This window comes from Choloepus didactylus, chromosome 3 (assembly GCF_015220235.1).
Source record: "Choloepus didactylus isolate mChoDid1 chromosome 3, mChoDid1.pri, whole genome shotgun sequence".
NCBI classification, from domain to species: domain Eukaryota; kingdom Metazoa; phylum Chordata; class Mammalia; order Pilosa; family Megalonychidae; genus Choloepus; species Choloepus didactylus.
Window position 1 is genome coordinate 151939755 of NC_051309.1, and position 288358 is coordinate 152228112.

The 288358-nt window shown below is 37.9% G+C and overlaps 2 protein-coding genes across 14 annotated transcripts; one reads left to right on the plus strand and one right to left on the minus strand.

Moving 5' to 3' along the window:
• The first annotated feature begins 1628 nt into the window (after positions 1-1628).
• NOCT (nocturnin) lies at positions 1629-49802 on the plus strand. 2 transcript variants are annotated; one of them, XM_037830688.1, is made up of 4 exons: positions 1629-2056; positions 14235-14276; positions 46324-46593; positions 47815-49802. In XM_037830688.1, exons 1-4 carry the CDS (start codon positions 1867-1869, stop codon positions 48648-48650), a joined length of 1338 nt encoding a protein of 445 aa, XP_037686616.1. In that variant the 5' UTR covers positions 1629-1866; the 3' UTR covers positions 48651-49802. The 2 variants fall into 2 exon arrangements, with proteins under 2 accessions (XP_037686616.1, XP_037686617.1); XM_037830689.1 differs by lacking the exon at positions 14235-14276.
• A 6985-nt stretch (positions 49803-56787) lies between these two features.
• ELF2 (E74 like ETS transcription factor 2) lies at positions 56788-190624 on the minus strand. Of its 12 annotated transcripts, XM_037830677.1 has the most exons (11): positions 190384-190624; positions 168714-168829; positions 153443-153530; positions 151937-152174; positions 131482-131647; positions 69282-69395; positions 67668-67841; positions 64893-64979; positions 60692-60884; positions 58936-59286; positions 56788-58520 (listed from the first exon to the last, which is right to left on the minus strand). In XM_037830677.1, exons 4-11 carry the CDS (start codon positions 152006-152008, stop codon positions 57905-57907), a joined length of 1773 nt encoding a protein of 590 aa, XP_037686605.1. In that variant the 5' UTR covers positions 152009-152174; positions 153443-153530; positions 168714-168829; positions 190384-190624; the 3' UTR covers positions 56788-57904. The 12 variants fall into 12 exon arrangements, with proteins under 12 accessions (XP_037686605.1, XP_037686606.1, XP_037686603.1 ...); XM_037830678.1 differs by lacking the exon at positions 168714-168829 and having other exon boundaries at positions 153443-153527; XM_037830675.1 differs by lacking the exon at positions 168714-168829.
• Positions 190625-288358: the final 97734 nt, after the last annotated feature.

Consider the following 288358-nt stretch of genomic DNA (forward strand, 5'->3'; position numbering starts at 1 on the left):
GATAGCGTGCTCTCTGAATCCCTTTTAATAATGACAGCTTTTATTTGAACAATACTTTCAATTTTTCAAAGCAATTTTCCCCCCAATATTTTATTGTGAGCATTTCCAAATATATAGAAAAGAACAACAATTATAAGTGAACACCCATATATTCACCAACAGGATTTTACAATCAACATTTTGCTATATTTAATGCAGAACACTTTTTATTGGCTAATTTTATTACCTCTTTTTACTTCACCCAATGACTAAGGTATGAGTCTATCTGTTTTATGGATAAGGAAACTGAGATTAAGAGGGTTTAATGACTTGCCAAGAAGCTTGTCTTTCAGGAGTTGTGATCAGCTTGTGCCAGCTGATTCATTCACACCCTTAGGGTGTTAGATATATAACCCAGGTCTGAAAAATACTTCGAATATCCTCGATGATGAAAAACTTCCGATTCCACAAGGCAGGGGAATCAGGAAAATCAACCGAAAATATTCCCAACTCACACCTCATTCAGAGAGGAATCCAATCTTCAGTTTTCCCTTCCTCTCCACCCCACTTCCATTCCTAATTAGTCATCATTTCCTGCCCAGTCTGAGATATTGCTTCTATCCATTCTTTTCAAGTACCATCAACCTGATGCAAGCCCAGAATAGCTCTCATCTCATCTGGTTTCCTGTCTCCTCCCTTTTCATGTACCACAGAAACATGGCATCAAATTAAAGCACTGCCCGGCCATACTGCTTCCCATTTCACAAAACATCAACAGCCCCACTTGCCTATCAAGTTAAGTCTGGTATATTCTCCATCTACCACAATATAACCTATCCAAGCATTTCGCTTTTTATTCCTTAACTTCCCTCCTACACAAGAAACAGAAGTTGTTTTTTTTCTCTCACCAATGCACCAGGGCTCTTCTACTTACTTGCTTTCTTCACGTATAAATCATCCTCCCACCCCCACCCCCTATTCCGTATGTGTAAATTCTAGACCTCCAGGTCATGGCCCAATTCAAATGCCAGTTCTTCTAAAAACAGTTCTCCATTCCTCCCATCCCAACCTGCATCACCAATTTATGGCATCTTGTGACATACATCTTAATCTGATTTGTGGAGCTTTATGGTTTGATTTCTTTTGCCACCTTTTGCCTCTGCCTGAGTATAACATCCTTGAGGAAAATGACGTTGTCTTATCCACCATTGCTCTCGCACACACAGTCAATGGTTCATCGTGTTTAATCTCGTTTAACGCAAACACGCCCGTCGTAATGCCCGGGAGCGAACAACTTTTGCTGTGTTCGCACATACATGTGCTGACACAGACGAGTGTCCCACCCGGACACACACGTGTCCCCTGAGCCACAGCCTTGGAACTGTCTTGGGACGCCCAACCCGTGGGCTATTCCATTCCAGCCGGAAGAAGGGACGGCTTGTTTCTTTAAAACCTCTTCAACAGATATCCGATACTTTAGACCTCCTACAGCATCCCCTTTATAATAGTTGAATATTCTTTTCCTTTCAAAACAATCTTACCTCGGTCTAAGACTCTCAGTCTGATCTTGACGGAGATAGTCCCTACCGGTCTCCCCCTTCCCTTCCCGCTTGGTAGCGCCCGCTTCGTCAGCGCGCTGAACTCGCCGGTTGCTTTCCAGCTCTCGCCGGCCGGCGGCAGATTGTGCCGTGGCTACCGCAATTGCGGCTGTTCTTTGGTATCCTTCCTGGGCTCGGCAAACCAGGACTTTTTCCGCGGCTTGGGCTGGGTGAGAAGGAGGCTGGGAACATCCGCCCAGCGGCCCCGGAGGTCTGTTAAGCTGCCGGTCTCGGTCTCAGCGGGGCTCCGCTCGAGGGGCTGCGGCGGTTTGTGGCGGCGACGCCCGGCATGTATCAGAGCCCGCGGCGGCTCTGTTCGGCTCTGCTGCAAAGGGACGCGCCCGGCCTGCGCCGCCTGCCCGCCCCCGGGCTGCGCCGCCAGTCCCCCCCGCAGGTGGCCGCCTCCCGGCCTGCGTCCCCCCGGCTCCTGGAGGCGGCCTGGGCGGTCTCCGGCGCCGCGAGGTCGAGTTCCCGAGCAGGTGAGTGAGCGACGGTTCCGGGCGGAGAACACCGCGGCAGCGATGGAGCGGCCGCCACCTGGGGACCGTACGGAATAGATGAGGAGTCCCGGGGTTGCGGGGTCAGGCCCGAAGGCGGGTCCTTTCCCGGAGCAGCTGTCACCGCTCCTTTTTCTCTCTTTCCCCTCGCCCTGGCGTGTCAGGGGTGTGCATCACGTATGTTAAGAACCGGAACACTATTCAGATTCCCCTTTGATTCTTAGATGCAGTGCTTTCAGTATTTCTCACTGTAAACGTTAAATTTGCCTTTTCCGAGGCCACAAACTGTTTGTGCTGCGGCCCAAAGTTTTTATTGCGCTACTTATGGATATTTTTGTGCAAAAAAAAGAAAAAATCATCTAAAATGATACTTTTTAAAAAATCACGTGGCTTGCCTGTCCTAGAGGTGCTGAAATTTTTTTTGAAAGACGTGTTAACAATGTGTTACAACACATACTGATTTGTTTTACATTTATTTGGATTTTTTTTTTTTTTTTTTTGAGACTTCCACTCTGTATACTTCTGTCATTCTGTGTCCTGTATACCTGGGATAAGATTTTGTAAAGATGATGCCTTCTGTTTGCCAAGAGCCGATTGTAGGCATCATCTTAAACCCAGGACTTTCCCTCTTTTGCCACCTGACTTTCTGCCTGAGGACCCATTACTGCGGCCACAAATTAAATCATACCTTGAAAACTGAGAAATGAAGTTCTGCTCTCAAAACTGACAATTACTTTGTTACACTAAAAAGCATATCTTAGTTGCACTCAAGTTAGGTTATTGCTGTTTAAGATATTTATGTAACCATTCTAGATTACAAGTACATTTTGCTTGGAAAGCTTTGGATTGATTTAAGAATGACAAATTGAACAGTAAGAACATGTTCAATGTGGCTTTCTTTAATTGATGAAAGTGATAATCTGATGGAAGGCAAAACTTTAAATTCTATTTAGATTATTGGTGGATGTTTAGGCTGGAATATACTTTTTAAATTAGAGTATTAAACTGGTTACTGGAGACTCTGAATTCTATTCTTCTTTAGAAGGAGTGAACTTGACAGTCATAGTCAGATTTTTCCCCCAGTTCTTTAGGAATTTGGCACATTTGTGAAATAACTGTTAGAATGGGTACCACCTAATTACTATTAGTGTGGATTTTTGTTGCTGGAAATTTTCATGAGGACCATTGTTGTGTTTGAGGAAGCAGAAGTTAAAAAAGAAAAAAATTGGTGGCTCCTCCTATACCAGCTCATATCTTACATTCCTTCAAAGTCCCTCCAAGGCAAGGCTAGTCAATAAATATGTCTTGGGAATACAGATAGCTTGTATAATACAGATGCAGATAGCCGCGATATCAACTTGGAGTAAACGGTCACGTCAAACAGAGCATTTGAAATGTTAGGCTTTTGATTCAAAAAATCTAAAGTTTTTTAAAAATTCTTCTGAAACCCCCTGGTTATACAGATAAGGAAACTGAAGTACTTTATGGTACTATTGTAGACAGATACTACAAAGTAATTAATTAATTTTTGTTTCCTGTGATTTTAGTTCAGCTACTATTAGAAGAAACATGTTTGAATACATTCATTTATTGCTGGGTCATTCATTCATTCAAGGAGTCTTTATAGAATCTCACACACTGTAGTTTGCTTTTACTGTAGGAGGTAAAGGAATGAGAGCTTTAATCTACCTTTAAGGAGTTTACTATCCAGTAAGAGAGAGATTTGCAGTCCCCCCACCACCACCAAAAAAAAGGCTTTTTGGTGAAAGGAAAGTTTTTTTATTCTTATAAAAGTTTGCACTTGGTACAAGGTATAGGAGAGCAGGAAGTCCCTTTCAGCGATGGTGATCCTTTTATGTTGACATTTGATCTGGGCCTTGAATCATGATTAGGATTGAAAGAGATTAATATCAAGCATTTTGTTTGGGAAACACATGAGTAGAAAGGGAAAGGCACGAGGGGTAGATGAGGAAGGGTAAGAGAAGAGGCCGTTTGCAGAATAGGCAGTGTTTTCAGTGTGTCTCAGAACCAGCATTAGGTGCTTTTTAAAAATGCAGATTCTTGGGTCCTACCTAGATCTATGAAGTCAGAACTGTTCATCATCGGCACCAAATTCCATATCACTAAACAAAATAATAACATTAAAACTCTCCAGGTTATTCTTAGATGCTCCAAAGTGTGAACATCTGGCATCCCCAGTGTGAGAAGCCTTAAGGAACTAAAAGCTATTCTCTCCTTTCAGTGAGTGTTGTTTGGGGGAGTGGGGGGCGGGGGGATAATGAGTTCCGATACTCCACTCAATTTAATAATTAGTTCTTTCCTAACTTAAGCCCTTTGGCAATCAGAGGTTACTGGGAAGATGAGTACAGTCCCCTATGGAGTCATCAAATCCTAACTTGTTAGCATTTGAAGGGGACCTTAGAGATGATCTCATTCAGTGTTTTTTTTTTTTTTTTACCTTTTCCCAAGAAAGGACAGCAGCCCCCATAAGGAGGCAGCAATTGCCAAGTTAGTGTACTAGATGCAATGCAGTCTGGAGTCGTGTGTGGGTTTATAAATGCTGTCTTCCAGATCCCTTCTCCTCAGATAATGAAAAGTTGGCCGAATTACTGTTCTCCACCCCTGGAACACGTTGCTTTTTTCTTGGTACAATTTTGAAAGCAAATACCAGCTCATTTGAGGAGGCAGCTTTATTTAGTGTGTCCCTCAGCTATGTGAGTAAGCTGCTTTATGAGTGAGAAGAAATGGGAAAGCTTGTAATTATCAAGATTCTGCAGAATAAATTGCTTTGTTTGTGGGAGAACTAAGGTATCATTTGCCTGTAGCATTCAATTGTAAGAGTTTAAGTACAGTGAACTATTGTGGGCTTTTAAGTTAATAACCATGGCTCCAGGATCATATTCAACACACTTATATATGAACATTTGCTAATCATTTAACCTTGCTTGCTGTCTCTGAACCACACTGGACTTTACCTAGAAAAAAAATAAATAAGATAAATTGATATCACTTGATCCACAGGCTTTATTGAACAGCACCATATTTAAAAGGTCAGACATTAAATTGTGCCACATGGCTGTAATTGAGGCAAGAATTTAGAAGAAAGAGAATCATCATGGCTGGATTTGTTGGAAAAGATTTTGGTTTGACTACATGAGAGGAGGGCACTGCAGTAGAAGGGAACTTGGTGGGCAGGGGGCAGAGAGAGACCACACAATACCTGGAAGAAGTTGGTGGATCTGAGAGAAGTGATGAACACCTTTGGGAAAGAAGGGTGTGGCTTGCAAAGTGTGTCCCAGAATCATGTGGGATGCCTGTTAAAATACAGAATTCTGGCCTTTCATCCAGATCTCAGTTATATCTGTAACAAATGCCCCAGGTAATTATTTCTGGAGAGCTTGGGAGGCATTTTAAAGGCCGCACCCCTCCTTTGCAAAGGTACTTATCCCAGATAAGTTTGAGAAACCCTGGAGGAAACTCTCAGAGTGTTGAGATCTTTGGGCTAGAGGCCCAAGGCCATTCAGGAGACCTCTAAGCAAAACAAAACAAACAAAAACAAAAAAACAAAAAAACAAAAAAAAACAAAAAAAAGCAAACAAAACAAAACAAAAACACCTTTACCTGAACAGAAGCATACTTTAAGAAAAGGAAGAAATTGGAGTATATGTGAAAGTTCAGTGAGCAGAAACTTTAGACTGACATTGGAATGATGTATCAGTATAGTTGTACAAATATAGAGTGCATAGGTGGATAAATAATAATATGTAGGTTTCTATTTGCTTACTAAAGGAGAAGTAAGGCAATTATATTTTGGTTTCTTGGAAGGAGGAGGAAGGGCGCTTCTATATTTGTTGTAAGGAGTCACTTCTCTGACTAATGAGAATTTATAATGCCTTGATAGCCACTTAAATGGTTTCATACTTGAATAAATATTTAAAAATTTGAAGGATGATATGCATAAGTGCTTGTCCCCATGGGAAATCTACTTGGACTTTTGTGGAAAGCAGCTAAGATATTTTGGATTTGTTGTCATTCTTTAAGAGAAGAAAATCAGCCTTCCCAGAAGAAGGAGTAGAACCATGAGTGAAAACCTTAGCTGTCTTCTTGTCTGTGTGTGGTCTCAGAGCAGCACTTGAAGTATATGGTTACCATGAAATCAGTATCAGTGATATGGGCAGGAGTGCCTAGGAGAAAGAGGGCTAAAGAAAGTTATTACCATTAGTTTTGAAAGTCCCTATAAAATATTTTTTTCTCCTTTGAATATTAAAAAAAAATGCCTGGGCCCCACTCAGATCTCTTGAATTATAGTATCTGCAAGTAGAGCCTGAGCATCTGGTGATTCTGACATGTATCCAGGGTGGACAGCTCCTTACTGATAACACAGGTACACAGCCAGTGGGGAAACTTGTTTTTAAAAATGCTTAGAATCCTGTCTAAATTTGTTACTAATGTGTCAATTCTCTTGCCTCCAAAAGTTAGACACTGCTATTGGATTATGGGGGATTGTGCAGAAAGAAATTTTTAAACCACTTTTATTTCCTCTTCAGAATTGGAGTAATATGAACAGTTCATGAAATTAAGCACTTGAAAGTTACTGTGCAGCCAAATTTACAGTACAAATTATTGTCTGAGGAGTCCCTTAGTTTTGCGTCCTCCCCACTCTCTTCCTTTGCCTTCTGTTCTTTCCTTTCCCCAACACTTTGAACTTCCAGTACGTGGTCAGGTCTATTTGCCAGTCAGCAAACAGATTTGTGACTCCCAATACCTTGTCCAGTACAGGGCACAGGACATTACTTTGCAGATTCTAATATACCTTGGATATAATGCTTTTCTATTTCTTTTTTGTGTTTTGCTTACATGGATGTTAACCATCATTGAGGGCTGCTGAAGGAAGAGGTTTGTCTTTCAAATCTCATAGGTCAAATAGATTTCCCAAGATGTTATTTCCAGAATTAATTTCTCATTCAGGTGGTTCATTCTTCTGAATTTTATTTGGAAATAATTTCATGATTTGATTTTTTAATTAATTTTTTTTTATTTCGGAATAACACATGCCCATTATAAAAATTTTTTTCCTGAGGACTTGAACTTCATGAGTATTATCTCTAGAAGCTGACAGGAATTTCTTATTCTTAGCATTCAAAAATTTCATCAGGATAAATGGCACAGTATCCGATGAACCCTTCACTCTAAAGACATACCATTCTCTAGCACAGGAAAATTTTCTGTCATTTCTTGGATTATTTTATCTACTATATTGTCTCTTGTTCTTATCTTCTTGAACTCCTCATATTAGGTAGATTGTTGCCCCTGTCTCAGCTCTCGTAGTTTAATGCCTTTATTCCTTCGCTATCTCATGAGATTTCCTGAACATTTCTATTTTGCAGTTATTTTAAAGTTCTAAACATTTTCTAGTGCTCTTGCTTCTTTTTTCATAGAAGCCTATTCTTGTTTTGTGTGTGCAGTACTCTCTTGTATCTTTAAATATGTTTGGATATGTATGCTTGTTTCTCTCTCAGGCCTCTCTGCTAAAGAGGAGAGAGAGCAGTTTGCAGGTTCTATGAGGGAGAAAATTTTTAGAGAGTGGACGCCAGGCTTCTTTGTAGAATGCATGAGAGAGGGAGCAGCCTGGGGACTTCCACTTTGTCAAAGTAAAGCTTTCATTCTGTTTTCTTTAGTCTGTTCAACTCCTCACCCTCTTTTTTTTTTTTTTTTTTTTTTTTTAATATCCCTGACACATTTAGAGGCTCAACTCATTCTTGCTCGGTCTGCTTTCCAGGTCTGTCACCCTCTGGAGCCCTTCAAAGGCATATCACCCACTTGCTTTGAAGCAGTTTCCTGGTTCTATCCAGCAAGCAAAAGCTACCTTGTCAGCTGTTGCCAGTGTGGGAGAAGGAAAGGGGTTTAACTAGTGTTTCAATTCTGTTTTCCAATGAATTATCCTAACATTGGCCCCTCAGCCTCTCCTGCCCTTTGTATTTGTTGACTGGGAGCCTGGAGTTTCATAAATAAACTTTTATTGGAATACACCTAGGCTTATTCATTTATGTATAGTCTATGGATGCTTTCACACAACAAGGGCAAAGTTGAATATTTGCAGCAGACATAGGGTCTGCAAAGCTGTACTGAATTCTCCTCTACTCTAAGTTCTCTGTTAATTCAAACTTGTTTGTTTCTGTCTCCCTAGAATTCCTCCAAATTTTTGACCCATTGATGGCATGGGTTTTCCAATGTTTTTATTGTTACTTTCCTTAAAATATATATATATGTGCTTATATATATTTGCTAATACTGCCATTTTGCAAAATACCAGAAATGGATTGGCTTTTATAAAGGGGGTTTATCTGGTTACAAATTTACAGTCTGAAGGCCATTAAAATGTCCAAATTAAGGCATCAACACAAGTATACCTTCACCGAAGGAAGGCCAATAGCATCTGGAAAACCTCTGTTAGCTGGGAAGGCATGTGGCTGGCATCTGCTGATCCTGGATTGTGTTCCAGCTCATCTCTCAGCTCCTGTGTGTTCTTCAAAATGTTGCTCTTGGGGCATTTTGTCCTCTCTTAGCTTCTCCAGAGCAAAGTGTCAACAGAAGTCTGCTTTCGGTGGCTGTCTACAAAATTTCTCTCTTGGAATGCAGGGGTATTGGCCTACCCCACCTCCATGGTTGCTAACATGACCACAGACATAGGGGACTGGTGGTTTGATGGGTTGAGCCCTCTACCATAAGTTTTACCCTTGGGAAGACAGTTGCTGCAAAGGAGAGACTTGGCCTCCCTATGGTTGTGCCTAAGAGCCTCCTCCCGAATGCCTCTTTGTTGCTCAGATGTGGCCCTGTCTCTCTAGCTAAGCCAACTTGAAAGGTGAAATCACTGCCCTCCCCACTACGTGGGATCAGACACCCAGGGGAGTGAATCTCCCTGGCAACGTGGAATATGACTCCCGGGGAGGAATGTAGACCCGGCATCGTGGGACGGAGAACATCTTCTTGACCAAAAGGGGGATGTGAAAGGAAATGAAATAAGCTTCAGGGGCAGAGAGATTCCAAAAGGAGCCGAGAGGTCACTCTGGTGGGCACTCTTACGCACACTTTAGACAACCCTTTTTAGGTTCTAAAGAATTGGGGTAGCTGGTGGTGGATACCTGAAACTATCAAACCACAACCCAGAACCCATGAATCTCGAAGACAGTTGTATAAAAATGTAGCTTATGAGGGGTGACAATGGGATTGGGAAAGCCATAAGGACCACACTCCACTTTGTCTAGTTTATGGATGGATGAGTAGAAAAATAGGGGAAGGAAACAAACAGACAAAGGTACCCAGTGTTCTTTTTTACTTCAATTGCTCTTTTTCACTCTAATTATTATTCTTGTTATTTTTGTGTGTGTGCTAATGAAGGTGTCAGGGATTGATTTAGGTGATGAATGTACAACTATGTAATGGTACTGTAAACAATCGAAAGTACGATTTGTTTTGTATGACTGCGTGGTATGTGAATATATCTCAATAAAATGAAGATAAAAAAAATGTCTCTCTTGGCTGCAGCAGCGAGCTCTTTCTGTCTGAACTCTTATATAGGACTCCAATAATTAAATCAAGACCCATGCTGAATGGGCGGGGGCGACACCTCCATGGAAATAATCTAATCAAAGGTGTTACCCATAGTTGGGTGGGTCACATCTCCATGGAAACACTCAAAGATTCCAACCTAATCAACACTAATACATCTGCCCCACGAGATTGCATTAAAGAACATGATGTTTTGGGGGACATAACACATCTAAACTTGCACAATGCTTTATTCTTGAAAGATCTTAGGAAGGAAAGAAGGTAAATAAATATATGTTTCATTTTGCCATTTTGCTCTAGAACCAAAATACCTGATGACCTATTGATTGTATGCATTATGTAAACTACCATTTTAAAAATGAGTAATTAGAATAGAGATTTTAAAATCATTAACGTTTTCTCAGATTTTAAAAGAAGTTTCATTTCCTATATATACCTTAGTTATTTAAGCAAGGTTCTGGAAATGTATATACGAAAATTGTTTCCCTCTTTTTTTTTTTTTTTTTTTTTTTTTAATCATCATTTTATTGAGATATATTCACATACCACGCAGTCATACAAAACAAATTGTACTTTCGATTGTTTACAGTACCATTACATAGTTGTACATTCATCACCTAAATCAATCCCTGACACCTTCATTAGCACACACACAAAAATAACAAGAATAATAATTAGAGTGAAAAAGAGCAATTGAAGTAAAAAAGAACACTAGGTACCTTTGTCTGTTTGTTTGCTTCCCCTACTTTTCTACACATCCATCCATAAACTAGACAAAGTGGAGTTTGGTCCTTATGGCATTCCCAATCCCACTGTCACCCCTCATAAGCTACATTTTTATACAACTGTCTTCGAGATTCATGGGTTCTGGGTTGTAGTTTAATAGTTTCAGGTATCCACCACCAGCTACCCCAATTCTTTAGAACCTAAAAAAGGTTGTCTAAAGTGTGCGTAAGAGTGCCCACCAGAGTGATCTCTCGGCTCGTTTTGGAATCTCTCTGCCACTGAAGCTTATTTCATTTCCTTTCACATCCCCCTTTTGGTCAAGAAGATGTTCTCCATCCCACGATGCCGGGTCCACATTCCTCCCTGGGAGTCATATTCCACGTTGCCAGGGAGATTCACTTCCCTGGGTGTCTGATCCCACGTAGGGGGGAGGGCAGTGATTTCACCTTTCAAGTTGGCTTAGCCAGAGAGAGAGGGCCACATCTGAGCAACAAAGAGGCATTCAGGAGGAGACTCTTAGGCACAAATACAGGGAGGCCTAGCCTCTCCTTTGCAGCAACCGTCTTCCCAAGGGTAAAACTTATGGTAGAGGGCTCAGCCCATCAAACCACCAGTCCCCTATGTCTGTGGTCATGTTAGCAACCATGGAGGTGGGGTAGGCGAATACCCCTGCATTCTCCACAGGCTCCTCAAGGGGGCACTACATCTTTTTTTTTTTTTTTCCTTGTTTGTCTTTTTTCTTTTCTTTTTCTTTTTTTTTTAACTTTCCCTTCTTTTTTCAAATCAACTGTATGAAAAAAAAAGTTAAAAAGAAAACAAACATACAATAAAAGAACATTTCAAAGAGACCATAGCAAGGGAGTAAGAAAAAGACAACTAACCTAAGATAACTGCTTAACTTCCAACATGTTCCTACTTTACCCCAAGAAAGTTACATAATATAGGAACATTTCAGTGAACTTGTTCCTACTACATCCATCAGAAATTAACTCCCTCTTTTTATAAGTGATTGAAAATATTTCATTGGTTTTGTGAAACACACAAGCACACACCTGACTATACAATTTCATTTTAATATAATCTAGAGCAGAAGTCAGTGCACTTTTTCAGTAAAGAGCAGATAGTGAATATTTTCAGCTTTGCAGACCATATGTCTGCTGCAAATATTCAACTCTGCCCTTGTTGTGTGAAAGCATCCATAGACTATACATAAATGAATAAGCCTAGTTGTATTCCAATAAAACTTCATTTATGAATTTCATATAATTTTCACATCATGAAATATTGTTCTTAAGTTTTTTTTTTCCAAGTCATTTAAAAATGTAAAGGCCATTCTTAGCTCACAGGCAGCACAAAAACAAATGACAGGCAGATTTGGCTCATGGGCTGTAGTTTGCAGACCCCTGATCTAGAGAGAAGAACTCAGTGCTGGCAGTGAAATATGCCTATTAGCTTTCATCTTTCTATTCATAACTGCAAAAATGGGCCATTTTCTTGAGTAGCCCTGAAATATTAGTGATGGGCATCATGTAGTGACACAGGCCTGTGTGAGTGTGTGTGTGTAGAATAACCTCCCATTTTATTGATCATTATGCAGGTAACGTGGCATACAACATTGTATTAACATCTTAGTGGAGAACAGTTGTCCCACCAGATTCTTTTTGTTTCTGCATTTTTCACAGTCCACTTAAGAGCATTATCTAGAAAAGCCCAGCTTGCGGATATTACTGGCCCGCCACCTAACAATTGAGCACTGATTAACATGTTAAACTAAGCTGTTATTGTGGAGAGCTTTCTTTTTCCCCAGTAATATTTTCTAGATGAACCTGGCATGACTGACTGGAGGTACAGCTCAGCCTTGTCTGGAGAGCGCTTTGGCATTCCTACCTGGTCTGTGACTGTTCCTGTTGCCTGGCAAAGAGAGGTTGCTTAGGTCGTCACTCTGTGTCTAGGTGCTTGTATTTTTAGAGCTGTTAGGTTGAGAGTTATGACTTTCACTTGATATCTCTGTTAATGCCATGTGGGTATTGCCACTGCTTTGTACACTTTGTACTGTGCCAGTGTCTGTGCTGTGATGGCAATAATGTCAACAGGTGGAGGAGGTGAATTTGACCTCTGTTTATTCCTGACTCTTAGAATGAGCTGCTGTGTGTGCCCTTGGCAAGGCTCCATCTCATTTGTCCTGACTCAGTGTTAGTACTGTTGGAGATGCTGATGACCAGCAGTCCAAGATGCAGGAAACTTTCTCCAGGGTCAGACCCCTTAATAGTTGTGCAATTTTAGGGAAACTTTAATCTCTTAACCTTAGTATCTGTGTCTGAAGAATACAATGCTATTTCACTGGATTGTTGGAAAGAGTAAATGAAAAGACATGGAAGTAGCTTGGCACGTGGTAAGCTCTCAAATGTTAATAATCTTCTCTTTAAATCCGGCATGTGAACTTCACTACTTGTAACAGAGTAGCGAACATTTAGCTGATCCTTAGAATGTTTTCGGTACATCTAATTTAACTCAATTAATCCTCACAGTTTCCCAATAAAGTAGGTTGCATTTATCCCAAGATGAGGCAACTGAGAAACAGAGAGGTTGAATAACTTGTCCAGGATCATATTAGTAAAAGTTGGAGCTGGGGTTTGAAACCAGGTAGTCTAACCCCAGAGTCCATGCTTTTGAGACTGTTTTGCCTCTATTGGACTCCAGCCTGATCTTACTGAGTAAAGTGAGGCTTTAGTTATAAGGCTTTCAAATATGCCTTATTCGGTTGCTAAGTACTCCAGGCCCCTGTCACATTCCTCAGTGGTACTCATAACAGAGGTTTGAAGACTGGTCTCTGATGAAAATATTTGGCTCTCATCAGAAAGTAATATCTTCCTAAATTGGCACTTTGGATCCAGTCTCTTAGGATCCAGGAGGTAATGTACTAAGTGTACATTCATATATATACAAAATTTGTAAGTGGCCATGTTCGTTTACCAGGTGGACCTCAGGGGGCATGTTGTACCATTTGAGTTTTGGTTTTTCTCCTGATTGGGTGCATACCAACACAAAGAGACGGCTCTGACCATAGTCTCCCAGATTTCAAAAAGATAGAGATACATTTATGTGACTCCAAACAAGTCATTTAAACTTCTAACTTTAATATCCTTATCTATAAAATGGCGATAATAATAGCTGACTTGCCTACTTCAGAGGGTTCTCAAGAAGATAACGGGTAACAGGTAAATATAAGTGCTTGGTAGACCATAAAGTGCTCTACCAACATCAGCAGCATTTGACAGGATTGCTTGGCACACTGTTGTCACTTGCCATCTTTCCTTTTATTAGCAGTTTTTAATGCACTGAGCTGAGTACCCTGGGACGTGGTGAACAAGGTTGACACGGTTCCTGCCTTCGTGGGGCTGATAATCTCATGGGTAAAAGACAGAGATTGTGTAGTTCACATATCCAAGGGCACAGCCTCAGTAAGAGAAGCAGGTCAAGTACAAGGAAAAGAGCAGCTGGGGCTTGGCGGAGGACAAGCCAGAAGCATGCCGCATGTAGCCAGGGAGGCAGCATGGCTCTGCTTCAGGCCCTGCAGGCATGGGGGCTGTGAATCTTTATTTATTGATTTCTTCAGTAAATATTAAATAAACACACAGCATATCCTCCATCGATGGTTATCTTAAGAGATTTTCATTCATTTGCCTTAAACTTGGCTACATTTCTGCAGGAACCCTCTCTAAGAAGCCTAAAGGAAATTAGCTACTAAATTGTCTGAGCTGGCACAATACATGGCCAGTAGATGGCAGCATTGGATTGATGTTTCAGATGGCGCCTTCCTGTGACGTTGGTCGTTTACTGTTTTTTATCTACTTGACTCTTTGAGGTTTCCTTGGGCCCAAGGTTGGTGAGCTCCAGCAGCCCTCAGGTGTGTACCTAAGATAATCCTGGGTTCTATTCATTCTTTGGTTTTTAATTGGCGCTTTTTTTTTTTTTTTTTTGCCTAACCACCGTTTCAAGAGACCAAGCTCAAATTAATTGTGAAAGAAATCATTCATAGTCTCTGAGTGGTTTGAACAAAGCCTAGAACAAGCAGTTGCTTGGTAGATAAGAGAGATGTTTTTCTTTTGTGACTTCTGAGTGCTTTTAGGACTGCTTGGAATGTGAGGCCCAGTCATCCTGGGTCTCAGCTGTTGGGGTTCTCATCCAGCATCCTAATTATTGATGTGATGATGTTTCATTAAGCTCAGATCATCTTCCTCTGATAGTTACCACACTTAGGAGCTTATAATGTGATCTGCTTATTGCTTAGAAGTATGTGGTAGTGGGAAGTATTAAGATAAACATATTCTAATATTTTAATTATTAACACAATCTCTTGCTTTGTTTTTATAGGAAAGGAAAATGTGACTAAATGGAGAAAGTTTACCATTATGTAATAGGATTAAGCAAAATGAAATCCCAGGAGAGCATGAAAATGTCTTATCCCTGTGGCCTGATGAGATTTTTTTTTTTTTTTTTTTTTTTGCCTGATAAGATTTTTACACTACTATATTTCAGGAATCTAAATACTCTGAATTCCCTGGCAAATTTTTAAAGAATATTTTTATAAGAAAAATGTTATTGCTATAAAGTAAAATAGCTATGAGGTACAAGGACTGAAGACATCCAGTTTTAAATGTATATGGGATTATAGAATTAGTAAATGGCAAGGGATGGTGGTGGTATTGCTAAATGGATAGCTAGGCATAAAAAAATAAAATATAAATAAATTATGTAATGTGTATGTTGCATTGAGAATGACACATACTTTTTCTAGTAAAATGGCTGAAAAAAATTAACTTAGGGTAAAAAAAATACTTATGGGGTCAGATTTAAAATAGCCATCTCAAAACACATGCAAAATTGAACCTAAAAACCAGTGTAAGCAAAAGTTCAGCAGATGTTCTGTCAAGATTTGGAACTTTTCAATATCTTAATTACCATGTAGATTAATTATTTGCTTATTTAGCCTCAGAAAATATGCTTTGAATGTTGAGCTGTTCTAAGTGTTTGAACATCTTTTTAAAGCCCCGAATGGCAACCCCTATTAAAGCATAGAACCTCAGTAACCTTTAGCTTGAAATCTTGGGATTGGATATGTATTTATGCATATGTTTTATATGTGAAAAGAATTTTTTTTAATGGCTGTTACTCAAAAGAAAGTGAATGTTATTTTTAAAAATAAGTGAAAAGAGAGGCGGGGCAAGATGGCAGACTGGTGAGCTGTAAGTTTTAGTTACTCCTCCAGGAAAGTAGGTAAAAAGCCAGGAACTGCGTGGACTGGACACCACAGAGCAATCTGTCTTTGGGCATACTTCATACAACACTCATGAAAACGTGGAACTGCTGAGATCAGCGAAATCTGTAAGTTTTTGCGGCCAGGGGACCCGCGCCCCTCCCTGCCAGGCTCAGTCCCGGGGGAGGAGGGGCTGTCAGCTCCGGGAAGAAGAAGGGAGAACTGCAGTGGCTACTCTTATCGGAAACTCATTCTACTGATTCAAACTCCAACCATAGATAGACTGAGACCAGACACCAGAGACTCTGAGAGCAGCCAGCCCAGCAGAGAGGAGACAGACGTAGAAAAAAAACAACACGAAAAACTCCAAAATAAAAGCAGAGGATTTTTGGAGTTCTGGTGAACACAGAAAGGGGAAGGGCGGAGCTCAGGCCTTGAGGCGCATATGCAAATCCCGAAGCAAAGCTGATCTCTCTGCCCTGTGGACCTTTCCTTAATGGCCCTGGTTGCTTTGTCTATTAGCATTTCAATAACCCATTAGATCTCTGAGGAGGGCTGTTTTTTTTTGTTTGTTTGTTTGTTTGTTTGTTTTTTAAATCCTTTTTTCTTTTTCTAAAACAATTACTCTAAGAAGCCCAATACAGAAAGCTTCAAAGAATTGCAATTTGGGCACGTCAAGTCAAGAGCAGAACTAAGAGAGCTCTGAGACAAAAGGCAGTAATCCAGTGGCTGAGAAAATTCACTAAACAACACAACTTCCCAAGAAAAGGGGGGTGTCCGCTCACAGCCACCATCCTGGTGGACAGGAAACACTCCTGCCCATCGCCAGCCCCATAGCCCAGAGCTGCCCCAGACAACCCAGTGTGACAGAAGTGCTTCAAATAACAGGCACACACCACAAAACTGGGCGTGGACATTAGCCTTCCCTGCAACCTCAGCTGAATGTCCCAGAGCTGGGAAGGTGGAGCAGTGTGAATTAACAAAGCCCCATTCAGCCATCATTTGAGCAGACTGGGAGCCTCCCTACACAGCCCAGCAGCCCAGAACTGCCCTGGGGGGACGGCACTCACCTGTGACATAGCACAGTCATCCCTCAACAGAGGACCCGGGGTGCACAGCCTGGAAGAGGGGCCCACTTGCAAGTCTCAGGAGCCATACGCCAATACCAAACACTTGTGGGTCAGTGGCAGAGACAAACTGTGGCAGGACTGAACTGAAGGATTAGACTATTGCAGCAGCTTTAAAACTCTAGGATCATCAGGGAGATTTGATTGTTAGGGCTTGGTACACCAATTGGGCCCCACAGGACTCACTCCCCCACTCACCAAAAAGGCTGGGCGGGGGAGAACTGGCTTGTGGAGAACAGGTGGCTCGTGGATGCCACCTGCTGGTTAGTTAGAGAAAGTGTACTCCACAAAGCTGTAGATCTGATAAATTAGAGATAAGGACTTCAATAGGTCTACAAACCCTAAAAGAACCCTATCAAGTTCAGCAAATGCCACGAGGCCAAAAACAACAGAAAATTATAAAGCATATGAAAAAAACAGACGATATGGATAACCCAAGCCCAAGCACCCAAATCAAAAGACCAGAAGAGACACAGCACCTAGAGCAGCTACTCAAAGAACTAAAGATGAACAATGAGACCATAGTACAGGATATGAAGGAAATCAAGAAGACCCTAGAAGAGCATAAAGAAGACATTGCAAGACTAAATAAAAAAATGGATGATCTTATGGAAATTAAAGAAACTGTTGACCAAATTAAAAAGATTCTGGACACTCATAGTACAAGACTAGAGGAAGTTGAACAACGAATCAGTGACCTGGAAGATGACAGAATGGAAAATGAAAACATAAAAGAAAGAATGGGGAAAAAAATTGAAAAACTCGAAATGGACCTCAGGGATATGATAGATAATATGAAACGTCCGAATATAAGACTCATTGGTGTCCCAGAAGGGGAAGAAAAGGGTAAAGGTCTAGGAAGAGTATTCAAAGAAATTGTTGGGGAAAACTTCCCAAATCTTCAAAACAACATAAATACACAAATCATAAATGCTCAGCGAACTCCAAATAGAATAAATCCAAATAAACCCACTCCGAGACATATACTGATCACACTGTCAAACATAGAAGAGAAGGAGCAAGTTCTGAAAGCAGCAAGAGAAAAGCAATTCACCACATACAAAGGAAACAGCATAAGACTAAGTAGTGACTACTCAGCAGCCACCATGGAGGCAAGAAGGCAGTGGCACGATATATTTAAAATTCTGAGTGAGAGGAATTTCCAGCCAAGAATACTTTATCCAGCAAAGCTCTCCTTCAAATTTGAGGGAGAGCTTAAATTTTTCACAGACAAAGAAATGCTGAGAGAATTTGCTAACAAGAGACCTGCCCTACTGGAGATACTAAAGGGAGCCCTACAGACAGAGAAACAAAGACAGGACAGAGAGACTTGGAGAAAGGTTCAGTACTAAAGAGATTCGGTATGGGTACAATAAAGGATATTAATACAGAGAGGGAAAAATATGGCAAACATAAACCAAAGGATAAGATGGCCGATTCAAGAAATGCCTTCACGGTTTTAACGTTGAATGTAAATGGATTAAACTCCCCAATTAAAAGATATAGATTCGCAGAATGGATCAAAAAAAATGAACCATCAATATGTTGCATACAAGAGACTCATCTTAGACACAGGGACACAAAGAAACTGAAAGTGAAAGGATGGAAAAAAATATTTCATGCAAGCTACAGCCAAAAGAAAGCAGGTGTAGCAATATTAATCTCAGATAAAATAGACTTCAAATGCAGGGATGTTTTGAGAGACAAAGAAGGCCACTACATACTAATAAAAGGGGCAATTCAGCAAGAAGAAATAACAATCGTAAATGTCTATGCACCCAATCAAGGTGCCACAAAATACATGAGAGAAACACTGGCAAAACTAAAGGAAGCAATTGATGTTTCCACAATAATTGTGGGAGACTTCAACACATCACTCTCTCCTATAGATAGATCAACCAGACAGAAGACCAATAAGGAAATTGAAAACCTAAACAATCTGATAAATGAATTAGATTTAACAGACATATACAGGACATTACATCCCAAATCACCAGGATACACATGCTTTTCTAGTGCTCACGGAACTTTCTCCAGAATAGATCATATGCTGGGACATAAAACAAGCCTCAATAAATTTAAAAAGATTGAAATTATTCAAAGCACATTCTCTGACCACAATGGAATACAATTAGAAGTCAATAACCATCAGAGACTTAGAAAATTCACAAATACCTGGAGGTTAAACAACACACTCCTAAACAATCAGTGGGTTAAAGAAGAAATAGCAAGAGAAATTGCTAAATATATAGAGACAAATGAAAATGAGAACACAACATACCAAAACCTATGGGATGCAGCAAAAGCAGTGCTAAGGGGGAAATTTATAGCACTAAACGCATATATTAAAAAGGAAGAAAGAGCCAAAATCAAAGAACTAATGGATCAACTGAAGAAGCTAGAAAATGAACAGCAAACCAATCCTAAACCAAGTACAAGAAAAGAAATAACAAGGATTAAAGCAGAAATAAATGACATAGAGAACAAAAAAACAATAGAGAGGATAAATATCACCAAAAGTTGGTTCTTTGAGAAGATCAACAAGATTGACAAGCCCCTAGCTAGACTGACAAAATCAAAAAGAGAGAAGACCCATATAAACAAAATAATGAATGAAAAAGGTGACATAACTGCAGATCCTGAAGAAATTAAAAAAATTATAAGAGGATATTATGAACAACTGTATGGCAACAAACTGGATAATGTAGAAGAAATGGACAATTTCCTGGAAACATATGAACAACCTAGACTGACCAGAGAAGAAATAGAAGACCTCAACCAACCCATCACAAGCAAAGAGATCCAATCAGTCATCAAAAATCTTCCCACAAATAAATGCCCAGGGCCAGATGGCTTCACAGGGGAATTCTACCAAACTTTCCAGAAAGAACTGACACCAATCTTACTCAAACTCTTTCAAAACATTGAAAAAAATGGAACACTACCTAACTCATTTTATGAAGCTAACATCAATCTAATACCAAAACCAGGCAAAGATGCTACAAAAAAGGAAAACTACCGGCCAATCTCCCTAATGAATATAGATGCAAAAATCCTCAACAAAATACTTGCAAATCGAATCCAAAAACACATTAAAAAAATCATACACCATGACCAAGTGGGGTTCATTCCAGGCATGCAAGGATGGTTCAACATAAGAAAAACAATCAATGTATTACAACACATTAAAAACTCGAAAGGAAAAAATCAATTGATCATCTCCATAGATGCTGAAAAAGCATTTGACAAAATCCAACATCCCTTTTTGATAAAAACACTTCAAAAGGTAGGAATTGAAGGAAACTTCCTCAACATGATAAAGAGCATATTTGAAAAACCCACAGCCAGCATAGTACTCAATGGTGAGAGACTGAAAGCCTTCCCTCTAAGATCAGGAACAAGACAAGGATGCCCGCTGTCACCACTGTTATTCAACATTGTGCTGGAAGTGCTAGCCAGGGCAATCCGGCAAGACAAAGAAATAAAAGGCATCCAAATTGGAAAAGAAGAAGTAAAACTGTCATTGTTTGCAGATGATATGATCTTATATCTAGAAAACCCTGAGAAATCAACGATACACCTACTAGAGCTAATAAACAAATTTAGCAAAGTAGCGGGATACAAGATTAGTGCACATAAGTCAGTAATGTTTCTATATGCTAGAAATGAACAAACTGAAGAGACACTCAAGAAAAAGATACCATTTTCAATAGCAACTAAAAAAATCAAGTACCTAGGAATAAACTTAACCAAAGATGTAAAAGACCTATACAAAGAAAACTACATAACTCTACTGAAAGAAATAGAAGGGGACCTTAAAAGATGGAAAAATATTCCATGTTCATGGATAGGAAGGCTAAATGTCATTAAGATGTCAATTCTACCCAAACTCATCTACAGATTCAATGCAATCCCAATCAAAATTCCAACAACCTACTTTGCAGACTTGGAAAAGCTAGTTATCAAATTTATTTGGAAAGGGAAGATGCCTCGAATTGCTAAAGACACTCTAAAAAAGAAAAATGAAGTGGGAGGACTTACACTCCCTGACTTTGAAGCTTATTATAAAGCCACAGTTGCCAAAACAGCATGGTACTGGCACAAAGATAGACATATAGATCAATGGAATCGAATTGAGAATTCAGAGATAGACCCTCAGATCTATGGCCGACTGATCTTTGATAAGGCCCCCAAAGGCACCGAACTGAGCCATAATGGTCTTTTCAACAAATGGGGCTGGGAGAGTTGGATATCCATATCCAAAAGAATGAAAGAGGACCCCTACCTCACCCCCTACACAAAAATTAACTCAAAATGGACCAAAGATCTCAATATAAAAGAAAGTACCATAAAACTCCTAGAAGATAATGTAGGAAAACATCTTCAAGACCTTGTATTAGGAGGCCACTTCCTAGACTTTACACCCAAAGCACAAGCTACAAAAGAGAAAATAGATAAATGGGAACTCCTCAAGCTTAGAAGTTTCTGCACCTCAAAGGAATTTCTCAAAAAGGTAAAGAGGCAGCCAACTCAATGGGAAAAAATTTTTGGAAACCATGTATCTGACAAAAGACTGATATCTTGCATATACAAAGAAATCCTACAACTCAATGACAGTAGTACAGACAGCCCAATTATAAAATGGGCAAAAGATATGAAAAGACAGTTCTCTGAAGAGGAAATACAAATGGCCAAGAAACACATGAAAAAATGTTCAGCTTCACTAGCTATTAGAGAGATGCAAATTAAGACCACAATGAGATACCATCTAACACCGGTTAGAATGGCTGCCATTAAACAAACAGGAAACTACAAATGCCGGAGGGGATGTGGAGAAATTGGAACTCTTATTCATTGTTGGTGGGACTGTATAATGGTTCAGCCACTCTGGAAGTCAGTCTTGCGGTTCCTTAGAAAACTAGGTATAGAGCTACCATTCGATCCAGCGATTGCACTTCTCGGTATATACCCGGAAGATCGGAAAGCAGTGACACGAACAGATATCTGCACGCCAATGTTCATAGCAGCATTATTCACAATTGCCAAGAGATGGAAACAACCCAAATGTCCTTCAACAGATGAGTGGATAAATAAAATGTGGTATATACACACGATGGAATACTACGCGGCAGTAAGAAGGAACGATCTGGTGAAACATATGACAACATGGATGAACCTTGAAGACATAATGCTGAGCGAAATAAGCCAGGCACAAAAAGAGAAATATTATATGCTACCACTAATGTGAACTTTGAAAAATGTAAAACAAATGGTTTATAATGTAGAATGTAGGGGAACTAGCAGTAGAGAGCAATTAAGGAAGGGGGAACAATAATCCAAGAACAGATAAGCTATTTAACGTTCTGGGGATGCCCAGAAATGACTATGGTCTGTTAATTTCTGATGGATGTAGTAGGAACAAGTTCACTGAAATGCTGCTATATTATGTAACTTTCTTGGGGTAAAGTAGGAACATGTTGGAAGTTAAGCAGTTATCTTAGGTTAGTTGTCTTTTTCTTACTCCCTTGTTATGGTCTCTTTGAAATGTTCTTTTATTGTATGTTTGTTTTCTTTTTAACTTTTTTTTTCATACAGTTGATTTAAAAAAGAAGGGAAAGTTAAAAAAAAAAAAAAAAGAAAAAAGACAAACAAGGAAAAAAAAAAAAAGATGTAGTGCCCCCTTGAGGAGCCTGTGGAGAATGCAGGGGTATTGGCCTACCCCACGTCCATGGTTGCTAACATGACCACAGACATAGGGGACTGGTGGTTTGATGGGTTGAGCCCTCTACCATAAGTTTTACCCTTGGGAAGACGGTTGCTGCAAAGGAGAGGCTAGGCCTCCCTGTATTTGTGCCTAAGAGTCTCCTCCTGAATGCCTCTTTGTTGCTCAGATGTGGCCCTCTCTCTCTGGCTAAGCCAACTTGAAAGGTGAAATCACTGCCCTCCCCCCTACGTGGGATCAGACACCCAGGGAAGTGAATCTCCCTGGCAACGTGGAATATGACTCCCAGGGAGGAATGTAGACCCGGCATCGTGGGATGGAGAACATCTTCTTGACCAAAAGGGGGATGTGAAAGGAAATGAAATAAGCTTCAGTGGCAGAGATATTCCAAAACGAGCCGAGAGATCACTCTGGTGGGCACTCTTACGCACACTTTAGACAACCTTTTTTAGGTTCTAAAGAATTGGGGTAGCTGGTGGTGGATACCTGAAACTATTAAACTACAACCCAGAACCCATGAATCTCGAAGACAGTTGTATAAAAATGTAGCTTATGAGGGGTGACAATGGGATTGGGAACTCCACTTTGTCTAGTTTATGGATGGATGTGTAGAAAAGTAGGGGAAGGAAACAAACAGACAAAGGTACCCAGTGTTCTTTTTTACTTCAATTGCTCTTTTTCACTCTAATTATTATTCTTGTTATTTTTGTGTGTGTGCTAATGAAGGTGTCAGGGATTGATTTAGGTGATGAATGTACAACTATGTAATGGTACTGTAAACAATCGAAAGTACAATTTGTTTTGTATGACTGCATGGTATGTGAATATATCTCAATAAAATGATGATTTAAAAAAAAAGAGAGAGAAAAAAAAAATAAGTGAAAAACAATGAGAATTGTTAATAAGTTGTTTCTTCATGTGTCAAATGAGGATAATAAGAGTAGCTACCTCCTAGAATTTTAGTAAGAATTAGTTAAAAATGCAGTTAAAGCAAGCAGTATTTGTGATTGGTGAATATTAAACAGTATTCTGTAACTATCATTGTCATCATTCTCAAAGTGGGAAGGAGAGAAAGGTGCCCTATAATTTTCAACCTTCTGTTTTCAAATTTAAATGAATAGCCTTACTACATTGCAGTCCTTAGGTATGTCTAAGCCTTGGTTGGCACTGTGGTATAAATGCAGAAATATCATGTGAAATCCTGATAGTATTTACTTTTAGCTATTATTCTCAAGATCACCTTACATTCATGAAAAAAGATCGAGGGCCCCAAAAAACTTTTGTTCATGTGGTTTATATCTATTGATGATGTCATTTTAGAAAGTAAAACTTGAGAAAATGTTTATCAAGTTATTTCATCATAATCCTCCTCTCATTACACATTAGCATAAATCACATTTTTTATGGAAAATTAACCGTATTTTCCAGAACAAAAAGAAATTAGTGAAAAAAGTTTTTACTGCTTTTGGAAATCTCTTAAAGTCTTAATAGGGACATCTGGATTCTCATTTCTACTTCTGCATTCATTCTGTTGTGATATGTTGTTTGGGTTGAAGTATATGAAGAAAACCCAGTCTTACACATATGTAGCTGAAAAAGAGAAAGGAGTATTTGAACACCCTTTTTAGATAATTGTGGATATTCTTCTTTGATGTGGTAGTTTTATTAAGGTTAGTTGCTGTTGTGGAAGCTGAAACCATGTCAGTGAACTATTCATATCCTGTTATATTAAAATTGCTTAATCTGTCTGGTACTTTGAATGGATCTTCTACCCATATATGATTTTGTAACATCTGTGTTGGTTAGTAGGGAAAAGTTGATTCACTGAATTTATACAAATGTTGTATAATATAAAAAAATAACATTAATTAATAATACTACCAGTTTGGTTAGGAAAGTCTTAAATATTGGGAACCTGTTATGCTCACAATGGCAAATATGTTTTCCGTTGAAAATGTTAATCATTGGCACAGATACTGTTAGTTGTTTCCCTTAAAGTGGCAGGCTCACTTCATACGTTTTAGAGAAACTGTCTGCCTAATATCCATATCTGATTAACCATAGTTTCTCTTTGTTCTCTGAGGTAAAAATGGTGTTCCATGAAAAATGGAGTAATTCATCTTATTAGTTAGGCAATTGCACAAGTGCTTTTTATTCTTTAAGATGTTGTATTTTGGTATGCAGCCGAAGTGCCTTAGGCACATTATCCATTTTGTCACACAGAATTTTGAAAAAGCATGTAAACAAAGCTCCAGATTTAACAAAAGTACTTTTTACTACTTCATCATAGACATTTTTAAGTGAAACTGGGATTTTGTTGTAACTGAGAGTGTATGCTGGCTACCAGTATAGTTTGATGCCACTGCTTTAATTTGTGCTAAGACACCAGCAGTCTTACCCACCATTGTGGGTGAAACAATTATCAACCTAGTGAAAAAGGCAAATGACTTTTAGTACTGTATTATGAAAATAGTTTGACTTTGCATACCTCTGAAAGGTTAGAGACTTATTTATCAAAAGAACTAAAGCTCTTGGCTCTTTCATGAATCATTAAGGTACCTTGTAGCTGTAGGTTTCTTTTGATTCAGCTGGTTCTCCATTGTACCAATTTTATAACTTTATAAGATTAAAAAATAACTAAAGCTTTCCCATACCAATGGGATTTGGGAGCAGAGATGATTCTTAATGTAAAAGTCCCCTGTGTCTTTGACTTTTGACTCCTAGTCACATAGTTCCAGAAGCATAAGATACAAAGGCCATTATTTTCACTCCAGAAGAGGACTTGCCCAATTATGCTTTTTAATAAAATAAACCAACAAAAGTAGTGCCACTTACCTCCTGTTACGATCATGTCTGTTTTTCATTCTCCTTTTAAAGGACTTAAAAATATAACCAAGGCTGTTTTTTTAATATAACATAATTAAGATGTGATATTTAGATGTTGATTCTGAATTGTTTTCATCATAGCTGAAATTCATAGGAATTTATATCCTATTTCTACATGATAGAAGGAAGAACATTTTTGCTAAACACCAGAAACTGTTTGGTATTGGAATGAGCCTCCTTGAAAAGTCAGGTTGAATATTCAAGGGTACTCCAGGAATTTTAATTTTTCTCTCTTTATAAGGTCTTTTCACTTTTGTCCTTAACGATTTGTTAAGTATAATTTATCTTCCATAAAATTCATCCATTGTAATTGTACAATTCAGTAATTTTTAGTGAATTTATAGAGTTGTAGAGCCATCACCATAATCTAGTTTGAGAACATTTCTATCTCTGCCCAAAATCCCAAGCGCATTGCCGTTTAGCTCCACTTCCACCCCCAGCCCTAGGCAACCACTTATCTGCTTTCTCTCTGTCTGATCTACTTTTCTGGAAATTTTTTATGAATTGAATCATGTAATACATAGTCTTCAGCCTTAGCATAATGTTTCTGAGGTCTATCCTGTGTGTGCTAGTTTGAATGTATTATGTCCCCCAAAACGCCATGTTCTTTGATGCAGTCTTGTGTGAACAGACTTTATTGGTGTTGATTGGATTGTAATTCTTTGATTGTTTCCATGGAGATGCGACTCACTCAACTGTAGGTGATGACTCTGATTGGATAATTTCCATGGAGGTGTGGCCCTGCCCACTCAGCATGGGCCTTGATTAGTTCACTGGGGCACTATATAAACTCAGACAGAAGGAGCAAGCTTGCTACAGCCAAGAGGAACACTTTGAAGAATCCGCAGGAGCTGAGAGAGGAGCTGCAGCTTACAGAGACATTTTGGAGACAGACTTTGAAAGCAGTCTTTTGCTCCTGATAAGCTAAGAGAGGACAAATGCTCCAAGAGCAATTAAGAGTGACATTTTTGAGGAACTGCAGCCTAGAGAGGAACGTCCTGGGAGAAAGCCATTTTGAAAGCAGAACTCTGGAGCAGACGCTAGCCACGTGCCTTCCCAGCTAACAGAGGTATTCCAGACGCCATTGGCCATCCTCCAGTGAAGGTACCCGATTGTTGATGTATTACCTTGGACCCTTTATGGCCTTAAGACTGTAACTGTGTAACCAAATAAACCCCCTTTTATAAAAGCCAATCCATTTTTGGTTTTTTGCATAATGGCAGCATTGGCAAACCAGAATACTGTGTATCAGTAGTTCTTTCCTTGTTATACTTCTATTGTGTGGACATACCACATTTTATTTATCCATTTATCTGTTGATATGGATATCTGGGTTGTTTCCTTTTTTGACAGTTATGAATAATGCCACCATGAACATATGATACCAATCTAGTTATGGACGTATGTTTTCATTTTCCTTGGTTAGATTCCTAGGACTGGAATTGTTGGGTCATGTGGTAAATTTATGTTTAACTTTTTAAGATAAGGCCAAACTATTTTCCAAAGTGGCTGCTATATTTTACATTTCCACCAGCAGCTTATAAGAGCTTCAGCTGTTCCATATCCTCGCAAGCACTTGGTATTATCTCTTTTTTATTATGGGCATTTTAGTAGGTATGTAGTGGTATCTCCTTGTAATTTAAATTTTCACTTCCTTAATGAGTGAACCAGTCAGGATTCTCCAGAGAAACAAAGCCAATAGGATAATAATTTTTTTTTTTCTATTTAGTTTTATTTGATTTTATTATTATCTTATTACTGGTTCGTGTGATTGTGGGGGCTGGCAAGTCCAAAATCTGTAGGGTGTGCCAGCAGACTGGAAAGTCAGGCGGAAGTTGATGGTGCAGTCTTGAGTTTCAAATCTATAGGGCAGGCCAGCAACTGGTCACATGGTCATAACTGGTATGTGTAACCACCTCCTTCTACTACCCATTTCATATTCCCTTTGTCCCCAGCAACACCTCGTCTGGTCATGGTGCTTTGCCTGGTGGGATGACCCAAGCCTTCATTCCTGACGGGTCTGGGCCATTAGTATTCCATCCTGAACTGGCTTCTTGTAGTTTTCATTGACTTTACTCACAGGCATGGTAGTGCTAAGAGATATTGTAAGGCATCGCCTATATTCCAAACATACTCTTTCTTGCCTCCATTGCATAGTAGCAGTCCAATTTCCCCATGGTAATCAGAATCAATCACCCCAGTCCGTATAGTAACTCCCTTCTTTGCCTACTGATTCAGAGGCATGAGGAGCCCAAAAGGGCAATCTTAACTTCCAGTTCACTGGAGTCATTTTTGTGTCCACTGGTGGAAGCACTCAAGATCTCTGCTCACAGGTTCTCTATGAATAAATTCAGCCTGATCCAACTTATATTCCTTCCACCATGATCCCACACCCTTAATAGTCATTCCCTCATGTAATCCCCAGATTCTGTCTGTATAAATTGGAAAAATCATGCAGTTCTTTTGGAGTATAGTGCACTTCCTCATGGGTCACACTTAGTACCTCTCCTTTCAGGGCCAGCTGGGACTTGAGTTTAGTTATAAATCTAGATGCAAAGAACGGTGGTGGGGTTAGGCTCTGAGGGGAATCAGCAATGCCTTGCAAAGTAATTACCACAGAGGAGGTCATTATAGGTTCCCCAGGCAGAGCAGAATTAACTTCCTAAGACAAGGGCTATGTTCTAGTTTGCTAATGCTGCCAGAATGCAAAACACCAGAGATGGATTGGCTTTTATTAAAGGGGGTTTATTTGGTTACACAGTTACAGTCTTAAGGCCACAAAGTGTCCAAAGTAACACATCAACAATAGGGGACCTTCACTGGAGGATGGCCAATGGTGTCCAGAAAACCTCTGTTAGCTGGGAAGGCACGTGGCTGGCGTCTGCTCCAAAGTTCTGGTTTCAAAATGGCTTTCTCCCAGGATGTTCCTTTCTAGGTTGCAGTTCCTCAAAAATGTCACTTGTAGTTGCGCTTGGGGTATTTGACTTCTCTTAGCTTCTCCAGAGCAAGAGTCTGCTTTCAACAGCTGTCTTCAAACTGTCTCTCATCTGCAGCTCCTGTGCTTTCTTCAAAGTGTCCCTCTTGGCTGTAGCTCCTCTTCAAAATGTCACAGTTGCACTGAGTTCCTTCTGTTTGTCAGCTCATTTATATGGCTCCACTGATGAAGGCCCACCATGAATGGGTGGGGCCACGCCTCCATGGAAATTATCTCATCAGTGTTATCACCTACAGTTGGGTGGGGTGCATTTCCATGCAAACAACCTAATCCAAATGTTCCAACTTAATCCCCACTAATATGTCTGCCCCACAAGATTGCATCAAAGAATATGGCTTTTTCCGGGGGACATAATACATTCAAATCGGCACATTCTACCCCCTGAACCACAGAAAAACATATTCTTTCCAAATACAAAATACATTCATCCCATCACAATATCATAAAAACATAAATCATTTCAGTAACAATAGTTAAGTACAAGATCCCATTAAATCAGCTACAGGTATGGTCTGTCCAAAAGCAAAATTCCCCTCAGGCTCTGTACCTGTGAAACTTAGAACAAGTTATCTGCTTCCTATATACAAAGGAGGGACATTCACAGGAAAAATACTCCCATTGCCATAAGGAGAAACTGAAAAGAAAACAGGGTTACAGGACCAAAACAGTTCCTAAAACCCTCAGGACAAACTCCATTAGATTTCAAAGTCTGAAAGTCATTTACAGAACAACGTTGCATCCTTGGAACTTGAGAGAGCGGGAGTCTAACCCTTCCTAAGGGCCTTTTCAGCAGCCCTTTCCTCTCCAAACACTGGGGTGAGTGCTCCAACATATCCACACATTGGGGAGACCACCTTTTTGGCTCCACCCTCCTCAAACATTGCGGCAACAACTGGATTCCCTTCCGTCTCCAGGGCACACACTCAACCCCTTCTTAACAGTGGTGGCAGCCAGGCTCTCCCCAATTTCCTGGGAATGTGCTCCACCCTCTTTGGGGCTTGGGGTGGCAGAACATTTCCTGAGCATCAAGGCAGAAGGCCCGCCCTCGACCTCCAGGGCAAACCCACCCTTTCCATGCATGTAGGCTGCTCCGCTCTCCCAGCCTGAGACCTCTTGACTCCAGACCTCAACCTCCATGGCTGTGTCTTTGAAGAAATTTTTCCTTCAATTTGTTCCTTGTCTGTCTCCTCAAGTCCAGACTGGCAGCATCTCTGTCTATAAAGATCTCGCAAAAATTTTGTTGGCTTCGCATGAACCACACAGGGGTCAAAGCCATCAGACAATAGGACTTTCCACAAATCCTTTCTTTTCCAATCTTGGCTTGTACTGAAATGGCAGCTGGGTTCCATGTTTGGTTACATCTTCATGTTGGGCTGTAGCTTCTGGCATTCCACCCCCTGGAAGCCTGTAATTTTCCAAGCCATCAGCTTCTGGTTTCTTTGAACCCAAGACTTCAGTTCTAAGTTTATCTCTCTCAGCTCACATTTTACTATAAGCTGCAAGGAGAAGCCAGGGTACATCCTCCACACATAGTCTTGAGATCTCCTCAGCTAAGTATTCCAGGTTGTCACTTTCAAATTCTTTTTTCCATCTGACACCAGGACTCAATTTTGCCAAATTCTCTGCCACTTTAAAACAAGGATCGCCTTTCTTCCAGTTTGCAATAACACATTCATCATTTCTGTTCAAGCCCTCGTCAGAAGTATCTTTCAAGTCCATATTTCCACAAATAGTCTCTTCAAAGCAGTTTAGGCCTTTTCTGTCAAGCTCCTCATAATTCTTCCAGAATCTTCCCCTTATCCATTTAAAAAGCCGTTCCAACATGTTTGGTATTTGCAAACTCAGCAGCAAAAGCACCCCACTTCTGGTACCAAAATCTGTTCTAGTTTGCTAATGCTGCTAGAATGCAAAACACCAGAGATGGATTGGCTTTTATTAAAGGGGATTTATTTGGTTACACAATTACTGTCTTAAGGCCATAAAATATTCAAGGTAACACCAGCAATCAGGTACCTTCACTGGAGGATGGCCAATGGTGTCCGGAAAACCTCTGTTAGCTGGGAAGGCACATGGCTGGCGTCTGCTCCAAAGTTCTGGTTTCAAAATGGCTTTCTCCCAGGACGTTCCTTTCTAGGTTGCAGTTCCTCAAAAATGTCACTCGTAGTTGTACTTGGGGTATTTGTCCTCTCTTAGCTTCTCCAGAGCAAGAGTCTGCTTTCATCAGCCATCTTCAAACTGTCTCTCATCTGCAGCTCCTGTGCTTTCTTCAAAGTGTCCCTCTTGGCTGTAGTGCCTCTTCAAAACATCACTCACAGCTGCACTGAGTTCCTTCTGTTTGTCAGCTCATTTATATGGCTCCACTGATGAAGGCCCACCATGAATGGGTGGGGCCACACCTCCATGGAAATTATCTCATCAGTGTTATCACCTACAGTTGGGTGGGGCGCAGTTCCATGCAAACAACCTAATCCAAATGTTCAAACTTTTTTTTTTTTAATCATTTTATTGAGATATATTCACATACCACGCAGTCATACAAAACAAATCGTACTTTCGATTGTTTACAGTACCATTACATAGTTGTACATTCATCACCTAAATCAATCCCTGACACCTTCATTAGCACACACACAAAAATAACAAGAATAATAATTAGAGTGAAAAAGAGCAATTGAAGTAAAAAAGAACACTGGGTACCTTTGTCTGTTTGTTTCCTTCCCCTATTTTTCTACTCATCCATCCATAAACTAGACAAAGTGGAGTGTGGTCCTTATGGCTTTCCCAATCCCATTGTCACCCCTCATAAGCTACATTTTTATACATCTGTCTTCGAGATTCATGGGTTCTGAGTTGTAGTTTGATAGTTTCAGGTATCCACCACCAGCTACCCCAATTCTTTAGAACCTAAAAAGGGTTGTCTAAAGTGTGCGTAAGAGTGCCCACCAGAGTGACCTCTCGGCTCGTTTTGGAATCTCTCTGCCACTGAAGCTTATTTCATTTCCTTTCACATCCCCCTTTTGGTCAAGAAGATGTTCTCCGTCCCACGATGCCAGGTCTACATTCCTCCCCGGGAGTCATATTCCACGTTGCCAGGGAGATTCACTCCCCTGGGTGTCTGATCCCACGTAGGGGGGAGGGCAGTGATTTCACCTTTCAAGTTGGCTTAGCCAGAGAGAGAGGGCCACATCTGAGCAACAAAGAGGCATTCAGGAGGAGACTCTTAGGCACAAATATAGGGAGGCCTAGCCTCTCCTTTGCAGCAACCGTCTTCCCAAGGGTTAAAACTTATGGTAGAGGGCTCAACCCATCAAACCACCAGTCCCCTATGTCTGTGGTCTTGTTAGCAACCATGGAGGTGGGGTAGGCGAATACCCCTGCATTCTCCACAGGCTCCTCAAGGGGGCACTACATCTTTTTTTTTTCCTTGTTTTCTTTCTTTCTTTTTTTTTTTTAACTTTCCCTTCTTTTTTAAATCAACTGTATGAAAAAAAAAGTTAAAAAGAAAACAAACATACAATAAAAGAACATTTCAAAGAGACCATAACAAGGGAGTAAGAAAAAGACAACTAACCTAAGATAACTGCTTAACTTCCAACATGTTCCTATTTTACCCCAAGAAAGTTACATAATATAGCAACCTTTCTGTGAACTTGTTCCTACTATATCCATCAGAAATTAACAGACCATAGTCATTTCTGGGCATCCCCAGAACGTTAAAAAGCTTATCTGTTCTTCTTGGATTATTGTTCCCCCTTCCTTAATTACTCTCTACTGCTAGTTCCCCTACATTCTACATTATAAACCATCAAATGTTCAAACTTAATCGCCATTAATATGTCTGCCCCACAAGATTGCATCAAAGAATATGGCTTTTTCTGGGGGACATAATACATTCAAACTGGCACAGGCTATTTCATCAGGATCTTCCCATATGTCCCCATTCCAATTATCAGGAACCCATTCCTTCCCAATCAATGTCTTCACTTTAACGGCAGGTACCCTGTGAGGTTGGAAATTCTATTTGTGTTGAAATTCAGCCATTCACAGGATGAGACTCGGCTTGGTTTTCAGCAACCTCAGCTCTGCAGCCATAGGAGATAAGAGAGTCTTTCAAGGCAAATATAGAAACTTTCAGGTAATTTATGTTACACTTGAGCTGGAAATTTGAAGTCCTGAACTCATTCTTTTCTTTCCCCACTTTCTCCAGCACAATTAGGAGCAACCAGTCAATCTCATTATTCTTATTAGTCCGACAAAAATGTTCTAAGGTATTCAAATACTGCATAATCACCTAGAACCTTGCTTTTTTTTTTTTTTTAACATAGCCTTTGCCATGAACCTTGCCTTTTATAAGTATTTGATTAGGAGTATCCAATAGCGATATTTTGCGTATCTCTTGCCACATCACAGCGTGGACTATCAGTGCTATCTCTTTATTACTGAGAGTCATTAATGTCTTTAAATCTAGAACCAATTCAGAAAACTCATCCTTAAGATTCTTTTCCTCTAGAACTACTCTGGATACCAGAATTTTTATCAGTCAGGGTTCTCCCAAGAAACAGAACCAATAGGATATATATGGATGTATATGTTTATGTATTAAAAGACTCATTTTTAAAAATTGGCTTATTCTATTACAGAGCCTGAGAAGTTGGAAATTTGTAAGGTATGCTAGCACGTGGCTGGTGTCTGCTCCAAAGTTCTGGTTTCAAAATGGCTTTCTCCCAGGACGTTCCTTTCTAGGCTGCAGTTCCTCAAAAATGTCACTCGTAGTTGCACTTGGGGTATTTGTCAGGAGTTTGTGCTGCAATCTTGAGGCAGAATTTCTTCTTCAGGAAGCCTCAGTTTTTGCTCTCAGGGCCTTCAGCTGTTTGGTTGAGGCCCACCCACATTTTCTAGGGTAATCTCCTTTACTTAAAGTCATCTTGTGGAAGTTAACTACATCTAAAAATACCTTCATAGCAACACTTAGATGAGTATTTGATTAAATGACTGGAAACCATAACCTAGCCAAGTTGACACAGAAAACATTACAATGACTAATGATGTTGAATGTCTTTTCATGTGCTTATTAACCATCCTGTGTCTTCTTTGGTGAAACATCTATTCAAGTCTTTTGCCCATTTTTTAATGGATTGTTTGTCTTATATGAGTTCTTTATATATTCTGGATAAAAGTATTTTATAAGATACATGATTTGCAATTATTTTCTCTCAATCCATAGCTTGGCTATTCATTTTCTTAATGGTGTCTTTTTAAGAGCAAAAGACTTTTGATTTTAATGAAATCCAATTTATTAATTTTTTTCTTTGGCTCATACTTTTGGTGTTATGTTTAAGAACTCTTTGCCTAACCCAAGGTCACAAATATTTTCACCTGTGTTTTTTTTTAGAAATTTTGTAGCTTGAGCTCTTACTTTGAATTTGTGTTTTGGGTTTCTAAAGCTTCCAGAATGCAATATACCAGAAACGGGTTGGCTTTTACAGTGGGGATTTATTATTTACAAATTTAATGTTCTAAGCCCATGAAAATGTCCCAGTTAAGGCATCAACAGGACTACACTTCTCTGAAGAAAGGCCGCCGGCATCTGGGGCTCCTCTGTCAGATAGCAAGGCACATGGCCGGCATCTGCAGGTCCTTCGCTTTGGGTTCTGTTGCTTTCAGCTTCTGGCTTCAGTGGCTTTCTCAACTCCTCCAGGGGCTTTTTCTGTTTCCTTATCCTCTCACAAAGGACTACCATAAGGGATTAAGATCCACCTTGAATTGGGTGGGTCACATACTTCTCAATTGAAACAACCTAATCAAAAGGTCCCACCCACAATAGGTCTGCACCCACAGAGATGGATTGAAAGAACATGGCCTTTTCTGGGGCACATAACATTTGGAACAATTTTAGATTTACCAAAAATACAAAGAGTCTGCAGAGAAAATAGAGTTTCTGTACACCCCTTACCCACTATCCCCTAAGACTGACATCTTACCTTGCCAAAGTATATTGTCAAAACTAAGAAACCAACACTGGTTCATACTATTAACTAAACTCCAGGCTTTATTCGGATTTCACTAGTTTTTCCACTAATGTTCCTTTTCTGTTCTAGGATTCAATCCACTCCAATGCCAGTAGCAGGATCCAAGCCAATACCACATTGAACTTAGCTATCCTGTCTCCTTAGGCTCCTCTGGTTTGTGATGATCTCTCAGTTCTCCTCCCCCGCCCCACACAACTTTGAAAGTTTTGAGTACCAGTCAGGCATTTTGTAGACTGTCCCTCACGTGGGGTTTTCTCATGGTTAGACTCTGTGGAGAGGGAGACCACAGGGGAGAAGTGATACTCTCATCACATTATATCAGGTTCCACATGCCATCAACATGACTTACCACTTGTGAAATTAACTTTAATCATCTTTTCAAACTAGTATTTGCCAGATTTTTTTCTCTGCTGCACTTTCCCCTCTTCCTTATCTCATACTCTATTCTTGGGAAGCAAGCCCCATTGCTGGGGGTGGGCAGGCAGGGTTTAAGCTCCACCTCCTTGAATGGGGAGTATCTACATAATTTATTTGGAGCTCTGTAAAGAAGATTGTCTCTTTTCTCCATTTTTTATTTGTTTTAGTGATTTGTTTGTATTGGTATGGACTTATGGATATTGATTCTGTATGCTGTGTTATTTTGTTGCTTGTATTTTTCCAGCCTTGGTCATTGAGAACTTTTTCAGGTTTGGCTCCTTGTCTCTGGACTCATCTTTATTTTCCCTGCCTCAGTCCTTGGATTAGCCATTTCTCCAAGGATCCCTGATTCCTTTGTTTTTGAAAATGGTATTAGAAACCAAGATCTGGGCATTGGGTGTTCCTGTTGCTACTAGAGTGTCACTGCCCTCACAGTGGCTAGAGGTAAGAAATAAATGTATGTGTACTAACCCATATATACATACACCTATCTATAATTATTTCTTTATCCATCTGTATCTATAGTAAGCTAAAAATGATTTCATACTGATGTTACCGACTCCAGCTCATGGTTCAGTTTATCCATAACTTTCCTCTGTCAGTGAGAAATCTGGCTCCCACCATCCACCAGTAAAAGACTTTCAGAATTGTAACACCTACCCCTGGGAGAAACAGGGTTACCCAGTAGAGTACAGTCTTTATGTACAGTTCCTTTTGTCTTTATCCGTACAGTTTTCCATCAAAACATTGTTTCCCAAAGTTACCTATGTCAGCTCTTGTTTTTTTCCTGATCACCTTTAATGAGATTATGTCATACATTTGGAATACAGTTAGATTTAATCCTCTTGGGATTTGATATTTTTAATTTGCATACATTAAAGTTTATTTTGGAGGGTTTTGACAAAGGCACAGGGTCATGTATCCAACATCCCAGTGCCATATATAACAGTTTCATCATCCTAAAAATTCCTCCATGCATCCCCGCTTTGTAGTCACTCTCCACTCCCCCAGCCCTTGGTAACCACCAATCTGTTTTCCATCCCTGTAATTTTGCCTTTGCCAGAATGTCATATGAATGGAATCATTTAATATGTTTGGGTCTGGCTTTTTTCACATACACAAGGCATTTAAGATTCATCCATATTGTGAGAACCAACGCTTGTTCCTTTTTATCATTGAATAGTATTTCATTGTATGGCTATACCACAGTTGTTTATCCATTCACCTCTTGAAAGGCATCTTGGTTGCTTCCAATTTTTGGCAATTATGCATACATGTTTTTGTGTGAACTTTAGTTTTCAGTTCATTTAGATGAATACCTAGGCGCGTGATTTTGGACCATACGGTGAGTATGTAATTAATTCTTTTCTAATTGCCAAATTGTTTTCTGGATTGCCTCTCCCCGGGAAACAAAATGAATGAGCTTGTAAAGGATTGGTGTTGTTTCTTACTTAAATATTTGATAAGAGTTTACCAGTGAAACCATTAAAGTCTACACTTTTCTTTGTGGGGAAGATTTCAAATTATTAATTCAATTTCTGTGCTGCCCTGTTAGAAACTATTATTTTTGTAGAGCTGAGAGTGAAGGATGGATGGGATGGGAGAACCTACAGGCAAGAATGTCACAGACTAGCACTGTTCTTACCTAAAGTTCAATGACTTTTATGAATAAAAGCTTCTCAGTCAATATCCAGAGCACTGAAATGATTGTTTTTGACAGTTCTGTATAGTTGTTTTTTGAGCAGAGGATTCATCGGCCTCTTCAGAAGTCTCCTTCTCTATGTTTTCCCTCTACTACATTACCTCCAGGAGCAAAAAACATGGTATAATAGGTTTCATCTTTTTAAAAAAATTATCCATATCCATCTATAGCTAATACTCCCTTTCTCTCCACCTCTTTTTTAGGCAAAGTTCCCTCAAAATACTTTTCTACTTTCTGTCTTCCCCTTCTCACAACTCCACTGAAAATAAAAAAATTGCCATTTGCTAAAGTATCCAAAGGTTTCCATATTGCTAAATACAAATCTATTCAGTCTTCCTTTTCTGTGAATTATCAGTACCATTTGACACAGGAGATAAACTCCCTCCAGGTTGAAACAGTTTCTTTACTTTGTTTCCAGGGAGATCATACTCTTATTTTTGTTACTTCTCTGGCCATGTTCTCAGTATGCTTTGCAGATTTTCACCACATTTTCCCCAGCCTGCCCAGAGCTCAAACCTTTGACCTCTTTTTTCTCTAAACTCACTTCAGTTTCATCTGCACACTGACATCTCCCAAATATTTATTTCCAGTTTGGACCTCTCCTGAATGTCAATCATATCTGATTGCTGAATTCTGCAAACCCTACCATGTCTTCTTAATCACAGCATTTGGCAACTTCATCCTTCTAGTTGTTTGGCCAGAAACCTCAGAGACCTTCTTGACTGCTCTTTCTCTCACAAACACATCCAAGTCATTGACAAAGCTTGTAGCTACAACTTTAGATTTCTCTAGAATCCAGCTACTTTCACTGCTGCCACTCTAGTCCAAGCTGCCACTGTCTCTTGCCTGGATTATTGTGACGACCTTTAACAATCTTCCTTATGTCTGCCCTTATTTCCCTCAGTGTATTTTTAATACATTAGCCAGTGAGATATTTTTAAAATGTAAATCAGAATCTCACTCCAGCTTAGAATTTTCCAATGGCTTCCTGTCTCAGATAAAGGCCAAAGTCCTTAGAATGGCCTGCCAGGCCTCTATGTGAGCCACTGTCCCATCCCCCACTATCTCACTAACCCCGTCTCCTGTTCACTCTGTTCTAGTCACACCAATTTCCTTGCTGTACATCAGACTTGCCAAGCCATGTTCCTTCCTCAGACCCCTTGCAATTGCTATTCCTCTGCTCGGAATGTTCTTCCTGTAGATCTTAGATCTCTGTATGACTTAACTTCCTTACCACTTTCAGGTCTCTGCTCAAATTCCATCTTTTGGTGAGGCCTTCTTGATCATCCACATAAAATAGCAACACCCTACCCACTAGTATGCTCCATCCCCCTCATCTCCTTTATTTTTTGCCATGGTGCTTTTCACCATATGACAAACTGTGTATTCCATTTGGCTTGTTTGTCTCTCCCTACTAGAATGTAAGCTCCATGAAGGCAGGGATTTCATTTTTTTTTTTTTTTTTCTCACTGATAGTATATCCTGTGGACTAGAATATTGTCTGGCACATAGCAAGCACACAGACATCTGAAAGAATGAATAAGTAATCATTTGAGTGTGTGTGTGTGTGTGTATATGTGTATTTGAGACAGTGAGGCAGGGGATGGAGATGGCTACCTCAATGGACCCCATAAGTGCTGTAATCAGAAATTAGAGCTCCATATCTACGTCTTACTACTTTGAAATCTTTTTCTAGTTACTCTTCTCTGTCCTTATTGTTTCAACTATTACTATACCCTAGCCCATTCCATATAATTAGCCCTTTGTTTTACTCTCATTAGTTCATTTGTATTAATGTTTCCCAAAACACTTGTTACGTTTTGAGGGAAAAGATTAGCCCATTTTCTTATTGGTATGAGGTACTCCTTCCTAAAACTCAGGAATAGGGAAATAAGAATGTAGAATTAGCTAATGTACTGCAGACAGATTATCACCCAGGCCAATAGGATTAGATAAAATCAAGAAGATTAGGGTTTTGCCAGTGATGGTCCCACCACCTGAGAGAGAGTAGACTGCAGGAGGTGATTAGCAGAGTGCACCATGAGGACAGAGCCTGGTATGTAGGAGACCCTCAGTAAATGTTCTAGAAGGAGAGCAGGCTAAAGAAAATATCCCTCATGAAGAAATATCTGTCTCTCTGTCCTAATTTTGTGCTCACTATGCAGTGGGCAGATTCATTAATCAGCTTCCCAGGTAACCTTAGTATTAGATGGGTGTGTCCTAGGTGGGTTCAGGAGCACCCTCTCCCTGTCACTTTGAGATTAATTAATCTGACAAATCAGGTTTGTATCAGTCCATTGTGGGGACCATCTTTGGATTTCCTGCAAGATCTAAGGGCCAGAGATAGGACTATGGTAATAGTCCCTAACAGTTCCCCTCAACTTAGTCTCTTAATCAAACTTTAGCCTAATGACACCTTTCTCAGTTGAATGAACGAACCTACAGTGAAACAAGAGGAAAAGGTCTGTTTTGGTTTCTTGGCTCCTAAAACAAATACCACAACGGGTTGTCTTAACAACAGGAATTCATTGGCTCACAGTTTCTCTGTGCCTCTCAGGGTCACTATCTTCTGGCTGGCTGGCAATCTTTGGGGTTCCTTGGCTTTTCTGTCACAAGGCACTGCACATGCCAGCATCTTCTCCTCTCTCCTCCCAGATCCATTGACTTCTGGTTTCTTGCTCTTCCTGTGGCTTCTCTTTCCTTGTCCAATTTCCTTTGTTTATAAGGACTTCAGCCATATTGGAAGTTGGGCACACCTTAACTGATAACATCTTTAAAGATCTTTGCAAATGGGTTCACACCCAAAGGACTAGGGTTTGGGACTTGAACATACCTTTTGTGGGGGACATGTTTCAATCCCTAACAAGTAAGTAAAACTTTCTTTAAATTTAGCAAATTTCACTGCATTATTGCAAACCCAAGAAATGATCATAGCTGACAAATTAATTCTGGGTCTCAAATAGGAGAATAAAAGTCTTTCTGAATGAAACACTCAGGTTTTCTTAATAGAACTGTATGTGTCTCTACTGCAAATAATAGAGGTATTATATGGAGAGCACAAAGAACCTAGATTTGAGTTTCCCAAATAATCTTTAAAAATTATGATCATTTAATGAGCGCTAATGCATCAGGTTTAGAGAATTGTGACACAGCCTGAGTCGTAGAACTGGGACTAGAATCGGGTGTTCTTAATACCCGTCCTGTTCAGGGCTCCTGCCATGTGCAGTATGTCCTTCACCTTTTTGCTGCAAAACTTTGTCTTTTGAGGGTGGATTTATTTTTTGGAGACCATCAAAAGTCTTTTAGAGCCAAGTCACAAATATGTAGCCTTCCAGGTAACTTTTAAAGGACAACTCATTAGGATGAGTATACCATATAGTAACAACAATAAAGATAATAGCTAATATTTATTAAGCACTTCCTAAGTTTATTATTCTAAACTTTTCATATGGATGATCTCATTTAATCCTCACAATAATCTTACAAGGAATATAGAAAGCACTTAATGTGCATAATTTTATTTCATTTATTTTGTTTTGAATATATAGTTGTCAGTGATGTATCTTGGGGATCGTAATCTTGGAATCAGATTGCCTGGGTTCAAGTCCTAGCTCCTCCACTTCTTGGCTCTTCTGCTTTTGTGTCCTTGGGCAAGATACCTAACTTCTCTGTGCCTCAGTTGTTTTGTCTATAAAATGGATATAACTGTATCTTGTTGGGGGGATTAAATGAGATAATGCATGTTAAATACTTGGACCACTGTCTGCCATATAAGTGTACAAATGTTAGCCAGTACTAGTAGTAGGTTAATCAGACTCATGTGAATTACTCATTTGCTTCATCACACATACACAAGTCTCATTAACAATACAATACTAGCAGTACCAATTAGGATCACTGAAAAGAGTTTAAAAATTTTTAGTTGAATATGCTATCCTTACTCTGCACCCATCGCCACCCTTTTGGTTGCACTAAATCTTCATATATTCATTGTGGGATCGCATAGCCATTACATATTATACTCTCCCTTTTAACTCATTTAGACTTGATTTTTCTAAGTAGCTATATGTTTAATGCCTCGCCACCAGGTCTTATCTTGATGTTTCTTTGGTCTGAAGCTTGTTCTTTAGTTCTTAGGGTGGAAAAATTTTTCTGAAAAGGGATGGATAGTAAATATTTCAGGCTTTGGAGGCCAGAAATGGTCCCATTGCATATTTTTTGTGTGTTTTAACAACCCTTGAAAAATGTAAAAACCATGTTTAGCTCGAGCACTGTATAAAAACAGACCTCTCTATCTTCTTGACCAAAAGGGGGATGCAAAATGAGACGAAATGGTTTCAGTGGCTGAGAGATTCCAAATGGAGTCGAGAGGTCACTCTGGTGGACATTCTTATGCACTATATAGATAACACCTCTTAGGCTTTAATGTATTGGAATAGCTAGAAGTAAATACCTGAAACTACCAAACTCCAACCCAGCAGTCTGGACTCCTGAAGACAATTATATAATAATGTAGATTACAAGGGGTGACAGTGTGATTGTGAAGACCTTGTGGATCACACCCCCTTTATCTAGTGTATGGATGAGTAGAAAAATGGGGATAAAAACTAAAGGACAAATGCGGTGGGATGGGGGGATGATTTGGGTGTTTTTTTTCACTTTTATTTTTTATTCTTGTTCTGGGTCTTTCTGATGTAAGGAAAATGTTCAGAGATAGATTGTGGTGATGAACGCATAACTATGTTATCATACTGTGGACAGTGGACTGTATATCATGGATGATTGTATGGTGTGTGAATGTATTTCAATAAAAGTGAATTTAATAAAAAAACAAACAAACAAACAAACAAACAAACTCTGGCTGCAGTTTGCCAACCCCTGCTCTAGTAGATTCCTCATGAAGGGCTCATGGAGACAATATTCCATGAGTTCTTGTAATTGATAAGTTTGTTCCTTTTCTACTGAAAGTCACATTTGCTGGATAAAAAATCCGTAGCTCACGTTTTCTTCCCTTAGGTATTTTAAATATGTTACTTCATTTTCTTCTGACATAAAGCATTGCAGTTGAAGTCTGATGGTAATTTAATTTTATTTTTCCTTTACAATCCAGTTGGTGTTAGTCATTCTGGGTTGATATTCTTAGGTGTGAAAAGTGTTTTTTATTTCTCATTCTTTTTCTATCACCTCATTTCTGAGTTTTTTATTTTTGATTTATGCTATTCTTTTGTGTCTTGTATCATTTTCTTAATGACTTTTCGCTCATTTCAAAATAAGGTATGGTTTTGATTTGTTTTATGGGATATTATCCTGTTTCTTATTTTCTGTATGTGAAATTGTTTTTTGCTAAATTTTTAGAAGAAAGCGTGGTTCACGATAGCTTCTCTGACTTCACATAACTCCTCAAACCTTGGAATCTCTTGGACTCTACCACCCTTTTTTGCTTTTTATCACAAATAACCCCCCCCCAAACCCAACTTGGCAAAGATAGTGATATTATCAAAAGGAAAACCACTGTTTATTTCAAATTTAAATATCCTGTGGTCTGTGAGTTGGCTGTGGTACCTGTGACACCTTGAGGCACAGCTGGTCATCGGAATCAGGTGATGCTGGTGCCGCCGATCTGATCACCACACTGAGAATCACTGAGACGGTTAACTGCCTTTTTTTTTTTTTTTTAAACCATGAGTACAAAAAGAAAGATTTTCAAAGCAGTATTGCCAACAAATAATAAAATTTCTTCTTTTAGACCAATAAAGTCAGATTGGCAGGCAGATCAATTGACCTGGTTTCAATAGATTGAAATTAAACAGCTGGAAACTAGCATATGTGCATGTGTGTGTGTGTGCATGTGTGTTTGTGAGCTTGCTTGCAGATGCACATACACTTGAATGTATGTTGGGAAAACCAGTATGTGTTTTTTGCCTTCGTCTAGTTTTCTTACTGAAGGAAAACAAAAAAAAAAAGCTTTTTAAAGTTGAGGAACAGAATCAATAGCCTGTTTACAATGCTTTTTGGAAAAAAAAAAAAACTCTTTTGTCAAACCTTGTTTTCATATAAAACTAAAGTTTATTTTGCTCTAGTTTAAAAATAATGTGGATTGTTAGTCTGCTCTCAATGAAAAGTTATAAAAAGTTTCCTTAACCATCTGAATATTCTGTCTAGAAGACAAAGATTTTATATCACAGTAACAGCCCTATTGATGTTTATGTTGACCTTATCCTTTATTTCAGAAAAGTCTTCTCAATTTTAAAGGAAAACTGTTACAAAGGATTTGTTCTTTCACCTTGTAAAAGTAAGGTGCTAAAATAGTTTAACAGTATTACATAAGGTGATTGGGAAGTATTACAGTAATTAAAATGGATTTTTTTATCCTTCTGTTGGCTAAATTTGTGTTGGTGAAATGTTATTCATATATTTAGAGATTGTATAAAATTCCTTAAGACTTGGCAGTGTTCTCACTGCCCATGTCCTGATACTGATCTGTATGATTTTAGACAACAGTATGATGTTGTTAGTCATGGTTTTAGTTATTCTTAGAAACAGGCTTCAGATCATAAAAACAGCCAAATTTACTTGTCAGTTGCACTGCATTGCCCTAATGCTTCTCTAAAAGTATATGTAGTCAGCTGTAAGTCAGCTGTAAAGTCCCATTTGCAACAAAAAGGGACTTTAAAAGAGAAACAAGACAAATACATTAATTATGTCTTACCTGTTAATTAACATAACCCTGGTAAATGCGTAAAGGTGAAACAGTACAAAACCTCTGCTGAGGTTTGTCAGTATAAGACAACTGTCAAATGTTGTTTCTGAAAATAGCTTCATCAGAATTGGTCATAAGAAAATTAGGGCTTAGATTATAAGTTCTTAAAGCAGTCACATTTACTCTTAAGCTTTAACTGTTATTTCTAAATTCTGAGGTGTTTTGCTCTTTGTATAACCTGATAGTTCCCTAGCACTTTAAATATCTGTGTGACACGTGAGACTCAGAGTTAGTGGTTTCGAACTCTGAGAGTCAGCATTACTCCAAACAACAACTGTTAAAAAGCTGAAAAAGAAATCAGACTTTGATTGAAGTGTGTATAAAGCTGATCTGGTTAAGACTAAGGTAAATCAGTACAAGGTAAAAGATAATAATATCTGTATTTTAAAACTTTGGCTTTTGTGTGAGACCTAAAGAAGGGATATTTATTTTGTCCAAACTTTAAATTTCCTGTAGCACACTGTCTAATTTAACCTGTCTAGCCAGTTTATTTAAACAACCTAATTTAGCTTTATTTGATGTGGGACTTAGAATGGGGAATGAAATCTTGATATTCTGTACAAGCTACTGTTATACCCTGATACATTTCAAAGTATTTTAGGCAAAAAAAGAGAAAGTGTTTTCAGGGTCCCTTGAGGGACTGGAGAAAAAGTGGAGCTGTTAAACTTCCCCACCTGGGGTATTCCTGATGTTCTCCTAAGCAGTGGGGCTCCCAGTGTAATGGGTCAGGCCCTTAAGCTTAAGGCTTGCCCTTGTGAAACTTGTATGTCTGTAATGGCAAAGATATGCCTACTTACAATTAATGCCTAAGAGTCACCCCAGAAAACCTCTTTTGTTACTCAAATGTAGTCTCTCTTTCTAATCCAAACTCTGCACATAAACTCACTACCTCCCCCCTACATGGGGCATGACTTCCACAGGTATAAATCTCCCTGGTGATGTGGAACATGACTCTCAGGGATGAGCCTGGCCCTGGCATTGTGGAATTGGATGACCAAAGGGGGAAAAAAGTAAATAGAGTTTCAGTGGCTAAGAGATTTCAAATGGAGTTGAGAGGTCATTCTGGAGGTTACTCTTAATGCAAATTTCAGCCAGATATTATAAACAAGCCCCAACCAACACTGTTCCTGAAAACCCTAAATTAGGGCACCTTTGGCTCTATAAAAACATTACTTACTAAGTTTGTTTTGCATAGACAAAGCCTCCAGATTGTTCCTATGCCAGATAAGCTCTGAAACCCAGAAGTACTGGCCTCTCCAAGAAAGAACAACAGTTTCTTCCCTCTGCCCCATGATGTCGATGCCCCTTTCCAGCATGAAGCAGTTAGAAGAGTCATTGCCCAGATATCCCTCAAGATTGAGGGAAAATTATCAAATGAGAGGGAGGAGTTGTAACCTGGAAGTTAGGATTTAAGGACTGATTATGATTACTGAATCAATATATAGATATTCCTTTTTACTTTCTTTATATTAGAGCAGACAGAAGGAAATACCTGAAACCTGAATGTTAATCTAGTGCCTTGATCTCTGATAATGATTGTATAGCCTTTATCTTGTGCCCTTGTGGTTTTAAAAACCTTGTGACTAACCTTCACTTGTACCATTTATCCAGTTTTTCGACTCAAAGTCTTATGATTACTAAAGACAGCCCCTAATGTTTATTAATGAAGTGTCTTGGGTCAGCCCAGAACTAACCCACTCCAAGTCCAAAGTTGTCTTGATAACCGAAGCTGGATCTAACCAAAATGGGCCCACCTGACATGTGCAGTAGCTTAGACTTTAACCTACAAGTCACCTATATCTCATTATAATACTAAATGTCACACCCATCATCATATTAAGGCCACCATTTTTTTACATACGTTCTATGACTAAACATGTTATTAATCTGCACATGCTCGATAATTAGATCACCTCTAATTACATAATACGGGGCTATTGTACTCATTATCCTAAACCTGCCCATCTTTTGATGCTTTAAAACTATCAGAATTCCTGCATTTTGGGGAGACAGATCTTGGACCGAGAGGCCATCTGTTCTCCTGCTTTGCGCCTAGCAATAAAACTCTCTTTGAAACCCCAGTGTCTCAGGAATTGGTGATTTGAGCACATCAGGCAAAGGAATCCACCGCCTTGGTCTGGTAACATATGAAGAGAAAAAGATGGCTGATCTCTAAAAGAGTAGTCAACTGCTTACAAGTGAACTGACAGAAACAATCTCTGTCATGCTAGTTAGTTAAGATTGTGCTCTCTTTTCCTTAATGAATTATAATCTATTAGGATAAAAAACAAATCACTAGAAAATGTTCATGAAGACAGTGTAACTGGTTTCCCCTGTACCTGTCCTCATTCCTTTTCTTTCCAAGATCTGAGGAAATATGGGTTAATTCACAAGAAGGTGGTGTCCTGAATGGAAACTAGCTGAACAAAATCAACCCTGTCATCGCCCTCCCCCTTCTGCCCCATTTCTGGATTTTATTTTAAATCAAGCTCAATAAAGTTTGGAATTCCATAGCCCTGATTTACATATAGTTAACATCTAAGAGAACTGGGATATGGATTTAATCCAGCCATTACTTTCCATAACAGAAGGATCATATAGCTGAGGCAGCAGCATTCTGTAACCAGATGTCTTCTCCAGGATTGACTCTTTACAAACTAGACTTCAAATTTGTATTAAGATATGTAGAAAAAGGAATGTGGATTCTGTTAAGCCATGCTTTCATAAGACTGGGACTATAAATTATAAATACAAATCCTAGGTTAGAAGAGGCCATGATGATCAAGGTATTTTTCCCTTGAAAGAATTAGTTATCTTGATCAGAGAACAGTTGTAACAATATTTAAAATACCTGCCCTAGTAGAAAGCTAGAACCTGGAAACTCCTTAAACCCACCTTTGTAGAAATCACTTTAAGCATGAACACAGCAACATTGCCCTAAATTGAGCTCCTGGCTTCTATGGGCAGTAAATGCTTTATCTGACATTGGAGCTGAGTGAGAATGAAAGAAAAGGCAGTAAAAGGAGCTGAGTGTGTAATTGTACTTTCCTTTCCTGTAGCGTGTTCCATGGGAAACGGTACGAGCAGACTCTATAGTGCTCTCGCCAAGACACTGAACAGCAGCACTGCCTCCCAGCACCCAGAGTATTTGGTGTCACCTGACCCAGAACATCTGGAGCCCATTGATCCTAAAGAGCTCCTCGAGGAATGCAGGGCTGTCCTGCACACTCGACCTCCTCGGTTCCAGAGGGATTTTGTGGGTCTGAGGACAGATTGCCCCAGTAGCCACCCACCTATTAGGGTCATGCAGTGGAACATCCTCGCCCAAGGTATGCCTGATGCTTTTGTGCCTGAGCATTTAGTTTGCTGTGACTTCCTTTCTGCTTTTGCACATGCCCAATGCATTGATGTTTCAGGTGGAGGGAAGAGGTGTGGGCAGATAAAGGTGTAGGAGGATGGGATGACAAGGGCAGCATGAGGAGCTCCCAGAAGGGGAGATTAGGGAAAGGGGTCATCTCAACTAATCTCTGTGGCTGTGGGAGAACAATGAAAGTGTTACCTCCCAGCAAATCCAAATTTAAATGACCCTATCTTTATTAGGCAATTAAATTAAACAGCCTCAAATTCCCTGTTGCCTCCAGCTTTCAGTGCACAGCACTAAGATAGCAGCATTCTTGCAGAGGAAAAACTGAGTCTACTGAATGGGTAACAACATGCAGAACTTTCCTCAGGGAATGGGAGCTGGGTGGGCATGAGTGTTGGGTATTATTGCAGCCAGATTTGTATTCATACACATCTATATAACTTGGAGCCAGTGTTCTGTAAAGTAGAAGAATACATGAACACTTTCTGCCTCCCCAGAGATGTTGCTTCATTTCTCTGTTCATTAAGATACTATGTTGTTATGGTTAACAGGACTCCTTTCCTGGGTCTGAACTAAAAAACAGATGACAGGCAACTTTGCACAGCATTGCCTTTTGTGTGGCAGCTGAAATTTTAAGAAAAAGAAATGAGCTTTTTTTTTTTTTCCTGGAAAAGAAGGGAATTCTCCCTAACTTTCCAATTTTTGATTCTTTTATTCTCTCCAGGTGTTCATCCATAAGTAGGAAAAGCTACCCATTTAAAATCGGTCCCATTTTTTCTGAGTGGTATCATTTTTCTATCAGTTCATCTTATATTTGAATGGCTTTATTATAGCCATTGTTGAAAATCGATGTAGAGTTAAATAATATATTTCATGTGACATAGTTTAGACCACTGGACTGCAAAGAACACCCTTAATGAAGTCTAAAATTAAATATCTTATGTTCTGGAATATAGTACATGAAATAGTTTTAATACAAAAGAAAACCAGTTTTTGCTCTATCTAGATGGTAAGAGGTTATTTAGTTTGGGTGGGTTAGTGCAGTTTAGACAGGAACCACCCAAAGCATCTGAAGCAGAGGAAGCATTCTGTGGGTGCTGAGTAGGGTTTAACTTAAGGAGACTCTCGGGTGCTTTGAAGTCATTGTTCTGTAGTAGCTGACAACTGACTGGCTTTTTTATTTCAGCTCTTGGAGAAGGCAAAGACAACTTTGTACAATGCCCAGTTGAAGCACTCAAGTGGGAAGAAAGAAAATGTCTCATCCTAGAAGAAATCCTAGCCTATCAGCCTGATATATTGTGCCTCGAAGAGGTGGACCACTATTTTGACACCTTTCAACCACTCCTCAGTAGACTAGGCTATCAAGGCACTTTTTTCCCCAAGCCCTGGTCGCCTTGTCTAGATGTAGAGCACAACAATGGACCAGATGGCTGTGCCTTGTTTTTTCTCCAAAACCGATTCAAGCTAGTCAACAGTGCTAATATTCGGCTGACAGCCATGACTTTGAAAACCAATCAGGTGGCCATTGCACAGACACTAGAGTGCAAGGAGTCAGGTCGCCAGTTCTGTATTGCTGTCACCCACTTAAAAGCTCGCACTGGCTGGGAGCAGTTCCGATCAGCTCAAGGCTGTGACCTTCTCCAGAACCTGCAGAGTATCACCCACGAAGCCAAGATTCCCCTAATTGTTTGTGGGGATTTCAATGCAGAGCCAACAGAGGAGGTCTACAAACTCTTTGCTTCCTCCAGCCTCAACCTGAATAGCGCCTACAAGCTGCTGAGTGCCGATGGGCAGTCGGAACCTCCATATACCACCTGGAAGATCCGGATCTCAGGGGAGTGCCGGCACACCCTGGATTATATCTGGTATTCCAAACATGCTCTAAGTGTGAGGTCAGCTCTTGATTTGCTCACTGAAGAACAGATTGGACCCAACCGACTACCATCCTTCCATTATCCTTCAGACCACCTGTCTCTAGTGTGTGACTTCAGCTTTAATGAGGAATCTGATGAACTTTTATGAGCACGTCTGTGTTTTTTTAATAACAAGAGTCTTAAACAGGGATGTTTCAGGAAACTGAAGCAGGATAAGAAGTTGCTTGAGGAAGGAGTCTTAGTTTCTCTGACTTCACTTTCCATGTTTCCAGCATGCCTTGGGAAGGGATCCCATTGGTTCATAAATGTTTTTGATTTTTTATTAAACCCTACAGAAAAAAAAAAGGTGTTTGCACTCCAGTTTTGGCTTGTATTGCTTTCTTTCCCTTAGCATTACATATTGCTAATTTAAAGGCATTAAATTAAGCTTGTTTTGAAGCTTTTTCAGTTTGAGGATGCTATAAAAACTTAGACTTGCCTGAGTTCTCCATAATTAACAATAGGTATGCAGGAGCAATTTTTCTAGGCAGCATTTCAGGTTATTTATTTGTGGTGTCTTTAAATGTCAACAAAAAATATCATGGGAATATTTATTTTTTATATCTTCATGTAAAATTAAATAAATTTGACATGAACATTTTAATGTTCATAATACAAGTTATAGGGAGAGTAATTTATAGTAACTTTCTTAAAGCTTTAATGTTTCATTTGGGATCTAACAAAATAGTGGTGTACAAAACCTGAAGGGGTTTTGTTATTTAAGTGGAGGTATCACATCTCCTTGATACAGTCTTCATAAATAATCCTTGCTGTGGCTCCATGTCCCCCATTATTGTGTTTCTGGAAGTAATGCCATGGTCAACCAGTCTTCATTATTTATTCACTATTATACATTTATACTTTTCCATTGGAATGCTATTGGTATACATTTGAGGTCACTCAATTTCATTATTATTTGTACTGGAATGTGCTTTTCACAATAGGTAATTTAGGAGCTGTTATTATGTGGCCATGGCTAAGAAAGTCTTTTCAGAGATGGGAAACTAGAAAGCCTGTTAAATGGGACTGTCATTAACATTTCCTAAGACAGCCAGATGACCATGTGGGTCAAATGTCTAGAAAGAAGAATGTAAAGTCAGAAAAGGAATCTGGAATTCTCTTCCATCAGAAATAAAAGTGGTAAAGAAAACAGATAAATCTCCCAAAAATCCCAACAAAATAACCTATTGGTAATAAATTGATAACTATTTTAATCCCTGAGTTGTAAATATTTAAGATTAATAAATGGTCTTTTAAACTAGTGCTTTTAGTATCTTGTCTTTTTAGTCCAAAAAATCTGGGGTAGACTTAACCTTTTATGTCATGGCCTACACTCTCCATTTACACACAGCACCTTCATTTTTAAAGTGGACAAAGGTGGGTCTGTAGCTACATATTGAAGGCATCTGTGCTATTCTTATAAGATACAAGGGGCTCACCCAAATACTCTGCATTAGAACCACTTGTGAAAGCAAGTGAGGTTTTCATTACATTTGTATACACAAAATCTTGGGGCTACCTGGAAGGAATGGCAAGCAAGAAAGTCTGTATTAATTGTAGTATTGGTTCAAATCTTAGCATGACTAATGATAATCATCTATTGTTGAGAAATAGAATACTGGTTGGAGTATTTATTAGTGCAGGTGTTAAATGGTTTGCCCACCTCAAAGTCCCCCCATCTGAAGAGATATAATGAAAGCTTAAGCAAGCAAATCTGGATGAGAAGGAAAGCCAAAATAATGTCTGAATTTCCAAGTGTTTTCCACCAATATGTGAATTAATGGGGTATGGGCTGGGTGAATGCCACTGATTAAAAGGCTTCTGGAGATTCCAACGTGTGACTGAGATGCAGCTATAAATTAAGAGTTGGAGGAAAAAATCCACAATGGAACTTTCCATGTGAGTTATCTGTCAAAGTTATGATAGCTGGAGACTAAACACCTATTTAAATGATGATACTTTTGCGTTTATCTTTGTTTTAAATATAATTAAGTGAACATTCTGTATGAACAGTAAGAATTTTTTAGTAGTTGTCTTGTCTTGTTGGGTTTCACTTCATACTTTATTTTTACTTTACCTTCAGTCTTCTCTGTAGACTGCTTTGCCTTATAGACTATCAGAATAATCTGAAGGCATGACGGTAAATAACAAATCTGTAGTGCTTGGAACAAAATACAGATTCTAGATCTTGATGTATATTCCATTTATGAGTTTCTGTGATTCCATCCTTTGTGTACCTTTTGGCTCAGCTTTTCCTTTTATATCGCATAATATTTTGATTGTTGTTATAATAGAGGCTTAAAAGAGAAGGTAAATTGTGTAGATTTGAAGAGAGGTTGGGAGTGGCCATGGATGTGTCATTTATGCCACATTTCAATAGATTCCATTCTACATGTTGATTGGAATGACCACCTCATTTATTTAAACAAAGCATTACGGTGTTATGTATAAAGAAACTGACATTTGAGTTAACCATGTATCTTGCTCTAAGAGCTTTACATATGATCTTTTAACTATTCCTACTTTCCTATACAGATAGGGGCTCAAAAGGCCAAATAATCTGATCAAAGTGACAGCTAATAAGCAGCAGAGCCAAAATTCAAACCCAGGTCTGTTTTGTCTCCAAAGTTATTGCTTCCCCCCCGCCCCCCACCATATTTCCTTGGCTTTAAGTAAGTACAATTGGGGAGAAAAGTGATACTGTAGGGAAGAGATTTGTTAAATGAATTTACAAATGAACAGTCAAGTTAAATTTGACAAAAGTCAAATATTTTTCTAGTACACATACAATATTGGAATAGAAGCAAGATATAGTGGCTGAATGACTGGATTTCAGTTATCCTTACACAATAAAGTCTAGTTTTGCCAAAAGTAGCTTCTGATACTGTTTCATACTTTGATGGTAACTTTTAAGGAAGCAATAAGGAGAATACTATTCTAGTACTGTTTTAAACTAAAGGGAGAATTTGATGCCAATATTCTGTATTTGTACCATTTTTTAAAACATCCAAGATTTTATAATAGTGAGGGGAATTCTATATGGTATATAATTAGATAATGTGACTTAGACTTGAGGAAATATTTTTTAAAATTCTAAAAAGAGATAAAGTAAAACACATGCTCATAATAATAATTGATTTCAATTTCTGAAAAGGAAAGACATCCAAAACATGAATGTGCTTGTATAAGGAGCTCTGAAAAAACTCCCTCGTTAATAACATGTATAAAACTATAACAGAGGTAGGCTTTTTATCTAGAATGGATAAATACCAGAAGGCAAAGATCTGAAAGAATGTGGGCTTATAAAATAAAGGGAGGGAAAAAAGCAACATTATGTAGAAGGGCCCAGGCTCTAAGTAAAAAGACAGGTGTGATCAGTCTGACCAAACAAGTCGCTCCATCTCTAGGGCCTCAGTTTTCTCATCTGCAAAGTGTTTCATACCTGCCCTGTCAAGCTTAAAGATTTGTGAAATGCTTGTAAAGCCATATTGTAAACTGTAATACAAAATCTACATGTAAGTCACTGAATAATGTTCAGAGAGAGCAGGGTACCATACTTGATATCTTAAAATATTCATAGAAATATTCAAAGAAAATAATCCAACAATTTGAAAGGACAAAACTGAAAGTATTAATAGAAAGTTAAACCTCAAATAGGTGAGGAATGTTACAAATGGCAAGAAGTTGCATTTTCCAGTTGTTCCTACTCCAGACAGATATAAAAGATGGGTTAGTCGTTAGATTTCTTCATTTCATGAAAGGATGTCAACCCTACTTTGGTTAGTAAAGTATAAATATCTGCCTTTGGGTGACAATACAGAGGACACACAAATCCAGGCGTTGTTCCCCAGATTTTTGTGGAAAGCTCACATCTACAAAAACATTCATGTAACATCAGACATGGAGACATGGCCATTTCTCTTAACAGAAGGTTTTGCTTCTTCATTAAAAGCAGCTAGGAGACTTGGACTATGAGTCTCATAACTGATCAATGTATCCCCTTTTTGCTTTGGCTGCCAAGACATTCAAAACCAAATCTTATAGCTTAATTTTACTAGTGTAAAATTTTATAGTGTATCCTGTACATTAATTTTCCTCTTTTTGCCACCTTGTTTTTTCCTTTGCCTAATTTTCTTTTACCTGTTTTCTTTATTCTTAGAATATGTAAACTATCTGAAATCCTTTGGGGAATGAAACAGACTGTTACTTAAATTATTGTGCCACGTTACCTAGATTCAGGTTTCTAGATCTAGACAACTTATATAGAAGAACACAAATATGATTACAGACTCCTTATGTATGAAATTGAGAAACACTGATCAAGAGATAATGGGAGACTGCACATAGGGAATATGTCTGACATTTGATTCTGGCTTCCAGGCTTAGTTAAGCCTGAAGAGAGACTATCCAGCAAAATTCTGTAACATTTTAAAATTTAGTTTGTGAGAAAGTAAGGACCATTACACAATAGGATAGGCTTATGCAGAAACTACCACTACCTTGCCTCTTCCCTTTGTTTTTTTCTTTCTTGGGAGCCAGAGGATGCATTCTTTTTCTAACTCTGCCAGTGACTAGCTAAACAGATACTGATGAGGCAAAAGTTCTGAATCTTAGTTTCTTCATTTGTAATAAAGGGAATAGACCTGATAATCGCTAAGATTTTTAAAGCTTTAAAACTGATTTGAATTTCAAAACAATTTCAGTACTGCTGCCACTGCTCAAAAATATTTTTGAAACTTTTTACAACAGCCTCCATATCCAGTTTTATGAAGCTCTCAAGAAAACCTAGTGTGAACTTAATAGCCACATTTCATTTTGAACCAAATATGGTACTGCCTAGCTTGATTCAAACCAATTTATTAACCTCAAATGGCTTAGCTATTTCTAAAACTAAAATCTTCCTCAACAGGAAATTTGCGTCTATTAAATGTTTAAAATTTAGATTCTGTTTCAAAAAGTAATTCAAACGTATTTTGAACAATGGTAGCATTGCTGGCATTAGTATATAGCTTTCCAGAATAATGTCTTTGAAGGGTCAAGGTACATAAATATGGTATACTGTTTCAAAAGACTCAAGATTTATCTCCAACTATGTACCTTTTTCCATTAAACATTTTAGAAAAGCTTAGACTCCTAAATGCTGAAGTTCTCCTTGTTGAAGCTATAAGCCAGTGGTTCCCATATTTTGCTGCCCATTGCGATCGCCTGGAGATATTTTTAAACTACTGATGCCTGGCTCCCATCCCCAAAATTGTCATTTAATTGGTATGTAGTGTGACCTGGGCAATAGGATTTTTAAAAGCTTCCCAGGTGATTCTACTGGGCAACAACGTTTGGAAACCACTGTAGTAAAAGTGAATTAATGTACTAAAACTTATAATTTTCAGATTATGTCAAATAGATTATTATTTCTCCTTTTAAGACAGTGGTAGTATCACTTCATTAAAGGAAATGTGAAGTAAAGACAATTTTCTCAGTTAAACATATTACAGTGGGATAGGAGGAAACAATATCTTGGAAGAAGACAACTCTGCTGTTAGTTTACAGCCTATTTATACAGTTCAGTTCTGTTTTTGTTATAGAATATTTTGTATCAAACAATTTTGTTTTGCTTTTAAGTCCTCACTTTGCAAGTTGTGATATATTGTTTGTAAATCCTGTACCCACAGGTAGCATTACCACTGAATTAGTGTTCAAAAAGATAGTTACGGGTGCTCAAAAGCCAAAGTAGAATGCATGTCAAATCAAGTTTCCCTGTTGCACTTGAAGGGTGAACAGTATTCTTTTCATTCTATCATTGGGTCTGGGATCACTATGCAATGAGTTCGTAAAGAATATAATAGGTTTTAATTATGGGGAACGGATTATAACAAAAGGGATAAAACACAGAGGTGAATCACAACCACAGAGAACTTGCAGTATCTATAAATGCTTGAAAGCTCTAGCAAAGGGAAAAGTTCCTCTGATGATAACTGTGCAATTAAAGTAGGGCTACTCTTACCTCCCAAAAATAACATGCTCTGTAGTGTCTTCACAGAGTAGACCAAGAGACTTAAAATAAAAGGATCATAGGACACTGGGTAAATAACCCCAAGGCCAAAATTTTGCCTTTGGAAAGTCCACCTGATTACTAATAATTAAATATGTCTTACTTGTATTCAGTGGTCAGAAATGTACACTCCTGGGTGAAGTATGCAAGGTGTCAACAGCAAAGTCACTAGTAATGCACCAGGTGCCTCATCATCATTCCTCTACTAGAACTTAACATATTAAGTTAAATTAATATTAACTTATTATTATTACTATGGTTGTATTAACCTTAACTCCCTAACGTATTAACTCATTTAATCCTGACAATCCTAGGAAGAAAAGATCCCCATAGATAGAAACTTGCTAAATACTAACATTAAATGGGAAAGCTTAAGGGAAGCAAAGTAGACTAAGAATGAAGAGTAGGTCAGGCAGCAAGTAAACCAGAAGAGGGGTGCCAAGGAAAAGGAAAAACCAAAGAAGAATTTTAAGAAGGATGAGGCATGAGATTTCATGAGAAAATTGTGTCAGACTTGACAATTTGACAATTGTGTTACTGGGGTCTCCTTGAAAACTGTTTCTGAGCCAGAAACCAGGCTATTAGTTGAAGAAAGAGAAGAGACAGGAGAGTGACGACTGTTACTAACTGTTGGAATAAGACCAAGGAGGAAGAGGAGGAGATGCTGAGTACAAGAGGGAGAAGGTAAGGAAAGATTCTGGGATAAGGTAAGGATGGAAGCTGGGATAAGATGCTCTCTGTAGCAAGGAGTCCAGAAATAGAGGGAGTTCACAGCTCATGAACTCTATATTCTTTGTAAAGAAGTGTATTGGTCATTTGCTGAGAGGGAATAAGGGCCCTTAAGAAGGATAGTGAAGGTTGGAATCATTGCTGAAAAATGACCTAAGGAATATATAGACAGACTGATCTTTCCAGCCTGGTGAGACTGGAAGAAAATGTTAGTCATATCAAACCATGGTTATGTGCTTTTTCTCCAATATATTGGACACAAAAAACATGACTGTATTAATGTATGGTTTGGAGGGGTTGAGATAAAAAACCATACCATTGCATAGTTTCCATCAGCAGAAACACTCTGATTAGGATATACTGTCAACATGTTTCCAATCTAGACTTTAGGTGCACTTATTCAGAAAGACACAAGAAAAATTTTCAAGTAAAGTGGTGAAGGTAGGCTAGGGAAGCCCAGCTTAACTTAGACTAATTAAAACTAAAACATAAGAGGAAAGGATTATTCACTTTAAAATGTAAATGTCTTTAGCTATCTTCCATATCACATGAGTTAAATTCTTGGCAAGTATGTTACCAAGATCAGTAAACATCCAAGCTCATCATTTGGGGAGGGGGTAGATATGGTACAAGATCTCATTTTTGCCCTGAAAGACTATTACGGAAGTCATGACTAAACAAATGAAACAGTGCTTCAGAAAATGAGATAATACAATTCAGTGCCAAAGTTTACAGTAAAAACAGATTTTGAAAGCTAAAATATTTAGAAAATGTTTTAAAAGGAGATAGTATTGGACATTAACTCCCAGATGGGTAAGAATCAAGTGATTTTTTTCTCTGAGCTTTTGTTAAAAAGTACCATCAGGTATGTTTATGGGAAAGATAAAAGATTTATGGAGAGCTGTTATAAATAATCATCAACCTTAATGGTTTAAAGGAGTGGCTGATCAAGTACATGATTAAAGGCAAAAAAAAATTAAGGATCAGTTCATCTGAATTTCTAAAAGATATGAAAATAGACTTTTTTTCATAGTATAAAGGGCATTAATATGTTGAGTCATAAGACTTAGTTTTCTGTGTGATTAGGAAATCCATTTATTACTCTGGTACCAATTCACTAATCTGTAAAAGGTGTAGAGTATTACTTGTTCTTCCTAACCCTCAAAAGGTTGGGTGAGAAACAAATGGTCTAATTTGAAAGTGTTTTATAAATATAAATTCTTTAAGTGTGACCAACTAAAACACTAAATTCATTATAGAAAGTAGAACATTATAGTTCATGATATTAATTTGAAAGGAAGTGGCAACATGGAGATATTTGCCAAATAATAATGTAATGGAAGAAAACAGAAGTAGCATTTCTCCACATGGTAGTTGGGAAGTAGAAACAGGACTTCTACTACTTCTTAGCTAAAACAACATCTCCACAATAGCTTTTGATTATTATAAATACCACCAGAGACCAAAACAGAAAACAAATTTCATTTCTATATTTCAGAAAACCTACTTGAATACACTTTGAAACAAGAGTACAACAAAATAGAATATACTTCAAATGTTGAATATACAAACTATTATAGTTCAAATCTGAACACTGGTACTTCCCTCTTAAACTTCAACTAAAAAAATAAAGAAAGAAAAAAAAAGAAAGAAAACTCCAGGTTTTAGAGCTACCTGACAAAAATTCATGCTGAGTCTGCACTTCCAAGTGACAGCAGAACTGAAACTGGTATGTCTGCACAGATGCCAGGGCTAAGTGAGTGACACAGGCATGTTACAGCAAAAGGCCAGAGCCAACTGTTAATTTGTCCACAATTAAGAAACTGACAGACTTAAACTACCATATAAAATGTTACATGTAAATTCTATAACAATACTGTGCTAGGTACAAGATTTTTAAAATTTTTCTTTTAATAAAAAAGCTTTACACAAATGAGCCATTAGCTTATTTCAAGAAAGAAAACTGAAAATTAGTCTAAGGCCTTTGTATTAAATCAGCTTAAGCTATATGATATAAAAAAAAAAAACGCACTATATCTTTTTTGCTACCCTCTTTCTGAAGCTTTTGGATCCATTCTTCAATTCACATTCTAAAATACCTATATTAGCAGAGTCTTCACATAGCACCAGTTAAGTGAGTACTGTGCGAACACAGTAATAATTGCTGGTATGCATATAAAATGCATCGAGAATTGCTATATGTAACAATAAGATCACCCATCCCAACCCCTCCCTGCTGAAAACTACATAACCTCTTACAGAATTTTAGTGTTCCAAGTCTTAGTGTCTAACTTGATATTGTAGTGAGCTGCTTGGTCCCTTCCAATCCTTTTTCTTATTGACGGGTTCAGTTGTTTCCTACTGTAAGAGGCAGTTTTCTGTCAGCATCTCAATATGTAGTTCAATTCCCACTGAAACATGGGATAGGTAATTTATTTCCAGTAAGTTTGATTGTTTTCTTATATGCATTAAAAATGTTTTAAAGTCTTCTTTTGACTGATCTTCATGCCTTCCCTTGCACACATTTATGTCAGTACTGTTTAACCAATCATCAACAGTCTAAAGTCCATGGTAGAGCTGCTATTTTATTTCTCACATGTCACTAGTCCTTCTGATTTCATAGTTACAGGAAGGGCAATAGCTGAAGGCGCACTGACAACCACTACATGGGTCACTGTCTTATTTCCATCTGCTGGTTTTTCTTCTTGTACCAGCTGCAAAGTTTCCTGCTTTTTTGCCACTGCTTCTGATTTAACCTCTGGCCCTTTTATGACAGCACTGATAACTCGGGGAGGAGTCTGGCCAGATGCCTGCTGAGCAGGCATTGATAGTCTCATTACAGGTGTACCATGGGCTATTGAGACAGGGGTAAGTGCTCTCACAGCCAGTGGGGTTCCAACAATGTTAATGCTTCCTGATCCAGTTAGACTTGACTTTGTCTGCAGCTGACACTGTGCAAGTTGTGTAGCTGGGATGGTAATAATTTTCGCAGGCTGCATGGTGATTTTGTCTCCATTTTCAGAAGAGGCTGGCATCACAGTAGGGATTGTCTGAATGACTACCTTTGGCGAGGCTGCTGTTGTTGGACTAGTGCTGGTTATTAATGGTGCACCTGCATTCACTGACTGAACTGCCACAGTCGAAATTTTCTGACCCAATGAGGTCATTACAACAGGTACTTGCATTGCCACACGAACTGTCCTAGATTTAATAAAACAGAAGACAGTTACATTTAATACTAAACCAGAAAATAGGTCTCTTGAGCAAAAAGATGAATGTAAATCCAAAATATATAAAACTCGTGCTCCCAAATTTTACAGATGTACTGACAATCCCTGAAGTGTAGAGTATGAAATATCATGAAATGAATATATTAAAAAACTAATGCATATATCTATAAAACTAAAGTTCCATCTATAAAATAAAAACCAATTCAAGTTAGCTAAGACATCTACTTGAACAAAAAACATATCTAAAATATCAAGCACTTTTCAAAGTCCTGACAACAGTGATCCTTAAAATGCTGGTATTAAAAAAAGAGATATTTTCATTTTTACCAAGGAGCCTTCTAAAAAGTAAAGACAACATTACAACGAATGGCTTACACCTCACGTACCTTGGAGCTGCTGTCGCCGATACAGATGCAGTGGTAGTAGGAGACCTGGATGAAGCATCATGACCAGGGGAAGTGATATTCACAACTCTAGCAACCCCTTTTTCTGTTCTGGAGCAGTTTATAGGAGATGAGTTTTTTCCACCACGAACAGAGGTTGCTGCTTTCAGGAGACTCTCTGTAGACAGTGACACTCGTTCTAATGATTTTTCATCAGTAGCTGCTGCTAAATCTTCATTACAGGTTTCATTTTTGTCATCATCTATGACCACTATATTTTTGGGCATATCCTTGAACTGATAAACAAGCCTCTGTCCTTCAACCTTTGCAAGAATTCCCCTTTGGTAGTAGTATCTGCAAGGGGAAAAAGTACTAAATGAATCATATTGTCTTTCATACAAGTGTATCACTTTTTTTTTCCCATTTTTATCTAGTTTTATACTAATTCTAAAATGGATACAAGAGCCAAAACTATTATCCTCTTAAATCTGTTCTTTTTAAGACATGAAGAAGAGTACTGGGAGCTCTTAACTGGAGTTTAGGTATTTAGAAATACCTAAACGTCACTAAACTCAGCTCTTTTAGCTCTGTTATAAATTTCTTTTCTCTGTACATCTCCGAAAGATGAAAGGCTAAGAAATGGAGGGGGGAAAAAAGGGTTTCCCCTAACCTAACTAAATAGGAAAATTGAATTGCAAGCTTATTTTTAGAATGAACCTAAGTTATCCATACCATTCAGTCTATTCTTAAAAGTAATTTCCATGAATTATGCAGTAGGTAAATGTTTAATAAATCATCGTATCAAATAACCATGGTTATCTAAATACCTAAGATAACCACTATAATTCTTAAATACAATATAAAACTTTTCTGCCATTTTTACAAGAATAGAAAGAAGAATTCAAGGCTGTCTCTCTGCTTGTAGGCTTCTTTTGAATCTAGTGGTTAAAGGATAATTTCTATCCTGCCAACATTAAAAAGACCATGTAGTGTGAATACTAACAGAAACATTCACTTATTCCTGTAAAAGAGGAGAAAGAAGGAGCTCTTACTACCTTGATTACTCAGAAGGCTAAGGATATGAAGTAAGAAAGAAGTTGGACCTGGCTGGTGCCTTAGGTCCCGTAACCATGAGATCTATAAAGTAGCTAAAAGTAAATTCTCTTTCTTAATGGCATGATGTAACCTAAATAGAAAATATTTTACTGACATTGGTAGAAATTCAATTCTGATTTATACAGGTTATGAAAACAATCTGATATTATGTGGAAAAATCACCTATGCCACACTTAGTAGAGATCAACCTATGGGATATGTGAATACTGTCACATAAACTATGTTCATGTAGAAACACCCTTAATTAGAAGCCATACACATTACCGTGAAAGACTTCGTGGATTTCTAAGTCCATTTCTAACAAACTTGCAGGAACTAAAAAGCAAATTAACAATTTGAAAACTGTTTTTCTTTAAGGTTTAATTTTTTTTAAAGGCCTACAACTTAAATTTCTATTAAGAAATAGTCCCAAGTTCAAAAACACAATTTCTAAAAAATTGATTTTCATTGATGTTGAAATTTGAGACATCTAGACCAACTCCTCTCTTTATCCACCTCCAAATCCAAGAAGCTCTTTTCAAATACCCCCAAAAGTTAAAAATTATAATAAGGGATTTTTATAGCTTCTCTTTTAACAGCTAATATACAATATATCGAGAGATATGTAAGTTTGATTTAAGTAACAGCTGATTTGTGTTCTTACCTCAAAGCTCGTCCCATAGTTTCATAGTTCATGTCTGGCTTGTTCTTATGCTTTCCCCAAAGTTTAGAGACAGCCTTTGAATCAACAAGCTTAAAAATGCCTTTCTCTCTCTGAGTCCACTTAATATACCGGGGACAAGTATTTTTATCTTGAAGCAGATCTAAAAGAAACTCCCACAAATAGGTTGTGTTTCCTTTAAAAACCAAGCAAAAACAATGGTAGAAATTGATTAAAAGTTCATCAGCATATAAGCCAACTTGAAAGGTGAAATCACTGCCCTCCCCCCTACGTGGGATCAGACACCCAGGGGAGTGAATCTCCCTGGCAACGTGGAATATGACTCCCGGGGAGGAATGTAGACCCAGCATCGTGGGACGGAGAACATCTTCTTGACCAAAAGGGGGATGTGAAAGGAAATGAAATAAGCTTCAGTGGCAGAGAGATTCCAAAACAAGCCAAGAGATCACTCTGGTGGGCACTCTTACGCACACTTTAGACAACCCTTTTTAGGTTCTAAAGAATTGGGGCAGCTGGTGGTGGATACCTGAAACTATCAAACTACAACCCAGAACCCATGAATCTCGACAGTTGTATAAAAATGTAGCTTATGAGGGGTGACAATGGGATTGGGAAAGCCATAAGGACCAAACTCCACTTTGTCTAGTTTATGGATGGATGTGTAGAAAAGTAGGGGAAGGAAACAAACAGACAATGGTACCCAGTGTTCTTTTTTACTTCAATTGCTCTTTTTCACTCTAATTATTATTCTTGTTATTTTTGTGTGTGTGCTAATGAAGGTATCAGGGATTGATTTAGGTGATGAATGTACAACTATGTAATGGTACTGTAAACAATCGAAAGTACAATTTGTTTTGTATGACTGCGTGGTATGTGAATATATCTCAATAAAATGATGATTAAAAAAAAAAAGTTCATCAGCATAATTAAATATATAAATAAAAGCAAACATTTAATTATGCTGGGTAAAAAGCATCAATTTCCTAGGGTGAAACATACATGTAACAATATCCTATTGTTAAGTACTTCACTATTTCAAGACTATCTGCAGTATGTCAAATTGTATTGTCCATTAAATAACATATAAGATACCTTTTGTTATAACATAAGTATCCTAAACGTGTTTGCCGCTTGGTTTTTTTTTTTTTAATAGTATTCTATGTGTTTCAGATTATGGTACTAAAATGATTAGGCCCTGGATTTTGTACTATCATATTTTGTAGTATCATAAATCACCCTACATTAGATTTTTAGTTCGGTAAAGTACAAAGGAATAATACCTAGCACAAAGTTAACCTGAATTAAATCAAACTTAATTTATTACTTTACACATTCAAAACTGTATGTTTTGAATTGTATTCATTCTGAATACAATGAATTTATTTGCACCTATGTGCTTATTATATAAGCCCAAATTCCATGATCAAATTTCATCAAAACATACATATTAATTTTATTTAAAAGGCAAGTAATACGCATTGAGATTTATAAGGATTTTAGGGATCATCCTAGAATTATTTTATAAGAAACAATTTTCTCTGATTCACCTACAGATAAGAACTCTGAGGTATATGTGTTATATAATGCAAAATACCCATAACCCCTTTACACATTCTCATATCATTATCCTCTGGACTACTAGTCAATTTAAGCTTGAAATCAATGAAAGTTGCTGCCTCTAAAACAGATTTTTTTTAAATGCTAATTTCTTCCTACCATCATACCCAGTACAGTGAAGACAGGTTATATATTAAAAGGATTCTGTTAAATATGAACCACTCAGTTATTAAGACATTTGTGCATCAATCTTATATTTATCCTTCACATACTATGCCTAAGGGCAGTAGAGGATACTTCAGAGAAGCATTAAAAATCCAGTCCTGCCTTCAAGGAATTTACAATTTAGTTGGGAAGAGAAAGAGAAACACATAGGTGACAAGTACAATAACAATATAAGAAATAGCAGTGTGAAACAATTTAAGATATATCAAAGCAAAGTCTAATTATTTTCCAAATGAACAATAAAAGACTCCAAGAGGGAAAATAAAGTTGATTAGTAAGATATCATGAAGTCTTGGAATCCCAAAAGGAAGAAAAATCACTTTTTTTTCCTTTGGAAGGGAGACAAGTAGGGGGCAGTGGTCATGAGAAGATAGGGCTTTTCAGGCTCCTGTTTTTGTTTATTCCTTTCACAGCATCTAGGAGCAGAGGTACTTAAACTGATGAAAGAACAGAAAAGAATAGTAAGAAGAATATTTATGTCATTACTGAATCACCAGGTCATCTCTAGGGGTCCTGCTCATTCTCTCTCTATCATCTTCAAATCCAGATCCAAGTTACAGGCTACATGAGAAGAGCCTCTAAGGGAGAGAAACTTCCAAACCAAGCCTCTGGTACCCCATCCCACCCAAACTAAACACTGATGATCCTTCTCTGCGTTTCATTTTCATTCTGGGTTTCCTTTAAAATTCAATAAATTCATTAATAACCCATAGTTGAGCACAGTACACATCTCTTGACCTAAAGAGGCTATTAATATCTTCAACTTTACAAGGTTACATTTCTATCTCTGAAGCACTACTACAACATCAGCAAAACTCTTATATTACCATGCATAATGTTCAACTACATCAAGATGTGCAGCTGGGGCAGTTTTTATTTTGTTCACAACCAGAAGATTACCAGATATGAGTGGACACAGCAAATGTGAGTAGAAACTTATTCTGAAGAAATTTTTGCACAACATAATGCCTTGTACATAGTAGGGATTTGGACGTTTCTGTGTTTGAAGAATTAATTGGACTCATCAACATTCTCCAGGTTCTTTAAATATTCATTCCATCCCAATTCCCATCGCCAGGTTAAAATTAACAACTCTATTTCTGATTTTAAGGAAAACAGGATTCAGAAAGGGAAACCTTTACCAGTCAAGGTAGTTCATCAAATCTAAGACAAACATTATGTTGTGATTTTATAGAAGAGGGAATCAACCTGGGTTTTAAATTAAGGTTTGACTGAAATAACTTTAATCTTTATGTTACAACATGCTGTCTCAAATTTAATATAATTTAGTTCTAATAAAAGGTGATTTTGATTGGTAAAAATAGATCATCACAAAGTTTCTCTCCAGAGTTAGGCATAGGATCTTTGAATACAACAGCAATAATTATGTATTTATGGTTTAGCATTCTAATATTTAGTACTACTATGTAACTTTTTAAGTTTTCAATATAATTTGACAGAGAAAACCTAAGATGTTAGAAATGTAAAATAACCAAAAGAGAGACAAGGGAATAAGAAAGGTATCCTAAATCTGTCCCAAAAGGAAACATCAGTTCCTAAATAAATAGTTCAATGTAACTGGACTGTTTGGTCTAAATAAATACCAAATGTCTTTTGTAGGCTGACTAGAGATGTAATTTTTGCTTTAGTTATTTAAAATTAAATAGTTAACATAAGATCACCTATTAAAGATGGAACAAATGTAAATATGTTAATCTAAAATTTCTTCAACTTTTGAATATTGGTTTGAAAACCTTTATTCGTAGAAGTAACACATTTTTGGCTGTCAGAACATACTGAAATGTTACTTGAAACCAATTTACTCAACAAATTAAGAGAACATAAAATAAGGCTAGTTGCTGTTTTTGTTTTTAATGAGAATAAACAAATTCTAAAGCTAAAATATAACTTTTGTTCTGACTCATGACCGTAATTTCTTGCATGGGAAATTAAATTCAGCTTGCCTTTAAATCCTGTACTTCTTCTACCAGTTAAGCAATTATGCATCAGAAACATGTCTTAGCTGTAAGCCTTCAGTTCTAAACACATTGTACATACACACATTCCCCACAACTGTTCTTAAGAGTGCATCAGATTATCAGATTGCCCTTATGACCTTTCCTAAACACAAATGCCTGTCCCCTCCCGCCTCTTCCCCCAAACACAGTGTATCTATGGATACAGAATCTCAGCATGGGGTAGGGCCAGGCATAAAGAGCTTGAAAACATTCCTCCGGTGATGCTGATACATGCCCAGGTTAAGAACCACTGCCAGAGAGTACTCCTCTCCCATATATGCATGTACTAGAAATAATGTTCTTACAAATGTAAAAACATCAGCTGACTGGAAGGAAAAAAAAAAAAAAAAAAATCACCACCAAAATAGCCCTCCCCAAATTACCTTTTCCTTCTCTGGGTTTCTTCTTTATACCTAACTCAGGAGACCCATTGGAAATTGGTGATTGCTGGGTCTTTGGTTTACGGCCAACTGGAAAAATAAGATATTGAAACCAAAAATTAAAAACAAACAAAAAAAAATAGTAGAAGCATGATTAGCAGATTCTCTGATAGCATACTCTTCTTGAAACTGGGAAGTTAATCTGTGGATTAACATACTCAATATATTTGAAAAGCTGCTTCCAAAAAGAGCATCAAAAACACTTCTGCAATTTTAGATTACAGCAGTAAGTAGGTAGGAATCTCATTGTATATGGCAAATCAGGGAATACCAATCTAATATTTACACAGCCAGAGCCTGTTTGCTAACCTCTTCCATTGATATAGCAAGGGAAACAAATCCTAATATGAATTTTTTTGTTTTCTGTTCTACAGGATTGTTAGAAATAGCTTCACCTACCTATTGCATAGGATTTGATAACCTGTGAAGTGCTTTGAGTTCAAATGAATAAAAGTAAAAAATAGTATTTTAAACACTCTCTACTGCTCTGAGCCAATCAATTCAACAGAATTTCAGTATACATGTTCAAATTTCAATGTGGTAAGGAAAGGGTCAAACAATTTTCCAAATAATTATTTTATATGTTTAGTAAGTGGTTTGTCCTTCCCCTTTGCTCCTCACGTCTCCTACAAGATGCCCTCATTCATCTACAATGAACTGAAAAGCAAGGGTTACACATCTCTACACTGGAGAAGGTGTAAGTCTGAAATGAATTGTATTTGATCCTCCACACTGATGGATGTATACTGGCAAGTGAGAAGAAGCCTTAAGAAAGAGATTGGGAATATTCAAGTATATTATATTATATTTGCAGATTAAATATCTTATTACTGATTAGGCAACTATCATACAGCTGGAATTTCTGATTTTACTCTATTCTTCATTAGCAAGGATTATGAAGATTATATAAAGAGCTAAACTAATGTGTCTTAATTTATATTTCAAAATGCATAGCTGCTATTTTCCAGGACTTCATTATGGTAATCCCAAACACTAAGACTCCTTGTTTGGCAAAAATCAGTAAAGTTCACTAGTCCGCTAATTAGAAAATACGGCTTAAATTTCTCAAGTTATCAGTACAAATTGGTCAATAATAAGACCTACATTTTCACTGTATCCTAAATTTAAGCACACAAGTCCAACTTCCTCAAAGGAAAGGTTAGCTCAAAAAGACTTAATTTATTTTGTTGTAAAGCAGCATTTCCAAAGCATGCTCCTTGAGACATTAATAGGTTTATTCCTCAGTAGGAATAAGGGTTCTACAATCAAATAACTCACAGAACACTACATGCTTTCCTCTCTTGGCAGATTGACAATGCATATTAGTATAGTAAAGATTTGAGAATAGAAAGAAGGCTTTGCTATTAAAAAACTACCTAACTTTATATGTCCCAAATGTATTTAACCACAAAGACTTTTTATAATATAAACAGTATTATATGTAATTTTAAAATAGTCATTAATGAAGAGTTTTCAAATAGATAAAATTACTACTAAATTGGCAAATTATTTCTTGGTTTATAACATAACATGCAGATAGATCAACCTACTTATCTAGGGGTTCTGGTTCCCAAATGTCCCCTGCTTTTCACAATCCTTTCCACCTTCTTTTAAATCTAAAAATGTCTTAAGTATTCTGTAACAGCTCCTATTGGATTTAACGAGCCAAAGACTACAGCACACGGTGTGTCTTTTCTTTTGAAACATTTACAGTGGAAGTGATTCCTCCTTAATTTTCTCATTCATACTCTCTCAAGGTACATGTAATCTATATGTATTATATGGGAAAAGGGACTCTCTTATTCTTCATGGTATCTTCCACAGCAATAAGTACATAATGGTGCACACTGTAGCAATTCAAAACACTTCTGCCTAATTAATGAAAGAAAAATACCATTATTTCCAACACAAGTTTTCTCTTATTTTTATCTTTGATTTTTTTTTTTCACACTAAAATGTGAAAAAAGACAAGGGTGAGAAAGCAGAATTAGATAAGTACCCAATTATTTAGGATGTCAGTTCTTTCAAGTTTTACCTTTGATTCAAACAGGAAAAGGACCCGATTTCTGCCATCTCCTCATGATGTTAGAGATGTGCTGGAGCCTTGTGCCTCACCAACTGGGATCAGGTGAGCAGAAGTTTCATCAGCAGTCAAGTAGTAAATGGAACTGTCCCCTACTTTACCCACTGTTGAGCTGCCAAATGTTTTAACTTAACCCTCTCTCCTGAATTGGAAAAAGTTTATTCCACTTACAAGTCTCTGCTGACAATGCTGGTGTCTCAAAGCAGAGGAAAAAAAAAAAAGGTACTTTTTTTTTTTTTAATGTTCACAAAAGAAGCGGAATGTAGAACTATGAAAAAGAGAAAAGAAATATTTCTTTTTTAAGTAATCAAATACCCAAATAGAACAGAAAGTAGAAGAAAGGATAACAGAGATGAACAGGGAATCTCTGAACTTCCTTCTGTGTGTCAAATACCTGTTAAAATCTCATTCTCAGGCAAGTACTATCAGAAAGCAAATAGTAACTCCTTGAAACATTTGGAACACATTAGAACTCAAAACTAAAATCTCAATTTGTTGAGTCTTTCAGAGTATCTAGGTAAGATGACACAAATCTTAAATCTACAACTTATGTTATTTTCTGTATCCCTTGATGAAGAAAAACAAATCAGAAAACATTTAATTTGCCTTCACGGAAACTTACAAATATACTGTACCTTTTTTCTTTTTCATTGGTTCATGGCTATCTGGTGATGTAGGAATAGGAGAGGTATCCATTGGTTCAGACTCTTCAGTTGACACCTCCACTACAGTTTCTGTAATGACATCTGGCCTCATAGCAGCATGGATAAATTCTGGAGTTGATACACAAGGAGGAACAAATACTTCCACTATAAAAAAAATTTGAAAAATTAAAATTTCCCAACCCCATTAATGTCTCTTATGTGGACAGTTCAATATTTAGAAGAGGTGAGGTGCGGTGAGGTGAGGTGAGGTTTGTTTAAAGAATTAATCAAAGCAGGATAAGAGCTTAATACAGAAGAGGTTCATTTGCTGAATATTCAATATAATATAAAGTATGTAAGGAAATAAATGCAAAGAAAATCATCTTGAAGGAAATATTAATCTTCTGGGTAAAGTTGGGATCATCCCCTTATTCACTACTTTCAGATACTTGCAAGCTCATTATAGAAATTTTGAATTATTTTGACAACTGGGAAAGCACCGGAAAATAAAGTGATAGTATATAATAGTGAGTTCTTTAATAATTACTTTCCTTCCGCATACCCATAATTACTCTTTAACTAGGTAATACATGTACATGGTACAAAATTAAGATTTGAAAAGGGGTACTTTATTCAGTGAAAAGTAAGCATCCCTATAGTTCATTTTATAATATGAAAAGGAAAACCTGACTCATTAAAATGAATATTATTACCTTTCAATATTTAAGATTTTATTTAAAGGAACAAGGTTCTGATGTTTGGGGTCACTAAAATAACACATACAGATTGCTATCTGGTATTCTATTTCATACAATATGTTGCTCCAGCTTCCTTCCCATATGCCTGAATAATCAGGATCTAACATTCCTATTTTAATTAAGATATGCAGTTAGTACATACCATTATAGATTAGTACACTGACCAAAATGCCCTAATTTTCTTCTCATATCCCTGAAAAATTAATGGGATTCCTATTCTAAATAAAATGTATGGTTGCTCATTTACTGTAAATCCCTATGAGGAGGAAGGCCAATTTTACTCTATCAAGTCAGCTAACATTTAAAATCAGAACGAATTAAAATTTGGACAAATGACTGTCAAGGACAATCTTAAAGGAAAAAAGAGACCAAAAGAAAAGGAAAACTCGCAGGCTGAAGGGATTGTAAGGAAAATGGTGGAAGCTGCCTCCTCTTTCTGCCATGAATGGCTGGTTCCCTGAGTTACTGCCCATTTATCGCTAAAAAAAAAGGCTTGAAAGTGGTCATGCGGGCAACTACCTCATCTGCCATATTCTTAGGGACTATATCAAGACTTATAATTTATCCAGTAAGGAAAAAGAAATATTATAGATAGCAATTTAATAAACTTTGTGTTTCTATAGCATATATCTTCTGTATCATTTATTTGAAAATTAAATATTTAAAAATATTTAAGATTTGGGGACTTTGACAAAGATCAATACTGCTGTCAGGTATTTATGCATAAAAATGACCTTTAAGAATGCAAAAATCCCTGTGCAGTTAAAAAAAAACAAAAAACACCTTCATTCTTTAGATACTCATGTTGATGCAACATGTTTAATTTAAAAATGAATGGTTCACATACCAGGACTTCTTGAATCCCTCAGGCAGGTAGGAGATTCCATATGAAGCAGGGCTTCAGCAGCTTCAATTGTCTTATCTGTACAGTGTGCATTACTGCTATGAACTGATGCTTCCACTAGGGGAAAAATAAGTCCTACTCAATTAAAAATGATTTTCATAGGCTCACACTTATTATTAAACCCATTACTAAACTAAAACACACTGCTGTATAAGAAATAAATATAAATTCACTCCCATGTGATAATTCTAAATAAGCCATTGATAAATTAGTCTATATTAAATTACTTACAGAAATAATTTTAAAACCCAAACAAACTAGTACCTAACACTTTGTAAAATGAATGTTGATTAATAAAGCAACCAAAGAGATTGATTAGAAATTACTAAGAAATTTCTGGATCTTATCCAAAGGAAAACTAAGACAGATAACTTGAAATTTGAACCCTGTATCAACTTTAGGCCAAAACTTGGTGAGTAATAAAGGATAGTTGTAGATTAACAGTCCTATGTGGTCAATTATATATTTTGATGTACTGTCACTGAAGTCAGGAGTAAGGAGCTAGCAGAATCAGTCAGAAATAAATCATATTTCTAATTTAATTTAACGAATTCATTTGACTCTTACAGACTCTCCTGAGTGAGTGAACACTCCCCAGTCAGGGTTGCCTGGATAATAACATGCATTTGCTTTAGCACCAGAACACTTGGGAACTTTCTTCACAGTATCTTGCTTTCTTCTTCAGGACCTTACTGGACTTGGCTGAGCTTTTCCCTAAGAAATTTTATAAAAACAGTTTCCATGTTTTTTCTTTCATGCAGGCTTTTCTAATTCTACTACCGTTCATATCTCTCTTCTAACGCTTATTTTATGCTTTGCTGATTAAGTTGCTTGTGAAACAGCAAAGTATACAGCAGTGGTTTGGATTTGCAGGACCAACATCTTGGGTGCTATTATTTATGCTACCCTGGGCAAGAAACTTAATCTCTCTTAAACCTCAGTTTATTCTTTTACAAAATAGGACAATTACTTACCTTATATAGTTGCAAGAATTAAGTGAAATGATTTCTACAAAACCCATAGCACAATGCCTGGCATATAGATTAGGACTCAATAAACGGTGATTTTTTTTTTTAATCAATTCTATAAATTTATAAACTCCTGGGTGGCAAGGAGGCTATCTTAACTCATCTTTGTATCTGCTACAGTTCCTAACCTAAGATCTTCCATATAATAGGCATGCAAATATTTCTTTTAGGTACTGAATTTAAGGACAATCCATTGACCTTACAGAAAAATTGGTAATTCAAGCACAAACTTATTATCCTAAATATACATTAATTTCACATCCTGTCTTAAAATATTGGATAGAGGTTCTGATTTGAGATAGATTCTACTCAAGACATCCCTGGAACTAACAGAAAATATTTATACGAATTTCATAAAACCATATTACAAATTCACAAGTTCTACATAATAAAAACATGAATCCTTTTAAATTTTTTCCAGAAAACTTTTAATTTAAAAAAATCCACTTCGTCTCAAAATTCACCAAATGCTAAAACCTCAGCCTTCAAAACCAGTCCTTTGGAAAGCATTTATAAAAATCCAGTGACTGTTTTACCACCTGTTGCACATCATCCACACTCTCACCAAGGTACTGGGTCTCTCCAGTTGCTCTTTCCATTTATGGAAATCTGCTCAAAGCTAAATGGTTCCAGGGAGGCAGCCAAACCTCTAAGTAAATCTATCTTTAGGTGACCCTGCTTACTCTTATCTGCAGCTTCACTGAAGCAAAGGATTCAATCAGGCCTTCTAGCTCAACTTTAAGAGCCTTAGTATTAATAAATATAAAATATATTACCATTCCAAGTATTCTTTTTCAAAATGCTTCCCTACAATAAATTTAAAACACACACACACACTGATTAAAAAAAAAAAAACCTGGAAAGCAAATTCTCAGGTTTTTCAACTTTATTCTAGGAACCACATTCTAGTTCAAAGTCTGCTTGTGTTGCAATTTTGCTGTTGTGTTAGGTGCTATTAATAAACCATTCTGGATAAATTAATTTCTTATGTAATTATATTGACATACCCTAAAAACTCTACCCTATTAAAATCAGACCCTCAAGTAATCAGTAATAGAGCAACAGAATTTTACCAAATTCTAAAATGTTTTAAGTTATAAACAAAATAAAATTTGCCTAACAGTCACATATAATGCTGCCCTAATTCTTAAGTACTTTAAGGTACATTTTCAAATCCATGATTTCATGAACGATTAAGTTTGTTATGTCAATGGAAATTATTTCTTAACAGTGTATTTTCTTGTTCACATTTCCAACCCCAACCTCTTCCTCTCAAGATTCAACGTATTATCCCAGACATACATTATATTTACAGAATAAAACAAATAAAATGTATACAAATTTAAGAAAGTTTACTTATTCATACCTTAAATTCTGGATGAGATTAAAAATGCATAAATTCTCTATGAATTATCAACCAGAGGATCTAATACTATAAGTACAGTCAGCAAATGACTGTTAAGCATTTACCATGTGCCAGGAAGGACCTGTGCTATGAATCAGGGATATCTGGCTTCTTGAAGCTTACACTAATAGAGCATCAAAAAATAGAAGTAAAAAATTTCAAAACTAGATAAAGGTGTAAAATAACTTAAAGGTAGTCTGTAAACTAAACAACTTACTAACAACTTGTAAAGCAGAAGACAGGTTTCTAATCTTTTTGATGCTTACTAATTTTACTTTTTGTTGTTTTTATTTACTAACTTAAACAAATACTGCTAAACACATTCAGACAAACAAAAATCTAAGAGTCCAGTCGTAGGTTCAATTTACAACAGTGTACTCATGACAGTTTCCTAAATAGTTAAGGCGTTTTGTAAGTGAGCACTATCTCTCTATACCTAAGTCAAGGAGTAATTCTGATAATATAATTTCAAGAAATATTTCTCCTACTCAAGTTTGTATAATTTTTTTTAATTTTTCATACTATTTTGCCCAGATCAATAATTCAAATACAACTTACTCTAAAATTTGGCACAATTCTGAGGATAAACATGAGTTTAACAGTGTTGAGTTAATCAAAGTAATCAAACTACAAGGAAGGGCTGAAAAGTAAAATTCCTTCTCTGAAAACTTGATTTACTGATATCTTTCTAGCCCTGTGTATGAAATACATGGGAGGAAAAATGTAAGCAACTCATTTTAAAAATAAACAATGAAGCTGAAGTAATCTGATTGATAACATTTTCTAATCACCACTAGTTGGTGTTGCCGGTCAATCCTCCTTGCAGAAATAAATGCATCAAATAAATCCATTTAAATTTTAATCATAATGCCAAAAATAACATTTGCTTATACTCTGGTTTACTACTGGTAAAAGTTTTCTTTTGTTCCATTTCTATCTAATCAAATGGTGTTTGTATGTTAGACTATTCCAGACTCACTCAACAGCTGTTACAAAATACCAAACTTGGTAATTAAGTCTGACAAGAGGCATACCTCTCAGCTTTGCAGAAAAAAATGCTGGCAATGGATCTAGTTCATAACAATGTTCTCAGGTCAAAAATAAAATTTAGTAGCAATCTAGTTTGAAAGCAGTGGAAAAAAATTAGAAAACATAAACTAATATTACAAGGTCATCATTCAACTACTGCACCTGATTTACCACAGTGTATCCCCCTAATGCCCCAAGGCTATAACATAATAGGTAAGTGAACACAAACGAAAGAAATGAGGAGGGGGAAAGGTGAAGGTCTGGGACACTCCATTTAAATAAACAGCCTCTTGACCTTCCAATCAATATAGCTACTTTATAAGGTGTAAAAGAAAACTAAAATTATCTTAACCAGAGATGTCCAATAAAAATATATGAGCCACGTATGTAATTTCCAATTTTCTAGTAGTCACATTAAAAAAAGAGTAAAAAGGGAAAATATCTTTTGTTTAACCCAGTATATCAAAAATATTGTCATTTCAACATGTAAGCAATATGAAGAATTTTTTTCCACTGCTTCAGTTAAATTTAAATGGATTAAAATTAATAATTCAGTTTTCTAGCCACATTTCGAGTATTCAATAGCTACAATGGCTGGTGACTACCATATTGTTAATAACGTAGACCTAAATGCAACTTTAATTCAGCTATTCTCAAACTTTTTTGGTCAAAGACCCTTTTACACTAAAATTAAAGAAAACTACAAAAAGATTTTGTTTATACAGGCCTTGTCTAGAGACATTTATCAAATCTGAAACTAAAACTGAGAAAACTTTACATTTATTAATTCATTTAAAGTAACAATAAACCCATTACTTGTAAAGATAAAAATATTTTTATGAAAATAACTTTTCTGAACCAAAAAATATTGAGTGAATGGCTTTCTTTTACATTGTTGCAAATCTCTTATGTTTGTTTTAACAGAAGAGTCTCATATTTTCTTCATTCAATCTACTTCAATATCATATGTCACAAATCCTCTAGAAAACTCCTCTGTACGCTTCTGAGAGTAAAAAGACAAATGATATTTTAGTATTATTATGGAAATAGTTACAACTTCACAGACCCCCTGAAAGGTACTCAGGACCCCAAGAAACTCTAGACAATATTTTGGGAGCCACACTGTTAATTTATTATCAAATGTAACTTATAACAACCAAATTCTATCCTCATGTTTCTGTAAGTTTTAGCTTTTAAACCTAAACATTAGTGTAGAGGTGAAAAATATGAATCCATTTCAATAAGTAAAACAATATTTTGTCCATTTACCTACATACACAAAGGATTTTTTTAAGTATTTCTTTGCTGCAACCTGAACATTCAAGCTATGAATAACACAAGTTTAAGTAATTTTCAAGAACATTCTTTTGCCTGCCCTTGTTTAAATTTGTTTCTCAAGGAAACTGTTTTATGTTCAATAATCCTGATTGACCATATAGTGATGATACACTTTAACTGAGTTTTTATATGAAATTTTAGTACTGATGCTGCAATAAATTCTGAAGGTTAATTCCTTAAACACATCCTCAAATAAAATGTTTTAAAAGAAAATTAATGCCAGCCGCATTTCAACATAGGCTTCATCTTTTCACATACTGCTAAGTTTGATTTTTCCAATTTGATGATCTCAAGATTGTTATTAAATATTCCAATTTACAGTATGTTAGAAATTTCAGATTCAAATTACAAAAAGAACTTTGACAAATTAGACATTTGTCAGTGAAAATATTTAGGCTAAATTTCCAGAAATTTCTCTCCTTTCCATTTAACTGCATTAAGGTAGAACAAATATTCTGGTGACCCTATTTCTTAAATTAAAAAAAAGACAAAAAAAAAGTCAAAGCAAGTTAACTTGAGAATAAGAGGGGAGAATATTTTAAATTGAAAATCTCCCAGAAAGTCCAGACCATATGTACATATAAATATTAGGAAAGTAAACAATGCTAAACATTCATTTTTGCTATTATAAGCTATATATACTAGAAATGAGCCTAAATTTCTAAATACACTATACCACAGACTTACTCAACATAAAACATGGCCTCAAGTTCCAACCTGTCATATATTTGTATTTTTAAAGATTGGCTAAATTAACCTTTCACTTACACAATGAACTCACAAGTCACATTCACTTACATAGTGTAATGTAAAAAAATCCAAGAACAGGAGAAGCCGTAGCTTTCCATTACATATTTCAGAGCTTTATAATTTTAGAGTTTTAAAAGTCATTAGAGATCATCTAGTCAATCTAGCCTCTTACAGAAAATGGAGCCTCAAAGAGGTTCATTAGCACACAGCTAGTTGAATGAAAGCTAGGTACAGATCCTCACTCCTGACTTCAGGGTCAAGGCTCTTATACATCATGTTACCAGTAAAAGTTTTATGACGAATATCAAGTCTTTATCACGAAAAATATTTTGTACATTAAAACAACACTCATTTTAATAAATATGCTATTTAGCAAGAAATGTGCACTATTTATTTTATCCTTTATTCAAACTCCTCCTGCGGCCTAGTTGACAGTTACCTAAGAAGAACACACACAGTTACTGAAAGAGGAAAATCAAAAGTATATTTCTAGTACCTTAATGTGCAACAACAGTAGTGATGATACAAACCACTCTAACAAGGTCCATTATATATATTAAAGCTTATCTCCCCTAGTAAATGTGCTTTAATAGGGACCAGTGTGTATCAATCAACAACACATTTATAGCAATCACTTTAGGTATATTAACATTTATGTATTTTACAGATTTTCATATGTCTCCTCAATTAGACTATAAAATCTTTATAATGAAGAATTATGTCTAACACTTGCTGACCTCCCCAAAGGGCGATTAAAAAAGTTATCATTCTGTCCGTTTTACAGGCACAAAATTTTACACTAAACATTCCTCTCCCAACATCACTGGAAATTAGCAGCAACAAAAATTTAGAACGATGATGCTCAATTTTCTAGGCCACCTCTCCTCCGCAACTTTTGATTCACCTGGGTAAATCAGCAAACTTGTCTCAAATTTCGTTTTAATATAGGGTTTGTAAAGGAGCTTCAGATTACACTGACATGATTGAGGAAACAATCTGAAAACAATTATACATTAACTTCACAAAACATGATGATAATAAAAAGTTACGAGGTTTGTGTAAGCTAGAAACTGCAGTAAGGCTGGAAAACTGCAAAGTTAACTTTGTTTTAAACCCTCATCAAGGGAGATAAAGCTTTTGTAATTTCAAACTGAGAACTGTCTAGAGCCACTCCAAGCAAAGTATCTAGAGTTCACATTTTGCTAGTAATTCCAAAAGCTTATGAATTACCTCCCATCGGCAAATTAAACCCTCGTCACAGCATCTGCCAAAATTCTCTGACTGGAGGAGTTTTAAGTGTCATTAATTTACAAGTATCATTAGAACCACTAATATAAACCCAAAACTTCCATCCCTTAATTGATATGTTATTAATGGACTGGACATACAAAAAGAACCAAAGTTCTCACTCTGCTCTGCGTCTTATTCACTAAAACTTAAGTTCTTTCTGCGAACAGAAAATAACTGTCAAGTGGGATTTAATCACTAAGAGTAAATGGTGGCTTTTCTTGGGGAGCTCTGAAATGTATAGAATGGCTGGTAACTTGTTATGCTATACGGTACATACACCGTAAGTACCGCTCCAGACTTTATTTGAAGTTAAAAGGTCTTCTGCTATGTAAAAATAAACATAATATATGTTCATGATTTCTCCAATCAAACTGAATCCCTAAGTTTCATCAACTAAACCACCAATTTCAAGCCTCCTGCCTAAAAACAATGGATGGAAAAGGAAGGGTAAGATCTTTTACAACCTTAGTTTTCGGTGATCATTTCTCATCTTCCAATTCCCACTGATGGCGATAATGAAATAGGATCCGGGGAAAGTAACATGTATGCTTATTACAGTTAGTAGTCGTCAAGCACCGCTACAACAATCCAAGGCCCTCACTGCGCTGGCTGCTATTAAGTACAGCTTCTTTTTCTATGTAAGTTAAGTCCGTGCCCTTCCGCTGCAGCAGTGGCGCTGCACATCCCCCACTCCTGCGGCCACTTCCGTGTTTACACTCCTCTTCCCTCCAATTCCATGCGTACATTGTCAGCTTCACTCCCGCCCAATCTTCATTGGCCCAGCTCGGGCCTATAGTCCCGCCCCCAGAAAGCAACGTTCTTATTTGGAACATCTCAGAGAGCAGATTGGAACCAGAGGTCTGTCAATCCCGTCCTTTCTGTCCTCTCCCGGGCGCTTCCGCTATGGTGGGAGGTTTGGGGGGGAGGGGAAAAGGGGGCAATTCCGTGCTGAGACTTCCCTAGGGCCAAGACTCCCTCCCACCCGCCCCACTCCTTCACCCGCTGTTTACAAAAATAAACGTTCTTCTCTGACGCCCCATAGTTCCAGGTCAGGGGTACAAGATATGTTCCATGTCTTTCCCATTCACCCCCTTAAAAAAACAACACACGAGGGAAGGGACATAAACCTAGTTGCTTCACATTCACCCATTAAATGAGGCAACAGAGGCGGGCCCCTGAGAGAAACATCGTCCCCGGTTACTCAACAGTGAGTGACCCTTTCCAAAACCGTTACTCCTGAGACTGCATATGGTGGGGACACGAGAAGGAGGGTCAGCGCATTTTTTGGGGCGGGGGGGGGGGGGCGGGTATCGATGTACCGGACATCGCCCCGGGCTGCCTCCTCCATGCGGAAGTCATGGATCTGTGACCAAGCTTGAAAGGAGAACGGGGCGGGGGAGGCCAGCGTTCACCGGAGAAGCCCGCCGTCCCCAATGCGGGCAGGAGCGGCCTCTCCAGCCAGACAGCGTGGCAGGCGCAGCCGAGACAACAGCCTCACTCACTTCCTGGTTCCTCAGCAACTGAGGTGAAGCGCACAACTCGTCCGCCCCCGAGTCCCCAACTTCACTGCGGCTCCGTTCTCCAGAGCCCGCTGCCAGTGCTCTGCCTGGCAGCTGCTGCTGCTGCTAGCCGAACCCACCCTGAAGCGACAGCGCCGGATTCGAAGCAGGTTACTCTCCAAGGTGATCACTTCCTGATTCGTCGCCTCCATTACTTCATTCACTACCCCCCCTTTTCTCCGGCCGCCCCAGTGACTGTGAGGAAGACACTGTCCCCCTGCACTGACCGCTACAGAGCAGTCACCCCGCCTTCCGTGCACCCCCTCTTCTGCTGCACGGATGCACAGAAGAAAAGTTCCCCGGTTCTTACCGGCCCGGATGAGCAGATCCAGCTGGTTCGTGGGTCCCTCATGCAGAGACGTCGCCATGTTTATCCCGGGGCTGGAGCTGCTGCTTCACATTGACTTACACCGTGAGCAGCGGCGGCAGGGGAGGAGGCGGAACCCGCGGCCGGAGATACACGCCGTGCTTCCGACACACTCACGCACTCGCACACACTCACACACCCGGATCCTTGCGCGTCCTCCGACAGGAAGCCGAGTCCGACCCGCCTCCTGCCGCGGGGCTGAGAAACCCCACCACCTAACGGCAGGGGCGGCGGCGGCGGGGACCTCCCTGGCTGGCAACGCGATCCTTCCGCCCTGCGCCCAGACAGGAAGTCCCGGACACCCGCTCCCGAGAGCGCCCGCAGCCCGCGGCGAAAGAGAGAGACACCTGAGGCTGGGAAACAGCCCTAGGAGCCGCGGCTTGGACACGGCCTGTCGACAGGAAGAGGCACATTTTACGCTCTGCGGAAGAAAAGTCTGCAGTTGTCCCCCCTCTGGAAAAGAGCCATCAATCAAATTTTCTTCCAGGAAGGGATCTAATACCTAGTCCCGCAGTTGTAAATAAAGGTGGCTGTTTAACTTGTGTTGGTCTTATTAAAGCTTACGCAACACGTAACCCGTTAGTTCAAAAAGCAGCACTTTCGAATGAACCTAGAAAATAGTCTAAAACCTTTACTTGGAAAGGAGTTTCCAACTACTTTCAGAGACCGACTTCTTCCTTTTCCCTTTGCAGGAATGTCAAAGAGCACACTAAACAGGTATTTGATAAAGAGCATAACACAAGTACCCTTTCATTTCTGTATGCTTCGTTTGAGAACATTTATATCATCATCTACTTCAAAAAAAAACTTTTTGAAATAGAAGCTAACCTTATTACAAATAAAGTACGTATTAAAATACAATCAAAGAGGGAAATAAATTGTCATTTAATGACTACATTGAAAATACAGGAAATCAAACCAATAGAATGATACAGATGAGGCTTCATTTAAACAAGAAAAAAAAAGCTTCCCTGGTTTCAGAATTCTATAATATAAAAATACGTGAAGCAAAATGTTGCCCTAAATTTGTTTCTATACAAAATTTACGTAAAACAGTGCCTCCCAAAGAATGCGTGCTTTGCTGGTAAACACGAACAAAGATATGGCAATTACCAATTTGAAATAACAAACAATTAAGGTGACAACTCTTATGCTCCCAATATTCTGAACTGTGCTGATAATATGGAGAAAACAAATTTTCCAGTGGCAATATTAATGCAAAATCATTTATAAAAGTTTGCCCGAAGTCTGTGCAGTGTCAGAATAAATTTACACAATCCATGACTATTCTTTCTCATTTCTTCTCATATTCATTTATTCTCTTATTCTTTTCCCCTAACCCTACCACTATCCTCACCCTCCACAAATCCCACCAACCTACCTGCCATTTCCAAAGTACAACTCCCAGAAACCAAATACCTTTCCTGGATTAGATAAATCTGCCATGAATGGGAAAAAATGAACCATGTGACTAGTACCTTTCATTTTTTATTTCTTATCAATTTAAAATAAGGATCATCCATTGATAGGCATCATCTTAAACCGAGACTTACCCACGTGGGGATGATCAGGAACACTAAGGGTAACTGCTGGCTTTAGGCAGATAATTGAAACTGATAATAAATCTGAATGTCCACTCCTATTAATAGTTTTGCATGTATTGTTTAAAACAGAAACAAGTAACTTAAACCAAAGGTCTATTTTTTTCTTGAAGTGACACACAGTCAACTAGGCTTAAGGAGTACTCTTCCTGTTGTGGAAAAGTGTTAGTCTGAAACCTGATCTGTAACTTTTACCTCGCTATCTATTCACTTCTTGCGATATATCTTAAGAAATGTATAGTGTGTGTGGAGTGTGTTTTTCTCTCTGTAAATCCTAATTATAATATGTATCCATGTCAACCCTATATTTTAAGCTCCAAGAAAATAGAGAATAGAATATAATACTTGTATATTATAACAGAAATGATTGCAGAAAGACTGGAAAATATTCCTATATATTTGCAGTTCTTGTATAAACAATTCCCTGGGCTTTAAATGTAATTCTGCCCTGCTACTGTAAATGCAATTCTGCCTTGCTACTGTAAGTAGGCTTTCAAAAGCCTACCAATACTTTTTAGAGACTAATAATAGTATACTGGGAATAGCAAGTAAAGATTGGCTGCTGCTGCAAATATAAATTGGCACAAACTTTTAGGAAACCAATCTGTTATATATCAAGAGGTTTGCATTTTATGACACAGGAATTTCATTTTGGGGACCTGGCTTGAGGAAATAATCAAGACATTCAATGGATTGTTCTATTAAAAATAATGTGTTTGAAGTATTTTTAACAACATGGGAAAATATTCTTAATATAACTGTGACAGGATTTAAATATATATGTATTTTTTCCACACAGTATGATCCAAATATGTTTATGTGAATATAGGTATACTTAATATGGGTATGTGTGTGTAAATGGATGGATGGATGGATGGTAGATACACACTTATCTGCATTTCTCAAGTCCTCAACATTGAGCAGGTATTTATAAACTGAGTACTAAAAAAACAAACATTGAGTAAGAATAGGTAGACTAGCATGGTAGACACTGTAAAGCAAATTCATATTCTGCTAATAACATTACAGAAAGGCATCCCCTATATCAGTTATTGCTGTGTCCCAGCAGAAGAAACAATAGTGAATATTAATAGCTAACTCGTATTAAGTGCTTTCCAAATAAAAGGCACAGTGCAAAACAATTTACCTTCATTTTTTTTCACTTATTCCTCTCTACATTCCTGTGAAATAAGTATTGCTATGATGTTCATTGTACAGATGAGGAATCTAAGGTTCCTTGCCCATGGTCATATACTTAATGATGGTCAGGATCAGGATTTGAACCCAAACATCTTGACTCCAATGCCGTTACTCTCACACACACCCTAAGCACCAAAGTAACAATGTCTGTTTATCTGTTATGATGAATTTAGTATGTTTAGATTTTTCTTGTCCATAAATTCTTTTGTATTCTTCCCTTCAAGAGGTGGAGCCTAATTCTCCTCCCCCTGTGAGTATTGGCTGGACTTACTGACTGACTTCTAACAAACAGAATGAAGCTGAAGTGATTGTGTCCAACTTCAGAAACCATGTCTTAATAGGTACCGTGGCATCCTGCTTGCTCTCTTCCTCTTGGGTCACTGTCTCCTGGAGGAAGTAAGCTGCCACGGCATGAATACACTCAAGGCACTCTGTAGAGAGACCCATGTGGCAAGGAAATGTGGTATACTGCCAATAGCCACCATGTGGCTGAGTTATCTTGGAGAAACACCCTCCAAGCTCTAATCAAGACTTCAGGCAACTGCAGTCCTTGCTGACAGATTCCAACATCATGAAAGACCCTGAGAAAACTGTCTAGCTAAGTCACCTTTACCTCAAAAACTGTGTGAAATGTTAAATGTGTGTTGTTTTAAACTGCTAATTTGTTATGCAACAATAGATAATTAATACAGGGGGAAGGCGGAATTTAAACTCTCAACTTGTCACAATCTTTTACAACTTGGAACTAAAAAAAAGGAAAAGAAGAAAGGTTTATAAATGACCTAAAACTTTCAGCTACAGAATCCTGAGCAGTTTTTTTCATCTGTTAATTCTTTATAGTCTGGAATCAACTTTTTCATCCTCCAATCTCTGCATTACAAAAACAAGTATTAATAATATAATGATTAGAATTAAGGTCTAATATAACGAAAAATAATTAGATACCCTTGGACTTTTTATAGGATTTATATGCCAATGGCCACAAAATGTTCGGTGGTGCTATCTAAATGACTTTATGGTCCTGTAGTAAACAAGATGAAAAAACTTGAGACAAATATAATAAAAATATATTTAAAATATATAAGCATACAATTAAAATAAAATATATACATATGCAGTTTTTGTTTGCAATACTACATAGGTTTTAAATGTTTTTATTTTTAGATTTAACCTGGTAATTTCATTTACTGTTTCCCTTCATCTGGTATACAGAATCACAAAATGTTATAGTTGGAAAGGAACCTCCAGATCGCATCACCCAGAGATTTTCCAAAAATAAAGTACCTGAACATCATGATCTCTTTTCCCTGACCCTAAGGAATTAGATTATTATACTTTAAAAACCAAGTATATAATTCCATGTTGTATCAAACAGTTCTTTAAGTTAGATTCTAGTACAAACAAAGAACAACAGGCTTTAAGTTTTTAAAAAAAATTATGGGTAAGAATAAAAGGGGAGGGAGATTCTACCCATTAATGTTATTTTTCTGTAATTTGGGAGATCAACACTGAGTAACTTAATTGTTAAACCCAGGGATCTTTTCTTTAGCCATCTTATAACCCTGTCTCTCCAAACAAATTACATTACTGACCATCTCTTATTGAAACCTTTTCCTTCATTTTATTTTCATGGTAGTAAACTGCCTGGCTTTGTTTTTTTTCCTATTTGCTTCTTTTCAGTCGCCTTCACGCAATTCTACATAACCCTTAAATGTAACAAGGCTGCAAAAAAATTCTTATCTATGTTTTCTTAGATGCTTAGCCACCATCTCTTTTTATTCTCCATTCTTTCCCGATGATATTAACCATTCACCCCCAGGGCTTTCAATATTATCTCTACACTGATTCTAAAGTCAGTGTCTCCAATCTTGATCTTTTTTTTTTTTTTTTTTAGGCTCTAGGTCCTAATTTCCAATTGTATGGTAAAAATCTCCACTTGGATGACCCATAGGTACCTTAAGGTCTCCTCCTTTGTTTCTCCTATCAATAACATCACCATCTTCCCAAATTAGAAATCAGGGTCATCCAGGTGCCTATTTTAGGAACTCAACTCTTAAAAATTTTTTGAGGTGGATTCCAAACATACAGGAAATTACAAAAATAATATTACAAATAGCCATGTTTCCACCATCCAGAACCAGCAACTATTAACATTTTGGCCTTTATGCTTTAAGGTCTTTTTTTTCTTTTAAGAAATAACACATTACAGATGAAAATAACATGTTCTTTGAATACCATCCATTCCCATTCACCATCCTACTCCTCCAGAGAAACCACTATTATGAGTTTGGTGTATATTCTTCGAGTCTACTTTTTACATATTGTGTGTGTATTCATGTGTATAACACACTTATGAATGTATGTTTGTATTCATGTGTGTACAAGGTATCTTTAGGGATATATACAGTATTATTTTGCATGCCTTGGTAACATAAATTGCATTATACTATATAATATTTCATTCAAGATTTACACTCTGTCCAGATGGTATATGTAAATACAGCTTATACTTTTTAAATGCTACAAAACATTTCAGTGCATGAATTTACCCCATTTTATTTGTCCAATTATCTACTGTTAGGCAATAAAGTTATTTCCATTTTTCACTTTTATAAATAACACTGCAAAAAAATTCTTATCTATGTTTTCTTAGACATGTGTGCTAGTCTCTTCATAAGCTATACATAAAAATAGCATTTCTAGATCACAGAATAAGTACATTTTTAATCTTTTATGTTACTCTCCAAAGTGGCTGAGCAAGTTTAAAATCCTACCAGCGATGTGTTAAGTTCCCATTTTCCCCACATTCTTGTCAACAGGAAATACAATCAGACTTAAAAATTTTTGCCATCTGTTGGTGACAAGAAATTTTTCATTGTTGTATAAATATGCATGTACTTGAAAAGTACTGAGAATAAACACTTTTTCATATGTTAATTAGCCATTAAGGTTTCCCCCTCTGTCAACTGCCTGATCACATCATTTGCCATTTTCCTAAGGCACTTTTTATCTTAGTGATTTGTAGACGCTATTAACATCTTCTAGAAAATAATTCAGATATATGTCACAGAGATATTCTCTGTCAGCTTGCTGCTTGACTTTTAAATTGATTGGTCTATAGTATCTTTCGCCCTGTAAATATTTTAAATTTTGATGTACTCAAATTAATATATATTTTTCTTTACAGTGTTAAATAATCCTTGGAATAAAAAGGAAATGATAAAGAAATCACAGATACAAAAATAATTAATTAGTATTGAAATCTAGATGAATTCTATAAATTCCCAGAAATACATAAAATTCCCAACAGGCACAAAAAGAAAAACTATTGAATATAATAGCAAGCAGTAAAGAAATTAAAACGTAGCTGCAAACCTCCCTTCTACACACAAATACACAAAATCCCAGGCTCAAAAATCTTTTTAGGCAAATTCTATGAAAATTTTAAATTAATTCTGATCTTATACAAGTTGTTCCAGAAAATAAAAAAGAAAAATAAATGAAAGCTACCTGGATTATTTATGAACCTAGTGTAATCTTGATTCCAAAACCAGATAAAGACAAAAGAATAGAAGAAAATAATAGTTCCATTCATTTATGAATATAGATGCAAAGGTCCCTAACTTATGGAAAAACAAAATAAAATGTATCCTCACTGCAATAAAAGAATATTCTTCAATGTCTGAGAATATATCAATAAACTGATCTTTAATAGATTAAAAGAGAAAAATCATTACGTTATCAAAGAATGCCAAAAATGCTTTTGATGAGATTCCATACTTATGTATAACTAACACAAAAACAAAATCAAATACCTTATAGAAGGGAACTTCCTTAACTTGGTACATCCTATATACCAAAACCTGCAGCAAACAAACTTCAAGTTACAATTCAGATGAACTCCTTTCAAGGTTAGGAATGAAACAGATTGCCCTTTAGTATCACTATTCATTAACATATTACTGGAGTTTTGACCATCATCATAAGAAATGAAAAAGAAGTAAGATGGCTGGAAAGAAAGAGGAGGAGGGTCGAGTTGTCCCAGCTGAGGCACTCCTAGACCAGTCAGCTCCCGACTGATCCACCAGATGAACAAAATCTCGAGGAAAAACCCCAGCCCAGATCAGCAAAACCACATGGCTAACTCATAGGCTCAGGAGAAATAATAATAAGTTGTTATTTAAAGCCAATACATTCTGGGGTGGTTTGTTATACAGCAATAGCTGATACAAGGAGGGAGTGATCAAACATCTATTACTGGGCAAGTGGAAAAGTTAAAATGTGGATGTATACCATGCAGTTATCATGTAGCAGTTAGAAGCAAAGGATTACAGTTAGAAGCATGAATATAAAGAACAGTGCTTACCAAAAAAAAAAAAAAAAAAAAAAAAAAAAAAAAAAAATAGGAAGAAAATACATAATAGCATTTATGTGAATTTTAACACATACATAAATCAAATCAAATCTGATGGTTATGAGGCAAGGAGGGAAACGGGACTGTTGTATGATAAAGAGGAATAAACAAATCAACTAAGAAGATAAAAGAGGGAGTATGAAATAGAGATCTAATCTTACTTTTTTCATTTAGAAAGCCAGTTATCCTAACATGATTTTTGAATAGTAAATTCTTTCCCACAAATTTATAAATCCACCTCTACTATAAACCAAATAGAAATATATGCATAGCTCTGCTTCTGGGTTCTCTGTTCTACTCTACTGAACCATTGTCTGTTGCCCAATAACACATTTTAAGTATTTCTATAGCTTTAGAATCACTCTGTCTAGTAGGGCAAGTACCCCACTTTGTTCTTTTGCAAAACTGTCTAGACTATTTTTGGATCTTTAGACTGTTATTAAAACCAAGAAGAACTGTCAAATTCCACCAAAAATAAATCCACTCGGGATTTTGATGGAATTGAACTGAATTTATAGATTAATTGGGGCAGAATTAACAGCTTTATATATTGAGTTTCCATGTGTGTTTGTGGGTTACAGAATTAAGGAATTAAATGGTTTTGGTATGTTTAAGCTTTCTAGTTCCTCGAGTAAGTAGTCTATCTCTTCCTTTATTGATGTTCCTGCCTCAATAGAGTTAAATAATTATTTCATAAAGGTACTACCCATTGTTAAATTTATTCCTAGATACTTCATTAAGGTTTTGTGGCTGGTATGAATGGGATCTTTTCATTTCATTTTCTGTTTAGTGTTCCTGGATGCAGTCATGCTGCTGAATCCTCTTAGAAGTTTTAATAATCTTCATAGTTTCTTAGATTGTGTTAAACCATCTACAAATAATAATTTTGTTTCTTCCCTTCTGATCTTTATTTATTTCTTTGTCTCATCTTATCATATTGGTTAGAACCCCTAGTAATAGTGTTAATTAGTATAGACGATAGCTGGCATCCTGATACTTTCCCACAAAGTATATTCACTATAGATATTTAATATAGACCCCTCATCAAATTCCAATCCAGATTAAGAGTCTTTATCTTCAATAGATGTTGAATTTTTAAAAATGCTTTTTGGATTTATGGAGAAGATTATATGGTTTTTCTTCTTTAATCTATCAATGTGGTACATTACATTAATAGATTCAATATTTAGCCATGCTTGCCTTGCCAGGATGCATTTAGTCAGCATGACTCTTTTTTATATTCCATGTTTTTTTAGATGCAATTTTATTGAAATACATTCATACACCATACAATTCATCCAAAATATACAATCAGTGGCTCACAGTATCATCACATAGTTGTGCATTCATCACATTTTTCACTACTCCAAGAAACAAAAAAAAAAAAAGAAAAAAAGAGAAAACCCAAAACATACTGTACCCCTTACCCCCCCCATGAATTTTTAAATTAATTCTACATTTGTTCTTCTTTATTTAGAATATTTGTAGTAATGAACATATCTGAGTTTGGCATGGAATTTTCTACTGTTACACTGTATCAGTTTAAGGGTTAAATATACTAGCTCCATAAAATGAGTTGGAAAGCTTTCACTCTTTTACTGTTTTGGTAACACTTTGAGTATGTTAAGCGTTATGTATTCCTTGAAATTTTAGTAATAGATATAGGTCTGGTGGATTTTACTTGAATGTGTATTTGAAGGGGCTATATAGCCAAGATAAAAGAAACTGAATGGCTATTGATTTGTTTAGGTTTTCTATTTCTTCTTGAGTCAGTTATAATTTATATACTTTTTATTGTCCCTTTCTTATAAGTTTTCAACTTTCTTGGCTATAGATTAAATTCATTACACTCTCTTAAGATTTTTAAATTCTCCTCTGTTGGTCATAGTTTTGTTCTTCATAGTGCTCATTTTTCCTTGATCTGTCTTTACATAGGTTCATCCATTTTATTAATTTTCTGATTTTATTAATAATATATTATTCTGTTTTGTTTTCTATTTTGTTAATATTGACTTTTATCTTTATTATTTCCTTTCTTCTACTTTATTTGTGTGTATTCTTTTGGTCCTTTATTAACCGCCAGAACCAAACAATGAATTCAATTGTATTGAATTTATTGTATTCAGTTTTTAATATTTTCCAATAATACATTTAAAGCTATTACATTTCCCAGAAAATTCTGCTTAAGCTAATAGCAAGTTTTTGATATGCAGTGCTTTTGTTATTTGCTGCAAATATTTTAGAAATTTCATTTTCTCTTTGATCTATTAAAGTTTTTAGATTCCAATACTATGAAGTATTTTTATTGTATTTTCAATGTTGAATTTTAGTTATATGCTTTATGATTAAGTAATATATTTTGAATGATAATGACATTCTGGACATTGCTGAGATTCCTATAAGGCATTGTACATGGTTAAAAAATGATGTAGACATAATAGAAAAAAAAAAGTACAAGATTCTACTTTATTTGATTAGGCATACTGTTCTATATATCTCCAGTTTATAAAGTTTGTTAATATTGTAGGTAAATTTTTTGATGATATTTTAAATGTTGCATTTGATTTTTCATTTTTGACAAAAGCGTGTTAAAGCTCCACTACTGTTACAGACATATCCATTTCTTCTTGCAATTCTGACAGTTTTTGTTTTAAATGGTATTTCAGGGCTATGTTGTTAGGTGCATATCAGTTTATGAAAGCATATATGCTTCCTGGATGCATTATTTCTTTAGCAGTTTGAAGAGTTTCTCTCTTTGTCCCAATTAAAGATTTTCACCCTAAATTCTATTACCACCAACTTCCTTTTGTTAGTATTTTCCAGGTGAATATATTTTTCCATTCTTTCTATTTAATTTTGCTTTACATGTGTATCTACTATTAATAACACAGACTCTTGTGTTAAGATAACAATAGGTTATCTTAACATAATTTCGTATAACTTATTTCTACTACTTTATGATTTCTAATTCTATGCTTTTTTTTCCGCCTTTGTTGCCTTTTGTTGGCTTGATCAAGTTTAGTTTATTCCCTAATCTATCCCCAACTCAGTATTTTGGAAGCTATACCCTCTATTTCTATCATTTTAGTATACTCTAGATATTTAAAATAATGCCACTCTTCTTACTTCTCATCTTCTCCAGATCATGTTTCACACAGCTCCTCAGTATTTTATTCAAGGGCCACAATAATTTGGCCCCACTGTACCTTTCTAGCCATGTCTCTCAGCCATACCCCTCTAGAAAGCATAAACTCTAGTTAAACTACACTGCTTGTTAGTCTCTAAATAAATTTAAACTTCCTGGCACTCTATTCTGGCTTATGATGTATTCTCAAACACTCATTCATTCCACAAATATTTTATTGAAAGCCTACTATGTGCCTGGCTCTGCTCAATACCAAATAAACACAACAAATATGGTCTCTGACTTTATGGAGCATAATATGAAAACATTAAACAAAAATAAATATAAATATAGTAGAGTAAAACTTCATGGAAACATGAATTCAGGTAAGTCAATTGGCAACTGGCTCTCCTCTTCCACCTTATACTCAAACAGCAGTCACAAGAGCATACAACTACCACCAGGTGGCACCAAACCAAAGCAGAGACCTTAGGCTGGTTTGGCTCTCTTAGTCTGACCCCTGGAACTCCTTCCACACACGGCCCTCCCTCCATGCAGACTGACCCACATCATTTCATTAAGCTCACAATAATGCCACATTTTATGTGATTTCAATTTTTTGGAATGTATTTGCCACTTTATGGTGGGAGTCTATTGTACCACAAATTATAGGTGCTAAGAAAAAAGAAAACAGTGGGGGCCATGATAGAACATAACAGAGCAATCCTAGTTAAGACTGAAGAGTATCTGCTAAGGCCTCCCCAACCACAGTGGCCACCCCTGTCCTAGAAACTGACATTCTATCTGAAGCTCAAGCATGATCAGGAGTTAGACAATGAAAAATGGAAAGCAATTTTTTCCAGAAAAATGGCATATGTGAAGACCCCATGAAGGTAAAGAGTTTGGATTAATGGAAGGGTAAAAAAGGCAATGCAGCTACCCCAATGTGTGTATATGTGTGTGTGTGTGTGTGTGTGTGTGTGTGTGTGTGTGTTACGAGCACAAGGTACGATATAATTCATTAGAGTACAGCGCTTAAGACCTTGGGCTCTGGAGCCTTACTTACTGTGTGAGTTTAAATCCCTGCTCCACCACTTAAATATCTGTCTAACCTTAGAAGTTAGCCTACACTTGTTGAGAATATTAAATATGTTGATATATAAAGTCCCAAGAGCTATTCTTCGCAATATAGCAAAAAACATTAACTGTTAGATTTTTTTGTTACTATTATTGTTGCTATTGTTTTTAGACGGATGAGAGGAACTAATTATTCAGTCTCCTGAAAGCCATGTTATAAACCCTGACTGTTATCCTAAGTACAATTAGAACCCACTGAAGATTTTTTGGGAAGAGAGTATAATTATTCAATTTATATATTTATTTATATTCATTTTTAAATTAATAGCCTTTTTTTAAAAGCAGTTTTAGGGTTACAGAAAAACTGAGGAGAAAGTACAGAAAATTCCTATATAATTCCTCTCCCCACACACACAGTTTCCCCAGTTGTTAACATCTTGGATTAGTCTGGTACATCTGTTACAACTGATGAGCCAGTGTTGATAGATTGTTAAGTAAAGTCAACAGTTTACATTAGGGTTCATTCTTTGTGTTGTACAGTTCTATGGGTTTTAACCAATGTATAGTGTCACGATCCACCATTACAGAATCATATGGAACAGATTCACTGCCCTAAAATTCCCTATGGTCCACCTATTCATCCCTTCCTCCCCCTATCCCCAAGCCCCTGGCAACCATTGGTCTTTTTACTGTCTCTATAGTTTTTCCTTTTCCACAATGTCATAAAATTGGAATCATACAGTATATGACTTTTTCAGACTGGCTTCTTTCACTTAGCAACAGGCATTTAAGGTTCCTCTATGTCTTTTCATAGCCTGATGGCTCATTTCTTTTTATCATTGAATAATCAATTATATAGATGTACCACAATTTGTTTATCCATTTACTTACTGAAGGACATCTTGGTTGCTTCCATAATTCGGTAATTTGGCAATAATTTTGCTTTCATAATTTGGCAATTAAGAATAAAGCTGCTATAATCATTTGTGTACATGTTTCTGCATGGACATAAGTTTTCAATTCATGTGGGTAAATATTAAGAAGCTTAACTGCTTGATTGTAATATACATTCTAAATCACTTTGGCTACTATGTGAAAAATGGGTTGCCAGGGGTCAAAAAGTGAAAATAGGAAGACTGATTAGAAGGTCAAAGGCCATCACAGTAGCTGTTACTATCTTTTACTGTATATAGTAAAAGATCACTACAGATTGGTCTAGGCTAGTAGTAATGGATATGGAAAGAAAGGGGTAGATTCAAGATATATTTTGGAAGTAGAACAGATAGATTTGGTGATAGACTGGTAGGTAAGGGAACAGAAGCTGTAACAATGACGCCTCAGTCAGAAAAACCTTTGCTTCCCAAATGAGAAGATTCAGATGAAATGGAACTTCTCATCAGAAAAGCTAATAGCTCTCCCCTCCTCCTCACTCTCACAACACTGATTTTATTAAGCCTCAGGTTAAAAAGAATTGTTCTCTTATATGTTTTCCCCATTGGAGAACAAGCTCCTTACAGTGGAACCATGTCTAATTTCTTGTTCTAGTCTGCATAAAAAGAAACACAATTTTATGTGCAACACAGGCAGTCTTGGGTAACTCTACAAATGGTCTCAGATCAAGGGCAACTCCCCATGCTCTTTTCCTTCCTTTGGTAAGCACAAGAATCCAACTTGCTTTCTTCTCCTTTCGGATATTCTTATCTTTTGGAATTCTGTTTCCCCTAAGACTAGTTGCAGAATTAACTAGTCTCTCATTAACCTCCCTGTTTCTTATTGCTTCCAAAAACAAGTATATAGGGTTCCTTTTTGTTAGAGTTTACAGCTAATCACTACAGAGAAACAGGGGGCAACAAAGTAGCGCATAAGATTATATGATCTTACAGTGGTGGTCTCTAATCTATAGTTCCTGAGTCCCTTTGCAAGATGGTAAACTGAATGCAATGGCTTCTGCCCTTTACTTTTTATTCCTAAGTAAGGCTCAACAAAAGTTCTTGCATGCAGGCCTCTCTTCCCAGAACACAGGCTTGCAGAAGAAGCCTTAGCAGAATAATTGGTGTCTTCTTGTCTCAGGTAGATAACTGGCACCTTTGGGAGCCTCCTAACTAGGCAAGTAATATTACCAATGGAATTGAAAACAAATGTGGTTTTGTCACCTTGTTTTTCCAAACCAAATGGCTAAAGCTTAACATTGTAAATCCAAAGAGATGTTAACTGTAGACCTATGTCTCTAGAGAAAAAGATAAGAAAAGAAAGGAATGTTCAAAGTTTATTAAAGGAAAGAAATTACCACCTATAAATTTCTTTCTCCTCCTGGGCCAAATGATTGGTTTCTTCTCAAATTTTTCACCCTAAGTAATTATCCTAATTTTGACTTTATTTTCTGAGAATTAAGTTCCAGGGAGGAAAAAAAGGTTATATGGAAAACAGGGATTTGGATTTTGTTAAAAGTCTTGTCAAACAACATGCACAACAAGAAGTATCTTTATGCTAACTAAATTAGAGACATAAATATTTTCTTGTTGATGCAAAACTTCCTAGAGTGATCTTTTGCAAACTCTAGTGACAAGAAAATCATTCCCAAATTCTAGCTAACAAAGAATTCTTTTTATTCAAATAGATTCTTAAATAAGGCCTAGAAAACAACTACATTATTATCACAATACAGTCTAATATAAAACATATGACAAGTATTTTTAGTTAAATAAAACACAAATGTAATTGCTCATTCATTTTAAGCAGCGTATGTATTTTGGCTATTTACAAAGTGGGAAAAAAAATCACTCAGTTATGACCAGTGATGTTATACTTTGAGAATATGGGAATTCTATTATAAAAACTACTATTCCATACAATCTTAGTGTGTCTAATGGAAAGAAGGAATATGGCTATTGTTCTAGTTTGCTAATGCTGCCGGAATGCAAAACACCAGAAATGGATTGGCTTTTATAAAAGGGGTTCATATGGTTAGACAGTTACAGTCTCAAGGCCATAAAGTGTCCAAAGTAACACATCAACAATCGGGTACCTTCACTGGAGGATGGCCAATGGTGTCCAGAAAACCTCTGTTAGCTGGGAAGGCACATGGCTGGCGTCTGCTCCGAAGTTCTGGTTTCAAAATGGCTTTCTCCCAGGATGTTCCTCTCTAGGCTGCAGTTCCTCAAAAATGTCACTCTTAGTTGCACTTGGGGTATTTGTCCTCTCTTAGCTTCTCTGGAGCAAGAGTCTGCTTTCAACAGCCATCTTCAAACTGTCTCTCATCTGCAGCTCCTGTGCTTTCTTCAAAGCGTCCCTCTTGGCTGTAGCTGCTCCTCAAAACATCACTCAAAGCTGCACTGAGTTATGTTATGTCAGCTTCTGTTATGTCTGCTCATTTATATGGCTCCACTGATCAACTTAGACCCACCCCGAATGGGCGGAGCAACACCTCCACGGAAATTATCCAGTCAGAATCATCACCCACAGCTGGGTGGGGTGCATTTCAAAGAAACACTCAAAGAATTACAATCTAATCAACACTGATAACGTCTGCCCACACAAGATTACATCAAAGATAATGGCATTTGGGGGACACAATATACTCAAACTGGCACATTCCACCCCCGGACTCCAAAATGACATTATCTTTCCATATACAAAATACATTCATCCCACAACAATATCACAGATACTTAAATCATTTCAGTAACAACAGTTAAGTACAAGATCCCATCAAAATCAACTATAGGCGTGGGCAGTCCCAAGGCATAATTTTCCTTTAGCTGTGGATCTGTGAACTTAGAACAAGTTATGTGCTTCCAATATACAAAGGAGGGACATTCATAGGATAAACATTCCCATTGCCATAAGGAAAAACTGAAAGGAAAACAGGTTTAACAGGACCAAAACAGTTCCTAAAACCCGCAGGACAAACTCCATTAGATTTCAAAGTCTGAGAATCATTAACAGAATGATGTTGCATTCTTGGGGGTGGAGAGAGAGGGAGTCTAACCCTTCCTAAGGGCCTTTGAGGCAGCCCTTTCCTCTCCAAATGCTTAGGTGAGTGCTCCAACACATCCACACACTGGGGAGACCACCTTCTCGGCCCCACCCTCCTCAAACATCAGGGCAGCTCCTGGATTCCCTTCCATCTCCGGGGCACATGTTCAACCCCTTCAGAACAGTGTGGTGGCAGCCAGGCTCTCTCCAATTCCCTGGGAATGTGCTCCACCCACTTTGGGGCTTGGGGTGGCAGGACATTTCCTGAGCATCGAGGCGAAAGGCCCACCCTCGACCTCCAGGGAAAACTCACCCTTTCCATTCCTGTGGGCTGCTCCGCTCTCCCAGCCCAAGACCTCTTGACTCCAGACCTCAATCTCCATGGCTCTGTCTTTGAAGAAATTTTTCCTTCAGTTTGTTCCTTGTCTGTCTCCTCCAGTCCAGACTAGCAACGGCTCTGTCTGTAAAGATCTCGTAAAAATTCTGTTGGCTTTGCATGAAGCATACAGGGGTCAAAGCCGTCAGACAATAGGACTTTCCACAAATCCTTTCTGGATAATTCCATCTCCAATCTTGGCTTGTACTGAAATGGCGGCTGGGTTCCATGTTTGGTTACATCCTCATGTTGGGCTGTAGCTTCTGGGGATCTACCCCCTGGAAGCCCACAGTTTTTCAGGCCATCAATTTCTGGTTTCTTTGAAACCAAGAATTCATTTCTCAGCTTATCTCTGTCCTCTCGCATTTTACTGTAAGCTGCATGGAGAAGCCAGGATACATCCTCCACATGTAATCTGGAGATCTCCTCAGCTAAGTATTCCAGGTTGTCGCTTTCAAATTCTTCCTTCCATCTGACACCAGGACTCAATTTTGCCAAATTCTCTGCCACTTTAAAACAAGGATCTCCTTTATTCCAGTTGGCAACAATATATTCATATCTGTTCAAGGCCTGATCAGAAGTATCTTTAGAGTCCATATTTCCATAAACAGTCTCTTCAAAGAAGTTTAGGCCTTTTCTATCAAGCTCCTCACAATTCTTCCAGAATTTTCCCCTTATCCATTTACAAAGCTGGTCCAACATGTTTGGTATTTGCAAACTCAGCAGCAAAAGCACCCCACTCTTGGTACCAAAATCTGTTCCAGTTTGCTAATGCTGCCGGAATGCACCAGAATGCCAAACACCGGAAATGGATTGGCTTTTACAAAAGGGGTTTATAGGGTTAGACAGTTACAGTCTTAAGGCCATAAAGTGTCCAAGGTAACACATCAATAATCGGGTACCTTCACTGGAGGATGGCCCATGGCGTCCAGAAAACCTCTGTTAGCTGGGAAGGCACATGGCTGGCGTCTGCTCCAAAGTTCTGGTTTCAAAATGGCTTTCTCCCAGGATGTTCCTCTCTAGGCTGCAGTTCCTCAAAAATGTCACTCTTAGTTGCACTTGGGGTATTTGTCCTCTCTTAGCTTCTCTGGAGCAAGAGTCTGCTTTCAAAGGCCGTCTTCAAACTGTCTCTCATCTGCAGCTCCTGTGCTTTCTTCTGTTATGTCCTTCTGTTATGTCAGCTCATTTATATGGCTTCACTGATCAACTGAGACCCACCCCGAATGGGCAGAGCAACACCTCCATGGAAATTATCCAGTCAGAGTCATCACCCACAGCTGGGTGGGGTACATTTCAAAGAAACACTCAAAGAATTACAATCTAATCAACACTGATAATGTCTGTCCACACAAGATTACATCAAAGATAATGGCATTTGGGGGACACAATATATTCAAACTGGCACAGCTATATTCTTTCTTCCCCTGCTATGCTCAATGAAAAAAAATTATAGAAATGTAAAAAAAAAATTTTGAGTTAGTCATACCTCACCTTCTAATTCCACTCCCAAGTGGTAAACAACCCACCATTAACAGGTTGAGTTCTTAGCATTGTCCCTGAGTTTTCCATGAATGGGGAAAAAAAGTCACTTGGGTTTTTGATGGCACTGTTTACAAACATAAAAAAATTTTTTTTAAATGATGAGACTTAGGAATGCTTGATTCCATTTGACCTGCTCCTTTGCCCTTAAGCCTAGAGGCGTTTACTGTCCACCATGCCCTTGTGTCAAGATTTAAATGAGCCACATCACAATAGCAATACTGTAATTTGGAAACTTTATATTAACTACCATACTTGGCAATTCTTTATCTTCCTTCATCTTTCCCCAACTCCTTCCACTCCATAACACTATTTGCTTGATTAGTTATTTTTCACAACTTAGTCATAAGTTTCTTTGAGGGGAGGAGCCAGGTCTTCTTACAACTTTGAATCTCTTACTCCCTAGTTGCTATCATAGAACTTTGTATATAATAGGTACTTCGAACATTTATCTCAACTGTATTGAATAACTGTAAATGCAAGAGAAGGGAGGAAAGGCCATATACTGCTTCAATTACTTGGAAAGAAATGATTCATGACTTTATTATTTTAGCTCTAAAATATTAACTCTAAACAACTACTTCAGGAGTTGTTAACATAGTGATCTAATTTGTGGCAAAGCTATTTTACAGTGTACTGGACTTGCAAATTTTCTCCACTAGATTCTAAGTGCCACAGATGCAGAGACTTTGTCTATCTTGTCTACTACTGTAGCATCATGCTTTAAATAGTGCCTGGCATATAGAAGGTGTTCAAAGAATGTTTACTGATGAAATAATTAGAGTAATGCTTTCCATCATCTCATATACCTGAAAGAACTTTACTGGCTTTTTACCCTCAATAACTATCTTTTGTGATTGAAAAAATATACAGAGTAATATAACATCACAATTTTCTAGATATAGAAACTACTGTATTAATTGGATTTTCATAATGGAAGAAGCTCTCTTTTGGTGCTATAATTCTCAGTAGCCTAGGGTGGTAGTTCTCAAAGTATGATGCCTGGACCAGCAGTTACCAGTCCCACTGGGGATCTGTTAGAAATGCAAATTCCTGAGTCCCACCTGAGGCCCACTGAATCAGAAACTCTGAGGCTGGGGCCCAGCACTCTGTGTTTCAACAAGTCCTCTGGATGATTCTGATGCACACTCAAGTTTGAGAACCAGAGGCCATAGAAATTTTTGTCATGGACATAGAAAGGAACTCAAACTAAGAAAGAGATTATGAAATATTTACTGAGACTTTAAAGAAATAGACTAAATTTTCAAATATTTTGATAAATTAAGGGCCATGAAAATTAACACTAGAAATCAGAGAGACTTTTTATCTTAAAGAAATATAAATTCTTAAGAGTAGGGAATATAAAACTGTATAAAATAAGGGACACAGTCAAAATTACACTCAGTTCCCTACTGTGGGTTCTTAAGGAAAAGAGAATAAAAGCAGTGCAGAATATAGAGTAGAAAGATGATGAAAAATGAATAACAGTTAATATATCAAAAAGACCTGTGAACAATACATTTTTTCTCTAACTGAAATTTAGCAATTTCTTCTATTATAAATAAAGGCAAAAACCACAGTAATTTTATCAAGACCTGTGACTTTATGAACAATAGCAATCATAGATATTTTTGTATCACATTACAGTTGTTACAGATATCTCAAAATATAATTCATGGTTATCACTACATTGAAATTACAGCAGTAAATCAGATCCATCACTAGATCTCATTATTTAATGCATTAATAAAGAAGCATACATTATATTACAATATAAAATGTTTGATAACTATTTTACAAGATATTTGGTTCCTTTGTAATAACAGATATTTTATATATTTAGAAACATTATTCTGAGAGAAGGTCCATAGACATCATCAGAATTCTGTGAAACAAAAACATTTAAAAACTCTGCAAAAGTTAACAGGTAAGGGCAGCGCAAGATGGCTGCATAGAAAGGTGCGGAATTTAGTTAGTCCTCTACAGCAACTAGTAAATAACCAGAACAACTAGTAAATAATCTGGAACAACTGTTGGGAGACATATGTGACTGGGCATACATAGTACACCAGCCTGAAATGGGTGGAACAGCTGAGATCATATAACAGAACTGACTCACCCTCAGGGAAACCTGATACTCAATACAGTCTCCTCCTGAAACCTAAGCCCATCTGGTCTGGGAAAATCTGATTGGGGTAACCACATGCCTAGACAACAAAAAATGAAAAATCACACTAAGAAAAACAAAGATATGGCCCAGTCAGAGGAACAAACTTACACTTCAGCTGAGCTACAGGAACTGAAACAACTAATTAAAAATCTTCAAACAAATATGCTAAATCAATTCAAAAATCTAATCAACAAATTGATGGAAGATAAAGCAAAAGAGATGAAGGATATAAAGAAGACATTGGGCGAACATAAAAACTCGAAAGTTTGAAAAAACAATTGGCAGAACTAATGGGAATGAAAGGCACAATACAAGAGATGAAAAACACAAATGAGACATAGAACAGCAGATGTGAAGAGGTAGAAGAACAGATTCATGAACTGGAGAACAGGATATCTGAAATCCTACACACAAAAGAGCAGACAAGGAAAAGAATGGAAAACTATGAGCAACGTCTCAGGGAAATGAATGACAACATGAAGCACATGAATGTACATGTCATGGGTGTCCCATAAAGAGAAGAGAAGGGAAAAGGGGCAGAAACAATAATAGAAGAAATAATCACTGAAAATGTCCTACCTCTTATGAAAGACATAAAGTTACAGATCCAAGAAGCGCAGTGTACCCCAAACAGAATAGATCCAAATAGACCTATTGCAAGACATTTACTAATCAGATTGTCAAATGTCAAAGACAAAGAGAGAATTCTGGAAGCAGCAAGAGAAAAGCAATCCATCACATACAAGGGAAGCTCGATAAGACTATGTGCAGATTTCTCAGTAGAAACCATGGAGGCAAGAAAGCAGTGGAATGATTATTTAAGATACTGAAAGAGAAAAACCACCAACCAAGAATTTTATATCCGGCAAAACTGTCCTTCAAATATGAGGAAGAGCTTAAAATATTCTCAGACAAACAGACAATGAGAGAGTTTGTGAACAAAATACCTGCTCTACAGGAAATACTAAAGGGAGCACTACAGACAGATAGGAAAAGACAGGAGTGAGGGGTCTGGAGTACAATTTTGGGTGATGGTAGCACAATCATGTAAATACACTGAACAAAGATGACTGTGAATGCAGTTGAAAGAGGAAGGTTAGGGGCATGTAGGACACAAGAAGGAAATATAGACTGGGACTGTATAACTTAGTGAAACAGAGACTGGTCAATGATTGTGATAAAATGTACAAATATGTTTTTACATGAGAGAGAACAAAGGAATTCAACTTTGCAAAGTGTTAAAAAGGGGTGGTACTGGGGAAAAATACAATCAAGGCAAACTAGAGTCTGTAGTTAACAGTAACACTGTAATATGCTTCCTTTAATTGTAACAAAGGCAATATACCAAAACTAAATGCCTATAAGAGGGGGATATACGAGGGGGATATAAGGGAGGGGTATGTAATCTTTGGCATTGGTGGTGTTGTCTGACTTTTAAATTGTATTTTATTTTATCTTTTGTCACATTTTAGTTGTCATTTTTTTTCTTTTTCTTTTGTCTTCTTACTTTTTTCACCTCTTCCTCTTTCTTTGTGGAAGAAATGGAAATGTCCTTAAATAGATAGTGGCAGTGAATGTATAACTATGTGATTATACAGGGAACCACTGATTGTTTTACTTAGGATGGAATGTATGGTGTGTGAATATAACAGTCTAAAAATAAACAGAGGGATACAGGTGCTGGGGAAAATATGGAGAAAGGAATGTACCTAACCACCATCAGAGGGTAAGTAGAATGGTGAAGCCCATCTGGAGGGCAGTGTGGTCGTTCCACAGGAAGTTAAGCATGGGGTTGCCATATGGTCCTTCAAGTATTTACTTGGAAGAACTGAAAAGAGGGACACAAAATGGACATTTGCACAGTGGAGTTTATGGTGTTAGTATTCATGATCTGCAGTGGATGAAAGTGGCCTAAGTGTACACCAACTGATGAATGGAATGGCAAACTATAGTGTATACATACAATGGGGTACTGAGCTGCTACAAGAAGGAGTGAAGTTGTGAGGTGAATGGATATTGAGGACAGTATGTTGGGTGAAATAAGCCAGAAATGAAAAGAAAAACATTATAATGCCTCTTTAATATGGACTAACTATAATGTGCAAGCTCTGAGAATTGAGTCTGAGAGCATAGGTTATCAGGGGAAGGCTTACTGTAAAGGTTCCTAGATTGTAAGCTCTTACAGCAGTTACATCTATTCCTGAGTTGTAATGGTTATTTCTAAATTCTGAGATGCTAAGCTCTTTGTTTATAACCTGGTTGGTTCCTGGACTTTGGTTATCCGTGTGGCACCTGTGACTCAAAAGCCAGAGTCTGGCAGCTATGAATGTCAGCATTACCCCATACAGCAAATGTTAAGGAGCCTGAAAAAAGAGATCTTCATTTAGGGATATGAATGAAATGGACTTATTAGGCATAAGGTAAATCAGACTAAAGGGTAAAGGGTAAAGGATGATATTGACAGTATTTTTAAAACTTCATCTTCTGTGTGAAACTAAAGGAAGAGATGTTTATTAGGTGCAAAATCTATATTGTTTTTACCACTATATGATTTAACTTGTATAGTCAGTTTATTCAAACAACATAGTTACATGGAACATTGAATAAGGAGTGAAATCTGGTTGCTCTGTACAGGCTAGTGTGGAGCCCCAATACATCCCAGAGTGATTCAGGCAGAGAATAAAAATATATTTGCAAAGCCTACTTGAGGGACTGGGGGAAAATGCGGAAATATTAAATTTCTCCACCTGGGGAATTATCAATATTCTCACAAGCATTGGGGGCTACCAATTTGGAAGACCAAGCCCTCAATCTTGGGGCTTGTCCTTATTAAGTTTGTTGCTGCAAGGGAGAGGCTAAGCCTACTTAAAATTGTGCCTAAGAATCACCACGAGAGCACCACTTTTGTTGCTCAGATGTGGCCTCTCTCTGTAAGCAACTCTGCAGGTAAACTTACTGCCCTCCCCACTACGTGGGACATGACTCCCAGGGGTGTAGGTCTCCCTGGAACCATGGGATATGACTTGTGGTGATGAGGTTGGCCCTGGCATCTTGGATTCAGAAAGCCTTCTTGGGCCAAAAGGGGGAAGCGATATGAAACAAAATAAAGTTTTAGTGGCTGAGAGATCTCAAATAGAGTTGAGAGGTCATTCTGGAGGATATCAGTTTTTAGTGTACTGGAATAGCTGGAGGGAAATACCTGAAACTGTTGAACTGCAACCCAGTAGTCTTTATTCTTGAAGAGGACTGTATAGCTATACAGTTTACACTGTGTAACTGTGTGATTGTGAAAACTCTATGGCTCCCACTCCTTTCATAGAGTGTATAGACAGATGAATAGGAAAATGAGGACACAAAGTAAATGAATAATAGGGAGTGATGGGGGTTATGGGATGCTTTGGGTGTTCTTTTTTACTTTAATTCTTATTCCTTTTTGTTGTGGTAATGAAAATGTTCAAAAATTGACTATGGTGATGAATGCACAACTATATAATGGTACTGTGAATAACTGACTGCACACCGTGGATGACTGCATGGTATGTGAATATATCTCAATAAAATTGAATTTTAAAAAAAGTTAACAGGTAAGAGCTGTGTTAAAACAGTGTTCTTAATAACAAGTTTAGGCAAGGAAGCAGAGAAATAGGAATCCTTGTGCATGGTTGATAGGAATGTAAAACGGTACATCCTCTGTGAAAAAAGTTTGGCCATTCCTCAGAAAATTGAGTAACAGAATTACCACATGGCCCAGCAATTCCACTTCTAGTTACACACCCAGAAGAACTGAAAGCAGGGACTTAAAAAGATACCTGAACAAAAATGTTCAAAGCAGTATTATTCACAACAGCCAAAAAATAGAAACAACTCAAATGTCTATCAACAGAAGAATGGATAAACAAAATGTGGTATATACATACAATGGAATGTTATTCAACTATGAAAAGGAAAGAAGTTCTGATATTCTGATACATGCTACAACATGGATGAACCTTGAAGAAATCACATGGAGTGAAATAAGCCAGACACAAAAGGGCAGATATTGTATTTTTTTTACCAATATGAAATAACTAGAATATGCAAATTCATAGAGACAGAAAGTATGTAGATCACAGGGTACTAGAAGCAGGGGCTGGGGAAGAGGGAATGGAAAAGTTACTGCTCAACAGATGCAGAGTTTCCATTTGGGGTGATAAAAAAATTTTGATAATAGATGGTGGTGTTACAGTAGCACATTGTGAATGTAACTAATACCAATGAATTGTATATCGGGAAATTTTGTGTTGTGTATATGTTAACACAATAAAAAGAAAAAAGAAAAAAAAAAGTTTTCTTGATCTCTTCTGCATGACGGGATCCTTTATGAATATGAGGAAACTTATAGATCTTTTACTCAAAAAGCTACTCACAAACATTTGCCACCCCCCATCTCCTTGAAACAGATTTAGTTTAAAAAACCTTAAGAGTAATAAAAATTAATCAATAGCTTGCAGCTATAACTAAAAAGGATGGAGACACCTTATTCAATCAGAGAATTTGCACATTTGGGGGAAATTAAAGCAACTCCCAACAGCTAAACAAAATTCTGCTAATAAATCCCTTAATCAAAGACATTCAAACAAATCTCCTAAATCAATTCAAGGAAATGAAGGAAAATATGGCTAAAGAGATAAAGTGTATCAAGAAGACACTGTATGAGCACAAAGAATTTGAAAACTATAAAAATAAACATAATGGAAACGATAGGAACATTTGGGTGTTTTAAGAAATTTCTATATGTTGGAAAAGTAATATGGTAAATATACCAAAAGTAACAGGTATGGGACCACACCATAATAAAATCACAGATATTACTGTAGTGAAACATACAAATCCTGGAATATCAAGGAAATCTCCCTCAAGATGTCTGATCTCAGCTTTGAAAATCCAACCGATAAAAATGAGAGGAGCTTCCTTTTTAGGCAAAGTGAGAACCTACAAAGCCTTGAAAGCTCCAGAGGTTAGTCTGCTCTGGAATAGCCAGGATATTCAGTATGGCCGAAGAAAAAAAGGTAAAAGTGCTGAGGGATGAAACTGGAAAGGTCAGTAGGATAGAGTATAGGTCTTATGTTTCTTTCTAGGTTATTTGATTTTATTTTATCCAAAATGTCATGTTAAGTCATAGGAGGTCTTTATGTAGGAAAATGACAATCAATATGCATTTTAGAAAGCTTACCCTAGCAACAATGTGAAGAATGGACTGAGCCTCCCTTAAGCCAGGCACCATGCTAGACATTGTAAATATATGATTATGAATTTTCACAACAACTTTAAGAGATAGCTACTATCCTCCCCATTTTGCAGATGAAGAAACTCACAAGAGGAAAAATTAAGTGGCTTCCAAAAGTCACACAAATACTAAAGGTAGAAGAGGGACACAATTCTGTTTTAATATCTGGTAACAAAACAGAAATTCAGAACATTTATATTAATAATTATATATGGAAGCCTACTGAGGAGGACAGAAAAAAGACTCTCTCAGGCCCCCAAAAGAACCCTGGAATCAAGAGACCTGGGTTTTGGACTTATTTTACTGCCAACTATCTATAGGGCCTCTGAAGAATTCAACTAGATTACCCCTAAATTCCATTCCCATTCTAACAAAATCCCTGGTTTCTAAAAATGCCCTAGAGTATGAACTAGAGCTATGACTAAAATGTATTCCCAAAATAGCAGTGGGGGAGTGGGGATGTGGCAGACAGAAAGGCAACAAAACAGATTCTGCTCTGAGTAAACTTGCATTATTAAACAGATAAATGCCTGTTGGTAAAAAATGAGAAAAGATCAAAGAACTGAAGAACTGACTGCTACGGATCCTCCAAAGAAGAGTCACAAATGACTGGAATAGAACAATCTTCATACCCATATGTCTGAACAGTTTAACAAACACAGTGAGGCCCAATAGGTAAACATGCTTCCTGCCCCAAGTGCCTGGAACTGTTAGAGTAATTGTGATGCAATCATTGAATAAGTAAGTATCATAGCAACTCTTCTTTAAAGAAAAATGTAATGGAAAATATCTTCTGCCACAAATGGCATGTCATCTCCCTGAAAAAGCCCTAGGGTACATACCATAAGAAGAGTATCCTAAACAAACTTCATTCCTACAAATTATCTGTGTATAAACCTAACTTTACTTTTTGCAGAAGACGCTTTTAACTTCAAAAAGAAAAGCTAACAACATTAGTTTTTTGTTCTAACATTTATTTCTGATCTCTAATTGTAAGAAAATTTGGCATTTGGCCTGATTCTCCTAACTCAAAGCATTTATCTGTCTGTGATTTAAAAAAAAAAAATCCACTACAGTAATGAGAAAAGCAGCATTGAGAAGTGGTAGATTTAAAAATGGGGCAAACTGATAAATGCACAACTATATGATGATACCATGAACAAGTGACAGTAAACTGTAGATAATTATATAGTATGTGAATACAGCTCTATAAAATTGTATGGAAAAATATAAACAGATAAAAGTGCTGGAGAAAACATGGAGAGAGGATGTACATATTTACTGTTGGTTAGGAGGCAGAATGATGTAGCCTTTCTAGAGGACAGTGCAGTGGGTACAAGCTAAGTACGTGGGTGCCATAAGGTCCTGCAACCTCATTAGGGGGCATTTACTTGGAGGATCTGAGAGCAGGAATATGAATGGACATTTGCACACTGGTGTTTATGGAGACAGTATGCATGATTTGCAATGGTTGGAGGTGGCCTAAGGGTACATCGACTGAGGAACAAAATGGTGAACTATTGTGTGTGCATACAATGGAATATTGAGCAACTGCGAGGAGTGAAGCTATGAGACACTCAACAAGGTAAATGGATCCTGTAAACAGCATTTTGAGTGAACTATGCCAGAAACAAAGGTAAACGCTATAATGCCTCACCAATATGGACTAACTACAATGTGTAAACTCAGAATTAAACCTTAGAGCACAGCTTATCAGGGGAATGCTTATTGTGATGGTCCTTAGATTGTAAGCTCTTACAGCAGTCACATCTATTCCTGAATTGTAATGGCTATCTCCAGATTCTGAGATGCTGATCCCTTTGTGTATAACCTGATTGATCTCTGGAACCTTTGGGTATCCGTGTGACACCTGGAACTCAGAGCTAGAACTCACCAGATATGAATGTCAGTATTAGCACATATAGCAACTGTTTAAAAAAAAGCTGAAAAAGAGTCCAGACTTCAACTAAAGAATGAAGCAGATGTGGTTAGGACTAGGGCAAATCAGACCAAAGGGTAAAGGACAATACCGATTGCGTGATAAAACTTCAAATTCCATATGAGACCAAGGAAAGAGATGTTTAGTTGGTGCAAGATCTATATTTCCTAAACAATGTAACTCATACAGTTTGTTCAAATCCCATAATTACATGGAACTTTTAATAGGAAGTGAGACCTGGTAGGTTTGCATAGGTTAGTGTGAAATAGCAACACATCCCAAAATAATTTGGACAGAGAATAAAAATGTATGTGTAGGGGGGGGGCGGGGCAAGATGGCAGACTGGTGAGCTGTATGTTTTAGTTACTCCTCCAGGAAAGTAGGTAAAAAGCCAGGAACTGCGTAGACTGGACACCACAGAGCAATCTGTCTTTGGGCATACTTCATACAACACTCATGAAAACGTGGAACTGCTGAGATCAGCGAAATCTGTAAGTTTTTGCGGCCAGGGGACCCGCGCCCCTCCCTGCCAGGCTCAGTCCCAGGGGAGGAGGGGCTGTCAGCTCCGGGAAGGAGAAGGGAGAATTGCAGTGGCTGCTCTTATCGGAAACTCATTCTACTGATTCAAACTCCAACCATAGATAGACTGAGACCAGACACCAGAGACTCTGAGAGCAGCCAGCCCAGCAGAGAGGAGACAGACATAGAAAAAAAACAACACGAAAAACTCCAAAATAAAAGCAGAGGATTTTTCGAGTTCTGGTGAACACAGAAAGGGGAAGGGCGGAGATCAGGCCTTGAGGCGCATATGCAAACCCCGAAGCAAAGCTGATCTCTCTGCCCTGTGCACCTTTCCTTAATGGCCCTGGTTGCTTTGTCTATTAGCATTTCAATAACCCATTAGATCTCTGAGGAGGGCCGTTTTTTTTTTTTAAATCCTTTTTGCTTTTTCTAAAACAATTACTCTAAGAAGCTCAATACAGAAAGCTTCAAAGAATTGAAATTTGGGCACGTCAAGTCAAGAGCAGAACTAAGAGAGCTCTGAGACAAAAGGCAATATTCCAGTGGCTGAGAAAATTCACTAAACAACACAACTTCCCAAGAAAAGGGGGGTGTCCGCTCACAGCCACCATCCTGGTGGACAGGAAACACTCCTGCCCATCGCCAGCCCCATAGCCCAGAGCTGCCCCAGACAACCCAGTGTGACGGAAGTGCTTCAAATAACAGGCACACACCACAAAACTGGGCGTGGACATTAGCCTTCCCTGCAACCTCAGCTGAAGGTCCCAGAGCTGGGAAGGTGGAGCAGTGTGAATTAACAAAGCCCCATTCAGCCATCATTTGAGCAGACTGGGAGCCTCCCTACACAGCCCAGCAGCCCAGAACTGCCCTGGGGGGACGGCACTCACCTGTGACATAGCACAGTCATCCCTCAACAGAGGACCCAGGGTGCACAGCCTGGAAGAGGGGCCCACTTGCAAGTCTCAGGAGCCATACGCCAATACCAAAGACTTGTGGGTCAGTGGCAGAGACAAACTGTGGCAGGACTGAACTGAAGGATTAGACTATTGCAGCAGCTTTAAAACTCTAGGATCATCAGGGAGATTTGATTGTTAGGGCCACCCCCCCTCCCCGACTGCCCAGAAACACGCCCCACATACAGGGCAGGCAACACCAACTACACACGCAAGCTTGGGACACCAATTGGGCCCCACAGGACTCACACCCCCACTCACCAAAAAGGCTAAGCAGGGGAGATCTGGCTTGTGGAAAACAGGTGGCTCGTGGACGCCACCTGCTGGTTAGTTAGAGAAAGTGTACTCCACGAAGCTGTAGATCTGATAAATTAGAGATAAGGACTTCAACTGGTCTACAAACCCTAAAAGAACCCTATCAAGTTCAGCAAATGCCACGAGGCCAAAAACAACAGAAAATTATAAAGCATATGAAAAAACCAGACGATATGGATAACCCAAGCCCAAGCACCCAAATCAAAAGACCAGAAGAGACACACCACCTAGAGCAGCTACTCAAAGAACTAAAGATGAACAATGAGACCCTAGTACGGGATATGAAGGAAATCAAGAAGACCCTAGAAGAGCATAAAGAAGACATTGCAAGACTAAATAAAAAAATGGATGATCTTATGGAAATTAAAGAAACTGTTGACCAAATTAAAAAGATTCTGGACACTCATAGTACAAGACTAGAGGAAGTTGAACAACGAATCAGTGACCTGGAAGATGACAGAATGGAAAATGAAAGCATAAAAGAAAGAATGGGGAAAAAAATTGAAAAACTCGAAATGGACCTCAGGGATATGATAGATAATATGAAACGTCCGAATATAAGACTCATTGGTGTCCCAGAAGGGGAAGAAAAGGGTAAAGGTCTAGGAAGAGTATTCAAAGAAATTGTTGGGGAAAACTTCCCAAATCTTCTAAACAACATAAATACACAAATCATAAATGCTCAGCGAACTCCAAATAGAATAAATCCAAAAAAACCCACTCTGAGACATATACTGATCACACTGTCAAACATAGAAGAGAAGGAGCAAGTTCTGAAAGCAGCAAGAGAAAAGCAATTCACCACATACAAAGGAAACAGCATAAGACTAAGTAGTGACTACTCAGCAGCCACCATGGAGGCAAGAAGGCAGTGGCACGATATATTTAAAATTCTGAGTGAGAGGAATTTCCAGCCAAGAATACTTTATCCAGCAAAGCTCTCCTTCAAATTTGAGGGAGAGCTTAAATTTTTCACAGACAAAGAAATGCTGAGAGAATTTGCTAACAAGAGACCTGCCCTACTGGAGATACTAAAGGGAGCCCTACAGACAGAGAAACAAAGACAGGACAGAGAGACTTGGAGAAAGGTTCAGTACTAAAGAGATTCGGTATGGGTACAATAAAGGATATTAATAGAGAGAGGGAAAAATATGGCAAACATAATCCAAAGGATAAGATGGCCGATTCAAGAAATGCCTTCACGGTTTTAACGTTGAATGTAAATGGATTAAACTCCCCAATTAAAAGATATAGATTCGCAGAATGGATCAAAAAAAATGAACCATCAGTAAGTTGCATACAAGAGACTCATCTTAGACACAGGGACACAAAGAAACTGAAAGTGAAAGGATGGAAAAAAATATTTCATGCAAGCTACAGCCAAAAGAAAGCAGGTGTAGCAATATTAATCTCAGATAAAATAGACTTCAAATGCAGGGATGTTTTGAGAGACAAAGAAGGCCACTACATACTAATAAAAGGGGCAATTCAGCAAGAAGAAATAACAATCGTAAATGTCTATGCACCCAATCAAGGTGCCACAAAATACATGAGAGAAACATTGGCAAAACTAAAGGAAGCAATTGATGTTTCCACAATAATTGTGGGAGACTTCAACACATCACTCTCTCCTATAGATAGATCAACCAGACAGAAGACCAATAAGGAAATTGAAAACCTAAACAATCTGATAAATGAATTAAATTTAACAGACATCTACAGGACATTACATCCCAAATCACCAGGATACACATACTTTTCTAGTGCTCACGGAACTTTCTCCAGAATAGATCATATGCTGGGACATAAAACAAGCCTCAATAAATTTAAAAAGATTGAAATTATTCAAAGCACATTCTCTGACCACAATGGAATACAATTAGAAGTCAATAACCATCAGAGACTTAGAAAATTCACAAATACCTGGAGGTTAAACAACACACTCCTAAACAATCAGTGGGTTAAAGAAGAAATAGCAAGAGAAATTGCTAAATATATAGAGACGAATGAAAATGAGAACACAACATACCAAAACCTATGGGATGCAGCAAAAGCAGTGCTAAGGGGGAAATTTATAGCACTAAACGCATATATTAAAAAGGAAGAAAGAGCCAAAATCAAAGAACTAATGGATCAACTGAAGAAGCTAGAAAATGAACAGCAAACCAATCCTAAACCAAGTACAAGAAAAGAAATAACAAGGATTAAAGCAGAAATAAATGACATAGAGAACAAAAAAACAATAGAAAGGATAAATATCACCAAAAGTTGGTTCTTTGAGAAGATCAACAAGATTGACAAGCCCCTAGCTAGACTGACAAAATCAAAAAGAGAGAAGACCCATATAAACAAAATAATGAATGAAAAAGGTAACATAACTGCAGATCCTGAAGAAATTAAAAAAATTATAAGAGGATATTATGAACAACTGTATGGCAACAAACTGGATAATGTAGAAGAAATGGACAATTTCCTGGAAACATATGAACAACCTAGACTGACCAGAGAAGAAATAGAAGACCTCAACCAACCCATCACAAGCAAAGAGATCCAATCAGTCATCAAAAATCTTCCCACAAATAAATGCCCAGGGCCAGATGGCTTCACAGGGGAATTCTACCAAACTTTCCAGAAAGAACTGACACCAATCTTACTCAAACTCTTTCAAAACATTGAAAAAAATGGAACACTACCTAACTCATTTTATGAAGCTAACATCAATCTAATACCAAAACCAGGCAAAGATGCTACAAAAAAGGAAAACTACCGGCCAATCTCCCTAATGAATATAGATGCAAAAATCCTCAACAAAATACTTGCAAATCGAATCCAAAGACACATTAAAAAAATCATACACCATGACCAAGTGGGGTTCATTCCAGGCATGCAAGGATGGTTCAACATAAGAAAAACAATCAATGTATTACAACACATTAAAAACTCGAAAGGGAAAAATCAATTGATCATCTCAATAGATGCTGAAAAAGAATTTGACAAAATCCAACATCCCTTTTTGATAAAAACACTTCAAAAGGTAGGAATTGAAGGAAACTTCCTCAACATGATAAAGAGCATATATGAAAAACCCACAGCCAGCATAGTACTCAATGGTGAGAGACTGAAAGCCTTCCCTCTAAGATCAGGAACAAGACAAGGATGCCCGCTGTCACCACTGTTATTCAACATTGTGCTGGAAGTGCTAGCCAGGGCAATCCGGCAAGACAAAGAAATAAAAGGCATCCAAATTGGAAAAGAAGAAGTAAAACTGTCATTGTTTGCAGATGATATGATCTTATATCTAGAAAACCCTGAGAAATCGACGATACACCTACTAGAGCTAATAAACAAATTTAGCAAAGTATCAGGATACAAGATTAATGCACATAAGTCAGTAATGTTTCTATATGCTAGAAATGAACAAACTGAAGAGACACTCAAGAAAAAGATACCATTTTCAATAGCAACTAAAAAAATCAAGTACCTAGGAATAAACTTAACCAAAGATGTAAAAGACCTATACAAAGAAAACTACATAACTCTACTAAAAGAAATAGAAGGGGACCTTAAAAGATGGAAAAATATTCCATGTTCATGGATAGGAAGGCTAAATGTCATTAAGATGTCAATTCTACCCAAACTCATCTACAGATTCAATGCAATCCCAATCAAAATTCCAACAACCTACTTTGCAGACTTGGAAAAGCTAGTTATCAAATTTATTTGGAAAGGGAAGATGCCTCGAATTGCTAAAGACACTCTAAAAAAGAAAAACGAAGTGGGAGGACTTACACTCCCTGACTTTGAAGCTTATTATAAAGCCACAGTTGCCAAAACAGCATGGTACTGGCACAAAGATAGACATATAGATCAATGGAATCGAATTGAGAATTCAGAGATAGACCCTCAGATCTATGGCCGACTGATCTTTGATAAGGCCCCCAAAGTCACCGAACTGAGCCATAATGGTCTTTTCAACAAATGGGGCTGGGAGAGTTGGATATCCATATCCAAAAGAATGAAAGAGGACCCCTACCTCACCCCCTACACAAAAATTAACTCAAAATGGACCAAAGATCTCAATATAAAAGAAAGTACCATAAAACTCCTAGAAGATAATGTAGGAAAACATCTTCAAGACCTTGTATTAGGCGGCCACTTCCTAGACTTTACACCCAAAGCACAAGCAACAAAAGAGAAAATAGATAAATGGGAACTCCTCAAGCTTAGAAGTTTCTGCACCTCAAAGGAATTTCTCAAAAAGGTAAAGAGGCAGCCAACTCAATGGGAAAAAATTTTTGGAAACCATGTATCTGACAAAAGACTGATATCTTGCATATACAAAGAAATCCTACAACTCAATGACAATAGTACAGACAGCCCAATTATAAAATGGGCAAAAGATATGAAAAGACAGTTCTCTGAAGAGGAAATACAAATGGCCAAGAAACACATGAAAAAATGTTCAGCTTCACTAGCTATTAGAGAGATGCAAATTAAGACCACAATGAGATACCATCTAACACCGGTTAGAATGGCTGCCATTAAACAAACAGGAAACTACAAATGCTGGAGGGGATGTGGAGAAATTGGAACTCTTATTCATTGTTGGTGGGACTGTATAATGGTTCAGCCACTCTGGAAGTCAGTCTGGCAGTTCCTTAGAAAACTAGATATAGAGCTACCATTCGATCCAGCGATTGCACTTCTCGGTATATACCCGGAAGATCGGAAAGCAGTGACACGAACAGATATCTGCACGCCAATGTTCATAGCAGCATTATTCACAATTGCCAAGAGATGGAAACAACCCAAATGTCCTTCAACAGATGAGTGGATAAATAAAATGTGGTATATACACACGATGGAATACTACGCGGCAGTAAGAAGGAACGATCTGGTGAAACATATGACAACATGGATGAACCTTGAAGACATAATGCTGAGCGAAATAAGCCAGGCACAAAAAGAGAAATATTATATGTTACCACTAATGTGAACTTTGAAAAATGTAAAAACAAATGGTTTATAATGTAGAATGTAGGGGAACTAGCAGTAGAGAGCAATTAAGGAAGGGGGAACAATAATCCAAGAAAAACAGATAAGCTATTTAACGTTCTGGGGATGCCCAGAAATGACTATGGTCTGTTAATTTCTGATGGATGTAGTAGGAACAAGTTCACTGAAATGTTGCTATATTATGTAACTTTCTTGGGGTAAAGTAGGAACATGTTGGAAGTTAAGCAGTTATCTTAGGTTAGTTGTCTTTTTCTTACTCCCTTGTTATGGTCTCTTTGAAATGTTCTTTTATTGTATGTTTGTTTTCTTTTTAACTTTTTTACTTTTTTTTTCATACAGTTGATTTAAAAAAGAAGGGAAAGTTAAAAAAAAAAAAAAAAAAAAAAGAAAAAATAAAAACAAGGAAAAAAAAAAAAAAAAGATGTAGTGCCCCCTTGAGGAGCCTGTGGAGAATGCAGGGGTATTTGCCTACCCCACCTTCATGGTTGCTAACATGACCACAGACATAGGGGACTGGTGGTTTGATGGGTTGAGCCCTCTACCATAAGTTTTACCCTTGGGAAGACGGTTGCTGCAAAGGAGAGGCTAGGCCTCCCTGTATTTGTGCCTAAGAGTCTCCTCCTGAATGCCTCTTTGTTGCTCAGATGTGGCCCTCTCTCTCTGGCTAAGCCAACTTGAAAGGTGAAATCACTGCCCTCCCCCCTACGTGGGATCAGACACCCAGGGAAGTGAATCTCCCTGGCAACGTGGAATATGACTCCCGGGGAGGAATGTAGACCCGGCATCGTGGGATGGAGAACATCTTCTTGACCAAAAGGGGGATGTGAAAGGAAATGAAATAAGCTTCAGTGGCAGAGAGATTCCAAAACGAGCCGAGAGATCACTCTGGTGGGCACTCTTACGCACACTTTAGACAACCTTTTTTAAGTTCTAAAGAATTGGGGTAGCTGGTGGTGGATACCTGAAACTATTAAACTACAACCCAGAACCCATGAATCTCGAAGACAGTTGTATAAAAATGTAGCTTATGAGGGGTGACAGTGGGATTGGGAATGCCATAAGGACCAAACTCCACTTTGTCTAGTTTATGGATGGATGTGTAGAAAAGTAGGGGAAGCAAACAAACAGACAAAGGTACCCAGTGTTCTTTTTTACTTCAATTGCTCTTTTTCACTCTAATTATTATTCTTGTTATTTTTGTGTGTGTGCTAATGAAGGTGTCAGGGATTGATTTAGGTGATGAATGTACAACTATGTAATGGTACTGTAAACAATCGAAAGTACAATTTGTTTTGTATGACTGCGTGGTATGTGAATAAATCTCAATAAAATGATGATTAAAAAAAATAATAATAAAAAAAAATAAAAAAAATAAAAAAAAAAATGTATGTGTAGGGCCCTCCTGAAGAGCTGGGGGAAAATGCAGAGGTGTTGGGCTTCCTCACCTGGATTGTTGTTGATGATCTCACAAACACTGAGGACTGGTGGTTTGATGTGCCAAGCCCTCTATCATGGGACTTGCCCTTAGGAAGCTCATCACTGCAAAGGAAAGGCTAAACCTACTTATAATTGTGCCTTAAGAGTCTCCCTCTGAGTAACTCCTTGTTGCTCAGATGTGGCCCTCTCTCTCTCTCTGTCTAGCTAAGCCAACTTGGCAGGTGAACTCACTGCTCTCCCCTCTATGTGGGATCTGACTCCCAGAGGTGTAAATCTCCCTGGCAACGCAGGATATGACTGCCAGGGATGAATCTGGACCCATCATGGGATTGAGAACATCTTCTTGACCAAAAGGGGGATGCAAAATAAAATAAAGTTTCAGTGGCTGAGAGATTCCAAATGGAGTCGAGAGGTCACTCTGGTGGGCATTCTTATGCACTATATAGATAACCCTTTTTAGGTTTTAATGCACTGGAATAGCTAGAAGTAAAGACCTGGAACTATCAAACTGCAACCCAGTAGCCTTGACCCTTGAAGACAATTGTAAAACTATGTAGCTTACAAGGGGTGACAGTGTGATTGTGAAAGCCTTGTGGATCACACTCCCTTTATCCAGTGTATGGATGGATGAGTAGAAAAATGGGGACAAAAAACTAAATGAAAAATAGGGTGTGAGGGGGGATGATTTCTTGGTGTGCTTTTTTACTTTTATTTTTTATTCTTATTTTTACTTTATCTGGTACAAGGAAAATGTTCAAAAAATAGACTGGGGTGATGAATGCATAACTATATGATGGTACTGTGAACAACTGATTGTATACTTTGGATCACTGTATGGTATGTGAATATATCTCAATAAAATTGAATTTTAAAAATGGGGCAAACAGCTATATATATTAATGGAGAATTTCAGTCCCTTAGCTACTTACGACTGCCAAACTAGTACTAACAAGCTGGGTGGTGCTACTATGGAGATATAAAATGGTCCCGTAAGACATTCAGTCTTAAGAGATGTTACTAAAAAGAGGTACATCTCTCAGAGAATCATAATTTACATTAGGATATTACAATTTCAGAGAAGTCTTGTTATAAATAAACCTGCTTAATTTTATTCCACCTAGCATTTTCTAAATTTACTTAATCAAAGAATCCATTTTTGTCTAATAGCTAATATTGTTTGGAAATCCCTTTGGAAAATAATTACTTTTTTTTTTTAAGAAAGGCAGACTGCCACACGCAATACCTCATTTGGATGATATTGCTTTTTTTTAAATGTGAGCATCTTTTATGCACTAGCCATATCAGCTAATCAGAAAAATGGTAAACCTTGAAAAATTTAAGTCAATGTTAAGCCCAATCTCATGGACTAAGACTCATCAGGAGGCAAGAAAAGATGAAGCTACTGACCATCATTAGGGCACATGCTTTGAAGTCCTGCTCACTTCCCCAAAGCAATATGATAGACTGATGCCATATATTCCTGCCCAATCCTGTTCTGACCAAAAGGCAGATATTTGTAAGGCAAAATGTTTGAGTATGGCCCTAGGTACTAAAAAAAACTAATCTACTCAGTTTTATGGAACCCTTTTCTAATCAGGAGATGTAACTGATAATCATATCAGGGACAATCATATTAATTCATGTCTTTACAGTATGAAGTTATAATAAAGAATATTTCAGAGTTGGAAAGGAATATAAAAGACATCTAGTTTGAATACTGTATTAGTTAGGGTTCTCTAGGGAAACAGAATCAATGAGAGGTGTCTCTGATTATCAAATTGTAAAAGTGACTCACGCAACTGTGGGTATGCACGAGTCCAAATTCTGTAGAGCCGTCAACAAACTGTCAACTCCAAGGAAGATGTCCGATGAACTCCTCACGAAATGAACCGGCAACTTCAACGAACTCCTCAGGAAATTAACTGGGATCTTCGATGAACATGTCCGATGAACTCCTCAGGAAACAAACCGGCAACTTCAACAAACTCCTCAGGAAATGCTTCACTGGGCAGCCAAAGAAGAAGGGAAGGTCCTCTATCTGTCTTGCTTATAATTCTTCCACTGATTAATTGGATTAAATCCAGCCAATTGCATTCTCTCATTGTGGAAGGCACACCCTTTGGTGAGTCATCAGTCACAGCTGCAGTCAATTGACTGATGATTTAATAAACCAGCCTCAAACATCCTCACAGCAATTGTTAGGCCAGTGTTTTCTTGACCAGACAGGTGGGTCACCTGGCCAAGTTGACACATGAACCTAACCATCACAGTCCACCCCTTGTCAACTTGGCAGTTATACACATCACCTAAAACCATATCTTCAAAATGAACATTACAGCTTATGCCATATGATAAGGGGATAAGACAGAGAAGAAAGCAAAGATATTTGCTTTACAGACAAATACAAACATAATCATAACAAAATGAGGAGGAAATAGTCATGTCATCATAGTCCTCGTTTCTGTAACTGGTCACGTGGCCGTAGTTCATATTTATCACCACCTTCTTCCACTACCCATTCCATGTTCCCTTTACCCTCAGCAAGCACTTCAGCTGGCTGTGGTTCTTTGCCTGGTGGGTTGACCCAAACCTTCATTCCTGAAGTTTCTTGGCCATTGGTAGTCCTGCCTGGATTGGGTTGTTGCAGTTTTCCATTGACTTGAATCACAGGGCATGGTAGTACTAAGAGACACCCTAGGGGATCTCCTGTATTCCAGGAAAACTCTTCTTTACTTCCATTGTGTAGTTGCAGTGCTCTTTCCCCTTGATAGTCAGGATCAATCACCCCAGCCAATACAGTAATCCCCTTCCCTGCCTGTTGATTCAGAGGCATAAGAAGCCCAATGTGGCCAGGTGGCAGTCTTAACTTCTAGTTCAATGGAATTATTGTTGTGTTTCCTGGTGGAAGCACTCTTTCTTTTGGAACCAAGACCTGTAGACCAGCAGAGCTTAAGCTTGCAGGGACAGGAAGCAAAAATTTACCTAGTGGACCACTAGGAGTGATAGTGAGTGGTGCCACTCCTGTGTCCACCCCTTGATTCCTGGACCCATGAATCTTGCCTATGGGAGAAACAGCACCATAGAGTGGATGCTGATTCAGAGCATACACAGCCTCCTGGAGAACACTGCCCCAACCCTGCAAGGTATTGCCACCTAGTTGGCACCATAATTGAGTCTTCAACAGGCCATTCCACCGTTCTATCAACCCAGCTGCCTCTGGATGATGGGGAACATGGTAAGACCACAGAATTCCATGAGCATGTGCCCATTCCCTCACTCCATTTGCTGTGAAGTGGGTTCCTTGATCCGAAGCAATGCTGTGTGGAATACCATGATGATGGATAAGGCATTCGTAAGTCCACGGATAGTAGTTTTGGCAGAAGCATGTCATGCAGGGAAGGCAAACCCGTATCCGGAGTATGTGTCTATTCCAGTAAGAACAAATCACTGCCCCTTCCATGATGGAAGTGGTCCAATGTAATCAACCTGCCACCAGGTAGTAGGCTGATCACCTCGGGGAATGGCACCATATTGGGGACTGAGTGTGGGTTTCTGCTGCTGGCAGATTGGACACTCAGCAGTGGCTGTGGCCAGGTCAGCCTTGGTGGGTGAAAGTCCATGTTGCTGAGCCCATGCATAACCTTCCTCCCTACCACCATGACCACTTTGTTCATGAGCCCATTGGGCAATGACAGAAGTTGCTGGGGAAAGAGGCTGATTGGTATCCACCAAACAGGTCATTTTATCCACTTGGTTATTAAAATCTTCTGCTGCTGAAGTCACCCTCTGGTGAGCATTCACATGGGACACAAATATCTTCATGTTGTTTGCCCACTCAGAAAGGTCTATCCATATACCCCTTCCCCAGACTTCTTTGTCACCAATTTTCCAGTCATATTCCTTTCAAGTCCCTGACCATCCAGCCAAACCATTAGCAACCACCCAGGAATCAGTATACAGACGCACCTCTGGCCAGTCCTCCTTCCAAGCAAAGTGAACAACCAGGTGCACTGCTCGAAGTTCTGCCCACTGGGAGGATTTCCCCTCACTACCGTCCTTCAGGAACATCCCAGAAAGGGGCTGCAGTGCTGCAGCTGTCCACTTTCAGGTGGTGCCTGCATATCGTGCAGAACCATCTGTAAACCAGGCCCAAGTCTTCTCTTCCTCAGTCAACTGACTGTAAGGAACTCCCCAAGATGCCATAGCTATGGGCTGGGAAAGAGAAGGTAAGGTGGAAGGAGTGGGGGCCATGGGCATTTGGGCCACTTCATCATGTAACTTACTTGTACCTTCAGGACCTGCTCGAGCTCTATTTCATATATACCATTTCCATTTTATGATGGAGCGCTGCTATGCACGCCCAACTTTATGGCCTGGTGGGTCAGACAACACCCAGCTCATGATAGGTAACTCAGGTCTCACGGTAACTTGGAGGCCCATGCATGGTTAAGCATTCTGTCTCTACTAAGGCCCAGTAGCAGGCCAAAAGCTGTTTCTCAAATGGAGAGTTATCTGCAGAGGATGGTAAAGCTTTACTCCAAAATCCTAAGGGCCTGCGTTGTGATTCTCCTATAGGAGCCTGCCAAAGGCTCCAAACAGCATCTCTATTTGCCACTGACACTTCCAGCACCATTGGGTCAACAGGATCATATGGTCCAAGTGGCAGAGCAGCTTGCACAGCAGACTGGACCTGTCGCAGAGCCTCATCTTGTTCCAGTCCCCACTCAAAACTAGAAGCTTTTCTAGTCACTCAGTAAATGGGCCAGAGTAGCACACCTAAATGAGGAATATGTTGTCTCCAAAACCCAAAGAGGCCAACTAAGCGTTGTGCCTCTCTTTTGGTTGTAGGAGGGGCCAGATGCAACAGCTTATCCTTCACCTTAGAAGGAATTATCTCGACAGGCCCCACACCACTGGTCACCTAGAAATTTTACTGAGGTGGAAGGCCCCTGTATTTTTGTTGGATTTATCTCCCATCCTCTGCCATGCAAATACCTTACCAACAAATCTACAGTAGTTGCTACTTCTTGCTCACTAGGTCCAATCAATATGCTATCATCAATATAATGGACCAGTGTGATGTCTTGTGGGAGGGAGAAATGATCAAGATCCCTGTGGACAATATTATGACATAGGGCTGGAGAGCCGATATAACCCTGAGGTAGCACAGGGAATGTAAACTGCTGGCCTTGCCAGCTGAATGCAAACTGTTTCTGGTGGTCCTTACTGACAGCAATTGAGAAAAAAGCATTTGCCAGATCAATAGCTGCATACCAGGTACCAGGGGATGTGTTGATTTGCTCAAGCAATGATACCACATCTGGAACAGCAGCTGCAATTGGAGTCACCACCTGGTTAGGCTTACGATAATCCACAGTCATCCTCCAAGACCCATCTGTTTTCTGCACAGGCCAAATAGGAGAGTTGAATGGGGATGTGCTGGGAATCACCACCCCTGCATCCTTCAAGTCTTTAAGAACGGCATTAATCTCTGCAATCCCTCCAGGAATCCAGTATTGCTTCTGGTTCACTATTTTGCTAGGCAGGGGCAGTTCTAGTGGCTTCCACTTGGCCTTTCCCACCATAATAGCCTTCACTCCAGGAATCAGGGAACCAATGTGAGGATTCTGCCAGTTGCTGAGTATGTCTATTCCAATTACGCATTCTGGCACTGGGGAAATAACCACAGAATGGGTCTGGGGACCCACTGGACCCACTGTGAGATGGACCTGAGCTAAAACTCCATCAATCACCTGACCTCCATAAGCTCCAACTCTGACTGGTGGACCAGAGTGATGTTTTGGGTCTCCAGGAATTAATGTCACTTCTGAACCAGTGTCTAATAATCCACGAAATATGTGATCATTTCCTTTTCCCCAATGCACAGTCACCCTGGTAAAAGGCCATAGGTCCCCCTGGGGAAGGCTGGGAGGAAGATTAACAGTATAAATTTTTGGCAGTGTAACAGGGTCCTTCCCCAAGGGTACCTGGCCTTCCCTTCATTCAAGGGGCTCTGGATCTGTAAACTGTCTCAAGTCCGGGAATCGATAAAGGGGCCGTGACTCTCTGTTTTTGCAATTCAAGGGAGACTTTCATTCACATGACCTAGAATTCTTCTGCCTATATAGTTCAAACAAGAATTTAGTCGATTGCCCATCTATTTTACTACTTGGTACTCCATGATCCACTAGCCAACGCCGTAAGTCTCTGGTGAGTCATATTATTTTGATTGCTGCTTTGAGCCTGTTTTCCATTATGGTAGCCATGCCCACCTTGTCTGTGGCAATTAACTGCAGCCACTTGGCTTCTACCGACTCGGGACCCGATTATCCCCATTGTGTTTAAGGATTCCAGCTCAGTGACAGCAGTTCCTACAGTAATATCTGACCTACAGAGAAGGGCAACTACAGAGCTCTTCAGGGATGATGGAGCTAATCTCACAAATTTATTCCTTACAGTCCTGGTAAAAGGTGTGTCCTCTGGACATTCCAGGGCTGTGTGAGCAGGTCTTCCATGATAAATCCACTCTAACATTCCAATCTCTCTAAGCCTTTGAATCCCCTCCTCCACATTGTACCAGGGCAGTTCTGGCATTTCAACCTCTGGTAATGCTGGCCACCTTTTGATCCATGTTTCAGCCAGCCACCCAAACAAACCGTTAACACCCTTTCTAACCCCTCGAGCTACAACACTGAACACAGAATCTCTGCTTAGTGGGCCCATATCAGTAAATTCAGCCTGATCCAACCTTATATTCCTTCCACCATTATCCCACACTCTTAATATCCATTCCCACGCATATTCCCCTGGTTTCTGTCTGTATAAGTTGGAAAACTCATACAGTTCCTTTGGAATATAGCATACCTCTTCATGGGTCACACTTTGTATCTCACCCTTTGGGGCTTGTTGGGACTTGAGCCTAGTTATAGGTCTTGAAGCAAAAACTGGTGGTGGGGGTGGGTCATGAAAAGAGTTAGAATTATCTCTCAAGCCATTCACCTCAGGACATTCTGTTGCATTTTCATCTCTTAAAACAGGATTAATCTCTCCAGACAAAGGAGTGAGGGCTGCTTCCTCAGGGGAGGTGATTATAGGATTAGCAGGCACTGAAGGGTTAATCTCCTTAGGTGGGGGTTGGGTGGCAGGCTCCTTAGGTAGAGAAGCTGTTTCCCCAGGACAGCCCTCTACAGGTAAATCTAACAATGACCCAGCAGAATCCAGGGTTCCAATGTCCTCACTGCCACTATTATCAATCCATATGTCCCCATCCCAAGTTTCCGGATCCCATTCTTTTCCAATCAATGCCTTCACTTTAACAGCAGACACCCTGAGAGGTTGAGATTTTAGTTTACGTTGTAAATCTGCTACTCGCACAATGAGAGCCTGTGTCTGGTTCTCAGAAACTTCCAGTCTGCAGGCAAAGGAAATAAGATTTCCTTTCAGGGCACACATGGAAACCTTTACATCTGTCATACGGCGTTTAAGTTTTGAATTTGAAGCCTTTAGCTCATCCCTTTCTCTTACAACTTTATCCAAAGTATCTAAGAACAGCCAGCCAACATCATTATACCTCTTAATACTGCAAAACTCTGTGAAGGTGTCGAAAACACTGTCACCCAGAGCCTTGCTTTGTACTAGAGTATGATTAGGAGAATCAAATGGTGCTATTTTGCATATTTCCTTTGCCAACTCATGCCATGACTGTCAGTGCCCTCTTGATTATTGAAAATAGAGTCATTAGTGCCTCTGAATCTAATCAGAGTAGAAAACAAACTGTAAAAGCCCATTTTAAGATTCTGTTTCTCAAGAACCACTCCCGGTACCAAGTTGTATTAGTTAGGGTTCTCTAGGGAAACAGAATCAATGAGAGGTGTCTCTGATTATCAAATTGTAAAAGTGACTCACGCAACTGTGGGTATGCATGAGTCCAAATTCTGTACAGCAAACTTTCAACTCCAACGAAGATGTCCGATGAACTCCTCAGGAAACGAACAGGCAACTTCGACAAACTCCTCAGGAAATGCTTCACTGGACAGCCGAAGAAGAAGTGAAGGTCCTCTATCTGTCTTGCTTGTAAGTCTTCAACTGATTAATTGGATTAAATCCAGCCAATTGCATTCTCTCATTGTGGAAGGCAAGCCCTTTGGTGAGTCATCAGTCACAGCTGCAGTCAATTGACTGATGATTTAATAAACGAGTCTGTTGGTTTATTAACCAGCCTCAAACGTCCTCACAGCAATTGTTAGGCCAGTGTTTGCTTGACCAGACAGCTGGGTCACCTGGCCAAGTTGACACATGAACCTAACCATCACAAATACCTATCTGACAACTGAATTCTCCCCATCAAGTGGTTTTCCAGTTCATGCTTAAAAATCAACAATTGTCAGAACACTCACAACTTTCCATTCCATCCCAGAACAAATGTTCTCTTCAGGTCTGTGATTTTAATCACCATATATCTAAATCCCTATGATAATGAGAACTGGTACATAATAGACCTCTCCACTTCCCACAAAAATGCTGTTGAATAGAATGAGGATCACTTCTTCTAAAATGCACATATCTGGGATCTTTTACACTTTAATTGCAAAGATTCCATTATATGATAAATGTCAAATTCAGGACAGGACTTAAAGCAAGCAAGAAAAGGGTATATGTTAGACTGGGATACACAAAAGGGATTTAACACTGTTGCCAATGTTTTAATTAAGTGGTAGGTACATGTATATTTGTTCTATTCTTCAAAGGTTTTTGCATGTTTAAATATTGCATTACACATTTTTTAAAAGAAAAAAAGCTTCCATTATAAAGCCCTTTATTCTTTTTTTTTTCTTTTTTTCCCCTTATTCTTATATACATTTAGTTGTACAGGCTCAGATCATTACGTTTGAGGTAGCTACTATGACACACAAGGCCTGGAACACTGATTGTCCACGATGCCAATGGAAATGGAAACCAACAATTGTTTTTGTGCAGTATTAAAATCACAGAAAAAATTTCAAGGTAAGTTTTACTTACCATAAGTTAGTCCCTAAAGAGATCAGACCAAGAGAAAAATACTAAACTTCTGCTGCCTCGTCCAAAGGAACAAACTATAATATTCCTACCATATAACTGACCTAATGGCCACAAGCCTAGATACATACCTAAAAAATTCAACAAATTAGGGATGGAATTCATTCAGGACTGGCTGTTTTGAGTCTCCCCCAGGCCACGGTAAAATCCACAAGTTTACAGAAATACGCATAGAGAATGGATAGCAATAATGACTCTACCTCCTTCTTAAATAACATTGTTTCAGGCACCGGGCTTCTTTTAATCCCAAGAAAGAAAGAATAGCTATGCAACCACCTTAATCTCTATTACATTTTAGCTTGGTATAGGTAATAAGCATACCTACAGCCAACATCTGTAGAGGCAGACAATTAAGTGAAATGTGAACTGAACAGTTAACTAGATAATAGGGAACGGTGAATTACAACTGATGAACTAAGGAATTCACTCTTCATTTCCAGTACTCACTATTTTGGAAATATTTAAAAATTTGTGTAAAAAAAAACTTTACTTTAAACTCTTAAAAGACTTTCCATTGCCTTTAGATAAGGCCCAACAAACACATATATAACTCACAAAGCACTCAACAATTAGATTTTTTGTATGTACCTCTTTACCTCATCTTAATCACTTTTCCTTCTCATAATCAACATTCTAGCCATACTGAATTCCTTGCATCAACTCAAACATGCCATGTTGTCTCTCCTCCAGATTTTCAGTCATGCTGGGTTCCCTCTTGTTGATATACTCTCTGCCTGGCTAATTATTTCAAACCCTTCAAGTCTGTTTAAATGTCACTTCCTCGGGAAGGCATTCTCTGACAGACATTTCCTACTGTTCATGCTCATAAAACTTTGAATTAATTCTATCATAACACTCATTATATATTATTATAATAATATGTTTAACTGTTCATCTTTTTGACAAAGAGGAAAGCCCAGTGAGGGCAAAGACAGGGTCTTGTTTACTGGCACACTTGCAGGTCCTCAGTCAGTCTCTGCTGGATAGACAGACTGCTGAATGAATGTATGAATTCTCCTAGAGATATGTTGTAAAGCATTCCTATTTAAACATCAAGAATCTTCAGTGCTCCCTACTTGGCAACACTTGAAATCTTATTTGCTATGTGTTTAAAATTCTATATAATCCAGATTTTCCCTCTGCTCAGTCCGAATTAATAAAACTGTATTACTTAGACATAGTGCTGATAGCAAAACTGAAAGTTAACTAGTGTTTTAAAAAAAGTTTCTCTGGAGTATAAATAAAGAAATGTTATTGATTTCCAAAACCAAAAAACATTATCCTTCAATGAAAATAGTCATTATCTCTTTCCTTTTATATAAAATAGATATTTCTTGGAAAGCAAATAAAAACCACTTAAAATCATTCCTTTTCACTTCTGCTTTATTAATTGGCAAGGTAGTTCTTTGCTTTTGACTATTATTTTCTCCTTCATATAAGTAATAATCTGGAACACAAAACCAAGTTCTCTAAAAATCAGTGGCTATTTTAAAGAGCTCTTAGTGAATCTCTTTTAAAACGATATTTTTAAAAGGAGACACTTCATTTCTTTTGCTTTTTAGATCACAGAATACAACTAGAAAGTGATAATTACAATAAAACTCCATTATTTATTGATTTTAAAAGTAAATGTCATATTAAAATATATTTCCATCTTCTATTCTCTCCATAATCTAATATTATAATTACTTTGTATACTTTTAAACAAAAGTTAAATGACTTTTTAAATACCTTCTCTTAAAAGATAGTCAAGAATTTAGAAATATTCAGCACAAATTGGGACTTCCACAACTGCAACTCACCTCCCATTTTCATAATCCTGATATTTTCATGTCCAATTCCCAGTATATGAAAAATGCAAGATTCATAATTGCATGATCCTATATTTCACTGACTCTAAGATGCACATTTTTTTCACATTTTGGCATCTCTGAAATTGGAATACATCATATAATTGATGCTGTCTTAAAATGTGTAATTGTTGGCATTTTTTTTCTTTTAGTGGTATAAAAATAATGTTTCATACAATTGGCATCTTAGGCTAAATGAAATAAAGTCATTAAAATATTAACTAAATTTTTTCTAATAATCCTTTCTAACTGATTTAAAAGGGAAAATCACCGTTCACTTATAATTCAAACAATTCTAGAATCAGAACTAAATGAACTTAAGATTCATATCCTCCCTTTTTAGAAAACTTATGACTGGTGAAATTCAAGAAAATGAGATAATTTGAGAAAATACTTTTAAATAGCTTTTAGGAAAAGGTCTAAATAGAAGCAGAAACCAGAGAAATGAAAGAAAAAAAATACTTAAAGATGTTCAGTGAGTCATGAAACAGATGAGAGCTTTATCAATAAAAAGAAACAATTCCAGGAACATGGCAGATTACTCAGCACACTGTTTAGGAGAAAAAATACTATTACATTATTTCTCCCTCCTTAAGAAAGAATCATTGTCATTTTTTAAACAAAAATATGGTATAGCTAGTTGAAATAATTTTAATCGTATGTAAAATTGTAAACATTCTTAATAAATTAAAAACCAACCTACCAGTATTGTCTTCCTTCTGGCTCAATCTGTTTCAACTTCAGGTAATCCTAGGATTAGGGGCTCCTTTTCAGATCCCCAGTTTTTCATGTCGATCTTCTACCTCCCTGTGGCAACAATATTTTCTAATTAAAAGAGTCGTTTTGTGCCACAGGGAGGATTTCTGATGGTACAATAAATAAAAAAAAAATCACAGCTTGTCATGAAGTCAAATTAGTCCTTAGATTCTTTAAAAAAGAAACCTAGCTCATCTTATTTTTCTAGAGAGAAATTTGGTTGTATTATTAAAAACTGCATTTTAAAAACCTAAATGTTCATTTAGTCAAAAAGAAAAGCACTGCTTTCTTGTTGAATTATATAAAAATTTTCATCATCTATCTTTTCTACTAACTCTAAACACAATTTTGTTGATCACTAAAACTTTCTAAGTCTTGATAATAACTTTAATAAGACCAACTTTTTGTGTTTTGATACCTAGTTAAGATGCAAAATCTTGCCTCCAGTGATCAGAAGAGAGGAGGAAGCTACCAGACCACTTTAAAGCCAATGTTTATCATTAAAGATTAATAAGCCCACTTGTATTATGTAACATGATATCAATTATGCTTAAAATGTACATTAAAAAAGACTGGAAGGAAAGGCCAAAAAAAGCAGCAGTTATTGTCCCTTTGCTGGTAAGATTATGGGTGATTTTCATTATTTATTCCTTGCAATACTCCCCAGTTTTTCCAATGAGGATGTATTGCTTTTATTTTAAAAGAAAAAAAAAATTTAAGTATAAGCAAGAAAGCTTAACACTTGCTATGATTTTAGGACAAAGTTGATGTAAGCATGGCAACATTACGGCTTTGATATAATATTCTGGATGACTATATTTATGTTTTTTGGATGACAACCTTTTTATATTTTAAACCCCAAAGTATTCAATAAATAGCATATAAGCAAAAACAGAAATATATTTAAGATTTTCATAGATCATCCTTGATTATACTGAATTAAAATTCAATTTGATTCAGTTTATATTTCCTAACCAGTCACTATGTGTTCAACACGATACTGGACAAAAGAAAAAACTATGGTCTCTGTCTTCAAGGGGCTTATATTCATATTGGAAAAACAAAAGGAATACACATACAAGAATAGTATAAGATAGTAAATGATCAAGTGCCTAAATCTAGATGGGATAAAAGAAGATCAGAGAAGGGAGTGTGCAGTGTAGTCCACAGTTGTGAAAAGTTTTATGTAGTTGGGCTTTAAAGAATGGATAATACCTGAGCACATTCCAGATAGGGGAAAACTGTATTTGAGCAAAAGCTCAGAAGCATAAACAGTACAGTCGATGCAAGGGGCAGCAAGGAAAATAGCTAGGGGAATACAGTGTTTCAGCAGATAAATCCAGGTTACTGAGGGTCTGCTTCTGGATGATTCCATTGGTTACTGGATTTAGCAGAGGAGTGACCTTTGAAATCTAATAAACAAAGACATTCACGGAGAATAAATGTAGATTCCAGAATACATTAAGTTAAAGAAAAATGACAAGGAAAAAAGTACAGATTGAGGTATAAAGCATTTGTTTAAAAAAAAAAAAGGGGGGATGTGAAAGGAAAGAGAGAAATACAATAGAGAAGTAAACAAACAAATGCTCTGTTTTAATTTATAAAAGACCTGTCCATAAGGAAAGGTACTAATGAAGTTAAGGTAACACTTATGGAGCACTCACTACGTCGCAAGTACTGTGTTAGGGGCTTTCATATTTATTTTATGTAGTTCTCACAACCCTGAATTCCTGTTTTTCAATAGGGAAACTGAGACTCTGAAAGGTTAAATACTATGAAGCAGTAAAGGGGAAACTTGAAACCAGGACTAACTAATTTAAGTTAACATTTTTCTCTTTTCTACTAAATAGAGCTAAACAGAAAGCTAAAAAGAAAAAGAAAAAGAAAAAGCTCAGTAATGGTAGTGCCAGATTTTCTACCATATTTGGCCATTCTTTGGCTCTTCTTCCTGTTTCTCAAAATTTAAACATTTCCTAAGGTTAATTCCTTACTTCTGTGCCCTTTGTTTTCTATGACAGAAAGACAAATACAGAATTTAAATACCTTCCCTCCTTGAGAAAATATTTCAAATACAGCAGGGACCCACTGTGGAAGCATGAGCTGGCTCTGCACCAAGCCAGTGAGAGGAAGGGAAGGGGGCAGCCAGAGCTGTGGAAATTTCATTTATTTCCATGGGTTGATTCTCAAATCAGTCTCTCCCTCACCACCTTTTTTTTTTTTCTAACTAAGCTTCAGTTTTACTAGACTCTTCCATTTTCCCCTCCCTCCAGATGTGTTCTCCACCTCTCTTCACCCTGTTCTCTGTTGCAGGAGACTGACTTTATCAATAGGGCTCTCATGGTTTCAGATTGGGATTGGTCAGTGCAAAGCCCCGGCGGCAGATTAAAGGAAGGAAGGAAAAGGAGATGAGGGGACTCATTCCTTGGCCCCCTCCCTATGGCATAGCCCTTCAGACATCCGTGTCCTTCTATCAAAGGTCCCACATTCTCCCAACAATCACCTTGATTCTCTCTCCAGGACTCTCTTCTGAGTTCCAGTAACCACTCCTTCACCTTGGCCCTTTCAAAGAAGGCAAACAGCTCTGCTACTGCTAGCTACTGAGCACTGCCCTATCTCTTGTGGTCTCCCCTACATCCTGCCCACTAATGCTTTATTAAACCATTCCTTAAATTATCCTAATTTGAGTGTGCCATCTCTTTTGTGATAGGACGCAGACTATATATACTTGTGCGTATTTATATGCCTAAACATATCCCCTTAGATGTTCTGCCTCAACTCAAAATCAACTATTACCAGACTTACCTGCTTCCCTCAGTCTTGCCTTTCTCAAATCCTTATATGATACTCTCCATGACTTAGTTGAAAATACTCATAACGTTTCACTTAACTATGCATCTCCTCATCTGTCACGTCAATTTCTGCTGGATCTTTAGTAGATCATATATAAGTCCCTTCTGTTCCTACTGCTACTACATTGTTTTAATATTGCTCAAGTCATACACTTTGACTCAAACTGCAATACACAGTCTTCCTGCCTCATCTCTTCCCCTACAATCCATCCTGTATTGACTGAGATATTAATTTCTAGTATCTCAAAAATTTTCAAGTCTTTCTGCCCCCTATATGCCTGATTATTAACTCCTGAGATTCAATTCACAATCTAGTCACAATTCTTAATGGAACCTCCTACCAATGTCTTATTTACTCAGTATCTTCTAAACGTGCCTGGAATTTCAATATTCTACCCATTTATTAATCACATCTCCATCAGTCTATAATGCCTTTTGTCTACCTCCTATTTGTTCACCGAAATCCTACCATCAGTCCTCCTTCTTTATCCCTTTCTCTAAAATATTCCCAAATCCAGTAAATTGGACTTTCCTCTTATAAAAATGTATTTGAATTTGTAAACAACACTCATTTGACTCTTCAATGCTTTGGATTTTAAATATGATATATATCTTATCTCCATGACCAAACTGCTCTTTTGAGAGAAAAAAAAAATGTTGAAAATAGTGCTTTGCGCATATATTTACTGATATAAACGAAAGTGGAGGATAAGGGGATAAAAATAGTAATAGATCTCTGTTCAGGTGAAAGGTGAAGAAGCAGGTCCTAGACAGCGCAATCTTTTTAATAGTCATAAACGATTTCCATCAAAACTTATCCATTACTGAGTGCACTGGTATCACGCTAACTTTTTAGAGGATAATCTGTATCAACCTTTCAATATTTCTATAGTTTAAAAACTGAACATAAAAACAGCATTTTCAAGATGACAGTATCTTTATAGGAAATCCAAGGGACTTCCCTCTTCCCCCGACTCACCACATCCTTCTATCCAGCAGATCCCAGAACTGGTGGAGGCTGCAACCACTGAGAAAGATATTCCAGGCCTCCCAGAGTCAAGACCACCCTTCATCCATGCTTAAATACTATTCTTCAAAGGCTCTTTATGATTACTAATCTGTAGTTATTGTCACAAAGCCACAAAGTACTTTATAGGTTTAGATGAATGTGCCTATTTTTAAAGTTTCAAAACATATTTTTTTTTTCCTTATAAAATTTAAGAGAAAATTACTATTACACAAAAGCTCTGTGAGGGAAATATAGACTATTATTTTAGCCTAAAAAGATGAAGCTAAATATCCCATAATAACTACTAACAAAATGTAGAAATCATTTTATACACAAAATAATGAAAACTGATCGATATAAATCATTATAGGATTTTAGAACTCCTACCTTGATGACATCATGAATGTTGTTTGTGGTATGAATATATATATATGGGTATATAGGAATAAAAGAAGAAAAACTTCAATGTGAACAAGCAGAGAATTGACATGACAGGTTGATAATAATTACGAACTGATATAAACTAAATTATAATGTAGAAGCATTCCACGATGTGCTTCCTAGATGTTCAGAAGGAAGCCTTACTCTATGCAGATCTATATAGACAACATTTCCCTAAATTCATCAAGTAAAAACTGCTATAGTCTTCCTGTGAATATTTATTTCTTTTTCTTCCCTATCAGCTTCTTCTCCAAAACCTAGACATATCTGGAATTTAACTTACAAGTTTATATCATCACAAGAAATCAACCTGACCCTAATCTACTACCCAAAATGAGACATGTATTAGGAGAAATCATAACAACCTTTGTTCCTCTAAATATGTTCTAGATGTCAGAAGCATAAAAATTTATTCAGACTCATTTTAAAATGCATTTGCTTCTTTAAAAAGAGACAAAGTTAAGCTATGAATATTAACAAGTCTTATAAGGTTAAATTAAAATTCATGAACCATAAAACAAAAAGAAAACTTAAAAAATTAAAATTAAAAAAATAATTCATGAACCAGATGGAATCAAATACGAAAGATGAACTTCTGAGGTACTTGTATTATACAAGTCTAGAATAACATAAAGTATTTACTAACAGCATTTCCCTTTACAGTTGAGGAAAAATAATCTAAAAAATACTACCAAATATTCAAAAATCACTGAAACATCATCAACTGTTCATTTACCCAAACTTTGCTTATCTTCCTTTTTAATAGCCCTTCAAATGACATCATTACCCTCGGAGTTCAAGAAGACTAAGAAAATAAAATCCCTTAAGTGGATTATACTTGTTTCCTATTTGGAATTACGTTTTCATATGAGTTACTTTAAATTAATGAAATTTTCACAATCAATTGTACAACCAATAATATTAGGCTGACCTGCTCTGGTATTTTAATGTGAGAAACATCTTAATTTACCTACTTAATTCAAATTCAGCACTGTAGTTTTAATTCTTTTCCGTTTCCAATCTTCTACCAAAATTATGGTCTTCTTTGTTTGTTTAATCAAAATATCTTCTAGAACTTTCAAATACGATCTACTTTTTTTTTCATTCAACTTCAGCTATCACTCTCTTTTTCTTGTGTTATTTGTGTTCTGTTTACTTATATTCCTATAATAATTGGAGTTACAATACCACTCCAAAATACCATCCTATATAATACTTTTAGCTGTTCTACCTATATTTTTCCTCAGAAAGAATATTCATCTCTGCCACTATACTTCTATTTCTCAGACTAGAAAACTTTCAAAACTCAAAAAAAAGGACATGTACCTTTCTGCCACTTGCATAATCTACTGTAAATCAGGTACCACCCAGACTATACTCATGAAGCCTATGTAAAGTGTTTGGCTACCTATTTTGATAAAACAAATTGATTACCACTTCACCTGGGGTTTCCTGGCACTCTTGTCATAATTTTTCTGAAAAGTAAAGTAACTTCAAACCATTGAAGTCAACAACAAAAAAAAAATTGGAGGAAGAACAGTTTTAAATTGCATGAAGCTAACAGTCCTAGGAAATGTTACTGGATCTCAATAGCAGAAGGACATCAAATATCAAAATTCTTAATTATGAGTTTGTTACATTCATAGAAATTTATCTTAAAATTTAAAAATTTTTACTAGGGTTGGAAACCAAGTATTGGGATTCTTCCATTAATAGCTAAGGATAAATTTTAATGTCAAATTAAAAATAGTGTCTATAATCCTTCTGGTAAAAACTGGATTTTCTTTATGATCAATGGCAAAAATGAAAAGATTTCTCCAAGAATTATACATACTAATCCCCAATTAAATGTGTAGCTATCTCACCAAAGACAGACTGAAATACTAAGATTTTTAAGAAGACAAAAAGGGAAGGGGAATCTGATAGACTACTACAAAGAAGCTTAAGGGAAGGGGAATCTGATGGACTACTACAAAGATGCTTAAGGGAAGGGGAATCCAATAAGACTACTACAAAGATGCTTCTGATTGGAAAAAAAAAAAAGAAAGAAATCTTGCTGCGCCATCAATACTGATTCAAAGAAACTTAATCTGCTACAGTATGAGAATACCATATCTATTTTTAACAGAAAAAAAATTACCCTCATATACTAGTTAAGTTCTATAAGTAAATAACAACTAGTGAGTATTTGCACTCCCTGGAAAAAATACTAAAGATAATTTTATAATTATTAAGCCATAATTTTGTTCTTAGGGTCCATGATATGAGACTCTGTTATACTTCAAAGAACTATAATGCAGAACCCTTATATCTACATAAATTTGCTTAAACAAGAGATTTTCACTGGTTTCCAAGCTATACTAGGTAGCATTAAAAAGAGGTTCTTCAGTATATTTTTTCTTCTGGAAATAGTAATGTTGAAGCTTAGAAAATGAAAAGGTTATAAATAATAAACATTTTATAAGATGTCTACCTGTTTCCACATTCTCGGTCTCAACTTCTTGTTCTTCTGCCACATCTTGCATCATGTAAGTCTCATCATCATAAACCAGAACCTGGGCTGCATAGCCCTGCTCTAATCTGGCACTTGGAACTGGCTCCACAATCACTGCTGGATATTCAGAAACCTTTCCACTTTCCTATAAGAGCAAATTTAAAAAACAATCAATATTTTTATTCATAAATTCTGGATTCATTTATAAACCCTTGAGTTCACACAGTCTCAAGCAATCCACACAATGAGTTTCAAGAATTATAAATAGAATGTAAAAACCAAAACAAGAAATGGAAAGGGCTAATTTTAATAACTTTCTTCAAGTCTCAAGAGGTAATGCAGATGAAAATTTTTAAAAAGACTTTAGGATTCAGATGGCAGATTAAAAACATGCACGTAATTTCATGAAAGCCCACTAAAACAGCTGTAAAAGACTTTACAGGAGCAGAGAAAATAGTAAAGAACAACAAAATCTTATAAGACTGAAAGCAGACTGATGAGTATTAAGTGTCTTAGACCTGGGAAACCCAAATTTATACTGACAGTAGAAAAAGCTGAAAAACAACACAATTTACAAGGGAGAATCCACAGAAGGTAACATCAATTACTTCTGGAAAAGGAGGAGAAGCAGCTGGTAGGGAAAGAAGAAGGGGTTAAAACAAGAAAGATTCCATGAAAACTGTCTGAGAAGCACTTTGATTCCTAGACCCTCTCCCTCCACCAGGATGATGGGCAGCCAGCCCTCCCCTACCTCTGCAAAGGCTGGAGATTACTTTCAGGAGAGGGGAAAGCAAGAGAGTATTTACGATATAATTAGGGACATTTCCTAATATCAAACCAAAACAGTTTCTAATTGGCTTTTTAGCTCCCCACTTTTAACAATGAACAGTCAAGTGTTATTAGATATTCGAGGGAAAGCCTCTAACAGAATAAACATATACATATATATGCACATACATATATTCATATTCCTCACAGAGATAAGAGAAGATACTGTATCTATAAAACAAGGACAGAATATAATTTAATAAAGAACATTAAAAAACAAAGTTCTTAGAAATTAAAAAGTTGATAACCGAAATGAAAAAATACAGGCTTCGAAGATAAAATTAAGGCAATCATCCAGGAAGCAGAGAAAAAAGACAAATCAATGGAAAATAGAAAAGTTAAGAATATTATTGGACCAGTCCAGGAGGTCCAATATTGAGTAACAGGAGTTCTGGAAAAAGAAAACAGGAATAAAATAACCAAGCAAGAAAGAAAAATAAAGGTTTGGAAAGAAATGAAAGAAGTAATTCAAGAACATTTTCTAGAGCTAAAGCATATGATCTGCCTTTGAAAGGGCCCACCAAGTATCTAGTATAAAAAATTAAGGGAGAGCTATGCTGAGGCATACCATTATGAAATATCGCCATATTGGGGGCAAAAAAATTTCTAGAAAGAAAATACAGGTCACATAACAAAGGATCAGAACTCAGGATGACTTCAGTCTTCTCAATGGCCATATTGGAAGCAAGATGATGATGGAGCAATTTCTTCAAAATTATGAAGGAAAATTACTTCTAACCTAGAATTCTTCATCCAATCAAGCCATCTTATTTTTTTAGAGTAAGGATATTTTCTTAGGCATGAAAGATCTCAAAACATTTACCTCCCATGAATCTTTTCTCAAGAAGCAATTGGAGAGTGTATTCAATCAAAACGAGAGTAAATTTTTTAAAAAGACAACAACTTAGAATACTAGAAATAGGAAATTCAACACAGGAGAGAAACAATAGGAATCTTCAGGAGGCTAGTGTACCAGGTTTAAAGGGCAACCAGTCCATATGGTAGCCATGTGACTCCTGAAGCAGCCTGATGAGCTGTTATCACCAAGATAACCACTGACATAAAAGTTCCTAAAGACAGAATGCCCAGGTAAGCCTGGTCCAGATTTTATCCATATTTGTCTTGATGTACCGTCTCACTCTTCCTTGCCCTGCTGCCTGGATCAGCTGCAAACACTCACTTCATCTCTCAGATGTGTTCTGGTTTGACCTATTCCTAAGTGTTGTTGGAAGACCATAATGAGCTTAGAGACAAAAAATTAAAAGAACAGTATTCACTCCATGGGACCATGTGCCTGCTGAAGGAACGAACAGACAACACCTAGTTTATACTGTAGCACTGCCAGATGCCCAACAAGGATGTTCCCTGTAACTAACTCATGACCTGGCTCACTGATTACCTGAGTAGAAGCTCTTGAAACTCAGTGAACCCAATGCAAAACTGTTCAGCTATCTTCTGGAAACGTTTATCTAATTAAGATAATATTGCTCTTTCCTAACTCAGCTTGGTAAACTATTCATTTTTTTCAAAATAAACAATACATTGCTTAGGAATATATCCACAAGAGAGGATAAAAGCATAAAGAAAAGTAAAGGAATGCTAACACATAAGTTAGGATATTGGCACTTCTGGGAAGAGGAACAGGGATATGAGAAAGGGACACAGTATTCTAGAAAACAGCAATTTTGATTTCTTAATCTGAGCAACAGGCAATGTGTATCTTTTTATTCTTAGACTTTATATATATGTATATATACACAAACATAGAACATGTATTATACAGCCTTCATTTTGTATGAAACATTTCACAAAAAATTTAAATAAATTACAACAAAAGCCACAAAAAATTGAAAAAAACAGAGTACATTCTTAATATTAACATAGAATTTCTTACTCTATATAGTGCAAAAAACTGAGTCTAATATTTTAAGGTTAAAAAAAAAATGTTCTCCCAAATTAGATATACAAATAGTTGAATAGTCCATGTTTATTGGCTCAGCTGTACAACCACAGCCTACAGGTAGCACCACCTAGCTAAAAAATAGCTGCATATGAGAAACATGGGATAGGTGAAGACTGATAAGTTCTTCACTCATTAAAAAATCAAGAGAGCAAATCAGGAGTAGTATTTGGACTACTATTGATCCAAGCAGTGAACATTTTATTTATATATAATCCAAAGAATTTATAATTCTTTCCATTCTCTGAAAGTATTTAGTTAAAATACTAAAAATAGTATTTTTAGTAGTAACAATTAATCTGAGATTATTTTATATTGTGACTTCCCCATCCCCACTCTACCAGTAGGAAAATAAATCAAACTTTCTAAACTTTGAACTGCTTGAGGACTAGAATTCTATACGAGGTTTAAACCTCTGTCTACATTCTCATCCCTAGTGATTAGGATTCTGGCCTCATTCTTTTCTCATGTATACCTTAGTTGGGTTTGGTTTTGTTTTAATATTTCAATGGATCTTTTCCTTTGACCATAAACAAGCTAAAAATTTTTTTATTAAAAAAATTATTGAACTTTCTTTCTCTTACCTAAACTCCAGATCTTAACTTTTTATACCTGATACATTTTTCAAAAAAATAGTCTAACTCCCTGACTCATTATCTACATATAGATATGGATTCCATCATCCCACTGAAACTATTCTTTCAAAATGTCAATAAGGACCAAATTCTATTTCAGTTTTCATCCTCCTTTATCTCTCTGCAGACTTTTATACATTGGCCACCAACTCCTTTTTAAAATTCTTTCTTCCCTCTTTTTGTTCTCTATCACTCTACTTTTAAGCACCGCCTCTGATTCTTTTTCCATCTCCAAAAATCCACTCAACTTATGAAAACACTGACCTCAACATATCCTTTCTTTTTACTCTATACTACCTCCCCAGGCAAGCCCGTCCCTTCTTATGGTTTCAAATAACATCTCTATGCTGATGATTACTGTGGTGCACTGAGTTATGTACTCCAATTTAGATATGTTCTTGGTCTTGATCCACATTCCTTTGAGTGTGAACCCATTGTAAATAGGATCTCTTCAAGAGGTTATCTTAGTTAGGGTGTGGCCCAACTGAATGAGTTTGGGTTTCTACTGAAGTTCTTTATAATAAAAACAGAAAAAATTCAGACAGAGAGAGAGAAAGCCACGGAAAGGAAGACAACACACCCAGAAGAGAAAGGACAGGACATTGCCACACGATGAGAAAGCCAAGGAACCCAAGGACTGACAGCAAGCCAGAACACTACCAACCCAGGAAGAAGCAAGCCTGCCATCCTCTGAAACCCTAAGACAATAAATTTCCATTTTTAAGACACTGTATGGTATTTGTCATAGCAGCCTAGCAAAACTGAGACAATTACTAAATATTTATCTTCCACCACGATACATGTCCTAAACTCCAGAATCAAATTTTAAACTACCAACCTAACATCATTACAGGAATAGCCAGTCAACACTTCAAACTTAACATGTCTAAATGGAACAAATCAACAGCTTTTTCTCCCTTCCCTCAACTCTAAAATGTTTTCTCTAAAGCTCAGCTTCTCCATATTTAAAAAACAAGTTTATAATAATATCATGCCTCATGAAGTCCCTTGAAATTTAAATGAGATAATATACACAAAGTACTTAGCACAGTATCAAGCACTAAGAACTCAATTAGTGATAGCTATTATTATATTGTTACAATAGTAAGAGCCTTCAAACCTACTATTTGCCCTTAAATTTTTTTTGACATTAAAATCGGAATTGTTTCATGTAATTTTTTTTTGCAGAAAAAGCTTTAATGACTCCTCATTTTTCTAAAAGCAAAGCATAACATGCTAGGCACAGGTTTTTATGCTCTTTGAAATATAAACCCCAACTCATTTTACAACTTTATTTTCTACATTAGTTCACATAAGCTGTTGGATTACTTGATTTCTCCCTATTCCATGACTCTTGCTCATGTTATTTTGTAGCCTGGAATTACCTTCCACATCTAACCAAATTATTTTAATCCACTAAGGGCTCAGTTCCATGGGGTCGTCTATAATCTCCCAATCTGAATCAACTTTTCCAGCCCAAGTATTTCTAGAACAAGTTGTTTGCTGAATATCACCACTTCTCATTGTCCTGTATTATACTTATCTATTTACATATCCAACTTCTCCACTAGACTGTAAGATGTCTGAGAACAAGAGTCCATATCTTAAATCAGGTTTCATAGTCTCAACAACATGCACTTCATATAAACTAAAGTGGCATTTAAGTATTTGTAACCTGGTTCAAAGAATAAAAGTCAACAAATTTTAAGATTAACAGATAGTCACAGATTCACATTTACTAATCTATGATGGCAAGTAACTTCCTGAACTTTTTCTCCCTGCTAAATGATAGAGAACAGAGGCCACTGCATCATTTTGTACTGTGTAGATGAGTTAATTATTTTTACTGGGAAAAGACAGTGGAAGAGGAAGAGATCAGAAGTCTTTCCCTTACAATATAATAGCAAAAACTAACATGTACACACTTATTTTATGCAGGATCACAATATTCTTGCTCAAATCATCAAAATATAAATCCAGATTCAGTTAGTTCCTGGCACTATCTACTTAGTTCCCTATAAGGTAGGGCTGTCAGATTTAGCAAATAAAAAAATACAGGATACCCAGTTAAATCTGAATTTCAGATAAACCAACAAATAATAAGTATGTCTCATGCATTACCTGGGGCATACTTATGGTAAAAAAAAAAAACAAAAGTCATTGTTCATCTGAAATTCAAGTTTAACTAGATGCCCTGTATTTTATCTGGCAACCCTACACTAAGCACTAAGAGTGATCTCAAAATCTTCCATTCAAGGAGAAAGATTGTTAGTTTAAAGAGGCAGAACAAGTTCAATTTTGCAGCGTTCACCTAAAAAGCACTTTTGTAAGCACATAGTCATTCCTTCCCAGGTACTAAAATTTCCAAAAACAAATATGATTAAATGGCTGAGTCCAGTGGTATTGTAATCCTTTGATCACTGTATTTTAGGAATACAAAGAAAGGATAAACATGAAATTCGGGAGTATGGTAAAAGTACATATATTTATTTCACTTTTTTCTTTTGTGCTTCAGTAAAATCACCTTCAAATGCCTTGTCAAAACTGAAACAGACCATATGGCAAGCTCTGGGGGGGGGGGGTTCAGCCCCCCCCCAACTGTTTCTTCCCAGAAGCCATTCCAAATAAACATTCCACCAAAATAAAATCAGTGTGCTTATTATGCAAACCCAGTTCCTAACCTACATGTTCACAATACCTGAATGGGACTGGATCAACTATGGTACATTCAGACAGTGACATACTGTACTCTGCATTAATTAAAAGGTTAAAGCAGATATCTCTACATTGATGATGGAAAATATTCCTAATCAATAAGTTGGGGAGATGGACTACAGAAGAGTATTGTTGTATGATTCCATTTATATAAATATTTATTTTACATATACATTAAAAAGTCTGGAAAAATATACCTCAAACTATTAATAATATAGTAGGGCACAGGTGAACAGATGAAAGAGATTTTCATTTTCTCAGTATGTTTGAGCTTATTGTGTTTTTACAACAATCCTGTATAACTAAGAAGAAAAATCAAAATACTGTTCTTTTCATTTGAAAATAACAAATTAACAAAAAGAAAATCCCTTTGAAAATAACAAATTAACAAAAAGAAAATCCCTTAAAGCTGATAAGGAGTAATTTGAAAACTTTAAAATGAAATACCATCAGCATAATATAAAACCTGTGGGAGAATCTACCTCAACAGAAAAAAATATAAATCTTTTTCATTTTCAATCAACTCTATTCAGGTATAGCTTATACAAATAAAACACACCTATTTTAAGTGTACTGTTCTATGGAATTTCACAAATGTAGATATTCCTGTAACCACCATCATGATCAAGAAATAAAAGACTTCCATCACCCTAGAAACTTCCCTTGTACCTTTACTTCCTAGTCAACCCCCCTAACACCACCTCAACCTAGGCAACCATGGATTTGCTTTCTATCACTACAGACTTGCCTTTTCTAGAGTTTCATATAAATGGAATCAAACAGCTTCTGCTCTTTTTGTGCCTGGCAATCTTTAAATTAGCATGCTGTTTTTAACATCCATGTTCTATGTATCAGCAGTACATTTCTTTTTATTGCTAAGGAGAATTCCATTATATGGATTTACCAATTGTTTATCCATTCACCTGTCTTTATATCACTATTATTTGCCTACAACCATACCTTCTCTTATCTTCCTTCTCTTCCCTGTCATTCCATATTTCCCTGGGTGTCAAATTAACAGATTGTATGGTAAGTGTACATTTAATTTTAAAAGAACTGTCAAATTATTTTCCAAAGTGGTTATATAATTTTACATTCCCACTAATAATTGTATGGAAGTTCCAGTTATTCCACATCTTTTCCCATACATGGTACTACTAATCTTTGTAATTTTTACCATTCTTTGTATATAGTATTATCTCCTTATGGTTTTAGCTTGCACTTCCCTGATGACTAATAATACTGAGCATTATTATTTGTTCTTTTTGGCCATTCATAAAAGTTATCTGTTCAAATCTTTTACCTATTTTAATTGGTTGGTTCCAACTCATTCGCTTGTACGAGTTCTTTATATATTTTGAATATAAGTCCTTTGTCCATACATGTATTTTTTTCTAATATTTGGTTTGTGTTTTCATTTTATTAATGGAATATTTTAAAGATCATAAGCTTTTCATTTAAATGAAGTCCAATTCATCATATTTTTTTAAAATTAAGGCTTTTTTATATACAATCCAAATCTAAGAAATCATTACCTAGTCCAGGAGTAAGAAAATGTTCTCCTGTGTTTTCTTCCAGAAGTTTTTACAGTTTTTTTTTTTATTTTATTTAACTTTATCAAAAAGTTAAAAAACAAACAAAATTTCAAACAAAACCAAACCAAAGGAATATGAAAAAACAAATAACCTAAAATAACTACATTGCTTCCAACATGTTCCTACCATATCCCAAGAAAATAAACAAACCATAACCAAACAAAGGAATAAGAAAAACAACCTAAAATAACTACATTGCTCCCAACATGTTCCTACCCCACCCCAAGAAAATAAACTATAACCCAACAAAGGAATAAGAAAAACAAATAGCCTAAGATAACTACATTTCTGCAAACTTGTTCCTACCATACGCCCCAGAGATTAACAAACCATAGTTGTTTCTGAGCATTCCCATAACATTAAGTTTATCCTCCATAACTTATCTGTTCTTACTAGATTATCGTTCCTCTTTCACTATTTGCTATCTATCACTAGGTCCCCTACATTCTACAACATAAATGATTTATTTTACATTTTTCAGAGTGTTCACATTAGTGATAACATACAGCATCTCTCCTTTTGTGCCTGGCTCATTTCGCTCAGCATTATGTCTTCAAGGTTCATCCATGTTGTCACATGTTTCACGACATCGTTCCTTCTTACTGCTGCATAGTATTCCATCATGCATATATACCACATTCTTTTTATCCACTCATCTGTTGAAGGACATTTGGATTGTTTCCATCTCTTGGCAATTGTGAATAATGCTGCCATGAACATCAGTGTGCAAATATCTGATCATGTCACTGCTTTCAGATCTTCCAGGTATATACTGAGAAGTGCAATTGCTGGATCCAAGGGTAGCTCTAAACTAGTTTTCTAAGGAACCACCAGACTGTCTTCCAGAGTGGCTGTACCATTATACAGTCCCAACAACAATGAATAAAGTTCCAATTTCTCCACATCCTCTCCAGCATTTGTAGTTACCTGCTTGTTTAATGGCAACCAATCTAATTGGTGTGAGATGATACCTCATTGTGGTCCTAATTTGCATCTCCCTAACGGCTAATGAAGATGAACATTTTTTCATGTGTTTTTTGGCCATTTGTATTTCCTCTTCAGAGAAATGTCTTTTCATATCTTTTGCTCATTTTATAATTGGGCTGTTTGTACTACTATCATTGAGTTGTAGAATTTCTTTATATATGTAAGGTATCAGTCTTTTGTCAGATATATGGCTTCCAAATATTTTTTCCTATTGAGTTGGCTGCCTCTTCACTTTTTTGACAAACTCCTTTGAGGTACAGAAGCTTTTAAGTTTGAGGAGTTCCCATTTATCTTTCTTTTTTTTCTTTCGCTGCTTGTGTTTTAGGTGTAAGGTCTAAGAAGTGACCTCCTAATACAAGGTCTTGAAGACTTGAAAAAACTCCTCTAGGAGTTTTTTACTGTCTCTTATATTGAGGTCTTAAATCCATTTTGAGTTAGTTTTTGTGTAGGGTGTTAAGTAGGGGTCCTCTTTCATTCTTCTGGATATGGATATCCAGCTCTCCCAGCCCCATTTGTTCAATATACTGTTATGTGCCAGTTCAGTGGTTTTGGAGGCCTTATCAAAGATCAGTCAACTGTAGGTCTGGGGGTCTATCTCCAAATTATCAATACGTCTATCTTTGTGCCATACCATGCTAATTTTGACTACTGTGGCTTTATAATAAGCTTCAAAGTCAGGAAGTGTAAGTCCTCCCACTTCGTTTTTCTTTTTTACAATGCTTTTAGCAATTCAAGGCATCTTTCCCTTCCAAATAAATTTGATAACTAGCTTTTCCAAGTCTCCAAAGTAAGTTGTTGGAATTTTGATAGGAACTGCATTGTATCTGTAGTTGAGTGTGGGTAGAATTCACCTCTTAATGACATTTAGCCTTCCTATCCATGAACATGGAGTATTTTTAGATCTTTTTAGGTCCCCTTCTATTTCTTTTAGTACAGTTATGTAGTTTTCCATGTATAGGTCTTTTACATCCTTGGTTAAGTTTATTCCTAGATGCTTGATTTTTTTAGTTGCTATTGAGAATGGAATCTTTCTATGGAGTGTCTCTTCAGTTAGGTCATTTCTGGTGTATAGGAACATTACTGACTTATGTGCATTAATCTTGTATCCCGCTACTTTGCTAAATTTGTTTTTAGTTCAAGTAGCTGTGTCATCAATTTCTCAGGGTTTTCTAGATATAAGATCGTATCATCCACAAATAATGACAGTTTTACTTCTTCCTTTCCAATTTGGATGCCTTTTATTTCTTTCTCTTGCTGGACTGCTCTGGCTAGCACTTCTAGCACAATGTTGAACAACAGTCGTGACAGTGGGCATCCCTGTCTCATTTCTGATCTTAGAGGGAAGGCTTTCACTCTCTCACCATTGAGTACTATGCTGGCTGTGGGTTTTTCATATATGCCCTTTATCATATTGAGGAACTTTCCTTCAATTCCTACCTTTTAAAGTGTTTTTATCCAAGAAGGAGGCTGGATTTTGTCAAATGCTTTCTCAGCATCTATTGAGATGATCATTTGATTTTTCCCTTTTGATTTGTTAATGTGTTGTATTATAGTGAGGGATTTTCTTATGCTGAACCATCCTTGCATGCCTGGAATGAACCCCACTTGGTCATGGTGTATGATTTTTTTAATGTGTCTTCAGATTCGATTTGCAAGCATTTTGTTGAGAATTTTTTTATCTATATTCATTAGGGAGATTGGCCTGTAGTTTTCCTTTCTTGTAGCATCTTTACCTAGTTTTGGTATTATAGTGATGTTAGCTTCATAAAATGAGTGAGGTAGTGTTCCATTTGCTTCAATGTTTTAAAAGATTGGTGTAAGATTGGTGTAAGTTCTTTTTGAAAAGTTTGGTAGAATTCCCCTGTGAAGCCATCTGCCCCTGGGCATTTATCTGTGGGAAGCTTTTTGATGACTGATTAGATCTCTTTGCTTTGATTGTTTGCTGAGGTCTTCTATTTCTTCTCTGCTCTGTCTAGGTTGTTCATGTGTTTCCAAGAAATTGTCCATTTCCTCTACATTGTCTAGTTTGTTGCCATATAGTTGTTCACAGTATCCTCTTATAATTGTTAAAATTTCTTCGAGATCGCAGTAATGTCATCTCTCTCATTTATTATTTTGTTTATTTGGGTCCTCTCTCTTTTTTAAATTGTCAGTCTAGCTAGGGGCTTGTCAATCTTGTTGATCTTCTCAAAGAACCAACTTTTGGTTTTATTGTTTTTTTTTGTTCTCTATGTCATTTATTTCTGCTTTAATCCTTGTTATTTCTTTTCTTCTACTTGGTTTAGGATTAGTTTGCTGTTCATTTTCTAGCTTCTTCAGTTGTTCCATCAGTTCTTTGATTTTAGCTTTCCTTTTTAATGAATGCATTTAGAGCTATAAATTTTTCCCTCAATACCACCTTTGCCGCATCCCATAAGATTTGATACGTTGTGCTCTCATTTTCATTCATCTCTATATATTTAGCAATTTCTCTTGCTATTTCTTCTTTAACCCACTGATTATTTAGGAGTGTGTTACTAATCTCCAGATATTTGTGAATGTTCTAAATCTCTGATGGTTATTGTATTCCATTGTGATCATAGAATGTGCTTTAAATAATTTAAATCTTTTTAAATTTATTGAGGCTTGTCTTGTGCCCCAGTATATGATCTATTCTGGAGAAAGTTCCATGAGCACTAGAGAAAAATGTGTATCCTGGTGATCTGGACGTAAAGTGTAATGTTCTATATATGTCTGTTAATTCAAATTCATTTATCAGATTGTTTAGGTTTTCAATTTCCTTATTGGTCCTCTGTCTGGCTGATCTACCCATAAGAGAGAGTGATGTATTGAAGTCTCCCACAATTATTGTGGAAACATCTATTGCTTCCTTCAGTTTTGCCAATGTTTGTCTCGTGTACGTTGGGGCACCTTGATTGGGTGCATAGACATTTATGATCGTTATTTCTTCTTGTTGAATTGTCCCTTTTATTAGTATATAGTGACCTTCTTTGTCTCTTACAACATCCTTGCATTTATAGTCTATTTTATCTGCGATTAATATTGCTACTCCTGCTTTCTTTTGCCTGTAGCTTGCATGGAATCTTTTTTTCCATCCTTTCACTTTCAATTTCTTTGTGTCTCTGGGTCTAAGATGACTCTCTTGTAAGCAACATATTGATGGTTCATATTTTCTTAATCCATTCTGCCAGTCTATTATCTTTTAATTGGAGAGTTTAATCCATTCAAATTCAGTGTTATTACTCTGAAGGCATTTCTTGAATCAGCCATCTTATCCTTTGGTTTTTATTTATCAGATATATTTTTTCACTCTATTTCCTTTAATGTACCCTTACTAAAACTCTTTATTTCTAAACCCTTCTCCATATCTCTCCCTCCTTTCTTTGTTTCTCTGCCAGTAGGGCTCCCTTTAGTATCTTTTGTAGGGCATGTCTCATTAGCAAATTCTCTCAGCGTTTGTTTGTTTCTGAAGATTTTAAGCTCTCCCTCAAATATGAAGGAGAGCTTTGCTGGATGAAGAATTCTTGGTTGGCAATTTTTCTGTTTCAGAATTTTAAATATGTCATACCACTGCCTTCTCACCTCCACAGTCGCTGCTGAGTAGTCACTGCTTAGTCTAATGCTGTTTCCCTTGTATGTGAATTGCTTCTCTCTTGCTGCTTTCAGAACTTGCTCCTTCTCTTCAGCACTTGACAATCTGATCAGAATATGTCTCAGGTGGGTTTATTTGGATTTATTCTGTTTGGAGTTTGTTGGGCATCTATGATTTGTGTATTTATGCTGTTTAGAAGGGCTAGGTAGTTTTCCCCAAAAATTTCTTCGAATACTCTTCCTAGACCTTTACCTTTCTTCTCCCCTTCTGGAACACTAATGATTCTTATATTTGTGTGCTTCACATTGTCCATCATATCCCTGAGATCCATTTCAAATTTTCCAATTTTTTTTTCCACTCGTTCTATTGTTCTTTCACTCTCCAGAACGTTTTCTTCAAGTTTGCCTATTTGTTCTTCGATTTCATCTAATCTGCTGCTATATGTTTCCAAGATCTTTTTAATTTGATCAACAGTTTCTTTTATTTCCATAAGCTCATCTATTTTTTTATTTACTCTTGCAAATTCTTCTTTATGCTCTTCTAGGGTCTTCCTCATGTCCTTTATATCCTTAGCCATGGTCTTGTTGTTTTTGATTACTTCTCTGATTAATTGCTTCAATTACTGTGTCTCCTCTGGTTTTTTCATTTGGGTGTTTGGGTTATCCATATCTTCTGGTTTCTCCCTATGCTTTAAATTTTTCTGTTGCTTTTGGCCTCTTGGCCATTTGCTTATTTGATAGGGTTCTTTTAGGATATGCAGGCTTATTTGAACAATTATCTATAATTTGTCAGAGCTACAGCTTGTTGGGGTGCACTTTCTCTGACTTACCAGCAGATGGTGCCCCCGAGCCACCTACTACCCTCAAGCCAGTTCTCCCCAACTTCTTCTATGCAGCAAGTGGGGGTCCAAACCTTGTGGAGGTCCCATCAGTGCACCAAACTTCCATGAGCAATGGGGACCACCAGTCCTGAGGGAGGGGGCTGCACCCTGTGCAGTCAGGCAGGAAGGACGGCTCTAAGACCCAGAACTCCCAGACTTTCCTGGAGTTTTAAAGTTGCTGCACGAGTCCAACCCTTCAGCTCAAACTCCCCAGTCTCTCTCTGCCACAGGCCCACAAGTCCCTGGGATTGGTGTAGGGCCCTTGAGACCTCCGTGCAGGACCCTGCCTCTAAGCTGTGAACTCCGCAGACCTCCACAGAGGAAGACTGTGCAATGTCACAGGCTAGCGGAATCCCCAAGGGAAGCTCTCAGCCATGGCACTGTGCATGGGGTGTCTTCAAGCCCACTGAAAAGATGGCTGTAAAGGGGGGGTAACATCCCACCTCTGTGAACCTCTGCCTGCTGCAGCGGGCCGTTCCTAGCTCCAGGACAACAATTAGCTGTGGGTACGCAAAAGGCTATCATCCACGCCAGATACTGAGGCAGGTGCCAGAGTGTGGAAGGCACTCGCCACCACGCTCAACTGTGCAGCTCTCACTGCCAGATCCGCAGCCGCTTTCAGAGTTATTAAACTAACTCCTCTCCAAACGCCCACCCCAGGTTTCTCCCCACCACGGCACAGCTGCCATTTCCCCAGCAGCCTCACTCACTCGATTCCGAACGCAGACTCTCAGTTTCACCAAAAGCACAGTCACTGTGGATGTAGCAGACGTTGTCCACCCAGTTCAATCCTGGAACTGGTATTCTGGGGGCACTTTCTGTCTTTTATCTAGCGTTTTTCATGGAGAAGTATTTTACTCTCTCTTTCCTGATCCGCCATCTTGGATCCTCCTCCTACAGTTATTCTTGATGTTTAAATATTTGATCAATTCTGAGTTATTCATTGTGTATGATGTAAGGGCGGGCTGTGGTTCATTTATCTCCATATGGATGTCCAGATACTCTACCATTATTTGTGGAAAAGACTATCTTTTCTCCCTTGAATTACATTTGCATCATTATGGAAAATCAGTCAGTCATAAATGTGTGGATCTATGTTATGTTCCATTGATCTATATGCCTGTTGGTATTCAAATAACATGCTGTCTCAATTACTGGAGCTTTATAGTAAGTCTTTAAATCAGGTGTGTAAGCCCTCCAACTTTGTTCTTAACCATAATACATCTTCTAATCAATGAACATGGTATACCTCTCCATTTATTCAAGTCTTCTTTAATTTCTCTCAATAACCTTTTGTAGGTTTCTGTATACAGGTCTTTTCACATGTATTATTAAACTTATGCCTATGTTTTTGATGCTCTTTTAAATAGTACTGCTTTTTAAATTTCATTTTCAAATTGGTTGCTGTTAGTATATACAAATACAATTTTTTTTTTTTTTTTACAGATTTACCTTGTATTCTCTGACTTTTCTATATTTATTTATTGGCTCTTGTAGCTGCTATGTAGTTGCTTGGGATTTTCTACGTACATGATCATGTAAAAATAAAGACAATTTTACTTCTTCCTTTCTAATGGGTGGGTCTTTCACTCATTTTCCTTGCCTTGCTGTATTGGCCAGATATGCCAGTGTAATGTTGAACAGAAGCAGTTAGAGCAGCCATCCCTGCGTTGACCTCAATCTTAATTAAAAAGAAACATTCAGTCTTTCACCATTAAGCATGATGTTGGCTGTGGTTTTCCACAGATGCCTTTACTATTAGTTGCCTTTTACTAGTTACCTTTTACTATTAGTTTACAGGATTTTTATGGTGAATGGGTAAGAATTTTTGACAACTGAGTTTTCTGTAGCTACTGATATGTTTGCATGACTTTTCTTTTTCACTCTGTTAATATGGTGAATTACACTGTTGATTAACTCTACCTTTCTGGGATAAACCCATTTGGTCATTGCACATGATTCCTTTTACGTGTTTCTGGATTTGCTAGTTAAGAATTTCTGTTTCTGTGTTCATGAGGGATAATGGTTTGCAGATTTTTTCTTCCCTATAAATATCTTTATCTGGTCTTATAGCCTCATGAGTTAGGAAATTCTCATTTTGTCCTCTAATTTTTTTGAAGGAGTTTGGGTAGGATTGGTACTATTTCTTCCCTAGATATTTGGTAGAATTCATTAGTAGAGTCATTCAGAGCTGGAGTCTTCTTGTGGGGAAGATTTTAATTAGCAAATCAATTCACTGATTATGACTATTCAAATATTCTATTTCTTTTGGAATGCTTTCAAGGAATTTGTCCATTTTATCTAAGTTGTCAAATTTATTGGCATAAAGTTGTTCGTATTTAATAACTAGGGTAATTATCTCCTTTCATTCTCAATATAATTTTTGCCTTGTTTTTTTTTTTGATCAGTATAGCTAAAGATTTACCAATTCTATTAGCCTTTTTGAAGAACCAGCTTCTAGATTATTTTTTCTATTGTTTGTCCATTTTCTACTTCACTTATTTCAGTTTTTATTATTTTTCCATCCTTCTACTTATTTTGGGTTTAATTTGATCTTTATATTCTAGCTTATTAAGGTGCAAGCTTAAGATGATCAATTAGGGACTTTTCTCCTTTTCTAATATAAGCATTTGTAGCTATAAATTCTCTTCTAGGTACTCTTTGGCTGTATTCCTCAAATTTTTATATAGTGTTTTCATTTTCATTCAGTTTGACTATTTTCTATTTTTTCTTATGATTTATTCATTAGCCCATGGATTATATAGAAGTGAGTTAATATCCAAATATTTTGGGATTTTCCAGTTATCTTTATTATTGATTTCTCATTTAACTCTGTTTTGGACAGATAAATTTCTCCATAAGATTTCAATCCTTTTTAAATTATTGAGACTTGTTGTATAGCTAGCTTTATTATCCATGTGAACTTCAAAGGAATGTGCATTCTAGTGCTGTTGGGTAGTGTTACATAAATGTCAGTTAGGTCAAGTTGGTTGATAATGTTGTTCAAGTCTTCTATATCCTCACTGACTTTGTGTCTACTTGTTCTATCAATTACTGCAAAAGGAATGCTGCAGTCTCCAACTAAAAGTGTGGGTTTATCTATTTCTCCTTTCTTTTCTGTTAGTTTATTGCTTTACATATTTTGAAGCTCTAATATTGAGTGCGGACATTTAGGATTGTCATGTTCTCTTCATGAAATGGTCCTTTTATCATTTATGAAATATTCCTGCTCATCCCTGGTAATATTCTTGTCTGGAACTAGTCCAGATTTTTTATGATTAATGTTTACATGGTTCATCTATTTCTATTCTTTTACTTTTAAACTGTGTTGTTATACTTAAAGTAAATTTCTTGCATGAAGCATATAGTTAGGTTTTGCCTTTTTTTAAATTTCTTGCATGAAGCATATAGTTAGGTTTTGCCTTTTTTATCCATTTTGAACATATCTGCATTTTAATTGGTGTGTTTAGGCTATTTATATTTAATACTATCAGTAAAAGTGAGCCTAAGGCTACCCTCTTGCTCTTTCTTTGTTACTTTATTTATTCCTTGTTTCTTTTACACTTTTTCTACCTTTTCTGGAGCGAGCATTTTTTAGTATCCATTTTATTTCAAGAGTTGGTTTATTAACTATATCTCTCTTTTTTTTAGTGGTTGGTTGCCCTAGATTTTACAATATGCATCTTAACTTACCACACTCGGCCCGTAAATATGCCTTTATGTATAGCATAAAAACCTTACAATAGTATTCTTCCAATTCCCTCATTCCATCCTTCATTCTATTGCTGAGATACTTACTTCTTCACATTGTAAACCTCATAGCACATTATTACCTATGTTTTAAACAATTAACTTGTAAAGAAATTTTAAAATGGTTTATTTTACAGTATTTTATATTTATCCACATATTAACCACTTTCAGTGCTTTTCCTTCCTTTGTGTAAATCCAAGGATTTTCCTTCTGCTGGAAGAACTTCCTTAAACATCTTGTAGGACAAGTCTGCTGGTGATAAATTCTATGAGCTTTTTTATGTCTGAAAAAGGCTTCATTTTGAAGGGCATGTTCACTGGATATATAATTCTAGGTTCACAGTTTCATTTTTTTCAGCACTTTAAAGATGTCATTGTCTTTGACTTGCATAGTTCCAGATAAGATGTTTGCAGCCCTCATTTTTGTTCCTCTATATAATGAATCTTTTTCTCTGGTTGCTTTTAAGATTTTTTCCTTGATTGCTTTCAACAATTTTATTATGGTGTGCCTCAGTATCCACCTGCTCTTTGATTTTTCCTGTTTGGGTTGAAGATTCTTGGATCTATGGGATTACAGCTTTCAACAAATTGAGAAATTTTATGGCCATTATTTCTTCATTTTTTGTTTGTTTGTTTCCCTCCTCTCCTCTCATTCTGAGACTCAAATTACATGTCTGTTAGACAGTTTCATTTTTAAATAGAAACGTGTTTTTCTTCCTAGCAACCTTATTTACACTTTTCTTTAAGAGCCTGTGGAATAACAGCTTATGACCACTAAGTGACTGTTCCACTCAGTGGCCTGAGCAGTGGGAGCTGCAGACCAGTCTTCATTTGCAGGCTGAGCACTCCAGTCTTCAGCAGGGAACTGCTGAATAGGCACAGAGGGGACCTGCAGGACTTCAGACCAATCTGTCACCTCAGGTTGAGCAGCAGTAATTCTGGAGCTGGAACAGTCCATTTGCTCTGAAATTCCTACTTGGAATTCCTACAGCCTTTTCAGGAGCACCTTGCTCTTCCTTTTCAATCTCTTCAGGATCCTGTAGTAGAGATCATGCATAACTTCCCACAGGTACTTACAGGAGATGGTGCCACACATGCGCAGAACTTCCTGGGCCAGCATCCACCACAACAGACCCACCAAGTGAGCATCCCTTGGGATGGTGTTTCAGTTTGCTAAATTGCCAGAATGCAATATACTAGAAATGGGTTGGCTTTTACTACAGGGGTTTATTAACTTACAATTTACAGTTCTTAGGACATGAAAATGTCCAAATAAAGGCATCAACAGGATGATAACTGGACTCTGAAGAAAGGCTGCCAGCAACTGGGACACCTCTGTCACATGGGAAGGCACATGGCTGGGAAATGCTCGTCCTTTGCTCCCACGTTTCACTGCTTTCAGTTTCTGGTTCCACTGGCTTCCTCTTTGTGTCTTGCAAGTCCTCTTTTGAAGCTTCTCCAGGGCTTTTCTCTCTAAGCTCTCTCAGCTTTTTATGTCCTTTATTCTCTTCTAATTTGACTGGTTATTTTTCACCCCAAACTACATTTTAGAGTACAGATATTACTTTATATAGGAAACATATTTCTGAAAAGTTGCTCCTTGGACAAAATCTAACATCACTGCCCCCAAAACTCCCTTTTAAAATTAGAATATATTTCGGAGATACTAGTGTCTTTTCTTTCCTCCTGGAATTCTCTCCCCCAGATATGTCCGTGATGCAATACCCCTCATTTTATTCAGTCTAAACTCAAATGCCCAAACCCTGATTCATAACACTTCTCAAATACCTTATCTCCAGTGCCTAGAAAAGTACTTCACACAAAGCAGGTAAAGAAACAAATGAATGAAAGTAAATGGGCACCTACATAGTAAAATTTGAAGAAAAAGTTTCCCAATAATATTTTCCCCTACTCTGGTGCCACAATACCTAAAATACCCATTAAGGGTATCGCCTTCTTCTGACTTCCCCTACAAAAGTTACCAAATGAAATCATTAGTTAATAACACCTAGGTAAAACGATTTCATTTATCAGATTCTTTCTTCCATGACAACCAGCTCTCCCGGCCATAAACATCAGGGAAGAAAAATATAAGGAGTCTTCCAGAAACAAACTATTTTTCTCTTTTTCCCATATTAATGGTACCTTTTAATCGGCACAAGGTGACTATATCCAGCCTATGGCTCCCGTCATAGGGTTAAAATGCCAACAGAGACAAACTATAGGACATAGAAAAAGCACTAGAAGCAGCAGGAATATTTGGGCTAGGTGATATAGGAGGGGAGCCAAGTCCCCTGAGTACCTGATCTCTTTGGTAAAATCATATTTAGAGGTGATCTTACAGAAAGGAAGAAGAAATGAAAACTTTTTTTACATACAATAGCTCTCTGAAATGAAAATTACATAAGGAATAAAGTATGTTCCATAACTCTGGCTTCTTTTAATGGACTCTGAATAATTTAGGTTAAAATACAAAAGCAACATTTAGGATTTACCAAGTTCACTAAGAACAGAAGAAAAGGAATACCTTCACTTTATTCCCTTTCCACTGGGTTTTCCCCATACTGACCTGGACCTTGGAAGAACAGACATCAAGCAAGCAAGAAAAGGTATCCAGACTCCACCACACACAGCCTGATGTCCTAACTTGTTTCTCAGTCATGCTACTATAAGTAACAGTAACAGTAGCCTCTTTTACAGAAAATAGAGAAAACAGATTTTTTTTTAATACAGTAAACTCCATTTTCCTACCTCATCTCTGGATCAAATATTTGTCCATTACTGTGATAGCACTGTTATATTTTAATTTAGATCCCTCCCATTATTCAGTCTTCACTGAATGGTTCCAATGAAGCTAGGACCTGGAAGTTCACATATTTTTGGTACTTTTATTATCTACTCCCATCTCTTATTCTTTTTATCAGTAACAGGAAAATAATCAGATATGTCAATGACTCAAAATTCTACATGTATAAAATTTCAAAATCCGAATTTCTTCTATGATTTATAAACTATCTACTTTCATAAATATATATATATAGGAATAAAATATGATGGATTTCCAAACTGAATTAGATAAAAAAGAATAACCAAGAAACAGATATGACAAGTAAAACAAATATAAAATTCTACCTTGAGATTAATAATCTAATTTAGGTATTTAGGAACAATATATACCTATAACTCTATAATCTAAAGCAATGAACCTTATCAGGAATTTAATTCTATCTCCCAACTAGTACTCAGTATCATTTCTTTCATTTCCTTTATTTTTACAAGTTCATTCTAATATATGCATGTCAATTCAGGTGAGCCCTGCAGTACCTTCCTCAACCTACTACCTAAATTCCATAAGGATACATGACATATACATTTACAATTTCATGCGCTGTATATTTCTACTCTCAAATAACTGTTTCCCATTAATTTCAAAATTAGTTCATGCATTGATTTCTATAAACAAACAGAAATATAATACATTGGATGCCTAACCTCTTGATTTTCTACTCCATTGCTGGAAGGCTCCAAAATAGAACCTCCACTGTCAACCACTGCTGATGTCATTGTTTATTCCCTGAGGAAGCTTCAAATGCTATTAATCAATGTAATTAAAGGTTCATGGATGATTGCCAGAGTTATAGGTTTGCATTATCATGTTTAAAAGTCAAAAGAGATGGAGTGGAGTATACATCCAGAAATCCAGTCTTCTAAAGTTGATTAACCAGAGAGCCTAAAAAGAGGAAGAATTTGATAGGTTATAAAAAATATACAGGAGGGATATAAAGTCATTATCTTTTTGTAATTCAATTTTTAACTATTCTTTTTAAACTGAGAAAAAGGAGAAAGGCACAAACAACTGTGTCAAAAGAGGGCAGTAATGAGCATTCTACTTCTTAGCATTAATATTCAGGTTCATGAACAAACTGAAGTTCTTACTAAGCTACTGCATATAGGTGACATTACGATATTTACATTCTAGGAGAAAAATGTTACATTTTATGATGATATTTTATGAAGAAGTTTTATTCCTGAAATATTTGGTAGAAATTTTTAAAATATTTTATACACTGAAAAACAAAATGTGCTGAGACAATTTCTAAAATGAATTGTCTCTAAAAATTAAAAGATTTATTGGCTTATAAATGTTTCATTCTTCTTCTTTGGCTCATTGGTTGGTTTGTTTGAACAATATAACTAGAACTGTCTCTTGCTTAAGAAAGCAATCTTGTGTATTCACACTCTGAATACTCTACAAGAACTATCAGACAGGTTATTTTGAGTTGCTTATACTTTCAATTACAGTAGTTTGAAAACAAAGTAATGAAACCTCTTGGAATGTCTTTGATATTACTTTACCATTCTTCCCTCAATTTCTTTGCTGTTAGTTCAAAATGCTATAGCAAATGGTTTCAAGTAAATATAATTCAAGTTTTTCCCTCTTACAGAGATGTCAATAGGTACATCTGGATTTATGTATTACATTATTCCTTAAAAGTTACATTTCATGTGATTTTGAGCATGCTAATCTAAAATTTCTCATACAGAGAAATTACAGGGTTATTTCTAATAGGAATTTTTGCATTAAAAACTAAAGAATGCATAAAATTTAAGCATTTTTAAAGAGAAAATATACCTTTCTAATGAATCATTGCTTTTAACATCATGTCCTTATACTAAGTTTGACTAACAGTATCATATAAATATAGAAATAAAATAATAATTTCTATAAACTACTACAATAAAAAGAAATATCTGGAAAAAAAAAAGTAGAAATTTTACCTCACTACTTAATTGGAGTACCATTGGAGTACTACTAGTATTCTTTTTGATCTTATAAATAGAAAGTGAGATAGGAAGTATTTGTATCCTAGAAAAATTAAGAAAAGTCCACAACCCCATCACACTAAAGCACATTTTTATCACATAAGGCAATGGATATCTCCAATTTCTGTTTTCTAAAAAAAACAGATAATAACAGCAGAAATAAATTTTACTTACAATTTGGGCGTTAAGTAGTTTAAGCATCCTCCACTACTTTCACACCTTGGCAAGAGCTAAAATCTGAACCAGTAGTTCTTTGGAACTACTAGTGGGGGGGAAAAAGACAGAATTAATATAGTCCTATTAAAAAACATTTTGGACAAAATAAGTGTGATTCAGATAGAATGTACTTATTACAACAAACTATCATCAAAGCCTAATGACTCATTTACATAATGAATATAATAAGGAAATTATTTCTACGTTATTGAGGAATCAAGTTTTTATCAAACTTAAAACTTTAAATCACCACTAAATAAGTTATTGAGTAAGGACAGACCCAACATACATAGCCTATGCCCCATATTATGGGCTATATTTCAATCAACCAACAGGGTTTTAGTAAGTGTCTGCAGGTATAATCCCCCAGGAGTATAAAAACAATTTTTAAAAAGACTAACACAAAAACTACTAAAAAACAATGTTAATGATAAGTTACGGCCTATTAATTCACCTCGCTGCTCCCTCACCCCCAAAACATAGCATCCATACACATCCAAGTATCTCAAGCCCTACTTCTTCTGCTCCCAAACCTCCTCAAATATCCCCCTTCCCTTCAAAGACCAATCTGTTGAACTTGCTCCAGCAATTATTCCTTTGTCTCCTAACCTTCTGTCACTTAACATTGGCTCTTTTCCCTCAGCATATAAACATTTTCAAGACTTCCTCATCTTAAAAATAGAAGTCTTCCCTTCAGATGAGGTTCTAGAAAAAAACCCTATACTCTGCCTCCACCTCCACAACCATTACCACTCAACAGAAATTTTTACTAAATTCTGGTTGTCAAAGCCAATGGATACATTTTTGTCTTCACAGGACTTGATTTCTCTGAAGTAGCTGACACTAATGACCATTCCCTCCTTGAAACCCTCTGCTGCATTTACCTCTTCCAGCTCTATCTAACTCTTTTCAATTCTCTCTTGCAGACCCACCCTAATTTTCATGGGACTTGGGATAAGAATACAGATGGAAGATGCTATTTGTCTAAATATTTCAAAATTATAAATCAAGCTAATAAGCAGTTAAATTATTATTCTATCCTCCTATCTTGACAAATACACTTTTATAACAAACTGAAAGGCCAAGCTCTGTTTTCTAATTCTCAGACTCCTTCAGTCGAGTTCTGTGGGGAATGGGAAGGCCAGCCCCCTCCTCTGGCCTGCAGCCCACCCATCTTCTCTCCCCACTTTGGGCTCCACCCCATCCGATGAGAGGCATCATATGCATACACGTGGACATCCCAGCCCACATGCCTAAGCTCTGGCCACATACCCACAAACAGCTGCCTTTTGGCTATCCCTTAGGCCTAGGGGAGCCCATACATATGGTAAAGAAATGAGAAAATCAGGAAAGAGATTTTCAAGGGCCACAGGCAGGGAATTCTGAGATCCAAATGCTCAGGGCTTGATCTACAAATGGAGATCAGGTTGACCAGTCCCCTTAACCCTCCAAAATCCTCACCCAATGGGAAGAAGTGTAGCTGGAGGAAGCCAGGTGAGGACCTCAAAGGCACAGGGCCCAGAGCAACAGGATTCCCACTAAGTCTAAGGATGGTTCTACTCTCTGGTCAACTCTTAAAAGTGTTTTCAGGACCCCCTCCCTGGTTCTTTTCTCTTTTGACTCTTTCCAAGCTATCTCATTTATTCCCAAGGCTTCACTCAAATCTCTCTTCCAGCCTAAACCATTCTCATGGGCTCTAATTTGTCTATTAGAAACTCTTTTGCATCTACTTCCTTTTGGAATTAGATAGGGTATAAGTAAATAGTGCACATCTATTCCAGGATGACCTAGACACTGCATTCATTAATTCAATCATTCAACAAATATTAACTGAGCACCTAGTATCAGGTGCTAGGAGTACAGCTGTAAATAAAACAAAAGTCCCTGTCCTTATAAATCTTACATTCTAGTCAGAATGTATAACATAATAGACAAAACAGATATAACATATGTATGTATATGGTGACAAAGGGTACAGAGAAAAATAAACCAGAGAAAAGAGATAGTGAGTATTTAGTAGGGAGGGGGCTTGCAATTTCAAATTGGGTAGTCAAAGAAGGATTCACTGAAAAAGTGACATGAGCAAAGACTGGAAAGCAGTGGGGAGTGAATTGTTCCAATATCTGGGGGAAGAGCCTTATAGTCAAAGAAAACAGAAAATTCAAGACCCTCAAGAGAGCTTATGCCTGATAGTTTAAGGATCAGCAAGAAGACCAGTGTGGCTGGAGTGGAGTGAGCACAAGGAAGGAGGCAGAAAGGTTAGGAAAAGGGCCATGCAGGCCTTTTGTAAGGACTTTGACTTTTACTCCAAGGGAGAAAGAGGGTTTTACACAGAGATGACCTGATTATTAAAAGAACCATTCAGATTCTGTGTTGAGAAAAGACAAGTGGCAAAGGCAGAAGGAAGCAGATCAGTTAGGCGGCTACTATAATAATCAGGTGAGAGATGATGGGGGCCAGGATCAGAACACAGTTCTTGAGATAGTGATAAGTAGACAACTTCTAGATATATTTTGAAGGTAAAATGGACAAGATTTGCTAGCAGATTGGATATAGGGTGTGAGAGAAAGACAGGAAGTCAGGATGAATCCAAAGACATTGGTCGTGCACCTGGAGTAGCCATTAAATAAAATGGGGAGCTGTCAGCTGGGAGCTGCTGGCCTGCGCTCCTTGGAGAATCTGGTTGGCAAAAGCTGCTAAAATGAAACCAAAGGGGAGCTGTATGTTTTAGTTACTCCTCCAGGAAAGTAGGTAAAAAGCCAGGAACTGCGTGGACTGGACACCACAGAGCAATCTGTCTTTGGGCATACTTCATACAACACTCATGAAAACGTGGAACTGCTGAGATCAGCGAAATCTGTAAGTTTTTGCGGCCAGGGGACCCGCGCCCCTCCCTGCCAGGCTCAGTCCCGGGGGGAGGAGGGGCTGTCAGCTCCAGGAAGGAGAAGGGAGAATTGCAGTGGCTGCTCTTACCGGAAACTCATTCTACTGATTCAAACTCCAACCATAGATAGACTGAGGCCAGACACCAGAGACTCTGAGAGCAGCCAGCCCAGCAGAGAGGAGACAGGCATAGAAAAAAAACAACACGAAAAACTCCAAAATAAAAGCAGAGGATTTTTGGAGTTCTGGTGAACACAGAAAGGGGAAGGGCGGAGATCAGGCCTTGAGGCGCATATGCAAATCCCAAAGCAAGGCTGATCTCTCTGCCCTGGGCACTTTTCCTTAATGGCCCTGGTTGCTTTGTCTATTAGCATTTCAATAACCCATTAGATCTCTGAGGAGGGCCGTTTTTTTTTTTTTTTTTTTTTTTTTTTTTTTTTTTTTTTAAATCCTTTTTGCTTTTTCTAAAACAATTACTCTAAGAAGCTCAATACAGAAAGCTTCAAAGAATTGAAATTTGGGCACGTCAAGTCAAGAGCAGAACTAAGAGAGCTCTGAGACAAAAGGCAATAATCCAGTGGCTGAGAAAATTCATTAAACAACACAACTTCCCAAGAAAAGGGGGGTGTCCGCTCACAGCCACCATCCTGGTGGACAGGAAACACTCCTGCCCATCGCCAGCCCCATAGCCCAGAGCTGCCCCAGACAACCCAGTGTGACGGAAGTGCTTCAAATAACAGGCACACACCACAAAACTGGGCGTGGACATTAGCCTTCCCTGCAACCTCAGCTGAATGTCCCAGAGCTGGGAAGGGGGAGCAGTGTGAATTAACAGAGCCCCATTCAGCCATCATTTGAGCAGACTGGGAGCCTCCCAACACAGCCCAGCAGCCCAGAACTGCCCTGGGGGGACGGCACTCACCTGCGACATAGCACAGTCATCCCTCAACAGAGGACCCGGGGTGCACAGCCTGGAAGAGGGGCCCACTTGCAAGTCTCAGGAGCCATACGCCAATACCAAAGACTTGTGGGTCAGTGGCAGAGACAAACTGCGGCAGGACTGAACTGAAGGATTAGACTATTGCAGTAGCTTTAAAACTCTAGGATCATCAGGGAGATTTGATTGTTAGGGCCACCCCCCCTCCCCGACTGCCCAGAAACACGCCCCACATACAGGGCAGGCAACACCAACTACACACGCAAGCTTGGTACACCAATTGGGCCCCACAAGACTCACTCCCCCACTCACCAAAAAGGCTAAGCAGGGGAGATCTGGCTTGTGGAGAACAGGTGGCTCGTGGACGCCACCTGCTGGTTAGTTAGAGAAAGTGTACTCCACGAAGCTGTAGATCTGATAAATTAGAGATAAGGACTTCAACTGGTCTACAAACCCTAAAAGAACCCTATCAAGGTCAGCAAATGCCACGAGGCCAAAAACAACAGAAAATTATAAAGCATATGAAAAAACCAGACGATATGGATAACCCAAGCCCAAGCACCCAAATCAAAAGACCAGAAGAGACACACCTAGAGCAGCTACTCAAAGAACTAAAGATGAACAATGAGACCCTAGTACGGGATATGAAGGAAATCATGAAGACCCTAGAAGAGCATAAAGAAGACATTGCAAGACTAAATAAAAAAATGGATGATCTTATGGAAATTAAAGAAACTGTTGACCAAATTAAAAAGATTCTGGACACTCATAGTACAAGACTAGAGGAAGTTGAACAACGAATCAGTGACCTGGAAGATGACAGAATGGAAAATGAAAACATAAAAGAAAGAATGGGGAAAAAAAATTGAAAAACTCGAAATGGACCTCAGGGATATGATAGATAATATGAAACGTCCGAATATAAGACTCATTGGTGTCCCAGAAGGGGAAGAAAAGGGTAAAGGTCTAGGAAGAGTATTCAAAGAAATTGTTGGGGAAAACTTCCCAAATCTTCTAAACAACATAAATACACAAATCATAAATGCTCAGCGAACTCCAAATAGAATAAATCCAAAAAAACCCACTACGAGACATATACTGATCACACTGTCAAACATAGAAGAGAAGGAGCAAGTTCTGAAAGCAGCAAGAGAAAAGCAATTCACCACATACAAAGGAAACAGCATAAGACTAAGTAGTGACTACTCAGCAGCCACCATGGAGGCGAGAAGGCAGTGGCACGATATATTTAAAATTCTGAGTGAGAGGAATTTCCAGCCAAGAATACTTTATCCAGCAAAGCTCTCCTTCAAATTTGAGGGAGAGCTTAAATTTTTCACAGACAAAGAAATGCTGAGAGAATTTGCTAACAAGAGACCTGCCCTACTGGAGATACTAAAGGGAGCCCTACAGACAGAGAAACAAAGACAGGACAGAGAGACTTGGAGAAAGGTTCAGTACTAAAGAGATTCGGTATAGGTACAATAAAGGATATTAATAGAGAGAGGGAAAAATATGGCAAACATAATCCAAAGGATAAGATGGCCGATTCAAGAAATGCCTTCACGGTTTTAACGTTGAATGTAAATGGATTAAACTCCCCAATTAAAAGATATAGATTCGCAGAATGGATCAAAAAAAATGAACCATCAATATGTTGCATACAAGAGACTCATCTTAGACACAGGGACACAAAGAAACTGAAAGTGAAAGGATGGAAAAAAATATTTCATGCAAGCTACAGCCAAAAGAAAGCAGGTGTAGCAATATTAATCTCAGATAAAATAGACTTCAAATGCAGGGATGTTTTGAGAGACAAAGAAGGCCACTACATACTAATAAAAGGGGCAATTCAGCAAGAAGAAATAACAATCGTAAATGTCTATGCACCCAATCAAGGTGCCACAAAATACATGAGAGAAACATTGGCAAAACTAAAGGAAGCAATTGATGTTTCCACAATAATTGTGGGAGACTTCAACACATCACTCTCTCCTATAGATAGATCAACCAGACAGAAGACCAATAAGGAAATTGAAAACCTAAACAATCTGATAAATGAATTAGATTTAACAGACATCTACAGGACATTACATCCCAAATCAACAGGATACACATACTTTTCTAGTGCTCACGGAACTTTCTCCAGAATAGATCATATGCTGGGACATAAAACAAGCCTCAATAAATTTAAAAAGATTGAAATTATTCAAAGCACATTCTCTGACCACAATGGAATACAATTAGAAGTCAATAACCATCAGAGACTTAGAAAATTCACAAATACCTGGAGGTTAAACAACACACTCCTAAACAATCAGTGGGTTAAAGAAGAAATAGCAAGAGAAATTGCTAAATATATAGAGACGAATGAAAATGAGAACACAACATACCAAAACCTATGGGATGCAGCAAAAGCAGTGCTAAGGGGGAAATTTATAGCACTAAACGCATATATTAAAAAGGAAGAAAGAGCCAAAATCAAAGAACTAATGGATCAACTGAAGAAGCTAGAAAATGAACAGCAAACCAATCCTAAACCAAGTACAAGAAAAGAAATAACAAGGATTAAAGCAGAAATAAATGACATAGAGAACAAAAAAACAATAGAAAGGATAAATATCACCAAAAGTTGGTTCTTTGAGAAGATCAACAAGATTGACAAGCCCCTAGCTAGACTGACAAAATCAAAAAGAGAGAAGACCCATATAAACAAAATAATGAATGAAAAAGGTGACATAACTGCAGATCCTGAAGAAATTAAAAAAATTATAAGAGGATATTATGAACAACTGTATGGCAACAAACTGGATAATGTAGAAGAAATGGACAATTTCCTGGAAACATATGAACAACCTAGACTGACCAGAGAAGAAATAGAAGACCTCAACCAACCCATCACAAGCAAAGAGATCCAATCAGTCATCAAAAATCTTCCCACAAATAAATGCCCAGGGCCAGATGGCTTCACAGGGGAATTCTACCAAACTTTCCAGAAAGAACTGACACCAATCTTACTCAAACTCTTTCAAAACATTGAAAAAAATGGAACACTACCTAACTCATTTTATGAAGCTAACATCAATCTAATACCAAAACCAGGCAAAGATGCTACAAAAAAGGAAAACTACCGGCCAATCTCCCTAATGAATATAGATGCAAAAATCCTCAACAAAATACTTGCAAATCGAATCCAAAGACATTAAAAAATCATACACCATGACCAAGTGGGGTTCATTCCAGGCATGCAAGGATGGTTCAACATAAGAAAATCAATCAATGTATTACAACACATTAAAAACTCGAAAGGGAAAAATCAATTGATCATCTCAATAGATGCTGAAAAAGCATTTGACAAAATCCAACATCCGTTTTTGATAAAAACACTTCAAAAGGTAGGAATTGAAGGAAACTTCCTCAACATGATAAAGAGCATATATGAAAAACCCACAGCCAGCATAGTACTCAATGGTGAGAGACTGAAAGCCTTCCCTCTAAGATCAGGAACAAGACAAGGATGCCCGCTGTCACCACTGTTATTCAACATTGTGCTGGAAGTGCTAGCCAGGGCAATCCGGCAAGACAAAGAAATAAAAGGCATCCAAATTGGAAAAGAAGAAGTAAAACTGTCATTGTTTGCAGATGATATGATCTTATATCTAGAAAACCCTGAGAAATCAACGATACACCTACTAGAGCTAATAAACAAATTTAGCAAAGTAGCGGGATACAAGATTAATGCACATAAGTCAGTAATGTTTCTATATGCTAGAAATGAACAAACTGAAGAGACACTCAAGAAAAAGATACCATTTTCAATAGCAACTAAAAAAATCAAGTACCTAGGAATCAACTTAACCAAAGATGTAAAAGACCTATACAAAGAAAACTACATAACTCTACTAAAAGAAATAGAAGGGGACCTTAAAAGATGGAAAAATATTCCATGTTCATGGATAGGAAGGCTAAATGTCATTAAGATGTCAATTCTACCCAAACTCATCTACAGATTCAATGCAATCCCAATCAAAATTCCAACAACCTACTTTGCAGACTTGGAAAAGCTAGTTATCAAATTTATTTGGAAAGGGAAGATGCCTCGAATTGCTAAAGACACTCTAAAAAAGAAAAACGAAGTGGGAGGACTTACACTCCCTGACTTTGAAGCTTATTATAAAGCCACAGTTGCCAAAACAGCATGGTACTGGCACAAAGATAGACATATAGATCAATGGAATCGAATTGAGAATTCAGAGATAGACCCTCAGATCTATGGCCGACTGATCTTTGATAAGGCCCCCAAAGTCACCGAACTGAGCCATAATGGTCTTTTCAACAAATGGGGCTGGGAGAGTTGGATATCCATATCCAAAGAACGAAAGAGGACCCCTACCTCACCCCCTACACAAAAATTAACTCAAAATGGACCAAAGATCTCAATATAAAAGAAAGTACCATTAAACTCCTAGAAGATAATGTAGGAAAACATCTTCAAGACCTTGTATTAGGAGGCCACTTCCTAGACTTTACACCCAAAGCACAAGCAACAAAAGAGAAAATAGATAAATGGGAACTCCTCAAGCTTAGAAGTTTCTGCACCTCAAAGGAATTTCTCAAAAAGGTAAAGAGGCAGCCAACTCAATGGGAAAAAATTTTTGGAAACCATGTATCTGACAAAAGACTGATATCTTGCATATACAAAGAAATCCTACAACTCAATGACAATAGTACAGACAGCCCAATTATAAAATGGGCAAAAGATATGAAAAGACAGTTCTCTGAAGAGGAAATACAAATGGCCAAGAAACACATGAAAAAATGTTCAGCTTCACTAGCTATTAGAGAGATGCAAATTAAGACCACAATGAGATACCATCTAACACCGGTTAGAATGGCTGCCATTAAACAAACAGGAAACTACAAATGCTGGAGGGGATGTGGAGAAATTGGAACTCTTATTCATTGTTGGTGGGACTGTATAATGGTTCAGCCACTCTGGAAGTCAGTCTGGCAGTTCCTTAGAAAACTAGAGATAGAGCTACCATTCGATCCAGCGATTGCACTTCTCGGGATATACCCGGAAGATCGGAAAGCAGTGACACGAACAGATATCTGCACGCCAATGTTCATAGCAGCATTATTCACAATTGCCAAGAGATGGAAACAACCCAAATGTCCTTCAACAGATGAGTGGATAAATAAAATGTGGTATATACACACGATGGAATACTACGCGGCAGTAAGAAGGAACGATCTGGTGAAACATATGACAACATGGATGAACCTTGAAGACATAATGCTGAGCGAAATAAGCCAGGCACAAAAAGAGAAATATTATATGCTACCACTAATGTGAACTTTGAAAAATGTAAAACAAATGGTTTATAATGTAGAATGTAGGGGAACTAGCAGTAGAGAGCAATTAAGGAAGGGGGAACAATAATCCAAGAAGAACAGATAAGCTATTTAACGTTCTGGGGATGCCCAGAAATGACTATGGTCTGTTAATTTCTGATGGATGTAGTAGGAACAAGTTCACTGAAATGTTGCTATAGTATGTAACTTTCTTGGGGTAAAGTAGGAACATGTTGGAAGTTAAGCAGTTATCTTAGGTTAGTTGTCTTTTTCTTACTCCCTTGCTATGGTCTCTTTGAAATGTTCTTTTATTGTATGTTTGTTTTCCTTTTAACTTTTTTTTTTCATACAGTTGATTTAAAAAAGAAGGGAAAGTTAAGAAAAAAAAAAAAAAAGAAAAAAGACAAAAAAGGAAAAAAAAAAAAAAACAAAAAAAAACGATGTAGTGCCCCCTTGAGGAGCCTGTGGAGAATGCAGGGGTATTCGCCTACCCCACCTCCATGGTTGCTAACATGACCACAGACATAGGGGACTGGTGGTTTGATGGCTTGAGCCCTCTACCATAAGTTTTACCCTTGGGAAGACGGTTGCTGCAAAGGAGAGGCTAGGCCTCCCTGTATTTGTGCCTAAGAGTCTCCTCCTGAATGCCTCTTTGTTGCTCAGATGTGGCCCTCTCTCTCTGGCTAAGCCAACTTGAAAGGTGAAATCACTGCCCTCCCCCCTACGTGGGATCAGACACCCAGGGAAGTGAATCTCCCTGGCAACGTGGAATATGACTCCCGGGGAGGAATGTAGACCCGGCATCGTGGGATGGAGAACATCTTCTTGACCAAAAGGGGGATGTGAAAGGAAATGAAATAAGCTTCAGTGGCAGAGAGATTCCAAAACGAGCCGAGAGATCACTCTGGTGGGCACTCTTACGCACACTTTAGACAACCTTTTTTAGGTTCTAAAGAATTGGGGTAGCTGGTGGTGGATACCTGAAACTATTAAACTACAACCCAGAACCCATGAATCTCGAAGACAGTTGTATAAAAATGTAGCTTATGAGGGGTGACAGTGGGATTGGGAAAGCCATAAGGACCAAACTCCACTTTGTCTAGTTTATGGATGGATGTGTAGAAAAGTAGGGGAAGGAAACAAACAGACAAAGGTACCCAGTGTTCTTTTTTACTTCAATTGCTCTTTTTCACTCTAATTATTATTCTTGTTATTTTTGTGTGTGTGCTAATGAAGGTGTCAGGGATTGATTTAGGTGATGAATGTACAACTATGTAATGGTACTGTAAACAATCGAAAGTACAATTTGTTTTGTATGACTGCGTGGTATGTGAATATATCTCAATAAAATGATGATAAAAAAAAAATGAAACCAAAGGGAAAAAAAAAATAAATAAATAAATAAATAAAATGGGGAAAACTGTGGGAGAAGAGGTCTAATATGTCCCAAATTCATCACTTTTCCTACTAGTGTACTACCTCTCCTATTGTGCCTAGTTCAGTAAGCTATCCCACTACCCACAGAAGCTGCCTAACAACGGAGATCCTGAAGTCATCCAAGACTCACCTCTCCCTCAACACCATCAAACTATCACTTATGATCCCTTTGCCCAAGTTCAGGTCCTTATTATCTTTCTAAACTGCTATAATGGCCTCAGAATTTGTCTCCCTTCATCTACTGTAATATCAAAGTGATCTAAGATGGAATTATATCATCATCCCTCTCTCAAAATTCTTTGAAAGTTCCTCATCACCCATAATATGATATTGCAACCTCTCTTTGCAAGCATTCTGATTTAGTATGAATGGGTTGAAGGTCTAGGTCTATTTTTTAGAAATTCTGAAATATTCATTCTTATATGTTCAAGTTTGAAAATCACAAATCATATCCATACTTACTGCCCAGTCTCATCTCCTGTTATCCCTCCATCTAATTTAATGCCATGATTGTTTGTAGCTCTCTATATGCTTCTCTCGCGTCTTTAATGCCCTTCCTTCCCTGCTTGCCCATTTGGCCAGTTCCTAGCAGTCTTATAGGTCTCAACTCTAATGAAACCAAATCTTCTCAGGGCTCGTTATTTTCATTTTCTTTAATTCTCTTCCCCCAATCCACATTATATACCTCCCTCACAAAAACATCAGGGAAATACAGTTTCCAGTAGATCATTCACTTTTACCTCCTATCAATCATTATCAAGTCCCATGCACTCTCTAAAATTCTGCTCCTCTTTACTTTCCTAATCTTACTTCCTACTACTCTTCCCAAAGGACTATATTTTACAAATCTGTGTATCCATTTATACATCCTACATCAAAGCCTTTCATATGGTAGAAATGCAGTAAATATACGATAAATGCAAGAATAAACAAATGTGTTCCAATCAGACAAATATCTTCACTGTTCACCACGCATACCACACCAATTCGCATCCTGTCCTTTGCTGGTACACTCCTTTAATCAAGAACACTCACTACCTTGGTTATTCAAATATCACTTATCTCTCAAAGACAACTTTTTCCCTACAATGACAAACTCTTTCTTCTCACAACACGAGTCTTTCAATAATACTTATTAAGCACTTACTATATATCAAATACAGCACGATGCTAGAATTATAAAAATGAAGTCAGGATCCAGCCTTCAGTGTAGTCGAGTGAGGATAAATATTACAATAATACCAATGCCGTAAAGGAAACTGTACAGAGCACAACAGAAACATAAAAAAGAACAACCAAGTCAACCTCAGGGAGTCTAAGGAGACGTCAGTCAGGAGCCAACATTTGGTCTGGGACTAGAGGAGGGGGGTGGAAATTGGCCTGGCAATAAGAAGGGAAACAACTTTGAATCATGAATACAAAGTGAATTCCAGGGGCAGCAGAAACTCTGTGCCCATTAATAGCAAATTTAAACATCACTCAGAAGTAAAGTCTCCTCAGACTATAATTTAGTTACCTAGAGCAGAGATCACACTCTCATCAAAAACAATATAATGTGTATGGTTTTATTTACATAAAGTACAAAAACAGGGAAAACTAAATCTATAATGTTACTTATCAGGATACTATGTTACAAAAGGCCAATCTCACAAAGAACACTTAAAAGTAGAGGGATAAAGGACCAAACACCAGAGAGCTAAAGAGGGAAAACACATACACACACAATTCACAAAAACATATACAAAAAGGCCCTGAAACACATGAAAAGATGTCCAAATTCACCCATATAGAAATGCAATTTTTACAAAAATCAAACACTATTTATCATCTATTAGACTGATGAAAATTAAAACTTATGACAACATATTCTGTTGGCAAAGCTGTGGGGCAGCAGGCATACTTATACACTGTAAACTGCACAACAATTTAAGAGGGGAATGTGGCAATACCTAACAAAACTACATATGGGTTCACCTTTTTTTTAACAGGTTTATTGAGATATCATTCACATACCTATTAAATGGTTTACTTTAAATAGTTTACCTATTTAAGGTATACAACTCAATGGTTTTTAGTATATTCACAAAGTTGTCTAATTGTCACCACAATCTAATATTAGGAGATTTTCATTTGGTGGGAAAAAAAAATTCTTCTCCCATTTTATTGTCTTGGCACCCTTGTCAAAAATCAACTGGCCATAAGTGTATAAGTTTATTTCTGGACTCTCAATTCTATTCCACTGATTTATATGTCTATATGAATGCCAGAACAACACAGTCTTAAATAATGTAAATTTGTAGTAAGTTTTGAAATCATGAAGTGCAAGTTCTCCAACTTCATTCTCTTTCAAGGGAGTTTTGGCTATTCTAGGTCCCTTGCATTTCCACATGAATTTCAGGATCAGCTTGTCAGTTTCTGCAAAAAAGCCAGCCGGGATTTTGAAAGGGATTGCTTTGAATTCACACTTAGTTTTTGGCCCAGCAACCCCACTTCTGCAAATTTACCCTCAAGATAAACCTCCAAAATGAAAATACATAGGCACAAGGTTATTGACCGCAGTATTGTTTGTATCTGTTAAATATCAGAAACAAGGTCAATGACCTTACACAGAAGACTGGTTGAATAAAGTAAGTTATGTTCACACGCCACTGTACTCCGCCACTATAAAAAAAGAATGAGGAAGATCTCTAGTAACTGATAAGGCAATTTCTAGGACCTGTTATTAAGTGAAAAAAAATTAACCAAAGAGTAAAATATTATCTATAATAGGTTACCTTTCATATAAGAAAGTAGGGTCTATAAGAAAATATACATTGTCTGCTCATTTAGTCAAAAAGAAATATAGGAAAGATAATCCAGAAAAAATGAGAATCATTATCTACAGGATGTTGTGGAGTGGAAAGAGGGTAAATACGACAGGTAGAAAGGATGAAGATGAAGCAAGAGTAACACTTTTGTAGTATACCTTTTTGTACAGCTATGACTTTTAGAACCATGTTAATGTCTCACAGTCTCAAAAACTACATGATAATATCAGATGTAAGGGGAACCAAATGCCACATCTATAACAAATGAACCTAACTCATTACAAATGAATAACATAACCATGCTAAAGGGAGTAGAGGAAAAAAATAACCTAAGTAACTTTGGAAAAAAAGTATTGTGGCTATAAAAAGAAAGCTGAAGACAAAAACAACTATAAACAATTGTACTCTGGCTGCGCTGTTTTTTCACAAGAGTATGAGTTAGAAATTCTGAAACTATTTTTATTCTAGGACTGAGAAAATTAGCAAATATACTGTAGATCAAAAGAGCCAGGTTTTTACTAGTTTTCAGGAAAATTTTCCTGTCCTGACCCTCTTCAGAACTGGGCTGCCTTGGGGTGACGGGAGGAAGTGGGGAGAACTAGCCCAGGCCAGGGGTCAATTTTCATGTCACTGGCTTTGAATCCAGTTCCCATTCCAGTGGCTGGCGTGATGTGCGTGCTACTTGAAGATACAGAGATTCCTTGTCCCCACTTGTATAGCAGCATGTCCTCTGCCCCCTCTCAGCTTTGCTCCCTTCCCTTTGGCCTCCTCCTGTTAGGAGGAGGAGGAAGATAGAAAGGATACTGCTTTACCACCACCACCAAGGTTGCACACACATAATTCATGCACTTGAGCCACTCACCTAGAGCTGTCTGTGCCCTCTCAGGGTTGAGACAGGGAGGGAATCCAGACATAACCACTGAACATGGTCGCTGAACACAGACACTTTTCCTTTGAGGCAGGGAGGGGAACATGGCCCTCTGTGGTCTTTCTGAAAGCCCCACCTGCAACCCACAGAGTGGGAAGTTCTGACCTCCCTAATGCTCTCAGGTGTGTGCAAGCTATTGGAAAGGGTAGAGAGGCCTGCTATAGTGGAGCAGAGTCTATCTTACAGTTCATCAGGAAGGGAAAGGGGTTTGGGAGCAGCTATTCCCCACCAAGAGATTCAGGGTCACGGGTTTTTCCCCATATCTCTGAACTCAGGACCCAGCCACCTCCAAACTTCCAATTCCCATTTTTTGTAATATGCGAAGCTACTTATTCTTCACCCTTCTTGGAGGCCATGTGGGGAATTTATGACCCTTTTATGCCTGTGTACCTCCACTCCATCCCCACAGTTGTATAAAGGTCAAATAATGAAGGAGCTGGAGGAAAGACTGGTTGAGCCAAGTTCTCAGGTGGAGTCTAGGTTTTCTCACTTTGACAAGCCCCTGAATGTTTTTATAGTTTTTTTATATTTTTTTTATAATGACAGTATTATGAGAAAAAATAAAGTATTTTAAAAATAGGAGGAAAAAAAAGACAGCCAAGTTTTTCACTGTCAGGGAGTGAAAAATAAGTTGCAAATATGGAAAAAGCGAAGCCTAGAATGAGCCCTATGGCAATGAGCTGGAATCAGTGATATCAGTATGAACTCATGGTTTTCACTTGCCACATATACAGACAAACGTATATATGTCTGTGAATATATGGATACATTTCCTTATTCTGTCCACAGAGGGTCTAGAAGCAATGAAACCCTAGTAGCAATGAGAACTCCTACTGCCCAGTTCTTGATTCCTATATCCATTCTCCAAAAAAATTAACTTACTCCTTGAAGAGTGGGCTAGGGCAGGCAAAGCACAAGATGAACCCAAAACATCTTGTGAGATGAACCTGGAACGCTGCTTCCCAGAAAGTAGGGAAATCTCAAACAATGATATGGACCTGCCAAAAGGAAACAGGAGTTAACTTGAAAGGGACAATTTGAAAAAAAAAAAAAATAATGATAGCAATGAATTATAACTCATAGACTAAAATAAATATTCAGGGGTCCATAATGATATAAATAAATAATGGAATAAATAAATGGGAAAGAAGGGACAACTTTTCTTCCTTACAGTAGAATTCAAATTAATTCGTATAAAGGAGGATGGAACAGAAAGCCACCAACTGATAAATACCACATCAATAATACTGCAAAGAAGAATCATAAATTAATGCTAAAATTAGTGAGTGAAAGTATTATAAGAAACAGGATATCTGCATAGCTTCATAATGTCACCCTACAAGATAACCATTAATTACAAACAGAAAATAGTAACCTTACTGTGGAGAAACCTGGTAGACACTTCTTTAGACAAGTGACAAATTTAACATCACCAGTAATAGGAGAAGCTGACATCATGTTCCTCCTGAAATGATGCACTGAGAAGAGTACAACATTACTTCTGCAGCATTCTTGCCAAAAATGCAGAATCTTAGTTTAATTATGAGGAAATATCAGAAAAATTGAGGGACATTTTACAAGTAAGTGCCCAATTCTCTTCAAAAGCATCAAAGTCAAGAAAGACAAAGAGACTGAAGAACTGTCCCAGATTGGAGAAGACTAAGAAGACATGACAACTAAATGCAACATAAGGATCCTGGATTAAATCCTGGAAGAGAAAAAGAATATTACAGGGACAATTGGTGAAATCTCAAAAAGATCTGTAGAGCGATCATTATACTTTGGTATAAGCTTTATTAATCTGAGCTAGAAATAAAAAGAAAAAAGGAGCTAAGAAACCTAAAATGTGGGAGTGGCTTGAATCTGGGCAGTGGGTGGAAGCTGGAAGGGCGAAAGGCACTTTAAGGACATCATCAGTGAAAGCCTAAAGTGCCATAAAGAAACTGTACCAGCACATGCCCCTTAAGGAGGCTACCGGTGAGGGTCTAAAGGGAAGTGAGAAAACATGTTGTTAAAAACTGGAGGAAGAAGATGGAGGCATAGAGAGGAGTGGAAGCTAGTTAGTCCCCCTGGAACAACTCATAAACAACCAGGAACAACTAGTAAATAATCTGGAATAACTGCAAGGGGACAAAATTAACTGTCCACTCATCATACACCAACCTGAATTGGGAGGAATGCCTGAGATCGCAGCATAAAATCTGTAAGTAAAATCTGTGGATCCAAGCCAAGAGCCCCCTTTCCCCCACTGGCAGCCCAAACTGCAAAGCCTCACTGTGTTAGAGAACAGCACTCTCCGAGCAAGCGAATATAGCTCAGCCCAGCTCCAGCTGAGGTTTTAATTAACAAACATGGACTGCTCAATACAAGCTACAAATTCCCAACAAGCAGACAGAGGCTCCTGGTGACTGACCTGGGAGAGCCAGAGTGCTATCTCTGGCTGATGGGTGAAACTGAGGGTGGCCGTGCACCAGCCCTGAAGGGAGGCTTTCTGTCCCTTTTTCGGCTCAGTGGAGAAAGCCTCAGCCATTTTCAGTTCCCAGTGCTCTGACCCAGACAAGGGTGGAGACAGCAGAGTCAGAGAGACTATTCAAATGCAAATGATATCTCCCCAAGGGGTGTCTCTTCCCTAAGAGGAAAGAGGTGAGGCCCAGCTCTACTACCTGCCTTCTATTCAGAACCAGACCCCAGAGCCTGAGGAAAAACAGCCACAGGCCACGCCTCTTTACACAACAGTCTGAAGCTACAGGCTGACAGGCGCCACCTGCTGGGCAGAAAAGCACAGTGACTTGAGGCCTCACAGGGTGTCTCAATCTTCCAAGACACATCTGAGATGCTACTGCATCCTTCCAAGACCTGAGCCTGTTCTGGTCTGGGAAAATCTGACTGGGGTAACCAAGGAAACCAGATGCCTAGACAACAGAAAACTACAACCTACACTAAGAAAAATGAAGTTATGGCCCAGTCAAAGGAAAAAAACTTACACTTCAACTGAGATACAGGAATTTAAACAACTAATGCTAAATAAATTTTAAAAGTTTAGGGAAGAGATGGAAAAAAGAGATGAACTATATAATGAAAACACTGGGGATACATAAGGTAGAAACTGAAACTTCGAAAAAACAACTGGCAGCATCTATGGAAATGAAAGACACAACATAAGAGATGAAAGATACAACAGAGACATACAACAGCAGATCTTAAGAGACAGAAGAAAACACTCAGGAACTGGAGAACAAGACACCTGAAAGCCTACACACAAAAGAACAGATAGAGAAAAGCATGGAAAAATATGAGCAATGACTCAGGGAACTGAATGACAACACGAAACTCAGAAATGTACGTGTCATGGGTGTCCCAGAAGGAGAAGAGAAGGGAAAAGAGGCAGAAGCAATAACAGAGGAAATAATCAATGAAAATTTCCAATCTCTCATGAAAGACATAAAATCACGGATCCAAGAAGCACAGTGTACTCCAAACACAATAGATAGGAATAGACCTATGCCAAGACACTTAATAATCCGATTATCAAATGTCAAAGAAAAAGAGAGAATCCTGAAAGCAGCAAGAGAAAAGCAAATCATCACATACAAAGAAGCTTGATAAGACTATGTTTGGATTTCTCAGTAGAAACCATGGGGGTAAGAAGGAAGTGGTGTGATATATATTAAAAAAAGAGAAAAACCACCAACCAAGAATCCTATATCTGGCAAAACTGTCCTTAAAATATGAGGGAGAGTTTAAAATATCCTCTGACAAACAGACAATGACAGAGTTTGTGAAGAAGATACCTGCTCTACAGGAAACACTAAAGGGAGCATTGCAGACAGAAAGGAAAAGACAGGAGTGAGAGATTTGGAACACAATTTTGGGAGAGAGTAGCATAGCAATGTAAGTACACTAAACAAAGATGACTGTGAGTACAGCTGAAAGAGGAAGATTAGTTGCATGTGGGACACCAGAAGGAAAGAAGAAAGATAAAGACTGGGACTGTGTAACTCAGGGAAACCTAGGGTGCTCAACAATTGTGATAAAAGGTACAAATATGTTTTTACATGAGGAAGAACAAATGAGTGTCAACACTGCAAGGTGTTAAAAATAGGGTGGGATTGGGGGGAAAATACAATCGATGCAAACTAGGGACTATAATTAACAGAAACACTGTATTATGCTTCCTTTAATATAACAAAGGCAATATACCAAAGCTAAATGCATATGGGAGGAGGGGGACATAGAGAAAGTGTATGGGACTCTTGGCATTGGTGATGCTGTCTGACTCTTCATCCTACTTTAACTTAATGCTATCTTTCCTTTTGTTGCTTCCTAGCTATCATGTTTTGTTTTGTTTCTCTTTTTTCTTTTTCTTTTGTCTCTCTACCTTCTTTGACTCTTCCTCCTTCATTGCTAAAGAAATGGAGATGTCCTTATATAGATAGAGGCGATAGTGGCGAATACATAAATATGTGACAATACAGGGAATCATCAATTGTTTACTTAGAATGGAATGTATGGTACGTGAGCAAAACTATTAAAAAAAAAAAACGAGTTAATGAAGAACCTTGAGGGCACTATACTGAGTGAAATAAGACAGACACATTAGGACAAATATTGCAGGGTCTCACTGATATGAACTAATTATAATATGTAAACTCATAGACATGAAATATACATTATCAGGATATAGAACAAGGCTAAAGAATGGGGAGCAGTTGCTTATTATGAGCAGAATGTTCAACTAGGGTGAACCTAAACATTTGGAAATGGACAGAGGTGATGGTAGAATGTTGTGAGAATAACTAAGAGTGCTGAACGGTGTGTGAATGTGGTGGAAAGGGTAAGCTCAGATGAAAGAATATTAAAATATTACTGTTAGCTATAGTCCATAGTTTGTAATAGGTACATTTTCCCCCACATACTCCTCTATTAACTCCATGTAATAGTGTCATACATTTGTTCTAGTTCATGAAATATTTTTTTATATTTGTACAGCTAATCATGGACACTGTCTACCATAAGATTCACTGCATTATACATTCCCATGTTTTAACCTTCAACTTCCCTTTTGGTGACATATATAACTCTAAACTTCCCCTTTCCTCCATATTCACACACCATTCAGCACCATTAATTATTCTCACAATAACATGCTACCATCACCTCTGTTCATTTCCAAACATTTAAATTCAACCTAGAAACATTTTGCCTGTATTAAGCAACTGCTCCCCATTCTTTAGTCTCATTCTATATCCTAGTAATCTGCATTCCATATTTTATGTCTATGAGTTTACAGATTTGTGCTGGTTTGAATCTGTTACGTACCTCACTAAAGACTATGTTCTTTTAACCCACTCTTGTGTGGGCAGACCTATTATAGGTGGGACCTTTTGATTAGATTGTTTCCATGGAGATGTGACCCTAACCATTCAAGGTGGGTATTAATCCTTTACTGGAGTTCTTTAAGAGAACTCAAAGAAAGAGCTCAGAGAAGCAAAGAGAGACATTTTGCAGAGAAGCTAAAATACGTAATCCAGAGTATGCCCCCGGGAGAAGCTAAGAGAGAAGCTAAGACAGAAGCCCAGAGACATTTTGGAGAAAGCCATGGAAACCAGAAGTTAAACCAGGGAGAGGACCAGCAGACTCTGGCCATGTGCCTTCCCATGTGACAGAGGAACCCCAAATGCCATTGGCCTTTCTTCAGAGAAGGTATTGTCCTGTTGCTGCCTTAATTGGAACATTTTCATGGCCTTAGAACTTTAAATTTGTGAACTAATAAACCCCCATTGTAAAAGCCAATCCATTTCTGGTATATTGCATTTTAGAAGCTTTAGCGAACCAGAACAATATTATAATTAGTTCATATCAGTGAGATCATATAATATTTGTCCTTTCGTGTCTGGCTTATTTCACTCGGTTTAATGTCTTCAAGGTCCATCCATGTTGTTCCATGTATCAGGACTTCATTCCCTTTAACAGCTGAGTAATATTCCATTGTATGTATATGCCACATTTTTATTATCCATTCATCTGCTAATGGACACTTTAGTTGCTTTCATCTTTTGACAACTGTGAATAATGCCACTATGAACATCAGTGTGCAGATGTCTGTTCACATTCCTGCTTTCAGATCTACTGGGTATATCCCAAACAGCGGGATTGCTGGGTCATAAGCCAACTCTATACTTCCTGAGGAACCACCAAACTGCCCTCCACAGTGGCTGTACCATTTTACATTTCCACCAGCAGTGAATAAGTGTTTCGATTTCTCCACATCTCTCCAACACTTGTAGTTTCCTGTTGGTTTAATAGTAGCCATTCCAGTAGGTATGAGATGATAAAATTGTTGCAGTTTTGATGTGCATTTCCCTAACAGCTAGGAATCTAGAATCTTTTCATGTGCTTTTTAGCCATCTGTATTTCCTCTTTGGAAAAAATGTCTATTAATGTCTTTAACTCATTTTTAAATTAGGTTGTTTGTCTTTTTATTGTTGAGTTGTAGGACTTCTTTATATATTTATTTTGCTGTTTGTTATGCAACAAAAGATAATTGATACATCATCTCAGTAGATGCATTTAAAAATCATATGATAAAATTCAACATCCTCTTGTAATTAAAAAAAACACACCCAAGATTTAATGGAAAAATATTTTAAACTTTCCCCCAATACTGAAAACAGAACAAGTGTACCTACAATTACCACTTCTAGTCAACACTGCACTGGAGATCCTAACCAATAGAATTGGGTAAGAAAAACAAACAAGAGGCCTAAGAATTGAAAAGGAAAAAATTAAGGTATCATTGTTTGCAGATGATGATACTGACCACATAGAAAATGCAAAAATCATTAGATACTAGAACAAGGAGGGTTTGCAAGGTGCCTAGACATAAGATCAACATATAAAAACCAGCTACTTTTCTATACACCAGCCACAAACAGAAAATGTAACTTTTAAGTTTATTTATAATAGCCACAAAAACTACACAATACCTAGGAATAAATCTAACCAAATATGTACATGACTTATGTGGAGAAAAATCATAACATTCATCGAAAGGAATTAAAGAAGTCCAAAACATGTGGAGAGATAACAAACATGTTCAAGGATAGGAAAGTTCATCTTAGAGCTTCCAATTCTCACAAAATTCATTTTCAAATAAAATATATTTCCAGTCAAAATACCAAGAGAGTATGAGAAACATGACAAACACAATCAAAAATGTATATGAAAAGGCAAGGGGCAAAAATGAGCCAAGACCCTTCTAAAGAATTGTCCGACCTAATCTATAGTAATTAGGCAATAAGGTAATGGTAAAGATATAGTCAAAGAAACCCATAGAACACAACAGAAAGGTCACAAAAAGACCCATGCATACTGGAAACTTAATCTATAACAGAGTACCATTAAAGTTAATAGACAAAAAAAGGCTATTTAATAAAGGATGCTGGGACAAATGAGTATTCATACAAGATAAAAAACTAAATCACCACTTCTCACCATTCACAAAATAAATTACAGGTGTAACTAAAGACCTAATGGGAAGATGTAAAATGTTCTCATTAGGTGAAACATGGAAAGCAAAGAAACAAAGTAATACTAGACTTAACTACATTAAAATTAAAAAATAAAAATCTTCCTCACAAAGGACACCAAAACCAGGCTGAAAGACAAGAGGTTAGGAGAAGTTATTTGCTACCCCCTCCCCCAAAAAAAGGAGAGAAAAAAGGGACTCCAAAAAATGAGTAAGAATACACAACCAAAATTTTATTAAAGATTTTTAAATAAATTATATTAAGGCACACATAGGTAGATGTGGTATGAGTTCTTGTCAAGGTTCTGGTTCTCATGCTGCATAATGGATTCATGTGTGTTTATTATATTATCAAAACTAAACAAACAAGAGCTATACTTCGGCTAATTATTTAAATATGCCATCAATCAACAGTAGGATTAACTGAGTTCTGTGTACCTGGGGTCCAAAGAAGGGGGTTAAAAAACTGTATTGATTTTATTATTTTCCCAACCAAAGTGTGAAAACTAAATTGGTTCTTTTCAAATATATCATGCAAGTTGAATACTATTTACTAACTCTTTGACAAACTCTTTTTAACAATCATCCAAAAGGCAGTGTTAATTTTTTATGATTTAAATGCTTCTTTTTTTTACTTTTTTTTATTAGAGAAGTTGTAGATTTACAGAAAAATCATGTCAAGAATACAGAGTTCCCATATACCCCCTATTGTTAACACCTTACATTAATGTGGTAAATTTGTTACAACTGATAAAATAATATTATTATAGTTTGCACTATCAAATATAGTGTATGGTTTACACTGGGGTTCCCTGTTTGTGTTGTACATTTTAATGGGTTTTTAAAAATTTTTTTTTCTTGTAACATATAATACAACCTAATAAATACTTCAGAATACAATTTCTAATTTGTAAGAAAATTATATCATCAGCTTAGAGGGCAATCATCTTACTTGCTATTGCAGTAGCCATATCTAAACAACCTAAGAGATCAGAAAAAGGAAGGCCAATTCCATTTATATGGCATTTTCAAGAAGGTAAAACTACAGGAACAGAAAACAGATGAGTGGGAAGGAGTTGACCTCAAAAGGGAACAAGGAAACTTTCTGGGTAATGAAAATATCCCATATCTTTATCGTGGTGGTTATTGCATGATGGTATGAATTTGTCAAACTCATAGAAATTATGTAAATATTTCCTCAATGAAGTTGACATTAAGAAAGGGGGGAGGAAAGATGGCTGGGTGAGACACTTCAGAGCTTTGTCTCCCCACAGAAACTTTGAACAACCAGCAAGAAATGGCAGAAACAAACATCTTTCTAAAAGCTCCAGAAAACAGTTAAAGGATTGCAGTAACAGGGCGAGCACCCAGTCAAGAAAAAGACCACTTAAAAGCCATAGGACCTCATGGCACCCTAACTGGCTCCTGTCTCATCCCCTCACCAGCTTGGTGCAGATCCCTGGTCCCAGTTCCTAGCACACATACTAGGAGCATGTATGTCTAGCCCAATCTATCTGATGGTGGCCTGAAGGATTCACTGACCCAGAACTTGCCCTGCATGTAGAAGACGGCTTACCAAGCTCTCCTACAGAATGCTGAGGGAAAGCAGTCAAGGTGTGCTTCCTAAGGAAAGGGATTGCTGACTGTAGGACTTACAATGCAGTGACAAGGACCATGAGGAAGCCATTTCCTACAGAATAAAGGACATTCATAGCCCAGTGAAGGGGAGGGGCATATTCCTAGGGCCTCACATGCACATATCAAGTCAAGAGGCTTGAGCAGAAAGAAACAGGGTGGCGCTATGCTTTGGCCTAGAGCTATTTTCCAAGTTCACTGTATGGATAAGCCCTGTAGGAGAACACTTGTACAGGTCAATCTGCAAAGACAGGGAAAGGTATTTTCCCTTTTTCCTTCTTACGATTTTTTTTTTTTTAGCTCCCGGCATTCAAGTAAAGTTGTCATGACACTAGCTGGATACAAGCTTAAGTAACACATGCCTCAGAATTTCAATTCCAGTGATAAAACATTAAAATATCAAAATGTCCAGGTTCCAAACAAAGAAACAGGAATTAATGGCCGGGGAAAAGGAGATTAAAATAGTAGAAACCATCAATGAGGAGGAGCAGAACTGGGACATACCAGAAAAGACTTTTTAAAAATGGTCTACATATGCTTAAAGAGCTAAAGGAAAACATGGGCAAAGAACCAAAGGAAATCAGGAAAACAACAGATGAACACAAAGGGAATATCAATAAAGAAATGGAAATTATGAAAAGGAACAAAACAGAGTAGAAGACCACATTAATAGAAATTAATTTTTTTTTTAAAAAAAGGAGATTACGAACAATGTTGAGAATCATAATTTAATCTGCTAAGAGACATTCTTATTTATTCAAATACTAACAAGATAACTAAAAAGATTATAGCTTGGAATTTGTATTATGTGCAGTTTGACTCACAACTGGTTCCTTCCTATGGGATCAGTGAATTCTTCCCCCACCCCCAAAATTTTGTTATTCTTAGTCACTTTATGTGGAATTAAACCTTCCTAATATAGTAATTCAATTTCTGAAATACTTCTGATTCATATCTTCATTGTCCTGTTTCTTTCTTTTTTGAACAGGAATAATATATATATTATATATATATAGTTTATAATATATGTAGTTTATATGCTAAGAATATCAACAGTAATAGTCTTAGCCATGTTATTGTTCTAGTTATTAAACCAAGCATTTTTATGCATTATGTCTTTTTATCCTTATAACCAGCCCTGTGAAATAGGTATAATCACCCCCCCTTATTTTGTGAATTCTATTTTGACAGTATTCTATATATTTAAGAGCTGGTATGATTTAAGGATTAAGAGCTGTTTGGTCACTGTATCTCCAAAACATAGTAGGTGCTTAATAAATATTTCTTGAATTTTGGACTTACCTCTGACTATGTAATCCTGGATAGTTATTTAACCTCTTGAACCTTCAATTTCCTCATCCACTAAAAGAAGATAGCAATACAACCCTGAGAGGCGAGCGTTAACAGTCAAATTACATAAAGAATGAAAAGAACTAAACACAGTGCCTGGCACACTACTGGCATCAAATGAATGCCAATTTATTATTATCATTTGTTTATACAGGACTATAAAACATTTGGTACAGGAGAGCATCAGTCAGGGCTGGATCATATGACTAATGCTTCAGAAAATTAAGAATATATCTGTAACAAAACAGATGATAATACGAAACATCTAATTTGCTCCTCATCCAAAATTAAGATGTTCATTCTTACAATTTAAGACAAAAATTAGTAAAGCATTTTAAAACAAGAGGAAATTAAAATAATCAATCTTTTGAAGAAAAATGAATTCCCTTTGGAAAATGAGAATGAAATCATTTTGAGGGAACTAAGTCTAAGGAACACACTGTTTAGAAAATTTTGGACCCCTTAAACCAAGACTGGAGATAAGTAATTTTGGCAGCAAGAGTTCATGTCACGGGATTTATTTTATGGCAAGATGATTTACGGCAGATATTTAAAACTGGATTCTAGAAAATTACAGGATTAGAAAAATTGCAGGACAGCTCTTGTGAAATCTGAAAAAAGACTGCAGAGTTCATTTTACAGAAGAAACAGAGCAGAGAAGCTGACTGCAAAATCAAGTGAAATAACTTGCTAATCAAAAACCAATTTCAAGAGTCCCATAGCATGTATAACAATATCTTAAATCTGCATTTACGTATAGACCTAACATCATTAAGCCATCCAATTAAGATATATATTCTTAATCTTACATATTTTTATGTGATATATATACACATATATATATGTAACATCCATAGAAAGTCAACTTTCATTTCATCTAAATTCTGTTTAAATCTTTAAATGTTTAAAACATGTTTTCTTTGCCAGACACATGTTGGCTTTCCTAGCAATCTTCATCCACCAAAGAACTAAACTGGCCAATTTCCCAGGCATAACCTAATCAATGTTGACTTGCTCAATCTGTTTTATGATGGTGAAAATCTAACAGGGAAGTATCATCTAAAAAAGTCTGAATAATCAAACTTTCCAGTTAGTTAAAGAAGTGATGTGTGTAGACCCAGCAAGACAAAATCAACCTGACTTGGCTGTCCAATGTCACCACTGTAGCTAAAAATAATATTACTGCTTAGCTACACCTCCTTAGTAAGTTTTATCCTTCTAATCTCTGTTACCATTTCTGTGAATAAGCATTTTCTAAAGCATGTAAGAACCAAAAGTGGGGGGGCTGGGGTGGAGGTTGCTTGAAAAAAAGTAACAAACGAAGTCAAGGCCTATGCCCTGACCATAGTCAGATGTCTGAAAAGTCTCAAGTCTGGTCACAATAGCCTCTTGTTCATCCAGAAAGAGATACACAATAAATTTTAAAATCTTTGTTTCAACTGCCTTAACAGGATGAAGCAATTCCTTTATAGGAGGCTGGAACTAGAGGTGCTCAGGACACATGGCATATTCCCAGTTTAAGGAAACCAAGAATCTAGTTAGGTTCTGTTCAACAAAGCAAGTTGGGAGACTCTTTCTTTTTTAAAGAGAGACAAATTGCCAGTACAGCAATTGCCATCCTAAAAAACCTAGTATGGAAAATTCTAAACTTAGACAACTTCTTCATTTTCATTATTAAAAAAGGAAGCAGAGAGGATTATGGGAAGATGGTGGCTATAAACCCACATCTTCTCTAATTTTTTTTTTTTTAAAAAGGGAAGCAGAAAAGAAATGCCCTTTACATAAATCCTTTTAATATTCTGGTTTGATGGGAATGAATCCATTAAAATGAATCTATCCTACAGGAAAGTCAGCAAACAGCTTAGTTAAGAATATTCCTTCTTCTTTCAAAGAATGAGCAGATAATAATAGCTAACACTTATAAATGACTTACTATGGGCCAGAAATTGTTCTAAACACTTCATAAAGACATACTACAAATGCATTTAATGTACATAATCCTATAAAACAGGTATTATTATCCCCATTTTACATGGGGGAAACCTGAGGCACAGAGAGGTCAAACAGCAGGCAAGTGACAGAGCCAGAGTATCAGTCCAAGTTGTCTGGCTCCAGAGTCCAGCTCTTCTGCCTCGTGATTATGCAAGTTATCTTTTTTAAATTTAAACTGTATAAAGAATCAATATCTCACCACACCCTGGGATACTTTTCTACTTACTTCCTTATTGGCTCATAACATGGGCTAATTAGAAGGATCAAGATACATTAAATGGAAATTACATATATCTATATAAGTATATAAATTTTTTCCCTTTCCAAAAAAAGATATTCATGTATGTGTGTGCATATGTATGTAAATGAGTTCTTTAGAAACTCACAAGTTCTCTCACGTAAGTTCTGAAGGCCTTAAGGGAAAAGTGACGGTATTAGCAAATTCTCCTTCTCTTTTGCTCTCTTCAGGATTGAGCTTTTTTTGTTTTTTTAGGAAAAAAAAAAAAAAAAAAGTTGGCCTGAAATTCTGTATTATCAAGAATACAGAGTCTCAGATATAGACCTTTTACCCTAATTGAAGTTTACTCATATTTCAAGTAGAAAAACTACTGAAACCAAACCAACATTTTCATGATGCTGAATAAATAGGTCCCCTGTAGAAGCAACTAAGGGACAAAGTGCACAAAGTCTCCCATTTTGAGGTCTAAACTATTTACAGGGCCTGGAACGTAGCCTGTAGAATGTGATGAATGGATGGAGGAATATAAAAGTGCATACTTATTTTTGTTTTAAGGACTAAATATCACCTTCTCCATCATACCTGGGATTCTAAACACCAGGCAAAGGAGAATAAAACTTCTTCCACAGAAGTTGAAACACAAATCTGCAGCCTCAGCAGAGCAGAATCTCTTTTAATCCGGAAAGGTGCGTTGGCTTCTCTAAGACCACCCCCACATTTAGAGAGTTGCTAGAAGGATTCATAGGACTCAGCATACAGTTGCACACATGGGTAAAATTTATTACAGTGATGCGGTAAGAATACACAGATTATAAGGGAAGAAGACATAGCAGAGTCTGGAGGAATCCATCTGCAGGCTTCCTTATGCTCTCTCCCTTGCTTGAGAGGTCACAGAGCAAATTCTTCTATGAGCAACAAAAATGCAGCAGCATGCATGCAATGTTTCTGCCCAGGGAAGCCCATTAGAGACACACTACCCAAAGTATTTATTAGGAGCTGGTCACATAGGCACTCTCTACCTAGCATGTACCAAAATTCCAGTCTCCTAGAAGGAAAGCAGGTGTTCAACATAAGCCATATTGTTTCCACCAACAATCCAGGCAAAATGAATCATGCTTATCAGTTAACTGTTGAGTGGGAACACACCAAGAACCAAGTTCCCAGATGTCAGCCAGGGGTCAACCTTACAAGCAGGCCTTTCTAAGCACAGCAGTCTCAAACTCCTCATCTGTTAAAAAAAAAAGTAATAATGATAGTAACTACATCATAGCTACCAATATTATATCATAGTATAAGTTATTCTCATGGTATTATTATCCAGCATAGCAAGACATTCAAGAAATCTGACCTAAAGATCAACTGATGACACTAATGAGGAAGCGTGCGGGATATTAAAGACAATGTAAAACTTAAACTTGAAACTTAAACTTCAACCAAGAGCAACTTTAGAGGAAGGTAAAACTTAATCTAGAAATAAGAGGGGACAAACCCCATTTTCCTTCTGCAAAATGTGGGAGGTTTAAAATGCTTTATCATTTACAGTGACATCATGATTAAGTTTAAATGCTTAGATACGTTATAGTGAGAGCATCTCCAAGTTTCAAAATTTAAGTAAAAATTTATGAAGGTAGACCTCCTGGAACATTCTCAACTCATCCATATTATAAAATAAAATAGAAAATAAACTCATTCTAAAAGTTTATTTAAGCATACTATTAGAGAACCAAAATGTAAGCAGGAATCGCTAATCCATTTTAAAATTACTGTACTTTCCAATTCTTACTAATTATAATCTAAAATTTAGTAAGGGTAATCATGAAATTTAAAGTTTAGAATGGCACATGTTTAACATACAATTGAGTTTTGCAAGGAAAACTTACTTCTCCATTCAAGAACCTAAATGGTACCCATTGTTAGGTTATAAGTAAAATGACCCAAAATGGACAGATCACTTATGAAAACACTGGGACTCTGGCCCTCAAGTAAAGGTAAGAACGTAAAAGATTCTGTTTTAATATTAATTCTGCAATCTCTATGCTGCCTGCTTGTTACACCACCAATTCATGAATTTAACTATTTCTCTTCATTTATATTGGCTAACCCTACAATCAACCCACCAAAATGCCCTTCCAAGTTTTCTCAATTTCACTGATGATGACTGAGTAAAAGCCAAGAGACCATATAAATGATCACATTAGAGATTTTTTTTTTTATTTTATTCTTTGGCCAAGTTTATAATTCAGCAATGAAAAGTAACATAGGCTAGCTTAGGAACCAAAACAAATTGGATTTAGCCTATTTTAAACAAATCATATTAAGGACACTAAAGGTATAAAGCAATAAGACAAATACTTTTTAATTGTGTAGATTTCAACTTGCCCCAAATCAGTTTTTTTTTGTAAGTCCTCTGCAATGAAGTAGAGAGTGAGGTTTTTCTTTATTTATATGTTTACTGAAACTCTATCTTTCTACCCCATCCCAACACAAACTAGAATATAAGCTCGATTAGAGCAGGACCATAGCTATTGTGTCCACCACTGTGTGTTCACCTGTATTGTTCACAGTGTCTGGCACATAATGGGCAATAATTTTAACCCCCAACTCAACTTTTTCTTGTTCCTGATTCCCTTTCTCTATTTAATTGTCTCTAATGTATATGTGCCCTTTGTTTTAAGCCTCTTTAAATCATTTTAGAGAAAAAAGGTAGCTTCTAAGAACCATAAATACAATATTGAATAGTCAACAGATAGGCCAATGAATAAAGTGGCAAGAAATATATTCAGATACACATACTAATTCAATATAAGCACTAAATTAACACAGAATTGAAGTCATTTTAAAATATCTTCCAAATTCTGTTATATCTAGGTTGATTTGCTATATCTAGTTTATTTAAAACATACCTGGTTTCCTTAAAGAAGATATATTTTAAGTATTAAATGCATACATATGAATTATAAAGGGAAATACTGGAGGTTACTATTCACTTTATAAACATCACAAGTTTTTTTAATAGCCAATACTAATACTTTGAAAACAAAATTTATCCTAAAAAATTGCATTTACATATATCTTTGAAGGAATATATTCTACACTGAAGTAAATTATGAAATTAGTTTATGCTAATATAAGTTGTGCCATACAGTGTGTGCCATACAAATAGTATATGCTTTTCTTACTAGTGAAAGTTAAGGAAAATGTTTACATGAAAAATCATTTAGAAAGTCAGTCATCATTCAACTACATAAAAAAAATTATATATTTTAGCTCATAACTATATACAGTTGATAGTGTAACTTTATAATACAAACATAAGTTGATAAAAGTTATCACAAGAATCTTTGCCATTGCTATAACTGAACTGCAAATTTAAATTTTTATAGATATTGGTATTTATTTTATTTTTAGATAGTTAATTTCAAGGAAGAACCGTCAAGAAAAAGCTGTTTTTCCTGATACTCTTTATAAACCTAAAATCATTTACAGAAAACCTTATATACATTTACTCACACCCATAAACTGTTAAAGAAAAGAAAAATTATATACTGAGTTATAAATTAACTTTTTAGTCAAGAATAAAGGCCACTGCATATTTTTCCAATGGTTTCCCAACACATTTTGGGAAAAAACCTAAACTCTTTTTACATGGTCTATGTAAAGATCAGCCTGGGGTTGGGCTTCTCTGACCTCATTCCCCATCTCTCCTTCACTGATTTGCTAAACTCAAGGCACACTGGCTCTATTCCTATCTACAACACACTAAGCTTATTCTTATTTTTGCACTTCCTGTTCTCTAGCCTAGAAGGCTCTTCCAGATCTTCAACAAACTAGATCCTCCTCATCTATCATACAGAGCTCACCTCAGATATCACTCCTTCAGACAGACATTTCCCTCATGGTTCACCCTCTCCAAATAATCTCCACCTGCATGTGGTTCCCCCTTCATTCTCTCTTTACTACCACATTACCCTATTCATGGCATTTATCACTTTGTAAAATTATCTTATTTAAATGTTAATGGCCAATCCCCCACCAGAATGTAAGTTCCATGAGAACAGGGACCATATTTATCTTGTTTACTGAAATCTCCTAAGGAGTTCAAATGAATAAATATTATATTATTAAATGTGCAGGCTGACACAAAGATTCTGATAATTTATAGCCATTCTACCACGTTAATTTTCTTTCATAGGCTTCTTCCATTTCTATCCATTAGCACCAACCACGAGAGAACTAATTAACAGCAAGAAATATATACCAAAAAAGTAGACATTAACTGTATAATCAGTTCAAAGACTGACCTGTTTCAAAATTATTTGCATTTTTCAACTGTATTCTGATCCTACCTTTCAATAAACATTAGCAACAATAAGCAAACTGCTAATTATGTTTAAATAAAAACTATCAAATAAAAATTAGCATTTAAGAGTAATACACATTCATGTGGATCATGAAATACATATGATAAATAGAATATAATTTAGAAATAAAACATAATTTTAGGATTTAACGCATAGTTTAGATATCATCCACTATCTAAAATTTAACTGTATCTCCAAATAAGGAAACCATGTTTAAAGAATTAAATGAGAGTACAATGACTATGACTCATAAAACAGGGAACCTCAATATAGGGACAGAAATTATTGGAGGAGGCAGAGGAGGGGGAGGAGAAGGAGAAGAATCATCAAATAGAAATTCTAGAGTTGAAAGTACAACTGAACTTAAAAATTCACTAGTGGGGCTCAATAGCATATTGACATGGCAGAAGGAAGAGTGAGGAACCTGATGTATCAGTAGACATAGCTCAATAAAAAAAAGATATACGAGTAGAAATTACCAAATCCGAATAACAAAAAAAAAAAAAAGAGAGAGAGAGAGATAGAGGGAAAGATGAACAGAATCTCAGAGACAGGTATCCCATTAATTGTGGTGACATACATGTACTGAGAGTCCCAGGAAGAGAGGAGAGGAAGAAAAGGGCAGAAATAATATTTGAAGAAAATATTTGAAGAAATAATGGTCAAAAATTTCCTAATATCCCTCCTGAATACAGACACAAAAATCCTCAACAAAACATTAGTAAACCTAATCTAACAACATATGACAAGGATTACAGACTGGGACCAAGTGGGATTTTTCCTAGGAATACAAGGCTGGTTTAATATCTGAAAATCAATGTATACAACACATTAATGGAATAAAGAACAAAAACTACATAATCATCTCAACAGACACTAGGGTGACCAACCATACAAGCCCAGGGGGTTTCCCAAGACCCAGGACTTCCAGTGCTAAAACCAAAAAAGCACTGGGCAAACCATCATAGTTGTTCAGACTAGCAGATGCGAAAAAAGCATTTGACAAAATCTAATCACCATTCATGATAAAAACTCTGAACAAACTAGGAACAGAATGGAACTTCAGCTACCAAATATACAGCATATACAAAAAACCTACAGCCAGCACTATACTTAAAAGACTGAATTCCTTCCTCTTAGCAATGCAAGGAAACCTGTTCTTGTCACTTGTGTTCAACATTATACTGGAGGTTCTAGCCAAAGGAGGAAGGAAAGGAAGGGAGATAAATGACGGAAGGGAGCGAAGAATTAAATGCATTCAAATTAGAAAGGAAAATTATCATTATTCACAGATGCCATGGTACTGTATGTAGAAAATCCTAAGAAATCCACAAAAAACTACCAGAACTAATAAGTTCAACAAGGTCACAGGATACAAGATCAATATACAAAAATCAATTGTTATTTCTATGCACTAGCAACAAAAATCCTAACTGAAATTTAAAAAACAATTCCATTCGCAATAGCATCAAAAAGAATAAGTACTCAGGGGAAATAATTGAACAAACAAAGTATAAGTGGTGGTGATGGCAGCACAATATTGTGAACGTAATTTACAGCAGTGAATTATATATTTAAATATTAAAAGGGGAAATTTTAGGTTGCATATAGTTACTAGAATTAAATTAAAAAAAAACAACATAAGACTGTACAACACAAACAAGGAACTCTAATGCAAACCATGGGCTATAGTTACTAGTACAATTATAATATTCTTTCATCAATTATAACAAATATACCACACTAAAGCAAGGTGTTAATAATAGGGGAGGCATATCGGAACTCTACATTTTCTGCATGGTTTTTCTGTAAACCTAAAATTTCTCTAATAAAAAAAAGCATAAGATTTGTACACAGAAAATTATAAAACATGGCTAAAAAATTAAAGATCTCATAAATGGAGAAAAATTTTCATTCATTGGAAGACTCTATGTTTTTAAGATGGCAGTTCTCCCCAAACTGACCTACAGATGCAATGCAATCCCAGCACTCTTTTGTAGAAGTTGATAAGGTGATCCTAAAATTTTCATATAGGACCCAGAACAGCCAAAAACATTCTTTAAAACAAGAACAAAATTAAAGGACTTACACTCCCAGGTTTCAAAACTTACCAAAAAGCACACTAATAGAGACAGTGTTACTAGCCTTAAAGGATAGACACATAGGTAACAGAACTAAACTTAGGAGTCCAGAAATTAATTCTTACATTTATGCTCAATTATTTTTTCACAAAGGTGCCAAGGTAATCCAATGGGGAAACAACAGTCTTTTCAACAAATGATGCCAGGCAATCCACATGCAAAAGAAGAATTTCAACCTTTATTTCATATTATACACAAAAATTAACTACAGATAGATCATAAATGTATCATAAAGAGATCTAAATGTAAGAGCTAAAACTATAAAACTTTTAGAAGGAAAAAAAAAGAGAAAATCCTCAAAAGATCTTGGCAAAGAGTTTTTATATACATCAACAAAAGCATGATCTATGAAAGAAAAAAGTTGATCAAAATTTAAGACTTTGCACTTCAAAAGACCCCACTAAGAAAATAAATCAATGGCTAATAATCATGATAAGATGCCCAACATCATGATTCATTAGGAAAATTAAATTAAAACTACAATAAGATAAGAAAACATGTTCACATAAAGACATATGCAAATGTTCAAGCAGTATTACTCCTAATAGTCAAAAACTAGAAACAATACAAATGACCAACAACAGTGAATTAAAAAAAAATGTAGCATACACTGGAACACTCTTCTGCAAATAAAAAGGAACAGAATACTGAAACATGCTACAATATAGACTAACTCCCAAAAAATATGCTAAATGAAAGAAGCCAGATGCAAAAGACTACATATCGTATAACTCCATGTATATGAAATATTCAGAAAAGGCAAATCTATACATACAGAAGGCAAATCAATAGTTGCCTAGTGCTGGGGAGGGATTAACTGAAAATTAGAGAGAATTTTGAGAGGCAATGGAAATGTTCTAAAACTGGTTTGTGGTGACAGTTTCACAATTCTATATATTTACTAAAAATCATTGTGAATCACACTCAAAATGGTTGAATTTTTGGTATGTAAATTATAACTCAAGAAGCTGTTTTTAATAAAGTGTACATACCCAAGAGAAATGAAAACATGTCCACACAAAAATTTGTACACAAATGTTCATAGGATTATTCATAAATAACCAAAAAGTGGAAACAACCCAAATATCCATCAACTAATGAATGGGTAAAAAAATGTAATATATCCATACAATGGAATATTACTTGACAATAAACATAAATGAAATAATGATGCATGCTACAACATGAATGAATTTTTAAAACATTATGCTGAGGTGAAATAAACCAGACACAAAAGACCATATATTGTATTATTCCATTCATATGAAATGGCAAGAACAGATAAATACATAGGGTCAGAAATTAGATTAGTGGTCGCCAGGGACTGGGAGTTTGGAGGGGGGGCAAATGATTAGTGGTTGCCAGGGACTGGGAGTTTGGGGGGGAAATGGGGAGTGACTGCTAATGAATACCAGGTTCCTTTCTAGAGTAATAAAAATGCTCCAAAATGTAGTAAGGGATGGCTGTACAACTTTGTGAATATACTAGAAACCATCCAATTGTACATTTTAAAACAGTTGAATTTTATGGTCCTGTGAGCAGGTAAAGCCATCAACAGCGACAGGCCCTACCACAACCACACTACCAATGAAAGACCTGAACATGTTGATTTAGAACAGAAAAATCAGTATATTGCAAATTCTTTTCAACCACTCAAACTGATTATTTTTTAAATAAATATTCTTGAATGAGGAGCAATGATTAATCACCGTAATTAGTTGTCACTAAGCTTAAAAATAGATTGATATTAAATATTCAAATTTCAAATGCTCAAGATATTTCCATTTTCTACTTTCCGTGTTTAACTACTAGGACATATGCCAAAAGTATTCATGTGAGCACACTCTATAAACTATATTGCACTATAAAACTTTAATTCCTAAATTCCTTTAAATGTAATTCAGTAGTTTCCAATCTTATATAAGGTCATCTGCCTTTTGAAGAAACTATGAAATGTATGTATCTGAGATTCTTCTGAGATCTTGGCACTTCAGTAAATGCGTAACTTATCTCTCGATGGAGACTCACAGACAAAAAGAAAAAATCTGATTACCAAAAATACGATTACTGTTCTCTGATGGCTGGATAAAAATTTAAACATAGAGCTAAAGTAAACGTTCGTGAACACCAGAAAGAGGGAAAATTTTACAGTTATACAATTAAGTGTCCTCCTCTTACTCATTTAGTGAAGTACTAAGAACTTGAAAGCTATTCTGCAGCAACTCTAGCTCCCAGAAAAAGAAAGCCTAGGATGCTGCCACATGAGAAATATTAGAAACAGCGCAATCTGGATTACTCTTGGTGTTACGGACTATCTTTTCTGTCCTATACCAACACGGAATAAAAATATCTAACTCGCTCAAAAGTAGGGGCTCGGCTGCCCTCCTGGCAAGGCTACTCTGGGCAGTCAGTGCTGAACCCTGCCAGAGCCCTCCGGTTCTCCCTCCCAGCGCCTCCAGAAAACCACAGCGCGGTCCCTGAGGGTCAGCTTCACAAGGGAAGGATCCAGGAGGCGGTCACTAGATGTGCGCGTTACGGAGCCCGTTTTTGTTTTGTTAAAAAAACAGATTCCGATCAGAGCCAGCCCTCCCTACCTCCCGGGAATTGGGGGAGGCGACAGCAGGGGGCCGGCGCGGAGACCAAGAATAAAAGAACGACCGAGCACAACCTGCCGTGCAGGCTAGCAGCAGAGACAAGGAAAGGGAGAGGCGGCGATAAGGCCCGGCAGGAGAGGAAACTCGTCTGGGGCCCTCCACGCCACCTTAAACGGCCAAAGCCTCCCAGGTCCCGCCCTGAGTTCGCCGCGTAGCCCCGGCGCTGGCCGCAGCCTCCCGCCCGGCACAAACCCTCCCAGGACGCGCTTCCTCCGGAGCCGGACCCCCCGCCCTGGCCTTCCCGCGGGACAAGGCGGGTCAGTTCAGTCCGCTTCTCAGCAGAGGTGACTCGCTCAGAGATGTAAACACAGCGAGACCAGCTGCGCTCGGCCCATCCCCCCGCCGGGGTCTGTAACCTCTTCCCTCTGCCCTGCCCCGCGCCCCGCGCCGCGCGCAGGCAGGCGCGCAGAGCTCCTTCCCCTCTCTCCAAGTCCGCCTCCCCGACCGTTGCCTAGGGTCACTCGGCCCTCTTCCCTAGCCCCTGGCCGATGTCACCGCCACAGCCTCCGGAAAAACCCTCCGCAAACCCCGGAGCAAACAACACAGGCGCGGGGAGGGGGTGCAGAGAGAGGAGGCGGCACTCAGGAAGGCGAGACATTATTGCCGAGCCCTCGGCGCTCCCTCCCACCACCCTCGGCTGCCCGCGCTCTTACCTGTTCGCCGCGTCGCCTGAGAAGACCGCGGCGACGCTCTCCCTCCCTGCAGGGCCGCGGACTAGCCGCCGCCGCCGCAGCCGATGGCCGGGCGTCGGGAGGGAGCCGGGGCCTCCCGCCGCCGGAGCCGCTCCACAGGGAGAGGAGGAGACAAAACAGCTCCGCGCTGCCCCGCGCGGCGCCCCCGCCCGCGCCGCCACACCGACCCCCCCAACCGCCGAGGCGACGGCGGCGACACAGCCCGGCGCGGGGAGCGATGGTGGCCCCCGCCCTCGCCCCGCTCCGGGCCCCCGCCCTCTACCCCCCGCCTCGGCTCCTCCCCCTCGGCCTCCTGCCGCCGCCACCAGGACACTCGAGGCCGCCTCCCCCCACCCCGCCCGCTCGGAGCGCTCCTCCCCTCCCCGCGCGGCGAGGAGCGGGGTGGGAGCGGCACCGCCGGTCACAGCAGCGCCTGTCAAACCCGGACCGGCTATTTATGCCCAGCGGGGCTCCACCGCCCTCGGCCCTCAACCGCTCGCCGAACCTGCCTCTGTTGCTCTCTCGAATTCTTCCCTCCTCTTATGCCCCAACTCCTCCGAAACCCCTCTTCTCAGGTAAAGACTCTTGCTGCCTGTTCCTCCCTCTGCCCGGGACTCTCCAGTCCTGCGCCCGGTTCCGGCCTAGGACTGTGCGGGGCTCCGCCGCGCGGGACAGGCGCGGTGGGGCCGCGCGTGCACCTGCAGCGCCCGCCAGCTTTTCTGCCTACTCGGACCGCACACACGCACCCTCGCCACTCTCTGTGGCCTCCGGCTGTCTCCCACATCGGTAACCGTGGACCCCACTCCTCCTCCCCAAGAAATGGCTCTGCACTCGGGCAGTGTGACGGTTATTGGGGAGGCCGGGGCTTGGGGAAACTCCTAACCCAGATCCTGCCCTTGGGCACTCCTCGGCAGCGACTAAGTGGTGGGGGAGAGGGCGAGCGGGAGCGCGACATCGGCCCCGCCCCCGCCCTAGCCCGTGACGCGCGTGGCGCCCCGCCCCACCGGCCTCGCGCCCCTCGGCGCCGCCCGCTCCTCCTCCCCGCCTGCGAACACCGGGCGTTGTACACCCACGGACCCCGCCCCGTTCCCAGAAATTACCACCCGCCCAACCGCCCGGCCGCGCGGCGGTTGGTGCCCGCGTTTACTGGCGGTCGGCTGCTGGGCCCAGCGCGCAGCTGCGGAGCGCGGCGGGCGGTCCCTCGGCGCTTCCCCGGGAGCTATCGTCGCCCGCACGGAGTCATTGTCGGTCGTCTATCGGTCAGCGACGGAGAAGTAACTCAAGTCTGAGTATTGTTGGTGCGCGAATGCCGAAATGTTTTGGTGCGGAGTATTTTGGTCCAAGTGGTTACAAGTCGAAAATGAAAACCCAGCAGTAGCTGCACGCTTCTGGCTTCCACACTTTCACACAAAGGGGAACCTCTGAGCAGCGCACTCTCACGCGCTTTCAAGTGCACAAAAGCCAATGACACGCTGCACAGAGTTGCCCTGCGTTTGGAGCGTCTCATTAAATGGCCTTTCTTAGGCATAGTTAGGCAGAAAGACGTCCCAGTCTATCCCCACCAACACCAATGCCAACACCATCTCTCCCCGAGGTCTTGTTTTCTTGAATTTGTTTCTTTAACAAAGAACGATGACTGTCCCAGTGCTCGCGGAGATTGGTTCTGCTTTGGTCTCAAGCTCCTTGTTGCGGGCACAGCCTTTACCAGGTTCACTTCTGAATCCTAACCTTACTCTTTTTTGCTGCTCCACAACCGGTTCTGAACGAAAAGGAAGCCCTGAGGAATATAAGTGTAGCAGTTCTTGAAAGGAACGTGTGAACCATAGAAATAACCCTAGGAGTAGGGCTCAAATGTCAGAGAACCACAGAAGACTCCGCTCATTTAAGTGCTTGAAGAACCTAAGAATTTAATGATCTTCGCTTTCTTTTTTAAAGCTATTATTACCTTTTTATTTACTGGAGGTGATTCTTCCTTTCCTACCTTTAAAAACAACTCAGGTTTTATTTAAGGGATTTTTACTCTTAAACACAGAGGAAACACGGATATCAAAGATGAGTCAGAGCTCCTCTTAACTCAATTCAGGTTTTATGGATTTCTGAATTCTAAAAAAAAATGGTGACTGTTAGCATCTTTTGTACTAAAGAATTTGTAAAGCCTTAGTGACATCCAAACTTTTATACACAATAAACAGGATACTACAAACATAACATCCTTTCTAGGGCAGTATTTTTGTACTCTGTTTCTTGTAAAACACCCTAACACTTTTGGGAACTGTAGCTCAGTCTTATAATTAAGGGATTAATTAATAATCAATGCTCCTGCATCTCCATAAATATTGCATTAAGTCCTAATTTAATTAACAGGCATTTAAGGGCAAAGTCCCATTCCGTTAGGGACAGATTCACCTTTGAAGTCAAATAGTTCCTGTTGTCAACCACCTTGAGAAGAAACATCTCACTCCCACCATCAACTGGAAGTAAGCAAGAAAGTCCTAGGTGGATAGCAGTGGAAGATAACATTATTGTCCCCTCCTCTATGCATGAAAGCCCTTTGAAATGTGACTTTTCAGTTCCTCTCAATAGAGGTAGAATGTTTCCCCACACCATTGGTCTTAGGCTTGGTCATTCAACTGGCTTTTGGCCAAATGAATATGGACAGAAGGGACAATGTGACAGTTCAGAGCTTGACCTCAAGAAGCATTGAATGTTTCTCATTTTTGCTGCTGCCTTTCACAGTAAGAACAAGCTTGGGCCCAAGGAGGATGACAGACATATGGCGCAGACCTGCAACCACCCCCAACTTGGAGCCAAGGAACTGCAGGACAAAGGGATGTTTTAAGCACTGTGTTTTGGGGTGGTTTGCTGTGTAGAATTAGTGATGCAGTTGCTGGTTGACAACAACAGCAGATGGAGCAATCTACACCCTTGGTGTTACCAAACTTGTTATCTCTGAGGCAGCTCTTTGGTAGTAGGTCTTGGAAAGACACATCACTTGTAGAGGCAGGCCAAATAGGAAACCCAGAAAGTTTGCAGCAGAGCATTCAAGGAGGATAGAAAGGAGCTGGCATGGCTGAGAGTTCTAGAACAACATCTTTATGTCATAAACTGGATTGCTTTTGCTTTTGTTTTTTTATATTGCACAATTTTTTTTTAGTTCTACAGGTGATTCATTAATATATTCCCATCATCAGTTTTCAAATAATACAGAATAGATTTTATAAAAATCCAAGTCCCCCTTTCCTCCCTTCTCTTTAGCCCTCCACACACATTCATAGTTTAGCCTGTAAGCTTCCAGACAGTTTTCTCTGCATTAATATACATATATATACATATTTATATAGACTAAATATAAAAGGCATTATATAATAAGTGTTATTATGTAGAATGCTTTTATATACTTCTTTTCTCTGTTTATTTCCCCTTCATTCCCCCTAATTATATAGGAAAGTTGTTTTTGTTTTAATTTCAGCCTGTCTTCAGTATTAAAGAGTAATCAAGGGAAGAGGGTTTTCCACTCCTACATTAGACTACTAAATGGGAGGAGCACCCTTTTTGGGCCCAGCATGGGGTGGCAATGATGATCAAAGTGAAGGCCACAGGGGAAAACTCTCAGAGTAAAAGCAGGTAAATCAGTTGCCCTTCCCAACCCAGAAATGTATATTCTGGGGCTAATTCTTGGAGGCTTTAAGTTACAGTTAATTAGCAGACCATATTCCCTCATAACAAGCAAGCAGTCCAAGGAAGCAAGGTGGAAGCTGCCCTACCTTTTCTGACCTAGCCGCAGAAGTCACACACCATCACTTCTGGCATGATCTATTAGTCATGCAGATCAGTCCTAATTCAGGGTAGGAGGAGACTACACAAGGAAGTGGAAACCACTGGGGCCCATGCTGGAGGCTGCCTACCACAGGTAGTGAATTCTGAGTGACTGACACAATCTTTAAGTTCATTGGATTCCCTCATTGCAGGTGAGCAAATTCTCAGGTTGCTAACAACTATGTAGACTTTGCAGGAACGGCCAGAAGAATCTCTTCTTTTGCCTCTCCTTGAAAAATGAGAAGCCCTGGGCAACTACCCACTTGTATTCTGGTGTTAACCTACCTCATTTGTGAGCTATCACATCCACCCCTCCCACAAACCCTTTCTATGCTTCTACAAAGAAAGTTATTCTAACTTTTCTAACACTCTGGGTCTGCAAAGGAACCCAGTCTCCAAACTTGTTTTTTAAGTATCATTTTCCCTTTTTATGAATCAGAACCTTTTAACTGTTGTATATTAAACAGTTATAAGAGGCCTACCTTGGAAAATTGCCAGAACAAAAATAATTTTTAGGGAGCATGTTAAGTTTCCAGAATCCATTTAAGCAATTTTTGAGAATGAAAATCTGTACCATCAAATGCACTCAGGTAAAATAAGCAGAAAGTATAAATTTTTGAATATGGAAAGTAAGTTAAATTCTCATGAGTCACACATGCAATTTTCCATGTAATGTTTTCTAGTAAAATAAGCACTTAAGTCATTTCATAATTTCAATTCTTGATTTTAATAGCTGGCTTCTCTTTAAATTAGTGCTTTAGTTGGAATCATTTTATTAATCCCATCCTCAAATAAATTATTTTACAAGACCATTTGATTACTTTGTTAAAATATTTGAAGTGTTCAAGATGGATTACACTTAATTCTGGTTAGAATTTCTAATATTTTCAATATTAAAGCCAATTTTTATAACCAAATTTTGCCTCCTCATCTTTATTATGAAAGTAAAAGTCCAAATGAATTACACATAAGGACACTAAGTAGTGATTTAAGATCATATTAATCTCTAATACGATAAAATCAGTCTTAATAAAATTGAGGGTAAATGCAATAGTAGTTCATTAAAACAAAAGATAAATATCTTCTACAGGGAAAGATCTGAACTCAATTTCCATATTTGTGAGTCGAATAGTTTTCAAAGGCAGCTTAACCCATTTCTTCCATGCCGCTAAGTTTGAATGAATTAATAGAAATTTTTTCTTTCCATTTGTTTTCCTGAATCACCCTAAAGATTAGAAAAGCAAACCAGGAGGCTTGTTTTTCCCATTATTTATTTGCTTTTTTCTGGTGGGGAGGGGTTTCCTTTTGTTCAGCTAATTAGAATGGGTGGCATTATTTTAGTAATAGTAAATTATAGCAGCAATGACAACAATAGCAAACCACGATTAGCAAACCACCAGGTTTCATTATATTATGTGTTCATTATATTATGTTCAATATTATTACTGCCATTTTACAGTTGAAGCTGAAGCTAAGAGAGGTTAAGTCACTTGTTCAAGGTTACACAGTAGGCAGTACACAGGTATTGAAACCTTCTTCAGCCCCAGTGTTCTAACTACTTATATATTATGCTACTAAATGCCTTCTTGAATTATGTATGGCAGTCTTGTTTCAACCACTCAAGTTCAAACATCAAGGACAAGAAGTATTCCACTCTGCTTTAGCCACGACACAGGGTCAAATCCACACCCACCTGATAGGCCAGTGCAGCCCCATGCTCCTCTGCTTGGCATCTGTTCCGCTGACATACCAGACACCATCGCAGTTGGCTGAGGGTTTCTTGCTGTGTTCCCTATCTCGCGCTCTCCAGACACTTCCTTCACCACTTGTTGCCAACAAATTCCCTGTACTCCAGCCTGCAGCTCCTGTACCCTGCTCTTCCTGCTCCTCTTCCTGTCTGCTGCATTATATCTGAGTAGACTTCCCGTAACCGCCGGTGATGCTGACTACTAAGTAAAAAGAGAGAGAGAGAAATTAATGGCCAGGACATTAATTTCAGAAGCAGGATCTATAGAGGCTCACAGGAGGACAATGATTAAAGTGTGAATACCAGAAAGAAAAGAGAAGAATGGAATAAATAAAAAAAGGAGTTGAGAGTTTTAAAATATTGTGAATCTACATGAAAGACTGGAAACTCCCAGGAAAGTAAAAAGAGAAATAAAAATAGGTCTATTAAAATTAATATCACCAGTCCATGAATAAGCATAACAATTGATAATATCTGTAAGTATATTCAGAGTGCTAAATACCAACAAAATGCTTTCGAATTCCAGCATCGTTGTAATAATGTTTGTTTAACCCTTTCTTTGAATCCTTACAGCAACCCAATGAGGTATGTATTATTATCGTTTTGCTAATTATGAAACTGAGGCGACTAAAGGAGGATAAAAACTTCCCCAAGATCACCAGCTTGTGAGTAGTGCACCAGGCAGGGAACTCAGGCAGGCTGTCTCCAGATTCCAAGCCTGAACCACTTCTGCTCACTTCCCCCCAACCCCGCCTCCTCATTGTCACTTCCAGCGCTAAAGGGGTCATCAGGCCAACCTTTCCCTGAGTATGTTCTCCTAATGGGTATGCCAAAATGTTTGACCTGTGATTCAAGGAAAGTGAAGGAATCTGGTTCAAAATTTAACAAGCCTTGAAGTGGCTCATATTCTGCAACTAGAGAATTCCAGAGCCCACTTGCAAAGTCTGCATTTTTTATTTGGTTGCCTGAGTAGGGGAAGAAAATTAATTAATATCTTAAAAAGGATTAATTCTGTTACCAAACAGTATGGCTGAGGAGAAAGTAGGTCCCTTTGTGATCAGAACAAGCTAGAAAAGTAAAATATAACAGATAGAAGAGGCAGGGAAAGGTTAAGAGCAGGAGTCTCCAATCTCTAGCTTTTAGTCTCTTAGATCTGTTAGGAATATTATTTATTTGCTCTAACCCAATCATACTACACTTGAGGAAACTGAAAAATTAAGTGACTTGTTTTTGATAACACATCTAGGTCGAGTTGGAATTTGACTCCACACTTTTCACAGTGCTCTTTTTGAGGTCACGAAGATAGATGGTAGGGGAAACGAAAGTCTTGAGAAATGCTGATGCCCTTGAGCCTGGTTTAGCAGTAACAGGCTCCCTTTAATTGACTTGGTGGGGGATGGCAGGGGAAGGAGGATGGATAGAGATGGGATATCAACAGGAAACCAGGTAGAGAATGACCAAGACAGGCCTGGCCCTAGTGAGGGAGGAAGAGAATAGGAAAATTACGGAACTAAGGCAAATCTAAGAAAAGAGCCAAAATTGGTTAGACAAATTGTTATCTAAAGTTTTGTCCATAGCTAGCAATATCCAAATGTTTTTGCTTTTCAGTTTTTCCTCAGGATGTCCCGTATATTTTTATAAAGTGTTTTGCATTTATTTTAACCCAGTTTCAGTATTTTGCCAACATTTATATGATAGGAAACTTAAATTTTTTAAATATTGTTCATTTGAAAATTTCAGTCTTCAATATTTTCTATCTGCCATTAGCCCAAAAAGCACTTCAGTCACTGATGGAATCCTTACTCAATTAGACAGAAACTAGTTATTAAGGCAAAGGCACTAAATCCTGCCTCTCTAGCTCTAAAGTACTGAAATTCCAAATGACAGTGAGCTGAAAGGAGCAAGGGCCAAATTTGAATTGACATAAATAGAGCATCTGGGTTATCAGCACCAAGTTGGTAGCACTGAACTTTTTGAATGCAGTATTCTGATAGCAACAGTAGGTTTTTCTCTAAATGGTCTAGATACTTTAAAAGGAGATTAAAGGAGTTCAGAGGAGTGTAGTGTATGTGATTGACCTTGTGGAACCCCTGTCCCCACTGAAACAGATATCTTAGTCAGATCCTGTTTTCCAGAAGCAGATTTGGGGATGACATAAATGAAGTAAAAGAATGTAAGAGTCTTTCGTGTACTCCAAATATACTAGCTGTTTCTATTGTTGTTGGAAAAGCATTTCAAAGCTCTGATTAGAGAAAAGAAGAGCAGACAAATTACAGTAAATATACACGTATTTACTAGGGACTAAGGCCACTCAGTATGCCAGTAGCAAACACTTTTTAAAATATTATATTAAATTTTAGAACTTATAGAGCTAACATCAATTTCAAATACTATTATTATGTGGGTAACATGAAAAATCTTAATGAGCTATAAAGAGGTAAAATCTTTTTTTAAAAAAATCCTCACAGATAACAAATGAACTTTGAAATGTCGAAGGGAATATGGCTGCACTTAATATGTATAATGACATATAAAAGTATATCTATATAGATACATTAGATACATGTTATGTTATTATATAGTATATAATGTAACTTAAGTTTCCAAGGATTGGCCCAAGAAAGCAAATTTCCAGATTGTTACAGTAACTGATTTCCCTGTTGCGTCTCTGAGAAGTTAGTCTTCTCCTGTGTCCTCACTTGGATTATAGCTCTCACTCCCACACTGGTCCCTAACGGGTGCTCCTCCTGTTTAACATTCTTGTTTTACTCCCCACTCTAATCTCATCAGTTGAGAGAGCTTCTCCTTCCACCACTTCTCCTCTAGTTCAAACGTTAGCAGATGCCTTTAGGGTGTGACCAGGTCGGAACTGTCAACTCCATTCTCAGAAAACCAGGCCCTGGGCCTGTCCCCATCAGTCATGATTGTATTATGTGACTTCACTTTCTCTGGCCTTAAGTTGCTGGTTGAATGAACAGGGACCCCTCATCTAAGCTGGGTTTATCCTATTGGTTCTTTCAGAAATTTAGAGTTGCGACCAAGATGTCATCTACAGATTCTTCTTGCAGCTGGAACCTTGCATATGTGTGTTGGTAGCTGTAGAAGAGCCATCTGGAAACAGAAGCAAGGAAAGCCCTTCAGCTGTAGCTCTGCCGTAAGGAAAAGCAGACAATTAAGAGTAAAAGAGTAGCTGTGGTTTCCTGGTAGCTTTCTGGGTCCTGTCCATTCCAGTGGCTGATGGGTTGGGGAGGGATGAATCCAACTTTTGTAGGACCTGAAGTTTATCTGAAGGAACCCTCTTCAAGAAAAATAAATAGAAAATATGAAGACAAAATTAGGTATGAATATTTATTTAGAATGAGAAAGAAATCACAAAAATGACAGATTTTTAAAAGCTGATAAATACCTCAAACATTACAAAATCCAGAAAAATAAAACACTATTTTTTTTATTAAACTGCCTGTCATACCTCAAAAATAATTTTTCACATTTTCTATTGGCTGCATACTCTCTCATTGTCTCTTCCTGTGATGATTTCACAATATTGTTTTCAACAGGGAAAAAAGAAACAAAATTTAAGTTTTCCTCTTGCACAGAAGATCAACTTTTTTAAAATTATTATTGATGATTTAGAAAAGTTTCTTTCAGGTTCACAATTTATTTTTGTTAATGTCATGTAAATTTTTAGGATTGTTTACAATTTGAGGGAACTTATATCACATTTCTTTCATTTTCAGGACATACCAAATTTCTTACGCCATAATAAATCTTAAATGTTCTTTGAATTGAAAATGTTCATTAATCAGTTTGTTATTTGATGTTCAATGATTAGTAATATATTATGAGTTTATATTATCTTTATGGATGTCAGTCAAGTCAGTAAGGTAATTACATATTTTGCCAATGTGTTCCTGTAATCCACTCCTCTTTGTCAGTTATGTCATGAAATAACCCAGAGCTTAGTCATTACTCATTTAAAAAAATTTTTTTTTTGAATTATTGATTTTAGAGTGATCTGAAATTATGATCTTGAATTACTACTTTTGGTATGACTACTCACTTTTGTTTCATTGTCCTTTAATTTTTATATGAATGTTATACTTCAATAAACAAATTTTAAAATAACAGAAAGTGCCCTTCATATCCATCCAAATTAGTAGTCTGTACTTCTTGTTTTCTTGAAATGTTCCAAAAGATCTTTTCAAATTACAGTTGAAATGCACATTTGAGCGTCATCAATTTTTGAATATTTTGCATCTTGTTTGTATCTAAGTTTCTCTTCTAAATCTTCAAAAATATATTTTAGAATCCTTAAATTGTCAGTGTATCCATGTTAGAAGGCTTACACAGATTTATAATGAGCAGATCATCTCATCTCCTTATGCTTAGACTCTAAAGAAAAATCCACATGGCCATGTATGTTTAAATGCTCCATCTTAGAATTAGATCTAAAATTACATTATCTACATCATGAACCCATAAAGAAAACATGTGACTGTTGTGAAATACTGAAGACTGAAGAATTCAACTTCAGATATTGTGGAGGCCGCTTTCCTCACCTACAGCCTCTTCCCAAGAGAAAAAAAATAGTAGGTGGTGGCCAGTACAGACTCCAGAAATGAGGAAATGTAAAAACTGTGATCTTAACCAACTATGGTTAAAATGTCTTACTTTTACATATTGTACAAAAACACTTGACCAATTAGCTTGTTGCTAGGGCCTGCCGCAGATCCTCTGAAACAGTCAGATTAAGTAAGAGACCCTGAAGTTTAAGTTTAGACCTGAGGTCTAGCTGCCCGCCTGCCCCTAAATCACCTCAGTTTCCTTATAATATATTCTAGACTTCCTCAAGTTGGTTGCCAATGTTTGAAAACCAGTGTCTTGTGCAAGGTTCTGTTATATTTTTCCCAGATTACTGCACTGAACCTGTAACTGGTGTGCAGTTAATGCTAACTTTTCCCTATTCCAATTGGTTTTACATCTTCCTGCCAGATTAATCTTCCAAAAGCATAACTGCGATGATGTCATTACTCAAAACCTCTAAGTACAAACTCTTCATTCTGGCATTGATTGTCCCTCCAAAATGGCCCACCACCTGTTTTTCCAAGTGTATTTCCTGCTTTGCTTCATGGAGTCTTGGCACCAGCCACAACTGGCTGCTCACTGATAGTGTCCTGGGCTTTCCCACCCATGGCCCTTTGCTCAAACTTTCCTCCTACTCATAGCTCCCTCCCATGCTCTGTCTGCCACAGCTACAGATCCTTCAGTCTATCTCAAATATCATCTCATCCATGAAGCTATTCCTGATTTCCCAATGCACCTTCACCCCCAAATTAAGTGTGATTTTTGCCCTCCTTTGACTCACCATAGCTTTTGGTTCTTACTTTGCAGATGACACCATATTTCGCCTTATTTTATAGTCATTGTGTACAGTGGCTTTACAACATACAAAGGGTATAGGTTCCAAAGTCAGCTGGCAAGGAAAAAAAAATGTAGTCAAAAAATTTCCTGGAAGTTTCTTAAGAAGGCACCCTATTAGAGATCAATTTACTGCTGTCCATAGGTCAACTTCACTTTCCTCCAGCACTGAGAAGAGGTCTCTGTTGCACTCCAGATGAAATGATTTGAACTGCTTGGAAGGAAACTATTATAAGAAATAAAAAAGTTTCAAACCTAAATCACCCCCAGTTTTGCAAGATGTCCACACTATGAGAGGTGCACAAGAACTGAGCAGGACAGTTCCTTCTTCATCTCCCCCCAACACTCCCGACTAGGCGGGCGCCTGCTGAGAGAATGAGAAGGGGGACAGCCCTGCTCACTTAGATTCTTCACTCTGTCTCTCGGTGTATACGGTCGAATTTATGTAAGTTTAATGCAAAATATAAAGAATTTTATAGTAAGGAAAGTACATTTAAGAGGGGTTAAGATACAGAATTTGACATTGGACTGTCTAGGTTTGTTCCATACCTGGTTCCACCACTTATTAAATGTGTAACCTTGGCCATGCCATTTAACCACTTATTTTTGCTATACCTAGTTTATGTCTGCAAAAAGGAACAATAATCAAGCCTTACGCACAATGTTGTGAGGATTAAATTAATTAATCTGTAAAACAGGCATAATAATATTACTTACCTTGTAGGCTTTTAAAAAAATTAAATGTCTTATATATAAAGCAGTTAGAATTGTACCCAACATATATTAGTACTCAACAAATATTTGCTATTCCCATTATTTATCCTTTCTGTATCTCACTTCCCTTGTCTTTAAAATGGAGAGAATAATGGTACCCTCTAAAGGTTTTAACAGATTAAATGAGGAGCACTTAGAACAATGCCTGGACAGAGTAAGCATTCTGTAAGGGTTGGCCATTATGGGTATGATGATGATGATGATAGTGATGATGATGCTTCTATTGTGTCCTCCCTATTGCAAGTTCCTTGGTGACAAGGATCTTGTCTTACACAACTTTGTATCCTGCAGTGTTTCAAACAGTGTCTCATATGTAAGAGTCCCTTAATAAATAGTTGTAAAAGCAAATAATGCTTTCCCCCCAAAATTTTGTTATATTGTTATTGATTTTCACAAGTTCATAATATCATGAATACCTGAAAACTTTCCTGCCCTCTTAAGCTATCTTTATCATCCTCTGCAAAATTCCTCTTTGCAAAAATGCCCCAAGATGCTGCTAAATAAGTTCCTAAATAAGGAGTTGTTCAAATGTCAGAGTCAGACTCTAAATCACTTAGGGATAAATGTTGACTTTGTCTTCTTTGAATTTTACCAGGGACATACTGGCTATGGAAACTGATTTTTAAAGCTAGTAACTAATGATCTGTGGTTTGAAAGCACCTTGAAAATGATTCCAGTACTCCAAGAAATCTAAAATATAATCTTAGATTTGTAACTTACTACAAATCTTTTTCTATCTTAGATATTCTATCTTTTAAATAAAGATAATAATACTGACTGACCTCAAAAATTTGGTGATAAATAATTAACATAATGCTTAGAAAGTTAAATGACTACTCTCTATTAGTTAAAAGCCTCAGTTTTCAGAGATGACATTTTTTCTTCATATATACTTTTTTAAGAGTGTTTTCGTTTTTCACAGTTCACATCTTTCCAGTGGAACACATGAAGAGATAAGGGAGAAAGGGAGGCTCTCAGACAGCACCATCACTGGAAATAACTTTTTAAATCAATGTCGTTATGGAAGTGTTAGCTGGGTAAAGCCCTGGCAACCCATTTAAGTGTCAAATCTTTCTATATCTCTGTTTAACAAATTAGGAAAATGTTATTCTCTTAGCAACTACTGTGATAATTTCATTTATGAATGAGACGTATGTTTGTTTGGGAAAATTTCTAGATTAGCCCTCTTTGAAACTGAGACCCTAGGTGTGAAAATCTGCCCCACCTGAAATAAGAGGAGGAATTTGTTGATTGCACTGGGGAAGAAGGGGATAGGTGAGATAGAAAGCTTACTGTGCCCTGTGAAATAGGACCCATCCTGAAACCCCACAAATCCTTGGTAAAGATATTGACTTCCAGAAGTGCTTGGTGGGTGTGGAATTCCAGTGGAAACCAAGTGAAGAGGGTGCTCCTTACCTCCCTGTTCACCAAAGGCAGAAACATGGGGAGCCTCAAGGAAGAAAGCCTCAGGAGATATACAGAAATCCCAAAGCAAGATCTAGGCACTCACAGTCCAGAACATGGGTGCTGCCATCAAGTTTACCTAAATCTCCCAGGGGCAGGAAGGCCCCAGTGACCTCTAGTTTTACAGGAGTAGTAGTTTAGGATAAAGGTAGTTTATTTTCAACATTGTAAATACTTAAACAAAATGGGGGAAAATATGAAATAATATCTTTAAGTAGTATTAACTAACACAGTTGAACATTGACAAAACTGGAAGACCAGAGCAGAAATAAATTATAAGAAGGACAAATCCTTGCTGTGTTAACAATTTTGAGCAAAATATGACAAGCACTTTAAAACAAAGATTGCTTTACTCTATTGTAGCACCTACTGGCATCAATCTAGAAATTAAGGGCCCTTCAACAAAAGTACCAATTGGGATTTTGTCCTTTCTTATATGAAGATTTGATTTTTTTTTAAGGAATGGATTGGCTTTTTTTTTCCTGATTATAAAAGTAGCATACAGCCATTTTGGAAAAGTTTTAAAATACAAGAGAGTGTAGCTTTGCCTCTTTAAATTATAAAGTAAATTAATCTCCAGCTTCCCTGAAATGCGGAGACGATTCACAGTAGCATTCCCAGTACGAATAGCATATGGTGAGAGTGAATTGGTGGTGAAGGTTATTGAACTGTGATTATATCCCTGGAAAAAGAGAAAAAGCAAGGAAGAATTTTGGATTTATACACTGAAATAGCAGGACTCCTAACTGCATGGGACAAAACTAACTTGAACCAGCTTAGCCAAAGATGAAAATTGATTGGTTTACATAACCAAATGATGGGACAGGTAAGAACAACAGTAACAAAACCTCTCACTTTCAGGATGCTGTCTCTCCATCTTTCTTCTCTGTTCTCTTGGTGGTTTGACTTTTTTCTCTCAAACCAGTCTCTACCTGAGAAACACTCCCCCACAGCCTCACACCTTAAACAGCGAGGGAAGGGCTTCCCATGTTACCCTCAATGCCCACTACATTTCAAGCAGTCTCAGGAACAAACACTGAATAGCCATGTCTAACTAAATCACTGGGGGATTTAGATATGATATGACAATAAACCCACTTTGCATCAGGTGTTTCCACCAGAATCCCACCAGTAATGTTTCTGACCTGAAAGATAGGTCATGTGAAGCAACAGTAGGACCCCATGGCTAGAGTGAAGGTGGACAAATTCTCACCCAAAACAAGAACATTGTGTCCTGAAGAATGGAATAATGTTAGGAGAAAAAAAATATTCAATACAGTTCATTCCTTGGCTGCTTCCCACACACACCCACACACACTCACATACCTACCCTTTTTTCCATACCTACAATTCCAAAAATGCCCTTGCCTAATATAACTGTGCCAGGCGCCACTGCATAACCATTCATCCTCTTCACCCAGCTCCAGGATCACTACGTGCTATTGATTCATGACCAGGATGGATAAGGCTCCTTCTTTCCATACAATCTACAAATAAACAACAAAATTCAGGACTTTGATCCATTTTGAGTTCATTTTTTAAAAGGTGTGAGGTCAGGGTCCACCTTTACTCTTTTGCATACGGATAACCAGTTTTCCCAGCATCATTTGTTGAAGGGACTATTTTTTCCCCACTGAGTGCACTTAGTTAGCACCCTTGTCAAAAATCAGTTGGCTCTCATCCACAGATAGTTGATCTTTGATAAGGCACTCAAGCCAATGCAACTGGAACAGAGCATCCTCTTCAATAAATGGTGCTTGGAGTACTGGATATCCATATCTAAAAGAATGAAAGAGGACTCCTATCGCACACCTTTTACAAAAATTAACCTGAAATTGATCAAAGACCTAAACATTAGCACTAAGACTGTAAGACTTTTAGAAGAAAATGTAGGGAAATATCTCAAGACCTTGTGAGAGGAGGTGGTTTCCTAGACTTTATACCCAAAGCACAAGCAATGAAAGAAGAAATGGTAAAGGGATCTCCTCAAAATTAAACACTTTTCTACATCAAAAAACTGTCAGAAAAGTAAAAAGGCAGCCTCTGCAGTGGCAGACAATATTTGGAAGCCACATATCAGAAAAGGGTTTAATATCCAGAATATATAAAGAGATCCTACAACTCAACAACAGAAAGACAAACAACCCAATTTAAAAATGGGCAAAAGACATGGACAGACACTTTTCTGAAGAGGAAATACAAATGGCTAAAAAACATATGAAAAGATATTCAACTTCACTGGCTATTAGGGAAATGCAAATCAAAACTATAATGAAATCATCTCACACCTACTAGAATGGCCTTTATCAAAAAAAAAACAAAAAACAGAAAACTACAAGCGTTGGAGAGGATGTGCAGAATGAAGTACATTTTTTCACTGTTTTGGGGAGTGTGGAATGGTGCATACGCTCTGGAAGGCAGTGCGGCGATTCCTTAGGAAGCTAAGTATAGATTTGTCGTATGATCCAGCAATTCCTTTACTAGGTATATACTCAGAGGAACTGAAAGCGAAGACACAAACGGACATTTGTATACTGATGTATATAGTGGCATTAGTCACCATTGCCAAGAGATGGAAACAGCCCAAATGTCCATCAGTGCATGAGTGGACTAACTGTGGTACATACATATGATGGAATTTTATGCAACTGTAAGACAGAGCCAAGTCACGGAATATATAACAACGTGGATGAACCTTGAAAACATTATGTTGAGCGAAGTTAGCCAGAAACCGAAGGACAAATACTATATGGTCTCACTAATATGAACTAATATTAATGAGCAGACTTTGAGAATTAAAGCTGAGAACACAGATTATCAGGAGATGCAATGTTCAACAGCATTGATTGTAAAGATCCAGAAATGGATAGCACAATACTGAGTGATGGTAGCACAATATATAACAAACAGAACAAAGAGGTCTGTGAGTAAAGATGAAAGAGGAAGGCTAGGGATATGTGTGACACCAGAAGGAAAGATAGACAATAAAGATTGTGACTATAAAACTTAGTGAAACTTAGAGTTGTCAATGATGTACAAATGTATAAATGTACAAATATAAAAATGTCTTTACATGTGGGAGAACAAATGACTGTCACCCTTGCAAGGTGTTGAAAAAGGGATGGTATTGGAGAAAAAATATAATCAATGCAAACTAGAGTCTGTAGTTAACAGTAACATTGTAATATGCTTCCAATAAATGTAACAAAGGCAATATACCAAAGCTAAATGTCTATAAAAGGGGGATATAAGGAAGAGTATGGGATTCTTGGTGGTGGTGGTGTTGTTGTCTGACCTTGTTATGTTATTTTATTTTATTTTATTTAGTATCTTTTTATTGTTCTTTTTTTATAATTTTTTTGGAGTAATGAATATGTTCAAGTGCTGATTGTGGTGATGAATCTACAACTATATGATACTGTGAACAATTGATTGTATACCATGGATGATTGTATGGTATGTGAATATATCTCTATAAGATTGCGGGGGAAAAATATAAACAGAGGGATACAAGTGCTGGAGAAAACATGGAGAGAGGGATGTCCCTATTCACTGTTGTTGGGAAGTAGAATGGTGCAGCCTATCTGGAGGGCAGTGTGGTGGTTCCACCAGAACCAAAGTACGTGGGTGCCATAAGGTCCTGCAACCTCATTATTAGGTGTATACTTGGAAGAACTGAGAGCAGACACAAATGAACATTTGCACATTGGTGTTTATGGTGGCAGTATTCCCAATTTGCAATGGATGGAGGTGGCCTAAGGGTACATCGACTGATGAACAGAATGGTGAACTGTGGTGTATGCATACAATAGAATACTGAGCAGCTGCAAGAAGAAATGAAGGTGTGAGACATGTAGCTGGTGAATGGATCTCGAGGACAGCATTTTGAGTGAAATACACAGGAAATGAAAAGACAAACAAGATAACACCTCACAAATATGGACTAACTATAATGTGCAAACTCTGAGAATTGAATCTTAGGCACAGGTTATCAGGGGAAGGCTTATAGTAAAGGTTCCTAGACTGTAAGCTCTTATAGCAGTCGCATCTATTCCTGAGTTGTAATGGTTATCTCTAAATTCTGAGATGCTGAGCTGTTTGTGTATAACCTCTCTGGAACTTTGGGTATCTGTGTGATTTCTGAGTCTCAGAGCTAGAGCTCAGCACCTATGAATGTCAGTATTACCTCATACAGCAACTGTTTAAAAAAAGCTGAAAAAGAGATCAGACTTCAATTAGAGATATGAATGAAGCAGATTTGGTAGGACTAAGGCAAATCAGACCAAAGGGTAAAGGATGATAACAGCTGTTACTGTGTGAGACCAAGGGAAGAGATGTTATTTGGTGCAGGATCTATATTTTCTGTAGCACACTAAATAATTTAACTTGTACAGTCAGTTTATTCAAACACCATAATTATAGAGAACATTGAATAGGAAGTGAGATCTGGTAGGTTTCTATAGGTTAGTGTGAAGCCCTGATATATCCCAGAGTAATTAGGGTGGGGAATAAAAATGTATTTTCAGGGACCCCTGAGGAACTGGGGGAAAATGCAGAAATATTAAACTTCCCCACCTGGGGAATTACTGACATTCTAACAAGCATTTAGGACGACCAATTTAGTAGGCTGAGCCCTCAATCTTGGGGCTTACCCTTATAGAGCTTGTTATTGCAAAGAAAAGGCTAAGCATACTTACAATTGTGCCTAAAAGTCTCCCCCAGAGAACCTCTTTGTTGCTCATATGTGGCCTCTCTCTCCTTAAGCCAACTTGGCAGGTAAACTCACTGCCCTCCCCCCTACATGAGTACATGAGTCCCAGGAGTATAAATTTTCCTGGCAACGTGGGACATGACTCCCAGGGATGAGCCTGGACTTGGCATCATGGGATTGAGAAAGTCTTCTCAACCAAAAGGTGGAAGTGAAATGAAACAAAACAAAGTTTCAGTGGCTGACAGATTTCAAATGGAATCAAGAGGTCATTCTGGAGGTTATTCTTATGCACTATATAGATATCCTTCTGTAGTTTTTAGTGCATTGGCATAGCTAGAAGGAAATACCTGCAACTATTGAACTGCAACCCAGTAGCCTTGATTCTTGAAGACAATTGCATAACTATGTATCTTACACAAAGTGATTGTGTGATTGTGAAAACCTTGTGGCTCACACTCACTTTATCCAGTGTATGGACAGATGAGTAGAAAAATGGGGACAACGACTAGATGAAAAATAAGGTGGGATGGGTGTTTTAGGTGTTCTTTCTTACTTTTATTTTTATTCTTATTTTTATTTTTATTTATTTATTTGTGTGTATGTTTGTGTAATGAAAATGTTCAAAAATTGATTGTAGTGATGAAGCACAACTCTACAATGATACTGTGAATAATCGAATGTATACTGTGGATGATTGTATGGCAAGGGAATATATCTCAATAAAACTGAATTTAAAAAACTCAATTGGCTATAGACAGAAGTGTTTAATTTTGAACTCTCAATTCAGTACTATTTGTCCATACATCTGTCCTTGTGTCAGTACCATGCCAAAACCTCCTCAAGGGGGCTCTGCAAATACATTTTTATTCTCTGCCCAAATTACTCTGGGATGTATTGAGGCTTCACACTAACTTGAAAGTTGAGAAGACTTTCTCAATCAACCAGATTTCACTCCCTATTCAAAGTTTCATGTAATTATGGTGTTTGAATAAACTGACCATGCAAGTTAAATTATATAGTGTACTATAACAAATAAAGATTTTCACCTAATAAACCTTTCTTCCTTTGGTCTCACACAGAAGTTGAAGTTTTAATACACCATCAGTATCATCCTTTACCCTTTAGTCTGATTTACCTTAGTCCTAAACAAGTCCATTTCATTCATATCTCTAATTGAAGTCTGATCTCTTTTTCAGGCTTTTAACATTTGCTGTATGGGGTAATGCTGACATTCATAGCTGCTGGATTCTGGCTCTGAGTCCCAGGGATCACACAGATACCCAAAGTTCCAGGGACTGACCAGGTTAAACACAAAAAACTCAGCATCTCAGAATTTAGAAATAGCATTACAACTCAGGAATAGATGTAACTGCTCTAAGAGTCTGCAATCTAGGAAACTTTACAAGAAGCCTTCCCCTGATAACCTATACTCTCAGATTCAATTCTCAGAGTTTGCACATTATAGTTAGTCCATATTAGTGAGGCATTATAATATCTGTCTTTACATTTCTGGTTTATTTCACTTAACATACTGTCCTCAAGGTCCATTCACATAGTTGCATACCTCACAACTTTACTCCTTCTTGTATCAGCTCAATATTCCATTGTATGTATACAACACAGTTTGCAATTCCATTCATCAGTTGATGTGCCCTTAGGCCACCTCCATCCCCCGTGAGTCGTGAATACTGACACCATATACCCCACTGTGAAAATGTCCATTTGTGTCCCTCTTTTCAGTTCTTCCAAGTAAATACCCAATAACATGTTTCAGGACCATATGGCAACCCCATAGTTAGCTTCCTGTGGAACCACCACACTGCCCTCCAGATGGGCTGCACCATTCTACTTCCTCACCAATGGTGATTAGCTACATCTCTCTCTCCACATTTTCCCCACCACTTGTATCCCTCTGTTTATTTTTTAGACAGTTTTATTCACACACCATACATTCCCTCCTAAGTAAACAATCAATGGTTCCCTATATAATCAAATAGTTATGCATTCCCCACCACTATCTACATAAGGGCATTTCCATTTCTTCCACAAAGAAAAGAGGAAGAGGTGAAAAAAGAAAAAAAGAAAAAGAAGAAAAAATGACAAGTAAAAAAAAAACAAAAACAAAATAAAAAATTAAATAAAAATACAATACAATACAATAAAAAGGTCAGGCAACAACACCACAACCAAGAATCCCATACCCCTCCCTTATATCCCCCTCTTATAGACATTTAGCTTTGGTGTATTGCCTTTGTCACAATTAATGGAAGCATGTTACAAGGTTACTCTTAACTATAGACTCTAGTTTGCGTTGATTGTATTTTTCCCCAATATCATACCAAAGTTGACATTCATTTGTTCTCCCTCGTGTAAAAATATTCTTATATTTGTACATTTAATCACAATCGTTGACTACTCTAGGCGTCACTAAGTTATACTGTCCCAGTCTTTATCTTCTATCTTTCCTTCTGGTGTCCTACATGCCCCTAACTTTTCTCTTTCAACTGTACTCACAGTCATCTTTGTTTACTGTACTTACAATATTGTGCTACTATGACCCAGTGTTGTGCTACCCATTTCTGGATCTATACAATCAATCCTGTTGAACATTCTGTACTCCTTCAGCATCAAATGCCTGATCTCTACACTCTTTCTATCTCCTGGTATCTTCATTTCTACACTCTTCTCCAAACCTCCCTCTTTTATCTTTTCCTGTCTGTAGCACTCCCTTTAGTATTTCTTGTAGAGGAGGTCTCCTGTTCACAAACTCTCTCAGTGTCTGTTTATCTGTAAATATTTTAAACTCTCCTTCATTTTTGAAGGACACTTTTCTCAGATATAGGATTCTTGGTTGGCAGTTTTTCTCTTCCAGTATCTTGAATATATCTTACCACTGCCTCTCGCCTCCCTGGTTTCTACTGAGAAATCTGCACTTAAATTTATTGAGCTTCCCTTGTACGTGATGGATTGCTTTTCTCTTGCTGCTTTCATAATTCTCTCTTTGTCTTTGACATTTGACAATCTGATTAGTAAGTGTCTTGGAGTAGGTCTATTTGGATCAGTTCTGTTTTTGGGTATGCTGTGCTTCTTAGACCTGTAATTTTATGTCTTTCATAAGAGTTGGGAAATTTTCCTTGATTATTTCCTCTATTATTCTTTCTGCCCCTTTACCCTTCTCTTCTCCTTCTGGGATACCTATGAAATGTATATTCATGTGCTTCATGTTGTCATTCAGTTCCCTGAGCCCCTGCTCATATTTTTCCATTCTTTTCCCTATCTGTTCTTTTGTGTGTAGGATTTCAGATATTCTGTCTTCTAGTTCAGTAATCCTTTCTTCTGCCTTTCCAAGTCACTTTTGTACGTCTCCATTGTGTTTTTTTTTTTAATCATCATTTTATTGAGATATATTCACATATCACACAGTCATACAAAACAAATTGTACTTTCGATTGTTTACAGTACCATTACATAGTTGTACATTCATCACCTAAATCAATCCCTGACACCTTCATTAGCACACACACAAAAATAACAAGAATAATAATTAGAGTGAAAAAGAGCAATTGAAGTAAAAAAGAACACTAGGTACCTTTGTCTGTTTGTTTGCTTCCCCTACTTTTCTACACATCCATCCATAAACTAGACAAAGTGGAGTTTGGTCCTTATGGCATTCCCAATCCCACTGTCACCCCTCATAAGCTACATTTTTATACAACTGTCTTCGAGATTCATGGGTTCTGGGTTGTAGTTTAATAGTTTCAGGTATCCACCACCAGCTACCCCAATTCTTTAGAACCTAAAAAAGGTTGTCTAAAGTGTGCGTAAGAGTGCCCACCAGAGTGATCTCTCGGCTCGTTTTGGAATCTCTCTGCCACTGAAGCTTATTTCATTTCCTTTCACATCCCCCTTTTGGTCAAGAAGATGTTCTCCATCCCACGATGCCGGGTCTACATTCCTCCCCGGGAGTCATATTCCACGTTGCCAGGGAGATTCACTTCCCTGGGTGTCTGATCCCACGTAGGGGGGAGGGCAGTGATTTCACCTTTCAAGTTGGCTTAGCCAGAGAGAGAGGGCCACATCTGAGCAACAAAGAGGCATTCAGGAGGAGACTCTTAGGCACAAATACAGGGAGGCCTAGCCTCTCCTTTGACCATCCATTGTGTTTTACATCTCTTCTATTGTGCCTTCCATTCCCATAAGTTCTGCCAGTTGTTTTTTCAAGCTTACAAATTCTTCCTTATGGTCACCCAGTGTTTTCTTTATATCCTTCATCTCTTTTGTCACGTTTTCTTTCAGCTCATTGATTTGGTTTAGAAGATTTGTTTGGACATCTTTAATTAGTTGTTTCAATTCTTGAATCTCAGTTGAGGTGTTAGTTTATTCCTTTGGCTGGGCCATAGCTTTGTGTTTCCTGGTGTGGCTCATGACTTTTTGCTGTCTAGACATCTGATTTTCTTGATTAGTTTATACTGGAGGTTGTTTTCTCTCTTTTGCCTTGGGTTTTCTTGTTGGTTTTCTTTGATTTCTATATTTCTTTGGTTTTCTCACTATCCAGTTGTCAGATTGGCACTGCTCCCCAGTCTTCCCCCAAATTAGGCACCCACCATGGCCTGCCACAGGGATGGGAGGTAGGCACTGGGCACCCCAGCAATTTCACTGTGTATGGTAAAATAGATCTGCTGGCTTCTAGTGGTGCTCTGTTTTCCACTGGCCAGCAAGACCTGGGTTTGTTTTACAGCCCTGCTTTAACAGTTGGGTTGTCCATAGATCTCAGACAAAACAGGGCTGGGTTTCTGTGCAGAACTTGTTGACCAGCTCCTGTGGTCCTAAAACAGGGTCTGGAGTATCTTTTCTTAAAAGTGTTTCTATTCCCTTGCACTTTCTGGACTATCCAACAGATGGCACTGTTCAGTAACTTAATCATCCTAAGAGGCTGCTTTGACTCCAACCACAGGCTGCATCTACACAGGTGAGCTGAAACTGCGGGATTTCTATGCTCTCACTTTGCTGGCCAAAATCTGGCTCAATGTGGGTCTACAACTTGGCAGAGTACTCCCTCAGCTGACCCAGCACTCCGGCTGTCCCGAAGGCAAGAAAACGGCCCCTGGCTGCTGCTTCTCTCAAGGGTGGGGGAAGGACTTTCAGAACCAATGCTGGAAATACAGGTTCTGTCCAAGTTTTCTCAGTCTCTTTGTCCCTCACTGACCTGGGCCTTAAAATGTCCTCCCCTGTCCCCTGGGTCTTCAAGCAGTGAGAGTATGTCTTGCTGCTGTGAGAGATTTTAAAATCTGTGTTCCTGGTGGGAGGGGTCCCATCTGCTGATTATGCACCTTTGCCACATGGACACTGAATGAGGGTGTGGGAGAGGACCAGCTGGTCTGGGACAGAAATTCCTACCTGATATTTCTTCTCTTTCTTCAATTTGACATTTACAGGGTCATTCTCTAGTCTATATCCTCCTCCAGAGTTCCAAACAATTCAGAATTGTCCTTTTTTCATTGGATCTCTGGAGACGAGTTTTCAGTAGCTGTTTACGTGGCCATGTTGAGGTCACGGCTCCATTAGCATTTTTACGATCAATGTTTTAAAGATTTTGTTCAGCATGTCCACATTCTCATTTTCTTCATTGATATTTTCTGGATTTTTATCCTCTTCCTGTGGAAGAGCCATTATTTTCTGTTTTTTTTGTCTTGTACTCTTGTTGCACACTTTACATTTTAATATTTTAAAATGTTAACTCTGGGATTTATTCCTTGAGATGACTCTTTCTTGGTATTGTAACCAGCTGGTGATAAGACAGAGATTCTCTTGAGCGTCAGCCCTTCTATCAGGAAGGTCTGCCCAAGGCAAATGCAGTGTGCAGAGTTTTCCCTGTTTTTCTGGGCCTGTCTTGTCCTGGGCTTTGGCTTGTCAGTTGTTTTGGAGTTCCTCTGTTTACAGGATTTTTGCTGTCCTTTCTGTTTCCCAGGAGGCAGACCTCCCTCTACTGGGTGTTTGAAGTACACAGGCCTTTGCCCCAGAATGTCTGCCTCTATAGTTTCTTACATCTCTTTTGTTGTCTCAAATTGCTTTTGCCTGGAGTGCAAATTCTGGGAAGAAGGGCATGCCAGAGAGAACTTTCCCAAGCCAGTCTTTTCCAGCCAAAACAGGGCCAGGGACCCATGAAGGGTGCACACATGTCTTCAATGTGCCCTGGGGAGGAGATCAGGAAGGGTGCCGAGAGCTTCTCCTATGGCTCCCCAAAGCTGAGCTTTCCTGGCCTGCCCAACAAATGTAGCCATTCAGCTAACTCTCCCCTGCAGCTCCAATGAAGTGCAGTCTCTATAAGTCTACACCATCACAGCCCTTGTCTGTGTAGGGTTTGAAACAATGGCTGCCAATGCCTTTACTTGGGTGGACTGTAACAATGACTCTCTTCAGAAGCTGCAGCCAGGTCCCCAGCAATCCAAATTTGCTGATCAAAAACCATGATCAGTGAAGAGCTGTGCCCACCCTTGTTCTTGAGGAGGAGGATTTTTATGTCCCTTTCTGTCACCAGCAGCTAGCCAGGGGCCAGAACCCGTGGCAGCCTGCAGAGAGTGGTGGATGGATACTGGTAGCTGCTGGACCAAGGAAGCAATTTACTGTTCCTTACCATAATATATCAGCCTTTTCCTTCCACTCTTCCCTGAATGCTGTGCAGTGTTCTTCTGGCCTCTGGAATTTCAAAACAGTTGTTTCAGACAGTTCCTGCCTGTTTCATAGTTGTTTGATGGAAGAAGTGAGTCCTGGAGCTCTCTACCTCACCATCTTCCCACAATCTCCACTCTCAGACTTTTAACCTTAGTTGTTTTTTTTTAGGTTTGTGTCTATGAAATTCTTAGATGTAGTGGGCAAATATTCTCTCTTCTTCAAATATATGCTTCAAAAGAAGTTTAATATTAAGTTGAAACTGAAAAACAAATTACTTAAACATTGAAACTTTCATTTTTGTTCTTATATACAAAGAAAAAATAGGTAAACATTTTGAGTGAAAAGGATATTCAATGATTTTAGTGTCTGTTCAATAAATTATTTTAAAAGTTAAGGTAAAATTATAGACTTATAAGTGGCAATGGATCTTGGATACTGTTCCAGTTAGCTAATGCTGCCATTATGCAAAATCCCAGAAATAGATTGGCTTTTATAAGGGGGGTTTATTTGGTTACAAAGTTACAGTCTTAAGGCCATAAAATATCCAAGGAAAGGCATCAACAAGACGGTACCTTCACTGGAGAAAGGCCATTGGCATCTGGAAAACCTGTTAGCTGGGAAGGCATGCGACTGGCATCTGCTTGCTCCCAGGTTGTGTCTCAAAATGGCATTCTCCAAAATGTCAGCATCATCTTTCAAAATGTCTCTCTAAGCTGCAGCAGGTAAACTAATCAAGACACAAGCTGAACGGGCAGGGCCACACCTCCATGGAAGAAATCTAATCAAAGGTATTACCCACAGCTGGGTGGGTCACATCTCCATGAAAACAGCCTAATCCAAGATCCCAACCTAATCAACACTAATACATCTGCCCCCACAAGATTGCATTAAAGAACATGACCTTTAGGGGGACATAATACAGCCAAACCAGCACAGATACATTATTAAGTTTGCCACTTAACTTATTGATTGTATATTTTTTCATAACCAAAAAGTAATATATTCTAGATCTGTGCTGTACAATGTGGTAGCCACGAGCCACATGTGGAAGTGAGCCCTTGAAATGAGCCTTGTCCAAATCAAGATGTGCTCTAAGTGCAAAAGACACCTGATTTTGAAGACTTACTACTAAAAAAGAATGTAAAATGATTCATTAATATTTTTTATTGATGACATATTGACTTGATAATGTTAGATATACTGAGTTATAAGTGATATATATTAATAAATTTAATTTCACCTGTTTCTTTTTACTTTTTTTTTTTAAGGAGGCTACTAGAACATTGAAAATTGCGCATTTTGTTGGCACTATATTTCCACTGGACGCTGCTACTGGAGAGACCTTCTTAGAGCAAGAAGAGCTTAGCTTTTGTCCACATATCTTGGGAGAAGTGGTGGGGGACAATGTGGGCAGCTCTCCCAGTAAAGGAAAACCTCAAAGGTAAATCAAGAAATTATTCTTACAATGGGATACCAAAATATTTATTGTGAACTCTGTGACCCTAAAGACTATTTCAACTCCATCATTTTGTTGTTTTATGTTCAAATTTAGCCAGAAAAACTAAATTCATCTGACCCTCATTCCTATGATTTACTCAAAATACTTGAAACAAGAATTTTTTAATGTGGAAAAAATAGTAAATTATAGTTTCTTTCTAGAATAGAATTTTACTACTGAAATACTCTTAAATGTACCAAAAAATTAAAATGGATAGAAATGGCAGTAAGATCAAAACTATTTATTTCATAATAGCATAATGGTCTAGACTTTGTCCTTATGTTTAGAAAATGAACAAACAGAAAAGATCTTTTCAAGTACTTGTTTCCTTTGTTTACTCTTAGCATTTAGATTCAGCATGCAGTCTACCTCTTTCTGGTCTCTTAAGTCAACCTCTTCTTGAGAATGTCATTCCCAAACTCAAAGCCTTGCACCAAAGGCCAGTTGTTTTCTAGCTTAATAGTCACTTCCTTCTTGAATAGCAGTTGCAATTGGGTTTGATTATGAATCTCCATCAATCATTTCTTTTTTCTCCTGTTCCAACTTCCTCCCCCCCCTCCCCCTTGCCTTCATTTCTCTGTCTTTAAATCTCCAGTGATTAATTATTATTCTTGTTATTTGTGTGTGTGTGCTAATGAAGGTGTCAGGGATTGATTTAGGTGATGGTACTGTGAACAATTGAATGTATGGTTTGTTTTGTATGACTGCATGGTATGTGAATATATCTCAATAAAATGAAGATTTAAAAAAAATTAAAAAAATAAAAGAAAAGAAACTTTTGCCTATCCTCAAGTAAAAAAATACTGTCCTATGGAAAAAAAAAAAATCTCCAGCGAGTGTTCTGTTTGAAGCACTCTGACTTAGTGCCCTCTTCTGTTTAAAAGTTTCAGTGCATATCCAGGCAAGCTCCCTTGTTCTCAAGCAGACAGAAAGTGCTTGAAACTCTTGGGAGCAAACCCACAAGGTCTTTATGCAGGTTCAAAATTGTGCAAATGGAACCTTGTGGCACATATGTGGTCAACAAAGGAATTCAAAAGGACTTCATTTTCATTGTCTCAACAACAGTACATCTGAAAATTAGATTTCTCTCACTTTCTATTTCCAATACTATGTCTTAATCACTTTCCGATTCCCAATATTTCTGATTTACTGAACACCAGTACTCTTTTATAGGCCAAGGAAACCTAGTTTGCATGCTCTCTCATTAGACAGAGTATATTACCTATTTCATTACACTGATGCCAAAATTTTTCAAAATTGTTGTGACAAAAGAGAATGCTTATTTAATTTATTCCTTGCCCTTGATGACAGACCATTGCCTTATCCTTTCACGTGCTTGGGGGAGAGGGATATGTGAGACAGAGGAGAACAGTCTCCATTTTCATCAGATTGTAACTGGATAGGAAAGGGAAAAAAAGTCAGTTCAGAAGCATATGAGGCAGAAGTACTGTAGAATGGAGAATGGGAGCCCCGTCAAGACCATGCTATGAATGGCCACTTGGGATTTCTTCTCCAGCATGCCCCTTGACTTTACTCCTGTCCTCCATGACCCAAACTCAAATAGACAAAGCACAGCTCCAGCTTCCCAGAATTGGTGCTCTGCACTGTGAGAAGCAAGGGTAAATTACGCATCACTTTACAGCTTTGAGTTTTTAAAACATCTGTCTTGACTTTGAGCATAACCAAATAAATTATGTCATGACCAGTGGAACTGGGTGTCTTGGTTAGCTCTCATGGTCCCAAAAGTGAAATTTCCCACAGATATTTTAAACTGTAATTTTATTGAAATATATTCACATATCATACAATCATCCAAAGCGTACAACAATCGTTCACAGTTTCATCACATAGTTGTGCATTCAACACCACAATCAATTTTTGAACATTTTTAAAAATGAGAACATTTAAATTCCCATAAAAATGAGAATTTTTAAAAAAGAGAACACTCAAAACATCCCATACCCCTTCTCCCCCCTCAATTATTTTTTATTGAAATATATTCATATACCATACAATCATCCAAAGTGTAAAACAATGGCTCACAGTATATCATATAGTTGTGCATTCATCACCACAGTCAATTTCTGAACATTTTCACTACTCCAAAAAACAAAAGTAAGAATAGAAATAAAAGTAAAAAGAACACCCCAAATGTCCCATATTCCCCTCCTCCATATTATTCATTTATTTTTTGTCCCCATTTCTTCTATTCATTTATAAATCCATAGGTATGATTTTAATGGTTAAGAGATAAATTTGCTATCCCCTGAAATCATATTTACCAAAATATAATCTTTAAGATTGCTAAAACAAATGGTAACCAGTCTGTACTATAATCATTTCTTTAGTTGTGATAGCGCTCTCTCCTGGGAGTTAGGGGACCTGCTGCTGAGTGGATATATGATTTGTAACAAGTCATATTTACTCTCTAAGCCTTGGTTTTCCTACCCTGAAATGAAAATAACACTTGCCCTATCTTCCTCAAACTTTGTTGTTGGGAGGCTTAAATGAGATGACATGTGAAAGTACTCTTTAAACTGTAAAGCCAAGGAATGTTACCAACCAAATATAAAAGTAAACAATCCCTTCTGGATTTGTAAATGAAACCATCTGAGAACTCAATTTGATGGTTTGCCTACAAAAGGCCTCTGTTTGTTATAAAGGTTTAGCAGTGATGTAACCAATATAGCTGTCCTCAAAGACTTAGAGAGACCATACAAAACACCCTTATTGAGATGGTGAAAACTTTCAGCTACAGTGCATCAAATGGTCCCCAAGATGAATGGTCTATGCAACATTTCTGTCATAATAATATTATCTTCTGAATTAGCTAGCGTGTTCAAGATCAAGGAACACACGTCCAGACCATGTTCAATGATAGGGTGTGTTGCAAGGATAGGTGGGAACTTGGACTTGCAAGAAAGGCAGGGGAGAACCTAAGACGGCAGTTAGGAAAGACAGGAGCAAAAAACACCTCTATGAAAAATACTAGATAAAAGCCAGAAAGTGACTCAGAACACCAGTTCCAGTGTTGTACCAGCTGGACAAGGTCTGCTAAATCCACAGGGACCATGCACTTGGTTAAACCGGGAGTCTGCATTCTGAAATGAGCGAGTAAGCTGCTGAATATCCGGCAGCCATGCTGCAGTGTGGGGAAACCGTGGGTTGGCGTTTGGAGGTGGACTAGTTCTTTTTTAAAAAACTGAAAAGCGGCTACAGATACGACAGCGAGAACCATACAGTGAAGCGTGGCAGGAATGGGCTGTGCGAACGCCTTAATATCTGGCGTGGAAGATAGCCTTTTGTGCACTGGCTGCTAATTGTCTCAGAGCAAGGCAGGCAGAGGAGAGCCAAAAGAGGGAAATAACCATGCCCCTTGAAGCCATCTTCCCGGCAGGCTGGGAACACTCCTGCCCGGTGCTGGAGACACAGACCAGAGCTGTGCCAAAAAACCCAGTGCAACAGGAAGTGTTTCCAGCATCACGCGCACATGCCACAATATCAGGCGTGGAAAATAGCCTTTCACACACCCACAGCTAATTGTCCCAGAGCTGGGAAGGCAGAGCTGTGTGAAAAGGGGAAAATTAATGCACCCCATACAGCCGTCCTTTCAGCAGGCTGGAAGCGTCCCTACACAGCCCAGTGGCCCAGAACTTCCCTTGAGGGATGGCATGCACTTGTGATGTAGCACAACCTTCCCTCAGCAGAGGACCTGGAAGGGCACCGCTTGGAAGAGGGAACCACTAGGAAATCCCAGGGACCATATGCCAATACCAAGGACTTGTGAGTCAGCAGCAGAGACAATCTGTGGTGAAACTGAAATGAAGGTTTTGACTCTTGAAACAGCTTTAAATCCCCAGGAACACCTGGGAGGTTTGATTATTAAAGCTGCCCTCCCTTCCTAACCACTCAGACACATACCCCACATTCAGGGTGGACAGACCAACAACACACCCAAACTTGGTGCACCAATTGGACCCCACAAGAATCAGAACCCCACACACCACAAAGACAAAGTTGGGGAGAATTGACTTGAGGGGAATAGGTAACTCGTGGATGCCATCTGCTGGTTAGTTAGAGAAAGTGTACTCCACCAAGCTGCAGATCTCATAAATTAGAGGTTAGGCTTTGAATAACCCTACATATCCTAAAAAAACCCTATCAAGTTAAGCAAATGCCAAGAGGCCAAAAACAACAGAAAATTTTAAAGCATATGAAAAAACCGGACGATTTGGATAACCCAAACCCAAACACCAAAATCAAAAGTTCAGAGGAGACGCAGTACTTGGAGCAATTAATCAAAGATCTAAAGACAAACAATGAGAGCATGGCACAGGATAGAAAGGACATGAAGAAGAGCATGGCACAGGATATAAAGGACATGAAGAAGGCCCTAGAAGAGCAAAAAGAAGAAATTACAAGAGTAAATTAAAAAAAATAGATGATCTTATGGAAATAAAAGAAACTGTTGACCAAATTAGAAAGATTCTGGATACTCATAGTACTAGAGGAAGCAGAACAATGAATCAGCAACCTTGAGGGCCACAGAATGGAAAATGAAAGAACAAAAGAAAGAATGGGGAAAAAATTGAAAAAATTGAAATGGACCTCAGGGATATGATAGATAAAATAAAACGTCCAAATTTAAGACTCATTGGTGCCCCAGAAGGGGAAGAGAAGGGTAAAGGTCTAGAAAGAGTATTCAAAGAAATTGTTGGGGAAAACTTCCCAAACCTTCTACACAATATAAATACACAAAGCATAAATGCCCAGTGAACTCCAAATAGAATAAATCCAAATAAGCCCACTCCAAGACATATTCTGATCAGACTGTCAAATACTGAAGAGAAGGAGCAAGTTCTGAAAGCAGCAAGAGAAAAGCAATTCACCACATACAAAGGAAACAACATAAGACTAAGTAGCAACTACTCAGCAGCCACCATGGAGGTGAGAAGGCAGTGGTATGACATGTTTAAAATTCTGAGAGAGAAAAATTTCCAACCAAGAATGCTTTATCCAGCAAAGCTCTCCTTCAAATTTGAGGGAGAGCTTAATTTTTCAGTCAAACAAATGCTGAGAGATTTTGCTAGTAAAAGACCTGCCCTACTTTGTGTACTAAAGGGAGCCCTACAGACAGAGAAACAAAGAAAGGAGAGAGAGATGTAGAGAAAGTTTCAGTACTAAAGAGATTCAATATTGGTTCATTAAAGGACAATAAAAGAGAGAGGGAAAAAATATATCTGACAAACATAAACCAAAGGATAGGATGGCTGATTCAAGAAATGCCTTCACAGTTATAATGTTGAATGTAAATGGATTAAATTCCCCAATTAAAAGATATAGATTGGCTGAATGGATCAAAAAATATGAACCATCAATATGTTGCATGCAAGAGACTCATCTTAGACACAGGGACACAAAGAAATTGAAAGTGAAAGGATGGAAAAAATATTTCCTGCAAGCTACAGCCAAAAGAAAGCAGAAGTAGCAATATTAATCTCAGATAAAATAGACTTTAAATGCAAGGATGTTATGAGAGACAAAGAAGGCCACTACATACTAATAAAAGGGGCAATTCAACAAGAAGAAATAACAATCATAAATGTTTATGCACCCAATCATGGTGCCACAAAATACATGAGAGAAACACTGACAAAACTAAAGGAAGCAATGGATGTTTCCACAATAATTGTGGGAGACTTCAACACATCACTCTCTCTTACAGATAGATCAACCAGACGGAAGACCGATAAGGAAATTGAAAACCTAAACAATCAGATAAATGAATTTGATTTAACAGACATATATAGAAATATTACATCCCAAATCACCGGGATACACATTCTTCTCTAGTGATCAAGGAACTTTCTCCAGAATAGACCATATGCTGGGACATAAAACAATCCTCAATAAATTAAAAAAAAAAAAAAAACCTGAAATTATTCAAAACACATTCTCTGACCACAGTGGAATACAATTAGGAGACAAGAACCATCAGAGGCTTAGAAAATTCACAAACACCTGGAGGTTAAACAACACACTCCTGAAATAAATGATTTATAATGTAAATGTAGGGGTACTAGTGATAGAGAGCAATTAATGAAGGGGAAAGATAACCCAATAAGAACAGATAAGCTATTGTGGGTAACTTTAACGCCCTGGGGATGCCCAGGAATGACTATGGTTTGTTAATTTCTGATGGGTATGGTAGGAACAACTTCACAGAAATGTTGCTATATTAGGTTATTTTCTTGGGGTAGAGTAGGACAATGTTGGAAGTAAAGTAGTTATTTTAGGTTAGTTGTCCTTTTCTTACTCCCTTGTTATGGCTTGTTTGAAATGTTTTTTTATTGTATATCTTTTTTTTTAATTTTTTTCTTATATAGTTAATTAAAAAAAAAAAGAGTTAATTAAAAAAAAAGGAAAAAAAGTATGCAGAGCCCCCTTGAGGAGCTTGTGGAGAATGCAGGGGTGTTGGGCTTCCCCACCTCAATGGTTGCTGATGTGCTCACAGACACAGGGGACTAGTGGTTTGATGGGCTGAGCCCTCTACCATGGGACTTGTCCTTGGCAAGACCGTTGCTGCAAAGGAGAGGCTAGGCCTGCTTATAATTGTGCCTAAGAGCCTCCTCCTGAATGCCTCTTTGTTGCTCAGATGTGGTCTGCTCTCTCTAGCTTAGCCAACTTAGCAGGTGAAATCACTGCCCTCCCCCTATGTGGGATTTGACACCGAGGGGAGTGAATCTCCCTGGCAACGTGGAATATGACTCCTGGGGAGGAATCTAGACCCAGCATCGTAGGATGGAGAACATCTTCTTGACCAAAAGGGGGATGTGAAAGGAAATGAAATGAGCTTCAGTGGCAGAGAGATTCCAAAAGGAGCCAAGAGGTCACTCTGGTGGGCACTCTTACGCACAATATAGGCAAACCTTTTTAGGTTCTGATAAATTGGAATAGCTAGCAGTAAATACCTGAAACTATCAAACTACAACCCAGAACCTATGAATCTTGTAGATGATTGTACAAAAATGTAGTATATGAAAGGTGATAATGTGATTGGGAAAGCCATATGGATCACAGTCCCCTTTGTCCAGTTTATGGATGGAGGAGTAGAAAAATGGGGGTGGGGGGAAGGCACCCAGTGTTCTTTTTTACTTTGGTTTTTATTCTTATTGTTTTTGTGTGTGTGGTAATGAAAATGTCAGAAATTAATTTTGGTGATGAATTCACAACTATATAATGGTACTTTGAATAATTGAATGTACACTTTGTTTTGTATGACTGCATGGTATGTGAACATATCTCAATAAAAATGAATTAAAAAAAAACATAATTTTGAGATAAAACAACACTTGACATTCTGCCGTGGTGGATATATGACAATATGCCTTTGTCAAAACCCACAGAGCTGTGCAACATAAAGAGTAATTCTTCATTAACATGTATCAATAGTTCCCTTTAACTGTACACACATACCACACAAATGTGAGATGTGAATAACAAGGGAAACTGTTGGGATGGGAGAGTGAGGGTGTAGGAGAACACCTGGGAACTTTTTATCCTATCTGCTCAATTTTTTATATGAATCTAAAACTGCTCTTTAAACAAGTATCAACTTTATAACAAATTTGCAGCACTTTTTTTAGAAGTCATCTATTTCAGGTAATGTTCAACAATAGACTAATGTCTAAACATTAGCTTGAAATGCTGTCTACTAAAGTGTGAAGCAAACTTGAGTTGTAAATTCATCTTTAATTCTGTGGATGGGGCACTACTGATTGACTTAGTAATTTAAATTAAATGTTTCATATGTCTTAAAAAAAAAAAAAGGCAAGGAAGCTGCAACAATTGCCTCATCTAGCTGCCATCCCTTAGGATACCACAGGAACTACTGGATTCTACAGGAACCAGGTCTTTTTATTCATGGCAACAAACTTAGCAAAAATGACTGCCTTTTGGTTTACCTAGCATTTGTATTTCCCAAAACAGTTATTATTTTATTTGAGTCCACTTGTCATCATTTACTGTGGAATGTCATCCTCGGGCAGGCAGCTGGCCTCCCATCATGCCTTATATTGTTGCCCTCAGCTTGTCCTGTATCCAGTCTGCTGTGACTGGGATGGTGGGGTGGGTGTCACCTGAAGTGCATATCATGAGCAGCTCAGATAGGAGACAATTATTCAGTCTCTTACTTTAGGACGGAGCTCTGAATGTATAATTCTATGTCTTAAAGAAATAACATAAATAGCATATATAATAAATAATATAGAACATATATATAATAAAAATATATTATATGTTAAATATATTATGTATGTAAATATGTGTATATGTATATGTAACCAAATGACTTATGTATCCTGCATACTTTCTCTTAGCACTTTTCATTAATTTATCCATTCATTTACTCATTTATTTGACTGTCATTCAACAAAAATTACATTAAGGTCTTACAATAAACCAAGTCCCCTGGTGCCTAGTGCCTTCATTACCTCCACCGTGCCACCGCCCCCTGCATCCTCTCAGAGGCCCTGAGAGCACCCTGTATATGCAGTATTCATGCTCTGGACCTTTCCAGGCTGCTTCAACACATCAAAAATTACAGGTTCTATGCTTCTATCTTTCAGAGCTCTGTTGCCCAGAAGGTAACTATTAATGTGACAAAATGCTAATGCATTAACTGGTGTTAATGTGGTACATTTTTCAGGTGAATTGCTTGCTCTTGAAACAAGACCCCTATGAGAACAATTGTTTCACCCAAAGGTGCAGAACTGGCTACATAATTTGTGAGGCCCAGGGTGAAATGAAAATACAGGACCCCTCGTGAAAAAATTATTTAAGGGAGTGGGATGTTTCGTGGCTCCATCCCCCACAGAAGCTTTGAACAACCAGCAAGAACTGGCAGAAAAATCTTCTAAAAGCTCCAGAAAACAGTTAAAGGACAGCAGTGCCAAAACAAGAAAAAGGCTACTTAAAAGCAACAGGATCTCCAGGTGTCCTAACTCCCTCCCCAGCCCTTCCTGGCTCGACACAGAGCTGTTCCTTGCGCCCCTGTGTGGATGCCTGCTTCTATTTCCGGAGGGAGTGGAGTGGCCCTTGTGCACATAGTGGGAGCATGTATGTCTGGCCCAATTTGTCTGGTGGTGGCCTGAGGGACTGCACTGTATATCCCTGAGGGACTCACCAGCCCAGAACTTGGCCCTGCATGTAGAAGACAGCTCAGAGAGCTCTCCCACAGAACACTGGGAAAGCTGTTAAATGGCTGCTCAGAAAAGGGAGAAGTGAAATGAAACAGAACAAAGTTTCATTGGCGGAGAGATTGCAAATGGAGTTGAGAGGTCACTGTGGAGGGCATTGTTATGTGCTATACGGATATCCCTTTGTAGTTTTTAGTGTATTGGAAGGGCTAGAAGGAAATACCTGAAACTGTTGAACTGCAACACCGTAGCCTTGATTCTTGAAGATGACTGTCTAAATATGTAGGTTACACGGTGTGACTGTGTGATTGTGAAAACCTTGTGGCTCACATACCCTTTGCCCAGTGTATGGACAGATGAGTAGAAAAATGGGGGGAAAATTAATTGAAAAATAAGGTGGGGTGGGGGAATGGGATGTTTTAGGTGTTCTTTTTTACTTCTATTTTTACTCTTATTTTTATTTTTTTATTTTTTTGGAGTAATGAAAATGTTCAAAAATTGAAAAAAAAATGGCTGCCTGGGGCAAGGGATGGCTGGCAGTAGGATATACAGTGCAGTGCATGGGGATACTGAGAAAATTGTTTCCTAGGGAAGAGGGGACATTATATCCATGTAAATGGGGGAATTGCTAAAACAACATGCACATGCCCAAGATAAGATGCATGAGCAGAAAGGATCAGGGAGTCACCTACTCTTTGGCCTGGAGCTATTCTCTAAAATTATTATATGGATAAGCTCTGAAGGAGAGCATTTACACAGCTCAATCTGCAAAGCCTGGGAAAGGTAGTTCCTTTTTTGCTTTTTTCCCTTTTTTTTTTTTTTTTGGTTAGGTCCTGGCACTCAAGGAAAGCTCTGTCATAATACTAGCTGGGTACAACTTAAGGAACATCCTCTTTGGAGTCTAAATTCCAGTGATAGCCCAGGCAAAGATGAAGATTAAAGCAGTAGAAATCATCGATGAGGAGGACCACACTTGGAATATACCAGAAAAGCCTTTTAAAAAGTGGTGTACCAGGGGAGTGAATCTCCCTGGCAACGCAGAATATGACTCCCAGTGAGGAATGTAGACCCGGCATCGTGGGACGGAGAACATCTTCTTGACCAAAAGGGGGATGTGAAAGGAAATGAAATAAGCTTGAGTGGCAGAGAGATTCCAAAAGGAGCCGAGAGGTCACTCTGGTGGGCACTCTTACACACAATTTAGATAACCCTTTTTAGGTTCTAAAGAATTGGGGTAGCTGGTGGTAGATACCTGAAACTATCAAACTACAACCCAGAACCCATGAATCTCGAAGACAATTGTATAAAAATGTAGCTTATGAGGGGTGACAATGAGATTGGGAAAGCCATAAGGACCACACTCCACTTTGTCTAGTTTATGGATGGATGAGTAGAAAAATAGGGGAAGGAAACAAACAAACAAACAGACAAAGGTACCCAGTGTTCTTTTTTACTTCAATTGCTCTTTTTCACTTTAATTATTATTCTTGTTATTTTTGTGTGTGTGCTAATGAAGGTGTCAGGGATTGATTTAGGTGATGAATGTACAACTATGTAATGGTACTGTGAACAATCGAATGTACGATTTGTTTTGTATGACTGCGTGGTAAATCTTTGTAACAATGACATACTCATTTTTAAAACCATCATACAAATTCTATAGAAATGACATTTTACATTTAATACATGCATCAATCATTATAAACAATTTGAAAAAAATTTTGGTTTATCTGATAACCCTTTCAGGTGATCACATTTTTTCAAAGTGCATGCCTTTTAAAAATGTTGTGTTTAATATACTTTTGTATACCTGGTGTTATACTTTACCAAAAAAGTTGTTGTCTCTGTGTTTTGAGTACTCTCAATTGATCCCCAAATATTTGATTTTGTTTGCATTAGTTCTTTTTATGCAATATTGGGATGTATTCACATACCCAATCATCACCATAAGTGTACAATAAATGGGTATGGTATCATGATACAGTTGTGAATTCATCACCACTATCATTTTGTGAACATTTTCATTACTCCATAAAACACATAAGAATAAAAATAAAAATAACAACAACAAAAAATAAATAAATAAAGACATGCATGAAAAAAAATAATAGCTTGGGATTAGGGGGAAAAATACTCCTATATAAACTATGGACAATAGCTAACAGTACTACATAAAAGTCTTTCATCAATTGTAACAAATTACAAAAAAAGTGCTATCATGAATTGTAACATTTTTATCACTGATACAAGTGTTGGTGGTGAGGAGGTGTATGGGAATCCTGTATTCTATGCATGATTGTTCTGTAAACACACAACTTCTCTAATAAAAAAAATCTTAATTAAAAAAAGTGGTGTAAATATGCTTAAAGAACTAAAGGAAAACATGGACAAAAAGACTAAAGGAAATCAGGCAAATGATACATGAACACAAAGAGAATATCAATATAGACGTGGAAGTTATGAAAAGGAACCAAACAGCACTAAAAACCACAGTAACAGAAATTAAAAATTCCCTCGAGGGTTCAACAGCAGATTGGAGCTGGCAGAAGAAAGAATCAGTAAACTCGAAGATAAGATATTTGAAATCATTCTGTCTGAGGAGCAGAAAGAAGAATTTAAAAAAGTGAACATTTCTTTAACTTGATAACTATACTTAAAGTAGATACATAAATGAAAATCCTTGTTCTTAGAAAATGTACATGGTAGTATTCAGTGTTCAAAGAGCACGATGTACACAACTTACTCTCAAGTGTTCAGAAAATGAATTGATAAATTGCTAGATAAACAGATTAGATAAATAGATACATGATTAGATGACTATAGATAGAGATATAGACAGATAGATAGATAGACAGAGAGACAGAGACAGATTTGGCAAATGTGGCAAAATTTTAAAATTGGTGATCTGGGAATCTGAGGGTATAGGGATATATTGGAGTTCTCTATGGGGTTTGTATTATTTTTGTAAATATCCTATAAGTTTGAAAGAACCTACAAATTAAAAGTTTTTAAAAATTGTTAAGAAGTTCAAGATAACAAATCAGAACATTAAACCAAGCTTGGAGTCCATCTAAACATAGGGGCTAGTGGAACTGAAAGGCTGCACACTTGTGAAGCCAGTCTTGCAAAGGACTTATGACATGGTGGAATTGAAGCAACATTCAGGCCATTAGGGAAGATGGTTTGGATGGGCAGTCCTCTTGCCATGTGTGGTAGACTGAATTATGTACACCAATTTAGACATGTTCTTAATCTTAATCCACATTCCTGTGGGTGTGGACCCACTATAGGTAGAATCTCTTGAAGATAATATAAGTTAAGGTGACTGAGGTTGCACCTTAATCTAGACTACTGAAGTACTTTATAAGCTGAAGAAATTTAGACATAGGGAAAGCCACAGGGAGGTCCGGGAAGCAGGAAATCAAGGGAATTCAGAAGAGAAAGGAGAGGCTGTCAGAAAGTCATGGAATCCAAGGATTTCTGACAACCAGAATGCTAAAGACCCCAGGAGGAAGCAAGCTTTCTAGCCTCTGTAACTATAAGCCAGTAAATTCCTGTTATCAAACCAACCCATTGTATGGTATTTGTGATGGCAGCCTAGCAAAACTAAGAAGCCGTCCTTCAAATTATACCACCTAGGCAAGTCCCTGTTCAAACCATTTTTAAAACTCTGCATTTTCCAGAACTAGAGGAAGGAATAAATCTCTCTGTAGATCACTAGGATATAAGGAGAAAGAAGAGTCAAACCATAAGAGAACTAGAAATATTAAATAACTTGCCCAAGGTCACATAATCAGTAAGTGTTTGAACCAAGACTACAGCCCCCTACTCATTTCCCTCTACTCTTCTGCCTGCCTCTGGCATTACAGTGTCCACAAGGCTTGGCAACACAGGGAAAATAGCATATTTATTTTAGTTTGTTCAGATTGCCATTTGGACACATGGCTTTAAAAGTAAAGGTTCTTGACTCCCAGGGGTGTAAATCTCCCTGGCAATACAGGATATGACTCCCAGGGATGAACCTGGACCCAGCATCGTGGGATTGAAAATACCTTCTTGACCAAAAGGGGATGCGAAATGAAACAAAATCAAGTTTCAGTAGCTGGGAGATACCAAATGGAGTAGAGAGATCAGTATTTATGCACTATATAGATAACCATTTTTAGGTTTTAATGTATTGGAATAGCTAGAAGTAAATACCTGAAACTATCAAACTGCAACCCAGTAGCCTTGACTCTTGAAGACAATTGTATAGCGATGTAGCTTACAAGAGGTGACAGTGTGATTGTGAAAACCTTGTGGATCGCACTCCCTCTATCCAGTGTACGGACAGATGAGTAGAAAAATGGGGGCAAAAAGCTAAATGAAAAATAAGGTGGGGGGTGATTTGGGTGTTCTTTTTTACTTTTATTTTTTATTCTTATTCTGATTGTTTCTGGTGTAAGGAAAATGTTCAAAAATAGATTGGGGTGATGAATGCACAACTATATGAACAGTTGATTGTACACCATGGATGATTGTATGGTATGTGAATATATCTCAAGAAAACTGAATTTAATTTAAAAAAAAAAGTAGAGATCCTTCACCTCTAAAGACGTCTAGACATTGGAAAATATATATTGAGCGTTTTATTTGAAAATGTAACTAAAATACTTTTTAAAAATAAATTTATCCAACATTAACCAACTTTTCAGACACCCTGTACATGTATTGACATTGAGAGATCCATTGTCTATTATTGAGTGAATAATTACATATTATTGATAGTATGCATCAATACTTGCTTACATGTATGTACGAATACTAAGATGGAGAGTAGAAAGGAGCAAGCCGTCCCTTTTCAGTTCACACAATTTTGCATTATTTAAATTGTTTGCAATGAGCGTATGTATTACACAATTATTTTTGAAAAGATATTTCTAACTTGAGGGGATACAAAGAAGAAGGAAATGTATCAGAAATAGGCCTCATAGGAGTGGGAGAGAGACTGGAATGGCAGGTCTTGCGCTGCCTGACTGGCCACTGTTCACCACTCTGAGATCTGTTTCATTATTGTGAGCTTGGCCCAGTCCCCCAGATACAGAGCCATGCTCCAAAAATGATGTGGAACCTTACCTTTCCAACACACCTCGCCCACTAGATATACAACTTTACCAAGTCCTTACTTAACTTCTTCCTGTCCTTCCTGTAGCTATAGACTAATAATTGTTAGAAAGTTTTCTTATGTTGTATATGAAATCTGCCTCCCTATAACAAATAATTATTCTAATTATGCTCTTCAAAACACAATAGAAAAATATCTACCCCATCTTCTATAAGCCAGCCCTACTATTTGCCAGCTGTCGTGTCTATCTTTCTTCTTCTCTTTTCTAAGACAATAAACATCCTCAGTCAATCTCCGTGTGATCCTACACTGTTTTAGTTCTTTGGACTCATTTATCTCTCTTTAAATATGGCATGATTGAGAATAATACTTTACATGTGGTCTGAACAAAGTATAGCAAACTGTACTTCTATTATATAACATAGGATTATACCAGGTTTTTAGCAGCCACATCATACTGTTGGCTCTAGATGAGCTTATAGTCACCTGAAAGTCATGGATTGCTATCAATGTAGTTTGTTCCCTTTCTGAAAAAGTGTTTGAACCTAAATTCAGACATCTTTTATTTTTTTCAGTTCGATGTTTCCTATATCAAGTTCAAATTTTTAAAGAATGTACCTTTACATGTACAAATGTAAACTTTGTAGTATTCTTATTCTTCTTACTCTAAACATTATGAATACATGTTCACAGTGAAATGTTTTGAAAACACAGATATATAAGCAAAAAAAAAAAAAAAAGAACTAAAAATTGTCATTCAGTTTATCAACCAGATGTTATTACTATTACTATTTTGGTTAAATTCATCCCCACTTCTTTCTGTGCATAACTATGTTATCTCCTAATAACTGGAGCATATTATTATGCACTGTTTTATAATCTTATTTTTTCACTTAATAATATATTATGACTTCTTTTCCATGTTATTAAATATTCTCCCCCACCATATTAAAAGACTGTCACCTTCTATCATGTAGTCAGCCTTAATTTATTTATTCAATCACATCTTCCTGGATATTTACTTCTATTTTATCCCTATTATAAATAGAACTGTAAAGAATTGCCTGGTACTTTTATTTTTGTGTATATTCAAGATGATTTCTTTAGAAATTATTCCTAGAAGTAGAACTGAAGAAAAACATAAGCCTTTTAAAATTTTTGATACCTTTTCTTGAACTACCCTTCAGAAAGATTGTACAAATTTATATCCCCACTAGCAGTATTTGAGAGTGTATACCTTACACTGTCACCAAGATTTTAATATTTTTAATCTAGATTATTTTGAAAATAGATTTTGCAGGCCTCTGGAGTTGGACAAATGTTCATAACTCTACAAACAGGATGCATGACTACGGGACTTGTGTTGGGATACACATTTCAATAGTAAATTCTTCAAAGACTCTGATTCATTTCCCTATCTGTGGATTACATAACACTTACAAATCTCTATGAGCCTTTGACCCTTAGGAGGCACTCAAACTCTCATACCTCTGAAAAAGCTTATGTATCCACTCACATACTTTTGCTAAAATGTTGATGGAAGCAGTGCCTTAGAGCAACCTTTAGAACAGATGGAAATGAATTGCTGAGAATAAACTAAAAAGTACTCCAGCAGATGAATTAAGAGGCATATTGAAAGAATGTGAATGGAGGGGTCATCGTGAGTACTGGAAATGAGAAGAATTCTTTGATAATGAGTCCCATAGCCTTAGGGTACTTACTTGATCACAGATGCTTTTCTAGTCCCTAGCGGCAGCTGAACCTTGAGGAGCCCTTTCTAAACTTAAATTGAAGCGGGAAATGATGACCCATTTCTCTGTGTAGATCTCCTTGCCAGACGGGAATAGGCCATATTTCTAACTTCTAGACAAGAAGAATACAAAGAACGTCTTTGTAGTGTACTGAGGTTCCATTACAGACTGCAGAAGAAGCTCAACTGTTTACAACAGAGGACAAAGCACAGCTGTGCTCTAGCCTTAGCTGACTTTCTCTTCACGTCTAAATTAAATTATTCAAAGTCTTCCTTCCAATGAAGAGGGCCCAGGAAGAAGTGGAAGAGCAAAAATACTGGAAATTTACTTTAGCATTCACATTTTAAGAACATCTTTACTGTTTTTATAAGAAAATGATAACATGACTATTGTAACAAATTAAAATACAGAAAAGTAAAAAGAACAAATTAAAAATCACCACCTCTTAATACCCAGACTCAACCACTGTCAGAATCATCAATATATGAAAACAATTTTACATAAATGAGTTCAAACATGAACTCTGTAACCTATTTTACTCAACAATAAGCAAGAAATCTCTCCAAGTCAATAAATATGGAGGAATATCATTACTATTAATGATTACATAGTATTACTCAGAATATATGTGTCACAATTTACTTAGCCAGTTCGCAATTAGGTTGTTTCCAACTCATGAAGCTACTATAAACAATGTTGAAATAAATGTCCTTGTGCATATATATTTTACCACTTTTAGAAATATTGAAATGAGCATGTCTAATGTGTTTGAGATTAATAGCACACTAAAAATGAGAATGTCACACTTAGAAGAAATTGGAAATATGGGTAGCATTTCTATTTTGTATTTACATCTGCAGAAAGTAAATAGCTACTTCCATCCTCTTGCAGAATACAAGGACCTTGAAATGCTTTAATTTTGATCATCTCTCATCCTCTCTACTGTTTCACATGCTATTGTATCCAGAATTTTGGTTCTATCTTGTTGTTTCTATTGTTGTTTGTGCCAGTTTGGTTGTATTAAGTCCCCCCAAACACCATTATCTTTGATGCAGTCTTGTGTGGGCAGACATATTAGTGTCGATTAGATTGTTATTCTTTGATTGAGTGTTTCCATGGAGATGTGACCCACCTAACTGTAGGTGATGACCCTGATTAGATAATTTCCATGGAGGTGTGGCCCTGACCATTCAGTGTGTGCCTTGATTAGTTTACTAGAGCACTGTATAAGCTCAGACAGAAGGAGCTAGTTGCTATAGCCAAGAGGGACACTTTGAAGAATACACAGGGTCTGAGAGAGGAGCTGCAACTTACAGAGAATTTTGGAGATGGCCTTTGAAAGCAGACTTTTGCTCCAGAGAAGCTAAGGGAGGACAAACACCCCAAGAGCAACTAAGGGGGACATTTTTGAGGAGGTGCAGCCTAGAGAGGAACATCCTGGGAGAAAGTCATTTTAAAACCAGAACTCTGGAGCAGATGCCAGCCACATGCCTTCCCAGCTAACAGAGGTCTTCTGGACACCATTGGCCATCCTCCAGTGAAGTTACCCAATTGTTGACATATTACCTTGGACACTTTATGGCCTTAAGACTGTAACTGTGTAACCAAATAAACCCCCTTTTAGAAAAGCCAATCCGTCTCTGGTGTTTTGCAAAAGGGCAGCATTAGCAAACAGGAACATTGTTTTACTTTAATTTTTTTTAATCCACAGAGAAATCAAAGAATAGTTCAACGAATACCTAAAGACTTCCAGAGAAGATCAGAGAGTAGGGAGCTCCGGCACTCAGTCCTTCCACCTAAACAACTGATAAGCAGGAACTATCTGAAACAAATATTTTGATACCTCAGAGGCCAGGGAACAGCAGGAGGAAAAGACTGATAAATTATGGTAAAGAACTGTAAATTGCTTTCTCTGTACTACTGGTAACTACTGGTACCCGTCTCCCACTCTTGCAGAAGGCTGCCGTGGAGTCCAGATCCTGGCTAGCTGCTGCTTACAGAAAAGGACATAAAAAAAATCCTCTTCCTCAAGAACAAGGATGTGCAAAGTCTATTACTGATCACAGCTTTTGATTAGTGAATTCAGATGGCTGGGAACCAGATCCGAGGGCAACCGTCATTTCAACCCATCCAGGACAAAGACTGGAGGCAGCCATTGGTTCAACCCTGCTGCAAAAAAAGGTGGTGGTAGCCGTTGTTTCAAACATCCCAGGGCAGGGGTGGAGGCAATGGAGGTTTAAAGACACAGTGCTTCTGCAGTGCTGCAAGGGACAGTTAGCTGAAGGGCTGCATTTGCTGGGCAGGCCAGGAAAGCACAGCTTTGGGGAGCCATGAGAAAAGATTTTGGCACCATTCCTGAGAACCCTCCTCAGGGCGCTTTGGAGATGCTCTGTTCCCCCTTCATGTGTCCCTGGACCTGTTTGGCTTGGAAAGACTGACTTGGAAAAGTCTTTCTGGGGTGACTCTCCTAGAATTTTCCCTCCAAGCAAAAGCAATGTGAAACAACAAAAGGAATGTAAGAAACTATAGAGGCAGATACTCTGGGACAAAGACCTGCCAGCTTCAAATACCTGGGAAAGGGAGGTCTGTCTCCTGAGGAGCAGAGGGGACAACCAAACTCCTATAAATAGGGAAACTCCAAAAAAACTCACAAGCAAAAGCCCAGGACAAGATACAGGCCCAGGAAGACAGGAAAAACTCTGCACACTACATTTGCCTTGGGCAGACCTTCCTGATAGAAGAGATAAAACTCAAGAAAATCTCTGTCTTATCACCAGCTGATTACAAAACCAAGAAACAGATGTTAGCATTTTTTTTTATCATCATTTTATTGAGATATATTCACATACCACGCAGTCATACAAAACAAATTGTACTTTCGATTGTTTACAGTACCATTACATAGTTGTACATTCATCACCTAAATCAATCCCTGACACCTTCATTAGCACACACACAAAAAGTTTAACAAGAATAATAATTAGAGTGAAAAAGAGCAATTGAAGTAAAAAAGAACACTGGGTACCTTTGTCTGTTTGTTTGCTTCCCCTACTTTTCTACAAATCCATCCATAAACTAGACAAAGTGGAGTTTGGTCCTTATGGCATTCCCAATCCCACTGTCACCCCTCATAAGCTACATTTTTATACAACTGTCTTCGAGATTCATGGGTTCTGGGTTGTAGTTTAATAGTTTCAGGTATCCACCACCAGCTACCCCAATTCTTTAGAACCTAAAAAAGGTTGTCTAAAGTGTGCGTAAGAGTGCCCACCAGAGTGATCTCTCGGCTCGTTTTGGAATCTCTCTGCCACTGAAGCTTATTTCATTTCCTTTCACATCCCCCTTTTGGTCAAGAAGATGTTCTCCATCCCACGATGCCGGGTCTACATTCCTCCCCGGGAGTCATATTCCACGTTGCCAGGGAGATTCACTTCCCTGGGTGTCTGATCCACGTAGGGGGGAGGGCAGTGATTTCACCTTTCAAGTTGGCTTAGCCAGAGAGAGAGGGCCACATCTGAGCAACAAAGAGGCATTCAGGAGGAGACTCTTAGGCACAAATACAGGGAGGCCTAGCCTCTCCTTTGCAGCAACCGTCTTCCCAAGGGTAAAACTTATGGTAGAGGGCTCAACCCATCAAACCACCAGTCCCCTATGTCTGTGGTCATGTTAGCAACCATGAAGGTGGGGTAGGCAAATACCCCTGCATTCTCCACAGGCTCCTCAAGGGGGCACTACATCTTTTTTTTTTTTTTTTCCCTTGTTTGTCTTTTTTCTTTTTTTTTTTTTTTTTTAACTTTCCCTTCTTTTTTAAATCAACTGTATGAAAAAAAAAAGTTAAAAAGAAAACAAACATACAATAAAAGAACATTTCAAAGAGACCATAACAAGGGAGTAAGAAAAAGACAACTAACCTAAGATAACTGCTTAACTTCCAACATGTTCCTACTTTACCCCAAGAAAGTTACATAATATAGCAACATTTCAGTGAACTTGTTCCTACTACATCCATCAGAAATTAACAGACCATAGTCATTTCTGGGCATCCCCAGAACGCCGAACAGCCCATCTTTTCTTCTTGGATTATTGTTCCCCCTTCCTTAATTGCTCTCTACTGCTAGTTCCCCTACATTCTACATTATAAACCATTTGTTTTACATTTTTCAAAGTTCACATTAGTGGTAGCATATAATATTTCTCTTTTTGTGCCTGGCTTATTTCGCTCAGCATTATGTCTTCAAGGTTCATCCATGTTGTCATATGTTTCACCAGATCGTTCCTTCTTACTGCCGCGTAGTATTCCATCGTGTGTATATACCACATTTTATTTATCCACTCATCTGTTGAAGGACATTTGGGTTGTTTCCATCTCTTGGCAATTGTGAATAATGCTGCTATGAACATTGGCGTGCAGATATCTGTTCGTGTCACTGCTTTCCGATCTTCCGGGTATATACCGAGAAGTGCAATCGCTGGATCGAATGGTAGCTCTATATCTAGTTTTCTAAGGAACTGCCAGACTGACTTCCAGAGTGGCTGAACCATTATACAGTCCCACCAACAATGAATAAGAGTTCCAATTTCTCCACATCCCCTCCAGCATTTGTAGTTTCCTGTTTGTTTAATGGCAGCCATTCTAACCGGTGTTAGATGGTATCTCATTGTGGTCTTAATTTGCATCTCTCTAATAGCTAGTGAAGCTGAACATTTTTTCATGTGTTTCTTGGCCATTTGTATTTCCTCTTCAGAGAACTGTCTTTTCATATCTTTTGCCCATTTTATAATTGGGCTGTCTGTACTATTGTCATTGAGTTGTAGGATTTCTTTGTATATGCAAGATATCAGTCTTTTGTCAGATACATGGTTTCCAAAAATTTTTTCCCATTGAGTTGGCTGCCTCTTTACCTTTTTGAGAAATTCCTTTGAGGTGCAGAAACTTCTAAGCTTGAGGAGTTCCCATTTATCTATTTTCTCTTTTGTTGCTTGTGCTTTGGGTGTAAAGTCTAGGAAGTGGCCTCCTAATACAAGGTCTTGAAGATGTTTTCCTACATTATCTTCTAGGAGTTTTATGGTACTTTCTTTTATATTGAGATCTTTGGTCCATTTTGAGTTAATTTTTGTGTAGGGGGGTGAGGTAGGGGTCCTCTTTCATTCTTTTGGATATGGATATCCAACTCTCCCAGCCCCATTTGTTGAAAAGACCATTATGGCTCAGTTCGGTGACTTTGGGGGCCTTATCAAAGATCAGTCGGCCATAGATCTGAGGGTCTATCTCTGAATTCTCAATTCGATTCCATTGATCTATATGTCTATCTTTGTGCCAGTACCATGCTGTTTTGGCAACTGTGGCTTTATAATAAGCTTCAAAGTCAGGGAGTGTAAGTCCTCCCACTTCGTTTTTCTTTTTTAGAGTGTCTTTAGCAATTCGAGGCATCTTCCCTTTCCAAATAAATTTGATAACTAGCTTTTCCAAGTCTGCAAAGTAGGTTGTTGGAATTTTGATTGGGATTGCATTGAATCTGTAGATGAGTTGGGTAGAATTGACATCTTAATGACATTTAGCCTTCCTATCCATGAACATGGAATATTTTTCCATCTTTTAAGGTCCCCTTCTATTTCTTTTAGTAGAGTTATGTAGTTTTCTTTGTATAGGTCTTTTACATCTTTGGTTAAGTTGATTCCTAGGTACTTGATTTTTTTAGTTGCTATTGAAAATGGTATCTTTTTCTTGAGTGTCTCTTCAGTTTGTTCATTTCTAGCATATAGAAACATTACTGACTTATGTGCATTAATCTTGTATCCCGCTACTTTGCTAAATTTGTTTATTAGCTCTAGTAGGTGTATCGTCGATTTCTCAGGGTTTTCTAGATATAAGATCATATCATCTGCAAACAATGACAGTTTTACTTCTTCTTTTCCAATTTGGATGCCTTTTATTTCTTTGTCTTGCCGGATTGCCCTGGCTAGCACCTCCAGCACAATGTTGAATAACAGTGGTGACAGCGGGCATCCTTGTCTTGTTCCTGATCTTAGAGGGAAGGCTTTCAGTCTCTCACCATTGAGTACTATGCTGGCTGTGGGTTTTTCATATATGCTCTTTATCATGTTGAGGAAGTTTCCTTCAATTCCTACCTTTTGAAGTGTTTTTATCAAAAAGGGATGTTGGATTTTGTCAAATGCTTTTTCAGCATCTATTGAGATGATCAATTGATTTTTCCCTTTCGAGTTTTTAATGTGTTGTAATACATTGATTGTTTTTCTTATGTTGAACCATCCTTGCATGCCTGGAATGAACCCCACTTGGTCATGGTGTATGATTTTTTTAATGTGTCTTTGGATTCGATTTGCAAGTATTTTGTTGAGGATTTTTGCATCTATATTCATTAGGGAGATTGGCCGGTAGTTTTCCTTTTTTGTAGCATCTTTGCCTGGTTTTGGTATTAGATTGATGTTAGCTTCATAAAATGAGTTAGGTAGTGTTCCATTTTTTCAATGTTTTGAAAGAGTTTGAGTAAGATTGGTGTCAGTTCTTTCTGGAAAGTTTGGTAGAATTCCCCTGTGAAGCCATCTGGCCCTGGGCATTTATTTGTGGGAAGATTTTTGATGACTGATTGGATCTCTTTGCTTGTGATGGGTTGGTTGAGGTCTTCTATTTCTTCTCTGGTCAGTCTAGGTTGTTCATATGTTTCCAGGAAATTGTCCATTTCTTCTACATTATCCAGTTTGTTGCCATACAGTTGTTCATAATATCCTCTTATAATTTTTTTAATTTCTTCAGGATCTGCAGTTATGTCACCTTTTTCATTCATTATTTTGTTTATATGGGTCTTCTCTCTTTTTGATTTTGTCAGTCTAGCTAGGGGCTTGTCAATCTTGTTGATCTTCTCAAAGAACCAACTTTTGGTGATATTTATCCTTTCTATTGTTTTTTTGTTCTCTATGTCATTTATTTCTGCTTTAATCCTTGTTATTTCTTTTCTTGTACTTGGTTTAGGATTGGTTTGCTGTTCATTTTCTAGCTTCTTCAGTTGATCCATTAGTTCTTTGATTTTGGCTCTTTCTTCCTTTTTAATATATGCGTTTAGTGCTATAAATTTCCCCTTAGCACTGCTTTTGCTGCATCCCATAGGTTTTGGTATGTTGTGTTCTCATTTTCATTCGTCTCTATATATTTAGCAATTTCTCTTGCTATTTCTTCTTTAACCCACTGATTGTTTAGGAGTGTGTTGTTTAACCTCCAGGTATTTGTGAATTTTCTATGTCTCTGATGGTTATTGACTTCTAATTGTATTCCATTGTGGTCAGAGAATGTGCTTTGAATAATTTCAATCTTTTTAAATTTATTGAGGCTTGTTTTATGTCCCAGCATATGATCTATTCTGGAGAAAGTTCCGTGAGCACTAGAAAAGTATGTGTATCCTGGTGATTTGGGATGTAATGTCCTGTAGATGTCTGTTAAATCTAATTCATTTATCAGATTGTTTAGGTTTTCAATTTCCTTATTGGTCTTCTGTCTGGTTGATCTATCTATAGGAGAGAGTGATGTGTGAAGTCTCCCACAATTATTGTGGAAACATCAATTGCTTCCTTTAGTTTTGCCAATGTTTCTCTCATGTATTTTGTGGCACCTTGATTGGGTGCATAGACATTTACGATTGTTATTTCTTCTTGCTGAATTGCCCCTTTTATTAGTATGTAGTGGCCTTCTTTGTCTCTCAAAACATCCCTGCATTTGAAGTCTATTTTATCTGAGATTAATATTGCTACACCTGCTTTCTTTTGGCTGTAGCTTGCATGAAATATTTTTTCCATCCTTTCACTTTCAGTTTCTTTGTGTCCCTGTGTCTAAGATGAGTCTCTTGTATGCAACATATTGATGGTTCATTTTTTTTGATCCATTCTGCGAATCTATATCTTTTAATTGGGGAGTTTAATCCATTTACATTCAACGTTAAAACCGTGAAGGCATTTCTTGAATCGGCCATCTTATCCTTTGGATTATGTTTGCCATATTTTTCCCTCTCTCTATTAATATCCTTTATTGTACCCATACCGAATCTCTTTAGTACTGAACCTTTCTCCAGGTCTCTCTGTCCTGTCTTTGTTTCTCTGTCTGTAGGGCTCCCTTTAGTATCTCCAGTAGGGCAGGTCTCTTGTTAGCAAATTCTCTCAGCATTTCTTCGTCTGTGAAAAATTTAAGCTCTCCTTCAAATTTGAAGGAGAGCTTTCCTGGATAAAGTATTCTTGGCTGGAAATTCCTCTCACTCAGAATTTTAAATATATCGTGCCACTGCCTTCTTGCCTCCATGGTGGCTGCTGAGTAGTCACTACTTAGTCTTATGCTGTTTCCTTTGTATGTGGTGAATTGCTTTTCTCTTGCTGCTTTCAGAACTTGCTCCTTCTCTTCTATGTTTGACAGTGTGATCAGTATATGTCTCGGAGTGGGTTTTTTTGGATTTATTCTATTTGGAGTTTGCTGAGCATTTATGATTAGTGTATTTATGTTGTTTAGAAGATTTGGGAAGTTTTCCCCAACAATTTCTTTGAATACTCTTCCTAGACCTTTACCCTTTTCTTCCCCTTCTGGGACACCAATGAGTCTTATATTTGGACGTTTCATATTATCTATCATATCCCTGAGGTCCATTTCGAGTTTTTCAATTTTTTTCCCCATTCTTTCTTTTATGCTTTCATTTTCCATTCTGTCATCTTCCAGGTCACTGATTTGTTGTTCAACTTCCTCTAGTCTTGTACTATGAGTGTCCAGAATCTTTTTAATTTGGTCAACAGTTTCTTTAATTTCCATAAGATCATCCATTTTTTTATTTAGTCTTGCAATGTCTTCTTTATGCTCTTCTAGGGTCTTCTTGATTTCCTTCATATCCCGTACTAGGGTCTCATTGTTCATCTTTAGTTCTTTGAGTAGCTGCTCTAGGTGGTGTGTCTCTTCTGGTCTTTTGATTTGGGTGCTTGGGCTTGGGTTATCCATATCGTCTGGTTTTTTCATATGCTTTATTATTTTCTGTTGTTTTTGGCCTCGTGGCATTTGCTGAACTTGATAGGGTTCTTTTAGGGTTTGTAGACCAGTTGAAGTCCTTATCTCTAATTTATCAGATCTACAGCTTCGTGGAGTACACTTTCTCTAACTAACCAGCAGGTGGCGTCCACGAGCCACCTGTTCTCCACAAGCCAGATCTCCCCTGCTTAGCCTTTTTGGTGAGTGGGGGAGTGAGTCTTGTGGGGCCCAATTGGTGTACCAAGCTTGCGTGTGTAGTTGGTGTTGCCTGCCCTGTATGTGGGGCGTGTTTCTGGGCAGTCGGGGAGGGGGGGTGGCCCTAACAATCAAATCTCCCTGATGATCCTAGAGTTTTAAAGCTGCTGCAATAGTCTAATCCTTCAGTTCAGTCCTGCCACAGTTTGTCTCTGCCACTGACCCACAAGTCTTTGGTATTGGCGTATGTCTCCTGAGACTTGCAAGTGGGCCCCTCTTCCAGGCTGTGCACCCCGGGTCCTCTGTTGAGGGATGACTGTGCTATGTCACAGGTGAGTGCCGTCCCCCCAGGGCAGTTCTGGGCTGCTGGGCTGTGTTGGGAGGCTCCCAGTCTGCTCAAATGATGGCTGAATGGGGCTCTGTTAATTCACACTGCTCCCCCTTCCCAGCTCTGGGACATTCAGCTGAGGTTGCAGGGAAGGCTAATGTCCACGCCCAGTTTTGTGGTGTGTGCCTGTTATTTGAAGCACTTCCGTCACACTGGGTTGTCTGGGGCAGCTCTGGGCTATGGGGCTGGCGATGGGCAGGAGTGTTTCCTGTCCACCAGGATGGTGGCTGTGAGCGGACACCCCCCTTTTCTTGGGAAGTTGTGTTGTTTAGTGAATTTTCTCAGCCACTGGAATATTGCCTTTTGTCTCAGAGCTCTCTTAGTTCTGCTCTTGACTTGACGTGCCCAAATTTCAATTCTTTGAAGCTTTCTGTATTGAGCTTCTTAGAGTAATTGTTTTAGAAAAAGCAAAAAGGATTTAAAAAAAAAAAAAAAAAACGGCCCTCCTCAGAGATCTAATGGGTTATTGAAATGCTAATAGACAAAGCAACCAGGGCCATTAAGGAAAGGTGCACAGGGCAGAGAGATCAGCTTTGCTTCGGGATTTGCATATGCGCCTCAAGGCCTGATCTCCGCCCTTCCCCTTTCTGTGTTCACCAGAACTCGAAAAATCCTCTGCTTTTATTTTGGAGTTTTTTGTGTTGTTTTTTTTCTATGTCTGTCTCCTCTCTGCTGGGCTGGCTGCTCTCAGAGTCTCTGGTGTCTGGTCTCAGTCTATCTATGGTTGGAGTTTGAATCAGTAGAATGAGTTTCCGATAAGAGCAGCCACTGCAATTCTCCCTTCTCCTTCCCGGAGCTGACAGCCCCTCCTCCCCCGGGACTGAGCCTGGCAGGGAGGGGCGCGGGTCCCCTGGCCACAAAAACTTACAGATTTCGCTGATCTCAGCAGTTCCACGTTTTCATGAGTGTTGTATGAAGTATGCCCAAAGACAGATTGCTCTGTGGTGTCCAGTCCACGCAGTTCCTGGCTTTTTACCTACTTTCCTGGAGGAGTAACTAAAACATACAGCTCACCAGTCTGCCATCTTGCCCCGCCCCCCCCAGATGTTAGCATTTTAAAATATTAAAATGGACAATGTGCAACAAGAGTACATACAAACAAACAGGAAATGATGGCCCATCCAAAGGGAGAAGATACAGAAAACACCAGTGAAGGATATGAGAATGTGGACATACCAAACAAAGCCTTAAAAAAGTTGATCTTAAAAATGCTGAAGGACATGAAGGAAATTACAAAGGAAAAAAAACTAAAGAATATCAGGAAAACAATGAATGAACAATATGAGAATCCTTGTAAAGAGACAGAAATTTTTATAAGGACCCAAAATGAACAACTGGAGTTGAAGACCACAATAACTGAAATGAAAAAAATGCCTAAGAACTTTCAAGAACAGATTGGAGCTTGCAGAATAAAAAATCAGTGATATTGAAGACAAGACACTTGAAATAAGTCAGGCTGAGGAGCAGAAAGAAAAAAGAACTATTAAAAGTGAAAATAACCTAAGACACCTATGGGACACCATTAAGTACACCAATATATGCATTATGGCAGTTCCAGAAGGAGAAGAAAGAGAGATAGGGGCAGAAAGAAGGTTCAAAGAAATAACAGAGAACTTCCAAAACTTAGCAAAAAGACATGAATGTGTACATCCAAGAAGCCCAGAGAACACCAAATAATACACACATGAAGAAAAATATACCCCATCATATATTGATTACAGTATCACATGAAAAGGATAAGGAGAGAGTTCTAAACATGTTACATATGTGGGAATCCCAATTAGATTGAATGCCTATTTCTCATCAGAAACAATGGAGCAAGAAGGCAGTGGGTTGAAATACTGAGCATGCTCAAGGAAAACAACTGCTAGTCAGTAAAAGAGAGTCCAGCAACACTCTCTTTCAAAAATAAGGGAGAGATATAGACATTCTCAGATAAACAAAGCTGAGGGAGTTCAGCTTTGCCCAGCAAGCAATGCTAGAGGAAGTTCTTCAGACTAAAAGGAAAGGACATTAGACAGTGGTTCAAAGCAGCATAAAGAAAAAAAGATCTATGCTAAAGGAGACTATTTGAGTAATTATAAATGCCAGAACTATTGTATCGTATTGTTTGGGATGTAACTCCACGTCATACTTTCTACAGGTGCTAAAATGCAAATGCATAGAAAGTAATGAAAAATCCAGGTTTTTGGACATACAATGTCCAAAGATACAAGTGGTAACTGGTACAAAAAAAAAAATGGTGTGGGGGAACAGGGGAAAAGTATATGGGCATTCTATTGAAGTTAAGTTGGTATCAAACCAAATATGGTTGTTATATATTAAGGATGTTAAATTTTACCCCATGGTAACCACAAGGAAAAAAGATGAAAAATATATCCAGATAGAAATGAGAAGGCACTCAATATAGTACAACACATAAAAAGCAAATAAATATAAAAGTAGGCTTTAACAGAAGTGAGGGACAAAAAATATATAAGACTTACAAAGGCTAAATAGCAAAATGACAGAAGAAAGTCTTGTATTATGAGTAGTGATTTTAAATGTAAGTGGATTAAACCCTCCAGTCAAAAGGCAGAGATTGGCAGAATGGATTCAAAAAGCATGACCCAACTATATGCTACATGCAAGAGACTCACCTTAAGTCAAAGGTACAAGTAGATTGAGGGGGAAAGTATAGAAAAAATATATATACCATGCAAGTAAGAACCAAAAGAGAGCTGGGGTGGCTATACAAGCATTGGATAAAATAGACTTCAAGTCAAAAACACTTGGGACAAAGATGATCATTACATATCAATCAAGGGGACAATTCAACAGGAAGATGTAACAATAATAAATATATATGCAACTAACAGCAGAGCCCCAATATATATGAAGCAAATTCTGACAGATTTTTAAGGGAGAAATTGACGGTTCTATATTAATATTAGGAGACTTTAACATAACACTCTCAATAATGGATACATCTAGTCTGAAGCTCAATAATGAAGTACAAGACTTGAATGATACCCTAAACTAAACCAACTAGACCTAACAGACATATATAGAACACTGCACTCAACAAAAACAATACACATTCTTCTCGAGTACACATGGATCATTCTCCAGGATGAACCATATGTTGGGTCACAAAACAAGTCTCAGTAAATTAAAAAATATTGAAATCATACAATGTGTATTCTCCAATCAGAATGGAATGAAGCTAGAAATTAATAACAGAGGGAGAAATGGAAAATTCACAAATATGTGAAAATTAAACAACATATTCTTAAACAGCTGATGGGTTAAAGAGGAAATCAGAAGCAAAATTAGGAAATATCTTGAGGGGAATGAAAATGAAACTACAATATACCAAAACTTATGGGATGCAGCAAAGGCAGTGCTGAGAGGGAAATTTATAGCTCTAAATGTTTACATTAAAAAAGAAGAAAGACTTCTAATCAGAGACCTTAGCTCAAGACTAGAAGAACTAAAAAAAGAAGAGCAAACTAAATCCAAAGTGAGCAGAAGGAAGAAATAACAAAGATTAGAATGGAGATAAATGAAATAGAAAAAAAATAGAGGGAATCAAAGTCAAACGTTATTTCTTTGAAAAAATCAATAAAGTTGACAAATCTTCAGCTAGACTGACAAAGAAAAAAAGAGAGATTATACAAATAATGAAAATCAGAAATGAGAGGGAGGCCATTAATACCGATCTCACTGAAATAAAAAGGACTAAAACTGTATGCCAATAAATTAGATAACCCAGATGAAATGGGCAAATTATCAGAAACACACAAACTATCTACATTGATTTAAGAAGAAATAGAAGATCTCAGCAAACCAATTACTAGTAAAAAGATTGAATCAGTTATCAAAAACCTCCCAACAAAGAAAAGCCCAGGAGCAGATGGCTTTACAGGGAAATTCTATCAAACATTCCTAGAAGACTTAGCTCCAATTCTGCTCAAACTCTTCCAAAAAAGTGAAGAGCAGAGAACACAGCCTAATTCATTCTATGAGACTAATATCACCTTCATACCAAAGCTGGATAAAGATACCACAAGAAAAGAAAACTACAGACCAGTATCTCTGAAGACTACAGATGCAAAAATCCTCAATAAAATACTAGCAAACTGAATCCAACAGTATATTAGAATTATACACCATGATCAAGTGGGATTTATCCCTGTATGCATGGTTGGTTCAGCATAAGAAAATCAATTAATGTAACATACCACATGAACAGAATGAAGGAAAAAAACCACATGATCATTTCAATTGATACAGAAAAGGCATTTGACAACATCCAGCACCTGCTCTTGATAAAAACACTCAGAACACTAAGAATCAAAGGAAACTTCCTCAACATGATAAAGTGCATTTCTGAAAAGCCAATAGCTAACTTCCTACTTAATGGTGAAAGACTGAAAACTTTCTCTCTAAGATCTTGAACAAAGACGAGGATGTCTACTATCACCACTATTATTCAACATTGTACTGGAAGTTCTAGCCTGAGGAATTAGGCAGGAAAAAAAATAATAAAAGGCATCCATATTGGAAAGGAAGAAGTAAAACTTTCCCTATTTGCAGATCATATGATCATATATACAGAAAATCCTGAAAAATCCACACCAATGCTCCTAGAGCTAATAAATGAATTCAGCAAAGTGGTGGGGTACAAGATCAACACCCAAACATCAGTAATGTTTCTATATACAAGCAATGAACAATTGGAAGAAGAAATCAAGAAAAAAATCCATTCACAATAGCAACTAAAAGAATCAAATATCTAGGAATAAATCTAACCAAGGAAGTAAAGGACTTGTACACAGAAGACTACAAAACATTGTTAAAAGAAATCAAAGAAGACCTAAATAAATGGAAGAACATTCCATGTTCATGGATTGGAAGACTAAATATTGTTAAAATGGCAATACTACCCAAAGCAATTAATAGATTCAATACAATCCCAATCAAAACTCCAACAACCTTCTCTGCAGATATGAAAAAGCCAATCATCAAATTCATATGGAAGGGCAAGGGCAAATTTATATTCAAGGACCCCAAATAGCTAAAACCACCCTGAAAAAGAAGAATGATCTTAAAACTTATTACAAAAGCACAGTAATCAAAACAGCATGGTACTAGCACAAGGACAGACATATAGACCAGTAGAACAGATTTGAGAGCTCAGAAATCAACCTTCACATTTATGGCCAACTGATTTTTGACAAGGTGGCAATTACCATTCAATTGGGAAAGAATAGTGTCTTCAGCAAATGGTGCTGGGAAAACTGTATTTCCATTTGCAAAAAAAAAAGAAAAGAAAAGAAAAGAAAGAAGAAAAAAAGGAGGGTCCCTACCTCACACCATATATGAAAAAAAAAAAACAAAAAACACACACCTCAAAAAGGGTCAAAGACCTTAATATAAAAGCCAGGACTTTGAAACTCCTAAAAAAAAAGAAGGAAGCACCTTCAGGAACTTGTGTTAGGAAATGTTTTCTTAGACTTTACACCCAAAGCATAAGCAACAAAAGAAAAAATAGAAAATGGGACCTCATCAAAATTAAAAACTTTTGCACTTGAAAGGACTTTATTGTGAAAGTAAAATGACAACCTACACAATGGGAGAAAATATTTGGATACCACACATCCAATAAAGGGCTAATATCCAACATATATAAAGAAATCCTTCTACTTAACAACATAAGATAAATAACCCAATTTAAAAATGGACAAAAGACTTGAATAGACACCTCTCCAAAGAAGATACACAAATGGCCAGAAAACACATGAAAAGATACTCAATGTCATTAACCGTCAGGGAACTGCAAATCAAAAATCACCATGAGATACCATTTCACACCCATTAGAATGGCTACTATTTAGAAAACAGAAAATAACAGAAAAAAACAGAACATGTTGGAGAAGACTCAGAGAAACAGGAACACTCATTCATTGTTGGTGGCAGTGTAAAATAGTGCATGCATTCTAGAAGACAGTCTGGTGGTTCCTCAGAAAGCCAAGTATAGAACTACCATATGACCTTACAATCACACGACTTGTTATATACCTAAAAGAATTAAAAGCAGAGATTCCAACAGATATTTTCACACCGACATTCATAGTAGCATTATTTGCAATTGCCAAAAGATGGAAGAAATCCAAGTGTCCATCAACCAATAAATGGATGAAAAAAATGTGGTATAGAGATAAAACGGATTTTTCAGCCGTAAAAAGGAATGCAGTACTGATACATGAGAAAACATGGATGAACTTTGAAGACCTCATGTTGAGTGAAATAAGCCAGACACAAAGGACAAATATTGTACGATCTTGCTGATTCAAAACCATGAGAATAAGCAAACTCATAGGTCAGAATCTAGAATATAGGTTACCAGGGGACAGGGAGGGCATAGGGAATGGGAAATTAAGTCTTAAAATATACAGAGTTCCTGTTTGGAATGATGGAAATGTTTTGGTAATGGATCGTGATGATGGTAGCACAACATTGTGAATGCAATTAACAGCACTGAAATATATAGCTGGATATGATTAAAAGGGGAAAAGCTAGACTGTATATATGGTAACAGAATAAAAATTAAAAACACAAAAATCCATGGAACTACAGGACACAAACAATGAGCTCTAAGTTAAACCATGGACTTTAATTAATAGTATAGCTGTAAAAAATGTGCAATCATCAGTTGTAACAAATGATCCAAACCAGCGAAGGGTATTGGTGGTGGGGTGGTGGGTGGGCATCCTGTATTTTATGCATGATTGTTCTGTAAACCCACTTCTCTAATAAAAAAACTTTTAAAAAAGCAAATTTTAAAAACAAAACAAAACAAAAAATACACCTCTATTCACCTCACCTAGGCTTTTTTTTTTTTTTTTAACTCTCAAGACAGTTTTATTTTCACTTGAGAAACAAAGATTTCCTCCAAGCCACATGAGGTCTCTGCCACCCACGCACTCACCCAGCAGGACCTGAACTCTGCACCACCCTGTGTTCTGCAGGGCAGCTGGAGGTGGGGAGACAACAGCCCACTTTGGGTAATGGATCCAGAGCCTGTGGCCTGATCAACATCACGGAATGCTCACGGGAAACCTGTACCTAGGATCTCTGCCCCAGGCTAGTTTTGTTTTCACAAATCTCTCTCAAATGTATTATTTTGGTGACAAAAATGAAGGAGCTTTGTAAATTTTTTATAAATGATGAACATATCAAGTAATTGTTTACATTTCTTGACAAAATAGGAACTATGGCAGCAGAATCAAATTGGTAAAAACACTTAGATTAAATAGACAATGATTGGGTCTGCTATTTTGTCGTAAGAGAAGTGGTGGCACTGTTTAGATATGTGTTTGATCTTGCTTCCTGTATTGCATTTTTTCAATAACTTAAAAAAACAAAACAAAACAAAACAAAAAACACTGGCTCTGTGAACATCTACTTTCTACTTTTAAAGTTCTCTTCACCTACTAACAATTTAGAAAAAATTAAGCATGGGTAGTGGAGAACTACACTCAAGCCATTTTCTAAAATAAGCTACTCAAACTGACCAAAATACAGCCTTAACATTGTATAAAAGAATTTCGGAGAACCGAAAGTGCCTTCTGCCAACTAGAGAGAGTTTTGCAGCATGGGCCATGATGAAGTAAGAGAGAAGGAGTGGTGGGGGTGGGGGTGGCGTTTCTCAGAATGAAAATAAGAATAAAAAATAAAAATAAAAAGGAACACTCAAAGCATTCCACCACCACCACCACCCACCACCCAACTCCATTTTTCATTTAGTTTTTTTCCCATTTTTCTACTCATCTGTCCCCACACTGGATAGAGAGAGTATGAACCACAAGGTTTTCACAATTACACAGTCACACCAGGCAAGCTGTGTAGTTATGCAATTGTCTTCAAGAATCACTACTACTGGGTTGCAGTTTGACACTTTCTAGTATTTCTTCCTAGCTTTTCCAATACACTAAAAACTAAAAAGGGATATCTGTGTAGTGTGCATAAAGAATGCCCCCCAGAATGCCCTCTCGATTCCATTTGAAATCTCTCAGCCATTGATATTTAATTTTGTTTCATTTTGCTTCCCCTTTTTGGTCAAGATTTTCTCAATCCCGTCATGCCAGTCCACACTCATCCCCAGGAGTCATGTCCCATTGCCAGGGAGATTTACACCCCTGGGAAACAGGTCCCACGTAGGGAGGATGCAGTTGATTCTTGTATTAAAAAAGTATTAATTCCCAGTAGAACCAAAAGTTCCTTTTTCTTGCTTTAACTCATGCTCCAATTTGTGGTCTGGAGCTATTCTTGGATTGGTATTGTATTTGCAACAGTTGCACATGACAGCTGAGGAGCAGTTTGCATTAAAAAGCAATTCATTTTGCATTTGTATCTGTGTGGGTTTTATTTGTTATATCACATTGCATAACAAAATCAACCTACAACTTAGTATCTTAAAACGCCAATAATCACTTATCATCCCTCACCGATTCTGATCACCAGAAATTTGGGAGCAGCTTGGCTGGGCTATTCTGGTTTGTGATCTCTAATGAGGCTGTAGTCAAACATGAGTTGTGGCTACAGTCATCGGAAGGTTCAACTGGGGCTGGAAGATCAACTTCCAAAATGGCTGACTCACCTATCTGGCAAATGGGTGCTGTTAGGTCGGAGTCGTTCAAGAATCCACACAACACAGCAAGTCAAAGTTTAAGTATAAAGTTTAAGATTTATTAGAGGAAGAAAGCAGGTGGGAGCCAGCAAAAAGAAAGAAAATGGCTCTGAATCTCATCCTGGGAGCCACATTTTTTAAGGAAAAAAAACCCATGCTGGGAAGGGTGTCTGCTGAGTGGTGTCCTGTGCCTTGACTGAGTGAGTGCCTATCAATTTCTGAGCTGATTGGTTGCTAGGGTTCTGACTCACTATTCTTTGAAATGCAGCTGTGTTATCTATCTAGAGAGGGCAGGCCTTTCTGCATGCTTGTGGTTGTTCGTCTTATGGGCATATCTGACCTTGTTTCATCTGCCTTTTGGGGGTTGAGGCACCACCATGGCTGGGACAACCTTGAACAGCCTTCATCCTTTAGTTTATGGTACATCTGGTTTCTATGAGATAAGCTGTGGTGTCCCTAGGTCATAAATTCCTTCTATATGCTAAATTCTTTTTCTGGAATCTAACAGGTGCTGGCTGTTATTAGGAGTCCTCTGTGCCTCTCCACATGGGCCTCTGCTACAGCGCTGCTTGAAGGACCTCACTGCATGCCTGCTGGCTTACCCCAGAGCAAGCAGTCCAAAAGATCCAGGCAGTAGCTGCAGTGAGTTCTATGACTGAGAACCGGAAGTCACACGGCCTCTTTCTACCATATTCTATTGATCATACAAGATCAGCCCAGTTTGAATGTGGAAGCAGATTACACAGTAGTATGAATGGTGGAGGTGGGGATCAATGGAGGACATCTTGGAGGCTGACTACTGAAGAGGTTTAGATATAATGTATGTTAAGCATAACATCAATTCTTTACATGGGCAACTAGATAGATTTTGAAAGTGAGAATTGTGAATAAGTTTACTTTTATAGAAATATTTAGTACGATTTCATTACATTTTTAAAAAGTAAAAATTTCAGCTTTCAAAAAATAATTTTAATTTTAAAATTTGATATTTATTAATTATAATTTATATTTTGCTTTTCAGTTTTAATAGATCATTTAAAATATTTTACAAAAAATAACTCAGGGACAGATAGAAAAATGTTTTATTTTTATTTATTCATTTACTTTAATTTATAATTTTTTATTAAAATATATTCAAATTATGTATACTTTGAATACAATTATGTTTTATATTTTAATGTGGTGTTAAAATCGTGGTTGTTATTAGATTGCAAATTTGGTGAAAATCTTGATAATAGCAACATAATTGGTGATTTGCTAAAATGAAGGCCAGAAAAATAAATATATAATAATTTATTAATTACAATTGTATTTATCACTCATCAACAGAATACCTAGACATGTGCAATAATAATTAAATTCAGATACCTTTGATAGTTTGTCAATATTTAGTCATTAAAAAACTATAGCTTTATACATATTCCTATTTTGTCTCTCTGGGGATATATTTGTAAATGGGGGAATAGAATAGATTTTATTAAACAGCTTGTTGGCTTGATTTATAACTTACACAAATGTAGATATATATAGTATGTGGCGCTCCACTCAAATTCTTGCCCCAACCCTGGAAATGGTGGGAGAGAAGTGCTGTTTACCTGACTTAGCCTCCAAAACTGCAGCCCTTTTGGGGTAAGCAATCATAAGGTGGAGACTGCCCTCATCAGCTTACTATGTGGGGATGCTTGTGGACTAACAAGGCTAAGAGTGAGAATAGACCTATGCCCAGCTTTTGCGGCAAAATAAATGAAATATTCCCAGTGAAACCTAGTCCAGCTCATATATCTGAATTGAGGGGACTTAAACATCCCCACATGCCACAGCATCTTAGGAGCATCCTGATGGGGAGATGGCTTTCTGTCTTAGGGGAATGGTAGTGTTGGTTGTTCCATCTAGTTTTGAGCAGCATCCCAGATAAAGCTGTAAGGGGTAGAGGTCCACTCCAAGCCTTTGGAAAGAAAAGAGGCAAAACCTAAGCATACTGAACGTGCTTTAAGAATAGTGTAGGAGGCGGGGCAAGATGGCAGACTGGTGAGCTGTATGTTTTAGTTACTCCTCCAGGAAAGTAGGTAAAAAGCCAGGAACTGCGTGGACTGGACACCACAGAGCAATCTGTCTTTGGGCATACTTCATACAACACTCATGAAAACGTGGAACTGCTGAGATCAGCGAAATCTGTAAGTTTTTGCGGCCAGGGGACCCGCGCCCCTCCCTGTCAGGCTCAGTCCCGGGGGAGGAGGGGCTGTCAGCTCCAGGAAGGAGAAGGGAGAATTGCAGTGGCTGCTCTTATCGGAAACTCATTCTACTGATTCAAACTCCAACCATAGATAGACTGAGACCAGACACCAGAGACTCTGAGAGCAGCCAGCCCAGCAGAGAGGAGACAGGCATAGAAAAAAAACAACACGAAAAACTCCAAAATAAAAGCAGAGGATTTCTGGAGTTCTGGTGAACACAGAAAGGGGAAGGGCGGAGATCAGGCCTTGAGGCGCATATGCAAATCCCGAAGCAAGGCTGATCTCTCTGCCCTGTGGACCTTTCCTTAATGGCCCTGGTTGCTTTGTCTATTAGCATTTCAATAACCCATTAGATCTCTGAGGAGGGCCGTTTTTTTGTTTGTTTTTTTTTTTAAATCCTTTTTGCTTTTTCTAAAACAATTACTCTAAGAAGCTCAATACAGAAAGCTTCAAAGAATTGAAATTTGGGCACGTCAAGTCAAGAGCAGAACTAAGAGAGCTCTGAGACAAAAGGCAATAATCCAGTGGCTGAGAAAATTCACTAAACAACACAACTTCCCAAGAAAAGGGGGGTGTCCGCTCACAGCCACCATCCTGGTGGACAGGAAACACTCCTGCCCATCGCCAGCCCCATAGCCCAGAGCTGCCCCAGACAACCCAGTGTGACGGAAGTGCTTCAAATAACAGGCACACACCACAAAACTGGGCGTGGACATTAGCCTTCCCTGCAACCTCAGCTGAATGTCCCAGAGCTGGGAAGGGGGAGCAGTGTGAATTAACAGAGCCCCATTCAGCCATCATTTGAGCAGACTGGGAGCCTCCCAACACAGCCCAGCAGCCCAGAACTGCCCTGGGGGGACGGCACTCACCTGTGACATAGCACAGTCATCCCTCAACAGAGGACCCGGGGTGCACAGCCTGGAAGAGGGGCCCACTTGCAAGTCTCAGGAGCCATACGCCAATACCAAAGACTTGTGGGTCAGTGGCAGAGACAAACTGTGGCAGGACTGAACTGAAGGATTAGACTATTGCAGTAGCTTTAAAACTCTAGGATCATCAGGGAGATTTGATTGTTAGGGCCACCCCCCCTCCCCGACTGCCCAGAAACACGCCCCACATACAGGGCAGGCAACACCAACTACACACGCAAGCTTGGGACACCAATTGGGCCCCACAAGACTCACTCCCCCACTCACCAAAAAGGCTAAGCAGGGGAGATCTGGCTTGTGGAGAACAGGTGGCTCGTGGACGCCACCTGCTGGTTAGTTAGAGAAAGTGTACTCCACAAAGCTATAGATCTGATAAATTAGAGATAAGGACTTCAACTGGTCTACAAACCCTAAAAGAACCCTATCAAGTTCAGCAAATGCCACGAGGCCAAAAACAACAGAAAATTATAAAGCATATGAAAAAACCAGACGATATGGATAACCCAAGCCCAAGCACCCAAATCAAAAGACCAGAAGAGACACACCTAGAGCAGCTACTCAAAGAACTAAAGATGAACAATGAGACCATAGTACGGGATATGAAGGAAATCAAGAAGACCCTAGAAGAGCATAAAGAAGACATTGCAAGACTAAATAAAAAAATGGATGATCTTATGGAAATTAAAGAAACTGTTGACCAAATTAAAAATATTCTGGACACTCATAGTACAAGACTAGAGGAAGTTGAACAACGAATCAGTGACCTGGAAGATGACAGAATGGAAAATGAAAGCATAAAAGAAAGAATGGGGAAAAAAAATTGAAAAAACTCGAAATGGACCTCAGGGATATGATAGATAATATGAAACGTCCGAATATAAGACTCATTGGTGTCCCAGAAGGGGAAGAAAAGGGTAAAGGTCTAGGAAGAGTATTCAAAGAAATTGTTGGGGAAAACTTCCCAAATCTTCTAAACAACATAAATACACAAATCATAAATGCTCAGCGAACTCCAAATAGAATAAATCCAAAAAAACCCACTCCGAGACATATACTGATCACACTGTCAAACATAGAAGAGAAGGAGCAAGTTCTGAAAGCAGCAAGAGAAAAGCAATTCACCACATACAAAGGAAACAGCATAAGACTAAGTAGTGACTACTCAGCAGCCACCATGGAGGCAAGAAGGCAGTGGCACGATATATTTAAAATTCTGAGTGAGAGGAATTTCCAGCCAAGAATACTTTATCCAGCAAAGCTCTCCTTCAAATTTGAGGGAGAGCTTAAATTTTTCACAGACAAACAAATGCTGAGAGAATTTGCTAACAAGAGACCTGCCCTACTGGAGATACTCAAGGGAGCCCTACAGACAGAGAAACAAAGACAGGACAGAGAGACCTGGAGAAAGGTTCAGTACTAAAGAGATTCGGTATGGGTACAATAAAGGATATTAATAGACAGAGGGAAAAATATGGCAAACATAATCCAAAGGATAAGATGGCCGGTTCAAGAAATGCCTTCACGGTTTTAACGTTGAATGTAAATGGATTAAACTCCCCAATTAAAAGATATAGATTCGCAGAATGGATCAAAAAAAATGAACCATCAATATGTTGCGTACAAGAGACTCATCTTAGACACAGGGACACAAAGAAACTGAAAGTGAAAGGATGGAAAAAAATATTTCATGCAAGCTACAGCCAAAAGAAAGCAGGTGTAGCAATATTAATCTCAGATAAATAGACTTCAAATGCAGGGATGTTTTGAGAGACAAAGAAGGCCACTACATACTAATAAAAGGGGCAATTCAGCAAGAAGAAATAACAATCGTAAATGTCTATGCACCCAATCAAGGTGCCACAAAATACATGAGAGAAACATTGGCAAAACTAAAGGAAGCAATTGATGTTTCCACAATAATTGTGGGAGACTTCAACACATCACTCTCTCCTCTAGATAGATCAACCAGACAGAAGACCAATAAGGAAATTGAAAACCTAAACAATCTGATAAATGAATTAGATTTAACAGACATATACAGGACATTACATCCCAAATCACCAGGATACACATACTTTTCTAGTGCTCACGGAACTTTCTCCAGAATAGATCATATGCTGGGACATAAAACAAGCCTCAATAAATTTAAAAAGATTGAAATTATTCAAAGCACATTCTCTGACCACAATGGAATACAATTAGAAGTCAATAACCATCAGAGACTTAGAAAATTCACAAATACCTGGAGGTTAAACAACACACTCCTAAACAATCAGTGGGTTAAAGAAGAAATAGCAAGAGAAATTGCTAAATATATAGAGACGAATGAAAATGAGAACACAACATACCAAAACCTATGGGATGCAGCAAAAGCAGTGCTAAAGGGGAAATTTATAGCACTAAACGCATATATTAAAAAGGAAGAAAGAGCCAAAATCAAAGAACTAATGGATCAACTGAAGAAGCTAGAAAATGAACAGCAAACCAATCCTAAACCAAGTACAAGAAAAGAAATAACAAGGATTAAAGCAGAAATAAATGACATAGAGAACAAAAAAACAATAGAAAGGATAAATATCACCAAAAGTTGGTTCTTTGAGAAGATCAACAAGATTGACAAGCCCCTAGCTAGACTGACAAAATCAAAAAGAGAGAAGACCCATATAAACAAAATAATGAATGAAAAAGGTGACATAACTGCAGATCCTGAAGAAATTAAAAAAATTATAAGAGGATATATGAACAACTGTATGGCAACAAACTGGATAATGTAGAAGAAATGGACAATTTCCTGGAAACATATGAACAACCTAGACTGACCAGAGAAGAAATAGAAGACCTCAACCAACCCATCACAAGCAAAGAGATCCAATCAGTCATCAAAAATCTTCCCACAAATAAATGCCCAGGGCCAGATGGCTTCACAGGGGAATTCTACCAAACTTTCCAGAAAGAACTGACACCAATCTTACTCAAACTCTTTCAAAACATTGAAAAAAATGGAACACTACCTAACTCATTTTATGAAGCTAACATCAATCTAATACCAAAACCAGGCAAAGATGCTACAAAAAAGGAAAACTACCGGCCAATCTCCCTAATGAATATAGATGCAAAAATCCTCAACAAAATACTTGCAAATCGAATCCAAAGACACATTAAAAAAATCATACACCATGACCAAGTGGGGTTCATTCCAGGCATGCAAGGATGGTTCAACATAAGAAAAACAATCAATGTATTACAACACATTAAAAACTCGAAAGGGAAAAATCAATTGATCATCTCAATAGATGCTGAAAAAGCATTTGACAAAATCCAACATCCCTTTTTGATAAAAACACTTCAAAAGGTAGGAATTGAAGGAAACTTCCTCAACATGATAAAGAGCATATATGAAAACCCACAGCCAGCATAGTACTCAATGGTGAGAGACTGAAAGCCTTCCCTCTAAGATCAGGAACAAGACAAGGATGCCCGCTGTCACCACTGTTATTCAACATTGTGCTGGAAGTGCTAGCCAGGGCAATCCGGCAAGACAAAGAAATAAAAGGCATCCAAATTGGAAAAGAAGAAGTAAAACTGTCATTGTTTGCAGATGATATGATCTTATATCTAGAAAACCCTGAGAAATCAACGATACACCTACTAGAGCTAATAAACAAATTTAGCAAAGTAGCGGGATACAAGATTAATGCACATAAGTCAGTAATGTTTCTATATGCTAGAAATGAACAAACTGAAGAGACACTCAAGAAAAAGATACCATTTTCAATAGCAACTAAAAAAAATCAAGTACCTAGGAATAAACTTAACCAAAGATGTAAAAGACCTATACAAAGAAAACTACATAACTCTACTAAAAGAAATAGAAGGGGACCTTAAAAGATGGAAAAATATTCCATGTTCATGGATAGGAAGGCTAAATGTCATTAAGATATCAATTCTACCCAAACTCATCTACAGATTCAATGCAATCCCAATCAAAATTCCAACAACCTACTTTGCAGACTTGGAAAAGCTAGTTATCAAATTTATTTGGAAAGGGAAGATGCCTCGAATTGCTAAAGTCACTCTAAAAAAGAAAAACGAAGTGGGAGGACTTACACTCCCTGACTTTGAAGCTTATTATAAAGCCACAGTTGCCAAAACAGCATGGTACTGGCACAAAGATAGACATATAGATCAATGGAATCGAATTGAGAATTCAGAGATAGACCCTCAGATCTATGGCCGACTGATCTTTGATAAGGCCCCCAAAGTCACCGAACTGAGCCATAATGGTCTTTTCAACAAATGGGGCTGGGAGAGTTGGATATCCATATCCAAAAGAATGAAAGAGGACCCCTACCTCACCCCCTACACAAAAATTAACTCAAAATGGACCAAAGATCTCAATATAAAAGAAAGTACCATAAAACTCCTAGAAGATAATGTAGGAAAACATCTTCAAGACCTTGTATTAGGAGGCCACTTCCTAGACTTTACACCCAAAGCACAAGCAACAAAAGAGAAAATAGATAAATGGGAACTCCTCAAGCTTAGAAGTTTCTGCACCTCAAAGGAATTTCTCAAAAAGGTAAAGAGGCAGCCAACTCAATGGGAAAAAATTTTTGGAAACCATGTATCTGACAAAAGACTGATATCTTGCATATACAAAGAAATCCTACAACTCAATGACAATAGTACAGACAGCCCAATTATAAAATGGGCAAAAGATATGAAAAGACAGTTCTCTGAAGAGGAAATACAAATGGCCAAGAAACACATGAAAAAATGTTCAGCTTCACTAGCTATTAGAGAGATGCAAATTAAGACCACAATGAGATACCATCTAACACCGGTTAGAATGGCTGCCATTAAACAAACAGGAAACTACAAATGCTGGAGGGGATGTGGAGAAATTGGAACTCTTATTCATTGTTGGTGGGACTGTATAATGGTTCAGCCACTCTGGAAGTCAGTCTGGCAGTTCCTTAGAAAACTAGATATAGAGCTACCATTCGATCCAGCGATTGCACTTCTCGGTATATACCCGGAAGATCGGAAAGCAGTGACACGAACAGATATCTGCACGCCAATGTTCATAGCAGCATTATTCACAATTGCCAAGAGATGGAAACAACCCAAATGTCCTTCAACAGATGAGTGGATAAATAAAATGTGGTATATACACACGATGGAATACTACGCGGCAGTAAGAAGGAACGATCTGGTGAAACATATGACAACATGGATGAACCTTGAAGACATAATGCTGAGCGAAATAAGCCAGGCACAAAAAGAGAAATATTATATGCTACCACTAATGTGAACTTTGAAAAATGTAAAACAAATGGTTTATAATGTAGAATGTAGGGGAACTAGCAGTAGAGAGCAATTAAGGAAGGGGGAACAATAATCCAAGAAGAAAAGATGGGCTGTTCGGCGTTCTGGGGATGCCCAGAAATGACTATGGTCTGTTAATTTCTGATGGATGTAGTAGGAACAAGTTCACTGAAATGTTGCTATATTATGTAACTTTCTTGGGGTAAAGTAGGAACATGTTGGAAGTTAAGCAGTTATCTTAGGTTAGTTGTCTTTTTCTTACTCCCTTGTTATGGTCTCTTTGAAATGTTCTTTTATTGTATGTTTGTTTTCTTTTTAACTTTTTTTTTCATACAGTTGATTTGAAAAAAGAAGGGAAAGTTAAAAAAAAGAAAAAAGACAAACAAGGAAAAAAAAAAAAAAAAGATGTAGTGCCCCCTTGAGGAGCCTGTGGAGAATGCAGGGGTATTCGCCTACCCCACCTCCATGGTTGCTAACATGACCACAGACATAGGGGACTGGTGGTTTGATGGGTTGAGCCCTTTACCATAAGTTTTACCCTTGGGAAGACGGTTGCTGCAAAGGAGAGGCTAGGCATCCCTATGGTTGTGCCTAAGAGCCTCCTCCCGAATGCCTCTTTGTTGCTCAGATGTGGCCCTCTCTCTCTGGCTAAGCCAACTTGAAAGGTGAAATCACTACCCTCCCCCCTACGTGGGATCAGACACCCAGGGAAGTGAATCTCCCTGGCAACGTGGAATATGACTCCCGGGGAGGAATGTAGACCCGGCATCGTGGGATGGAGAACATCTTCTTGACCAAAAGGGGGATGTGAAAGGAAATGAAATAAGCTTCAGTGGCAGAGAGATTCCAAAACGAGCCGAGAGATCACTCTGGTGGGCACTCTTACGCACACTTTAGACAACCTTTTTTAGGTTCTAAAGAATTGGGGTAGCTGGTGGTGGATACCTGAAACTATTAAACTACAACCCAGAACCCATGAATCTCGAAGACAGTTGTATAAAAATGTAGCTTATGAGGGGTGACAATGGGATTGGGAAAGCCATAAGGACCACACTCCACTTTGTCTAGTTTAGGGATGGATGAGTAGAAAAATAGGGGAAGGAAACAAACAGACAAAGGTACCCAGTGTTCTTTTTTACTTCAATTGCTCTTTTTCACTCTAATTATTATTCTTGTTATTTTTGTGTGTGTGCTAATGAAGGTGTCAGGGATTGATTTAGGTGATGAATGTACAACTATGTAATGGTACTGTAAACAATCGAAAGTACAATTTGTTTTGTATGACTGCGTGGTATGTGAATATATCTCAATAAAATGATGTTTAAAAAAAAAAAAAAAAAAAAAAAAACCTAAGCATACTATGAGTATCCAACTCTGGCAGGTTGGTACTCAGGAAACAATTCCACTTCCTATGGAGGATCCTAGTGTCTAAATCAGATACTATGGTAAAGGTTTAGGCACACATACTCTGGGCAAGCATTAGCAGATGATTGGGAAAGGTAGGCACTATGGTCGCAGAGCTCATCTCAGAAGTGTGGAAGGAGCCAAAGTATAAGGCTAACGACAATAGGATTAACCCAGGTACCACCTGTGGGTGAAACTCGGCTCTTGAAACATTTCCTGCCTTGGTTTATTGTCTTGGAAATGGGGGAAGATTTGGTTATAGGGTTGGACCTCAGAAAGCAAGGACTGTCAGGTATCAGCAGTTGATTGTAGAGGGACTATTTTTGAGAGAAAGTCTTTCAGCACCCATCACGTACAGCATTCAAACTACCCACTCTCTCAAAAGAAGTTCTGAATAGGAAACAAACATTGTGATTTGTATTTCTAAAAGAAAACAAGTTGCTGAATGACAGGACACTATAGAGGCAGAAAGCAGAGCAACTGATCAGAAACTAAATAGTCCCAGTTATAATCAAAGCACAATGGTGTCTTGTAATGAAGAAGCAGTAATGGAGATGGAAGGAAGGGGGATGATACAACAGAGTAAAGAGGAGAAAATCACAAAGGGAGAAAGAGGAGAAAATTACCTACACAAAGTCCTTGGGAAGACAGGTAAGCAGAATACAGAGAAGGGTTGGCTTGGGCCTTTGTCATAATAAGAAGGAAGGCAGAAAATGTGGACCAGGACACACAAGATGTTTTCAACTCCTACTATGTGCCAGGACTGTCCTAGCAGTTCCAGGCAGCTTAATTAATTTAATCCTCACCATGAGAAAGGTGTTATTAAGATCCCCATTTTACAAACGAAGAAACTCAGGCACTGAGTGGGTAACTTGCCCAAGGAGTTATAACTAGCAAGTGGTCTAGTTGAGGATTTTTGAACTCCAGTAATTTGGCACCATACCTTGTTCTCCTAACCAGTACACTAAATCCCTTCACATGGGTAAGGTGATAGACTTGACGGTAGAAAGAATGGCAGAAAATGGTCAATTATGCCTCCCAGGAAATTTACCTCCAATAAACAAAAGGGAAATATCTCTCTCTTGAAAGCCCCAAATGCAATGCTTCTCATTGAGGAGCATGTGGAGAAGAATCTGGGATGCTTTCTAATAAACACAAAGTACTGTTTTTGTCCACTAGGGGGAAGAGTAGAATGTAAAAAAATTTAGAGGTCCTCCATGGATTCTGAATGGAATTGGTTCTTTCCCCAATATTAGCGTTACAGAAAAATGCTTTTGTATTTTTTCCTTGTAAGAGATCATTTTCAAATAAAACTCATTAAGCATCCACAAATAATTTCCTCGAGTTTATTTCTTTAAAAAATGTATTATGCTAAGTGAAGGAAGCTATACACAAGAGATCACATTTTGTATGATTCTATTTATGTGAAATGTTCAGAAAAGGCAAAGCTTTAAACACAGAAAGTAGATTAAAAGTTAGTTGCCTGGGGCAGGTGTGTGGAGGGGAAAGGAGGTGTTGGGAAGGTTTAACAGTAAATGTGTGTGAGGGATTTTATGGAAGTCATGAAATGTCCTTAAACAGACTTATGGAGATGGTTGCACATGTGGTAAATTTACTAAAAATCATTGACCGGTTCACTTGAAGTGAGTGAATTATATGACATGTAAAAACATGTCTCATTAAAGTTGTTGAAAAAAAAGAAATACAGCATTTTATAAATAAACAAAAAAATAAAAAATAAAAGCTATGCATTCAAAAAGATCAAAAATGTGCATGAAATTTCTAGAAAGATATTTACTATTAGCAGTGATTACCCTTTCAGAAATGCTATTGGGGAAAACTGGGAACTTTTTTATACTGTATGCCTTTCTGTATAATTTTTTGTAATAATCAGTTAAAATAAAATTAACTAATTAAAAACTAATTTTTAAAAGCCAGAAAGTTAAAATGTATAAAAATACAATGGAATTATAAGTATCAAAAGTATCATTACCTTTGGGCAGTGGAATATAATTTATATTTCTTATTCTTTCTAGTTTATTTTTCCAATTGTAAAACAAATGGTTACATAAAACTTCTATTCTAAAAACTAGAATGAGTTTAATTTAAAATAAAAGCCAAAGAGCACTCAGATATGTTTTTAAGTCTACTTTTTGCAGTTTTTTTTTTTTTTTAAGTCAACTGTTTTAGTTTCTTAGGCTACTCAAGCAAATACTATGAAATGGGCTGGCTTAAACAATTTATTTATCAGCTTACAGTTTTGAGGCTAAAAGAAACTCCAAATCAAGGAGTCATCAAGGCAACGCTTTCTTCCCAAAGACAAGTATTAGGGCTGGCTGCCAGTGATTCTTGACTCTGTTACATAGCAAGGAATATGGTAGCATCTCCTGCTCTCTCCCTTCTCTTCCAAGTTCTGTCTCTGTCCAGCCTCTTGCCTCCTGTGGCTTTCTCTCTCTCTCTCTGAATTTTATTCTCCTATGAAGGACTCCAGTAATAGGATTAAGACCCATCCTGATTGAGGTGGGACACATCTTAACTAAAGTAACCTCATCAAAAGGCCCTACTTACATGATGACATAAGACATGATCTTCAACACGGTGACATAAGACATCCCCTGAAAAAGCCTCCATAGAGATTCAGTGAATAAAAGGACAAATACCATTTGCTTAGAACTCTGGAGAAAGGTAGAGCCTCGAGAAGGAATCCACGAATACTGAATCAAAGGAACAGAAAAATGTCAGGTAGAAAAATTCCATTCTGGACAGCCAGTTGTTTCCTGTTCCCCTCTCCCTCACTTGGTCCCATGCAGCTTGGAAGTCGCACAGAGGCAGCACGGCCAGGTCCCTCCCACCATGAGGACAGAGACTGCAGCAAGTTAGAACTCCATGCATAACCAGGCACAGGGACCTAAGTCTGCAGAGACCCAGGGTAGTGCACAAGCTGCTGAGGAGTGCCATATACATAAGCACCATCCCCCACCCCCTGGGTTGGGGGGACCATGTTAGAAACGCTGGAAAGATCTGTTGTACCCTCACTCAATCCAGTTTCAGTCAGCTGGACCATCTAAAGGCAAAATGCACTTTTCTAAAGTGTCCCATCTTTCAGGATTGACCCATCTGGCTCCCCAGGGCAGGATACCCTAATGGGACAGAAACCAAAGGCAGAAAAACCTCACAGAAGACAAAAGGAGAGGGGTTTAAATTGAACTGTTAGAAGATAGAATGGGTTCCCAACTGAAAAGTATAAGGAAAAAGGGACACTGAGTGAGAGAGAGAAATTAAACAAATCACAGGAGCTAGGGAGAAAATTCTGCACAGAAACAAATAGAACAGATCAAGATTGCTGGAGTAGGAACAGAGCAGAGGAAGCTTTCTCTTGGAAGTGAAGCAACTGCACAAAAAAAGTGCTACTTCAAAAATTGCACTGCATATCCAGGGCAAAAATCACATGAAGAAGAGCTTAGAAAATCTGAACAGTTAAACACGGGAATCAAAGAAGAGCCTTAGCACAAAGTTAGCCAACAACAGAACCCTAGACAAGAGGGAGAAAAGGAACTTCAGAGTTAACTGATCAAGATAATCAAATGTGTAGACTTCAGCAAAAAATTACAAGGCATAGTAATAAACAGGAAGCTATAGCTCAAGCAAGGGAACAAATTAGAACTTTAGAAAAGACTCAGTAGTTGGAACAAGCAATCAAAGATGATAAAACAAATCTTAGCTTTGTGCGGGTTTTTCATGTATATCCTTTTTCAGGTTGAGGAATTTTTCTTCCAAACCTATTTTTCTGTTTTTATCAAGACAGGATGCTGCATTTTGTCAAAGGCCTTTCCTGCATCAATTGAGATGATCGTGTGTTTACTTCCACTAGCATTTGGTCTTTGCTGCTGTCTAATGAAGTTGGAAGGAGAGCTCCTGTCTTTTTTATTTGCATCTACAAATTTATGTAGGGATGGGAGGAAAAAAAAATCTTTATGAGGTTTAGAAGTTGGTGTCTATATCCTTCCTTTTAAGGTTCAAATGTATTAGCGCATGTTTGACAACAGAAATGACTGTAGGAAGCTCAGTAGGAACCAGATAGCTAAGATGACGGGGAAAGGGGGTCCTGAGAGGATATTTATTATGATGTAGGGACAACTCAGGCCTTTCTGCAGGACCTGAATCATTGGAAGCAGATGTTGACTTGGGGCACAACGTGTAGCTGAGGCAGGAATTTTCCCCACTGAAACACCATGGAATGCCGTGAAGAAAATGTCTCTGTGTGATGAATTTTAAGAGCTGTCCTGAGAAGTCCCCTTCCAAAAGTGACATTGGAGAATGGTAGAAGCACTGAGTCCCAGTCACACTAGCAGAGATCTGTAGTCTAGAAAAAAAAGAAATACAACAGGCCACCAGCACGCTAACAGGAAGGTGTCTTAGAACATAAGCTCTTTGCAGAGCTTATATTCTGTTTTTATCTGTTTTGGTGTCTACTCTAGTCCTGGCACTTAAAGCCATGCCTGACAGTAGCAGGCGCCTGGTAAATGCTTGTGGAATGACGAATGAATAAAAGAATGAATAAATTAATGAGATCCCAGCCAGGCCCTTGGCCTGTAGTCCTGTCTGGGTTTCAGCATCACAACCCCTGTCCTGGCAAGGGAGACAGAGGTCTTGGGGGCCTCAGGGCAGGGTGGTCTTGGCCAGAAGTCAGTAATCAATGAGTCAGCAAAACAGGAAAACTTTTCACTAACTCATTCTACGAAGCAAGCCTGAGGGTGCTGTCATCCCACTTATGATCAGGAGGGATTTAACTGACCTTTTGACTCAGATGGGGGCCCCCTTTCCTGCTCCAGGTGTGCCCCCTGAAGCTGTGGCCCTGTCCAAAAGAGGGGCCTTTCACCTGAGAGGGGGTTCCAGACTGAGAATATGCCCGGTTTCAGAAACAGAAATGATCCTCTAGTGTGGTCCGAAATATAGTTGAAATCTTGCTTACAGTTTGTTTCTTATTTTTATCTTTATTTTTCTTTGGGGGGAAGTTGAAGGATGTCTTTATAATAATGATGTTTTCTTTAAAAATATCTCTTAAATGGATTATATTTAGAATTTAATGGTTAGGCTGTAGATGTGTGCATTACTTTTCCTGAAAGAAATGAAGCTTCAAATGTAAAATGTCTTTAAAAATGCCTTATTACATATTTCCCTCTTCTGAAAAAAGAAAATGCCCAAGAATGTCATAATTGTCATAAAGGTTTACTTCCTGAAAAGAAAAAAAAACAGAAACTTTTCATGATTGAAAGCTAGTACACTGCAATCTAGAAGGGTTAGCTGAAACAAAGAGTAGTCAATAAAATATTTTATTAATGGCAAAAAGATTTCCCTCTGGGTGCTGGGGTTCTGATTATATAATAATCACATTTTTTTTTTTTTAAAGTCTAGTTCATGTGAACTACTCAAACATGGAAATGCTTTGGGCATAAGGGTGGTAGTAACCATGTTATAGAACCAGAAAGGCAGTGATCTTGTCCAAACATGTCCCTACTCTGTGATTATTATGGTTCTATTCTAAGGTGCTAGGGCTCCAGGTAGCACTGAAACTCAACCAGCAGAAACTTTCTAATGACTGTGGCATGCATGCAAATCAAAACAGTAGTAGTGCCCACAGGAATCACTTGCAGGTCCTGAACATCTCCTTCTCTGAGTGCTCACCTGCTGTTCCCTTCACCCTGGCATGCCCAGTGACCCAAGTCCCCACTTCTTCATCTGATGAAGCCTACTCATCTTCCAAAATTCAGAGGAGGCTGTATCTTCAACAGGAAACCCTCTCTGACCCCATCCACTTCCCCACTTCACTCCCAGAGCATCTTTTGCATTTTTGTGTCATAACACAGATCACATTGCATTTTGTGTTTAGTTGACTTGCTCCACAACTAGAATGCAAGTTTCTTGGTCTATCAAGGCACTAATACAATGCCAGCACCACAGTAATCAGCTCAACAAATGATCACTAATAAATGTTATTTGGGGCGTTAAAAGTAGTGAATTGATTTGATCAGATAAAATAAGGAGCTTAGACAGGTCTATCAACAAGTTTTGATGCTGCAAAGTTTTCCAGAGGTCATTAAAAGAGGAAGAAAGTTGAGAAGCACTGTTTGATTTTCTTTCAGTTCTTTCTCTCCAGGAAGACCCTAAGAATTCACAATGGCTCTCTTTTTATGCTCAGAAAAATCTAAGAATAAGGATAATCACCTTTCTTTCCATTTTCAGCAATGGTTCTTGCTGTGTGGAAAGAAAAATGACTAGCAAGAAACTATAACTAGGCATGGCTCTGGAGAATCTGGACTCTTTCTTTAGCTTCCAGTTTCAGGATGGCAATTCCTAATTCCCTTTTGACCACAGAATGGGAGAATCTAGCCTCAAATCCATAAGACCTGTAGCAAATGAAAAAATTATTCTTGAATTTCCATTTGACAGAGAAATACAGAGGCAGAGCAGTGTAACAACCAGCCTTTGATCACTCAGCAAATCACAGAACCTGGAATAAACCCCAGAAGAGAACCATAGGGAAGTACTTGGTCCTATATCCCAGGCAACCTCAGCATGGAACTGGAACACCTTACCATATCTACTGCAAGGCAAGCTGTAGGTTAGCAGTTCTGAACAGAATGTGATTTTTTTTTACTCCCATCTTTTTCAATCAAGTAAAAAAGATCATAGACATAGACTTTTCTTGGGTGCCTTAGATAGAACTGCATGTATCATTTATCCTAAAGTCAGGTAGGTTTTTAGCCCCATCTCATATTTTACATAACTCAAAATAAAACAGGAAATTGCTTCAAGAAAATGCCTGGAAGAAAATCAAGTATCTTCAAACTGTTCAGAGGAAAAGATTTTTTTTTTTTAATTAAAACTTGCCAAAGGGGGAAAAACAAGTTATGTCTTATTATTAAAATCCAAAGATGAAAAAAACAGCTACAAATCTGCTCTCTGTGCCTTCATATCTAGATGCCCCTTTCATTGTGTTATTTATCATTCATATCTGGGAACACACTGGGACCCTTTCCAACCTCCTATGCTCCAGCAGTCGCAAGGAAAGGAAAAAAACCAGCTGCTTCTCCCCGTCTGTGTTCTCTTGTCATGGAGAACACTTTGACTATCACTTGCATCACTTGCAGCTCTGCTTCCAAGTTGCAATGACTGGGAAAGTAGCTAGCTAGTTTTACCTTTTCTAAGTGTGGAGGATATAACAGGGAACCAGAAATACCACCCTGAAAATGCCATTTGTGCATGTTTTCTAGCTCTCCTACAGAGTTCTCTGGGACTCATGCAGGGAAGCACAAAAGGATTCTCTCTGTGACTTTTACATATGTAAGTCCCAAGATTTCAAGATGCAGTAACTGGAACTCATTCTCATCTTAACTGAAAGAATTCTCATTACTCTATATTTCTTTCCCGTATTAAAGAAATATAATGTGCATGTTCCTTTAAAACTAAAATTACAACTGAAGTCAGTGTACTGAGTAGCTGAGTGGAGAGTTTAAAGTACTTGAAGAGTTTACATGTAATAAAGTTACTCATGAATCTATAATTATTTCCTCCTCCTTCTACCTGGTTTTACATTTCCCTGTATCTATTTTCACTGAGTATGAATATGCTTTATTGCAAATTACTGTAAATACTTTTTGAAGTCCAGGTGAGTAAATATTATAAGTAAATAAAAACTATAAAGCTCCATTTCCTTAGTCATCATTAACTTTGAGTCTTAAGTGCCCTGACACTGTTCCGTATGCCAGGGAGGAAGGCTAATAAGGCATTCAGGGTTCCTGTGGAGATCATAACCCAAAGACTCAGCTAAGGAGAAAGATTTATGCTATATATCTACAGTAAGTCAGGCATAATCTTTGAGGTATTTTTCTGGTGGTATGTTTTAGTTTCCTAGGTTGCTTAAGTAAACACCCTAAAATGAGTCAATTTAAACAATGGGAATTTATTAGCTTACGGTTTTGAGGCTGAAAGAGAGTCCAAATCAAGACATCATCAAGGCGCTGTTTTCTCCCCAAAGACTGTGGCATTCGGGAGCTGGCTGTCTCCTGGCTGCCATTTAATTTCAGAATAGATCACTTATAACAGCAAGAATCTTTTTATCCATCCATTCTCTTGGGTACAGTGATAATCTCAACATTTTAGGATCAGAAGAAAACTTGGAAAACATTATAGTTAAACCCTCTCACTTAACAGGTAAGGAAACTGAGGTCTGGAAAGAATCTATGATTTGTTCAACGTTCCACAGTTAGTGTAGTGGCTGAAGGAGAGTAAAAGCCAGGCTTCCAAGTTTATGATAGTGCTATACACCAAATTTCTGCTTTTTTTTCTGTTTCAGAAGAGCCAGTTGGCTACCACTTTCCCAGCTTTTGAAAAGAAGGATAAAGTGCAGTGTCAAACTTAAAACCCTAAAGTTTTCTCATTTTTCTCTCATATTTATATTTGAAAATATTTCAAACATACAGAAAGAAAGAGAATAGAATAATGAGTACACATATACCCAGCAACTTGCTTCAAAATTTCATGACATTTTACCATTTTTGCCTCATATTTCTTTTAAGAAATAAAATATCAAAAACGCACTTAAACCCCTATGCATTCCTCCCCTATTTCATTCCTCTCCCTCCTTCAGAGGTAACCATTATCCTAAAATTATATGTATCATCTCCATGCATACTTTTATATTTTTGCAGTATACATAGGTATCTACAAATAACATAATAGTTTATTATTTTTAAGTATACGGCGTCATACTCTACATATCCTTCTACAACTTTTTTTTCCACTCAACATGAAAATTTTTAGATTTATCCATGTTTATATATATCTAGTTTCTTTCATCTTCATTGTTATATAGTCTTTCCAGTCTTTCTTTCATTTTCACTGCTTTTTTGTGCATAAAAATAAAAATGTATATAAGCTTACAATTTTTTGACTCATTATTAATTAAATGTAAAGTTGAACTTATTGTCCTAAATTTTAATGACACAATGAAAAACAAGAAGAAGCTCTTGAAACAAGAGACTTGGAGTGTCAAGCACTAGATTATCTTTTGTTTAGAAGGATAAATATGGATGATTATTATATTTGCATATCAGTTACCAAAAATTTCATTTTTATCTATGTATTTTCCCTATATTGTCAATAGAAAATTGCTTTTCTAAGTCTGTTTACTAAAAAGGGCAAAAAAACTCCACCTTTTCTATAACTTTGAAAGGTTTATTGTAATAGCTCCAACAATTGTAATATCTTTTGATTATAGGTCATTTTAGAATGTTTGATATGGAAAGCTAGATTTTTTCACTTTAAATTTAAACTATGTTTTTCATAAAAGATTGATTTTATTCAATAACTTGGCCATAATTAACCACTGAATATCACCTCACTGATAATGTAAAATACACAATTATTTCTTATTAATGTGGATATATAGTGCATATATAATATATAATGGCAATATTCTTCATAAGTAAGTTATTTTTTCCTAGAAAAATAATGGAGTAAAACATATTAAGTTTAAAATCCATGCAGAATCTCAGTTTTTCAGGACACTGTTATACTGACAAACTAAAAGTGATTTCCCCATTCTTCTATTGATATTTATTTAGGTTATTTCCAATTTTTCACTATTACAAACAGCATTTCTTTGAGCGCTCTGGTGCACATCATCTTGTGCACTTTTGAGAGTTTCCAGTTTCCACATATACCTAGGAATAGAATTGTTGGGTTAAGAGTATCTTCAACTTCACTAGATACTGTCAAACTCTTTTCTAAATCGGATTTACCAATATGCACTGAATATATCCTAGCATCATGTGGTATTGTTAGATTTTCAAAAATTTTTTCTTATTATTGTCCCCGTTTGCATTTCCATGATTACCAATAGGGTTGAGGATCTTTCAATATATTTGTTAGCTATTCAGCTTTCTTCTTCTAAAAATTCTTATTCTTTGTGAATTTCTATTTGGTTTGTTTCTCTTTCTCTTATTCCTTGGCAAAAATTGTTCAAATATCCTGGATCTTAATCCTTTGTGGGTGTTATAGCTTGTAAATATCTTCTACCTGTAGTTCTTTTTTTTTTTTTTTCTGTCTGTAGCTTATCTTTTCACGTTTATTACAGCTAATTTTGTTGTTTAGAAGTGAGTTTTATATTAATGTGATCAAATTTATTCATTTTCCCCTGTTTTGTAATTTCGTGTGAAGTATCTCTTCCCTATTCTGAAATCATAGGAAACATTTTCTTCCATAAATTTTAGAAATTCTCTTCTCACTTTTAAATTGCTAATCCATTTGGAATTTTATAGTGAGGAAAGAGGCTAATTTTATTTTATTTTTCCATATGCAGACCCAATAATCCCAGCACCATTTACTGAAGAGTCTGTAATTTTCTCACTGATTTGTCAGTCTCATATTCATTTGCTATATATGTGTAGGCTTATCTATCAGCTCCCTATTCTTTTCCATTAGCTATTTGTCTATCCATTCATTATATGAACTTTCTTAATTACTATACAGCTTTTTCAATCTTGATATCTAGTAAGGTAAGTCTCTCTAACCTTCCATCATTTTTTTTAACCAAGTACTGTTAGCCATAACCTTATATTAGACTGTCAGTTATGGAGACTTGACTAGGCAAAACTCATCCACATGAAGAAATTCCAGACAGTCCAGATGATGGCCAACTGTGTGCACTGACAGGTACATGAAAAATTCTGCTCCCAATTAATACTGTGTTGTGAGGAACCAGGAAATTGTGTTTTAGGGAGGAGCAGGAAATATGACTGTAACTAAAACAACCAGATTTAAGATGGTACTAGGAACTTTCCTTCATTATTGCCATTTTCCTGAATAAATCTTTTGAAGTGTTATCATTGGACAAGAAATGTTTCTGAAAGAACTTATATAAGCTCTCATATCAATTTTACTATACTGTCTTGATTCTTGAATGAGAAGTATTTTAAGGGCTAATGTGAGTAATTTGGGTGTTTCTGTTCAACTCTCAGCTTAGGAGAAAGCCAATCACTCTGATATGAAGAGTCGTGTTCAATCACTCGGGAAATCATCTCTTTAGTAGCAATGAAGCTAAAACAATTTGAGGTGGCACATGTAATTGCACTGGAATCTGCCTGCAGCTACATTTCTCGTGTCAACTGAATAATGATTACATAAGCAATGCTTGTTCTAAAACTGAGAAGGCTACCCAGAGCACTCTTGAACCAAAACCCTATGTTTGCCCTCTCTAGATTATAAAAAAAGATTTAAAGAGCACCAGTCTAGATAGAGACCTGAGCAAGATACCAATAAGTATAATGCTACCTTTAAAAAACTTTTAATGTAGAAATGAAAGAACATTCCATTCAGAATCAAAAGTGGGCTTTGCAGTGAGGGAAGAAAATATGCATATGCAATCTGGGCTAATTTCTTTATGAAAAATAAACTTATATTTGGGAATTTCTTTAGTTGGGTTTCTGTGTAACCTGAGAAAACTCTGTGTTTACATTAGACATTATGACTATCTTAGTGAAGTTAACCAATCCTAACTTTTCTCAAGACTTACATGTTGGAATATACTTAGATTGAACCCTATGAAATTGCTGTTTTTGTACATCAAAATGACTGAATATCAGCTGTTTCATAGGGTTCAATCCTATTAAACAGACTTTAACAACCTGAGCGTCATAATTTCATTAACAAACATTTATTGAAGGCACTATTACAGTCCTTGTTTTCAGGCAACTCCCACTCTAGTGGAGAAGTCTTAAAATATAAACAAATAATTGCAAACAGAACGATAAATGCACTAATAGAGTAAGGTACAGAATGGCACAAAGGAAGAGTGATCACAGATTCCACTCAGTCAAGTTAGGAAAGGCTTTGTCAGGCAGCAGGTATTTGAGCTGAGTAATGAGAAAGGAGCTGAACCTAGCTGAGGGGTTGGGGGTGTCTTTGCAGGTGGAGTGAACTACATGTACAGGATCTTTGAGGCATAAAATGGGGTAACAAGTTGAAGTAATGATGCTGTTAATATCATTTGGAATATCTGGACAACGGGGGAGGGAGGGTGCCTGGAGGCTGCAGGAGAATAGAAGCGAGGACAGAAAATAAGATTGGAGAGGGATTGGACAGGTATGGATTGTGGAGGGCCTCAAATGTCATACTATAGATTAAGGATTTTGACTGTAAGATTATAACAAATTTAAATTCCCTCATTGAGAAAGTAGTGGGCTAATGAAGCGCTTTAAACTGGGAGGTAACATGAACAAATTTTCATTTTACAAAGATAACTGTGGACTGAATAGCAGTGAGATTGCTTAGAAGCTAAAAGTGTGAGGACTTGAACTGGGTAATAGTTGTGGGGATGGCGAAGACCAGGAAGAAAGAGAGATGTGATGGAGGTAAATTAAACATGGCTTAGTTCCAGAATATTTTTGCTACTATTTGTGTTCTTTTAAAAAATGTAATGCATTTTCTTTATTGAGAGTCCTATTGACTAAAATAACTGGGTTGTGGGTTTGTAAAACCTGTTAGTATAAATAGCTTAATAATAGAATAAAGTCACTGCATGACTCTGATTAATCAATCCAATCAATTACTGTCTAATCTAAAGATGAATTTTAAAAAAAAGCAGGTTAATTGGTCATGCTATTTGGTTTCTGCTTGAGACATAATAGACACAAGCATAGTCTTCATAGACTCTTCCACTCCAAAGAAAGTTTCCTTTTCCTAGTTCTGAATGAAAGCATTTTTGATATATGGGAAGAATTCTCATTATTAAAGAGGAAGGAAAAATGCTCACAGTCATTTCAGCTTCATGTCACTTGACAAAAGAAAACATAATTTTCTCTTCATTATTTTTTCCCCAGAAATTACCATCCATAAGAAATAACCTCAGAAAATAAAAGTGAAGCTTTTATATTAGCTCAGTTATTAATATGGACAATGAGTATTTGAAATTACATATCTGTGGAAAAAATCAAACAACACAACTTTCAAAATTCCTCCAACTTGTTCACTAACAACTTACCCCAAAGGTTAAATAAAACAAATAAATATTTTTCTAGAAATTTATTTAGGGATTTTTTTTTTAACTAAAGAAAAACATTACATAATGTGCTTTATTATAATGGACAGCGTTGCTTCTAGTCAATGCATTCTATCTGACAGGACAAATACTTGGCACAGTAATTACTAACACATTCACAAACTAATCTTCCTTGAATTCAGCTTGAACTCTCAAAAGCTGTCTGTGGAATACACTGTCCTTTGTAATATAAAATTCAGATTTTAAAAAATGAAAAGAGATAATTATTGCAGACCCAATGCTCAAAACTGTTCTATATAGTTCTTTCAACAATTAAAGTAATATTTAAATTTCTTGGGCATGTCATTGTATTGGAAAGTATGTTGTAGTTTTCTAAACTTAGTTTTCCTTTATATCCCTTGTCTCCATCAAGAGACACAAACTGGTTGTCTGATTCTGCTGCCAATCTTTATCTTTTGCAACACTTTCTCCATCTAGGTCCCCCCTGTGTTTATCCCACTGTGATTTTTCAATGCAAAATTTTTATTATATTAAAATCAGTCAATGTTCTGACAATTAAAATGTGGCTTATGGAATAGCTTATGGAATACTGTTGTTAAACTCTACATTGGTTGTTAAATTAAAAAAAAGTTAATGAAACATAGGTTGCTTTTAGACTAGATGCTACTTCAAAACATGGTTTTAAATAAACAGTGAATTTTTAACCACAACAACAAAAAAAATCCTTGCGTATGCACTCACATTTTGGCATTTAGCGTTTCTGAAAAGAATTTCAGAGTAGGCAATAATTGGCCAGAAAGTTAAGCCAGACAAATTCAGGATCTCGGCACAGCTAGTTCTTTCTATATCCCTGTTGAGGAATGTGAAAAGCACGGTATTAAAGTTAGTGTCTACCAAAGTCAAAGTTAAGTTTTATTTCCTAATATCTCATTGGCATATTATTGTTTAACAAACCACCCCAAAACTTCATGGCTTGCTACACAACCATCTTGCTTACTCACAATTGTGTGGATGAGCAATTAGGGCTGTGTTCAGCAGGATGGTTTTTTGCTGGTTTTACCTGGGATCACTCATACAACTGCAGTCATGTGGTATCACAACTAGAGCTGGATGGTCTAGGAAGGCCCCACTCACATATCTGGGGTTAGTGCCGGCTGTAAGCTGGACCTCCTTCTCTGTATGGTCTTATCAAGGTGGCTTAGCCCAGGCTCTTCACCTGGAGGTCTCAGGATTTCAAGAGGGTGAGAACTCCCACAAAGTCACTTTCACCATTTTGTTTTGTTTTGTTTTGTCAAAGCAAAGTCCAAGTCCAGCCCCAAGTCAAGGGGATAGAGAATTAAACTCCACTTTCATACGGCATAGGAGCATGCATACAGAGGTCAGAAGGATTTGTAGCTACTACTACATTAACCATGACCAAAATTCAGAAACAATATAGAAAAAAATGGATCAATTTGATTACATAAGAATAAAACAAATACCACAAAAGCATCATAAGTAAAAAAGACAAATGGCGACAGATCACATGAGACCGCACAGGGAGCAGAGGAGCGTCGGCCACGCGGTGGATAAGGAGGCAACACTGCGACGGCCACCATAGGTCTGCTAAATGAGCCGCTGTGCTGGGACGCAGCCAGCCCAGCCTGGGGGCAGAGGGCTTCCTTGGCCGCAAATGGCCCCTCCTCAAGCCTGCGTGGACCCCTGCGGCCCTTCCTCCTGTGAGGTGGATATCAACTTTGCTCACCTACTGCGTGTCTAGTTGTGAGTGAAAATCCAGAGGAACGCAGTTGTCAGCCCAGCTATGGACAGTGCACCCAAGGCTCCTGGCATTCAAGGGATTCAAGAGCAGATTGGAGCCTGCAGAAGAAAGAAACAGGTAAGTTGAAGATAAGGTCATTGAAATCGTTCTGTCTGAGGAGCAGAAAAAAGAAAGAATAAAGAAAGGTGAACAGGGCCTGAGGAAGAGGACACCACCATTTGTACCAATATACGCACTGTGGAAGGCCCAGAAGGAAAAGAAAGAGAAAAGTGCAGAGAGAATATTTGAAGAAATAATGGCTCAAAACTTCCTAAGTTTAACAAAACACATATGCACATCCAAGTTGCTCAATGATCTCTAAACAGGATAAAGGAAATAGACTCACACTGTGCCGTATTAGAATCAAACTGTAAAATGCAAGTGATAAAGACAAAATTCTGAAAACAGCAAAAGAAAATCTACTTGTCATATATAAGGGAGCAACATAAGATTAACTCCTGCTTTCTCACCAGAAACCCCGGAGGCAAGAAGGCAGTGAGATGACATAGTTAAAGTGGTTAAAGCAAAAAATTCCCAACTGAGAATTTTATATTTGGCAAAACTGTCTTTCAAAAGTGAGGGAGAGATTAAGACATTCCTAGATAAACAAAAGCTGAGGGAGTTTGATGTCACTGGACCAATCCCTACAAGAGATTTTAAAGGGAATTCTGTTGGTTGAAAGTAAAGAGCAATAAACAATATGGTGAAACTGCATGAAGAAATAATAACTCCAGTAAGGGTAAAGATATAGGTAAATATAAATGCCAATATTATTATATTCTTGGCTTTCAACTCCACTTTTTATTTCCTACAGGACTTAAAAGGCAAATGCAAAATACCTGATGACAGAGCAGTGGTTTTGAACTCATAATGTATCAACATGGAATTTATGACTACATAAAGATGGGGTGTAGGAACATAGCTTGTGTATACTGTAGAATTAATTTGATATCAAAGCAAATGAGATTGTAATAGATTTTGAATTTAAGCTCCATGATAACAGCAAATAAAATATCTGAGAATATGCAAGCTGTTAGAGAGCAAAGTTAGAGTACAGGTTTCCAGGGGGTGGAGAAAGAGAGAGTGGAGACTTTATGCATAATGGGTGTGATGTTTCTGTTTGGGGAGATAGGAAAGCTTTAGGAATGGATGGTGGAGTGGGTACTGCAACATTGTGAATGTGATCAAGCCCTCTGAATGATAGGCCTGGGAGTGGTCAAGATGGGAAAGTTTATGTTGTACATATGATCTCACAATTAAAAGGAAAACAAAAAGAAGAAAAAGAAACTAAAGAGACAATGACACATGAAATACATGATCTTGGACAGGATTTATTAAAGGAGGAGAAAGGCTTAAAATGACATTAGTGGGACATAAGAAATTGAAAGATAGACTGTAAGCTTTATATCATTGTTAATTTTATGAACTTGACAAGTGTGCTTAAGGTGGTTACATAACTAAATTCCTTCCTTTTAGGAAATGTACATGGCAGAATTGTGTTCAAGGAGCACATTATATACAAGCTATATCCAAATGTTCAGAAAATTGATAGATATATCAGACAGAGAGATGGATAGATAGATGATTGATAGATGGGCAGGTAGAATGATATGGCCGATTTGGATATTGGTATATGATGGGATGGGAGTATATTGGAGTTCTCTATAAGAGGTTTGTAATAGTTTTTGCAGCTGTCTTGTAAGTTTTTAATTATTTCAAACTGAAAACTTTAGAAAATGTTAAAGCAGACAATTCTAGGTGGTAGAATGGAAAAAAACTCTCATACACTGTTGGTGGGTTTATGAATTGGTAGAACCTACAGTATCAATTAAAACTAAAATATGAGCACCCCAAAGACAGCAGTTCATTGCTAAGTTTACATCCAACATAAAAGCACATGTGTATTCACCACAAGCCTGAACAAAAATGTTCAGAGCAGCACTATTCTTCTTTTTCTTGGACATTTTTTCTTGTAATACTGTCATTCACAGAAAATTAATAATTGTACTACTAATAATGAATTTTTCTGATATAATTATCTTATTTGTTAAACAATAAAACATACTGAGATATTAAAAAAAGAGACAAATGGCAGGTTTGGGAAAATATTGCAATTTATATCATAGATGCTGGGAAAGTCATGGACATGCTCAGCAGGCATCTCCCAACCCTCACCTACCCGTCTCCTTTTCCTCTCTTGCTTATTGATTCAATATGTTTCCGTTGTCCACTCCAGGGGAGACATTAGGTCTAATGGAATGACCTGACCGTACCTTGAATGCCTGACCATGATTTCAACCCCAAACAGGGAATAAGCAGCCCCAGCTGCTTATCAGGGCAGGAATTCTGCACAAAGGTTGCTTGATACATGCTTTTTGCTCAGTTGTAGGGTCCCCTTCCCCTGGAATGTATAAGTATTCAGCTTTCAGGCAGCTCATGTGCCCCTCTTCTCCAATGCAAAGCAGGGTGTGCTCCAATACTAGGGGTGAATAATAGGGAGAGATAAGGGATATGGGGTGTTTTGGGTTTTCTTTTTTGTGTCTATCTGATAATTTTCTTTTTTGGAGTAATGAAAATGGTCCAAAATTGAGTGTGATGATGATTGCACAACTAAGTGATGATACTGTGAGATACTAACTGTATAATTTGGATGGAATATATGATAAATGAATATAGCTCAATAAAATCTGCAAAAAACACACACAAACAAACAAACAAAAACAAGCAGAAAAGCAGGGTGGGCAGAGCTGTCATCCACTGACTTGAGCATTTGGCCTCTCCAGGAGGCCAGCCACAATGGGATCTCTTTCCCTGCTCTTTTGGATCCTTTGTGCTGTGTGAGTAATAAAGCAGTCATTTGCTAAAAGTCTTCGTTGTGCCTGAGCCTGTGTTCCCATGACACACTGTGTAGCAACTCACTCCAAAGCAGACAAAAGTTCAAGATCTCTAATATATAAAGAGCTTCTAAAATATAGAAAAGGAAAAGATGGACAATACTATAGAAAAATGTTCTAGAGATATGAGTGGACAATTTACAGAAAAAGAAATGCAAATGGCTCTTACCCATATGAAAAGGTGTTCAACCTTGTTCCTGTTTGCTAATGCTGCCGGAATGCAAAACACCTGAAATGGATTGGCTTTTATAAAAGGGGGTTTATTTGGTTACACAGTTAAAGTCTTAGGGTCATAAAGTGTCCAAGGTAATGTATCAACAATCAGGTACCTTCACTGGAGGATGGCCAATGGCGTCCGGAAAACCTCTGTTAGCTGGGAAGGCACGTGGCTGGCATCTTCTCCGGAGTTCTGGTTTCAAAATGGTTTTCTCCCAGGATGTTCCTCTCTAGGCTGCAGCAGCCTCTGGGCCTATGTGGCTCTTTTTAAAGTACTCTAATGATCCAATAATCCATGCTGAATGGGTGGAACCACACATCTATGGAAACATTTAATCAAGAGGTCACACCCTAATCAAAGGTGTCACTTATTGAGTGGGTCACATCTCCATGGAAACACACAAGGTTCCAACCTAATCAACTCCAATACATCTCCTCCCACAAGATTGCATCAAAGATAATGGCATTTTGGGGGACATAATACATCCAAACTGGCACAAACCTCAATCTGAATAAAAGATGCAAATTAAACTATACTAAGAGGAGGTTCCAGTCATCAAGATGGTGGAGTGAGCATCTCCAGGACTCTGTCCTGCAATAAAAGCTGTTAGCAACAAACAAGAGTTGGCAGAGTCAGTTTACTCAAAACTTGAGAAGAGTTAAAGGATTGTAGTAACAGGTCAAGCACTGACTCAAGGAAAAGGCAACTTTAAAATAGTAGGAAAACCTCCTTGTGATGCTGAGGCTGGCCCCTCCCCTATCCTCTCTCCAGCTTGGCACAGAACTAGTCCACGCTCCCAGTGCAGGTCCCTGGTCCTGGTTCTGGAGTGGGCAGAGTAACCCTTATGCACATACTAGGAGTGTGTCTGCCTGTGCCAGTCTGGAGGCAGCCTGCGGGACTGAACCAGGACATTCATCACAAGCTCACCATCTCAGAACTTGCCCTATGAGAAGGCAACTCACAGAGCTCTTCTACAGAACACTGTAGGAGAACAGTCAAATCACAGCTTCCCGGGGCAAAGGCTTACTGCCTGTGGACATGAAGAAGCTGTTTCTTAGGGAAGAGATGACTTTCAGATCTGTGTAAATGGGGGAGTTCCTAGGGCCACATATGCATGCCCAGTACAAGATGAATGAACAGAAAAGACTGGGGAAGACCCTAAGTTTTTGCATCAGGCTATTCTCTAAATTTATTGTTAGGACAGCTAAACTCTGAAGGGGGCCCACACAGGACAATCTGCAAAGGCTATGAAAAGTCACCCTTCCTTCCTTCCTTCCTTCCTTCCTTCCTTCCTTCCTTCCTTCCTTCCTCTTTCTTTCTTTCTTTCTTTCTTTCTTTCTTTCTCCCTCTCTCTCTCTCTCTCTCTCTCTCTCTCTCTCTCTCTCTCTCTCTCTCTCTCTCTCTCTCTCTCTTTCATCAGCTCCTGGAATTCAAGGAAAGCTCTGTCATAACACTAGCTGACTTAAGGAACAGATGTTTCAGTGCCTAAATTTCAGAGATAACACCTAAAAATATGAAAAGGTCCCAGCTGCAACAAAGACTACACACATCCAAAGAAACAGGAAAAGATGGCTCATGAAAAGGAGCAGAATGAAGAATTAGAAACCAGCAATGAGGAAGACCAGAGTTTGGATATACAAGGCAAAGGCTTTTTTTTTTTTAATGCTCCTAAGTTTGCTCAAAGAGCTAAGAGAAAACATGGACAAAGAATTAGAGGAAATCAGGAAAATAATAGATGAACATAGAATGTCAATAATGGAATAGAAATTATGAAAGGGAACCAAACAGAGCTGAAGATTGTAAGAAAGGAATAAGTTTCGTTTTCACATAGAGACAGCATGGAATAAGGGAAATGGAGGCAAAACCAGTTTAAACAAGCCCCAGACAAAGAGAAGAGAGAATCTGCCTGATGTAAAGAGACATGAGGTAGTATCAGAGGCGGGAACTCACAGCAAAAAATAAAAATTTGGGGGGGGCATTGGCTAATCAGTTCAAAATCTCAATAATGAGCTAGTTGGCTCTCTGGGATTGGCTGTACAAATTAAAATCTCAAAAGATGAATTAGTTAGTGTTCTCGGATAGGCTGTAACCTCTGTAGTACCCAGTCAATGGGGAAACAGGGGAGGGACTTGCGAATTAGGAGTAGGGGATTTAAACATCGCCATTCTCTTCCTCTGGCGCGCCAGCCTTCCACGTGTTTGGCTGGACGCCCCATCTTGCAAGATCGTAAATAAATTCTTTTCTCCTCCAGAACCGAGAGAGCGTTTATTCCCTTACAAGTACCACTTTATTTCCGACAACTTGGGGGCTCGTCCGGGATCCAAAGCTTGGGAGGGGGACCCCCGAGGTGGACAAAGGGAAGGCGCGCCCCGCTGATTGAGCGGTCTCGGACTCCGCCATTGGGGGCCCATCTCCGGCAGCTAAAGGGCCCGAGACCAGATGCTTGGATCTGCCGGTTGTGGATGAGAAAAGGGGGAAAAGAAAGGGCCTGCCTCTGGTTAACCAGGCAACTCCGTGCACGGACCAAGGTAAGGAAAGAAATATTATATTACCTTGGTGGTTAAAGCATTCTGAAAGTCTGGGGCTGATCCTGAGGGAAAGATGCCCAAACAAGACTCAGAATGGGGACATTCTGATGAGCCTAGAGCTGATCCTAAGGGAAAGATGCTCAGGCAAGACTCAGAATGGGGAATAGAGGCAGTCAGCCGGCCGGGAATAAAGGGAAGGGGGTACCTTTAGGGTCCCCGGGGAACATTCCTCTAAATAATCCATTGGGAAACATGTTAAAACATTGGGCTAAAAGTAATTGGACCAAGGGAAAGGGTAAAAGAAAATGATCAAATATTATTGTTATGTTTAGACAAAAAAAAAAAAAAAAAAAGGCATTTTGCTGCCAAATATATTCTGGCCAAAATATAAGGCAGATAAGAGTTGGCTTTGTGCTGACCTCATGTGTCATGTTAATAAAAATAAACCTTTTTCCAAGGCAGAATTGAACTGTGCCATGTGGTGGCTGCAGGGAAAAAAGAAACTAAAACCTGGGATAAGCATTCCCCCACCTTATGGTTTCCCCTCCCCCACTAGGGCGGGAACCATTAAAGCCTGGGGTTTTAGTGGAAGCAGTCTATGCCCCCAGGCAATTGGAGAGCCAGTTAATGCTGACTGCTCCAGTAATTACAACCCACCAAAAGTTAAGAAAAAAAAAAAATGGAGAGATTTCCAAAAGTTTCTGTTTCTAAAGGCTCTTAAAGAAAGAAAGGTAAGAATCATTAATAAAAAGCCTAGCAAGGCTAGCTGAATAACAATTAACTTGATTCTTAAACTCTGGTTTATGTAAATATCCCTTTCTTGGGAGAAGAAAGGGAAATGGGAAAGAGGGCGGCTATGAGAGAAAGAGAGAGACTGCATCCACCTAAAATAAAATTGGCTGTACCCATATCCCCAAAGAACGATGAAAGTTGAGGTCTGAAGTCAAGTGGTCTCAGGCTGGGAGAGTGGAGTGGCCCACATGCATGAAAAGAGTGAGTTTGCCCTGGGGGTTGAGGGTGGGCCTTCGGCCTCAATGCTCTAAAAAAGTTTTGCCGCCTCAGGACCCAGAGGGTGGAGCACATTCCCAGGGGAATGCGAAAAGCCTGGCTGCCACCCCACTGTTCAGAGAAGGTAGAGCCTTTACCCCGGAAGAGGCAGAGTCTGGGTGGCACCCCGATGTTTAAGAAGGGTGGGGCCAAAAAGGTAATCTCCCCAACATCACCCCAGACTTTGAAAAGAAAAGGGCTGCCACAAAAGCCTCTGAAAAGGGTTGGACTCCCACTCCCTCAAGCCCCAAGAATACAATGTCATTCTGTTAATAACTCAGACTTTAAAAGGTCAGCTATATAAAGGAATTTTAGCCTAATATTCAGAGAAGATCCAAAAATCGATGAATGGCTGAATAAGCCATTAGAGGAAATATTCAGAGAGTCAACAAGCCAGGGAGGAAACAGACAAAAGTGAGATAGAGAAGTAATTGGAGCAGTTTTTAAAAAAAAAAAAAAAAAAAAAAAAGGAGGAAGGAAATTTGTAGCATGGGGTTTGTGTGATTCTCTATTCATATACTTATGTGGGGCTAAACAGGTATTAATAAATACATTTACATATTTTAGTGTGCTGTGTAATTAAGTCTAAGGCATGTGGAAGCTACATTTAAAGTCCCTTAATGTGTATATCAGGGTATATAGAAAGTTATATGCACATTTTTTAGGACTGTATTTGGATGCATTCTGAGAGTTAAAACTTCATGAATCTAATGAGAGTTTAAGTTGTATGTTTACACAGGAATGTGGGATAGTTGTATTTGTATGTAATAAAAGCATGTAATATAATTACGTAGGAGTCTTTCAAACTGTGAAAGTTTGTCAGTGTGTAATTTAAAACTTGGCAAAAATTTTTTTTTTTTTTTTTTTTTTTTTTTTACTCATCTATAGTAAACTGAAGCTATTTCTTTGTGTCTTTATAGCGTATACTAGTTTGTGTGTACTCTAAAGCTGGGCAATTGTGTGCAGTTTCACAATAGTGTGAAAAATGAAAAAAAGTGAGAAAAACTGTGTAAAAGTTTTCTATGTATGTGTAACAGTAGTGTATTGGCTATACATGCTTGTAAATGGGAATGTATGTCTGTTTCGTATGGTTATGAGTGTGTATATAAGTTATATGTGTCTGTATTCCAGATATATGAGACTGTATTCTTGTAAAAAGCAGAATAATTTTTCTGATATATTTTGGGCAAAAGCAAAAGGTCCATACTCAAAGTGCAAGTAAATGTTCCTATAAAAGGGTTTAAGGTTCACTAAAGCTGAATTAAACAAACTTAGAACAGTGAATGGTTCATATCTCTTCCCAGGTCTCCATTTGGTAATGCCAGGTTGCTATCTTAACATTAAGTCTAATAGGAATAAAGACACCACATATATTGTCAAATACTACACACCAAGGCTTGTCCTCCTCTCCCTGGAGAGTGGGTTTTTACTCATCTAACAGCAAAACTTGTTTGTATGTTCAGGGTATGCATATATGTGAATCACGTATATTCAAGCATCACTAAACTAGGTGTACTAAAAACTGAATTTTAAGTTAGCATTTAAGAGTGGTAAGCCTTTTTATGTTCATTAATCTTAGGTTATTGTAAATTATTGTTGTCCTTTAGTCTAATTGTTCTAGCCTGAAATGTTGGTAAGTTGTGTCTGTACCTAAAGCAGGTATTAGCAGTTTTACACTAGGGGAGGCATTAGAGGGGTGCAAGCCATGTGTAATTTAGTACCTAGGCAATTACAAGGTGTAGGCCTTTGGTTTTTGGTTTGCCTTTCCCCAGGAGGACTGGAGAGCTCCCCTCCCTAGACACAAAGGATCTTTTTCTTAAGAATTATATACTGGCCTTGTCTTCTACTTTATCATCTCTCAGGCACCGTGGACTGCTGGCTCAGACCCCGCCTCTTGAATTTGCTGCCCATCGACATCAGCCTGGCAGCTGGGTTCTGATCCAGTCGTGGAAAGAATCCAAACTTCAACCGATCTGGGAAGGACCCTATCAAGTCTTGCTGACAACTGAGACGGCAGTCCGAATGGCAGAAAGAGGCTGGACTCATTACACACAAGTGAAGGGACCGGTGCCTGAACCAGACGATAAGTATCCAGCAACTCAACCTGAATCCTGGAAAGTGACTCCTACCTCAGATCCCCTAAGGATCACTTTAAATAGGCAACAGTTAAAGGAACATATTAGAAGGGAGAAAGGGCTGGATTAAACCCTATGTTTGCATTGTGCTCTGTGTATAGCTTAATGATGAAATTGCTTATGCTGATCATAATGTTCTATATTCAAGGAGTAACAGGTTCTGCTAAGCTGGTTATAAGTGTAGTCAAAGGCTTAAAGTCTCAAACTGTACAATTTGATGTTTGTCAAGTAATGAGCTGTAAAAATCTAAAACATCAGCAACAACTGAGGGAGGAATATAAGCATTTATGTAAGCAGACTGTTCAAATAGAAAGCAAGATTGTTGGGGGGCGAACATTTGAGAGTATAACTTATGAGACACCTAACCCCTGTTATTCTTGGGACACTGCTTGGTGGACCACACAGTATGAGGGATGGGTCTTACCCAGGTTGGAGGAAAAACCATTAAGGGAAACTTGGCTGGAATTTAACTCTCCAGTTCAAATTGACCCCAAGGTCATTAGAACACTTAAGACCAAAGACTTAAAGCAAACCACAGAAATAGAGACAGGTTATGGAAATACAAATGCCTGGGTAGAATGGGGCAAACATACCATCCAGAGTCTAAACAGAAGTGACTGTTATGCTTGTACAACCAAACAACCCACTGTTCAGATTATGCCCTTCCCCTTGGGGATGAAAAAGCATGAAAGGGAGTTTAAATGTATAACACTCCTCTTTCAAAATGCTACTCCTGGTGAAAGTTGTAGTACGTTGTCCTCCCTTTTCCCTCCAGTCCAGGAGGGAAGTGTCAAAGCCATACCAGCGTCTCACCTTGGTCCTGGAAACCACTCTGCCTGTCTCTCCAGATGGGAAGAAGGGCTCCAGGATCTTGGTACCATGGCTCTGTGTACACAGGTGTGGAATGTGAGCAAGGATAGTACTGGCAACTTCTCCAGCCTAACTATATCCCGAGCAGACCTCTGGTGGTACTGTGGGAAGGGCATCCTCTGGCCAACACTACCTGAAAGGTGGGGAGGAACCTGTGCTCTGGTTCAATTGGCTATCTCATTTACCCTGGCATTTGAAAGTAATAAAAAAGTACCAACCCAAGGCAAAGGAGAAAAGAAAAATGTACAAAGTGTACCTAGTTCCTTCAATAAAAAAATGTTTGTAGATAGTATAGGGGTTCCCCAGAAAGTTCCTAATGAGTTTAAAGCTAAAAATCAAGTAGCTGCAGAATTTAAATCGTCCTTATTCTGGTGGGTCACCATCAATAAAAATGTCAATCATCAGCTAAAATTTATCAACTATACCAGGGATGTCATTAAAGAAATAGCAGAACAGTTAGATGCCACTAGCCGAATGGCATGGGAAAACAGAATGGCCCTAGACATGATGCTAGCTGAAAAAGGAGGCATCTGTGCTATAGTTGGGGGAAATTGTCGCACATTCATCCCCTATAATACCGCGCCTAATGGAACTATCACCAAAGCCCTACAAGGCTTAACAGCCTTATTTCAGAAACTAGAAAAGAATTCTAGCATTAACAACCCACTCATAGAATGGTTGGAAAATTGGTTCGAGAAATGGAAAGGAATTGCAACATCTATTTTAATTTTCCTTATCATTCCAGCCAAAATGTTTATAACAGCTGGGTGCTACATAATCCTGTGTGCTCAAAGGCTAGTTCAAAAACCCATCAAAACCACTAGAATCAAAAATAAGAAAGATCCGTATGATGAGGAATGTGAAAAAGCCCTTAGCAAATTTGAGAATCTAAAATGTGAAAACTAAAAGTGTTTAAAAAAGAAAGAGGAGGGAATCTGTAAGAAAGGAATAAGTTTCGTTTTCACATAGAGACAGCATGGAATAAGGGAAATGGAGGCAAAACCAGTTTAAACAAGCCCCAGACAAAGAGAAGAGAGAATCTGCCTGATGTAAAGAGACATGAGGTAGTATCAGAGGCGGGAACTCACAGCAAAAAATAAAAATTTGGGGGGGCATTGGCTAATCAGTTCAAAATCTCAATAATGAGCTAGTTGGCTCTCTGGGATTGGCTGTACAAATTAAAATCTCAAAAGATGAATTAGTTAGTGTTCTCGGATAGGCTGTAACCTCTGTAGTACCCAGTCAATGGGGAAACAGGGGAGGGACTTGCGAATTAGGAGTAGGGGATTTAAACATCGCCATTCTCTTCCTCTGGCGCGCCAGCCTTCCGCGTGTTTGGCTGGACGCCCCATCTTGCAAGATCGTAAATAAATTCTTTTCTCCTCCAGAACCGAGAGAGCGTTTATTCCCTTACAGGTACCACTTTATTTCCGACAAAGATCACAGTAACAGAAATTAAAAATTTTCTAAAAGGTTCAACGGCAGATTGGAATTAACAGAAAAAAGAATTAGTGGAGGCGGGGCAAGATGGCAGACTGGTGAGCTGTAAGTTTTAGTTACTCCTCCAGGAAAGTAGGTAAAAAGCCAGGAACTGCGTGGACTGGACACCACAGAGCAATCTGACTTTGGGCATATTTCATACAACACTCATGAAAATGTCGAACTGCTGAGATCAGCGAAATCTGTAAGTTTTTGTGGCCAGGGGACCCGCACCCCTCCCTGCCAGGCTCAGTCCCGTGGGAGGAGGGGCTGTCAGCTCCGGGAAGGAGAAGGGAGAACTGCAGTGGTAGCAGCCCTTCTCAGAAACTCATTCTACTGATTCATACTCCAACCATAGATAGACTGAGACCAGACACCAGAGAATCTGAGAGCTGCCAGCCCAGCAGAGAGGAGACAGGCATAGAAAAAAAAAAATAACGCGAAAAACTCCAATAAAAGCAGAGGATTTTTGGAGTTCTGGTGAACACAGAAAGGGGAAGGGCGGAGCTCAGGCCTTGAGGCGCATATGCAAATCCCGAAGAAAAGCTGATCTCTCTGCCCTGTGGACCTTTCCTTAATGGCCCTGGTTGCTTTGTCTATTAGCATTTCAATAACCCATTAGATCTCTGAGGAAGGCCCTTTTTTTTTTTTTTTAATCCTTTTTTCTTTTTCTAAAACAATTACTCTAAGAAGCCCAATACAGAAAGCTTCAAAGAATTGCAATTTGGGCACGTCAAGTCAAGAGCAGAACTAAGAGAGCTCTGAGACAAAAGGCAATAATCCAGTGGCTGAGAAAATTCACTAAACACCACAACTTCCCAAGAAAAGGGGGGTGTCTGCTCACAGCCACCATCCTGGTGGACAGGAAACACTCCTGCCCATCGCCAGCCCCATAGCCCAGAGCTGCCCCAGACAACCCAGTGTGACGGAAGTGCTTCAAATAACAGGCACACACCACAAAACTGGGCGTGGACATTAGCCTTCCCTGCAACCTCAGCTGATTGTCCCAGAGCTGGGAAGGTGGAGCAGTGTGAATTAACAAAGCCCCATTCAGCCATCATTTGAGCAGACTGGGAGCCTCCCTACACAGCCCAGCAGCCCAGAACTGCCCTGGGGGGACGGCACTCACCTGTGACATAGCACAGTCATCCCTCAACAGAGGACCCGGGGTGCACGGCCTGGAAGAGGGGCCCACTTGCAAGTATCAGGAGCCATACGCCAATACCAAAGACTTGTGGGTCAGTGGCAGAGACAAACTGTGGCAGGACTGAACTGAAGGATTAGACTATTGCAGCAGCTTTAAAACTCTAGGATCATCAGGGAGATTTGATTGTTAGGGCCACCACCCCTCCCCGACTGCCCAGAAACATGCCCCACATACAGGGCAGGCAACAACAACTACACACGCAAGCTTGGTACACCAATTGAGCCCCACAAGACTCACTCCCCCACTCACCAAAAAGGCTAAGCAGGGGAGAACTGGCTTGTGGAGAACAGGTGGCTCGTGGACGCCACCTGCTGGTTAGTTAGAGAAAGTACTCCACGAAGCGGTAGATCTGATAAATTAGAGATAAGGACTTCAATAGGTCTACAAACCCTAAAAGAACCCTAT

What these genes read in the sequence shown, in the direction of transcription:
- ELF2 (XM_037830678.1), bottom strand. Translation starts at nt 152,008, where the DNA reads ATGACATCAGCAGTGGTTGACAGTGGAGGTTCTATTTTGGAGCCTTCC. An exon ending in GACCGAGAATGTGGAAACAG is followed by an intron (nt 69,396 to 131,481) that starts GTAGACATCTTA and finishes TTTTTCCCCTAG; the next exon opens with TGGAAGCATCAGTTCATAGC. An exon ending in GAGGGATTCAAGAAGTCCTG is followed by an intron (nt 67,842 to 69,281) that starts GTATGTGAACCA and finishes TTTTTTTTATAG; the next exon opens with TGGAAGTATTTGTTCCTCCT.
- NOCT (XM_037830688.1), top strand. Translation starts at nt 1,867, where the DNA reads ATGTATCAGAGCCCGCGGCGGCTCTGTTCGGCTCTGCTGCAAAGGGAC. An exon ending in TGAGCTCCAGCAGCCCTCAG is followed by an intron (nt 14,277 to 46,323) that starts GTGTGTACCTAA and finishes CCTTTCCTGTAG; the next exon opens with CGTGTTCCATGGGAAACGGT. An exon ending in GTGGAACATCCTCGCCCAAG is followed by an intron (nt 46,594 to 47,814) that starts GTATGCCTGATG and finishes TTTTTATTTCAG; the next exon opens with CTCTTGGAGAAGGCAAAGAC.